We start from the raw sequence: 287,033 nt of genomic DNA, 5'->3' as shown, positions 1-287,033 counted from the left end.
GGGCTTGTGGGAGGCGTAGGTCATTGCGGCATCTGTGTCACTGTCCAATGGGAGGCCAGAGGTGAACTCCACCCCGGAGTCGCTCATCTCCAGGAAATTATCGGACGAGAGGGTGTGGTAGCGGCCCGGTTTGGAAACCTCGAGGCCCTACGGAGGAGGAGGGAGGAGAAAGCAGCGAGAAGAGGAGTGATGGCGAGGAGAGGAGGAGGGGTGAAGGTCAAAGGAGACAAAAGGCACAGTGAATATGAGATCATGAAAGAAACAAGGAGAGCAGAGGAGGTATAAATCAGATGATAAAACAAAAAAGGGCAGAAAGAAAGACAAATGAGAAAAAAATACAAAAAGGAGTCAGAAAATGGAAGAAGGCACAAGAAAAAAGATGGATAAGATGAGTAAAAATTCCCCCAACAGAGAAGAAGAGATGGAGGAGGGATGTTGTTTAGGATGGAGGAAGGGAGGGAAAAGAGGAGGGGAAAATTGAGGTCAGGGGAAGAGCAATGTGAATAATTCATGCACATGTTTCTGGGACCATATTTATATTTACCTTCCTCTACCATGTACAGCTTATTTTCCCTGTTACATGGAGACAAGATGCACTGCGTGATTTTTTTCTGAACTATTCTGTATCGCTGGTCTCCTTTTGCACATAAGCAGAAGCTCTAATCAAACAGCTCAAAGAACTCCCTGAACCTTGACCACTTCAATTTCTTTATTTCACTTTCACAAAAGCTCCTTCCTATAAACTTTAATCTAATCTGTTCCATGACTGAGCGGAAAGTCTGAGGTTGATTGCTTTTTAATTACACTTGGCATTGATGTGACTTTAAATGGCAGGTAGCTTCTGCCAAGCAATCTAAAACGCACAAGGTTAATGATTGCTTTGTTTGTAAATCTGTTCGCTATGCAGCTGTAAAGGAAAACTGCCCTGATAGTACAAAGGTGTTTTGTAATCAGGTTTAAGACATTACTCCAGATCAAGACTTTTATTATGGCGGGAAGGATTCTTGTTTAATGTACGTTATCAAAAGAGTCATGAAACCTCAAAACCCTGTTTGTTTTGTTGACCTATTAACCTGCTTTTCACTTTGAGACCAAACAATCTTGCACAGTGATGAATAATTCAAGCTTAGCTTGTTGACTCATCTGTGTCAAAGTAAAAAACTAATGCAGGTTTGGCTGCTTCTGGCTGCAAAATCTGGTTGGACATTTTGACAGTTTATTTATTTTGTTAATCATATACTTGTACGTTGATAACATATTTTAAGGTTAATTAATTTGCCGCCACCTTTCTTCGTCTCTCTGTGAAAACTAGAATTAGCACCTCAGTGTTGTTTACCTCTGTGCACTAGTCAAGGTGCAGTTACAGTTTTACATCCATGACTGTGAAAACTTTAATGTTTCACTCAGATGTGCAACAGAAGGCCTATATAATCAGCACAGTTTCAAGGCGGAAACCCAAGATTGGTGTCACCAGTTCAGTGTCTGACCAAATGTCTCCCCTAAATCAGTATGTTTTTGCAGAACATTGTGGTGTCACATTGAAGTTGACCTTTTGGATATAAAGTGTCATCACATCCTCATTTTATTCTATTTGACATTTGTGTGAAATTCTGTCATAACTGGTGTATGAATTCATGAGTTGTGGCCGAAAAACATGTTTTGTGAAGTCACAGTGACCTGGACCTACAACCAGTTCATCATTAAGTCCAAATAGACATTTGTGCCAAAGTTGAGGAGATTCCCTCAAGGCATACTTGATTGCATTCACGAGAATGAGATAGACACAAGGTCACAGTGACCTTTGATCACAAGATACTAATCAGTTCATCATTCAGTCTAAGAGGCCATTTGTAGCAAATTTTATGAGAAATAAATTTCATGAAAAGTGTCCATGAGATATCACATTTACAAGAATGAGTGGGGTGCAGGCTCACAGCAAACTTTACCTAATTGGAAATTTTCCCAGATTTAAAAAAAAATCCTTAAGGAGTTCAGAAGATATCATGTTCATGAGAATGAGACAGACAAAAGCTCACAGAGACCTACGACCACCAAATATCTAATCAGTTCAATGTTGAGTCCATGTGGACGTTTGTGACGAATTTGAAGACACTCCCTCAAGGCGTTGTTGAGATATAACGTTTAAAGACTGGGACGTACAGCGTAAGTACATACAGATGGACATATGGACAACCATGTTGCCTCTGGCCTCAGCTATCGCCGGCACAGAGGCATAAAAACAGCTTCTAGGTTCAACCACTGACCTTTATGGTGACCTCTGTGCTCTCCGACGGCTTCTCACACACAGACTGCATCAGAGATTCCTCCGTGAACCTGGTGTAAGCCTCATGGACCACCTGCAGACCCACACACACACACACACACACACACACACACAAACACACAGAGGAGACGTGTAAAAATGTGGCCACAACAATGTCATGTCCCAGCACCTGAGTGTTTAACTGATGTATGGTGACAACTAGTCACCAAAATACATCGACACTGCTGAAGAGGACATAAAAACACACAAACACAGAGGGCACATGTAACTGCACAGAAAGCTCTAAAATACACATATAAGATATTGAAGAGGAAGCTTGTGTGACATGACAGAGAGACTGTTTTATTTGTCTTCACAGTGGGGCTGGAGGTTGAGAGGAAACAGAGCCAAAGAGGATGTAATTTTTCAAAAATGTCGGTTTCATTGAGCTGCAAGAAAGACCTCATGAGGGAAGATAAAAGACAGATGGAGGAAAGGTGCACTCTGTTTGAAAAATAAAAGCAGCAGAGGAGGAGAGGGAGGACTGAGATGGATTTGTTGTAAAAGAAGTCGAGCAAAAATAGAGACAAGTCTGAGAGAATGAGGGTGACAGATAAAATGTGGTAGCTGGAAAGAAAGTCATTTAAAGAGACAGTTCACCCCCAAATCAAAAATCCATATTTTCCTCTCACTTGTAGTGCTGTTTATCAATCTAGAGTGTTTTGGTGTAAGTTGTAGAGTGCTGGAGATATCAGTTGTAGAGATGTCTGTCTTATCTCCGATAAAATGAAACTAGATGGCACTCTGCTTGTGCGGCTCAAAACGCCCAAAATAATACATTTGAAAAACTCAATAAAAATGTCTCTTTCCAGAAATCATGACCCAGTTACGCAAGATAATCCACAGACTTCATCGGGAGCTGTTTCATGTAGGAACTATTTTATTTTGTCATGTGTTGCTGCTTTGCTGTCAACTTCAGCGTCCGCATATCACAACGATTTCTTAATTCTGTCCATCCATGAGCTATACCTGCTTTTTTTTCTTTTCTCAAAGCTGATTCCAATCATCAATACTAAAAAGTCTTGAAAAGATTCAATGAAGAGGCCCTCCCTAAATCTGCTTTATTTATATCAACACATGCAAATGCTCTCTTTCTCCTAGTATAAATAAGTCTATTTCTCCGGTCATGTGACTGTCCTATACAAATAGATATAAATATGCAATTTAACATTTTCAGGAGAGGGGCTTCTGATTATGAAACAGGCAACTTTTTACTTAAGCTTCATTTTTTGTTGTTTTAACTCCTTAATATACTGTTGGGTAGTTAAATGTAAAGCAGGATCATCATATTCTATAGGAGCGTCATATGTTTGCAGCATTGTTATCCTGTAAGATATCTCTACGATATCTTTCGATAATCACTTTTCAGTTGGTCGAGTGGGCGCACCATGTATAGTATCCTTGCCGCAGCTGCAGGTTAAAATTTTAGCAATTTGCTGCATGTCATCCCCTCTCTCCCCCTTTCAAGCTTAAGCTATCCTTTCAAATTAAAGGCAAAAAGCCCCCAAAATAATCTTTTTCTTTTTAAGGTCAACTTTTTATCATAGTGTCAGAAAAGCAGCCCTGTTTTCAGCTGTGATTATACAACTTATCCAAGGTTTTTCTTTAATAAGATTATTTACTAATGGTGAATATTTTTGCTTCAAAATAAAATGTGGTTATCAATGGATATATATTTTTTGTCAAAGTTAGATTTGACACAGCATATTGTGTGAAAATAATGTGCTGTTATAAATTAGCAGGGGTTGTCTGTGTGATGCAATGAATAAAAACTTTTTTTTCCAAAAACAGTTCCAAAATTGAGTGCACATGAGCTACACTGGTTTTGTGATTTTTTTCATTTTAAAAAATCCATCAAAACCACACAAAAAAGCTATTATAGGCTTGCTGACTACACTCTGCCTGTTAAAAGATAATATATTTTATGATGACTAAAAATGTTAAGAAGTATAAGTAAAAATACAGGACAAAAACAACTTATGAGTTAGCACCAAATCATCTTTTGGTCAGGGAGGTACATATCAGATGAGAAAGAACGAGGTTAAAGTGAGAGGAAAAGAGCAGCAGGAGATGTAAGAGCAAAGAGTAATACGCGCAAATTGAGAGATGGAGAGTGTTAGTACGATAAAAGTCTTAAAGTGAGACACAAGAGACTTAAAGTGAATGAAGGCGAGGCGGCGAGGAAATAAAGGTAAAATAGATAAGGAGTAAGACAGATAATACACAGAGAGAAGAGGCGCTGTAATGGAGAAGGTGGATGGAAAGTGAAATAGATGGAGGAAAGCAAGTAGGATGAAAGACAGAGAAGAGAGACATGGAGCGAGAGCGAGAGAGGCGGAGGGGAATGATTGATTTGAGATTCATGTCGGTCTCTTGGGTTAAGTCCCTAAAGGTGGCTGACATCCTCTCGCACATGTTCTCTATGTTCTCAGGAAATCCATAACATGTCAGAGTGACCGGCATCAAGGGCGAGTGCTGTCATCTCAACCTCCACCGTCCACACACACACACACACATTACAAGTTCCCGTAGGCACATGAAAATTTAAAGGCGCATTATTAGCATTTGCACACAGAGAGACTCATTGTTAAAAAACAGGAACAGACAAAGAAACACAAACACACACCCAAACAATACATGTGCACACACAGTGACTGAGAGGATAGAGGGAGTGTGACCTGCTGATTTTACATTTATTGTATACTGATCACTAGCACTTAGTAATAGCAGCTCCGTTGCTTTTTTCTTTTTAACTCTTTAAGAAGCACTTATTCTCATGAATAATCTTGTTTTTAATGTTATTTTTCATTTTAATATTGTATACAATCAAAATTACTTAACATCTTGGTATGAAATTATTATTTTTTTTATTTTTTATTATGTTTGTGAAGCAGTTTGTGACTGGTGTCTGCAAAAGGGGCTACATAACCAGACTTTGCTTGCTTGCTATTAAAAAAACTACCTGTCACTATTTTAGAAACGCAGGGTGATTAGATGCAGGATTAATAAGCTAAAAAGATCTGTAAGTCAGATCGCCTTCTCGCTCCTCCACACCTCCAACCTCTGTTTAAAATACGGTCACTTCTGGCCTAAAAAAAAACATGACGGCAAAAACATGTCAAACTCGAAGCTTTAAAACACCAACGGGTGACGTCATTATTTATCCAGTCTATGGCAAATAAACTGCGATCATATTGCTGATAACGCCTTCCTGACCAGCGGTGGCAAGATGGCACCATCACAGAAGTATAATCTCAAACCTCTGGTCCCACCAAAGTTAACAATGTTAGCTCTGTCAGCACTGTTGCTGTGGTTAGCACTGCTAGTCACCACCATGTCTGCTTCTAACATCAGATTTGAGAGCTGTGTGCAGGTAATCGCTGAGTACTGTTTGGTGCCTTTAACTTTAGAAAACTAATAACTTGAAGGCTGATGATGCTTCTACAATCTAATTATTGGTGCCTTTGGTGACTAGTGACATTTTGGAATAAATGCAAAAACAGCAGGTCACAGGGGAAGTGTCTCAATGTCATGTCACATGTTAATCTATTGCTTTGCATCACATGAAAACGACAACATGGACACATAACAATTAATGCACAGAAACACAGACAGCGACACACACACACACACACACACACACACACACACACACACACACAAATCACAGCAACACCAACACATTTTCTTGGGCATTGGGCGAGTAGATGATTACACAGTAATAGTTCTCCAAAATAATAAATCTACATCACTAAAGGTTTAATAAATCCTGCTCAAACAGGTTAATCACTACTGCCCTTAACACACACACCACACTGATATTGATCAGATATTCACCTTATAATTCATCCCACACAAAAAATAACACAAAAAAGAAACATGTGCGTGTGTGTGCGTCAACAAAGCTAGCTGCATCACGACATACTGTATGTTAAATACAGCAGTGAAGCTACATGTCGGCTCTTATCATGACCCGACTGTTTATGAGTAGCTGCAGGTTTTTTGTTTATCAGCGTAAAGAAAAAAGTAAGAAGGAGAAAAACAACAAAGGAAAGCGAGGAAGGCAAAGCAGAGGCATGAGTGGCACACATGACGTTTGTGTGACTTCCTCTAATATCAGCTGCTCAGCTGCAGTTACACCAATAACATGGAGATCTAAACCACATCAACGGGTCATTTATTAACTTCTAAAAAATCTTATTTTCTTAAAGCAAGCGAAAAGCCTTGGTCTCCTTTCTCTTGTGTCACAAACTCACCTGGAGCCAAGAACATTTTCACTTGTTCAAGAAATATGAGATTTTAAGAGTAAGCATTGGATTTAATTCCTTGTTAGAATGGACATATTCGCAGTGAGCACCTCGACCTGGGACAAAACTGTATCTAAAGTCCTCAAAGACAGATCGCAATCTTAACCAAGCTTGTACAAAATTAGGCAGTGACGTTGATGTTGAACCCACATTGAAGGTCCAGTGTGTAGGATTTAGGGGGATATATTGGCAAAAATGGAATATGATTAAATAAATTTGTTTTCTTTTGTGTATAATTACCTGAAAATTAACATTATTCTAATGTTACCTTATAATCAGCTGTTTATATTTACGTAAGGAGCGGGTCCTCATTTATGGAGATCGACCTGCTGCACCTCCATGTTTCTACAGTCGCCTAGAATGGACAAACACTGGCTCTAGACATTCACATTTTTGCATTTGTGTGTTTTCGTATTATCACATTGGCTACTGTAGTTAGCAGCCCCTCCGTAACAAGAGCATCAGAAAAACAAAGATTTTTTTGCTACTTTAAATAACTGTGTCCATTTTTTTCAGGTTCTGGCTAATGGCCCAGTTCCAACAGGCCAAACTGCTTACTTTGAAAGGTAAAATTGCTTTATTTTGTGTTTTTATAGGCTTTAAATGACCTGATCTGTTTGGTTTAGGGAATAAGGGAATAAGAGACTTCTGTGGGATATTTGGCCCAAGGGAAAACCTTGTGAAGGTCTGGATCAAGAAAAATTTGAGTACACATTTATAGGTAATAGGCAAGAAACACTGATTTGTATCATGAAACTGCCTATTAGTTGTTTATAAGGGCTAAAAATCAGCAGATTCATTTGTTCTGGACAGGAGGAGACCTCTGAGGATAACTGGGCTCCCATTAAAAACCTCTTTAATATCTGGATCTTAACTTATTAAAGAATAATGGTGAGAGCACATTTGCAGGTGCTGGGCTAGCAGCCTATCATGGACATGCCAAACAGCATATAAGAAACACTGATTTTTAACTACAAACTGCTTTATTTGGTGTTTTAACTGGCTTAAATCACCTGGTCTATTTGTTTTGGAGAGGACGAGACTTCTGCAGATAATTCGGCACCCAGCAAAAACCTGACAAACAATGAACTCTAAAGGAATCGACACTGAGAGAAGTTTCAGTTAGTTGCAATCTGCAGCCCTCACCACTAGATACCAGTAAACCCCCCTAAATTTTACACACTGTTTATTTAAGAAAGCACTTATTTTCTCAATTTTCTCCCTTCTTTTTATGAACACACTGGTAATTTTTCATTTTTTGGTACATTAACTTCAAAACAAATACACTACTGCCAATAATTTTCAAAGTATACCATATATTTTTCGTTTTATTTTTATAATTTGTTTTCTCGTTCTATACTGTTAATATGGATTTTGGAGCTATATGACCCTCTACCACACACAGAATTATATCAAATATTCTATGTAAAAAGGGTAATTTAAATATTGAAGTCTGTAAGGATAGAAAAAGAGACAGTTTGTCCCAAGTTGTGGTGCCTTATCCGCTTAGTATTATTAGCTGTTTGATCAACTTCTGCCTGTTTAAACAGGTTGATAGCAGTTTCTCCTCAGTGTCCAGGATTTATTTGGTGTGCTGGTGCTCCATTTTTGCAATGGATTTGAATGTAAAGTAGCACAACTTACAAAATACTGAACACACATTTCTGAAACTGTCATCAATCATCTTCTCACACAACAGCATGTTGATCAAGGAACTTTTTTGCCAAAAGAGCAAAGTACATTTCTCTATACACCAAAGGAAGAGCAGGAAAAAAAGAGGCCAGAACACAATTCTCTCACCAAGAAGAGGCTCCGTTTGAGGCTCCTTAAAGTAAGAGGGAGAAATGCAACGCACAGGCAACAGCGTTAGCTGGGCCGCCAATCAGAGACATCCAGCTGTGAGCATTACAGCCTAATTCCCACAGCTGTATTTTCACTCAACATGTGTGAAACTGAACCAAGATGCACATCATAAAAACATCAGAAACTTATCAAATATAACATTTCAAACATACACAAACATAACCCTGGATTAGGTGGATGAAAGTTAAATGGACAGTTTACCCCAAAATCCAAAAGTACGTATTATTATTTATTAATCTAGATTATTTTTGTTAATTGCCGAATGTTGGAGATATCAGCCTTCTCTTCAATATAATAACAAAATACAACCTACACCAAAAAATCTAGATTGATAAATAACACAAGTAAGAGGAAAAACATTTTTTGATTTTAGAGTGAACTGTCCCTTTAAAATAAAAAAAAACTTAAATATAGCCTGTTATGGTGATTTATTTTACAAATCCAGGTAGTTGTTGTGTTGGCGTTGCAATGTACTGAATGTAGTTACCCTCGTAATCTGAAGCAAATCCTGTGAAAAAGGAATATTATGTGTAACAGCAGAGAGTCAGCTGAACGCTCTGTGTCTACAATGTAACAGGTGTCCAAAAAAACATCACAAATACAGTTCAACACACATACAGTGACAGGAGAAAGAGAGAACAGAGACAAACATAAGTAACATTAATATGACATCACAAACACATATTTAGTTTTTTAAAACTGTAAAATAATATTATATTATATTTAAAGCACCCTCCTATTTTTTACTGTCTTACTTGTGGCTGCTGATCGGCTATGTTAAACTCAACTTAAAAGTCGCTGTCCCGACTGGTTCAAATAGCTCACTTTAAATTCCTCAAAGCTGAGCGCTGTGCATCCACATTTATGAGGAGATCATATGACCTGACAACATCAAATACTCTACAGATATTGGATTACAAACACTGAGTTTGTTAGCTATTCTGTTAATTTGCTTACTGTGTGATGGAGCACTAAAACAGCTTAATGTTTCTATGGTAACAAAAAAAATTGCAAGAGGAATGAAGTAGTTTTTTTTTCATATAATTATTATCAGCAGTAACAGCAGTAGTAATATTAGTATTATTAGAATAATTAGTATTATTTATATAAAAATGTTTTGTTAGTCTCCAAAATTTAAAATTTTTTTTTATTTTTTTGTTATTGACATATAATCTGGAACAATTAGTTTGTGTCACAATATTAAGCCCATGTAAAAGAAAAACTGGAATGTGTGTGTACAAGTATAACTGTTTAAAAACATATTTTGAATAGTCACACTCTGACAACTTCTCTTACATCATTAAATGGTTATTAATATATAACAAAGAGCAAACATCAGCACATTGACCAGATGATTATTATGGCATAAACATGAGCACTGGATCCCACTGCTCTTTGCGCTCCCACCTCCAGTGTAGACATGAAGTTTAAAGACAAAATTACAGAATCTGAGCATTTTTTTGTAATTGAAATGCATTCATTCAATAGAGTAAAGTGGCTGTGAATTATAGAGTTTCATTTGAAAAACTGAATGCCTTATACTTGCTATATTTTCAAATAAAGCTGGATTTTAGCTGATTATATGCACGTTTTGATGTGCAAATTGTAAAATGTGTTTAATTCTTTTTCTCAAGTAACTCTGAATTATAATGGAGCTTCACATTTTCCAAGTCAGTAACATGACATATGGTCTAAACTCTTTATCTGGCAGTCTCTGCAGTGCAATAAGTCTCTGGGCTGTTTACAATGAGTGAGTCATCTGTCTGCAGCCGTTTTTTAATTGAACCATAAATTAAATCAGTTTTAAAGATTGTTTACTGTGGAAGCTGGAGAGAGACAGAGGGGAGGAGGTTATCTGTCAACTACTTTAAAGGATCCAATAATTTAGTCAATCATTCATTTGGGAAAACAAGGCTCTGATTATCAGTTTAGTAAAAATAATTTGAGGATCATTTAGTTTGTCCCAAAATATTTAAGTCTGAAATAAAGCACCTATTTTTAATTACATAAAAATGATCTTTGGTGGGGAAAAAAGACAATATATGTTTAAATCTAATACTTAAGGTATTCAGTGTATTTATTAAAGCCCTGTGCAATTGATCTGAACATTTTTCTTACATAATTTAGTGTTTGTATTGAACCACTGTCACCCAGTGCACAGATCAATGTCTGAGCCCAAGGTTACAGGTGAGTCATCTGTTTTTAATGAGTTTTAAATTGGTCCATAAATTCAGTTGGTTAACAAATCCCCAACTGGGGACGCTGAGCACAGGGTTGTAGTTACCAAAGGGTTAACTGTCAACTTCTCTAAATCATCCAATCAGTCAGTTAATCAGCCAGTATTGAGCAGGTGAAGAGACGGAGAGCAAAGATTTTAAAATGCAGATTGAAAAACCTGTTTTTTTAATTTAGTTTTATTTTTGTTCAGAATAACTTCTGAGAGCCAATTAACTCTTAATTGGAGAGTATTATTAAAAATTGACATTAAAAGAATACGAAACATGGTAATAACGGCACCTCAAAGGGCATTTTTTGTAGTAAATCATAGAAAAACTCCAAAACTGATTAGTGGCTCAGAGTTGCAATAAATCCTGAACAATAGTGAATCGACTCTGTGTGATAACACAGAAAGCTCTATATTCTAGAAATATTCAGTGATTTGTATTGCAAAATTTAATGAGATGCATTTTCAGTCTTCAACTACTCATGAACTCCCTGTGCAAAGACTTACTGCAGTTTTCATGAACAAAAATATCTGGTGCCAAAATCTTGTGACTGTCTGCTATCACACCCCTCTGTGCCGGGCTGGAGACTGCAACTTGTGCTTGTACTTCATTAAAAATTAAAATGTCACAAGCGAGAATGTCTCGATGTGCGAAACATGCTTTGTGTAGCTCGAAGCTTCAAAATGCACAGTACTTGAGTAAATGTGCTTAGATACTTTCTACCTGCAGTGAGTGCCTGAGTTGTACTTAACCCTTAGGGACTGTTTTGCTCATTTTATGTGCTTTTCATGCTTCATTTTTTTTTAGATAATTTTGGCTGTTGTTCAAGCATATGGAAATTTTTGGCAAGATTGTGTGTTTTTGTTTAATCTTGGAATTTCCAGTTTGGCTCCCACAATAAGTCTGAAATACACCGTATAAACAAAATTGCTACATTCACACTGTTAAGTGCAAAAAATGTGCCATTGTTACACATTTAAACTGCAGTTTTTGAAAACATGCATTGTATTATTTCTGGGTGTCATTCTGGGCTTTTGTCGTGGAATTTGTCATTTTTACTATTGATGATGTAATTTTTACCATATTTGGCATATGGACGAAATACACACAATTTCCACTAGGTGCACTGTCACAGTCAGTATTCCTACAAATTATATATTCCAGGCTGTGATAATTTAAAAAAAAATCTACCTTACATGTAGTATGTTGAATATAATAATCACTTTTTTTGTTTTTTCAACTAAAAACATTGTGTCATCATGACAAAAACCTGGCATTTAAAGGGTTAAAAATCTGAAAATTAATGAATATTTAATATTTACAATTAGGACTCATGTTGGTATAAATATTAACTCAATGAAAGTAGAAAATAATATTAAGGTATAATATTTTTTAAAGCTTGATTTTGAAAAGCACATTTTGGGCTCAGAGCAACACGCGTGTGTGCAATATTAAAACTGGCCCTGAGGGTTAAATATCAAACATTTATTTCTTCTGTTCAGTTATATTTACTTTTTAGGTTTTTTAGGTATTTAGTTGCTGCTTCTATTTAATCAAATTTAAAAGTGACCGGAGCAGGAGGACTATCACTGACAATAGCACCTCATAATGGCAGACATGCTTGTTGTTTATGAACAACATACAAATGTGAGAAAACAGAACAGAGATCTGAGTAGCAGCACTAGAGATAACGTTTCTATGAGTTGTCCTCTGCCGCGCTGATGTCTGTAATTTGGCTGTAACCGTGTGTGTGTCGGGTCCAGCCCTGTAGGGGAGGAAGTGGACCGGCTGACCATCTTGACTCCCACAGCAGGAGCACAACCCTCCTCCACCGTTTAAGCCTTTCCCAGCCAACACACACACAAACACACCTCACTCTTTCCACATGCACAACAACTAATTACAGGCCCATCGTTCCTCCAGGGCCTTTTCTTATTCCTGTCGCAGTGACCCCAACAATATTCTTTCATCTCAGAGAAATAAAGAATGATTTTGCTGCACCGGGTGGATGTTACCTGTCTGAAAGCCTCGCCGTCTCTCTTGCCGGCCTGCTGAGCGAGGAGCGTGAGCTTCTTGTTCTTCTCGTTCCTCTTGTGCACTTTATAAATACAGGACAGCAGGCACACCAGCAGCATAAAGGCGATGACGCCCAGCAGGGAGAGGACGACGACAGTCAGGTTAGGCAGCCTGTAGGCTGAGAGCGAGACAAACAAGGACACAGATCAAAATTTTACACCTTAGTTGCGCATCCTGATCTCTTTTTCTCGTTCAATTTAAATCTTGTCCTAATTATTTCATACAGCAGTTTGTGTGTATAAGGGTAGCTTAACACTGACAACTTCAAATGTGGAACAGAACTATGGATAGTACTTTTGGGTTTTTCTACGATCAGGTATTTTAAATTTTTATTTATCAGTCTAGATTTTTTTTGGTGTGAGTTGCTGAATGTACGAGATATCTGCCATAGAAATGTCTGCCTTCTGTCCAGTATAATGAACTAGATGGCACTCGGCTGGTGGTGCTCAAAAAATATATATATATCTGAAAAACTCGACAACGTCTCCATCTAGAAATCATGACCAGGTTACTCAAAATAATCCACAGACTTTGTTGTGAGCAGTTTCATATAGGAACAATTTTCTCTCTACCGAAATACACCTGCCAACTGTATCACTGCGCAGGAGGAAGCGTGTTCATGATGACGGGAGCTGTAAACATCAATGGCGTCCTCCTCAGCTCAGCTGGCATTATTGAACTAAGATTCACGCTTCCTGCTGCGCTATGATACAGCTGGTGGGTGTAGTTCAGCTAGACTGATAAATAATACTACAAGTAAGAGGAAAATGTGTACTTTTTAACTTTTGGGGTGAACTGTGTTTTTAAGATTTAAATCTTTGTGTTTGTCTTTTTTTTAAACACAGCACAGAAACAGATCTATGTCACACTTCACAGAAGTATCAGAAGCTCCTCCTTCAGCGTGTTATCGGTATCATGACACAGTTTCATTATGTCCATTTGTGACTAAAGTTCAACTGCAATATTCACTTAAGTTGTTAAATAAGTTGTAAAAACCCTGGGTGTGTGGGGTGCAGAGTTAAAAGACCATATCTCTGGTTCTGTTGCATTGATTTCAATACTGTCTATCTTCCAACAATGCTATGAGTGCAAAGCTTGGTGGAGTGCTATTTTAAGAGTCTCTGATCTTTGTTCACTGACATTCATGATCTCATTTGCTTCAGAAGGGCTTTGAATGTAAATGAGCTTTGCTTGGCACAAACACAGGTTGTGCCTGCCTCTCTGTATACTTTTTACTTTATTATATGTTGTATTACAGTTGCATTCCTCTGATGTAAATGATAGAAACTCTTTGACTAAACACAGCTGATTAGATGCTATGTATTTTTGTGATAACATGATGTAGCCTGTGTAGCCTGGCAGCTGTGTAACTGTTTAATAATTTTCATATGCAGGTTAGCTTATTCAGAACTAAACTGATATTTCATATGTCTTCTTCTCTTACCTTCTACCTCTAAATAGACATGAGCCACAGGAAACCCAGCCAGGTCTGTCACTTTGAAGACGCCCGTGTCGGACAGGTGGACCTTCTTCATAAAGAGCTCTGAACCCTCCACGCTCAGCCTGCCCTCCAGCAGAGGGTCCAGCGGCGTCGCCAGAGCTCCCTGGGTCAGGATGGGACGGTCCTGATTGTCCGATTTGGGCCTGTAGACGATGTTAAGATTGGAGTAGTGCACGTAGAGTTTCATCTTCAGATTTCCATTGTTGGGGAGGTGGATGAAGTTCTGGTGCTCTGTGGAATATAAACAGATGTGCTGACTATAACCAGCCGAGCAATGTGCATGATAACACAGTTTAAGGAAGGTCAGATTTAAGATTTTTTAAGATTAACACCATTAATAAATATAAGACATTAATAACTTACTAGAGACAAATTTGCCTTAATGTTAACTTAACATGTAACGTTTTTAAAGTTAAAAATGTAGATGATCTATTTGATTTTTAAAAAAATCTTTTTAGAGTGGAACAAGAGGGGAAAAAATTAACATACTATGTTATTAAAGTATCTGTCTGGTTTGCTCTGACAAAAAGCTCATTTATTTGTTATTTAATTGAATCTGGCAATTGTGTACGAGTTTAGTTGGTTCCTCTATCCTGATCTGAATGATGAAATTTGGTAAATTATTTTTAAAAACAGATATCACCAATTTGAAATTTCACATTGCAAAGTCAAAAAAAATATGGTGATGATATCCTCCTCCCACTGTATCTGCATTTTTAAGACTTTTTAAAGATTGATTTAAGGTGTTTCAATACAAATTAAGTAGATAATGCATTAAATTAAGATAATTTGATGCATTTTAAGACTTTTTAAGGATCCACGGGAACCTTTGTTTTTATTTCACTGAAGCCTCTTTGAACTCTGATTTCCCACACTGTGGGCATATCATAAACAGCCCAAAAATAAAAAGCACATATAATTGCACCACCACCCTGCACATGGAATAATGAGGACAGGCCATGATGAACATTTTCACACCTTGCAGATAAATTATTAATTAAGTCTGTATGTGCAGTTTTTCAACATGTTGGTTGTTATGAACCTTGCATTTAGCTCAAACCACCACTGTGCCAAAGTCCAGCCCCAAAGAGCCACAAGCACGTCTATGGACACTCAAATCCAAAGTCTTTATTAGCATACAGAAGACTAAATATCTCGGTCATCAGTTGTAATATTGTGTACTCTGACCTTCATTAAAGAAAATGTGTTCTTGATATTTTTTATCTACATCCTATTCTTCAGCGGTGCAGCGGCCAAGTGTCCCTGAAGGCTGGTTACCTCGTTTTAAACACATTAAGTAAAGGCTTGTGACCTTTTCTGAGATTAAAGCATCAGGATTTTTTAAAGGTAATTCAATCATTAATTACATAATGTGGACAGTGACTCTAGGCCAAGAATGAAAAGAAATTGCAACGGGAGAAACACAAAAAGCCTGTCAAAGACCTGAGCGCTGTAACTCAATCAGTCACACTGCAATTAAAGCTGGAGTAGGCAATTTCATTTTGGCATCATTAGGCAAAAAATACTGTAATAACTTTGAGCATACTGTAATTCAAGTGGACTGAGAGAAAACTAGACTTCTGCACCTCCTCTTGACTCAGGTTTTAGAAAGTCAAGGTTGTGACAGGAGATTTTGGCCAATCACAGGTCATTTCTGAGAGAATGCGCTCCTACTGGCTGACACATGCACATGCGAATAAAAGATCAGTCAACAGAGTGGTGAAGTAATGAGTCCTAAAATGCAGAAGTCCTTTTCGCTCTTCTGGTTAAAGTCTATAGGTTTTTTTGAAAGGGTTTTCAGTAAAATGCCTTAAATAAAGTCTGTGGTTAACACAGGCTAAAGATATTTAGACATTTTGTTCTGCAATGTAAAATACATCTATGTACATAAGATGCAATAATACATAAACCCGATTTTTGAACTTTTAAGGTTTTATTCGTCTTAAAAAAGGCCACTTGTCCGCCTTTACAGCTCTACAGAGTTGCACTCGAACTTGTAGATTTATCTGTTTATAATATTTTTCGTTTGTGTTTTAAAGTGTTTTACAGTGTTTGCAGTTGTGACGTTTAAGTCGTGCCACCATGATATAGTTTGTGTATAGCCTAACAATAGCTTTTTGCTTCTGTTGATTCATTTACCCTTCAAAACACACAAAAGTGGTGTTCATCTGTGGAGATTATCACGCTGAACAAAACATGTAAATCTCTTAAACTCGTGTTGGTCACAGAGCTTATTCTTAGCGATTATCGAAAAAATCCCATTCAAAAATCCCATAAGGTTTTTGACGAAGGAACCAGTGCGATGCTAACTTCCTGGTTGGCGTACAAAAACACGTCTCCCTTCACTACTCTATTAAAGCTGAGAAGAAGCAGCAAAGCTCAAATCTCTCCTCACCTCTGACATTGAGACAGTTCCTCCTCTTGATTTTGCCCTCGCGGTCCAGCACTGTGAAGCTCCCCTCGTCTGTCATCCTGACCGAGTGCAGCGTCACCTTTTTCTCCGACACGCTGAGACGTCCCACGTATTCTTCTGCCACAACTGCTGTCTTGTTGTACAGCACCACGGGCGGAGCCTCTGTTGCATGATGTACCTCAGTCTGATTGGGCTGAACCGGGCTGGGTCTTAACATGGAAAAAAAGAGAATAAATGTTACCTAAACTAACACATGAACAATCGGGGAGGTCCAAACCCAATCTCCACCTTAAAGCCCAAATCATGAACCCTCACGGACTACATCTTACAGATATGGTCATTTCTGGCTCCAAAACCAAAGATGGCGACAGCAAAAGAGACTTGAAATTAACTGTCACCGTGGCTATATGTCCATGTCTTTTATGCTAGAAACAGAAATCTGCATTTGTATTTAGAATTTGTAGACAATTGTACATGATTTTGGTTTCAGACATGTTCTGGTTTTTGTTTGTAGTCTATTTGTAGTCTGAGTACTATTGACCAATTCTGCTTGAGCAGCAGGTAAACACTTCATGTGGAGAGCAGAAGAGGCTGAATTCACTGATTGAAATGTAGCCTTAGAACCCATCGGCTGCTGTCTGACAACAAATTTAGCTTTTTATAGTCAGATATTTACTAAAGAAAGTAGCCAAAATGACAGGCACACAGGAGAGGAATCTTGGTAAAAACACCCCCTAACTACATCAGCACCCCGTAAATATTAAGGTACTACACCAAAAGCCTTTGATGGAGAGCTGGCTTATGTGCTACGTGAAATGGTTACGGTTCCAAAGGAACTAAATCAATCAATGAATCATACAGTATTTATATAGCACCTTTCAAACAAATCTAATGCAATTCAAAGTGCTTTACAGTTTGAGTGAAAAACCAAAAGCAAAGGTAAAGGAACCATGCACAACCTTTCACAATGGAAATGCAAAAAAATGCATACAGAGCTAAATTAAACTGACCTGTTGGTGGAAATGCCCAATTGGCTGTTTCCCCAAGAGATTTATGATCATTTATCATCACGTGTGCATGAAGGGCTCAAAATGTCTGCAAGAGAGCGCTTTTGCACCATACGATTTGAGAGAGGGACAGCTCTAAACACTCGTGGATTTAGTTTTCAAATGCTGATTGAAAACACCGATAAACACACAGATAAAACTGACTTTTTCATTTGTGCTCTACCAAACATACCTGAACTCCAGGGTGATGGGGCCTTCCACATGGTTGAGATGGATGTTGTAACTTTCTCCGTACTTCACCACTTGCTCCAAAGCGCAGTCTGAATGACAAGACGAGAGGACATAAAAGTCAAAGCAGGATCTTGGCGACGGAGCCTGCAACTTTGTCATGACGTGGTTAAACTCAATGTGTAGAAATAATCTCTGTTATTGACCAGAGTATCAATTGTGAAATTAGTTTTATGGTTTGTTGTATGATTCCTTAACTCTTTCTTTACAAATTTGTATTATAGGCCAAAAAATAAGGCTCTGTGACCTTAAAGAACAAAAGATTTGGTCATTTTTTGTTGTTGTTTTTTTTTTTAGTTTAATTAAAACCTTTCTTTTAAATCAAACATAAGGGAAAAATGACCCAAATATCTAATTTTAACAGTCGGTCTGTGGTAGCGATACCACCTCTAGTCCTTGACTGTGTGTGTAGAGCATTAGATAAAGAGAAAATTAAAAGGAAAAAAAAACATTTAGGGTGCAGTACAAAAGAAAAAGATAAAGAAGATATTCATTGACTTCAGTCATTGACTCTTTTACATGTTTGTAATAAAAACAAAAACAAGGTAATTTCTTTTGGGGGGGGGGCAGGAGAGGCCCTGAAGCCCCGAATGTGCAAGATCCGGCACTGTTTATTTTACTTTTTTTTTTGGTAAAACAAAACAAACCCATTTTATGATTATATAACACATAATATAATCTTTGTGGTTCTACTCGTGTCCTAGATGTACATGTTTAATACAGCATGTTTGCAAATGACTCAGTTGCTTTTTAGCTAAGTAGCTTGCTGACTAGCATATTGTATTTTGCTGTGGAAAATACAACAAAATTAAGGACCACTATTCATCTGATGCATCATAAAAAAAATTATGATAAAATAAATTTTCTACAGCTGTATTGTGGGACTGCACAGACTCTGCATACATTTATTTTCTGTATTTCTCTAGAAAATCTCATTATTCACTGTCAAAACTGTGACTTCAGACAGACAACCTCAACGCTCTCCCCTCCTCGGGAGGCAGCTTACCCCTGACGATGAGGATGAGGTGCTCGACAATGTTGGGGTTGTTTTTGTTCCTGGTGATGTAGACCCCCTCGTCCTCCTCCTGCACGTCCTCCAGCACCAGGTGGCCCAGAGAGTTGAAACCGCCCCGCGGATTCACCACCTTGCCTTCTCGCAGCAGAACCACCTCAGCGGACTGATTGGTCCGCGGTTTAAACACAACCTCACCGAGGTTCCCAGGCGGGACATCGATGTAAATGTCCTCCCCAAAGAAGGCCTTCCTGTGTTCCTCTTTCACTGGTTGAAACAATCAAGATGTTTTATTAGATAAAAAAGACAGCGTGCTGTTTCTTATACACTTTCTCTGTATCATCTGTTAATTCTCTAAAAACATCCCTAATCCTTTAACACCCTGCTCAACTGGGAGAGCATATTTTGAGTCACTATATCTATATATACATATTAAATTTCTCTACCCTTAGTTTTAGTTATGTTATACTAAAAAAATCGTCTAGATGTTGCCATGTCTTTAAATAGTCTGCCTTTTCAGCTCGTCTCTGACAGGAAATGAGACTCCAGATATGAGGGCTCTGTGTGGTACGATTTTTTAAATTTTATTTTGTTTCACATTTTTACTTCTATTTTACATAACTTTATTTAAAAAAATAAAAATCTTATAAGGGTCTACATTTTTTTTAGAACATACTCTACAAAATGATCGATTTGGCCTTTCGTGGCAAAGGTAGTGAAGCTAAGCTAATGTCATTAAAATAGATTATTTGCTAAAAAGAAATTAAAAAAAAAAAACCCTTCTGATTACTCATTGTTTTTTAATGATAAATTTAATTTTTGCTATTATATATATGCTGAAATAATTTTACAAGTATGATGTTTTACTGTCTAAATCCATGCTTTACCAAACAGCTGAAATGATCTTTTATGGTAAAGATAGTGATGCTTAGATAATAAATGTACATTTTTTATTTAATAATAAAGGCTGACTATTCACTATGGTTAATATGATATATTTAATGTTACTCCATCATATATTTTATGAAAATTACTATAACTGGATGTTTTCAAATTACTATAATGTTAATATCTAGAATTCATAAGTGGTCCCAAATCCATGGTCACAAATTGATGCATATGACAAGCTTAATAATTTTAAAAATAATTCTGATTTTTTTCTGTTTTACCATTACCATAAAGGAACATTGCTTGGTAGAGGCCTATATTTATAAAACTATAGGGTCTGTTAAAAAAAACGTTTCTTGTTATTAAAGCCCCAATGAAATAAAAAATGCAAATGATTTTTTATCTATTGCTTTATTTCTTTGTGAAATCCAAACAAGCATGAAATTTTACCTTTCAAAGATGCTGACACAACTGAAAGAGAAAAGAGAGAAAAGAGTTTATTTTAAAACGCATCTGTTTTTAGTTGTCTGCTGATTGTGCAATGATCTCTAAATAAGTCCTTTGTTGTTATTGCAAAACCACTTCCCCAAAAAAAGCGTTTGAAATGTAGATGCCTCACTTAAAGGCAGATAAAAATAGACCAAATGTAAATACAAATCTGACTTTCCCATAAGAAAAAGGAAAGCAAATCAGTGGAAATTAAATAGATCACAAAATAACTTAAACATCCCTCCTTTTGTGTGGTTCTCGTAGAATCTAATCACTGAGTTGAGACAAATTCGGCTTTGCAGGAAGTCTGCTTCAGCCATTCATTTAAGCAAACCTGCTCCCAAGTGACTGATTAAGTTCGTGCTTACCAGTGCAGAACAGGGCGCTAAGCACCGCAGCGCTGATTACTTTCATCCTTAAGGGTCTGTCTCTGAGAAAGAAACCAACACAACAACAAAAAAATGAGCTTTTTATAGCAGGTTTATGGCTCCAAAGGATCAAATCACATTCTCTAAGGGAGATATCAGCCACAATTACATCAGGACAGGAATTTTATTTGACATGAGAATATGTTACAAGGTAAAGATGTGCTAATTTGGGTTCAGCGTTAAATTGAAAAACACCTCTGCAAAGTAGGAGCATGCCAACTTCAATCTGTGTCCTCACTTTCCCTCCCCCTCCCGCTCTGCACCACGCTGCTACACTAAACAGCATTTCACAAATTAGCTCTTCAAATACCTGAGGGAGAGCGCTGCCAACACTCCCTGACAAGAAAATCCATAGTGCTGCTGCTGTAAAGTAAAATATATTATTGAGCCAACTTCTATAGATAAGGTGTCGTCATAGCAGAGACAGATAGAGACGGTTTGTTTGACTCAAAGACATGGCGCTGTGTGGTGAGCTGTGCATCTCCTGCGGTGTGACGAGTCAATCAGCTCTCCACTCACAACACACGACCACAAACCAGAGAGACATGAAGACGGACGAAGAGCAATAAAGACACGAAGAAAAGAGATCAGTAAAGGAAGAGAGGATGTACGATTGAGTACAAGAGAGATGCATTCAAGAGTACACGGTCATCCCCGAGGGACGGGGAGATGGACAGCAGCCAGCTGGCATGTGACGGCTCTGACCTTTCACGACAACGGGACTGGATTAGACTAAGCAGTAGTGGCACACAGTTATTCAGTGGGATAATTAGATGGTTATATAGTGGGAGAGACCAAAAGACACAGTGAGAAAGAGAAGATGGAAAACAACATTACAACAAGCAATCTGACCTCTGCCAAGTCGGGTCAAGTTGTTCTGATGGAGTGTAAAATTACAGAACAGAAACCGAGGACTGCGACAACAAAACAGAAAAAATGACTATTTGTGCTTTTCTCTGCCACAAAAAAAAGTAGAACAATAGATTAGATTGCAAAAAAAAGTTGCAATCTAAAGTTGTCACGTGCATCTTAAAATAATAATAACATAATCAATCTTTCATGCAAACAAACTGTAACACAAAGTGCTTTATGCAATAAAACCAAAAACGACAGTCCTAAACCTCTTTTTCATTACCACTTTAGGCCACACAGAGTCAAACCATGCCTTACTGATTTCTTTTTTCATTATCAGTTTTGACGCGCTGTGCCAGAGATGGACATTTTCTGAAGTTAGGGCCAAAAGCGCAACCGACCACCTTCAAGCCAGTATGCAATGATGTCAGATGAGAATTGCCACATTTCGAAGTCGACTTTTAGCGGCAATTCAGCAGCATGTTTCAACAGCTTCTGCTGCTAATGCCAGGAACAGCAGATATGTCATCTATTTAAACTGCATCAGAAGAAGAGACGCGGCATAAAAATGTCATCCATTCACAACCACACAGCATCAGACAGGACACACCTTCAACCAGGCAGCCCAGTTTCCATGGAAAAGAAAAACCCTGCAAGGCTGGCCTGATGAGGTTGAGCCAAACCGAATAAAACAAAATCAGGTCACTGTTATGGAAAACAGGTACTTCTGACTGTGTTTGGCTACTTCTTGTTCAGTGCTGGTATTTATGTGACAGCACATGAACTCAACTCATATTTCAGGTTGTAAATATTCATGCATTTGGAGAACATCCAACAAAATTTGTCGTCACTTAACATTACTGGAGGCTCAGCGCTCAGAACATCGTGGTCTTTCCAGCAAAGAGCAGCAACATTAGTGAACGTAACTTCAGCGTTACTCAAAGACGCCATCCACAGTGGATACTATCACCGATAACTCCAAATAAACAACAATGGTTGGATTTTGTAAATATAGTTCAGTTAACAGCAGTTTAACTTCAAGAAGTTTTTGTCGAGATGAAGATTTGACATAAGCTAACACTAAAACTCAAAATTCATATGTGTTCACAGTATGCAGGCAAGCTGTAACTATGGTAACAACAATAACATGACAGGGACAAATTTAGTGCTTCACCGGCCTGCTTTCACTGTTGTCTGGCTGGGGTTGGGATTCAGACATAAAAACCAGAATGCGTGTCGGGATCAGACAGAAGCACGCGGCCCGAGCTGAAATCTAGAGTGAATTTAGCTTTTCAAGTTTCCACTGACACTTTTTTATAAAAAAACCAGCAGAGGAATACGTCCTGGCAGTCATGTGTTGGTTAGATTAGGACAAAACACGAGGGGTGACCAACTCACACATAAATACAAGGATAAAGATACCTACTTGATTTGGCTAAAACGTCATATTGGTTTCAGCATTAAAGCATTTTTGTGGAACGAGGAATGTAGATATTGACCCGCATCCCAGGCCTATCACGATAACTACTTGATGTTGTCCAAGAATTAATTGCAATTAACAATATTATTATCCTTTTTTAGATGTTTTTGCCACTGACATTATGATTATATAATAGCCTAATGTACCCTTGTACTTGCACCAAACTTTTAATTCAATCAGAAATGAAAAACATGTCTCAGCATTGTTATTTTCTGTTCATTTGGCTTTAAGCACTGTGAAAAAAACACTTTGGTGCTGCACCTAAATCTTATAATGGAAGAACACTTTGCTGTGTATTCTGGCATCATGCTGGACGACAAATTTGGTGACATTCTTTCGTATATTGTACGATAAATGCACATGACCTCAATCATTTTTGCGGTAAGTTGATAACATAGTTATCAGTGGAAGTTAGAAATTTTAATGCCTGAATATGGAGAACGACTGAGTATGATGACCAGTGAATGCTTTCAGCATGCATGAGGGCATGTGATATTATGTTGTTGTAGACTGACTGAAAATATCCGACAGTGACAATTAGACTGACGCTTGGATGGCAAATAACAAACGAGATACCGATCCCTTTTTATATATATGCAAAAGCCTGTTTGATTACATGTTTTCAATAAAATGACATCACTGTCATCTTAACATATGATGTTATTACAGATTTAAACCTGCAAAAAGTTATGAAATGTCAGGACTTCTGCAGCAAATTGTGTTAGTTACTTTCCTGTTTGTATCTTCTGCAGCATTATGAAACAGAGAGAATCGCTGCATCTTTAAACGGAACGAGAGAACAATAAAAAGCCATTGAATTTCTGCCAGCTTCTGCAGATGAGGGATTAGAGTGCTATTTAAAGGGAGAAAAAGAATAAAGCCCATCCACTCTCACTGAACACATCAACACATGCAAAGTCACTTCCAAATGACGGCATAGCATTAAAATGGGCCAAAAAAACTGCAAGAGAGGTTTTTAGTCCCTCGGCAGAACACAGTAATCATAGCGTATTTTCTAATCGGTACCCTGTGAAGCAGGTTTTGAATCATCTTCCGCAGAGCCATTAGCTTATTGCAGTGCTCGTGTCGAGGTGCTATACAAACACATAAATCCTCAGTTTGATTCATTCATGGAGAGAACTGTACATCTGACAAGAAAATTACACGCTGTTGCTGGTTGTGTAAAGGTCATATTGCAGGCCATTGACAAGACGCACAAATACACATTCAGAAAGTGACACATTAAAAATATGCTGGTGGTGGAAGGGGTTATGCATTTAAAGGAACATTGTGTAGGACTGATGCTGCATTCATGTGCTCCTCGGAAATATTGTGTGTACGAGTTACGAGCACATGAACAAATAAGATAATTTCGATGATACCAGGGTTGTTTTGATGTATGTGTGACATTTTAGGGCAGCAGAAATGGTGGAAAACATGGAAACGGTGTCAATAACTGACAGATTAAAAAAATCCGATATTTCGTTATTTTGTTTCTCGTAGCTATCATTTAATTTTGGAACTTGCACATTTTAGTACACGCATCTATTAGCTGTTGCAAGTAAGCACACTTTTAACTATAAAACATGCCAGGTGAGTAACACTGATAACGTTATTTTATAACACGAGGTGCTAACTTGATGTCTTAAATACATGAACATGGCGGGCAAAAGTCAATGTTTGGTCAACGATAAACTTTTTTTTATTAATTCACATATTCAACATTAATTGTTGCTCACATGTTAAGTATAATACAGTATTAAAATAACTGCTGTCCATGTAGAGTGACCTAGATTAAATATAAAAATATACAAAAATGTATCAATATTAACATAATAAAAATAATATAATAAAAATGGATCAATAGACAGAGTATTTAGTAGTATCCCTTTACCTCTAAAATAAGAAAAGCAAAAATAAGAAAACTTTGCTGAATCCCAATAATCAATGGGTATGAACAAAATTAGAACAAACCCTTGATACGAGCAAAAATAAGAGAACATTTGTCTGTGTATTGTGTCCTGCATGAGGCCCAATTATTCTTATTTCTTCTACAGAAAACATACTTTTTATACCATATTCACTTGTGCTAAAATATCCCTCTAAATCTGCACACTGGACCATGACCAAACTTGGTTGAATTTAATCAAAAACAGATGGATGGTGATGTGTTTTTTGGTGTTTTTGCATGTCTAAACATTACCACAGTCAGCCTCAGAGGGGGGTGCTGTAATTAAAGGTGAAAATGTTGAATCACGCTGTTTCGCCCACTGGGCGTCCCGGATAAAAGCATCAGCCAAGACGCCTGAGAAAAGAATGTGGCCGCTGAACTTTAGTTGAGGACGTGATGTCCATCTTAAAAGTCCGTCTCTAAATGGGGTCACTGCTCTCCTGTCTTACGTTATGACCGGTTAGATCAATCGAAACTGAACTGTGCGTGGCACATCCAGCAGCCTCCCCGTGGTGAGACGTGCGGGGGTTACGTCTCTCAGGGTGATCTCATCAGCCTGACATCCATCCTGGCTGACGGACTTAAACCCCCCCATCATCTCTGCTCTTCCACACAAGCCAGAGGGGCGGGAGCATCATGCCTCCATCCTGCTCTTGTTACATCGTTGTCTCTCTCATCTTTCTGCTTCTCAATGTCTCTTTTTTCTTATCTTCACCTGAAACTATTCTGTCTTTTGCTTCCTTGTCTTCCCTTTGTTTCTCTATTTAATTATCCTGCAACTGATCCTTATTGAGGTCAGTCAGACGGATACACTGGTTTGCTCATATACTGGGCTGGATTTGTGGTAACAATAAAGCTGTTATGTTGGTTTCCACTTAAACTTCCTCTCTACCACTGCATCCAACTGATAATTTAATTGGCCTAATTTGTTAAGAATATTTTGGAGGCTTTTATGTTTTTTGGGTTGTTTTTTTTTTTAAAGAATAGCTTAAGCGTGGTACACACAGGTGAGCTACATGGCACCCACATTAACCCAACTTTTAAGATTTTTTTTTAACATTATTTTTTGGCTTTTGCCTTTATTCTGATACGGCTGGTCGAGTGTGAAAGGAGGAGAGAGAGGGGATGACACGTAGCAAAGGGCTGAGGCCAGAGTCGAACCCACAGCCGCTGCGGCGAGGACTCAGCCTCTGTACATGGGGCGCCCGCTCTACCAACTGAGCTACTGGACGCCCCAAAACTCCAACTTTTAAAGAGTTTGTCTCTAAAGCAGACATGGGTGAATGCTGAGACAATGAGATCCTGCACAGATATACAAACTTCTCCTGCATGAGTGCCAGAAATTCAGACTTTTTTGTAGTTTTGCATCTTGTTGCAGACGTTATGCTTCTTTTTGACGTTTTGTGTCTTTTTGTAGTCATTAGGGTGTCTTTGGAGAAATTTTGTGTCTTTTATTGATGATGTCGTGTGTTTTTTTAGTCACTTTGTGTCTCATTCTGTTTTTTTTTTTTGTCTTTTAGACATAATTTTGTTTCTTTTCGTAATCATATTGTGTCCCATTGTAGGTTTTTTGTCTCTTTGACATAGTTTTGTCTCTTTTCAGTCATTTTGTGTGTCTCTCTGTGGTTATCTTGTAGTTATTTTAGTTATTTTAGTTATTTTATTTTTTACCATGCCTCTTCAAGGTGGGAGTTTCACTTTGTTATGTTATGCCTCATCATGCAAGAGGCCATCGCTGTTGTGTTAAGGCCATGAAACACCAAGCCAACAGTTAGCTGTCCGCCCATGTAGGGCGATCAGCAAGTACCATTGGCCCTCGTTGACCGTCGACTTTTGCCATCAATTCAGCAAACTGAATCGGCAGCGGCAGCCATCAGCAAATGAAATCCCTCTGATTGGCCATTCATTGTAGCACATGAGGAGACAAACGGAAGTGAAAATGTAAACAACGAGCTTCAAGTAGGAGTTGAAACAAACTAGTTATATAAGGTAACATTTCGTGGTGGTTTTCGTTGCTGTTCACTGCCACCCCACAAATATACTTTGTTCTTTCAGTATTACATTGTCTTGTTACTCTACTGGCTGGCTAACTGGTGTCATGGCGGTTTTCCAGTTCCCTGTTTTGAATGACGCATTCAGACGACTTAGGTGCTGGTTGGCCATCGGTTTGGTGTGTTCATGGCCAACTTTTTGGCATAAACATAAAGAGATGCAGCAGGGGGCTTTTATAACTGCTAGTTCTCTGATGTCGGTTTGGTGTGTTCGGGCCTTTACATTTCACACCGCTCACACCTCTTTTGCTTCCTCTATGCCAGCATGCTGTCTATAATCACACACTGGAGCGGCCTGGTTCTGTGTAAAAATGCAAAGGAGGAATGCAAAAGGGACTTCATAGTGGCTCTATAGCACAATCTCTGTGTAAAAAAAGGCCATAATGTGTCTTTGCAGTCCCACTGCATTTCTTTATGGTCATTTATAGCTTTTTTTCTGCTCATTTCGATGACATCTTGCAAGTGAAGGCCAGGGGAGTCCCCAGGGCCTGTGTCCAGTAGGCCCATTTAGTAGTACATCCATGAATACAGAGGCTCCATTATGTGTCTGCTCATACATTTCATTTATATAAATACACTGAGCACAATGTCACCTTAAAAGTGGGTCCCCTCTCTGGACCTGCATCTCCCTTGCACTCTCCTCTGCACATCCACCCCCACTCCCCCTCTCTCCCCCTCCTCACCCTTTACGCAGCCCATAAAGCCAGGAGCAGCTGCTGGTGCAGCCAAGGGTGTGTCACGAGAAGCATGAATGGGGGCTGTCCCGCTAAGGGGATGTCCGGATGAAAGATGGAGGAGATAAGAAGGGAAGGAAATGAAGAAGTGAAAGTTGTGGTTGGATTCACTGCCACAGTCACACACTGTCAGAGCATCATATAATAAGTATTTTAGGAATAAATCATTCTCTCTCCTTATCTGTTGTTTCATCCCTTCACAGCTGGTTTGCACACTTTTCTATACCACCAGTGAGCCTCTAACATGCAGTTGAAGCTGAATAAGCTGCAGAAATCAGCACAGAGGTGGGCCACATATGTTACAAAACATCTTTCCTCACCAGTCTTTTCCTCTAAGATGACCTGATTAAGTAATTCATCAGAGGATATCAGGATTCCTCATTGCACACTGCACTCATCCAGCACTCATTAATGATTCTTATGTGACAAATACTTAGTCAGCGGCTCTAATGTGTGCCATAGCGACCAAGTACATTGCGTAACCATTTCCACCGGGATGGACCAGAAAATACCCCTCAATTCAGACGGGTATATCCCGCACACAGGACATGATAATGCACCACAGCCTCATTTTTTTAGAATAATTCCATGTATTGCGTTAAAACCACTTTGTGATCCCATTTTACAGTTATATAGTGTTAATTTCGGTAACATTTTATACAGCAGCAGAAACATTAGTGAATGTAAAGAATTAAGACATTTAAAGAAGGAAGAAGGCCACTCGGTGCAAAAGTGCCATATGAAATAATGTCTCGTCTGAGCAATGCTTGGATTTTTGTCTGAATATTGTCAATTTGATCATTTTTTCCGCGCAATACATAAAGTTTAACCAGTGTTTACGTCTGGAAAGCGTTAATTGTCTTGTTCTTGTGTGAAGATGCCTGTAATTGCTGCCACTCTGCACGCTTTGGCTGCGTTGCTGTTGATTACACGCCCTAAATCAGCCGTTTGTGTCGTGTGGGACTGCTCAACACAAGCAAACAGTCAAAACAGCTAAACTGCAGAATTTAACCCACTATCTCCCTGTTTGAACGAAATATTGGTGAGAGAGAGAGAAAAAAAAATCGCTGTAACATACAATTATAATTGGATGGTGGTAATTACCTTTGTCAAGCCTCGGATCCGAAAATCATGGACTGGGAGGGGCTGAGGAGTGATGGTTTCTGTAAATCGCCTTTTTTCTTTATTTCATTAATCTCGTCCACCCCATCGCCCCCAACCCGGCAACAACAGACTTCGATGGGGGCGGATCGGGAGTAGCTGAAGACTTTCGGTTATTGTCGGGTTTGTGGACCATCTGAGATCGGCGGTGCTCGGGGAACTTCGGGAGTTATCGGCAATCCTGGCTCGCAGCCACCAGCAGCAGCTCTGCAGTTTAAACTCAGTCGAGCATTTTAAATGCACGGATACTGATGTTTCTTTGTCTGGTCAAACAGACCGTAGTGTGATGGGGGAATCCTCCTCGAGACACTCAAAGACGTCATCAGCTTCTTTGTTTTTCTTTTTCTTTGTTTTTTTTCTTTTCTTAGGCCTTATAATAACAATAATAATAATAATAATAATAATAATAATAACAATAATTCAACTTCATTTCATACATTCATTACATGGAGTATGTATGTTACAGAATTTCTTTTTTATTTATTTTTTTCTCTCTGATATATGTGTACACACACACACACACACACACACACACACACACACATATATATATATTCCATTAGGCACTTTTCCTTGTCTAGTTTGTTGTTGTTGTTGTTGTTGTTGTTGTTGTTGTTTACCTACCTTTACTGAAGCTACAAATATTTTTTCTGAAGCCTCCTTAAGTGACTTGGTGAAAATGCAAGGACCTCTCGCCACCTTTTTGAAGAAATATCACTATTGTAAACTCAGATTTCCTCTTTTTTAAATTTCTGACAGAGGGATTTGTCCCGCATGATGTTATCGAGAACCATTGGGAATTTTCAAAATTAGAGGGAGTCCTCTGTTTTTTTTATGCCTTTTCTGCATCTGAGGTGGTAATGTCTTTCATTTCTTCAAAATTGGACATGTACCTACTTCTCTGTTTGTGGAGACAACACTGTCCATTTACCTGAATGTCCTGAACAGCAGCATTCTCATGAAAAGAATATGAAAAAAAGTATGTTATTATTATTATTATTATTATTATTATCATGTTAAAAATAATAAACCCATTAAATAATGACAATAATCCTTAGTTACAGCCCTACAGTGAACTAGTCAGTGGGAAAGGTGTAATTTATTCTGGATGCTTGTCTTCACACTGCCCCTCTCACCCTATTTGTTGTTATCATAATGACCTCCTGGAAGCTCATACTGACAAACCCTCACAAACAAACACACTAAAAGCTCTTCATCATAACAACAGTACAAGTGGGGTTTTTTTGTTCGACTACTTTTAATTCCTCTCAAATGTTTCACAGTCACTTGGATCCCGAGTCGATTTTCTCCACAGTAATTTAAAAAGGTATTAACAGTCAATAAGCACAGACAGACATAAAGACAACATGAACACGAGTGATTTCTGATTGATTTAAATGCATACTGTAGTGGCTCAGCGAGTAAAACATTTACCAGAAAGTTAAATTGTGCACTTCTTCACATGACTATACAGAATAAAATAAAAACTTGAAATTGGTGGTTATCCCCCTTTAAAAGTGAAAAGTACCCATCACTGTGTTTTTGAAGAAGAAGCCTTAATAATGAAAATGACTTTGTGCAATGACGAGAGGAGTACAGATGCACCGCGATGGGATAAAATGAAACATTCATTCTTCAAAAATGTACATTAAGAAGAAATACATGAAGGTCACAGACAAAATAATCTTTTTTTGTTAGTGTCTTTGAATGTAAATTCTTGGCTTATACATGGTTTTAATCCAACAACAGCAAAGATGCTTCCACTCAGGCCTTTTTGAGTCCAAAATTTCAGGGAAAGGAAAGAATAAAAAACAGATCAGGCAAAGTTTGACATGCTCTCCATGACCTGACCTGAGTTCAGGACATGTGCCGTCAGCGTGTGATTGTCCTCATGACGTTGGCTGGCGTCTGAGAATAATCCTGCTGCTGCTGCTGTTGCATTACTGTAACGGTTAACTGTTAAAAAAATATATTCAAAGCTGATTTGTTCAATGAAACAGACTGTTGTTCTGATTCACAACTTTGCAGAATCTGAAATAACTGTTATGAAATACGTTGAATTAGCGGCAAACTCTGCAGCAACCTCATTAAAACATGTCTGTCTTTCTCATATCTATGACACTTATTTTTGTGCTTTCTGAATGAAATAAAAGCTCCAATTCATGTGAGAAAGTGAGCAGATTATGTGAATGTGAAGGAAAAGAATACTGATAGTCCCACCTTTTCACAAATTTCACATTAACTCTGAGAGTGGATTTCCAGAGCTGATAAATAATGGAAAAAGTAAAGAACACTCTTAAAAGCAGAAAAAAAACACTGATAATGGCATGATTTCGCATTTCTGGAGCTCAAGTTCGAGGTTCCAGACCTGGTTTTCCCCCAAAGCAACCGCTGTAAGGTAACACTTGGTATTCTTTGATATCACCTTGTTTAGATGTTTTAATGCTGAATTTTTTTTAAAAAAATCCAAAGTTGAACTTGGACTATGTGCTAACGTTGCTCTGAAAATCAGTGAAGAAGCACAAATATTTCTTTTTCCACTGCAAAATACTGTTTGTTATTCAAGAGGTAATTTCATACTGATAATATTTGGCAAAATTTAACTGCTTGTCTGAATTGAGTGTATAGAAATGTTAAATCAGTCATTTAACCATTTAACACACTTATTGTGTTAGGTGGAATTAACAAAATAAAGACGCCACGATTTCTTTTAATAATTTTAGTTTCTGTTTTTCAGAAAAAAAGGAGAATATGATCCTATGTGATTAAAGTGAAGTCTAAGTACTTCAGATTTGTTCATTTGCTGAAACTTGTGATCTCAGCATTAAAAAAAAGAAAAAGTTTGGGAGTTTGGGAGGTTAGTCTTGCTCAAACCGAACAAACAACATGGCGTCACAATAAACTGTCAACCATGGCACATTAATTTGGTCACGTAATTTTCATTTTGTTCCTCGTCCTGCTTCTCTTTCACTTCTCTACCTACATTCATCTTTCATTCTTATTTCTCCTCAGTTTCCCTCTATTAACCCTTTCAGACCCCCTGTGCTTCTCTAAACAGCCTTCCTTATCCGTTCTGCTACATTCCTTAATTTCATATCACAATGATTTTTCTTTTTTCTGATTTTTTTTGTAGGTTAATAAAGGCAAAGTTCAAATCCTCTGAAGTGGGGTTGCATGATGCCCTTATTTAGGATCCATATTTAGTGTATTCCATACAGTAGATGCCCGCCCCTTAGTTTGGAGAATTAGGCGTGTGGCCGCATTCTCTTCAAAGCCAGACTCCATTAAGAAAAACAGCAATTTAACATCACTAATCACAGGAGCTGCTGGTATACCGCTGCCTGAATCAATGAGTTTGTTTTGGTTATTGAGTGACTTTGGAGTTTTTAAGGGTTTATTTTGATTAACTGAAGTCACACAAAAGCAAAAACAAACTAACTTACTTAGGCAGCTGTTGGCCGGCAGCTTCTGTGTTCAGCAAGCTAAAATAACTGTTTTTGTCAATGGAGTTTGGTGCCACTGATTAGAGCATAGAAACTGTAACAGTTTCCTCATCAGAAAAGGCTGTCTGCATGGAGGTAAAGTGCTGAAAATATTCTCAGTTTGGCATCCAATTTAATTGATTTGGGTTTTTTTAGGTGGCTAAAATATCTTTTGCTGCTGCAGACTTCACAGCAGTACATTGCTTAACTTCCATGTTTGTATTTCTGTCTGCTTCTCCAAACTGGCATGCCAACTGACACCTACTGTCTGTAACACACTGACCATGAATAAGTACGTCATATAACCCCGATTCAAAAAATCAGAACTACTCCTTTAACTTCATCTTTTTCCTCAGCTCATGAAGCGTCATTCATTGTTACTTTTTTAGGCATCCTCCTCCACCTCCTCCTCAAACTCTCCCTCCTCCTCGGCCGTGGCGTCCTGGTACTGCTGGTACTCGGAGACCAGGTCGTTCATGTTGCTCTCTGCCTCGGTGAACTCCATCTCGTCCATGCCCTCGCCGGTGTACCAGTGGAGGAAGGCCTTGCGGCGGAACATGGCGGTGAACTGCTCAGAGATGCGTTTGAACAGCTCCTGGATGGCTGTGCTGTTGCCGATGAAGGTGACGGCCATCTTGAGGCCACGCGGCGGGATGTCGCAGACGGCCGTCTTCACGTTGTTGGGGATCCACTCCACAAAGTAGCTGCTGTTCTTGTTCTGGACGTTCAACATCTGCTCGTCCACCTCCTTCATGGACATGCGGCCACGGAACACGGCGGCCACCGTCAGGTAGCGTCCGTGGCGAGGGTCGCAGGCAGCCATCATGTTTTTGGCGTCGAACACCTGCTGGGTGAGCTCAGGCACCGTCAGGGCTCGGTATTGCTGGCTCCCCCTGCTGGTCAGAGGGGCAAAGCCAGGCATGAAGAAGTGGAGACGGGGGAAGGGCACCATGTTGACAGCCAGTTTCCTCAGATCGGCGTTAAGCTGGCCGGGGAAACGCAGGCAGGTGGTCACGCCGCTCATGGTGGCTGAGACCAGGTGGTTCAGGTCGCCGTAGGTGGGCGTGGTGAGTTTTAGAGTGCGGAAGCAAATGTCATAAAGAGCTTCGTTATCAATGCAGTAGGTTTCATCTGTGTTTTCTACCAGCTGGTGGACTGACAGCGTGGCGTTGTACGGCTCGACCACGGTGTCCGACACCTGAAGACAAACAAAGAACACTGAGAGTTATGGAAGGACCTCCTTTCCCTCCAAGCAGAGGACGAGATCAACCGCGATATGACAGAGAGGGTAAATGATTGTCATTGCCATTGTTATTATTTATAAAGTGCTGCAGACAGACATTTGTCACACAAGAAGCCGAATCTGTTGTGTTACAAGCCTCTGTTGATTCCTTGGTGACAGCATGCTATTTAAAATCACGATGCTGCCGTTGTTAAGTTCTGTGTAAAAATGCAAACGAGGCTGACAGGTCACACTCCATTTAAGCAGCTTTCCTGGCTATCACCGTTACATGTTATGTGGTGCTCCGGTGCACTGAAATAGCGTGGCCCCTGTGTGTCTGTGACTGCAGATGTGGCCCCTGATTACTGCTGATTATCCACACCTGCTTCCCATCACGCTCCAGTACACCTTCCCCAGTCATTCATCCACGCAGCTCAACATCATTAGAGTTGGTTGGTTGGTTGTTAGACACTTTAGGCCGCACCTAGTGTTTGTTTTGTTTTGTGCATTTTTTCCTTGAGTGTTTGTCTCCATCTAACCGTGTTTCTTTTGCTCCACGATCATCCTCCTCAGTCTGCCTGCATGCTCTCCCCAAACCTCTCAACTCTCCGTTCCCTCTGCCTCACCCTCCTCACCCATCTCCACCTCTACTCTCCTTTCATCACCTGAGTCTGCATCTGTCTGTGACAAATCATAACACAATATACTCCTTCACATTAAAGTCATATATTTGTCTTTTTTGAGGAAAAGGATACCTTACCTATTTGAAGAAACAATGAATCACCTCACACGTGTATATAAAGATACATAAATTAAAACATTATTGTTGTGGATATTGCTGGACTTATCACCAAACAGCAATACAGGTAAAAAGATAAGCTACTATTTAATGCTAATTTGGCATGTTTTAATATAAAAATGAATATTAATAGCAAGGACTGACAGGATATCATCATTCAGATTCCTCCGCATATAACCATTTCCTCTTTATGCAGAAAACACTAAAGAGAAACATAAAACTACTATTTTATATTGTGTCTTCACTGGAGCAGCAATTAAGGTTGGTATTAATATTTTATTTTTACGACCTACAGGAAACATAATGGAGACTAATGTCTGATTCACAACAGGGTTTCTACAACTTAAAGTGAGAGGGATTTAAGACTTTTTAACACTGCTTTGATGCCACTTGAAATTGAAATTTAAGACCAGTTTTACCGTAGAAGACACTGATGAAAAAAAATGTACTGAAATCATTTACTTAAGGTTAGAGGGATTTTTTTTAACTTTTGAAGTATTAAATAACGTAAAACATGACTCTTTGGTGATGTTAATGCAAGAGGGATTGGGCATTTTATTACTTTTTTTGAGTTACCCAATATTTTAAACTTTTGTAATGCATTCATAGAAGAAAGATTGTTTTAAGACATTTTAATGCCAGTTAAAGCCTTATTTTTAGATGATTGATTTCAGCGCCTTTTAAGACTGTTTAAGTGGTACAATGTACAATGGCATAAAAACAATCATTTTTACTGTACTCAGCTGTACAGGACTGTAAGTGTTACCTTGGGAGAGGGCACCACACTGAAGGTGTTCATGATGCGGTCAGGGTACTCCTCCCTGATCTTGCTGATGAGCAGCGTGCCCATGCCGGAGCCGGTGCCTCCTCCGAGAGAGTGAGTGAGCTGGAAACCCTGCAGACACTCGCAGCTCTCTGCCTCTTTCCTCACCACATCCAGGACTGAATCCACCAGCTCCGCCCCCTCCGTGTAGTGACCTTTGGCCCAGTTGTTTCCGGCTCCACTTTGACCTGGGGAATAAAAATAAAGAAGCTAGTATCTTTTCTCAACAACCAAAGAAAAGTCACAAGAACTAGAATAACAGCGACACGGTCATATGCCTTCATGCATCAGTCAAGCTGTAAATAAATTTTACATCCATGTCTGTGAAAACATAAATGCTTCACACACATCTCTGTCACCAATTCAATATCCAAAAAACGTCTCCCCTTCTGTTCCTGAGATATGACACAGAATAACACTAAAGTGTTTTTGGAGAATATTATGATGTCACAGGGAAGCTGACCTTTGACATTTTTGATATAAATATCAGCACTTTTTCATAACATACTATTAGACATTTGGTGTGGAAGTTTCTCATAATTAGCATATGAATTCTTGAGTTTTGGTCAAAAATATGTTTTGGGAGGTCATAGAGACCTTTGACCTTCAACCTCCAAATTCCAATCAGTTCCTTTTTAAGTCCAAGTGGACGTTTGTGCCAAATTAGTATAAATATTCCCTGAGTGCGTTCTTGAGACATCACGTCCAAGGGAATGATGGTGCATGAACAATTTCACAATTTCAAATATTACAGTACGTTACGTTACTATAACGTTGCTTACGTCAGCAAAACCACTCAAGCTGCAGCCACGGCGACTCTCTGAACAGATCTGTATGAATACAGGAAATACTTAAGTGAAACTTCCTCTGGTCGAAAAGAGGGCGGGGGTTGTGGATGGATAAATGTGACCAGCAGGGCACAGTGGACACGAATGGAGATGAATTGGTCGCATATAGTGGGTCAAGTGAAAATTTGTGTTAAATTTGAAGAAATTCCCTCAAGATATTTTTGAGATACCTTGTTGACGAGAATGAGACAGATGCAAGGTCACAGTGACCTTGACCTTTGACCACCACAATCTAATCATTTCATTGCTGTAAGATTTGAAGTCCCTTAATACATTTTTTAAGATTTTAAATTCACAAGAATGGGACGGATGGACAACCTGAAAATAAAATGCCTTCGAGCTCGGCTCTCACCGCTGTGGAGGCATTAAAAAAAAAACAAGAAGATGGTGTTTTTCCTCACAGCCAAAGAATATTCACAACAACTGTCAGAGTGGATGAGAGAGCTAAGCACTGATGTGGTTCACTACTGGGAGTTTATGTCTGTGCCATCTAGGACAGACAGTTGAGCTATATTTAAATGGACAGGACGTGTCTAAAACCACAAAATGGGGCAGAAGGGACACCCAGAGTTCATCCTTCAACTGGAGACCAAACCCCTGCAGCAGCAAGCTTCTGTGTTTGTGGACAAGCTCCATGACTGCTGTCTTGTATCGCGCCCTGACCTCTGACCTCCGGACTCCTCTTCAGTCCGGTGTGTTCTTACCAAAGACAAAGTTGTCAGGCCTGAAGATTTGTCCAAATGGTCCAGAGCGGACTGAGTCCATGGTGCCTGGCTCCAGGTCAACGAGGATGGCTCTGGGGACATATTTCCCACCTGAACACACACAGACAGAAACAACGTGTCAGCTCAGTGCGTCATGTATTTGCAAAACTTTGGAAAGGTTTAAAATCTGCAAAACCAAACTGGGAACATACTGACAAATTTAAGGAAGAATGTTTTTGTACATACAGGAGTGAAAACTACTGTCAGCTTTCAACAGTGGTTTCTGACAAATAGTTTTCACTTTATTAAAATATTTACAGGCAAGAATGCTGTAAATGTCTCATATCGCTGATTTGGGAATAATGTACCAAAATCAACCACATTTGCTTCAACTAATAGAGTGAAAAGCTCAGAGTATCACTTTGCTGTATGAAAGCTTGTATATGGCTGTAGTACTTCATGTGGCCACTGAGTGGAGTTAAATATCATAAAAGGAAGCTCCTGTCTCAGGCAGTGGTTCCCAATTGGTGGGTCACGGCCCAAACGTGGACTAAATGGACTGCAAGTGACCCGAGAACATGACAAGTTTGTAATAAACACACTTTATTTTAAAGTTAGTTATTTTTGCAATATTGTTTTATTTCTTTGTGTTCTAAACCAACATGTTGTTTACATGTAGTAATTTTAAATGTGTGGATTTTGAACTAACGACTAAAGGGAAATCTGGACCCCGTGACTGAACCAGTTTGGAACCACTGGTCTTAACACATACACATCATTTTAGGCTCAAGAAAAGAGGCAGTGCAGCTTTTTTTTCTTTTAAATCATGCAATACCCGCTGAAAACCTAGTTATTTAATTTGACTTAATTAATATTGATTTTTTTTTTTTTTTTTAAATTACTGGTCTGTTTTTTATTTTCACTTATATTTTATCTACTGGGATTTTATTGAGTAATTTTTGCATTTATTTGCCCTTAATGTATTGCATATTTTTTATTATTATTGTTAAGCACTTTGATACATCTCTTGCATGAAAAGTTCTCATAAATTGAGTTTTTATTATTATTATTATCATTATTATTATTATTATTATAGTTTTACAGCATTTGTATTTGTAGCTGCATCCTCTTTCTTGCAGCTGCAGTGCACCAGTTTGTCCACAGGGGGGACGTGTCCCCTCACTTCATCAAACTCAGCCCTCAGGGTGAGTCAGGATGCTCTTACCAGTGGCCTCGTTGTAGTACACACTGATCCTGTCCAGCTGCAGGTCGCTGTCTCCATGGTAGGTTCCTGTCGGGTCGATGCCGTGCTCATCGCTGATCACCTCCCAAAACTAAACACACACACACACACACACAGACAGAAAACAGCATCAGTACAGAGCCTGTGTACCTTGACGAATGTCGTACTGCTGTTCACGTGTGTGCAGCCATGTGTTGAATTCACATCATGCAAAACACAGTCAAAAGCCAAAACTAAAACCTGATCTTTTAACAGGCATCTTTAAGTCTTGACACAAAATCTGAAAGATAGAAAGAGTTATGCTTCAGAGGTGTCTCTGAACGTACTGATTAAAGTCCAAATTACTGAGTGAAAAAAGAGGGCAGTTTACAATCGCTCTCCTGTCCTCTGTGCTTCCCGACGGCCCGCTGTCATCTGATTACCTTTCGCAGTCACAAGATCACCTAAAAACAGCAACATATTCTGGAAACCCCGTTTTTTTCTTTGAATCTCGCTAAAGGAGGTTTTCTGCAATCAATAGTAACCCTTCAGTACTATCCTCCAATCTTCACGCCGATCAAAAGCTGCACTTCACGGATATAAACATGGTGCATCATGTGCTGCACATGTGTTTAAATGCACAAGCGTGCAGCGACCTGCCACATCTAGAATTTGTTCTTTCTGACCCAAAGGCAGTTTAAAATTAGAGGGGACTGTAGCTTTGATCCAGATCACAAGAGCTCAAAAACAACGCTCCTTTTCGTGTAAATCCTCTGCTGGAGTTACATTCAACAAAATTATTGCAATTTCACAAATGTTGCAATATGCCGAGCACTGTGCTGTTGTGATGAAGTGCTAACATATATTGTGATATTTCTTTATCCTTTTTCAATGGCAAATTATTTCCCTAAAGGACAACTGTTTTATTTCATCTAATCAGAAAAAGTATTCAGTCTCTCTGTTTATCTCTCTTCAGTTATTTTTATTGGAGCAAAATGTGTTTGGTGGACTTAAAAAGCTGCTGAATTTTCCTTTTTTTTATTCTGGTAGGCTACAAAAAGTTTTGTATTTGCAATATTAATCATTTATACAATGAAAAAAACATACCGGGGCAGATTATCAATTCTTTCTCCCACCTCTGAAGAAAATACACAATAATATTATATTCCATTCCTGCCAAAATACCCCCTTAAATCCTACACGCTGGAGCCTGAACTTTGTTTTTTATTAGTTTTATTTTTTAGGCTGGTTTTAGTTAACTATAATAAGCATGCCTCTCAGTGGAGTTTAGCTGCAGACTGAAAGTGTTACTTTATATTGACCGCCTTGCAACTCCTACAATGTCAAGAATCTAAAAAGATATGTAGCTTGATTATTTGAAGTAACACACGTGTGTTTGACTCATCCAGCAGAGCCGCCCTGGGGGCGTTCTTAGCGGGGCGACGCAAGGCGTGGCGGCAGCATATGGGGTGACTCAAAGTCCACCGCTCAGCGGCCCTGATCACTGAAGACGAGCGTATTTACGGAGGATTTAGCGAGGCTGAGGTCATCCTCATTTCACTACAGATTAACTCTGCGTGATTTCACTCACTTACCCAATATAGTTCAACTGAAACCTGCTCAGGTCTGTAGGCTAATGTTGTTGAATAACTCCATATGGATAAGAGAAAAAAGACTGTCGTTGTCACTGTATTTTTTAGCCAGACTGAGTTAATATAAGTGACGATTAGCTGACTAAATTTATCACTATTCAGTATTTCTATAGCTTTTAGTCTCGCCCAAAAAATGCTGCTCTTTTTCAAAACTGCTTGGAAATCTTGTCAACTCGTTGCCATGGTGACCACAGGGGGTTTACTCAGGAGCAGCCAAAGATGGAGAGGTGACAGGAGAGGGGATTAAAAAATGAGATTTTCTTGCTCACCAGCCTCTTCCCTCTCTCACGCACACATCCAGCCACACAGCCGTGCCAACCTCGCTCTGCTTATCTCCTGGTTTCCTCTTAAACACACACACACACACACAGAGTCCGTGGCACAGATTAGGGTCAGTTGACTGAGCTGGTGTGACAGTCTGTGCTCGTATCTTAACTGAGTTTGGCGTTAATGTCTCGGCCGTAGAAACGAGGCTGACTGAATCCTCTGAGAAAGCTCTGCTCTCACTGACCTCCGACCACGACTCCGACAAGGAGTGTGAGTCCTTATATAAGGTAGAAAAAGTTTTGTTTGTGATCCCCGAAACCAGCTGGAGAAACGGAGTAGGACGTTGAAGTCAAGAGGTCACGTTGAAGATAAGAACATGTTGACCTTTAAACGACGAGTAGCCTTGATTGTTTGGGTGATTTTCTGTTGTTGGTTAAGAGACTTTTCTGCCTTCATGAAGCAGAATATTAAAACTTAAGTTTAACTTTTTTTTATTAAACAGCATTTAATTACACTTTTTCTATTTTTGTTCCTTTGCCATGAAAACTCTGTGGACTTTGCTTACTGGGTATAAAATAATACAGATGTGACCTTAACTGATGTTATGTTATTTAGGAGTTTAACCATTTTGAGATTTTTTAATTTTACCCAGTGTTTTAAAAAAAAAAAAACTTTTATAATGACTAACTTTTTTAGCTCTATAACAGTTAGTCAATTGATTGATTAGTTGTTCACCAGAAAAACGATCAGACCATTTTAAAGCTGTAGTAGGTAACTTTTATAAACCAGATCGTGCCGTTAAATTCGCTGAAATTGTCACTAAATGCGACTGCTGATTTGTGAGAAAAACAAATCATACTCGTCTTCTTTTCTATTGGCTGTAGTGCTTCTTATGATCTTGTCTGTCAAATAAAAAGTTGGTCACTAGTTGGGCGTTGCCTGGTACTTCAGTTAACTGTCTCCAAAGTGGTGACCAGGTCACAAACTTTCTTATTTTACAGCTAAACAGTACACTAAAATAAGTCTGAAAGTTATTATCACAAAAGTTACGAGCTGAAGCTTTAAGCAAAAGTGCCAAACATTTGCTGTTCCACCCTGTTAAAAGTGAATATTTGTTTTCTTAATTTTGCATCACTAAGTGTTGAAGTGATAATTTATATAAATTATGGAATAATTTCAAATTTGTAGCCCAAGTGTGCCCCTCTTTGTTTCGTTTGTGGTAAAACTATCCCTGCTTTTCATTTTGCCTCAAGCACTTCCTCCTTTTGTCATCCTGTGTCAGTCTAAAATCTTTTAAATTATCTGTGTTTTGCTCCTTTTATGATACAGGCTGCATCATTTTCATATAATCCATACAGACATTACACAACTGTGGTTAAGGATCTTGATAATACCTTATCTGGTCATTGCAACCCCTAATTTTCCTCAGTGTATAATCACATGAAAACAGAAATTGTTGTATTTTTTGGGGCACCATGTACAAAGGCTACGTCCTTGCGGCAGCCCTTCAAAAATATTTTGAGAAAACATTTTGTTGTGTTTTTGTTTCTATAAAATGAGCCGTTTATTTCCACATAGGGAGCGGGTCCTCGTCTGTGGAGTCGGCCATATTTCTACAGCAGCCCAGAGCAGATAGACTGGTCATTTTTTCGTGTCGGCACAGCCCCTCTGCATCGAGAGCGTCAGAAAAACACCTTTTTTAATGTTAACTCACATCTGGGTTTTAGGACTCATTCCTGAAGCCCTCTTTAAACTGTGTGATTTTAGGGCTGCAAGTAATCATTTATGTAACTGATTAATTTGAAGACTGTTTTCGTGATTAATCACTTTAAAAATCTATAAAATGTCGAACGAATTTGTGAAAAATGGCAATCGCATGTTATTTGAGCTCAAAGTTTGGTCTTTAAACTTCTCAGTTAGCCAAAACAACAGCCCAAAATCTAATACACAGTCATTTATGATGCTGAATAAGCAAAAAAAAAGACTGAAACTGATTATTTGGTTAAGTTCTATCTGAACGGCGAGTTTATTTCTATCACACATTTCAGCAACGAGGGAATTCAAAGTGCTCTACTTAAAATATCAACAAAAAGGTAACTTCTCACCTATTTTAGAGTATTTTTTAGCCCTTTATTTTTGTATGTGTGCCTCATATTTACTTGGTTTGTGTCATTTATATTTTTAATACTGCACAGTTATTTCCATGTGCAATTGGTGTTAATATTTATTTTAACTGCTGAATTTGGCATCTTGTTTTTTTAACTGTACAATGACAATAAAGGTTTTCTGTTCTATATAACAAAAAAACACATTATGGTGGTGAACTTCTGGAAACTGAAGTGTAGAAATGCTGCAGTGTTGCATCAAACATTTTGATAAAATAGAGCTTATTTTGCTGATAATCACTGAACAAATGTGTGAACGCGGTTTTAAAGTTCACTGGTTTGGGTGTGCATGTGATAGGCTATTTAAATGAGCTCATCTGTGCTTTCAGAGCAGACACTGAGCCACTTGTTATCTCCCCCCACCGTCAGCACCCCCTCCGGCTGCGTTCCTCTGCTCTGCCTCAGCAAATTTCTCCTTTTCTTTTCACCCTCTTGTTTTCGTCTTTGCTCTTTTCTCAGTGACAAAGACTCGGGCTCACCAGGCGCCCAAGACAGCAGCTGGCCCTGCGCGTCTGCCCCGGTCTGGCCGGCTTTATTAATCACGGATCAATGACTCGAGTCTCTGTTTTGTCAACAGATCCAAATGTGTGAATTGTTACTGAATTCGGGATTAGTTTATACCCCAGAAAAACAGCATCACTACAGCTTTAATATGGACAGCTATTTTGGGGTGTATTTGGGTCTATCTGACTGTACTTTGAGGTCCTTTTATGACCCATCACATCACTGACATATTTTAGCAGTGATTCATTGTTTCTGTCTGCTATTTTGTATCACTTACACTTCTTTACCATCCACTTTTACAACTAAAACTAAGAGAGATTTCCTATTTAATTTCCATTTTGACTGTTAACTGAGTGTTATTTCATAGTATTTCATAGTTTTACTGAAAACTGTGTGCAGCAGCCTTGTTAAATATGTTATTAAAAAAGCACAAAAGTAAACATTTCCTTTGGATAACAGGGAGCTTGTTATTTATGAGGGGGGAGGGGTGGTGCAAACACGGGGAGGCATGTCAAATATATTTTTAAGCGCTGTGGAGGGACTGTTTGTTTTTTTTAAATTTTGGCTTAGGTGATGGCATACACATTCAAATAGTTTTAATTTGCATTTATTTTACTGAAAACTTAAAGAAAACATGCCTGCCAAACCTGCCTAATGCCAAAATTTTACTATTTATTATAGCCAGAAACTGTAAAAACATAAATTACTGTTAGCTTTTTTAATTTCCAACAGCCCTTGGACACATCATGTGTGATTGCTGCTTCCATCAGGAAAAAAACAGACAAATCTGATCTTAAAATAGCAAAATTTCATTAAAATCACTTTATTCTATATCTCATTTAAATTATTAGCTAAACATAGTTTGCACTAACTAACCAGCATGTGTGACAGGAGTGGAAAACCGTCCACTCTGGGATTTTGTCCTCGACTTTAACTTTCAAACATCAAAGTTTTAAAAATCTAATAACTAATTTATAGTGGAGTCAGGGTCATGTACTTTCTGCAAGTCACTCAAGGAGGCTCAAGAAAAAATATTTGCAGCTCCTGCAAGGATTAAAAGAAAAATTCAATAAAATGAAGTCACCCTCCAGCCACCCCTCCTCTGATTAATACAGAACAGTCCCTAATGTATCTTAAGAGTTGGCTGTAGAGGTTATGAGGCTGATCTTTGTTCAACACTGAGCATTTACTTTTTTAAAAATCCAACAAATAGACATTTTAGACAAGTAAACAAATCTAGGGTCTAATTATAAACTACTGACAGATTAAATGGCTGAGTCAATGTAACAGGAGGATGGAGTGCAAACAATAGGACTGCATGCTTTCAAGTCCCATTAAATCTCACAAAAGTATATTTTTTGTATGTTTTGTTTTGTAAATTACAAAAATTAAACGTTTAATTTTAACTTTAAAACTATATTTAATATTTTCTGAAACTGTCAACAAAAGAAAGGGGTCTTTAAAAAGTTTCAAGGATGAAATGCTTTACATAACTGGCAAAAAAAAAGTTGGATAAACTGCAAAATAAAAAGTCAACTTTGCTCTCAGTGCTTCTTCTTACCTTTGCACCGATCTGGTTCCCGCACTGGCCGGCCTGGATGTGCACGATTTCCCTCATGATGGATGTTAGTTGGTGATGAACGTGAACTGTTGGCAGAGATGAAGAGGAGCTGCAGCAGAGCTTCAGAGTGAGCGCAGACTGATGGAGGCGCTGCAGACTGTCTGAGTCCTGCAGGAGGAGCTACAGTATTGGGACGCAGCCATCGCGCCGTTCACGCTTCTGATTGGCTGTTGTTGACGGAGCCTCGACGCTGATTGGCTGAAAAGGGCAGATTTTTTTTTTTTTTTTAGAAAGGGGTTTCCTTGTCTCAGTGGCAAGGACCGGAAGAGGAGAAGGAGTGCCGGGTTTGGTTTTGTCATCACTGCCTTGTTGGAGCCTGAGCCCCACTAACCCAAATCAGACAATGCAGAGTAGAATAGAATAGAATAGAATAGAATAGAATAGAATAGAATAAAATAGAATAGAATAGAATAGACATATCATTATCCTCCATGTGCAATTGGTGTATATAGACTGTTGAGTTGGCACCTTGTCATTTTATGTTACTATTTTTGCACCTGTTTTTTAAATTATACTTGGCAAATTGTTTTATAATATTTAGTATTTTTATTATATTTGTATTTTTTTTTTTTTTTTATTTTTTCTATTGCTCTTTTGCTGCTTATCTTGTAACTCATAGTTGCTGTAACAATGCAAATTTCCCCACTGTGGGACTAATAAGGGATTATCTTATCCTATACTATTTTTTTCCATTTATATGGATATGAATATGACTTTTTTTTCCAGGATGTGGAAAGTTTCCTTAACTTTTACCATAACACATGCTATAAAAACATATATACCTTTTCATTAAACTATATCTATGTATCTATTGACTATTTATTTATACATTTTGGTCTGTTTTCCAATTTTACTACTTTTTATATCATTTTATTATTTGTATCATATTTATTTATTATTTTCTGTTGTTATCTTTTCATTTTACTCCTTTTTACAGTTTGAGTATTTTATATTTTCATATATTTTTACATGATTTTTTATGGTAGCTTCTTTCAAAAACAAAAGGAAATTTTTCTATTCTTTATTTATGTTCTTGACTTTTGCAGTACTTCTGCAGTACACAAATGTAAATTCCTTGTGAAAAATGAAAACTTGCAACCAAAAAAAAGGGCAAATAAATTAAAAAATAAAAACACCCGATACTGATTCTGAGTATAAACCATATATACAGCAAACTGAGTTGTAATGTGGAAACAACATGGATACTACTGTGTTGTATTTTATTGTTGAACATGTTGATAACAGTTGGAAACTGTATGTTTCAAAGTGATTTTTGTCTTAGACTTGTTGGGAGTAGCAAACTTAATCTTTCTTTCTTTCTTTATCTCTTTCTTTCTTTCTGTCTATCTATCATTCTATCTATCTATCTATCTATTTATTGTTTATTGTTTATTATAAGGATTCCCATTAGCAGACGCCTGGGCAACAAGCTCGTCTTCCTGGGGTCCAAGACAAAATAACATTACATTTAATCAGAAACAAACACTGATACAAAATTAATAGTAATAATAGTAATCAATAAATAAATAAATAATAATAAATAAAAATATAATAATAATATTGTTAATGGTAATACAAAAACACAACTGCACTGACAATAGTAATCAAAGATATCTATCTATCTGTCTGTCTGTGTGTGTGTGTGTGCGTGTGTGTGCGTGTGTGTGTGTGTGTGTGTGTCTTTGTCTTTATGTCTGATGCAGAGTTATCGGTTGCAGTTCCCCACCGCGCCGCTAGATGTCGGCCGCACACAGACTGAGTGATGGGCGTGCTCTATAAAAGCCGCTGAGCTGCAGAGTGTGTGTTGTTGTGCTGCATCAGCTGGTGTCTGACGAGAAACGCCGTCACCGGGACGAAATTACATTAATTTCAACCATCACAGACCGCTACTTATCCCCTCTAAATCCCCGCTACTCTACAAAAACCACCTCGCTGTTATACTAACCGGTAAGTGTGTCACTATTTTAACGCCTCGCTGTTAAACGCAGACGTGGATGCCAAATCGATTGAGTTAATGGGCAGACAGCTAGCCGCTAGCAAAATGCACAGAGTTAATTATGACAGAAGATTAAAAAGGGGGTTTCTCCTTTAGTGAGTGGCTCTTTTGTGTGGGTTTTCTGTTAATTGTGAAGCTTGTTTTGCGGATTTTACTGCGCGACATGTCTGTAAATTAGATTTTAGCCGTGCTTGTCTGCTGCACGGTGGCTCCCCATCACAACCCCCCCTCTGTAATTTTATTTAAAGGAGTCACTGAGTTACAGCATCAACTGGTACTCATTTTTTAGGCCCTATTTTTTAAAATTAAGATAGTAAAATGAGTGCATATAGAGTAGAAGTCCATGCATTCCTTTATCAAATGGTTCTGTATGTAAGGTGGGACTTTAATAATGACTGCATGTCTTATTCTAGTACTTTCTTTGGTTTTCAGTCTAAAGGAGGATCAGCAAGCATGTTCTACACCTGCGGTCCCAACGAGGCTATGGTGGTGTCAGGTAACATGATGGCCTATAAAAGGGACCACATCTTTTTTTTTTTTAATATTATTTTTTAAAATGTTATTTACTTTTTTTTTATTTAAACCTACAAAAAATATGATACCACAATCAAGAGCTGATGATTGTTGTGTGAATGAGTGTGAATGAATGTTTTTACTCATTTTCAATAATTCAAGGGCTGTCACCCCAAAGTGTACAAAATGTCCCAAATAACAGAAAAATACATCTAGATAAGTGGTTTCCTACCGTTTTCTCAAACTCTTTGAAATCTGAGCAAATTTAGATGGTTTCTTTCAAAAACTACATCAGAAGGCAATGAACAACTTAAAAAAGAAATTCAATTTGCAAGAAACTGGTATAATATACAATAAAATTGCCTTCTGACCCCTGGTTAAGATTTGGGGACCCCCAATGCAGGAATCAGTGATCAAGATGATAACATTTTGTAAAATCCCATTTTATTTTATATTCAGAGGCTATGAATAAGAATTTGTCCATGCTACTGAAACCAATTTTTTGGATCAATATATAGTTCTGAAATTTGCTTTGGGTACATAAATAAATAAATAAATATGCACGCACAATTTTGATCATATCACTCTAATCTAATTGGTCTCTCATGTCTCTCAGGGCTTTGTCGTTCTCCTCCACTGATGATACCTGGAGGCCGAGTGTTCGTAATCCCGTGCATCCAGAAGCTACAGAGGTTGGCAAATACTAATGTCTGTTTTTGTCTGCAGATCTGTATTAAAGTGCATGACATTATAGCTTTTTCCCCCCAACTGTGTCTATTAATTTCAACATTTAACAATTAACAAACATTTAAAAGGTAATACAGAAAAAAATAGGAGTATAATTAGACAAAACAATTACAAGGACAACAAAATAAACGATTAAAAAATAGCTGGTCAATAAATGAAATAAAATGGCCAAAAAAATAAAATTAAAATACATCAATACATCAACAATGGTCACAAAACATACAGCTTTTTTTCATCCAGAATCTGATCAAGTCTAGCCGGCTAGGTCGAGGTCTGAGGTCCACGTTGCTGTTTTTGTCACATCAGATGAATAGTAACTTTCCATTAAAGGATATTTTAATAAGAAGGTAATAAATCATATGATGAACAGATTTTCTATTATAGATGACTGATGGATAAAGATTCACATCAGTGGCCGTCATCCTCCTCCTCACTAAACGAACATTATTACTAACATCTATATTTTGTCTAATACTGTTGATTGTGCTGTAAATAAACTATTGATTACTTGGTGATCAGCAACCATCACACGAGAGCAGTTTGGTCTCCTCGTCAAGTCAAACATATTTAAGCAGCAGGCGGATACGTCCAGGGCACATTTTGATCTGCCAGCATTCATACTGCCTCTCCTACATTGATTTCAGTTCCTCATATGGCACCAGATTTAATGCTTGATTTGTCTGAGAGCCGTCGTTGGCCGAAATGCTTTACCTCTAAATCCTGAACTCAATTGCACACACGTACAATGCGGAAAGGACTGTATACCATTGGAGCAGGGCATAATCCATCAGTAATCTTATTTTCCTTTATGTCTCGCCCTGCCGGTCTCCAGGATTTCCTTGAACACTCTGACTCTGAATGTGAAGAGCGATAAGGTGTACACCCGCCACGGGGTGCCCATCTCTGTCACCGGGATCGCTCAGGTCAGTGTGCATCAGTGCGGAGGGAGCCGCAGGCTGCTCCACCAGAACAGCAACCGGAGACTCTCCTCAGGCAGAAAGATCTGTACAGAGAGTTTGTGTGGGTCATCAGGAGATACACATCTGTCAGCTGCCATCTAGACATGACAAAACTACATAATACAGTTTTTCTCAATTGCGTTGGCTCGTTTCTTCTCACCCCAGACACCACCTGTTTGACCTTCTGCCCTCCAGAAGACGATACAGGTCAATAAAATCACTTCTTTCCCAAAGCTCTCCACCAACACGCGTAATGACTCTGCAAACCATTTTACATTTTCATCTTTATAGACGTATACATCGCTGCTGGGAGTGGCACTCGCAATTTAGTTGTATTTTTGATACAATGACAGTAAAGGCTTCTCATCTTTTTTTTTTCTTTTTTTTGTCTTTATTGTGAAATACTTGGAGAACAGAAAAAGTGAAGGCAAGTGCACGTATATATAAACAGACAAAAGAGATGATCTAAAGTGACACAAAGGCATACAATAAAAGTGAGGACATAATAAAAGATTGAGAAAACACAATTTAACAAACAAAATAAATCAAATTAAAAGGGGACAAAAGAAGGATTCAATCTGATGAGTGCGCAGGATAGGAGGTGAAAAGAGCTGCGTGCGTGCGTGCGTGCGTGCGTGCGTGTGTGTGTGCGTGGTGATTGTGAGGGTTGATTGACACACCTTATATACTGCATGTATATATGAAAACCTACACAAACATATACATACACATAGATATACATACATACACTCACAATATCTTCATAAAAGGCTTCTTATCTTAAATAACATTCTCAAAACTCCGGGTACAAGAGGTAAAATCTCACCCAAAACAGTTAACTTGTGCTTCAAAACTAAATCATTTTCTCATGGGAAAAGTCAACACCCCCAAAATTAAATATTCCTCTGGCATAGTGTAAAAAAACGGCGGTCAAATGTTTTGTCAGTGTGGCAGCGGACCCTGGAAATGTCCCTCACATCCATATTTTGCTGTTTTTGGCCCATTTCTTCACTGACACTGAATAGTTACTGTACAAGAATGATTTTTATGTAGCTGACTGAATATCACTGTGTATCAAACTGAAATGACGATTTCAACAGCTGGTAAACATTGCACTGGTTCCCTCATCAAAAACCTTATGGGTGTAGTCGTGTTTAGCCTAACAATAGCTTTTTGCTTCTGGCAATTTCATTTACACTTCAAAACACACAAAAGTGGTGTTCATCTGTGAAGATTATCATGCTAAACTAAATGTGTAAGTCTCATAAACCTGTATTCGTCAGAGATTTTATTTTTGGCAATAACTGAAGATCCCATAAGGTTTTTGACGAGGGAACCAGCACTTTGCTTACCTCCTGGTTGGCCTACAAAAATCTGTCATTCCTTCACCACTCTATTTGTGTGTGTGTTTGTTTTAGTGAATCAAGGATGAGGATTGTACCAGTTTCCATTCAAATGTAGTTTCAGACACACAGAGTGTCGTGTATTTGTTTAAAATGCAGCACCGGCTGCTGTTGATGAGCCAGACTCAACATGAAAAGTGTTGCTGTTTCCTACAGATGAAGATCCAGGGTCAGAACAAACAGATGCTGGCCGCAGCCTGCCAAATGTTCATGGGGAAGTCGGAGGCTGAGATCGCTCAGATCGCCTTGGAGACGCTGGAGGGACACCAGCGGGCCATCATCGCCCACCTGACTGTTGAGGTAAGCGGCTGACGGCCGTTTGTGGAAAAGGTTAATTTTGATTGTTATTAGATGGTTATAACTGAACATATACAACTTATCTGACTTGCATTATTTTGATATTATCGTGACTTTGAGAGACGGCAACTTTCTTCCTCTTACAGGAGATCTACAAGGACCGGAAGAAGTTCTCAGAGCAAGTTTTTAAGGTGGCTTCCTCTGACCTGGTCAACATGGGCATCAGCGTGGTCAGCTACACGCTCAAAGATGTTCACGACGACCAGGTAACCACGTATTTTTTTAAACAAGTTATTTTCAAAAGTGGAAATGTTTAGCTTTTTTCTGTTTGATTTAATGCATATTTAGCAGGTTTGCTGGGGTTGTGAAATTTTTTAACAAACTGATGACCATCTTAACTCCTAAATTAGGCAAGTCAGCTTAATTTGTATAGCACATTTCATACAACAGGGCAATTCAAAGTGTTTTACAGAGCAATAAAATATCAAAACATAATTAAAGATACAGATTCACAATAAGAGTAAAGAGATTAAAATTAATTAATAAAATATTTGATCATTTCAAGTTAAAAATCACCATTAAAAATGGCAAAAATGCAATTCAGTAAATAAAACATTAGAACCGCACACAAAAAGAAATTAGTAAAAAGTGGCAAGAAAATTGTGAAATTTTACTTTCAATAAAGGAAAAACATGTGAGAACTATATTCACAGTTTTGTATCTGAAATTATGTTACAGAAAGAATATGTATGTAATTTAATTTGACTTCGATTTTTAGCGGGGGTTTTTTGTCAGGTCATTTACTTTTTTTTCTCTCTTTGCTGATTCTCAGGTAATTTCCTTTTGACTTTTGACTAATGTCTTTCTCATTTTTTAGGCCATTTTTTAATTTGCTTTTTGCCTTCCTTCCATGTTTTTACAAGAAATCGAGCCAATCTGCTTCGATTTCTAAGGGTTAACATCTCTTTCTGGTCTTCAGGATTATCTTCATTCACTGGGGAAAGCTCGAACTGCCCAAGTTCAGAAAGACGCTCGCATTGGAGAAGCCAAGAACAAGAGAGATGCTGTGATCAGGGTGAGATAAATCACATCATTTCCATCCTCCAGGATGATGTTTTTCCTATAAAAGTGTTAAATTTCAGCTTAGGCATTAGGCAATTATAGAAGTCTGATTTTAACAGTAAGTCACATACTCCTTTTCCTGGGTTTGTTTTGCTCAGTCACCAGTAAGCACTTCATCCTGTTAATCCTGTTCTCGAGAATTATTTCCATTGATCCCTGTTTTCCTTGTTTTCTCCCTGCAGGAGGCCCATGCAATGCAGGAGAAAGTCTCCGCTCAGTATAAGAATGAGATCGACATGGCAAAGGCCCAGAGGGACTACGAGCTGAAAAAGGCGGCCTATGACATCGAGGTCAACACGAAGAAGGCCGAGTCAGAGATGGCCTACCAGCTGCAGGTACGACACAGCGAATAAGAACAGTGTGATCGCAATCAACACCGTTTTATATGATATTAAATGGCAGTATGTGTGCACTGTATCTTCCAGGTGGCGAAGACGAAGCAGCGCATCGAGGAGGAGAGGATGCAGGTCCAGGTGGTCGAGCGGACGCAGCAAATCACGCTGCAGGAGCAGGAGATCACCCGCAGGGAGAAGGAGCTGGAGGCCAAGGTGAAGAAACCTGCCGAGGCTGAGAGGTATCGCCTGGAGAAACTGGCCGAGGCTCAGCGGTGAGGTGTTTTTCCAAAACTCAGTGTTGTGTTGCGTTGTGTTGCGTTGTGTTGCGTTGTGTTGTGTTGTGTTGTGAGTAGTATAGCAGTGCTTCAGTTTTATTACCAGATTTTAAAGTCTGTTTTTACAGACAATGTGTCATAGTGACAGAGTGTGAAATCATTCAACAAACTACTGTTGAGTAAAGCACAAGGTTTGGGGAATTGGCGCCACCCACTGCTTATCTTGAACAAAATTTGCACAACAGTACTAGATGGAAAAAAGGGGGCATAAATTCACATTTTCTTTGTATGATTTTATAATTTTTTTTCTTTCTTTTTTTTTATTTAGAATTTGTGCTACATTTGTATGTAAACCCAACTATAATGACTATACTGGGAGATCATGAACATAATACTTTCCTTCTTTTGATGATAAAATGAGACTAAAGATCAGACACAAGCCGTGCCTCATGTTGTAGTCGTGTTCATGATGAAGTGTTCACTACTGGCTGACGTCTCTGCGTCCCAGTCTGACTCTACTTTTCTTTCTCTGTCCAGTCTGAAGTTGATCATGGAGGCAGAGGCCGAAGCTGAGTCCATCAGGGTGAGTCACAATTTACAACAGCTGCTTCAACTCAGCTGTATTTAGGTTTTTTTTTAAAATAGAAATCATAATGAGAATGTTGTGAAATGTTGGTTTTATGCCCACAAGCTTTCGTGCATTTCACAGAGTGTCTTTGGTGGGAGTTGTGGGACTGTGTTGTCTGGTAAACAAAGTCCTCTTGTCTCCTTCAGATTAAAGGTGAGGCTGAGGCGTTTGCAGTGGAGGCCAAGGGTCGAGCTGAGGCAGAGCAGATGGTGAAGAAGGCAGAGGCCTTCCAGCAGTACAAGGACGGAGCCATGGTGGACATGCTGCTGGAGAAACTGCCGCTGGTGAGAGACAACGGACAGTACAATCCACAGCAGCTATTTATACACGCAGCCTGCTGTTATTACATGCATCACTGCTGTATGTGGGTAGTTTGTTGTGGTAACAAATCCATCTCTCAGTTCCACATAGTGTCCCAATTATAGCATATCACTTTCTCTATTTAGTGCACCTTTTACAAAACAGTGTTATTGTTATACACAAACAAAAACGTATTATGGCATTAAAACGTATTATTTTTTTTCCCTTTTTTTTTTATGAAATTTGTGACTTTATCAGATTTACATATAGCTGAAGGAATTTCATATTTTATGATTTCAGAAGAAAGTGTCAATATCAGAAAATATCATTAAAATATATTAAAAACACCTAAAACTAAAACTAAAACTATGTAGGAAAATAATTAAAATATTGTGCCAATTACCATTGCTAACCCTTTGAAACCTAAGAAAGTTGGCCTGATTTCTTTCAAGAACATAAGAAGATGACAGTCAACAACGTTGCAAAAAATGACCCAAAATTAGCAAGAAATTTGTAATATTTACAAGACAGAATTCTTGAAAATTAGCCCAAAAAAAAGTAAATTTAAAAAAATAAAAATAAACAAGGAAATGACCTTAAAAGTGCTAAAAAAAAATTATCTAAATATTTCTGTAATATATTTTCAAATATGTAAATATAAAATATATGCAGTTTTTGTCTGTTTTTTCTCTGTTCTAGATCTTTTTTTTTAACTTAATAATGTCTTGCTATTTTTAGGGGTTTATTTCTTGTCGAGATTCACATTGCCTTTTTTTCAATGTTTTCCAAAGAAATCAAACCAATTTGCTCAGGTTTTACTGCTTGTGAAAGGCATCTGAATGTTGCACAAGATGTCAGTCCAGGTTTTAAAGGGTTAAAACTCATGTAGTTTCATTGCCTAGCTTACACAATGTTCTCTCTGGGTTTCTGTGAGTCACATTCATGCACATGAAGGACTCTGCAGAGATTTTAACATATATCTGTCTTCCTCTAGATGGCAGAGGAGATCAGCAAGCCTCTGTGCGGAGCCAACAAGGTGACGATGGTGTCCAGTGGAGGCGGAGAGGTGGGAGCAGCCAAACTGTCAGGAGAGGTGCTGGACATCATGCTCCGCCTCCCTGAGGCCGTGGAGAAACTGACCGGAGTCAGCATCTCCCAGGTAACACGTCACACATAAAGCCTCATTCCCACTGCACAAAAAAAACCACAACAACACCCGCTAACATCTGGCTTTTTAATGCAAAACGAACGCGTATGATCAGGTCAAATGACTCTGCAGAAGACATAGATTTTTACCACGTTGCACACATATTTCTATTTTTATATTTTGAACTTGCATGCTAGTTTTATAAATTGTATTGTAGCAGAAGGCACAGTTTTGTACTTTACACACTCAGCACATTATCCATATTATGATTTAAATATTCACACGTTATTGCTAATTGTCTGTTCTGGTATTTCTTTACATTTATATTTTTCCACACTTACATATAATATGCATATAATACATACGTTATATTTAAATATTTTAAATACTTGCATACTAGTGCCACTTGTTTACTGTTACTGTTTCTATTTTTTTTTCTTTTTTTTTTTTTTTTACTTGTGCTTGTTCTAATTTCTAGTTTCTATATTTCTCTACGCTGGCATCAGAGTGACTGTAACAAACCATTATTCCCTTTCTCGGGATCAGTAAAGTATTTCTGATTCTGATATGGTCATCTTATCAGATTTTTTTTATTTTATCTGCTTACTGTTGAAGTTTATCAGAGCAGTGAGACGGATCCAGAAACTACATTTTCTCATTAGCTCTGCAGAGTCGAGCTGTCATGCTTTGAGTGTTTATCACTTTTTATCATATAGAGATATATATAAACTGAACTTTAAGACCTCGGTCTCTTTCCCTCCATCCTGCAGATGACCTCTAATACAGAATGAAGAGAGTCGACCCGTCTGGTGACCAGGCAGATCCGCTCCGTCCGTCCTTTCGGCTGCCTGGACCTCTTTGCATGAGTCTGCTAACCCTAACAGCCTCTCGCCTCTACTCTAATTTCTGTCTTACATCATCTGTATAGCCGTTTCCCCTCATGACGCTCTGTCGACATCGTGCTGTGATGTGTGTGATTTGGTCACTGATTCCCAGCTGTATCTGGGATAAAGTGCTGTGCTCCTCTGGCTACAGTTGCAGTGTTTTTTTTTTTGTTTTGTTTTTATGTAGTCCACTGGTGCTGCTTTACATTCATAAACTCAAATCATTCAAATAACAACGATTCCAACATATTTTCTTTTAAAAAAATTTGTCCTGTGACTAAATTTACATTGGCTTGTTCAGATTTTAAAATGTAACTGTAGCCTCTGTGTGTCCCAGACATTTTAAATGTCCACTGTCTTAACTGTCTTATGTCCATTCCAACCTTCTTCTCTCTGCACTGTTTGTGTCATTAATGAGAATGTCTGTGTCTGTTTACCTGAAATGTCTCCTCCATAACTGCCTGTCTACTGCCTTGCTGCCAAACCTTAAGTGCATCTTAACAAGAACATAAATCACACATTCAGAACCTTCATTTACTAATGATACTAACACATCGTTATCCAATACCAGACCAACACCACAGGCTGTGTTTTCAGCATCACTCATTTCTCATCATGTGATTCACACAGAACACATCAACGAAGAGTAATCATGTCATCAATCTTTTAAAAGTCTTTAAACACGGTTTCCACAAACCTGGAAAAGCCATGGAATTCCCCAAATCTCATTTTTCAGGAGCAGAAAAGTCATGGAATGAGTGAAATCATTGAAAGCTTTGGGGAAAGTCATGGAATTTTTGTAAGTTTTGCAATTTCTTCTTCTATAGTCATCGACATAACATAGCTCTAATTTGCATTACGCGACTTTTTGTTTACCGTCACCGTCGTTTTCTCCTCGTTATTCTGTCTCTCTCTCCATGTATGTCCTCTAGCTTGAATTCTGTTTGAAAAGAGTTTGAATCTGATATGTTTGAAAAATGCCAAAGAAGTTTGGCAAGAAAATACTGCTGTGACAGTTTGATTTAACATGCAGGATCATGACCCCCAAACTTTCCATACTATGCCCAATAATGCTTTGAAATTTTACCGCATTTTTTAAATCGAGCAATCGACACGGGCAGTCCTGGGCGTTAAAATGTCACTCAGAGCGCTCATGCACAATTTGTTTCCTGTTCTGAAAGTTGGTTGGTTATTTGAAGGTACGGAGTAGAGATGCAGAATATTGGATTTTTGCAGATTACTTTGAAACTCCTTTTGGCCTCCTGCAGATGCAGATAAGGATACGTGCATGTGTTTTTCCACCTAATCGCAGAGAACAAGTCTCTCCTGTTGTGGAGTTAACTCTTATTGTGATGGAAACATTTGTTGTAAAGGGTTCTATAAAGATCTGTTTGTGTTATTTTTTGTAAATGGTCATGGAAACGTTATTATGGATCCTTGAAAAGTCATGGGAAATTTTTCTTGTGGGAACCCTGTTTAAAGTTGTCATGGATGGTTGCAAACCAGCACCTCATCAAAACTGTGATACCGTCTGTAACTTTGCATGCCAGTCTCCATCCACATTAACGTTACATAGTCCTGTCCTGCAGAATCAGCGTTAACATTTTGAGATTTTCAGGAAGAGACTTATTAGAGGGCCCTTTGCTTAAGGCATACCAGCATTATATCGTATCAGCCACTAAAAACCTGTGCAGGAGCCCCTTACTGCACTTTTCTCCCTTAGCTTTATGCAAAAATAGCAAATGTTGTGCATGTTCACTAATCCTAACGCATCTTTAGCTCTATCTTCCCCTCAGGTTCTATTCCAAGCACTTCTTCATTATACATGTCTGTTAACTAATTGATATTTTTATATCTATCATCAGAGCAATGCAATGGTAACTTAAAACCTCACAGCATCCTTACGGGATGCTTAAAATGTTAGCAATTCAGGAAATCCAGCTCAATTTACTGTTAACCTCACTGTACGTCTGTCGAGACAACGGCATACAGAACATGTGATTTTAATATAAGATTATACGTTAAAAGAGAATGTAAAAGCTCTTGATTTATCATTCATGATATGATTTATGTGATGCTGAAAGTTGGTTTAGCAAAACAGGAATTTACAATCGTCATGATCTGGTGCTGTAATTATCACGATCGCTAAGGTCCCTTCTCTTTGTCAGTCCTCAGCAGAGGGGCCAACAATCAGAGATTCTGTCTTTTCTTAACCCTTTGAAACCTAAGGCGACATCACGTTTTTTTGTGCATCTTTCAGACGCCTGTCACAAGTATTTAAACCTTTTGAGCCATGAGTAATTAGTGTGATTGCTACCAAAAACATTTGGGGAAAAAAAGAAAGGTCAATGGCCAAATGTTCCATAAATTGCAAGAAATAAGTAGATTTAGGAAAAAAATTAACGCTAGGGAAAGAATTCACTGGAAAAATGTTGAAGAAAAATGTTAGGGAAGAAATATTTTTATAATTGCATAGATTAGATTATGTTAAAGAAGTATTATTAATTAATTAATTAATTTGTTTGCCTTCTTTGTTTTATTTATTTTCTTTAAACAAATTTTCAGGTAATTTTCTGTTTCTTTGTTTCTTTTTTTTGTTATGAATTTCTTGCTTTTTTTGTCATTTCTTCCTTTATTGCTCATTGCATTCTTCACGTTTTTGAAAGAAATCAAGTCAATTTATTGAGGTCTCAAAAGGTTAAGGACACTAAAACAAAACAAATCGCAGCCAAAACAGGCACTTGAATCTGGATCTTGTGGTTCAGATTCTCTTGAGACGTTGCCCCCCTGCAGCCCTGTAATAAATACACTGTACTGATGTATACCTTAAGTAAAGTGGCGTCGTTGGTGTTAATATGACGAGTCATGTAGCAGCTCTTATAAAGGTGTATCTTGTAAAACTCAAGAGAAATGTGTTGTAAAGTAACGCTTTGGCCTTTATTGTAGCAGTGGGAATACCACAGTGTCACTTTGAGAAAACTACTGAAATGCTGAACTGAGTGTGTAGTATTGTTGTTTTTTGTGAAAGCCTAATGTAAACAGAAATATACCAGATGCTAAAAGGTCAGTTTGTTCGTCAGGGAAAGGTTGTTTAAGCTTTGACAGATTGGTGGTGAGAAATATAGAAAATGTGAAATTGGTTAATTTATTTTGTTTGTTTTACTGCAGTCATCCTTGCTGTGTTGTGTAGCTACTGTACTTGTTTGTTAACTTATTTAATTATTATGAAGTTAATTAACTCTTACATGAGTCAAAGCATCTGTCACCAGAGTGATATGTTAGTGAGGATTTAGGAGCTGGCTAAGAAGTGTTGTCTCCTGAAGTGCTCAAACATGATATCATCACTCTGTCCAGTTGTCACCCTCTGCCTGTAACCTCTGGGGCTGGGTTAACATGTGTTACCCTGTTTTTTAGTTTTTTAATTTTTTTCAGTATGTGTTTTAAGACATCAAAAGGAACTAGAAGGGACATTTCACCCCAAAATCAAAAATAAATATATTTCCTCTTACCCGTAGTGCTATCTTTATATCTAGATGGAGTTGGAGATATCGGCCTTAAATCTTTTTCAAAAATGTTCTTTAAAAAAAAAAGCATTTTTGTTTTGTTTTGTTTTTAGCAATTCACACAAAATTAATCTAAACTGTAAAAGTGGCACAGCAAGTTAAGAGAAAATATATGTATTTTGGATTTTGGGGTGAACTGTGCCCTTTAATCATTTTACACTGAGTACAAGACTCAATCAATTGCATGTCTAGTTTTGTTTCACTGTAATTAATAGTTTTTTCTTTCTCCTACATGGTACTCAACTTCAGCACCTCACTGTTTGTCACTGCAGCCAAATGTATTGAAATGGCTTTCATGTTATTTATTTGAAAGTGAATACTACTGTTAATATGCATGCATCAACACCTCTCACTCTTAAACTGAACTTTAATATTACACGTGTTTGTTTTCAGTCAGGAGGCTGTAAAATACTTTACTGCAAACCTACCAAAGTAGGAGGAGACTCAAAGTTAGCCATAAAAAAAGAAAATATCATCTTGGTTTCTCTTTAATTTCTTTAATTTATTGCTACTCAGAGTGGCACCACATATGGATATGGACGTATTTATATAGTATAAACAGTATATTTGATATTTACAGTATCAGTGTAGCACTGTTTGCTTCACAAGTCGCCATTAACAACTCTACTAACTCTCACTAACAGCAGTGCTTCATGATAAATGTATTGAAGCTATATTCAGTGTATTAGAGTTTTCTGTGTAATTTTGACTCACTGGTGAAGTTCTGCCAAGGAAGATACCACTTTGTTGCTTTCTAATCGCTGTCTTTGCACTGCTGGAAATTTGTGTTTTTAGGAAAATGGTATTCTGCAAATCTGTACACAATAAAGTTGACATTAAACTGCAAAAGGGAAACGACTTATGTCCTTTACTATTTCTAAAAACAGAATAACTGTATTCTACAGTTTATTAGTATAGTCTACACATGTATTAATGTGATTTGTTCATGCTTTTGTTGTTGGTTTTTGTTTTTTTTCTGCTTATTTGTTCCACTTTTTTATTGATTGGCAATTTATGTTGCTTTTAAATAGTAACTGCAGTGTTTTTAGAAAGACAATCAAAAAGAAAAACATGGGAAACTTATTTAGAAGCAGCTCCCACATGCATGTGGAGTCCTAATAAACTTTAATTTCTCAACATTTCTAAGGTTTTCCTTGTATCGTGTCGTATGTCATAGAATACTGATGTTGATTTTTTGGGTGTCTGTTTCACACTCAGATCTGTGTTGGATAGTTACATGTATTTAATCAGCTGCAGTGACAGAAGAAAACATGTCATCAAATTACAGTAACTAATCAAAATGTTGGTGGCTGTAAAAGGGCTGCAGCTGAATATGTTCTTTTATAGGTTTATGTAGGATTTAACATTCATTTTTATGATTTCTATCTTTTTTTGTGGCATAGGCTACATATGGACATTTTTCATTTTTACTGACCATTTTTTAGAAAAGGGACTGTTCATTACTTATGAAGGGTGGTGCAAATAGAGGGAGGGTTGTCAAATATTTTTTTAAAGCGCTGGAAAGGAAATTATTCTCATATTTTAGCTTAGGGGAAGGGTAAACTATTACATTACTGTATTTTATATTTAAATTTACCACCAAATATCACCAAAATTACAGCATTTATCATAGCCAGAAATCTGACAAAAAAAAGTTACAACAGTCCTTGAAAACATTATGTGGTACAAGCACTTTCGTAGGAAAAAAACACAACGAAATCTGAGCTTATTCATCAAAATCACTTTCAATTTGTACTAACTCACCAGCATGCACAACAAAAGTGAAAAAACAAGGTTTTCTTCAACTTCAGGACTTTTTCTTCAACTTTTCACTTTCAAATATCGAAGTGTTACGTTTTTAAAATCTAACTACTAATTTATGGTGAAGAAAGGGTCATACAATTTTCCCTAAGTCACTTAAGAAGGCTCAAGGAAAAATATCTGTAGTCAGAACCCCTAAAAAAGTAATTAAATATATTAAGTCACATTACTTTGATAAAGTAGCCTTGTTAAAGTGGTTACATTACTTATTACATTTTTTACAAGGTAACTAGTTATCTGTAATCTGTCACTATTTTAAAGTGACATTTCCAACGCTGATGGAAAACTGACAAAATAATGAGTGATTGATTTTGTGGATGCAAAAGCACTGCAGCAATAGTGACTTTTTGAATGTGATGTGTGGCTGTTGACACCAATTTAAGAACTGCATTATGCTAAATAACATGGTCATGGCATCTAATATTATAGTACATTTTTTTTTTAAATTTGTAATCGTTAAAATGCACACTAATCCATACACTGACGGGATAATTAATACACCGGAAGGCAGTGTATGGATGTTGGCAGCTGTGTCAAGTTAGCAAGAGATAGCCGAACCAGCACCGGAAGTTAGATATTTTTTTCTCTATATTAAGATTTTATTCCAATTCCCAAGTGTGCCGTTTATACATTTGCAAATTTGACATTGGTATTTTATTATTGTTAAATGGCGACATAGATTTTTCAATATGTATTATACACGTTACTATCACGTAAACTCTGGTATATATTGATACATTCCTGATATAAATGTCAAATGCATCCTCTGTAATAGGCTGAAATGGGGAAACATTATAACACTTTTCCCCCCAACCTGTACACGTGACTATCCTCTGGACGTATTTTCAGGTAGATCCTCCTAGACATTTTGACATTTCACTCAACAAACCTGACTTGTAAATATTACTCAAAAATCAAAATTTCTCCAAGAGTGAAGTGTATAATTCATTTGTTCATTATCATACAAAAAAGAAACTGCCCTTATGGATAACTTCCGAAAATCCGATCTTAATACATATCTTAAAACAATATCAAACCTCAAAGCATGCGATAATTAAGCTAAACAAACCAAAAAGTATTAATTAATGCAAATATTAGTCTATTAGTCCTATTTATTTTGTGCTATATTTAGTTTTATTCTATTTAGTTTAGTTTAATTTAGTTTAGAATAATATAATAATAATAATAAAAAAAAAATATATATATATATATATATATATATATATATATCATATATTAGTCCTATTTATTTTGTGTTATATTTAGTTTAGTTTTATTTAGTTTAGTTTAATTTAGTTTAGAATAATAATAATAATAATAATATATATATAATAATAATAATCATATATATATATATATATATATATATATATATATATATATATATATATATATATATATATATATATATATATCAAACGTAAAAGTAGCCTATGTGACAAGTTGGCTAAATGGACCAAAAAGTATAAATTTATGCAAATAGACAGAAGAACAACATTAGTTACACAGTAATGCTGTAATATTATATTATATTTTTTTTTGTTTGTTTGTTTTGTTTAGTTTAATAATAATCATAATAATCTTTATTTGTATAACAGTTTTCATACATAAAATACAGCTAAAAGTGTTAAAAAAGTGTTAAAAAAAAGTGCTAAAAAAAAAATCAAATTTTTGAAGTTTTTAAATTCTCAATATGTATTTTATTTTTGAAAGCGAGGCCGGAAGCGCAGCAGCGTGGCGGTGGAGGACTTGACTCTGCTGAGGAGAGCTGGAGGGAAAAAAAGGAAAAAAAAACGAAGAAAAAAAAGGCATATCTGAGGGGTTTGAGGGGCGGATTTGGACAAAGTTTCCCAACTGTCCCGACCCGAGGAGGCTCCGGGGGGGTTGACGGGGAGTCGATTTCACCGGTAATTAACACAGGAGTTATTAGTCGGCTGTTAATTAACTGTTATTTTCCGTGTGTCTGAGAGCACCGTCGTCCCGACCGCCGGAAGTCTGCATGAAGCTGCGTCTCCTACAGAGGCGACGGCGTCGACGTTTTTTTTTTTCTGTCTTCGGTTTTTTTTGTTTTTTTTTTTTTATTCGAGACTTTTTTTCTCTTTTTTTATTTTCTCTCAGCGAGATGAGCAGGGAGTGAGGAATGGAGGGAGCACGGCTGTTTGTGTTTACCAAACGGCAAGCTAGTTAAGCATATGAATATACAGGCCTCCTTGTAGCTAAGAGCAACCCAGCGAACAAAAGGAGAAAATTAATGGAGGCAAGTTAGCTAGCTCCCCTTGTCTGTTGCGTTAACCAGCTAACGCTAGCCACGTTTGTTTATAACTCAGCTATCTCATTTAGCTGCTGGCAGCTGGTTAGCAGCAGTGCAACACATCTAATGCTACGTGCTTTGCAACCGGCTCCCTGATTGTTTTAACGATTTCTGACTATTTCGCAGATTTAATCAGTCTATGCTAACGTCAGCTAGCTGTGCCACAGTTTTGGAGCCAGCTAGTGCCCCTCGTAAAACATGGCTCTCAGAGAACTGAAACATTGGCTTTGCATTGTATTATTAACGGCCCCTGAATTGCCAGATAGCTGCAGCCTGTGAGAAATCAATTAATTTGCCATAAAAGCTCGCCACATTATTTATTTATATGCTGTGCAACTGCAGAGGGGGAGAGGGGGCTCATGAAAACATGCCTTGAGATATGCATTGCGAATGTTTTGCATGAAAAATATCGTTGTTTCAATTTTTTTTAGTATTACGTGATGTTGCTGTAAATTTGCATAGGCCTATCTTCCCCTAACAGCCATAAATTACATTAAATGCAGGTTAAGCTTTACTAGCGTCCTTACATGCTTGCTTTTCTTGGTACGTGAGCAATATGGCTATGCATGGCATTCACAATCTTCACATGCATACAGAAAAAGCAAACCCACAAAACTTTTTTCAGTTAACAGTAGCAAAATATGTGGAAATAAAGTGCAAATGCATGCCAAAATAGAACAATGAAAGTATGAAACTTCCTTTTTTGTGCTACAGAAAACATGTTGCCTATGTATCAGTGGGAGATGATCGGGAAGCAGAAGATCAGAGGTTTGATCATGAAAAGATAGACAGTAGTTTCTTAAACAGTGAGTGTTGGCCTTAACGAACCATACGCACTCTTAGACGGGATGTTATTTTCAACACATGCTGTTGTAGTATTTAGTTTAGCATAGCACGCCTCTGTGTCACTCTTCCAGGCAATAAATAGTTACAACATTTTGACACAGCATTTGGTTGCACTCCAAAATTAGATGCATTAACAATGATACAGCAACCACTTTAAGATTGTGTAATTTGTTAGTAGCAATGCAAACTGTGTAAGAGACTGGTGATGAAGTGCATGGGCTGTGTTACAAAACATTATCAAAAGCCTCAAAGACCGATTGTCAATAGTGTTTTCTCAACTCTTGCCTCTTCTATCCTCCTGTAGATTTTTTGATATCCATCCCTCTTGGGATTGAGCATCTTTGCTTGATTCCTTTCCCATCCTCTTCTCTTTGAATGTGATCAAATATTGTTTAATAAAAAACAGGAAACCTAAAAGCACGTCCCTGTGGGATCCCACAAAACATTTGTTTCTAGCCTAGCAGCGTGGCTGATTTAATAGACCGATCAACCAGCTCAACCAAAAATAAAATTCACTACACACTGATCCTGAGACTCGTCAGTGTTTAATGTGTTTGAAGGAGAGGATACATGGAAAGGAAACAAACTAAGATGATTGGAACGCAGCCATGCATGAAAGTAAAAACAAAAACATAATAAGAAGGAGGAGGAGGACAGGTTTTTTTCTAAGTGTGTTGCTTTTTAATTACAGAAATAATGGACGATTCCCATTTCAACTCATCATACTTTTGGTCTCCCGTCCCCACTGTACAAGGACAGGTAGAGACAACCTTATTGTTGGAATTGTCTTGAAATACACATGGTATAGTGGTATGTGTTGTCAAAAGATAACCGGAAGTGATAATCACATTGACTGTTAATGGAAATACTTGACATAACAACAGACAGTGATTTGACCCTGAACATGTTTTTAATAACACCACCGAACAATGCTCGCTTAGTCGATGAAGTTGGCTTAATCTCACATAAAAGTTATTTGAATATGAGTTCTTGACATGGGGAGGATTCACTTGATCACTCCTGTCCCCCCTCTCCTCTCTCATCTCTTCAACCCCTCTTTGTTCCTTTTTTTCGTTTACTGTTTGTGCATCTCACCATGCTTTCATTTTCTTTTCTTTTCTCCCATTGCCGCCTTCTCCTCCGCTGTCTTGTCTCTTCATGGATTGAACTCATTATCGACTCCCAACCTTCGCTCTCCTCATCCTGCTAACTTTTTACCATCAACGTTTTCCCTCATTATCCACCCGCCCTTTTCTCCTCTTACTTTCTTCATCCCATCATCACTTTCACGTTTATTGCCTCGCCCCTCTTCCTTGCTACCTGTATCACTCCCATCTTTTTCTTTTTTATCAATGTAAACCCATCCTTAACTCCTTTTCCCCACCTCCATGCTTGTGTCTTTCTTCCTATCCTTTACTTTATTCTTTTTCCTCTGTCCTTTTTGTTCTCTTCCAATCTGCCTTTCCTCATACACCTGTCTCACCTTCTCTTCCTCATCTCTCATGGCCTCCTTCCTCCTTCATTTCACCCTTCATCTTCCTTCCCTGTGCTCACTTCCTCCAATCCTACACCTCCAAATTTTTACCCTCACCCATCCCACCACACTCCTTTCCTTCCTCCTTACCACCGACCCGCCCCTCTACTCATCCCAATCTAGATCGAGAACGCCATGTTCCTGAACAAGGCAAAGGAGCAGCTGGGTCCAGAGAAGGCCAACGCGCCCTCCTTCCCTCACTCCTCTGCGTCTTCCACCTCCTCCCCCCACTACCCTACGGCTGTGCTCGCCATACCCGGCTCAGTGGACGCTGGGTCCGGGGTGCGGCTGGTCCCCAAACAGGAAGGAGGTGGGGGCACAGGAGGAGGTGGCGGCGGCATGAGTGCGCTCGGGGGACACCTGCACCAGTCGCACACCACACAGAACATCACCGTTGTGCCAGTTCCCTCTACAGGCATCATGACTGCAGGTGAGTGGGCTTTTTCTCTTTTATTTCCTGCCTAAATCCAAAAAAAGCATCATGATAAGCCTGGCGTGTTAGTGCTGAGGCTTCTGCCAAAACACAAAGTATTTTTGTGGCTTTTAAAATCGGCAGTGTCTGTAATGAAGGTTATTTAGACAGTGAACATACTGAGCTGTTAGTTCCTCTCAATAGAAACAGTAGCCTAATGTAAAACGTTTGTTTTGACCGACAGTCAGGTCACAGTTTCTCTTTTCCTCTCAGCGGGGTTAGTGATCACCACCCCTCAAGGCACGCTGGTCCCCACTGCCTCCACACAGTCGTTTGTTGCTGGACACCCAACTGCCACCACCATGATAGTGTCTGCTGTGCACCCCTCAAATACGGGTAAGACATGGATGCATTCACCATCTCTTGAGTGATTTCAACATGTTAAAAAATACTGCGGATAGTGGAATTAAAGTTATTATCAGTGTTTATGCTGACCATTTTTAACATGAAATTGTTTTAGTCAGCGTCTCACGAGGGATGGAAGTAACAAAAACTAATTGATAAAAATAGTGGAGATGAAAATGCACGTGGATTTTAAATAGAATTGTAATTATTGAGTGATTTGATCAATTTGTCGACCGTTTGTCCTTCACAACTAACTGTAGGGCTGACACGACTGCTTCAAAGCGTCAATCCTTGCCATGGTAATCAGTGTCCTAATCAGTTTTCAGATGCTCCATTTATATCTATATTTTCTTTCATATTTTTTCCTCTAGCAACTACGGTTAATGTTACTGAAATCTGCATGCTACAAAGTGGCAAATTGTGCCAATATTTTAAGTGCAAAAAAGTCTTGCTAACTCAAGACAGTAGGAAGCCGAACGCTGTTGATCTGCAAACACTGTGATGACACATAGCTGATTATAAAAATTGTCAAAGTTTCCTTTCAAAATTCACAGCTAAGACCTGCCTGCTGTAAACATGGATGGCCATCGAGCAGCTCAAGTGGAGCAAGGGCTGATAGATGAACGATAGGGGAGATTAAATTTTATGTAACAAGGACCTTTTTTTCTTAGTGTTTCGGAGTTAAATCTATGTGAGTTAAAGCCAGACACAAAATGTCATTTCATTTGAACAAGAAATTCCCGTTTTCAATCCCAAATTTATCTTTTCCTGCCTTTCTTGTGTTGTGACATCCATACACATGCAAGCATTCACACACTTGTGTAACTGTGTCCATACTCTTTTGTAATATTTGGTATTTCTTCGGACCAAGTCAACCCCCCCACCTACATAACAACTCCAGTTTGCGATGTGTGGGATGGATTGCGTCAGATGTTTCCATGCAATAGATGCTGTTTTCACACAACTCTCCCTTCATCCCCTCTCCTTTCCCTTCCCCCTCTTTTTACTTTTCTCTTGTATCCAGACAAAAAGGACGACATTGCCATCCCTCCTGCAGTTGTCATGCCGACGCCATCAAAGCGAGGCAGGAAGAGCAAACAGATGATGGGCAGAGTGGCCGGAGTGGGTGGAGTCCTCCCTCCAGGAAGTGATGCATTAATATTGGCACACCTCGCCGCTGGTGGACAGGTGAGAGTCTCTTGTCTCTTTGCTTCAGTCTTTAGCTGTTGCTTATTTTCTGCCTAACGTGGATTGTCTCAGTTGTGCCTTTTATGATAACTAATATGTTGTTATTGTGTTACAGCACCACGCTGCTGACCCATATGACCTGTCAAATGATGAGGATGATCACACCAACAAAGATGGCCCCAAATCCTACAGGTAGTGCAAAGATATTTAAATCAGAGTGAAATATTTACTGAACATTTAGAAGAGGTCGTCTGCCTCTATAGACTCCTCCATAAAGGTTTTATTCTCTCACTCACTCCTCACTTGCCAAGGTGTCGGATGTGTGCAGTGACGTTCTTCAGCAAGTCAGACATGCAGATCCACGCCAAGTCCCACACGGAGGCCAAGCCCCACAAGTGCCCCCACTGCTCCAAGTCGTTTGCCAACTCCAGCTACCTGTCCCAGCACATCCGCATCCACAGCGGGGCCAAGCCCTACACCTGCACCTACTGCCAGAAAACATTCAGGCAGCTCAGTCACCTACAGCAGCACACACGGTACTGGACTGAGTGGGTTGTGGGGTCCTGTGTGTGTGTGTGTGTGTGTGTGTGTGTGTGTGTGTGTGTGTGTGTGTGTGTGTGTGTGTGTGTGTGTGTGTGTGTCTGTCTGTGAGTGTGTAGGAGCAGTGTACTTTTGCATGTGGTTTCTGTTGTTGAAGCACGTGTGTGTGGGCCTGTGTGCTGACCAATGGAGGAAGGGAGGGATGGTGAGTTGGGGATTTGCTGGGGTCTTTTGGGAGAATTTTTACAGTTCAGAAAGCTGTTTGTACACAGTTTAAGCATCACTTCTGAAGGTGCGACACTTTCACCAAACTTTAAGTAAATCATGGTTCGAAGCTTGTTAATTTCTGTTTTTATAACTTAAGATTGTTTAATTTCCGGTAACTGATTAATTATGATTAATTATCAGGACAAGAAGCCAGCTTCATCATTAAATTTAACAGTTGCTTTTACAATTTACAAGCTAACACCCTCCAGATTGCAGAAGAACCTGTGTGTATGCATGCCACAGTGTTTGGTAGAGGAAGTCATCTTACTGTACCAGTTAGCACAAGAATATAACCTTATTTAGCAAGTGGTTGGTGTTACATTTCCCCATCCTGTCGGTGACACTATCACAAGCTTCACTTGGTACTGCATGCATGTTGCCTAATTTCATGCCTCATTTAAACTGCATGGTTTGGCTCAACTTGACTCTGCTCACTCTTGATACCAGGTGCTTCTCTCTATTTCGTTTTTCACTGCGTATAGTGCCCCCTCAGTGTAGGCTGCATTCTCAGCTGATCATCACAGTGACGCTACGTGAAATTGCTGCGATTGGTTTTAGGTACCAAACTTGGTACTATTAATGGTACTGACCGATAACATCAATACTGCAGAGTACCATTTCACATTTAATTTGTTGTTGCCAGATTTCAGTATTTGAGAGCGTACTTAAGTGAGAACGATGGGTTTAGACAAGAGGTGAAAGTGCCGTAAAGCACCACTGAGCTTAAAAGCAGATCTCAGTTGCTAGTGATGGAGCTCTGCGGAGCCGCCGGGTCCAACTTCAGACAGGAGACGCAAGCATGTTACTGCGTATCACTGCAGCACCAATCTGCCTCAATAGTTTTAGCATCAACTATTTTATGTTTTTTTTTTTTTTAATGTTTTTTAAGTAATAGTAAAAAAGTATTATTGCTATACAAGCAGACACACACACACAAGCAGGACACATAGAGCAGTATCTCTATGTTTAATTAAGTAAGAGCGGAGAAGCAGAATTGCTTTTTAGTCTACTATGTCACTCCTGCAGCTTTTTCAAAAATAACATTATTACAGGAAAAAGAAAGTACCAAATAAAAGGTACCATTAGATTCGGGTACAGTATTAAGAAGCACCAGTTCCAAGGTGAACAGCACCCTAGCTGTGATATCATCTTTAATGTAACACTGAATCTTGTAATCGCCGATCAAACAGAGGAACATCTGCACTGCGTCAATTATTCGCCTGCAAAGGATGATTCTCGCTGACATATCAGTGTTTTAACTCCTACTTTTAGTCTTGCTTGGATTGTAGACTGAGATGGTACCAAAAAAGTATCAACTTTCAAGTATCACTTTTGCAAAAGGAAAACAGAAAAAGAGTGAGTTGAGTCGAGTAGGGCCTTGTTTACCATGCAGTGGAAATTCAGCATAAGTTGATCTTTTTGCTCTGGATCCACGTCCGCTCTCACACAACTCCTTTACACATCCCCTCCTGTGTCTGAGACACCTCCTGGAAACCTTTCACTGTCACTGGAGCCACTTGAACTGTTAAAAAAATCCCCATTAAAAAGCAGTGAAAAAAGAATTTTGGATAAGATCGTATAGATAGTCACTAATTAAAGTTATTAATAAAGCTGATTATCAGATAGTGAAAATGATCGACAGAAAGTAAGTCTGTTATTTATATCACACAAGTTACAACTTACATTGAGAGCAGTCTAACTTGTATGACGTGTGATGGTGTAAGTGATGAAAGCACCTGTCTCCCATTCATGCCATCATGACTGATCAATGTTTTAATTCTACATTTGACCTTGTCATTCACCTTCTTCACGTTTTCATTTCCCTTATTGTCATCCACTGAGTTTCCTTTGTGGGTTTCAGGCCATTAATTTTAAACAGGAAGATGCGCTCCACTGGCCTGTCGGCCTCGTCTTGAATTTACATTTCAATTTGGCTGCTGCAGAGCCAGACATTCATAGAGACACACTCACACTCCACTTAAAGCAGGGCACACCAATGGAGAGAGAGTCTGCGAGAGAGAGAGAGAGCGAGAAAGAGAAAAGCGTGACTGTGCTTGCTGTATGTTTTTGTTCTGTGTTTTCACAACTCAGACACAGCACAAAGAGCACACTGTCAAACGTAATGATCTATGATCAACGCAGTTGATTGCAGATCCTGTGAACTTTGACGCATGATTTGGTCTTCAGTTCATCGTGAAGTTTGGTCATGCTGTAGCTTAAAAATCTCTCGCTGTTTCTCTCTCTGTTTCTCTCTCTCCACTTCCTCACCCCTCCAATCCCGGTTTCCCCCGTGTTAGAAACCACACGGAGGCCAAGCCCCACAAGTGCCCCCACTGCTCCAAGTCGTTTGCCAACTCCAGCTACCTGTCCCAGCACATCCGCATCCACACCGGGGCCAAGCCCTACGCCTGCTCCTACTGCCAGAAAACATTCAGGCAGCTCAGTCACCTACAGCAGCACACACGGTACTGGTCCGGGCTGGGCTGGGGTGGGTTTGAATGGCCGGTTGTGTTTTTATGTGTGCATGTATGGGAGCAGGTGTGTGGAGAGTTATGACTTTGTGACTGTTTCAGTCTCTTTTGCATGATGATAACATCCTTCAAATGAGGGAGGCATGCTGTGCTGTCAGGGAGGGTTGTCACAACATATATGTTTTTTGATGAATCAGATCAAGAATTGCAAAACTAAGACATTTTCAGTTCTTACACAGAATGGCCAATTTCCTGGACTTTACATTAAAAACCTAATCATACACTGGTCTAAATGCAGGATCAAGAGTATCTAAAACCTTTTAAGAGGTACAAATACCCACAAAAGTTTTTGCAACTCACATAATTACATAATAATTAATAAAGTCACATACCAAAAGTAAAAGCAGAAGAAAATGAAACATGAGAAAACATTTGTTTGAGATACTGAGTTTCTTTCTTGATGCTTTTAAAAAAAACCCTTAATATGTTTACTTGTATTTGTTAATGATGGTAAGTGATGCAGGAAGAATAAGCAACCTTTATTTGTACGTAACACTCCTGTATGTGCTTAATATTTCTGTGGTCATAGAAAACATGCCAGATTCACTCATTTTCTTTATACAAGTGCAGCAATGAAGTAAATTTTATTTTGTAATTAGCTCATGGTGTGTCTTACTGTGATTTTTCAGGATTCATACCGGCGACCGACCGTACAAGTGTAACCATCCTGGCTGCGAAAAAGCTTTCACTCAGCTGTCAAACCTACAGGTACATTCATTCAGCGGTTTGATCCTTGCTACTGACCTGATGACTTTTTTCTCTCTTTTTTTCCAGCCTAAATATAAATATGAATTTTAAATTTAGGTGACATGAAAGCTAAGAAAGGAGTGAAGAAAAGGTGTGATTTTCTTCCTTTTCTAGTGTTGGTCAATTCAGGATCTAGTTAAATGTTCTTACTGAAAAGTACATCTTTGTAAAAGGTTATGAAATCAAAAAGCTTAATGAGACCTTTTTGTGGTACTCTCAGAATGATTGTGTATTTGGAAAGCATTACATTTTTAGATGTCTTTCCATTCACCTGTTTTTATGCACATTTTCAGTGGAAACACCAAAAAATTTGAACTAACTTTTAACTTTTTACACTTAGGGAGGTGGACAAGTTTGTGTATCAGTTTTTATTGGTAAATGTGACTAAATACAATGGAAACCGACTGAGCTAATAAATTATGCCGTAACATTAGAGCTGTTGCATCTGACTGGATCATTTTCACCACCTACTGCTTATCTTGATGAATAATAGTGGATGGAAAGTTAAGAAATTTGCTTTTTTTGGTTGATTTTCTAAACATTTGTTTAAATTTTTTACCACATTTGGGTGTGAACCCAACTGTTGGTTATGCTTATGGATGTTTATCCAAACCCTCGTCTGTCCCCCGTCTTCTTCCCACAGTCTCACCGTCGGCAGCATAACAAAGACAAGCCGTTCAAGTGCCACAACTGTAACCGTGGTTACACAGATGCCGCCAGCCTGGAGGTGCACCTGTCCACACACACTGTCAAGCATGCCAAGCTGTTCTCCTGTGGCCTCTGTAACCGATCCTATACCTCGGTGAGCTCTCACACTTGTTGTCACACATCATAGTTTTTGCACAATGTACTCTGACTCTGGTTTGGAGAGTGTATTAAGTTCTCTTTGTAGTAGTTCTGCCCTCAGAGTCAGAAATACTTCATCGATCCCCGGGGGGAAATTGTGGTTTGTTACAGTCTCTCTGATGCCAGCATGGAGAATTAGCTCAAGTAGAAATTAAGTACCAGCACAAGTATATGAAAATATAAAAACAGAAATACAACAAAGAGTTAACAACTTGCACAGTATGTAAATATTTAAAAATGTTAAATAAAGTAGGTAAGTGTGTAAATATTTAAATGGAAGAACTCAAGTAATAGACAAATAGCACTAATTTGTGAATATTTAAATTATAATATGGATAATGTACTGAGTGTGTAAAGTGTGTAAAATATGAAACTGTGCCTTATGCTTCAATGCAGCTTATAATTGTCATTTCTTCATGTCTTCTGCTTCTTTTTCTTTTCACAACTCTAGGAGACGTATCTGATGAAACACATGAGGAAGCACAACCCCGACCCGCTAACAGTGGCAGCGACAGTAGCTGCTCAGCAGGCCCAGGGCCTCACGCCAGGCAGCGGCAGGGGCCGAGGCCGCGGCCGGGGGAGAGGCGGAGGAGGAGGTGCGGGCAGAGCGGGCCAGCTCCAAAGCCAGAACAACCCGAACAACAACACCCAGAACCCCAACCCTGGACCACCAGGCAGCTACCAGCCAGCCCAGCAGCCCACGGAGGCTGTGGTTCCATGCCCGTTTGACCTGCATCAGTACAAGACAGTGTCGGCCAGCGAGATCCAGTACAAACCAGTCACTGTGGCGGACCTGCCAGTGGCCCACAAAGACCTCTGCCTCACTGTGTCCACGTCAGCTATACAGGTGGAGCACATGAACTCGTAGGCTGCGTCTTCCCACTCTGTTTGAGCAATTACTAATTGTGTCCGCAGTGTAAAAAGGTCCATATGAAAAAGTAATTAACTGTGTTCAGTTTTATAGTCTTCTTCAGCAAGAAAAAATGGCTCATAGGGTGGACAATTTTACCATTGTAATATTCAGAAACACAAGTAAGATTTTATTCACCCATTGCCAGTTTTTTCTTCATTTTAAAGAAGCTCATGCTGAATACAGCCATAAATTACTTGTCAAAACACAGATATTTTACAATGTGCTTCTCGATTCCTGAACCCACTTGTGCCAAGATCTCTCAGTAGAAATGCTGGTCGAGGACACTGATAGAAGTAGTTTACTCTTCAGTCGGGAGCCACATTCCTCCAAATTTAACTAAAACCTCGTCTAAGATCAGGTTTGGCTTTTATGTCATTGTGATTGCAATGTCGATTAAACCAAAATCTGAATTTTTAATTATATTTATCTCATATTTAGTCTAATCTTACCTTTAATCAACTATTCCAAGAGTCAGTGGACCAGTAATAAAATTACTTTTTTTTAATAATACACTGATCCAAAACCAGCAATCCTCCTCTGAGAGTCTTGATAAAAGAGGCTCACTGGTGTCCCTTCTCACCATCGGAGGATTAAGATGTAAAATATCTGTAAATTAAAAAATGCCATCACTCTCTGCACATTAACGATCAAGAGAATGGTGTAATTTTTTTGTTCAAATCACATTAATCTGAACATTCTCCATTATTTAGTTCAAGCCAAAACAAGGAGGAGAAACAAGACAAGGAATCATTGGCAAAAGACTGCAGTGAAGGACTAATTAAAAAAACTTTGAATGCCTTTTGAATGACACTTCTGGACAACCGAGGTCGGATCGGAGAGGCTGAACTGGAGCTTGAGAAAATACTACAAAAGAAGAGAGGCAGCAAAAAAGAAAATAAATCAGTGCATCATTGGATAAGGCTAAAACCTGGGACTGAATCTCAAAGTGATCACAAATCCTGATGTCTTTTTCTTTTACGCTCACCTCCCCTCAGACAGCGAGGAGTTGAGGAGGAACCGTTTCTTCGTGGGAGCCCAAAGTATTGAATAAAAGAGACGGACCGATTCAAGAATGCACTAAAAAATGAGGAATCTGCAGCAGAACGTGATGGAAACAGAGACAGAGAAAACAGGGCTGGTGGGGTGGGAGGGGTCTTAAAAGAAAGCACTTGATGAAGCTTGTACTTCACGTCTATGTTTGTCATTATTGTACTTTTTTTTTATATATATATCATATGTATGTATTTTTCTACCAACAGAGGAACGTGTGAACAAATTCAGAGAGAAAGCAAAGTGATGCATGAATGTGAAGGGAACAGAGAGAAAAGTCCTAACAGAGTGTTTTTGTCCCCTTTTTTGTTACTATAAAAAGAAAGACGGTTTACTGTCCTCCAATGAGAAAAGGCAGCCCAACTCGTTATAGTTGGACATTGAGGAAATAATGATTGTGTGATAAAAAATGGCTGACAGGTACTGTTATCAATCTTTGTTTAAAGAACTTTTCATACATATTATTACTACTTTCATTATAACTGTATTGCAAATGTTATCCACATTATTATCAATCTGAGGCATTATTGTATTGCAGTATGCTGTACATAAAATAGATAGAAAAGACTTTTTCATCTGTAAAAGGGAAGTATGTCCTGTGTAAAGCATATATGGAAACTAAAGGAACTCAAATTAACAAGTACCAAATCACTGGCTGTGTCCCAGGTCACCTTTGGTGCTGATGGACTGTAACCACCATGTTTTAAAAAAGTGTGTAAAAGAATCAGAAATTCAAGTTTGGGAGTTGCCCAAAAAGTTGGAAAATTATGCGAAGGAATGTTTAATTCTTTCTGTAATGTAGGATTGTTTTTGCCAAGTTAACGATACGTTTATTTGGCTAATAAGACAAGATTGTGAAAACCAATTTTTGATCACAGATGAGGGTCCATTAACACCTCAACAAATGGTCTGGTGATATTTGACTGAATAACATAAAGCGAGGCTCGGTGACCTGGGACACTGCTGCCATGTTTTTGTGCGCAAGCTATCTTCTACCCAATCAAAATGTTCAAGCAGCCCGTACCAACTGGCTGATTGTCTTCATGTATACTCCTCCTTGTATTTCATTGTGTCTTTTTAATGAAAAATAACAGATTCTCAATATTCTTGTTAATGTTATTACCGATGCTCCTGATAAATAGTACAGTTATTAACTGCCCTCTTATGCTACACTCTTGCATACTGTATGCACAGTTACACCTCTTGCTCATCTGAACAGACTGTTTCTTCCCTTAAGGAGAATAAAGTTTGAAAACAGTTTATGATGAAAAAAACCCACACAGTTGTCTGATTTATTTAATTAAAAAAGGAGACTGTGTGTTACCGATAACAATGTGATTAAATCTGAGGCTCAATTTAGGTCTGATTTTTTAGTTGGAGTTATAAAAGCCTTTTAGCATTGACACAGAAGGTGAGAAAGACATTCATATTTTTTATATTTTTTTTACTGAACCACTAAGTTTGTCAGGGAAATAGTAATGTGGTATATGTGTATCAGTTTAGCAAAAACATTGTGGTTTCGCGTTTGTTTTGTTTTGTTTTTTATATAGGATGTTTTTGGGATGCTAAAAGAAACATGCTGGAAAAAAATAAATAAATAAATTATATACATACACATATATGCATATATATACACACATATAAACTTTGAATATATTATTTAGGCTGGGTTTTTTTGTTTTTTAGCGTGTTTATAAATATATAGGTGTATAAGCACACCATTACAATAAAGGCCTGTTCTAAATTATGATGATAATTTTTATTATTAATATTGACATTATTGTAATTATTAAGAGGGAAAAAGGACAAACAATAATGATATGATGAATAAATAATATAAGTTATATTTAAAAAGTCAAATTTGATTGGTGACGTAGCTACAATGTCGCATAAAATGTGGTTCGCTTGAACATGTATGAAGTCTTCGACTAGACGCCAGATTCGGCCTTTAACACAGCAGCAACTGTGCAAACTGTTAATACCGCCCGCTCGGGACACTCCGTACACTGTAACAAGCATACATGAAGACAGGGGCGGGGTTTACGTTGGCTCACCCAATCACGACAGCTGGTCCGAAGCGCCCACCAAAACAGTTCAATTTCAAATTTCAAACGGCCGCAGACGGTGCTTTGCTGAAGCCGAAGAAGAAGGAGAATAAACCTAAAGAAGAGGGTGGACTGGGGACAACATTTAGCGAAAACGTATCTTTAGTTAAAGTAAGTGTTTTAATAACTGAAAGCCGATTGTTTCGTCTGTCTCGTTTTAAAGAGGGATTGAACAAGTCTGATCAGAAAGGATACAAAACGAGGTCCTGTGCTGTTTACCGTTCACGCTGAAGCTAACGGCAACGGACAGCTAGCTAACTGTTAACGTTACGTTAGTAATAGGATTAACGTAGGTTACTCGGTTTTACATGGCACAAAGTATTACGGTCGACGCTAATTTAATATTTAATACGCTCCCATTTGACTTATTTTACGTCTCAGTCGACGGAAATAATATTTGGTTAACATTATGCGTCTGAATGTAACATTAAAGATACGGTTAGCCTCTTCGCAAGCTAACGTAAGTTGTGGGTGAGTCCAGATACTGTCACCTGTACACGGGCCACTTAATTATTGTCGTTTATGAGTATCTCATTAAAGCTGTTATCATTATTCAGTCTTATGTATCGCCATATGTGGCTTATAGTATAACTGTCATACAATTAATAGTTGACCGTGCATTGGCCCTCGTTTGTGTGTTACCATTTACATCAGAGTCATGGATCTAAGCATCCGTTTTCCCAATAAAGCAATAGATTTTTCCAATTCATACAGATGGTTTGAAGAATCTTTGGAAATGTCCGAACAGCAGCAAAATGGATTGATGTGAAGTGACCTTTTTAAAAACGTGGCTGGGTATTTATTTCTCAGAAAAACAGATGCTTAACGTTATCTCTTTATCTCAAATCTAATGGCAATATTATAAAACTAGAAGTGACTACACTCTTGATTACTATAAGAATAAAAAGATAGGTGTTCATGCATTATTATTTTTCTGCGAAAGAATGTTTTTAAAAAATATTTGTATTTTTCAAGTTATGAGAACAAAAAACTTAAACATAAATCAAGACATAAACACTTACAGTACAGTAAAAAAGTATGGTAACACACACTCTCACACAGACCCAGATATACACACACATCAAGGAGGAAAGTTACCAGTAACTAAACAGTTCATTATAACCATGTGTCTAAAGGACACAAGCTCATATCATCCAAAAAGTACATATCATCCAAAAACAGAAATACAGGATCAAAATACAGAAAGAAAGTTATTAGCCATGTATACATAAAGATGGGATCAGATTGAGTTGCAAGTGTCTCAAGTTAGGGGGTTTGTTTGTTTGTTTGTTTGTTTTGTTTGGGTTTTTTTGCTATTACCATGTCCATCACCAGGGATGTTTAAATGTGAAATGGGTGAATTAAAGAGTCTTCAGAGAATCCAATGAGAGCCAAAGTATCTGTCTTGAGAGAGAGTCTTACGATAAACCACTGACATTTTTTTTAAATGTGTGAAAGTGTTTTTTGATCATATTACCTTTCAACCCTCCACAGAACATGTCCCGCTTGCCAGTTAGTGCGCAGAAGAGGGTACTTACAAGCAGCACCAGCAGCTCTGAGAATGGGCACGACTTTGCACCCGCTCAGGTTTGGACTAAATTATCTATACATTTTATATGGCGCTGGCACTTCCTGCTGTTTTCTGTCTGTCAGTTTTATTCTGTTGCTTCACCTCAAGCTGCCCTCTGCATGTAGCACTGTGTTGTAACCCATTATCCAACATATAAATTCCAGCACCCAGATGTTGTCACTTTTTCCATTAAAGATCTTAAGAGTGAAACTGAGTTTTCTGTATTGGCCATGAAGCCTACTTTAATATAGCTAAGGGCTGTTGTGCAATTACAAAAACATGCACAATGTAATGTAATGTAATAGACTGTATTTGTTGCAGTGTCAACAAGGTGTTGATTAAAATTTCACAGTGAAATTTTTGCTAGTGCTGAATCAGATTGCAGTCAGTTGTCAAGCATTCATGTTGTTGCATCTATAATATCAGTCATCCATAGAGCTCATTTAAAAGATCTGGTGAACCTTTCCGTGTCCCTGTATGGTCATGCCTGATAGGTCTGCAAGAAAAAACAATTATCATTTTGATTCAAAAAGTTGTTGCTCTTGCTTTATGCTGGCAGTGTTTTTCTTGTTTGTGTGTGTTTGCAGAAGAAAATCCGAAAGGACTCAGACCCTGTCAAACCACATGCAGCAGCTACAATCATCAGTGGCAGGCGACCTGCTGTTCCAGCATCCAGGGCACCTATTTGTAAGCCACTAGCTCGAACCTAACTTTTAGAATCATTGTTGTTGTTTTTCATAAAGGTTTCCTTTCACATTGTTTTTATTTAGACCAAATACATACCTCTCTTTCTCTTTTGTCCCTCACACAGCCAGGCCAGTGAGAGCTGTGGGAGCTGCCACTGTGGCTGTTGGTCCTTCCAGAGGTAAGATGAGCTGTCTGCTTTGAAGAAAGGTCATAAACTAGGATGTTTTCTTTTATGTCAGGATTGCAGGCAACATACTGGAGCAGTGATTGAGCATTACGGTTTATAATATATTACTATAGCCAATTTTCACAAGTTATATAGTTTGCCAATCTGTGGCAAGGAAATGCTGAAATGCTTTGGATCCATCATCAGCACATTGTTTTATTATTAATGAAGTAACAGATTCAGTCATTATGTGACTGATGATTTTGACATGATTACTTACGCATTGTTCTTTGCTGCGTGATTGTTTCATCAGGTGTCCTGAAACCATCAATAGCTTCAACTGCAGCAAAGGGGGGCAACATTAAACAAACCGGTGCACCGGCTGTCTCAAAACCAGGTGAGTAGTCCATTGCACCTGGTTCTTGTTCCTCCATAAATTATGTCAAAGTAAGTTAATTAGTTTTTGGTGTTTAGTTAATTGTTGTATCTATGAAAGAGGAGAACTCGGGCTTCGAGCTTTTCTGAGAAATGACAAACAATGGTTTGGAGATTAGTGTTAATAGTCTCGTTGTAATGTTAAAAGCCATGAATGTCTGTGATTTTATTTATATTTTCTAGCCTGCACAAGGGAAAATAGTTAATTAGCATTTTTGCAGCAGTATCCTGACATACAGGATTAAATTATCTCTAAGTTATTTTATTTAGATTAGGCCTTTCTTACAGCAGACATTTTGACTTGTCAATGAAGGAAAAGTACAGGTGTTACCAATAATTTTACGATGACTGTTCTGAAGTGTAAGACGTGACAGTTAGACAGCATGCACAACAATAGGACAGTATTTATAATTCCACCCGTGCTCTTCCTACTTTGACATGTCAAGATGTCTAATATGAAAAAGGTGTATGTAGAGAGGCTTGAGGCGCATGCCCACTTTACGCGACTACACACAACCAGAAATCTGCTCCCATTCATTTTGTATTGAAAGCGTCTGATACCAAGCTGGCGGCACGAGGAGAGGGAGCAACTTTTTTAAAAAATTCCAACGTAACTCACATCAGCACAGTCACTCAAGCTGCAGCTCCAGTGACTTTTCAAAAGCTATGCATAAATCCAGAACAAACTAAAGTGAAACTTTCTCTGGTGGAGAAGGGGGTGGGGGATTGTGGATGAATACAAGCGACAAGTGGGGCAAAGCGGACATCAATTGAGGCGAATTGCTTGTGTGTAGTGGGCATGCACAGTTAATCTGTAGTGGCCTGAAAGAAAACTAGGGAAGACTCTGTTGTCTGAACTAATCTGTCAGACCTGATGATGGGGTTTTGTACAGGTGGGGGAGGAACCAAGCGGCAAGCATGGGACCTGAGGGGCAAGGTCAGCGACATGGAGGGTAAGATTCGTGACTACCAGACCAAGGTCAAATCTGTCAACCAGGAAAATGAGGTTCTTAAAGGGTCGATGGTCCAGAGCAAAACAAGAGTGGCTGAAATGGAGAAAATGCTTGAGAGGCAGAAGAGTCAGATCAGGTACAAGGAACATTTCTCACAAAAGAAAATACTCTCGTCACATTGTAGTGTTACCTTTTTGTCTGTTTGGAAAACATTAAATGTCTTTTCTTCTTCTGTTATTTTAGTGAGTATGAGGAGAAACTGCACGAATTGTCAGGAGTCTGTGATGAGTTGGAGAGAGTGTCGAGTGATAAGAACACTCTTGAAAAGGAGCTCTCAAACTTGGAGGGAAAATACAAGGTCATGGAGACTCTCCGTGACAGCCAAGAGACAGAGCTGCAAACTCTCAAGGTAAAGTCTGCCGCTTGAATAGTAACTAATACTGGATATTTTCATTTACAATTCTCAATATATGGATTTATACAGGACCATAGTTTATTCTAGCAAGCAACTGCGCATTTATAACCTGGAAAAGACCTGTTACATTCCTGAAATCTGATCAAGAAGTTAAGATAATTTTTAAAATGGATGATATGGTTATCAGAATTTGGAAAATGTATGATTTAGTTGTACGCTTTTCTTGTCTGTCTTTCCTCTCCAGATGAAGCTATCGGTACAGGAGTCAACTCTGGCCCGCCTGCAAGTGACCCTCAGAGACACGGAGGAAGAGGTCCGGTCTCTCAAAGACACTGTGGCGCAGCAGAGAGATGAGCTGCATGCCGGGGAGATGGAGCGCAGACGGCTCCACAACACCATCCAGGAGCTCAAGGCAAGTTACAGTGTGGCACTTTATTGTGTTGGTAGCACTTGACAACCATGTGTTGGGTGTACGTGAATCACCTGCTGTTGAAGCTTAGTCTTCAGTATCAACATCCACTCCAGGTGGCAGGAGACGATCGATTCTACTTGGTTCTTCTTATATACTGTATCTGCCACATAGCTCCTTTTTCTTTAATCCACCAACAGGCATCAGATTTTGCACCTAGCACATATATAATGCACTTCATGCTATACAGTTTATAGTCTTACTGCTACTGAACTTTTGTCCTCTGGATGAACTGTTGTATTTTTTTCTTTCTTTCGTGATTCATTGTTTGTTACCTGCCAAGGGATTACAGATGTAAATTATTAGTCCTACTAACTGCAGCATATTTTACATTTGTATTTTTCTGTTGTCTGCAGGGCAACATCAGAGTATTTTGCAGAGTTCGGCCACTGGTGGAGGGGGGCCTCAGCAAACATATCCAGCTGTCACCCAGTGACATCAAATCAGTAACACTGGCCAAAACAGAGGAGGTGAGAATCTCGGCTTTCATGTTCTTTTGCAATCTCTTTACCTTTATTTTATATCTTTGAAGAAGTGACAAACCACATTCGCTTTGAGTTGCGTCAGCCTATCTTAATTGATAAAACTTATTTCTGCACCGTTCTGCTTTTTAGTCTCACACAGGCAAAACTGCTGACACTCAGAAGAATTACAACTTCAGTTTTGACCGGGTGTTTGGCCCCCAGGCGACACAACAGGAGGTAATCAATTTGTATCACAATTAACAATATACAAAATAGTCTGCAAGTTATCCTGATTAATAACCAACTATGTTTTAAAATGCACAACGTATGAATATTTTGTGGCTGGTTTCCCACTGGAGCAGGAAATTCATGGTGATTTATTTACATATTTTTTCCCCAGGTCTTCGAAGAGATCTCGCTGCTTGTGCAGTCAGCACTGGATGGCTACAACGTCTGCTGCTTTGCCTACGGCCAGACAGGAAGTGGAAAGACCTACACCATGGAGGGAGACGAGTATGATGAGTCCAGAGGTGTCATTCCCAGAGCTGTGAAGCAAATTTTCAAAGCAGCAGAGAAACTGGGAGCTCAAGGCTGGGAGGTTAGTGTGTAATGTCATCCATGTAAGTCCATATAGGGAGGGAGGTTGCAGAATCCAAAATGAACTCAGTTGTCCCAAAAAAAGTCTTGCCTAAGAAAAACAGTATTTTTACTCAGTTAAGGGCTCCACTGTGTTGACACGCTAGTCTCTGTCTCTGTCTGCTGTTTAGTGCTGATCACATAGGAAACTGTTGATTTTTAGAGATTTTTCTCTGATAGCAGCTGCCTGTTGTGCCTCAAAACGACACTCTGAGATTAGTGAGAGTGACCCAGAACAGAAAAGCTGGGGGATGACCGCTTAACAAACGGCTAAATCTCACAGTAAAGCAGAGAAGGGCTGCAGATTCAGATGGTAATTCTCTGTAGGTTCATCACTGTGAGCGACCTGTTTCACATTGTTATGTGATCCAATACATTGTGTTAAATTCCTCAATTGTGCCCAGGGCTTGAGGGGAGTAACAGTAAAATGAAACTGGAGGGAACGGAGCAAGACAGAGGTATTTGCACAAACCAAAAATTGGGGTTTTGTTTATATGAAAATAAAGGCACATAAAATGTGCTGCAAGATCAACTATAATCTGCTTTAACAAAAAATAAAGTGGAATTAAAACAGCAAAGAATTTGCCAAATCAAATTCAGCAATTACAACTCAACACTAATAACTCACACACAGAGAAGTAAATACTGCTGACTCCAGTATACCCGAACTTGAATATTGACAATGGTAAGCTAGCAAATTGGCCCAATGGGTCCGTCTTTGTTTCTTTAGTCCTCTTCACCGTCACGTCCCTGATGAGCAGATTACACACACGTTTGCTAAACCTTTGGCTGATCAGTAAAAACTGAGGGAGGTGGATCGTTAGGAAAAAGTCAAGGAGAGAAACACGGGGCGCACCCTACCCTGACCCATCACACATTTTTTGTAAAAACATGAACCATATCCAACTTCAAATTTGGCCTGATTTTTAGGACAATGCAATGTCACAATACAGTGCAAGACAGATGCACAGATGCGAGCTCCTAGAGAGCAGTCCAGGCTGTCGCATTGGGAGAGTTTTCACAATAGTGTGATTTCTCCCGGACCAATGCAAAAAAAAAAAAGTTATTCTGTTTTTCTTTTGGCACCCAGAGTCTCACGTCGGTGCAGATTCATGCTCTGTGTGACTCTGTTGATACCAATAAGCCAGCAAACCAAACGAAGTGCTCTCCATATGTTTCACACCACAAGTTTATTTTCTCTTACTGGCATCCAATGACTTGGCAAACTTGGCAAACAGCGTGTTTGTATCTGTGGAGGAGACGCTGTGTGATCAACATTTTTATTCAACATTTGGACCATTTCTGTTTTGTCAGTTCTCCTTCACAGCAAGTTTTGTTGAGATCTACAACGAGACCCTCCGGGACCTGCTCTACACGGGCAAAGCCAGCAAGAGGCCGGAGCACGAGATCCGAAAGTCGGCTAACAACGAGATCACGATCACCAATCTGACCTACGAAAAGGTCTCCAACGAGGATCAGGTACGGCCGTCGCCTAATTTACCTGATTATTCAGTAACATATTTTGAAAAATATAACCTTGTACTGAAGATTGCAGTTATTCACAGCAGAGGCGAGGTGATTCTTTTTTAAATCTATCAACAAGTATCAGTTCACTGTGTGAATGCCGTGTGATTAAACATGTCAGTAAACAATCCATATGATCTCCTCCACCCGCCAGGTTCTCGGCCTGATCATGTTGGCCAATCAGAATCGCTCCACGGCCCAGACAGCCCAGAATGACCGCTCCTCTCGCTCCCATTCAGTCTTCCAGCTGGATATCGAGGGAGTGAATGTTGGCAGGGATGTCAAATGCAAGTGTGAGTATAATCCCACTGATTATGCCAGCATCAGAAATGCGGTTTCAGTTGTGCATTTGGAATTTCAAAACTCTATTGTCTCGTTCAATTTGTCAAAAATTGCTGCAGTGTCTGCATACACCATAGGTGCTCTTTTTGCGTGACTTTACTGTAATTTTTATCGTTAAACCTGCATTTTTTTAAAGATGCATTTTGTTTGTTTTTGTGAGTATAGCCACTCTGTGCCTGGTGGACTTGGCTGGCAGTGAGCGGATGCTGAAGAGTCAGTCTCAGGGCGAGCGTTTCAAAGAGATGACCGCCATCAACGGCTCCCTGTCCAACCTGGGCATCGTCATCACCGCGCTGGCCAACAAGGTCTGTAAGCAGGAGTCTGTCTGAAAACAGCGCTGAGTTCAGAGAGTCTGTGAAGCCTTAAATATGTAGTTATTTACTCCTTACAAAATGCCAAAGATCTCCGTGACTGTATGATTTTGTTTGTGTTTCAGGAGAGCTACGTTCCGTACAGGAACTCCAAGCTAACGTACCTTCTGCAGGGCTGCCTGGGAGGAAACAGCAAAACGTGAGTGCTTCCACAACATCAGTGGTGTGCTCCAGCAAATGCTTTGTTATGTTGTGTTACTTGATCTCAAGGCAGCAAACTACTCTTTTCAATGATTTGTTCACACAATTATGGGTTTTCTCCAAAATTTCAAAGCACCTGCAAGTGTGCTCAGCCTCCAAATTACAGCTGGTCACCTCCAGAACATTTACAAACACATTATGTCTTATGACTCAAATTGTTACAGAGGGAAGCTTTTTTTTGGAAAGCAGTGCATTCTGAATTGTTTTATTTTATCTGTTCTTAGTTGTTTTTTAAGTTTATTGTTTTTCTGATTCCAGCCTGATGTTTGTGAACATCGCCCCAGAGCCAGACAGCTTTGGAGAAACCCTCAATTCCTTAAGGTTTGCCAGCAAGGTCAGTAGCATCTGTGGTTGTTTAATATCTTTTCTTTAGTAGACAGCAGGTATAAGATAACATGAGTACATGATGTGAAACTGGAGATAAACTGAAGTTCACTGTGAGGTTTAATTTGATTTATTAGCTGAGAAAGTACAATAGAAAATGACTTGAGTGAAGGTAAAGGACAGTAGCACATTTTTCCTATTCAAAAATGCTAAATCTAGCACTATGAAACAAATGTTTTTTAAGTCTTTATCAATGAAGTCCCGTTTTTCTTGACTCAAAGCTTAATTTTCCACCATTTAATTGCTAGACTAGACTTCAGTATGTAACAGTATCAACAATGTAAATGTGTCATTTCGCTGTAACCATTTTATAATTTTGTGACTTTGATGTTTGTGGGGTTTTTTTCTCTTTACAGGTGAACGACTGTGTCATCGGGACTGCAAGTGCCAACAAGAAGTAGACGGAGCACTTCAGCGCTCAGTCAGCGATTCTCATCCAATAAACTTTTTGTCAGACTTCGCAAATATCTTCTCACGGTCCACCAGCTGTCTGTTCTGTGTGTGCTGAAAAAGTATCTGGTGTTCATACAAAGTAGCTCAGATAAAGTTACACAGCTGTGTCGGCCGCTCCCTTTCTGATTGTAATATAATCTAAATAACTTTGGATATTACTGAAGCTTGTGGAGGAGCACTGAGGGGAGGGTGTGTGTTTGTTTGGGTGTTTAGTTCAGATATCAACGGTCTTTCTCCAGAATCGCTGACTCCACCTTTTATTAAATGTACAGTGTAATTGTTTCACATGAATTTCACGTTGTGCTGTTTGGCATCAGTGCCAGTCAGTTAAAACCAAAAACCAAAAGCCTTTTTGTATATTCTCAGGGCTTTGATTAGTGATCACTAATACAGGCTCTCTAACATTTTTATGCTAAATCAAGTGTTTGTGTACATATGCATGTTTCTAGTTTCTGATTTCATTTTTAAAGTCCATACACAGCTCTGTAAGACTGATGAGACTTTTAATCTCACATGATATATTTTAACAAGTTCTTTCTCTTCTTTTATCCAGTCGAAATATGATGTGCTATGTATAACTTGCACATTAATCGCAAATAAATGTAGTTTAGTGAAGCTGGTACTGTCGTTTTGTTTTTCTTGATAATCAGTTTTCCATCTACTCTGTCCCAATGTGATGAAGAAGTAATAATAAAGATATGTGGTAGGTTGATTATTTATATTCCCTGTGCTGCCTTATGTTTACTTTAAACTATTTCATTATGGCATATTGTGTGCATATTACTGATAACTTTTCCATATTAAACCAGTTTTTCTCTTTTTTTTAGTTTGCCTGGTCTACTGTCCATGTCAAAACCCTTTTTTGACAGCAAACATTTTGATGAGCCACAGTAGCAAAAGCACAGGTGTTACTTATAACACTAATGAGGGCTGTGATTTTTACAGTGAGAGTGCTCCATGCACGATACCAGGTGCCTCAAATCAAATCAGCTAAATGGAATTAAGCCGTCGTTGTCGTTGTTTACACCTGTGCTTTTTCTGCTGTGACAAGTTCAAATGTATTCTGTGAAAAACACTAATGCACTTTGATAATAACCATCATAATCATCTTTTTAGGTCTAGAGTTTTGTTTTGTTGGTTTTTTTTACAGTGTTTCATAAATTTTTATATATAAATATCACATGAAATCAGAACTTTGCTCTGTTTGGTAGAGCACATTTTAAATCTCTGTATTGTCATGAAAATGTGTCGAATTTAACTCAACCTGATTAAGCCATCGCTACCATTTGGTTTAGCTATGTAATGCTAAAACAAATCCACTGGATGTCACTGTGTCTTTAAATAGTCTTTTTAGTTTGTTTTCTACAAAAAGTGAGACTTCAGACATGAGGGCTGTGTGTGGTGGGATTTTCAAATGTAGGCACACTCATTTGACATGTTATTATTTCAGAAGTCTTACTGAACAGATTTATGTAACTTTAAAATTTAAAATATATTTTTCTAAAAACATGCTCTACAAAATCGTGGGTTTGGCCTTTTATGGTAAAGGTAGTGAAACTAAGCTAATGGCATCAACATTGACAAACTTCTGATAATTAGTTGTTGTTAAAGGATACATTTATTTATTACATTTATTACATTTATTTATACATAAGAAATATATATGGTGAAAATAATATATATATATATATATATATATATATATATATACAGACATACATACAGACATACATACATATATTATTCAATTTATGTGTATATATATATATATATATATATATATATATATATAAATATTTATATATATATATATATATATATACTTATATTTATACATAACGATGCAATTTTTAAAATACTTTTATTGTCATCATATCTTGTCATACATATGCATTATTATGTAACCTGTTTAGTGATGACAATGTTGTTTTGGTTTTTTTTGTTTTGACTTTTTGATTTTTTAAATTTTGTTATTTCTCACAAATCATCTTTCATCTTTGAAAATCTACAGTCTGTGTTCAATAAATTCACGTTTTTTCTACTATCACGAAAACGATGCAAATTTGATGTTGCGTATTACCCATCATATATTATATATGTGTATATTTGATAAAAATAAAAATAAAAAAATCCAAAAAAATTAAGAAAATAACAAGAACATTTTTGTCTTACTATTTTAAACAGTTTTTTTTTAATTTACCTATTATAAACATTTAAACGTCACTGCAGTATTTAACTGTGTTTATGCCATTGTTTATGTTGGGTATTTTCTGTCGGCCAAAGTCTGGCTCGTCTGTCTGGAATCCTTTTAAAGGCGACGCGTCGCTGTCTGCCGCTGCAGAAGGGACCAGACGGGGAGAACATTTCCAAAAAATGGTCCCCAAACTTCAGGGCCTGGGTAAACTGGCAGGACACACAGCCGTCAGCTCGGACAGAGACGGTGCTCCCGAAGGCTGCAGTGTCAACTAACAACGGTGAGTTTAATGTCCGCAGCGGCTCGTCGCTTTTTCGGAGCCCGCCGTCGGAGCTAGCTAGCAGGCTAACGTCACATCTGTGGCGGTATGATGAGTCTGGAGCTCTGACGGCTTGTTTCGCTGCTGCTGGTCTGCTGCTGGTCTGCTGTCTGTCAGCAGACCAGCAGCAGAGACACATCCCCACCACAACGCCTGCTTCATCTTTTACAATCAACACATTTGCTTTTGTCAACTCAAAGTGTGTTTGCAGTCCAGCTGTTGATTTTCTCGTGCACTGATAGCAGCAGCAGTAAGTGCTGCTGTGTGTATGTGATGAGGGCATTTTCTGTTTATGAATTCATTACGTGATGCTTTTTTTCTTCTCTGTAAAGTGCAAAATGACACTGTTGATCTGAGCCTTTTATAACTATCATAATGCTGTCAAAAGTGCAATCAAATTTGTTAGGGACAGTCTGATATGACATACATTTTTTGCATGACACACAGAAATGCTCACAACCAGAAATAGTGCTCAAATATCTTAGTTATAACACAAGAAGAAATGACTCCAAAATGAGTAAGAAATAAGTAAAAAGTACAATAAATTATCCTGAAAATTATTAAAAAATAAATAAGAAAAACATAGAAGACAGTCGAAAAAAAAGTCTTTTTATTAAATAAATATAATTAAGTATAAATAATAAATAATTATATTAATTATTTGGCATTCTTTATAATATGTAATTAAGATAATTATAAATATAGTTTTATGGAATATTTCTTAACATGTTGCTAACTGCCTTTTCCCCATGTTTTTGAATTCAGAGGTTTTAAAGGCATTTAAGAGAAGCACAAGAAAAGTTCCAAGTTTTAAAGGGTTAAACAATAACCCTACTTTAGTAAAAGTTAGACATATTGTCAGTATTTGACTGCTATAAAATTAAAGTAGCAATGTTGCAGTGCAAAAATATGGTCATAAGTGAAAATCCAATGTCAAAATATTACTCAATTAAACAACAAACAAAACTATTAGGGACTTTTCTGTATTTATCAGAGGAGGGAGTTGGCTGGGATGTGACTTTTTTGTTTTGTTTTTAGATTTTGTTTTATTGAAATGTGTTTTCTTGAGCCATTCAAAGTCTGTGGAAAATGTAGTTGTTAGATTTTTAAAAAAGTCCAGATGAGAAAAAGCTTCTTGTCATGTAAGCAAGGTATTTATTTTTGGTAATAGTTTAAATGAGACATGTAGAATAAAGTGATTTTGATGAAATATCAAAATGTTAAGCGCAATATTTTTTATTTTTTTTTATTCTGAAGAAAGCGCTCATCGCACATGTCCCAGTGACCATTAGAAAATTGAAAATCAAACGATAATTTCTGTTTTTGTAGTTTCTGGCTATGATAAATTGTGTTGTATTGCACTTAAAAAAAGAAGAAGTAAACGTGTTTTCTATTAAAAAAAAAAACATACAAGTTGTATGCCCTCCCCTAAGCCAAAATAAAAAAAAAACATAAGACCATCATCAGTGCCTAAAAAATATATTTGACATGTCTGTCCCTTTTTGTACCACCTCGTCCCCTCATATAATATAACAGTTCTTTAGCATCAAAATATATTTAAAGTAAAAAAAATAAATGTACTCAATGACCCAACTTAAGACTAAATATCGACTAATATATATTATTGGATTCTAATTATTGATGCATTGATATGTTCATCACTTAATGCTGCTGCAGGTATATTTAACTGCTTTATGTATTGCTGGGAAGCTTCGCCTCTGTGAATATATCACAGTTTATTTTTTGGTAATATTTTTATTATCATTCTAAATCTGCAAAATAACTCAAACTTCCAGATAAATGTGGTGGAGTGAAAAGTACAATATTTTCCTGCGCTATGAAAGCATAAAGTAGCAGAAAATGTAAATACTCAAGTACAAATACTTGAGTAAATGTACACAAAACAAAATGTTAAATGCAACACTGTTTTTGCTTCCATTTCACAGATCTGAGAGTTTTTATGCGCTGAATGCATATATTTCTTTGAAATTTTGGTCACAAATTTGTTCAAATCCCCATTAATTAACACTTCTGCTTTTTGGAGATAATCCCTCCACCTGACAGGTGTGGCACATCAAAATGCTGATTAAACAGGATCATTACACACAAGTGTGCCTCGGGAACGCAGCTCTAAAATGTGCCGTTCGATCACAACACAATGCCACAGATGTTACAGAGTTTGAGGGAACGACGTCTTTTGTGTGCATAAAGAGTTTTTGAATCTTTAAGTGGTGGAAAATGGGAGCAAAAGTATTGCTTTTAAATTTTTGTTCTATATTTTTAGTTACAATCCTCCACAAAGCTCCAAATGTACCTCACGAGCAGTTTGTGACGTGACGTGTCTTTGTGCAGCAGGAGCTAAGCGCACAAAGACACACTGAGACTGAGATCTAACAAAGACACTTCAAATAGACACTTAAGGTTGACAGCTGCACAGGGCCGTCTTTTTCTCGCCTGTCTCGAGTAGCTCTAATTTGCACTGTATTCTGGGTAAATTAAGTTTTTTTTCTGAATAACAGCACAGCCAATCACGTTAACTGCTTCCTCGATTGGCCACTGTTGCCTTTGCTTTCATTCATGCTACATACTGTGTGATAGAGGATTAACATAATGGCAATAATAATCTATTAGTTCTTTCACGTTATGTTGAGAAATAACCTTGAGTTGCTTTTAATAAGCCAAATTTGGGCAGTTTGAATAGTCAAATTAACTGGTAAATGTTCATTTTTTGAGTGCTGAGATCAGATTGACAGCTTTACGTTTGCTCGTAACGTGCTGAATGTAATTTGTCTTTGTTGACAATATTCAATTCAATATTCAATGGATGCCAGCTGACACTAACACGCTGTAATTAAACAGCTCTGCAAAAAAAACCCAAAAAACTGCCAAATCACTTGTAAAAGGTGCTGATTCAACTTTAAAGTAATTTCAGAAGCTGCCGTTTGTGCTTCTGTTCATATTCTTCTCTTTTTTTGCATTATATATCCATAGCAGAGTTTGTAATATTTTCTCCACCCCAAAGTAAATATATTAAAATACAGCCTCCAACATGATCAGAAACTACAGGTGCAACAATTTGCTGATTAACCAATCTGTGGCTTGACAAAATATTAATCAGCAGCTGTTTTAATGATCAGTTATTGATTAGTTTAGAGTATTTTTTTAAGGGGAGAACACGCGAATTCTCTGATAACAGCGTTTCTGGGCTCTACATCATTGTAAACGAAAATATCTTTGAGTTTTAGAGTCTTGATCCATAAAACAAGACTTTATAAGGCGTCATCTTCGACTGAATAAACAACTTATTGAGTATTTGTTAGAGGTCATAATTAACTAAGTAAATGCTAATTGCATAATCGTCAGCTGCTGCAGTGATCAACACCAGTCCAAAACATAAAAAGTGATCATTTTATTGTTAATTAAAGAAGAATTTATTGCAGAGCCATTATATTAGTTTGCATTAGTTTTAGATAAGTCTAATAAACTGAGAGTACACATATAGCTTAAAGTATTTATGGATTTTTTAAAACACCCTAAACACATAATTTAACCTATATACCACTACAAATTACATACTAAGTAAAAACGTTCTCAGATTGATTTTTCCTTAAAAAAAAACAGAAATGGCGATGTGCCATATTTGGGTATCTTATTTATTTATTTAGTAGCACAAAAGATGTGATAAAAACAAGTAGATAATGTTAAACACAGCAAGAAACCCAAACATTTATTTTCTCCCTAACATGACAACAAAACAAACAAAACAAGTAGTTCTAATAATCATAAACTGAACAGACACATAACACACCACCAAAGCTAATACTACAGCACAGATGTTTTTTAAGTTCGACTTAAATGAAAATAATAATGAACAAGTGAATAAAGTGGGCTGGTATTTCACAGTAATGGTCGTCTGTATTTCAGAGCATATTATCTGAGAGTTGTGCAGTAACAGGGAAGATATTTCTCTGCTTGTCTTGTTTGATATGAATGAATATCAGAGTTTGTTAAAAAAAACAAATCTGAAATACATCTGGAAAGCTGTGTTTTGAAACAATATACATAAAAACATTTGTATCAAAATGGATGCAGTGAAGCCGACGATTCCCAGCAATTTGATGCAGTTGCCAATCTGAGAAATTTCTTTTGGACTAACATCATTTTTTGCAGGGAAGGAGATATGTACTGACCTACCAGAAAAAAGAGAAAACATTTAAGGGAATGTTGCTGCATCAGGCTCAATATCTCACATCACGTTAATCTCTACCGGACAGATTCAGCCGCAGAAAACCTTTATGGAAGCATTTTGCCACAGCTGGGAGTCATGACTGTTGTTCTCCCCCCGTAGATGCAGTCCCTGCCCATGGAAGTGGGAAGCAGCAGCAGCAGCTCGGCTCCCAGCGACACATCTGGCCCGGTGGTGCAGGTGTGCTTCCCCAGCGCTCAGGCCTCGGTGCTGGACAGCCTGAACCGGCAGCGAGAAGACGGCCGGCTCTGTGACCTCTCCATCCACGTCCAGGGACAAGTGTTCAAAGCCCACCGCTGCGTCCTGGCTGCCTCCTCCCCCTACTTCCATGACCAGGTGAGAGTGTTTCGCTGTCGCACCACAGCGAGGAAACAAGCTGACTTGTTAATGACAGGGAGCTGATGTTTTCTGATCATAAAAATCTACACATAAATCTTGTATTTAAGCACTAATATGAAATTTTGTAGACGCTGTCGAGGCACAATAATAGATCTGACAATGAATTCATAGGGAAATAGCTGGCTTGATTAGTCTTTGTGGATATGACACGATTCAGTCAACACTCAGTGTGTAATTCAACCGAAATGTGTTGAAAACAAAACATTCAGAAGTCGATTATGGTCACCAGTGTTTCACTGCAGCAAGACACACGTTTTGGATGTGTCAGACACAAAATCTGTGTGGTTTTAACGCTTCTGCTTCTGATTATTTCTTGGAAAGAAAATTTGTAAAACACTAAAATGATGAGCATGGCAGAAAAGAATAAAGAATAAAAAGCCTGCAGCGTGACCGCCGCTTCACACAGATACTTGAATTGTGTCTTTCTGCTCGTCTTTAAGCTTAAAGTATTTTGTTTCCAAAAAGGCGCACTCATCTGCCAGAGATCAGTTTTACTGACACTTAACTGGGTTATATCAGACTCCAGTTAAAGAGGTAATTTTCCAATTTTCAACCAGCTTTTTACCATAACAATGCAAAGAGTTTGTGCGACCACGATTCTGGAACTTCTTGCCTGAAATGTTTTCAGAAACATGTTTTATTTTGCCATTTAACCCTTTGAAACTTGAGCAAATTGGCTTGATATCTTTAAAAAACATGATAAAAAGGCAATGAGAAATTACAGAAAAAATGGCCCAAAAACTAGCAAGAAATTAGTAAAAAAAAAAAAACGTACAAGAAAAATACCTGGAAATTAGTAAATATAAATACTCAATAAAAAGGAATAAGAAAGTTTTTTTTAAAAAAAAGGAAATGAACCAGAAAAAAATGCTTAAAAATTCTAATAATTCTGAGGTGCCCAGTAGCTCATCTGGAAAAGCGGGCGTCCGATGTTCAGAGGCTACGTCCTCGCTGCAGGAGCCACAGGTTCGATTCCAGCCTTGGCTGTTTGCTGCTTGTCATCCTCTCTCTGTCCCTCCTTAATGCTTAAGCTATCCTATTAAAAAAGGAAAAAAGCCCCAAAAATAATCTACTTTTTTTGTAACGTTGTAAATATAGTTCTCACCTAATTTGACAGTTTTCCTTCGCTTTTTAAACATATTTTTCTAAATCTACAAATTTTTTGCAGTTTGTGAAACACGGCTCACCAAGTTGCTCTTTGCTTTTTGGAAAGAAAAACACACTTATTTTCAGAGTTCACAGGTGCAAATACTTATGAAAAGCATCTGAAAGCAGCACATGAAAAGTGATGTCGCTCCAGGTTTCCATGGATTTACTGTAGTTCGAGATTGTTTATTAACAGAAAGCCACGATATTGTTTTTAGAAGGGCACCTCGCTTTACGTCACCTACTGGTAGCAGCATTTTAAGGCCCATTTATTCTGGTAGTTGAAGGTTTTCTACCTCTTGAGCAAAAGCAAATGCCACAGTCAGTTTTCTTCGTTTTCTCTGGTTATGTAGCACCAGATTCAAAAGTATTTGCATCTTTATACTGCATAGATGTCCTTGTTTTACAAAATAACCGTCTTTTCAGAAGTGAAATACCCCTTTAACTGGAAAACAGAGTTATCATCAAAAATGGTAATATTAAGGGGGATTTGGATTGTGATCAGTAAGTTTCCACCAAGTAACCAATGTTTTCCTGTTCCATATTGTCCTCCTCCAGGTACTACTGAAGAACATGTCTACAGTCTCCATCCCGGCAGTCATGGACCCGCTGGCGTTTGAGAGCGTGCTGAGCTGTGCCTACACCGGTCAGCTCCGGATGCTGCGCGAGGACATCGTCAACTACCTCACGGTGGGCAGCGTCCTGCAGATGTGGCACATCGTGGACAAATGCACCGAGCTGCTGAAGGAGGGCCGGGCTGCTGCGGGAGGAGGGAGCAGCGGAGGAGGTGCTGTGCAGGAAGCAGCCAGCGTCAGAGGAGGTGGAGGGTCAGCTAACCTCGGGTGCAGCAGCAGCAATGGTGACGGCGTTGCAGGCGGTGGTAATGGAGCTGGCAGTGATGGGGGTGTGAGTGGTGGTCAGGCCCAGGTTGCAGGGTCCAACGAGCCGCAGCCGGCCTCCCAACCTCCCAGCCGGCCGTCAGTGAGTGAGAGCCAGTCTCCCAGCAGCACCAACTACTTCAGCCCCAGGGACGGGAGCAGCTTCGGAGGGAGCGGTGCAGCCGCAGCTGGGGCCTCAGCGGACGGAGGCGGGGCCAGCAACACCCCCAGTTACTGCACCCCATCAGGAGGAGAGGAAGCCTTCCTTATTGAGGAAGAGGAGGAGGAGGGAGAGGAGGAAGAGGAGGAAGTACTGTACCACCAAAGGAAGAGAGGAAGAGGCAGCGGGAGGAGGAAGAAAATGAGTTCGGTGTCAGAGCAGGAAGTGGGCGTCAGCGACAGTTTTGGCGTGTCTTCCTATCAGGTGAGGGTCCGTCAGTGTGAGCAGCCGACACCAGTGTATCTTCAAATTTAAGTCAGAGGCGTTTATTTAAAAAAAAAAAAAAAGAAACAAACATAAAAAAACAGTTTTCATCTCACTAAGCTTTAATTAAGATGTTGGTATCCCACATTAACTGTATTATAACCTGACATGTCTTTATTGAAAGGATGGGGAGGTCTCGGCGTTGCCGCTGCAGAAGCGTCCGACCTACAGCCAGCCCAGCATCATGCCCCGAAAACAGTGGGTGGTGGTGAAAACCGAACGCATGGAGGACGACGACCTCATCGTGGTGTCCGGGGAGGAAGGAGGCGAAGACGAGGAGGACGAGGATGAGAGGGAGATGGAGCTGGCCAGAGAGAGGGAGAGAAGCGACTTCAACATTTCCAACGTTAGGAGCCTGTCAGCCGATCTGGGAAGCAGAGCTGAGAACGACATGGACTCACAGGTGAGCTGAAACAAACTTTAAAAAGACACAATGTGTAGATTTTTCATGTGATTTTAGCATCTTTCAAAGTATTTTAAAAGTTTTTGTTTTGTCGAAAAAAATGAGAGACCTAGTGAAAACTGGTGCAAAGTGTTTGTTAGCGACCCCCACCACCAGGAGGCGCCTAAGGTGTAAAATATTCAGGTGAAACCAATGACTGTGTATAAATATAGGTAATGTATCTCCAAATCCTCCCACTGTACAAAAAAGAAGCCAAAATGTTCCATGTTTAGCTGTGATATTGAGCTGGTGACGTGATTTGGAGCCAGACTCTGCACTGTAGCAATCTTTACAGTATTGAATTCCCACCCATACACCCATCCGACCAATCACAATCAACGCCATTGATAGCAAACACACTGATTGGCACAGACAGCTGTCAATCATAACGTTGCATCCTCTTTTCCAAGCTTCAAATAACTAATTAAAACCAAACTTAAAGAGTAAGAATGCTGCTACTTTTGGCTCCTCATTGGAAAATGAAAGAAAATGGGCAGGGCTGGGAGCGACACTCCCAGTCAGCCAGTCGTGCCACCTCTCGATCCACAGCACCTTCCTGCCCCTGGACACACACAAAGTAGTCTGAGAGGGCGAAGACGGAGCTTTGTCAATGATGAAAGCAGCTCCTGCCAGCAAAATAAGCCAACAGCAAAATTCAATTGCAGTAGCCAAATTTCAGCCTTTAGAGGGAAGTCACAATGCATATTTATACACAATATAGAGAATTTTAATACTGTGCACTTAAATTTCAAGAGATGGACCTGAATCAATCAATCAATCAACACTACAAAAAAAAACCCTATATTGCTTCTCAACTGAAAAAGAAAAGCAAACTCTTGAACCCACAACAAGGTGATAACAACTACTTTAAATGACAGAAATGATCTTTGGGAAAACATTATTTGGCATGTGCATGTATGTATGAGTTTTTAGTTAAGTCCATGTCCCTTCCAGTAATACTGAGGGGGCGAGATTAATGATCTATACTGCAGGAAGCTACCAGGGGGTGACTGAGCTGTTTTGGCTTCACTTTTGGGAAGCTGCCATGTCGTTCATCTTTATATACAGTCTTTGGATGAAACAAAAATCCAGCCATCTGAACCTGTGTGATGTACAAAATAGATATTTTTCAAACTTGGTAATTTTCTAAATTCATGCTGCATATGAGATTGCACTGCACATTAGCTTTCCCACATGCAGGTGCTGAGGACTCTGCAGGGAAATCTCTGCAAAATCCCTGAAAAGCATTTCAAAGTCACTAGTTTGGAATTTTGCAAATATTCCTGATGCAGAAAAATCCCAGCACTTTGCATTTATCGCAGATTCAAAACCCTTTCTCTTCGTCTGCCTCCAGGTGGACTACTGCCAGTCTTCAGAAGACTACCTCAAGTTTGAAGGCAGTTTGATGGACCAGACTTTAGCTCAGCACCTTCATGACAGTGCAGCAGGTCAGAGCCAGAGCGCGAACCGTGCCGTGTCGGCGCTGCTGGGCCAGGTTCAGTCTGCTGCCTCGGCACGGGCCCAGCTCTTCCCGCTGGACATGCAGGGGAACCAGATCCTCCTCTATAGCCAGGCCTCCGGACTCTCGCTGGACGCGGCCGCCCCTCCCCTGGGAATGGCAGGCGGTATGATCGGAGGCACCTCCTTCAAAGGTCCCAGTCTGGAGCACGGTGCGGTCCACCTGTCGGTGCAGGGCGGTTTGGGAGTTGACAGCATGGACAGCGGGGGGATCGGAGGGGTAAGTGGGAGTGGTGGCGGCAACAGCAGCTCCGGGGGTTCGGGGAAAGTGTTTATGTGCCACTGTGGTAAGACCTTCACCCACAAGAGCATGAGGGACCGCCACATCAACATGCACCTGGACCTGAGGCCCTTCCACTGCCCCGTCTGCGCCAAGAAGTTCAAGATGAAGCATCACCTCACGGAGCACATGAAGACGCACACGGGCCTCAAGCCGTACGACTGCCTCGGCTGCGGCAAGAAGTTCATGTGGCGCGACAGCTTCATGAGGCACCGCTCGCACTGCGAGAGGCGCAGCGGGCTGGGAGAGAGCGGCGAGGGTGGGAGCAGCGGCGAGGGAGGGAGAAGAGGAGGAGGTGGGGGTGAGGATGGGCCAGATTTGATTTCCTCCCCTCACCTCCTCCTGTCTGCGGGTGAGGGAGGACAGGGCGGTATTTTAGGTGGAGGAGGGAGAGGAGGAGTGTCTGTTTCTTCTCCACACCTCTCCGGCGCTGTTCTGTCGCCGCAGCACTCCGGCGTCTCAGGAACAGGAAGTAGCAGCAGTAACAGCAGCGTGAGTAACAGCAGCGGTGCTGCTCTGAGCAACAGCATGGCCGCCTCAGGGGCGCTCCTGGGGGTCGTCTCCCAGAGTCCCGGTCAGGGATCAGGGATGTTTGCCGGTCTCGGGTTGGGTAGAAGTGTGTGTGATGAAGACGTGTGTGAAGTCAGTGCCAATGACAGCAGTGTGACTTAAACCAGAAGTGTGTGCGTGATGTCCAGCGGGCGCCTCTTTCTGAGTCATGCTTCTTGTTCCTGCTGCTGTTTTTACAATTTAGGAAACTTTAAAGAAGCTTTTCTGAAACACTTTTAACTGCCAACAATTTCAAGCAGGAAGTTTGTTCTTTGTCGAGATGAAAAAAGGCGAGGCTCCCGTTGGACACACAACCTAAAGAAGCTCTAAGTGTTTATAGAAAAATGGGACATTGAGGTTCCAGTCGACTGTTGTGCCGTGAAGTTTCTGAAACAGACTTGTGGTCGAATTGGTGCCATCTTAAATTATCACCGCACCGCAAAGACTTTTGGAAACTTGCCTCCGAAATGTGGCCTCATTATAAATTTTGTCTCAGTGAGTAAGCTATTGTTTAAAATATCCCAGATGTTATAAAAAAAAAGTTTGGTTTTGTGGAAGAAAGCTTTGCGTGTCGAGAGGAAACCAAAAACGAAGAGACAGCGCTTCACTAACAAACTGTTACTTTCTGTGGCAACATAATAGTATCAGTAGAGTAAAAAAATGGCTGTTCTAAATTGCTGTGATTTTCTGCAGTATTGTATTATAAAGTATCACTGTCATATTAAGAAAAACGCAAATCTGCAAAACAAAAACACATGATCCAAGTAAGAAAAGAAGAAGCTAAAGTTGCAGATTTGTGTTTTTTTTTAACCGTCACAGCAGCAGCGGTGCATCTTGTCCTCAGTGTCCCGTGTGACGGACTCACTGTCAGCACTGCCACGTCGTTTTAGGTGATAAATACGGTGCTGCTCTGCTTGAAGCGGAAGCTGGATTACAGTGAAAGGCACAATCATTTATCCTCACCACAAGGGATCTCCGATTGATCCCAGACGTTTGTACAGGCAGGAACAAGTGCGTCTCGTTGAAGTAGCTAAAGATTAAATCTCTTTTTCCGATACAGCCGATAACTAACACAAACACTACCTGTCAGTGATAAGCTCAGAACTTCCTCTCCGGACCTTTAAAAGCAGGAGGCGACTGATCTGCTCGGCAGTAGAAGCCCCCGTTGCTTTCAGTTTTGCTGCTGTTACCTGCTTTCACTTCCTTGTCGTTCACAGTGCTTTGAGAAGTATATTATTACTGTAAATATATAGAAACATATGTTGTTTACTCATCAGACCTGGAACAAATACTAACTTGTGATACCGATGCGTCGGTTTGCTGCCGTTTGTTTTGGGAGGAGTTAACCAGTTGTATTTGAAAGTGTTCTACACCCGAAAAATCATCTTAGCCTGCAGCGCATCTCTTCGATAGTTCAGAGAAGAGTATAAAAATCTAGCAACGGTAGATGGTCTTATCTAAGCTATACAGTGTATAGTGACTTTACAAGCGTACCTCCTCTGAAGGGTTGACAGAATAGAAGTTTTGGACCCAAATGAAAAGATAACCTCATTTTTGCAGTAACTCTTATGCACATAAAGAAGTCACATCTATTTTTTTTAAATTCCTTTTTAATTAAGACTTTTTGTTATTACAGGGGGACACATTTCAATTATTTGACTTTGTCTTTGGATTTCTTTTTTTCCCCACTGTTGGATTTTCCTTCTCATTTAAGCATCGTGGAGTCGTGTAGGCGACCTCTCGGAGGGTTATACATGTTTTTGTTATTGACTTGTTTTGGTTTTGGTCTCGCCTGTTCCTGTTTTGGTCCTGGATGTGAACGTGATAATAGTCCAGGTGCTCTGTTCTGAAGACAGCACTAGTTTGAAACATAAGCTAAAGATTTGTTTGGTTTAGATACAAGTTTTCTGAGAAGTCCAGATCAATGGAAACAGATTTCAGAGTAAAAGTCAGCAATGTTTTGATTTTTTTTTTTTTTTTTTTTGGAACCACCTGAAGAAAACTTTTAAGTCCAAGAAAAAAAATTAAATACTGGACTCAAACATCCTGAACTTTTTGTTTTCTAAACTTTGAGTAACAGTGGTAATTATTGCAAAAGATATTTAGTGACAATTGTGATATTCTGTTACCTAAAAAAAAAGGTGAAAATACGAAACATTTTGTGGTAAAACAGCTGATTGGTACTGCGGCTCCTAAAGTCTGAAAAGCTTGATCATTTGAATTTTTTATTTTGTGTGCACAAGCAGAGATGAAAAAGTGAAGCTAATTCAGAAGTGCCAAAAACCGAAGTTCTCCTAATTGCTAACTGAGGCTGGCGCCAAAACAGGGCAAATTCCCATAAACCCTCATGTTGAAATGCACAACTTTATACACAACCTGGTACAAAAAAAAAGTTTGGTCTCTGTAACCAAATTTAATATTCATGACAACCGTACGTGGTTGAATTTTTATAGAACTCACCCGTTTGCACTTTATTAAGGCCCAAAGTTACACATAAGTAATGTGGGAGTGACAGGCTGTGTGCGAGGCATCACCACAATAACACGGTCCCTTCTGCTCCAAAACAAACCCCAAAATGTTGATGTTTGAAATGCAACTTCGAGGCTTGAAGAGTCCACATGTGACGTTGTGCTCTCTATGTCCATTATTTATACAGTCTATATGTGTGCACAAGATAAAAAATGATCATCTTACAGGACTTTAGGGGCACCGTGGAAAACGAAACTTGATTAGCTGAGTTTGTCCGTTATATGGTGACTGTGTGCATCTGAAGTCATTAGAGACACATCGATCTCATAGTGAATTATCTTGTGCACAAAAGGTTTTTTAAAAATCTCACCTTACGTTGCTTTAGAGCCTCCATAGATGTAAATGTAACACCTTCTGAGTGAATATTTGGAGCAAGGCTGAAATGCAGATCATGTTAGTTACTTTTAGGATCTCAGGACTTCGTCATTGCTCGCTCACAGAAAAAAAGTTGTTCTCAAGATGTCTAATTAAAACACAGGTCATTTGAATACTTTGAACCTCACAGAAATGTAACCTCAAAGTTTTTTTTCTCAGTTCTCCACTGTACACAAAAACCATGTTCTCCTCTGGGCCTTGCTGTGGTTAAAATACACTATTAGTTCTGTGCTGTATCTATACTGGGACCTTACTGGACATGTACTGGTAACACTACGGATAGGACACGCTGACAGAGGTATTACACTACGGTACAGATACGTTCAGCTTTTGTTTTTTAATTAAATAATTGAGTTGGTTTTGTTTGTAAAGGAGGTTGTATGTGTCGCCAATATTTCTGCCAAACAGGTTTAGGTGCCTTACCAGCACTTTCACTTCCTCAACACTTCCAGTTTCTGTTTTTTATTAATAATCTAATCTTACAGTGTAAAATTAAAACAAATGTATATACATATAAACAACAACGTTGTGTTGTAAAGTATATTAATAACATGGAGTCCATTAGTACCTTGTGTTGGGACATTAGTGCACAAGGATGCATTAAACTGGAGGTAACCATGGCAACAGTTCTGATGCTCAAAGATACATAAGATGATTGTCTCTGATGAAACAAACAAAAAAAATAGGGAAGACAATGTTAACATAACACACCTTTTCTTTTTCTGTATGTGGCCACATTATTACATTCGGATGTGTCCTTATATAGAAAGTTACACACTGTCTTCACCTTGTTTGTTTTTTTATTGTCGAATCACCTCGCAGAGCTGCTCGAAATAATTTAGAAATTCGGAAACGTATTTACATTTAGCAGGCTGCAGACTCTCCATAAGGAAATGCATCAGGACACCAGATCCTGCAATATTGCATAAATACTTTTGTTAGTTAGTCCTATTAGTTTTTAACAATGTTTTAAATTTTAAATTTTAATTTTTAATTTTAATTTCAATGAAAAGTGTTTGTTTTTGCCACTAACAGTGTGGAAAACATGATGTTAAGATATCTACAGAGATAAACATTTTGTTAATGAGTAAGATTCTTTTTGTTTCACCAGAAAGAGCTCCAAAATTGCCTTTGCCAAACCCACCAGACTCCATTTAAATACATTATACTTTTAGCATGAACAGAGCCAGCATGTTTTCTCATATACTATAAATGGGTGAATTTAGGATTTATTTAAACTAAACCAGGGTTGGTGATGTTTTGGGAAAGTAGAAAGACAAACCAAGATGTTTTTTGTGATTTTTTTGATTGTTTTTTATTTTTGGTTTTAATGAAGTGTGTTTTACAACGATAAAAATGATTGATTGTTTCAGTAGAGTCTGGTGGAGTCAGCAGTCTGAGTTTGGCGATAGCGTTTTCAGGGCTGTTTCTTGTCAAAAAAAAAAAAAAATCCTACACTTTAATAAAATATCTATCTTGGATCCTTTCCATAATGTTATCAGACATAGAATCTAATCCATCAGTGGCAAAAAAGAAGCAGTTTTAATAGACATATTTATACATTTATACTGTACACAATTATCTATGACACCATGACATATACACAACTGACAATGTGAACATGCCTCAAAAACGTCGCAGCCCGGGGCCCTGATTGAAGAATACAGAACTCATCCTTAAAATGTAAGAATATTATTTATAATTTGTTACAAAATAATATTCACTCTTAAAGTGGTACGCTCCCTTTTGGCCACAGTCGGTACTGTGATTTATAGAGTTTAATGTAAACCTGCAGCAATGTGACGAGCATGTGTTTATGAAGATATGTAGCTGTGTTATTTGTTCGACATGCTTTAACCAAATCGTTTTTCAGTGTGCCGGTGTAGCTACAGCACAGGACAGTTAGTGGTGGAAATATGACACATGACCTCTTTAACATCTTATATGCCTTCAGAGATGTTTTTACATTTCCAGTTATGTAGAGCAAAGAGATAAAGGATCTGAGTGTTTTACCTTCTGTGAAGGCTGAGTTTGGATATTTTTATACGCAGGTTTGGAGCTAAATGAAAGGACCGTTGGCTTTTGCACGTGATCAGTGATCTGTGAAGTGTGACCTCCAGTGTTTCCTGTGTGATCTGCTACAGCTGTGTTTGTAGGTAATGTTGGTTTCACATTTTTTTCCTGTTTACTCCTCCGCTGAACAGCTGCAGAGAAAACACTGGGCGGTTGTAAAAGCAGAATGTGTGAGAGACGTATTTCGTGGTGATTTAATGCTTTTCTTAAGGTGTGGAGTTAAACACGTGAAGTGTGACAAAACTCTAAAGTGCTTAAACATGCATATATGCTGACTTAAAATTTAAATGCAACACTTCTGTTTTTGCTCCCATTTTTCACAGGTTAAAGTTAAAGATCAAAGACTTCTTTAATGCACTCATTACGTATATTTTTGTCAAATTTTGGTGAACACTTCTCATTTTCCAAGATAATCCATCCACCTGACAAGTGTGGCACATAAAGATACTGATTTTGACAGCTTCATTACACACAGGTGTGCCTTGGGATGGTCACAATTGAGAGGCCACACCCCTCAGGTGGAGGGATGAACTTAAGTGCTCACTAACACAGATTTTAACATTTACATTTAACTCTTTTGAGTGCATAAAAAAGTGTTTAACTCGGAAAAAAAGGGGAAAAAAACAAATGTGTTGCATTAACATTTTTTTGCAGTGTATGTCTTTCATGGAGAGTGAATGTAGGTGAAGAAGACGAGCACATTTATTTGTATGTTTATATTCCTCAGCACACACATAAAGAGACAGGGTGTTTTGCATTCTCACACAGAAGGCTCAGTCAGAAATATGTGAACTCTTAGGAAACCAGTTTTACCAGTTTAAGAAATGGGTGACAGAATAATAAATACTTAACCCAAAAGTGAAGACGGCTGTCAGAAGGTTTTTTCTTTAGTCAGTAACAGTCCGCATGGTAGAGTTTGTGGTGCTCAGTCAACCGCTTTAGTCAGATTTAACCCTCGTGTGTCATGAAAACTGCCATAGAAAGGTGCAGATTTAAAGGTGCGTTCAGTGATTCTAATTTAGTACACTTGTTTTCCAGATTAATCCAATATCTCCTCATGATCAACTAGCCGTCCCTTCCGTGTTTGTGCTGAAAATACGCATCTGTAATTGGGAATCAAACTAAGGGACTCGGACAGAGCTACACAATACTGTTGCCATCATTCAGCAACATGTTTGTTCTCATGCACAGGACAGGGAGAAGGCCATGGATGCACAGGTGTAGATTTCTGATGGTATTTAGAACATTTGCATTTGTCTTTCCCAATAAAACATAAGTAGCAGAAGACTTTTATTTTGACAAAATTAAAGATATTTCTCATTGAGGCAGAAAAGGTGCAAATTGGTACGTACAAAAATCACTAGATGCATGAATTTAAGTGTTTGGTGCTCAGAATTTTCTGGTAAACGAACAAAACCTTAAAAATCAAAACCTAAAAACAAACAAAACCTATACTCTAATGGATGAGGACAGAGGATGGCAGTGGGGAGGGCTGGACAGTAAAATGGAGCTTCTGGAGAGTTGTATTTGTTTGGGTGTCGAGTTCAAATATCAGTCTTTCTTCAGAAACACAGACTCCAATGTAAATTGGAAGAGCAGCAGTTTGCATCTTAGATCGTGAGTTTTGATATGCAACTGCACATTGCAATAGCTTACAATTTGTCACAGTTAAAATCCTGTCAAATAATCAATAAAACCTCAACAGCATGTGTTCTGTACGGTGTTAATCTTATTGTGCAAATACTCACACAAGAACTTTTTTTTTAAAAAAAGCTGTGCTTAATCAGAAATTGTATAAAAACATATAAATTATGATACAAAAATAAACTAAATAGACCCCAAACCAAAGAGAATTTAAATTTTATTCATGATTAAGGGCCCAGTTGTGGCTGAGGGGCCCTGTAAGCATGTTTTTGCTTCAAAATGCCTTTTGATGCCCTCTTATAATGGATTAATGTGAGGAAGTTTATTGCTGTGTTTAAAGTAGCTCTGCAGCTTCAGCGCTGCAGCACCAACACACTTAACGGTTTGTGAATGACAACAGACGTCATCTGCTGTATGACTTTTATTTTTATCCATAACCCTGTTATTTCCCTGCCCCTGTGTATTGTTTATTATAATTGTGCAAATTATATTTTCATGCTTTGGAAACCTTGCAATGTATGCTGCCATGCAATTAAAGCAACCTTAATTTAAAAAATAATTTAAAAAAATTAATTAAAAAACTCTCAACTACAACTGCATCTTGCACCACGCCTAATATGAAGAGCTGAACATTCCTTCATGAGGAGAAAGTGAAGATTGAAGGATCTGTGTAAAGAGCTCAGAGTTGCTGCTGAAAACTAGACTGAGGTATTTTAATTATTTTTGTACATTCCACAAACTATGTAACACGACTTCTTACATGTCTTCTGATTGACCAGTTGATTGTTGAACAGAAAATGACAGTTGTCAATAGACATTTTTATGTAAATCCTGAGTGGTACTAATAATGTAACAGTACATCAATATTCACCTCCGCCCTGTATCAAAATAATGGATTAATAAATTATTTGGTGCAAATTATGGGTGTTGTTTGTCTTTAATATTTGTTTTGTATCTCAGAAATATAGATAAGATCAACAGATGCTACGCAGGTTTTTGTCCTGATTGTTACCTGCACAGGTTAAAGTGCAGCTGCCTCAATAGTCTGAGAAAATTGCAACAGCAACATTATGGTAATTGTAATATGTTTAATATTGCAAGTAAAGATGCCACAACTACAGATGCAACAATCCAACAATTTATCTCCTCTAACCAAAACTCAGGTTCTTTGCTGACACAAAGGACCGATGAGATAGCCATCTTTAATCCAGATTTCATAAAAAATAAAATAAAATAAATTGTCCTGATACCAATTTCAAAAAGTAAGACCTACATATATATATCTTAAAACGACATCTAACTTTAAAATGTGTGATAAAATTAACCAAAGTTATTAATCTATGCAAATCCAGTTTTATTTTATAATCCAAAACAATTTTATTATATGACTAATTAGGTATGTCCTTATGTGTGTATGCCTGTGTGTCTGTGTGCTCATAGCCTACTTTTTATTTTATTTTAATTTTTATTTTATTTTTATCTGTGGTTTTTACCTATTTGTGTGATTATTTTTCTTTCTTTTTTTTTTTTTTTTTACATTTTTGTATTTGCCACCTGGCAATAAATAAATTAATTAATTAATTAATTAAAAACAGATCTTAAATCTCTCAGCAGTTAGTTCCGACCAGGAGCAGTGGGACGTTTAACTTCTGCATGTATCACTCCGCTTTTCAGGTGTCCTGGGCGGTTAATTACGTTAACCGGTAAACAGCCGACATGAAGGATTACAGACTTTACACCGCAGAGAGGAACATATTTCCATACGAAACTTTTGGATTAAATAATAAATGGTCGTCGGAAAAGGACGAAGGGAAGGACCGAAGTCTGGATACTTCACTGCAAATCTCCAGGTGAGCTCACGCGACATCAGAAGACGTCGCTAATGATGAAGCTGTTTTCGTCGGTATCATATGAACAGACTTATTACACCGTCAGCAAAATAAATACAAACGTACAGATAAATGTACATGAAACACAGTGGCTTCCCGGCGGTAACACGCAGACCTCGTTAAAACAAAGCAGCCAGGTGCTATCAGGCCAGTGCAGAATTATTAGTGTTGGTGGAGATAATTAATCATCAAATGAAGAAACAAATCACAATTTTTTTGCCACTTTTTACTGCCAAATTATAAATGGCGCTTTGTAGATCTGTTGTAATAAAGCAGGCATGTCCAAACACTGGCCTGGGGGCCAATTGTGGCCCTTTGAACTAATTTTGAATGGTCCTTGGCTTGACTTCTAACATATATTTTATATGTGGCCAACCACACGATATTGGTTAATCAAGCAAAATCACCATGGATTTTTTTTTTCGTCTTATAATTGCAGGACGATCACACAGCTTGTAGACATGCATCAGGTATCAACTATACAGGCTGTTTTCATAAACAGACAATAAACAGTTACATTTCCTGTTCGGTAGCGAAAAGTTGACAGGAGGACTGCTGCAAAGTGGAATACTTTTATTTTTTTGTACTGAACAACGAAAAAGTTGCGTTTGTCTTATTTGTATGGGATTATTTTTTTTAAAAAATACCGATTTGATCCAAGAAGTAGCCAGCCCCAAGGTATTTTTCATACCTTTATGATTCCAAAAAAATTGGACACCCCTGTATTAAAGCAATATCCCACTTGTGGTCGTATTGCTGTTCTTCATACCAGCACAGCTGTGATTATGTTCTGCACTCAGTCCTACAACCAAATCCCAGCCGGCCTGATATTCATTACAGCACCACCTGAAGTGTGATCTTGCTTTAATACCTCACTGTGCAGGACTCACTGAGGACATTAAAAACACCAGTGACCTGCTATGATAATGGCAATGACTCTGGAAACACTAAAATATCTAGTAACTTTGATTATTTTTTATTATTTTGCGTTTTTGCAGGTCAGTCGTATCATCCTGTTGCAATGAATTAAGTCAGTGTTGGTGCATTCATAGCTGCAACTGCAAATAAAGTTTAAAGGTCCCGTGTGTAACATTTATGGCAATTAATTGGTGTTTTAGTTGAGACGAGTCCAGTCTGCACCATGTTCAAATATTAATCTTCCTCCAGAAACACAGACTTCAACTTTAAGTGGAGGACCAGAAGTTTACATTTTAGACAGTTAACTTTTAAAACTGCAACTGCACATTACAATAGTTAACAGTTTCTGATACTTAAAAGCTGTAAAACCTCAGCAGCATGTGTCCTGCACAGTGTTAAACTTGAAAAAGTGTAAAAACTTAATTAGAATATGATATCATTATATCACCTTAAAATCTCTAAATTTAACAGTATAATATTTGGAAATGTGTGTATCTTAAAATACTTAAATTATGACACAAAAATGAACAATATAGACCTCCAAATCTGCTCTCTCTATATCTCTGCACCATTATCGTATTGCATATTTCTTTATATATCCTTTGCACTTTGTAATGTTGTTTAAATAAGTGCTATACAAATAAAGCTTCTTAATTAATTATTATTATTATTATTATTATTATTATCATTATCATTATTATTATTATCATTATTATTATTATTATTATTATAGCAGCCAGGGAATTACTTTAACAGCAAATTTTAACTTTTAACTAAATATAACCACTAAAAAATAATCTGCAGCATTTGTAGAATACAGTTTCATGTATTTAGTATCATGCAGTACGAATGTACTCAGTGGTTGAATATATTTAGTTCAAGAACAAGTAAGATCAGCACAGAGGGTGTATATATAAAACATATCATTTATTTATCAAAACTGAAAAAGGAAAAATTCACAGTGAATGATGGATCACCCCTCTGCATAAATGAGGCCCGACAGATCGAAGCTACGTCAACTACATTCCAGATCTGCATTGTGCTAACTTTGGAAAGACTGTTTATCCCAAAATATCATTTTAATCTATGATAAAGTTTAATAAAAATTGGATTCTGGAAAAAAAAAACAAAAAAAAAAAACAGCAATCATAGTCAGGACAAAAAAAAGAGGAATTTCACCAAAACACTTTCATCAACAAACTAATGCTCTGGTTCAAAGAGACCAGCCAGACCAGTAGTTAGAAAAAAGAACGCAGTACGTGCAGCTTAAAATAATAATAATAATAATAATACTAAAAACAAACTGAAGTGCAACACTGATTTTAACTCATAATAAAAATACTGTTTTAAATTAATTCTAAATACGGCAGGGACGTATTTTTCAGAATGTAGCTGAATATTCAGGAGGAAACAAAAAATGCAAAAGCTGCACTGAAAAATAATGATTATTTGTTTGAAAGTAAATTGTCGGTGTGTCAGAATTTTTATTTTAATTTTGTCATTAAACTTAAATGTTTAGGATATTTAACTGAGCGAAGTTTGGCTAAAATAAAAGACAGAAAAATACTAGTGTGATTGGTTTTGATTTGCGCATTAGCTGTGAGGAGCAGCTGTATAAATGTCTTTATCAGGGCCAGGCAGAGGCGCAGGTAGAACTTATCCTTTTTACGCTGCATTTCTTTGAGATATATCAGAATCACGAGGAAAAATTTAGTGTAACAGCGACTTAAAGGATGAAGTTTCATGTCAACAAATCCCACATAAACGCCAAAACCAGCAGTGTGTTAGTTCATCTCTCTACTTTCTTTTCCTACAGCTCAATAATTTTCTAAAAAAATATACAATAGTTTTTAAGCACACTTTACTCGAGGAGAAAATGGTGCATTTTTAGGGACTATTTTCAGTTGCAAACAAATACACCTTTGATGCTCTAGTGAGTATTTCCAGCAGCAGGAGCATAAGGACTCATTAAACTACGCTAGTCCATGTTTATTATCATGAGAAAGACCCAGTGCAACAGTGTGGCTCATTAATGTCTCTTTAATAGTTTGTGGACAATAATGGAGAACTGCAGGGATTAAGGTTTTTGGGTTTTTTTCGTTTGTAAATTAGCGATGCTGGTTTTCTTAAACATAAACCAACAGGATTTTTAAATTGGTATTGACTATTACAAAATAAGCTGTGGCAAAAAAAATAAGTTTATAATGTTTAGACGTTGCGTTCGGCAAGATAATCGTAACAAATGAACTACTTTTATGATTTTTTTTTAAGTCTAAATGCAATCACGAGAAGTAAAATCTAGCATTCGGCTATAAACTAACTACACCACAGAGATATGATTTCATCGTCGCCACCAAACGCCTGTAAAGCCGTGTTCGGTGTGATGCTTCAGGCAAGTGGGAATTAAGGCTTTCTAAGACTTTTTTTTTTTTTTTTTTACTGCTACTCAGAATTAAATGTGAGACCAATTTTACAAAACTAAAACGAAAACAAAAAAACCCCAAATATTCACATGTATTATTTAGGTATGGGGATAATTTTTCCCAAATATTTAATGCAATAGAAAACATGACTTTATGGTGACGGTAACACAATAAGCATTCTGTAAATTATTATTTTAAGATTTTGCTAATTATAAAATCTTACGTCTCTGCATTTTGAAGACTTCGGAAATATTGATTTGAGACAATTTAATAGCAATTAAGACCTTATTTTTATATTATTTTATATATTTTCAACTTCATGGGTGGGGTATTTACTGGCGTACTTTATGGAGAAACACAAAATTTGAAAGTCTCTTACTCTTGTGTTAACCACAGACCTTATTTCAGGCATCAAAATAACAATCCATTAAAAACACATGGACTTTAAGACCAGGGAGTGCTAAAATATTAACTCATTTCCGTGTTTTAGGACTCATTGCTGGGAAACAGAGGCATAAGATTTATTTATAAGAACTCAAAGTACCAATTCATCTGTAGTTTTGGTCATGGGATTTGTTGACAAGAACAATATAGAATATTGCCGGCTTTATCCTTCAAATATTTATGTATAAGCCTTATCATCATTCACACCAGAAGCTATCTGAAAACTATTCAGTGATCCTGCAGCGGACATAAATAAAAATAGCAACTTACTTTATTATAAACCTGAAAATAGAAATATTTTTAGAGGGAAAACAACGAGGAAACATTTAAAATATGTCAGTGTCCACTGTCACTTCTGCAGTCCACATGTCGTTAACAATTAAGTACAAACCACCACACAGCTCACTTATTCAATGCACACCAGAAACTGCAAGTAAAACAATCCTCTCAAAATTCCTTTTGTTCAAAACCACCTCTACCCATGCTCAAAAGTGGGAGAAAAAAACGCAATTGAAATATAAAAATGTAAACAAACCGGCGGTGCGTTAAAGTCCTCGCCAGTCAACCGTCTGTGAAAACAAAACTCCCCGTTTGTACCATGTGTCCGGCTGCTCAGTTCATGATATCAGGCACTGGTTTCTTAACTAAACCACACAAACAAAAGTTTAAAATGCGGGATATTATAACAAGAAAAACGTTTTTTAGCTCTGTGTTCAGAACAGTATAAATCTGCGTGGTTCAGATTACTTTAACCATAAAAAAGGGAGAGAAGACGGCCAATGTCTCTCCGCTTAGAAAAAAATGACAGCTGTATTCTCTGGTGCACACGGCAGAAGACGGGACTCCATGATTTTCCAAAAAAACAAAAAAAAACCCATCCTGATTAAACAGCTTCCTTTCAAATGTTAGGTTGCAATTATTTTATTTTAGTCTATAACAGAAACACGTATGTTGTCTTGCTTAAATGTAATCTAGTGAGGTACCAGAATCATCGTGTTCCCCGTCCTCAAAAGCCACAAATGGCTGTGCAGATCACATCTTCCCTCTTCTTACAAGCTAGCAGACAAAGCGCTCCTTAGAAACGCTTATTTTCAAGAAACCTCTCCCAGAATCCGTTTGAGATGAGGAAGAATCTTGCGTTAAAGCAAGAGTTCAAAGGTGAGAGGTCACTCGGAGTCCGATAGCACAATGATTTCATCGGGGTCACACTGGGTGGCCACGTTGACCTGGAAACACAAACAATGGCACGATTAGATTTTCATGATCTGCACACCTCAAAAAAAATTCTGTTATTCTAGGAATGTAACTGTGATCGACGTTTTTAAACATCACTACGATTGTCTATGAATTCCCGTCTCTCTGTGTGCACCCACCTTGTTTTTCTTGGGAGGCGGAGTCGAGTGCGAGCTGCTGACCATTTCATGGGTTGGAGTGTCTGCTCGGGTTGACTCTACGGGCTGCGGAGAACTGCAGCTGTAAACACCCATATCCAGAGGGATGTCAGCCTCACTGCGGAGGAGCAATGGGTGAGATGGAGCATTGAAATAAATCCAGAGAGGAGCAAAGAGGCAGAGGAAAAAGAAAACATAGAGAATGATTAAAAAACTTCTCTAATAAATGAATCCAGAGCAAAGTATTATTACTAATATAAGTGTACAAGGGCTTACGTCTGAGCCTGGGCCTAAAACAGAACATCAGAAGTGGCATCTTCAACTGGATTTGCAATTTCTTAACTATGAAATTTCAGACTATGGATGATAACGATGAATCAACAAGTGATTAATCAGTCATTAAGAATTTAACCGAACACGTGATTAATCGACAGGATATGCAAAGCTGTCAAAGTATGTGCAGTATGTTGCTGTGAGCTCTGATGGAGGAAAAAAGGCGATTGGTTTTGTTTGAAATAAGCAACATTTTTCAGTCAATTAATTGTTGATTTTACTAATAATACTAATTTTACTAATAACTTATTAAGGAAAGTGCTTATAATTTGCAACCCTAGTTCAGACTGATTCAAACAAACTTTATTTCAAGTACGAGTACACTCTCACAGGCCAAGTTTAATGGTTCCAGTGAAAATAAGAAGAGTGTAAAAACTCCATAAATTGGTGTTAGTAAATCAAAAAATACAGATGTGTGCATGTCAGTAAATTGTTGAGTGTTTTGCTCTTGAATAAGTAGCAGTTGGTTAGTTGCAGTTCACTAAAATATCATATAAGTACTTTTGGAAAAACGATGACTACGCATGTTCGTCATAAACCACTTTTCCATGACTAGTAAGTACAAAGTAGTACAAAGTTAAGTTTACATAAGTTGAAAAAAATCTGATATCTGCTGGCTACACCAAAACCCTTAAAATACAGTCAATTTAACATTGCCAATATACCAACACCTGAAAACTGAGTCCACTAAAATAGACTGATACCTACTCTGAGTGAATTAAGTTTATGTTTGTTAATTTTATTACTAATATAACCCCCACAATATCTAATAGATTTATCATGGTTCCCACAGCTTAAGGCAAGTTAGATTTAAGACTGTTAAATGTTACCAGGAATGAAATTTAAGACAAATTTTACAGTAACCAAAAATTTTTTTTTTCAGTTTTCAGTCCAGCAAAAAAAATAGACCAGGATAGATTCTCCTTTGATTTTTTTAAATTAAATAAATAAATATTAATAAAATTAATATTAATTAAAATAAATATTTTTTCATTAATATTAATATTAAAAATAATATGTATAAATAATTATTTTAAAAAACTAGATGCTACCATTTATTTAAAGATTTTACGATGCAACGTTAGTTGATACTTGCCGTGCCGAGCATTTTTAAGACTTCTGAAAAACTGACTTTTAATACCAATTAAGGCCTTATTTTTATATTAATAAATTCATCGCCTCCTAAGACTTTTTAAGGACCTGGGGGAACCCTGTTGATGTCATATCTTTTCTCGATGTCGTGCAGCCCTAATCTTTTTCAAATCAACTTACAGTACCTGTCATGGATGAGGATGTGCTTTGTATTTCGGGACTTCTCTGGTGAAGTGTCCTCCCTCTTCCTCTTCTGACTCCTCGTGGCTCTGATGCTGGGCGGCGGCGACGTGCCGGTGGTAGCATGCGTGTCAAGATTTTCTATAATGACCACTGGCGACAGGGGCAGAGACACCCCATTGGCTGCTGCCGGAGTGGTGAGGTCCTCAGTGACTATACTGGTGCTGACCAGCACGACTGAAACTTGATTTGAGGAATCCACGTGCTCCTCTAATCCTGCATGGTTACCATTAGACAACGCTGTCTGGTCATCAGTCTGCATGGGCTCTGATTGGCTGGGGCTCTGTCGAGGGGAGGGGACGTCAGACAGCGGAGAGATCTGGGACTTGGTTTCGTTCGAGAGCGGACTGAATCCACTTGTGACGGGCTCCTCGTCCTCATCTTTCCCGCTTTCTTCCTCCCCTGCGGAAACGCTTCTTGACAACTGATCCAGCTGGTCCTCCTTGTTGACATCATCACTTGCTGGTTCCGCTTCATTCCCGTCATCTTCCTCGTTGTCGTCCTCGTCTATAGAAAGAGTGAAATTCAATGCACTGAAATCTTTTCTCATCATCTCTCACTCAGAATTTTAACGATTAAGTGAGAGAAACTGCACCCTCATAATGAAAATACGGAGACGCCCGTGAAATATTCATTTCTAATGGAAACGTTTTGATTAAGACATTCTTAAAGTGGAAAGAAAAAAGGTTTTTGCTTTAATTTATCATTACGTCAAGGTTAGAAATTAACCTTTTTGTCCACCTGTCGCTGTGAAGTGAAGAGAAGAGTTGAAAATCTACCAGCCACTCAGTAGATTACCGGGTGGAAAATAATAAAAATGACAAAAAGCCTAGAATGACACCCAGAAAAATTACAATTAATGTTTTCATGTTATGAAGGCTGGGAAATCGAAAATTGCGGTCTGAATAGGTTTCAATGGTTTCAGTTTTTTTTTTTGCAGTATGAATGTTACAATTTTGTCCACCCGTTCTTTCTAAGACTTTTGTAGGCGCTAAGCTGGAAATTCCAGGATTTAACAAAAATACACAATCTTGCCAAAATTTCTGCCGCATGCATGAACACAAACAAAATTAACAAAAAATGAAGAATGACAAGCGTGTAAAATGCGCCTAAAAGTCCTTCAGGGTTAATAATATCTGTCTCCCAGTCGAGCTGCATTTAATGACATAAATCACGTTTTACTGCAGACCTGGCTCGATAAGTTGCCTGTTGAATGAATCTCTCTGCTCTAACCTGGTCCATCCTGCTGAGTGCTGGCCTGGATCTCTTCCTCGATGTCCGGGTCTGATGATTCATCGTCTTCATCGTCATCCTCCTCCTCCTCTTCTTCTTCCTCTGCTATCCCGTTGACCTTTTTTTTCTCCTCTTCATTTTCTGACTTGTTGGCCTGAAAATAAGATGTGTGAGGGTCAGACACAAATAGACAGAGAAAGGGGAAGTCAAGGTTAAAAAAGGAAACAAACGGGAAAAAGAGGCTGCTTTAAGGAGCAAACCAACGTTTGTACAAACTTCATCCATATGGCGTTAGTATCATACACAAATAAGAAACCAACAGCATGTGAATCAGTAAAAGAGGACGCCTGTGATGACTGTCCTTCCCCAGACGCTCTCACCTCTTTCTGCTTGTCTCTCTCCAGCCGTTTGGCCCTCTCCTGGTCCTCATTGTCCTCTTGTTCGATGGAGAATTTGGAGATGACCTCATCCAGACGGGACAGAGCCACTTCTCTGTTCGACCGAAGCTTCCTCAGCAGTGAGGAGTCTGTCAGAGCCGGGTCTGTGGCTACAAGGCGAAGGAGAAGAAAGAGGAGCAATTAGGTAAAAAAAAAAACGAACAGAGGAACAAGCAAGGACACAAAATAGAGGGGTCAATCAATGAGCGTTAGATACGTAAGCTTCAAGCACACAATAGCAATGCAACATGGGAGCTTCACGCTCGTTACTGCTTTTATTAAGAGCTTTAAAATTTATAAACGTGGTCGATTTTTATACAGTACAAATCACGTCAAATCACGTCATCATTCAAACACTATGCACATAATTCTTTTTAGTGCAAACCAAATTAAAGTTTTTTTAGTGATGTCTTCACAGCACATTTGTGTTGATAACTCAATACATTCTGTAATGTCCGTCTGTCACAGCAGACAGAAGAAATAACGTCCCTGCCCGAAGCATTACCAGGCTTGTAGGGGTCAGTGAGCCACGAGCCGAAATTGTACACGAGGTCCAGGTGACGTCTCTCCTGCAGGCTGCTCCCGGTCTCCCTGAAAGCCTCCTTGGCGATCTGGTTCAGCCTATTTCGACTCAGGCCCAGATTGTGGCGCTCACTGGCACGCAGCACCTGCTGGAGGATGTCTTGGTAATCCGGAGGGTTCCTGTGAGCTTCAGGGCTGTTGATGAAACGCTCGATCTGACAGGAGGAAGGGACAGAGGACACTGGATCAGGAGTAGATACACCCACCAAATCAAACAGCTCCCTCACAGTCCAAAGCCCGACACCTGACGCATTGTTATATCACCGTTTTCTCATACAACAGCTTTTAACTATTACATTTGGCACACCACGCTTTCATGCGCTATTTGATGTAAATTTATAGTAGTCAAAATCTGCTCATACTAACAATAACACTGTTAATACAAGATCGAGGTTAGCTGTAATGATTTTACACCCAAGGACCAACAAAGTAGATGTCAGGGAGCCGGGGATAGCCTCAAGATATACCCGAGAGGGTACGAGGTCAGTGCTAAGGGTGCCACGAGCACTCATACTTTGGTACCAAGTCGATGCCAAAAATTCCAAAAACTCTACGTTCCTTGCTTTTTTCATGTTTTTAATACGTTTCACTGACCACAAAACCTCATTAACCCATACTGTACCATGCAAGTACCTTGCATTCAAGGCGGATCATCAGGCGTTAATAACAAAATTTTAATGTTTTTGCTACTATTTTATTACCAGAACTCTAAAACCGTTTAAGCAAGCAAAAAACAGCTCACCCTCCTGTTGATCTCAGGATAACGAGTCCCACTGTAGCGGATCCTCTGCTCGATGACTCGGCCTGTTAGTGTGTTGCAGCTCTTCAGTTCACACAGCTTTTCATAAATCTTCATCATCTGGAGGAGAAGAAGAACGCAGAAAATGACTAGCTGTCACACAACATCATGTAATTGTATTTATTTATTTATTTTACAGTTTTCAGAGGCGTTTATGATCAGTGGAGCCCGACGCTGCATCACACTACAGCCTGACCTTGCGTTTGAGCTTGTGTTCCTGGATGTATAAAGATTCCTCATTTTCCAGGTCGTCTAAACTCAGCTCGGCCTGCTGCAGGCGGCGGATCTCGTCGTTGTACACCTTTAACAGGTTCTCCAGGTACGCTATCTGAAAAAAATTGAGAACAGCTATGAGTCAGGTGTGTTTGCCTACAAGAACGGCTGCTGATAAGTTTATGTGTATAAACCTGTGCCTGTAGTCTAAGGTGTGTGTAAGGAATGAAAGGAAAAAGGCCGCAGAAGAATAAGTTATGAATGGCTAATGGGCTTCTAAACTAACAAGTAAAAACAGGTAACATTACACATTAGCAAGGTACTATTAGCATTATTGCATTAGATTAAACTGATGAAAATCTGATTATAATGCTTTTATGCGGCCATAAAAAAAAATCCATCATAAGCCCATTTACTGCAGTGAGCTGACTGAAATAAGAACATACTTATACTTACAAACTACTACCCTAATTTAAAGATGACTTTAACCTTTCCTTAAGCCTTATTATCCACCCAATTATGATTTTTTTCATTAACTCTGTTATTTTTGCATACAAGGATTATTTGCTCTACAAATAACATTTTTCTTTTTTATTATATTTTATTTATTTATTTCATTTAAATCGTTATTGTGTACATTTGTTACATTAACATGTTTATTTTTTGCCTTTATTATGACAGGACGGCTTCAGAGTGAAAGGGGGACAGAGAGGGAATGATATGCAGCAAAGGGCCACGGGTTGGAATCGAACCTTTAGCCGTTGCAGCAAGGACATAACCTTTGTATATGAGGTGCCTGCTTCACCAATTCAGCTACTGGGCGCCCCAAAAATAACATTTTTAACTATTAGAATCAACAGCTGAATTATTTAAAGGTCATTATCAGCCACACCTGTCTGGCATAGCAGTGTTTGACACTAACCTGTTTCCTGGATGCCCTCTTTGCCTTCCTCTCTGCCTGCTGTTCCTCCTCATTATTGCTCTCCTGCAGCCCTGAGGTGGAAGGTTGCTCATCCTCCGCGGTGGGTTTCGCCCGTTCCTCTTTGTCATCAGTCTTAACTTTAGTCTTGTCTTCTCCTTTGACCATAACAGAGGTAAACTGGGAAGAGCTTGATGTTGAGGTAGAAGACCCAGGATCAACCTTGGTGAGGCTCAGCCTCTTCTTGGCCGCATGCTGCCTGAGTGCAGTGCACAGTTCATTAATGAAGACAAAGGTTTTGGAACGGTTGGCCTGAGCATGAGTCAAACAGCGTCCCAAGGTGTTCCTGAACTCCACGGATGAGAGATAGTCAGGGCAGGCCTTGGTATGCTTGGTTTTGAGGAAGGTTAAGACCTCGGGGCAGTCCTGGGTGAGAGGGGAGCAGTGCGCCACAAACTTGGAGGAAGTGGAAAAGAAAACATGAAGGATGAGGAGGCATGGTGACAGAGGAGGGACGCAGGGAAAGAAAAAGTAAGTGCACATACAGCAACAGGTTTTTCCAGTTCACACCCAGTTCCAATGTAATGTCAATATAATTCAGACACTTTGGTAAATAATTATGATGGATGTTTGGTTATGGTCAAAAATTTTATGGAGTAAGGTGCTGGGTACAAAGATCAATGCACTGAACAGTGAGAAGGAATCAGCACGCTGGAATAAGATAAAGCAGTCAGTTTGTGCCTCTTAATGTATGCTCACCTCGATGAACAACCTCTGATTCTCTGCCTGCAGAACGTGCATCTCCTTCTTCGCCGAGGCAAAAGGTGACTGGGTAATGTGGGTCGGGGCAGACTGCTGAGCTCTGAGTGACAAGACATTTTTGGCTCGATGCTGAGAGGGCGAGGTGGTGGCAGAACAGGAGGGTTGAGGACTCTCCTCTTCATCATCATCATCAAGGACTATGATCTTATCCGTCATTGAGGCGGAAGCCACCGCCATCCGAAATGCTGGTAATTTCTGCTGTTAGGAAACACAACGGGATGTCAAACAAGCCGTAGGAAATTGAAGATCAAGAAATATGAATGTGTGTGTCTGATGGGATGAGAGGGATGTGGTAGATTTAATAACAGTAATAACAGCAATCTGCCATCCCTCCAGGACCTGAACACTTCCCGGACCCTGGGGCAGGCAGTAAAGACAGTGGATGACCTCTTCCAGCCCAGACACAGGGTCTTTGCCACACCCGCCTTCTGGCAGCAGGCTGCGGTCCATCAGGACCAAAAACTCACGCCACAAAAACAATTTCTTCCTGACTGCAGTCAAGGCTGCTCCAAAGAGGCTGAGTCATGCTCTTGACCCCATGCGAGATTGGGGTATGTCACACGCGCACTGTACCTGGAGCTGCGATGTTGGTGTGTTACAGCTGACAGCTCTAGGGATAAAGGGACAGTGTCTGTTCAGGTGCTCTTTGGGTGTGCCTTTTTTTTAGCCTCCTTAGGTGTGCTCTGCCTGACAAAACTTTTAGGTTCACTCAAATTGATGGATGCAGATTTACAAGAGTGTTTACATTAAGAAAGCATTTATTTATGGTAGGAATGTCCCAATCGGCTCGGTATCGGACCCGTTCAACACATTTTTCATTGATCCTTTGTTTACGTCCGCCGTCACAGAAGTGTCGTAAACCCAGAGTACAATTTGAGTCAGATATTCATGTTTTAGTATAATGCTTTTACTCCCATAAGTAGGAACTGATTTTTTTTTTCATTTTCAACTTTAGCTGACACACCACTTTAAGTGGAACTGATTTTTTTTTTTTTAGTGAACTAATTTGACTTGAATGCTGTAATAAGCAGAATTGTGACTGATTTTTATTTGTTGTGACTGGGAACGAAGTTTAGCTATAACACCTTTGAAGTGGAATTGTGATTAAATTACTCATTTATAGCGTTCTGTGCTTTTATATTAATACTGCACTAAGTGGAGAAATTATAAAGAAATTTTACTTCTTTTACTTTATTATTTTTATAAAACTAAGATAAAAAAACTTACTAACTGTTTGGATATAGATATTTCTTCATGTTTTGAGCTGCAGAGCTGTTAAACGGTCAAACATACACACTGGACTGGTTTTAATAACTTTAACATTACTTTAAGTGTGCATTGTGCAGCTGTATTATTCAGGGAAATACAAGTGTCAGATCAGGACTAGGTATCCACAGATACTCAATATCAGATTACTTGGATCGGGGCAAAACAACTTGATCTAGACATCCCAAATATTACAGACTTTTTCGTTCCACAATAGTGTGATAGCTATTGAACCTTTCAGCAACTGCAGACCAATTTTCACTGCCCATGTGTTGTACCCCAATTGTGTGATGTAATTTGAAACCCTGACCTCACTTAAGACCCCCCCTTGGCTGCAGTGGGCCTCTTCAACAAGGCCTGGGACCCCCACTGATATGGACCCTTATATCCCACCCCCAACAGATGCTGTTCATGTGTGTCATGTTAACGAACACCTCTTATCTTTGCACACTGTGCACATATATACTCTGCAGATAGGTTCTGCACATCCCCTGCTTGATATTTTTACGCACTGTGTGCAGAACTGTGCATATTATTCTGAAACAGCTACATTATATTTGTTATGTTATAGTAGTTTTTAAACGTGTCTTTGCATTTTACTACATTTTTGCTATTCTATATTTAAGTTCTTGGGTGTCACTTTGACTTATATATATTTGTATGAATATGAATATGATTACAGTATATGCAATTTATGCAGCCAATTACCAAAGCAAATAGGTTGTAAGTGAAAAACTACACTTTTTGAATTTTGAGCACTGATGACTATATATGATCATGTGACTGCTGGTGACTGTCAGATAAATAAGGTGGAGTAAAAAGAAAAATATTGGATTTGTGAATGAAAGTGTAAAGTAGAATATAGCAAAGTATATATAGAGTATAAGTAGAAAATGTGCTGAGTAACAGTACTGCCAATGCCCTAAACCAAGAGTTCCTATACATCCTACACAAGTTACACCCTGTATTAACACATAGTAATTCACTGGCAAGCAAAGAGGCCATTTATCATTAGCGTTACATAATTTAAGAAAACTACGACTGTCAACAATAAGTGAAACTAAAAAGCGACGTGAGATAAGCTTGATGGCACAGTACATTACAGATGGCGGATTAAATCAAAGCTATGATCATTAAATAAACTTCCCAACTCACACTTACCGATCTCTTGTTTACGAGCCGTTTGACGTGAAGATTAAAGAGGATAATATCCACCACGCTGTATTAAAATGTTATGTGTGCGTAAGCTAACGTTAGCATTAGCTAGCTAGTTAGCATTGTGACCAAGTAAGTGAGCTAAGTGAGAAAACAGCGAGGCAGAAACGCCCGCATGTTGTCGTTGTTTTTTATGGCTTAGTTTAAATTAAAAACAAATCCGCGACACCATTTAAAACATCATTTCAGATCCCACCGACTTTCTGTTTACCAAAACAAGCTCGTTAACTTCGCTTCTGCCGTTGACCACGGATGTATTAAGGAGTCTTTGTCGAAAGTGTACCCGCTCAACCAGGCAAGTGAGCACCGACGCTTCTGATTGGTTAAGAGATGCTTCACGGTCAGTAATGTCGTTAGCCATTGGGTGATTTTCTCCCGTTGGGCAGCGTTTTATAAGTGCTGATATACAGTACAACAGCACTGGGACTTTTAACTCTTCATGTATCACTCCGCTTTACGGCTGTTACAAACTGTTAATTAGGCCTACATTAACGGTCGGTAGTTATCTGCCCTTATTGCAGACTGCTCTGTGTGTCCCTCTTGAGTTGCCATATGGCAGGAAACAAAAAAAAAAGTTGTGGGGGGAACTTCCTCTCTTTCTGGGCCTCATTGCATGTGTGGGTGTTTTGGTTAAGGAAAACAAAAGGACAGAATCGGAGCTGTTAGACCGTCTTTTGTGGTGTTTATTGATTTATTAGTTGCCCAGTTAGGCGAACCCAGGACGCTTGGTTACTATGGTGGCAGCGGTGTTCTTCAACAAGCCTGTGAGGACTTTTCTGTGGACGTTTGGAGCAGTTTCAGCGCCGTTTCAGCGCCTTTGTTTTTAGCTTAGCTGCTTCAGCATAGCTAGCTGGCTAACCTCTGCATGGTGCTTCAAGACAAATGTGGTGCTGAGACGAGGACCCTTTTAAACCGGTCATGGGGATATTTGACAGGGACTCTAAGGCAGGTAAGGATCCTTCCTACTCGCCTCGGTAAGTCAAGAGACACAAAAAATACAACAGTCAGCTACAGTTAACAGACTTACTTCACTGGAAACACAGATTATTTTACTTTATACCAAGAAGCTGTCCTGCTTATTATCATGTGTGATTTCATGCAAAAGTTTTGTGTTTTGCAGCAGCGTTCACTTCCAGTGATTGCTGAACTATTTGTGTTGGCTGAGCGAGTGCACTAGAATAGCTCTAACCCTCTTAAAGAGCCAATAACCCTCATAAAGGGCTCTGGGCTCTGGGCTCTGCCAAAAAAAACATTAGATGACCAAAGAATCATAATTTGGATATCAAATATACTGAAAATTAAATAAATTAATTAGAAAAAACTTATGACAGCTATTTTGCATTTGAAAATAATGTCATGCATGTCAAATACGTCGAAACAATTTTTATTTCTATATTTAAAAAATAGCACATTGAAGTTTTTTTGTAATATCTGACAGCTTTTCATAGTTTGCCTACATTTAATAATTACTTAATTACTATTTAACAATAAAGACATAAATCAAGAATATCGGACAAGGACGTAGGACTAAGTAATTGTCTTATATGTAGTATTTCATTACTTTGTATAATGTCTGTTTATTCAGGCTCTAACATATTTTCTGTTAGGAATTACTCCAGAACATAACGTTCACCATGTAGTTTTATTCTGAAAAGGACTACGGAAGTCACTCTTTCTCAACAATGCTATCTTGAATTTGCTTGGTATGATTATCAGACACTATGTGTATACCAGTGTAGTAACTACTTTTGTTAATACTCCTAAATGTTACAGTCTGATCATTCTTAATGTTGTTTTTTTATGTATTAACATTTTTATCCCTACTGACTTGACAATTAATATAAAACACCACAAAGAGTCTGTAGAAACACTTCTATATACGCTACTTAAATCTAGGAAAGTACATTTTCTTTTTCCTGAAAGAAAAAGTACTGCATGTGTGTATTTTAAAGTTATTTTCAGACAACATGGCATACCAGCATGTTTGATGAATATTCATAAACAGGAAGACTGGAGGCAGGATGTTGTAAGAAATGTGTTTATTTCACTTCAAATACCTATTAAATTCTGACACACACTTTGAATTGTCCCTTCAGTAGAACTATGTGATCTGTTTGTACCATTTCCTTCACATATAACTTAAATTTTGCATTAACCCAGGCTTTTTAGAGCATCATTCCTACCCACACCAGATCGGAGTACTACTAATAAAACGCAAGAGAAACAAAAAGCTTGACAAACTGATTTTTTCATCCCAAATTTAAGAATTTAGAAAACTGCTCTAAGGAAGATATTACAGAGCCTTTGCAGCAACTAACAACATTTACAAAAAGTATTTCATTCCAAATGAAATAACTTTGCCACATTTGTAACACCATTCATGCCACAACCATGTCCACTATTGTTGTCTGAAATGTGCATGTTATTGTTTGTATGTATTGTTGTTTACATGTATGTTTTTTAACCAACCTGTGAAGCTGATGTCAAATTTACAAATTAATTTGATGGTCAAATCCACTTACAGGTATGACAAAATAGTCAGAATACATGCATATTATATTCTCTGTATTTACATTAGTTAGGATTCAATTTGTGGGTTAAGAGAGTCCTTGATCATTTAAAAAAAAGTTTTTTAGCTATATATTTTCTTAAAGACGTACAAAAAAAACAAATACACACTTACACACACACACACACACACACACACACACACACACACACACACACACACACTCAGGCTCATCTCCAATCCTTTCAGCATAGCAGTTTTTGGCCATTAAACATTCTCAGGAACTATTATCATGTCTTTCTACATTGTATGGAAGCATTAACATAAACACATTAGGATCTCAAAATTCCTCCAAGTTTCTGACACTTTTCCAGTGTTCGTGACAAGATACAGCATGCAAACAAGCAGAGGTCAATATCTTAGAACAGCTATGTCGCTTGAAGGTGACTAGTTAAAGAAATATCACAACATATGTTAAGACACAAAGCCTTTTCAGAAAATTGTCGCCAAAACCTTAGCAGAACGGTGTAAAAAAAAAAAAAAAAAAAAACTGGTGCAAGCAAGCTTCTCTGGATCTGTAAAAAAAAAAATTAAATAAAAGTAGTTTCCACAAACTGACCACTTTGCTAGCTTTAAAAAAATGACATAACTCTCTGAACAGGGGAATCATCATTACTGAACCCCATCCAAGATTTCAACACAGACAGGTTTGCAGGTTCAGTATTTAACTTCCAAAGCAGTTCACTTCATTCTTCTTTACTTGTCTTTCTATAAGAGGAAGAAATGAAAAATAATTATTCAGGAGATATGCAAAACACCCCGGAGCATCTCCAGGGTCATGAAACAGAAGTGCACAAGTAGTACCTTTATGTAAACACATTCAGAATTATAAATGTTGTGTATCAGTATATAAAAAAAGTAACATTACCTTATCTTGTTGACCAGCATCATCTGAGCCTATATACAGTGAAATACAACACAAAAGGCACAGAAATTAAAACAAATAATAATATGTTTTCTTTAATAGCATAAGTGTTCAAGGCACATCATTCAATTAAATTTGGTCCAGGTAATATCAGTATGTTTTTTTAAGTCTGTTATTATATGCAAATGGTAAAATGGTCATCGTCTGTGCAGTTTTAAATTAATAAATGGGCACAGACAATGTAAAGTAAACAAAAAAACACACAAAATTATTATTACTTTTAGTATTCAGAGCATTTTCCTGGATTCTTACCTGAGCTGGTGAAGGTCCAAGAAACAAATTTGATAAGACCATAGAGCACAAGTGCTACACCAACCATTGCCATTGAGTCCTCAATGGAGGGAGTACTGAACCCTGTAAAGACAGAATAAAAAAAAAAACATTAAAAATAAACATCTTTCCATGTAAGTTTGATTTCAAAGATTTTAAGACATTTTAAAACATTTTAAGAAAAAAAATCTCTGTCTTGTCTATAACCTCAGAACTAGAACTAGATAAATGTCTTAAACAACAAACGTATCCCACATTACCGATGACACTGAGGGTCGCGCTGGCCCGCTGTGTGCCTCCAACATGGACGGCCACACAGGTGACCTCCCCTCCTTTGCCCAGGTCCAGATTAGTTGTGTCGAGCTCCAGTCGGGAGCTCTGGCTGTATGTTCCATCCCAGGCCTGCCTGTGGCCCGTTACGCTGCCCGATCCCAGAGGCCTGGTCTTCCCATCTGCGCCTTTAAACTCCCAGCTCAGTTCCAGGGAGAGGGGGGCAAAGCCAGACGCCTCACACTGGACGGTCAAAGTCTGGCCGGGGACAGCGAGAGGCAGAGGGGACGGGTGGATGGACAGGGATGGGGGTTCTGGGTAGAGGAGGAAAAGAATAGAGGGAAAAAAAGAAAAGACTGTAAGAAAAAGTCAACACGTTCAGAACCCAATTATGATCCAAACACAGAAAAAAATTTTCTACCCTAAATGACCTCATTAATCATACTTTTTTTTTTTCCTGTCCATTCCAATATACGAGGAATCTCAACACAGAAATCGTGAAAATGATGATAAGTAGTCTTAACAGACCTTTTTTCAACAAAATAATGTGAGTGACTATTTATTTTTTCATGAATAGCTGATTCACTGCAATAATATAGAGTGATGCTTTAAAACAAATTACATATATATAGATTTTCATTTCTGTCAGTGTGACTCAAAATATCCTCAATTTCTAAAGTATTTCCAGATAACAGAATGTGGAAAACCTCCAGGGAAGAATATTTTGTGGACATAATCACTTAGATGCATTGTAAGATGGTTGTATAATTAGAAAATTAAGTCAGAACAGTATTTCCCCATTTCAAATGTATTTCCCCGGTTACGTTTTCTCTACTACAATGCACATTTTTGAAAAAAATCCAAACTAAAAGCTTTAAGTCTTTCATACGATATTTTGACATGTATAAGTAATATTAGTTCTCTTGTTTACTTTGTTTTAACACAAATGATGTACTTTGAAAATAAGATTTATAGGCTGAAACATGCCTCGATATGCCTCCTTTCCTCATATTCGGCCATGCTTGTTAAAAAAGGGGGAATGGCTCCACTGCAGTCAACTTTAGGTGATGTGAAACACTCTGATTGGCTTATAGACATCATCACATATGGATGGAGTCGGATGACGATTATCACTGATTTAGACATCCTAGAAAAGGTATGTCAGTTGGAATGAACAGGGCATCTGAATGGGTTAATAATAATGATAATCTGGTTCCAAATTAAATCTGGGAGCCTACTATGTGCTATAACGTAGTAATTGTGTATTTCAGTGTTGTTTGACAGCAATTACCGAAAAATAGGGGCTAAATGTGACTGTGGGTGAATGCCAAATTCCCCCGACTTGAGCAGAGGTCCAGTGTTAGATAATGGATTTTAAAGCATGTGGTTTGTCTTAAAACATTTTCCCTCACCTACAATTTCAAGCTCCATGGACACCTGAGCCACGAGGTACGGCAGATACACCGTACAAATATACATCCCAGAGTGACGCACTTTAGCCTCCTGCAGGATCAGAGACGCATTTCCTTTTGCGTGCAAACTCTCAATGTCCAGCGTGGCCCCTTCCTCTTGCGTATCAGCCAGGCGGTCCGTCTTGCCGTCGTAGGCCAGAACTAATCGCCCGTCGCCTCTAAACTGGTAGCGCCACTCTACGGCAAAACCCGACCCAGATAGAGGCGAGGACGGGTCAGCCCAGAAGCCGCAGTCCAGCAGCACTGGTTCCCCCAGTCTGGACTTCACCGAGACGGTTTTACTGGTCACACTCAGGATCACTGGAGACAGATAGAGAGGAGGAGAGTCACATATGACGAGGTAAACTTTTTTAAACTTTTGATTATCTTCATTATAGATCTCTGAATAGTAGCAGTCATGTTGTGGGTGAATCATCTTTTGGTCGTCTGTGTCATAAATCATTACCATCGTGCTCTTTGGTTGCTGTAGGCGCACGCATGATGGTGGAAACGGCCAGCTCTTCGTTGAGGCCCAGAGTGGCAGTTGAAAACCAGTCAGCTTGCAGGTATATGGGGCTTAGGGCGGAGTCTGTGAGGGGAGCGACCCATTTGAGGGTGGAGGGCTGCGGCAGGAAGGGGTTAATCTCACACTGGGGCTTGTTTACAGAGCCTCTGGGAGGGTTCAGGGAGCGGTGGCACAGAGTGGCAGCCGGGTCTGAGGACAGAGGAGCCGGGGGGGGGCGTGAAATCATTGTTATGGTATAAGTAGATCATGGATGCTCGTTTTACTTATAAGTGAAAGAACTGGAATGAAAGCTTGATCCAATGATGAAGATGGTGGAAAGATCAATATTATGTCTGCTTAAGATGATTTGAATAACTGAAATTATATTATTTTTCTTATGGCTGACAAATTCAAGGCTGAAATTAATGAAGAAATGAGGCAAAAGAACCTCACTATAATGCAATATTAAACAGAGAGACATTTAATAAATGACTATAACAATTCTAAATTAGTAAATAGGCAGAAAAAAACAACTATGAAGAAAGTAAAGAATAAGCACAGATAGAGACATTTGAACCACTGTTCACATCTCAGTGATTCCAATAATTAAGTTTAAAAAATGCTAATTCAGTCTAGTTTGGAGACTACAAAAACAGAATTGGTGATTGCAAACTTTAAGAATCTGGATAAAATTACTGAGTCTAAATTAAAATTTAAAAACACACCAAAAGGTCTCCAGAAATGTCAGCTAGACTAATGAATTTTAGACATGTTAAACACCATTCAGCTGTATTCGCTGCTCAGGTATTTATGCACTCTGATTGTGATTTTCTTTTCTGTATTTATTTTACTGTGCAACAAGCTGGTCTCAGGCAGGTGTGGCTACACTTAAACCACGAACCCCTTTATACCAACAAAACCTGGAAATTCTTGATTAAAAGTCAAGAAGCTTTCAAAATTGTACTATTGTTCAAAAATATAACTTATTGACCTTTAACAAGTTTCTTTGTTTGGCAAATATGTGCCTGTCATATAAATTAATTGCCACTTATACAATGTGTTTCATTCTGCAGGGAGAAGACTGGAGGCAGGGACAATCACTCACAATTCAGTTTATACATATGTATGTGTTTGTGTGTGTGTGTGTGTGTGTGTGTGTGTGTGTGAACTACAACTTGTACACACAGAGAGCACAATGCACACTCACTCTCAAACACACATCTAGATAAATGTGCGTTTACACATCCTGTTTAGTGTGTCACTTTACACTAACCGGTAACAAAGTAGACCCTGTCGGGGTTGATGTCAGATGGAGTCCGTTGGGGCTCTGCGGCGTGGCTGTGTGCGTCTGTTCTGATGTGAAGCAGAGATTTTTCCTGGCTCGTAGCTGCAGTTAAACCTCCTCCTCGACCTGCTTTCTCCTGCACGAACCAGCACTCCAACACTGGACAGCTGCTGCTGCAGGCTTTAGACAATAGATTTTACAGGAAATAAACAATGAATTTGAAAAAAACATTGTGAACTGGAGCATAGTAGTATTATTCTGATATTATAGCCCATTGCATGTTATATTCTTCAGTAGCAACTCTACTAATATTTATCAATTAATCTTATTTTTGTGTGCCCATTATCCTTTGGAAACATATGACTGAATTAATTGACTCTAGTTACAATAATTAATGTCATAGGAAATACAAATTACATAAGGAATTATGGCAAGCAGTGAGGCATTGCAGGAATTAAACCCTGACAGACAAAAAAATGAAAGTAAAACTTTGATTCTCCTCAGGGAGAAAATAAATTGTGATGACTGAAGTACTTTTTAGTCTTACTTTCATTATTATCCTCCTGTTTTTTCGATGTCAGTGTTTGTACTTTAAATACTGACAAAATGGGCAGTAAATTGTAGGTATAAAAGGTATAAAAAAAGTACACGCTATGTTCTCATTTAAGTTTTCTATGTCTGCATTCTAATGTTTATATTTGTTTTTTGGATTTATTTCTCGTCGTTTCCACAGTATCGGTAGAGTTTCGGCCACGAGGGTGCGCCACTTTATTTGAGCTACACACCAAACTCCCTTTAGAAATCCACCGTAATTTAGTTGGATCTTATCTAAACGAATAGCGTACAATGTATAGAAGATTACTTTAGACAGTATATGATGTGACTGGATCTTGTGTTAAATTTGGCGTGTATGTTTTACGATTAATTACTTATTAACAATATTTAATAGCCTGAAATCTTGAGCTACATTTGAACTCGCTCTGCACACTGTGAGCCTCAACTGTCAAATTATAATACTTAGTCATCCGTTTTGTTATGATTGGATTTTTCTGAAATTACCAATGACTCCCGAATGATTTTATATACAAAATAACTTAATTAATACTTTCAACGTTTGCTGCAAATGACTGATATGCGCACTAATATCAAGTATTTACACGAAACAACCAGCATCCGGGCTACAAGTAGCCTGCACTGCATATGCATTAATGTAGACGGTGTCTTGTACTATACCAGCAGTAGAGCAACAATGTCGACATACACTTTTCAAAATCGACAAAAACCTCACCTTTAATGTAGCAAATAACAGCAACCAGGGACAATTTGTAGATTGTAGAGAAGTTCGTCATGACTGTAGAGTCTTCACTCTTTGCTGCTGCAACAAGCGACAGTCGAAATAAGGTTGTAGGTTTTCCCCTTCAACTCCGGGTTCATAATAGTTTCACTTTCACGTACGAGTCCGTCAAGTCAGCCAGAAAAAAAGAAAACAAGTTCCGGTCATGCTTCCAAAATAAATGCAACTCAGTAAAAGTCGAGTGACCTCAAATGTAAAGTTATATTCGGAAATAAAATTGTCTGTAAAACTCAGAGAAAAGCGTTTTACCAGAAACTGATGGCAACACCATAGACTGTCTATGGAAAACGCTGAAACAGTTTAAACTTTGCATCGAGACGTTCTGCAGCTCTACAGGTAGATGTCGCCCTCCTCCACACAATAATCCAGCGAGAGTTTGCCTGAGCGTGTCCCACTTCCTTTATGTGTCCTTCCTTGGTCCATTAAACTGCAAAAACTGTCATTCAACTGAGATTTACCATCACCACGCTGGTTTAGAGCGTTTGCACAACTTTTTTCAATGTGCATCTGAACTGCTCTAATTTGGAAAAGGGACATTAGTGAAAAGCAAGTGGACATGTGAGGATGAAAACTTTCAGGAGTGAAATCCAGTCTGCGAGAATAGAGGTCAGAAAAGGTCATGAGAAACAGTGAACAGTCTTGAATGTAGAGTAGAGTCACACACATACCACCTCTATTTTTATCTACCACGTAGGGACTGCTCTTTTTTTATTAGAATAGGGAGGTAGCTGCGGTCTGATTTTTTTTTTTCAAATAAATATGTCATGACCCTCCTCAGTGCAATAAATATTTTTCTGTGAGCCTCGCTGAGTGACAAGGGGGAAATGCACAACAATCCTTTCAAATTCTGACTGTAATGTTAAATTAAAAATCTGTAATATTGACATTGAAAGAGTCCCTGAGACTAAATTCCTTGGGGTTGTCATTGATCAAAAGCTAACATGGAAACAACACATTGAGTATATTAAAGGGAAAATCTCAAAATCACTTGCAATCCTATATAAATCCAGAAATGTGTTGAATTCCAAGGCTTTGCATTTGATCTATTACTCATTGATTGTTCCCTATATGTCTTACTGTGTGGAATTGTGGGGATCCACCTTTAAAACCACCATAAATTCAATTGTAAAATTGCAAAAACGAGCTATACGTATCATCAATAATGCTGACTATTATGCACACACAGAAATACTTTTTCTAAATTCTCATGTTATGAAATTTAATGATCTGTTTTATTATAAAATAATGCAAATTATGTTCAGAGCAAAATCAAAAATGCTCCCTGACTCAATACAGAGGTTCTTTTCAATTCAGGACAGTCCTTATAATCTTAGAGGTGTTTACAAGTTTACTGTACAAAAAGCTAAAAAAGGTATGAAAAGAAGATGTGTCTCCATTATAGGCGTTAAATTCTGGAATGATGCCGACATAAATTTAAAAACATGTCATTCTTTTTTGGTTTTTAAGAAAATGGTTTGTAAAGCTATTTTTGAAGCTTATAAGTGTGATTAATTATCTGTTGTTGTGTCTTCTTTGTTTTTCTGGAGGTTGGTGGACCAAAAAGTTGATAATATAGGATAGGCTTTAATAAGCAGTCTGCTTCTGCCTATGCCTTTTCAGTCAATATTCAACACATGATTCTTGAGTTAATGATTTTGTGATTTTGTGTGAAATGTCAATACTGTGTACAATATTTGGTGTTGTCATGACTGAATAAACTAAACTAAACTAAACTAAACTAAATTCTCCCACAAACTGTGCGGTTTTAGCAATCTTTTAAATGTTGTGCAGCTACACTGTGCAACATAAACCTCATTGACTTGGGTATGACATCAAGTTAGATGTATGCAGATTGTACAATGACTACGTTTACTGAATCGTAGGCTCTAATCGATGTCAGTACTCAAGAACAAAAAGTCTTCAGCATGCGCAATCCAAATACACAGCTGTATTTGTAAGAGAGAAATGTAAACACATATAAATTGAGCCTTCGCTATAGTGGCAAGTGTAGAAAAGGCGGAGGAGAATTTAGACACTGTCGGGGCTGTGAACAAGAGACCCATTTGTCAACAAGAGCTCAGAGTTTTTATTCGCATCTACTGGCATTAAGCTGTGATGTTGATCAGTGCGTCATTTCACGCTACATTTCCACTGGTTGGTTAGTAGATGTTGGTCATAGCAGCAGCTACACAGTGAAATGTTCATCCCAAATTTCTGACACTGTAAGGATTTTATCCCAGGCTGACTTTGATCACAAGATCATGACGGCTGTCCTTGAGCCTCTCTAACTGTGTGACAGGAACATCGTTTCAGAGCCACGACCAAAGATATGGCCACGTTTCTGTCATGCAGGTCATCTTTCATCTGTGTATACACAGATGGGTTTAACTTTTTTTTTATTAAAAAAAAATATATATCACTGGCTATGACGAATGGTGTGATTTTGGAGGTTTTTTATTTTATTTTTTTAAATTATTTTTATTTTTTTTTATTCATTTATTTATTTTCAGAAAACCCAGCTGCAGGTTCTGGGGCTCTGGGGCTCTCTGTCTTTAAAATAACAGTCCTATAGAAAGATAAGCAAACATCACTCCATTCACAAAGATATTTTTAACAGACATTTATTTTAAATTTAAAGTTCATATTCATGACTGCCATATCCAGAGAGCAATACTTGGGTCGCACATATTTATGTGCTTTTAACACATTTTAGCACATTATGTTGTATGACAAATTATTTATTTTCAATATTTGTTTCCTAAATGTGCCATTTTCATTTATAGAGTGATTTTCCTGGAAATTCAAAGCCAAATGCATAAACTTTTTGGCTTTTCTTCGCTGAAGTTTTTCTGATGCTCATGTTTGTTTTTCTGCAGAGTATTTTCATAAACACAGAAGGATTGTGGCAAAACAAGGAAGACAACTTAGGTAACATCTATTGCCTGTTTGTTTTCTTCCTGCTGTGTGTCCAAAGTTGTAAGTCATGTCAGATCTGTGTGACACACCCAAACACAAAAACAAAACTTAACAGACTCGTCACGTGATTTCACAGAAATGGGACAGAGGTTTTTGCTCTTTCTGCCCACTAGAGGAGCTCCAACATCGTCCCTGAGTCCTGAGAAAGCAACTGTCACCAACCATGCGCCACTGAGCCAACACCTTGTGCAAGAAACAGAAACAGCATGTGACAGAAAGGAGTTAGACAAGTTGCATCATGGGCAAGTTCAGTGTGACCCACTGCTTCTGTCCGTTCCACATAACTGAAGTACTTTGTCATTTGTAGAGTTTCATTTTTGTAAATATAAAACAAATGAATGCCCCAAACCAAAACATATATCCTGTTATATTCTTACATCTATTTACCTTACGTGAAATAATGAGATCTCTGTGTTTACAGGAATGAAATATTGATGTCCCATCTGCCCTGCAGTGACTGTCAGGTCAGAGACTGTTTCTATGTCTGCCTGTCTGTCTTATCTGTTTTTGTCCTTTACTTGAATATTGTTTAATTTCTTGTTGTGTGTTTTGTTCTCTTCAGAGTCAAAGACTTCCTCAAGTGGTTCTTCTACAGAATATAAAAATCAAAGGTAACTAATACATTTTTAGTGCCTCTGTCTGTCCAAAATATCACCTGTATTTAGTCACATTTTTTAAAAACTTACAAGCATTTACTTTTCTGTCCCAGTGGTTTCACACCTTTCCATTTTAATTGCAACACTATAATTTTTCGCACTTTATGTTACGAACAAGCTCATGAGGGAAAAGGTAGGTAACATAAAACCAGATGTTTTTGGTTAAATGAAGTCATTTATTAACAAAAGAAGTTAGCATTAATGTTAAAACAGTGTGAGTCAAACTACAAAGGAAAATAAAAGTTACTAATCTGTTCTAACAAAATCAAAGGTGGACAATAAAAACTAACTGTCCACTGTAAGTGAGTTGCAAAGAACATCATATTTAGCGGAGAAAACATATTTGCAACTATGGCATCCAAAGTCACATCTTTTCTTTTAATTTCAGCTAAAAACCCTAAACACAGTGACATGATTGTATTTACGTATTTATACTGTGAGTTGATGCTCATATGCATGTACAGTGCAAAAGTTGAACCAAATTTAAAGCGACCATGTCAGCCACACATTCAAAGAAACCTTTGTTTTCAGCAAATACTGTCAGTAACAGCTTTTAATTTGATCTGAGACAAGTCAAATAATTTTATACCAAGATTCATTCAAGTGAAAGATGCTGAAAAACACACAAAGAAGAGTGACACACTGCTGACTTCTCTGTAAAGTTAAACTTGGTGATGGTGTATTGATCAGCAGTGAGCAGTAAAAGTCAGAAACAATATAAATCCCACAGGAAGGTCCCTAGACATTTTCCCTTAGTTAAAAAAAAAACCTAAATCTACATTTTTTTAAAACAATTTTTTACAATTTGCAGTTGCATTTATCAACAATTTTCTGATTTCCCTTTTTTCCCCATGAAATCTAACAACCTTGTTTAGGGTTCAAAGGTTTAAACACCTGTGAAATGCATGTAAAAGCACTGCAAGTAAAGTGATGTCAGTTAAACGGATTAAAGTCACAGATAATTGCAGTCCACACTGAAAAACTGTCTTACTGCACATCAGCAGCGCAGCAGGTGAGCCACACAGAACAAAAAAAAACAATAACTGCATCCCCGCAGACTGCAGAGTATCTGATCTGTGGCTGACAGTGACCTCTGACCTCCCAAAAGATCTAATACATGTCTGCACGTGACATCACATCAGCCTAAAAATCACTAAACAAGATCTGAGCAGCAGCAGGTTTATTACTCCTTTAATGTGTCGATAAAACAGAATAAAGCCCCGCATGTGTGATGTCTCTTCGTCCTCTTACACAGGCTGAAATAACATCATTTTACTTTCACTTTCATTCATAACCTCTTTCAGCGACTTTCACCGAGTTACAGGTGACGTCGATGCTCAGCCTAAATTCTCATTGGTCAGATGGAGGTTGATATCAGTCTCCACCTTCTTTTTTTCCGCACTTCATCCTTCGAGCTCGAGCAGGAAAGACGGTGTCTGTCTGTCTCAGAAATTAAACATTTTAGTCGTTTTTCTGTCAAAGCTTCAGATGGTCAAAATGAAGACCTGGATTGTCCTGATTGTCCTGGGAATGTGTCTCCATGGCGCGGCGGCACGTGAGTCAATAGTTTTTAAGTTTGTTGATTTTTAAATATAATATACTTCGTATCTTTATTTAGTGTAAGTTTAAGCTTCTTCTGGTGGTCTTTGGTGTTTAGTTAAAGGACTTTAAAATGTTTAAAAATAACAAATCCGATATCTTAAAGTTCACGTGTGTAAATTCTGGCTGCCGTTTGTAGTTTGGTCTCTAATTTTGTCGGTGGCCGCTGTTGAGTTTTTGACAAGAAGGAAAGCCTACAGTGTATTTCTGAAAAAGGCAGACGTGTATCTTTCTACAGCTTTTTTATTTCGGTCAATATTTTATAATATTGGGACCATTAAGATCGATACTGTTTGATCGATCTTGATGCTAAAATGCAGCGTGACGACGCAGCGCTGCGCAGTCCAGCACACAGATACATGAAAAGAGGCCGAAATACTTTAAAAACATAAATAACTGGCGTTTAAACAGCAGTTTATATGCCAAAACTATATTGTACTTGGTAATTTAAGTCTTAAAGTTGTTCATCACTATTTATGCCATTTTTTAAAGTGTAATGTCATTAATTTAATGCTATTAATCATGACTGTTATTATATATTTTTTCAAATTAGGGACTGTTCGTTATTTATGAGAGGGGAGGGGTGTGGAAAATGATGAAGCATCCCAAATATTTTTTAAGCACAGGGGAAAGATTTATGTTTTTGATTTGGCTTAGGAGAGGCACATTCAACTTTAAATTTATGTTTTTTGTGTTTATTTTAGTACCCATAGAATCCCCAAACCATCAAGTGGGTTTTAAAAGCATTTTTCTTTAAAAGCTCCAAAATCACACCATTTATCACAGCCAGAAACTAAAAATCAATCAATAAATAAATAAAAGGAAAAAGAAAAAGGGGAAAAAAAAGGTTATTCATGGTGAGGGGAGTTTTATGCATTATTTTCCTCCTGTCACTCAGGGAGGCTCAAGAAAAAAACATTTAATATTATGATTTTATTTTTTAAATAAAAAGAAAGAAAAACGATAAGAAAGAAATTAAGTCACACCGTAGTCAACCCACTACTCTGATAAATATTGTCCAGTCCCTCAATTATTTTTATTCATCTGGCATAATTAACATATTTTTTTCATTTTCCAAACACATATCAACACCTGTACCGGCTGCTGTGAAGGTTTTAGATTTTTATTTCTATCCAGCAAGTCAGTTGAAGGCGTTGTTTTCCTGCTGAAGCCAAACAACTTCCTGCTCTGTTAGTACAATAATTAAAATAAGTCCCTGTCGTACTTAATAAATATTAAATATATTGTAACATGATACGTCATCTTTTTTAATAGTTTTAGTATAAACTCCAACTCAAAATATAAACTGTAATCTGTCACCATATAAAACAGATTTCATAATTGAAAAGGAGCAGGAAGTGTATGAGACTGTATGGGGATCTTGGGTGGCAGCAATCACTTCAGAGTGTCGGTCAGGACACTTGTTAATGTGCAGGTAAGTGCAGAAGGAAAACAGAGTCCAGGAATAAAGTTTCAGCTCTTTATGAAATCCGTGCGCATGTGTGTGGTTAGGCTCTATGGACGCACACACTGCAGGGAATGTTCAGCCGACGTCTGCTCTGAGCCGATCGACACGTCTGTGGTGCGTTTAAGGACCTGTAGACGGTCGGAATTTTCAAATGCGGCATAAGCTTTAGTACAGGAAGAAAATAATAATATATATCCTTCCCACTTTTTAAATAAATAAATAAATAACAGAGATGACTGAGACTAATTTGACAATATGGACACACAAAAAAAGACAGATCATCAAAAACAACTGAGTTAATATAAATATGAGGTCCAAATGATCTTATTGTTTGATGTGTATATTTTCTGAAGTTCTGCGTTCGTGCTGAATTCTGTTATCAGCATCAGCCACAAAAATCCAGCTTCTGAAGAGAAATAATGTTTTAATATTTGATGTTATAACAGGAAGTAGATTTTATTCTTGGACAGATCTGCAAAACAGTTTGGGTCTGACAGCTGAACAGAGAAAGATGATGTACATGCATTCAGACAGCAGAGGAGTTCACAGATGATGATTTAATCAGCAAAACTCAGACACACCTGCAGAAAGTTTACTCTTCAATGAAAAAGACTGAAGATAAACTTTTAAAATGAGGACTAAGAGCAGATAAATATCAGGTCATGATGGAGGGAATGTAGGAGCGAATATGAATTCAGTTTTTAACAGATACTAAAAAAAACTTTATTGCATTACAACATAAGAAATTAGAGACCTTTATTAGATAAATGTCTTTTCTCTGTTAACATTATTCTTGGCTCGTCTGTATTGAAATACAGAAGATTTGGTTTTATTCAAAATCTTTGGAAGATATGGGGAGTTAAACTTAAATCTAATTCTTCAGTTTACATAAATCGAGATAAATGAAAGTGAGGAACTAAAGGGACTGGGTCAAGAATTTACTTTCAGTTGGTCGTATTTTAATAAAAACATTTAACATCCATAAACCTTCTGACAACAAAATAAAAACAAAATCAAATATTACTCGACTATGAAAAAGACAACAGCAATAGAAAAGAGCTAAACAACCCACATCGAAAACTGTAAAAGGAGAAGTGCTGCGACTTTTATCTTCAATAAACTTAGAGTTTGTTTTTGTGATAAAATCCTCAAGAAGAAAAAACACAAGTTGTTGTTGTTTATAGATTAAAATAGAGACCAAACTCATGTTATCTAATCATGAAACGTTTAATTTGTTGCGAATAAAACATTTGAATTAGATGAAGCTTTTATTTTCTGTCAGAGGTTTGCAATTTAAGATTTCTAACTAATCTGATAATGAGTAATGTGAGCTTCTGTTAATGAGTCCTGAAGAATAAATGAGTCCATTAACTAGAAAATAATACCAACTATAACTTCAACTCACATTTAGATCTTCAACACAGGATTAAAAAAGATTTAACAAACTGTTTTCTGTCAAGGAAAGTCAGGGACTGCATAACTGAGATGTGTTACTTATTTATTCTATTTAATTTAATATTTTTTTATTTTTCAAGACAGTAATATCATAGATGGTAAAGAATACATTTATTTTTTTTATTGAGTGAACAACTGAGATTTTTAGGATGTCTTTAATGTACTGTGTATGTGTTTGATTCTATGTGCAGGAAAATAACGTAGTTCAGTGATTTATAAAAAAAAAAGTTAATAATTTAACATTTTCTTACAGGAATTCACTCTCTGAAGTATTTCTACACTGGGTCATCTGGAGTCCCAAACTTTCCCGAGTTTGTGACTGTTGGGTTGGTTGATGACGTTCCAATAAGTCACTATGACAGCAACACCAGGAGAGAAGAACCCAAACAGGACTGGATGAGCAGAGTCACAGCAGATGATCCTCAGTACATCCAGAGGAACACTGAGGTCTCTATGGGTACCCAGCAGACCTTCAAAGCCAGTATAGAAGCTGCAAAGCAGCGCTTCAACCAAACTGGAGGTTTGTTCATGTTTCACTTTCTGCTGATAAAATGTTGTTTATATTGTAACCTTGCATTTTAGTAATGATTTGAACCACACTCTCTCTCTCTCTTTCTCTCTCTCTCTCTCTCACACACACACACACACACACACACACACACACACGCGTGCGTCACAAGTGTGTCATTCACACAGGTGAAACAGTTTGTATTTTGGCTGAAACACAGTCAGACTCAACAGAAACATCACTGACACTGAGACTAACTGGAAGCTGCTGCACTACACTGATATGTGTTTCTGTCCATCCCATAATAACCAGCAGAGATGATTAACCCTTTATCTCCACTGGATCAGATCAGAGTAACTCTCCTGAAGTGTCCACAGCGAGTTGGTCCGTAATAACTGGACTGCAGGAACCAGCTGATCACAGCAGTTTAACACTCAGCTGATAGAGGAGCGTTACCGCCTGGTTTCTCAAACTGCGGCGCAGGACTGTAAACAGGACGCAGGCTGCTTGTGCTGGGTCCTCATATGAGAGGAGGAGCAGGATGGTTTAATAAAGCCGACTGACAGGACGACACGATGGACGTCTCATTCAGATCACAGATTTAAAACGTTGAACAGCTCGACTCTGCTGCACTGACCACAGTGTGTCCATCCCATAATATAAATGTAAAGCAGAACTACAGATAAGATCATTTTACTTGATCACAGTGTGTCGAAGCCATAATAAACACATATAGAGCTAAATTAAAATTAATCAATCAGTCAGTTGACTGTATCAAATTAAAACCATTTTGATATTCAGATAATCATTTAAATATTTTATTAATCAAAATGTCTAACCTTTATTTAGTTTAAGGTTCTCAAACACAACAATTTCCTGCTTTTCTCTGTTTAATTCATTTTTTTTTATAAAATACTGTTCAGTGTTGGTCAGACAAAAGAAGCATTTAAAAGTTTTCACTTCAGTCTTTGGGAACTTGATGAGCATTTTTAACTGTTATCTGACATTTTACAAACAATTTATTGATTAAATGAAAAATAGTAATTAAGTAATAAATGATGACAAGAATATTTAGTTTGAGCCCTAAATATTTTGCAGAATATTGATTAGATCACATTAACTGTCCTGTACTGACCACAGTGTGTCTGCGCCGTCATAAACACAAAGCGCTGAAACGGTTAATCAATTGATTGATTAGTTTGCCAACAGAATTTTTTACAACCATTTAAATGATCAGATAATTATTTGAATCTTTTATTTAAGCAGAAAGCCAAACATTTTCTAGGAAAGTTTCTCAAATATGAGGATTTTTTTTTTTTTGCTGTTTTCAGTTTTATATCATTTAATATTTAATAATGTTCAGTGTTGATCAGACAGAAGAAGCAGTTTAAAGATTTCACCTCAGCCTCTTGAAACTGGACATTTTTCACCATTTTCTGATTTTTTAAAATAAAAGTGTAAACAGTTATTAATTGAAAAATAGTCATTATGTAATCAGTAATGACAAGAATATTTAGTTTGAGCCCTAAATATGTGGCAGAATACAGATTAGATCACATTAACTTTATTGCACTGACCACAGTGTGTCCATCCCATAATATACATACATATATAGTAGACCTACAGATTGGATGAGATTAACTTTACTCGATCACAGTGTGTCTGAGCTATAATAAACATATGTAGTGCTGAAACAAATAGTCAATGAATCGATTAGCCGATCAACAGAAAATTTAATGAAAATAATTTTGATAATCAGAAAATCAGTTAAGTTTTTTATTTCAGCAGAAAGCCAAACATTTTCCAGTTCTAGTTTCTTAGATATGATAACGTTCTGCTTTTCTCTGTTTTATATGATTTAATATTAATTACTGTTCATTATTGGTCAGACAAAAACAAGCAATTTGAAAATTTCACCTCAGCCTCTGAGAACTTGTGATGGACATTTTTCACGATTTTCTGACATTTTACAGCGTAAACACTTCATTGATTAATTGAAAAATAGTCATTATGTAATCAATAATGACAAGAATAATTAGTTTGAGCCCTAAATATGTTTCAGAATACAGATTAGATCACATTAACTTTACTGTACACAATGTGTCCATCCCATAATATACATACATAAACAGTAGAACTACAGATTGGATTAGATTAACTTTACTCGATCTCAGTGTCTCTGTGACATAAGAAACATGTTTAGTGTTGAAACAATTATGTTTAATTGATTACATGATCTAACAGGATATGTATTGACGACTATGTTAATAATCAGATAATCAAGAGTCTTTTATTTAAGCAAAAAGCTGAGCATTTTCTAGTTTTAGTGTCTCATTTGGGAGAATTTCTCTGTTTAATTTAATTTTATATTAAATAATGTTCACTGTTGGTCAGACAAAATGTTAATTTATAATGGGCATTTTTCACATCTTTCTTAAATTTTACAATAAATGAATCTATTGATCAGAAATAAAAAGTATTAAAAATAATCATTATCTTCAGCTGTAATTATAAAGTAGAAGTCCAGGTCAGATTAGATGAACTCTGCTGTTCTGACCACAGTGTGTTGGTCCGTCCCATCAGGCAGCATCAAGACAACATCTGCAGGTGGAAACAGCTGTCGGTTGTCTTGAGTGATTGACTGATGGACGGACCAATCAGGACACACAGACTGCGTCCCAGTCTCCATAATGGTCCTGCTGGTCTCTGTCTTATTCTGACCAGTTGTAGTAACACACTGCTGAACAGGACACACTGTCCCGGCTGAGCAGGTGGAGTCTAGAGACTAATCCTGGACTGAGACTGTCCCTCAGAGGAAGCATCTAGAGCCGCCTCAGGACAGTCTTGTCTGTAGTGTCTCACAGGAAGAGGACACTGTTGGACTGATCTACTTTCTGCAGGGTCTCAGTGGCTGTAATGTCCAGTCCAGGATCAGGTTCAGTTTGCTTGTCAGGACTCCATCTTCAACAGTGGAGACAAACTGTTGTCTCAGTGGACGCAGTGTGTCTCTGTGGTTTAAAAAAAAAAAAAAAAGAAAGAAAGAGGACATGAGGATGTCACTGTGTTTCCCAGCAGTCTCTGTCTCTCTGTCTCTCTCTTTTAAGACGTCCACAGTGTCCAGATGCTGACTGGCTGTGAGTGGTTGTCATGGAGACAGTAACAGCCGGAGGTGTAGATCCTCTGGTTTGGTGTGTGTGGATCAGTGTGTCTCTGTGGAAAAGATGTGATATCAGCTGATGATAGATGACTGTGATGTGGTCTCACTCTGGTTTAATGCTGTCTTTGTGTCTCTCTCAGGTGTCCACATTTTACAGGTGATGTACGGCTGTGAGTGGGATGATCAGACTAATGAGGTTAAAGGTTTTGATCAAGATGGTTATGATGGAGAAGACTTCATATCATTGGACTTTAAGACGTGGACATACATCGCTCCAAAACCACAAGCTGTCATCACCAAACACAAGTGGGACAATGACCAAGCTCAGATAGCAGTGTATAAACAGTACTACACCCAGATTTGTCCTGAGTGGCTGAAGAAGTATTTGGACTACGGGAAGAGCTCTCTGCTGAGAACAGGTAGAATCACATGACCTGATGTAGTTTAACGAACATAATAATCTTCACGCGTCTCTTTTGTTTCGAACCGACGGCAACATCACAAAATACACGAACCAACAAACAGAGACCCTCTTTGTATCAGTTTAACACATTTCTCTCTCTCTCATTCTCTCACCTCTTCATTCATCTTCTCTCCTCTCTTATATCAGTCGTATACATTTCATCGCAGCGTCAGGCACGGCTTTATGTTTTACACACTTTACACACTCGGCACGTTATCCGTATTATAATGTTAATATTCACACACAAGTGCTAATTGTTTATTACTGTATTTATTTGCTTTTATATTTTTTATACACTTGACATACTCAGCATATTGTACACACTTTTATTTTTAAATATTTACATACTTGTTCTGATTGTTTACTTTTACTGTATTTATATTTGATATACTTGTGCTGGTACTTATTTCTACTTGCTATAATTCTCTATGCTGACCACAGTTTCGCTCCAGGGATCAACGAAATATTTCTGATCTGCCTTCTTTCCCTTTACACCATTTTCTCTGTCACTCTCTCCCACATTCATCACCTCGCTTTCCCTCCCTCTTCTCTCTTTTTTCTTCTCTATATTTTTCTTTGTCTCAGTTTTTCTCTCCGTCTCTGTCTTTCTCACACTCACTGTCTTTCCAAACTGTCTCACCCTCTCTCCTCTCTTCGTCTGTCTTTTTATTTCTTCTTTTTTCTTTTCACATTTATATTTCAGTGAGATTTATTTACATTAAATATATAAACAGTCTTTGTGTTGTTCAAGCATTTATGATACATCACATCAAACAGGAAAGACAGTATTAATATAAAGTCAATAATAATAAAGAACCTGTAAACTGTCTGTCTCTTCTCTCTGCAGAGCGTCCCTCAGTGTCTCTCCTCCAGAAGTCTTCCTCCTCTCCGGTCAGCTGCCACGCCACAGGTTTCTTCCCCAACAACGCCATGATATACTGGAGGAAAGGAGGAGAGGAGCTTCATGAGGGCGTGGACCTCGGAGAGGTCCTCCCCAACCACGATGGGACCTTCCAGATGAGCAGCGACCTGGACGTTTCATCGGTCAAACCTGGAGACTGGGACAAAATGCAGTGTGTGTTTCAGCTCTCTGGTTTGGAGGACATCCGCACCAAACTGGACGTAAAAATGATCAGGACCAACGAAGGTAAGACTTGAGTCAGAAGTGATGAAGGTGGGAAACACACATTTAGTTTGCTGTGACTCTGCTGTATTTTTTATGTGCTTTTAAATTGTTTTGTCTTCAGTTTTATCCATCAAGTTTTTTTAAATGTATAATTTTAAGGCTTAGATTTGTGTTAAACAAATGCACGTGCCCACGTCTGGACCTGGAGTTACTGCTGTTTTTTCTACAGTTTGTCTGCTGTTTATATGAAGTTTGATTAATATAGAAAATTATTAATGATGAAACATATTCAATTCATTTTTTAAGTGTCTTTGGTTTCTTTTTATATTTTGAAATTAGCTGTTTTTGCCACATTAATTTGGTTTTTAAATTTTTTAAAAAAGAAAAAAAAAATTTCCCCAACTTTTTGTAACTCTAAATATTTAACTATAGTTCAGAGATTATAGGCACTGTGTTGACAGAACCGATGGTCAGTTTTAGAAGATGGGTCACCATATTTTTTAAATAAGTGGATGATTTTAATGTTTCTAAAAGTAAGTCAGAATAAAGTTAACTGTCCATGTATGTTTGTCAGAAGCTCTCATTGTGCCAAAACCAACAGTTTGGGACAGAAACCAACATCGACACACAGCTGAACAAAGACATCAAAGCTAGAGAAGAATAAACGAGCATAGATATAGTGAAATGTTGTGCAGATAAATAGGAATACAGATCCAAATTAACAACAGCAACAGTAACATATCGTGTCTGCCTACAAGATTGTGGCTTCATCTGTTCAGGTTGTGATTATTTTTTGTTGTTTTCTGCTCAACAGGCGCTGACGTGACCGTCGCCGTCATTGCTGGACTTGTTGTTCTTGCGCTCGTCGTCATCGCTGTGATCGGATTCTTCATTTACAAAAAGAAGAATGGTGAGAGACCAAAACAGAAACATTGTCTGTGAATTTTTTCAGTATTTCGATTTAAAACTTTGAGTCGGTGCTTTACGTGTCACTTCCCAGCAAACAAAATCTGTTTCAGCCAACAGTGAGCGCTGTAAAATATTCAGCTTAAGATAATGTGACTATAGCATGATGATGTAGGGAGAGGTATGAAAAAGTAAGAGATTTATTTAAAAGTTTGAGTGAGTAGAAATTGGGATTATTACTGGAAAGAAGGTGAGAACGTGAGGCATTTTTAACTGTAACAGTATAAATAATTTATCTTTTCTTTTTATTTCAGCCAAACGCCCTCCATCTCGTAAGTAAAACTTGTTTTTATTTTTTTCTGACCTGACATTCACTCTGTAGATTTAAAAGAGCTTCTGGGTTTTGTGTCAGAGATCTTGTGCAGGATGTTTGCTGCACTGTTAGCTGTAAACACAGTGGTTTGGGGCTGACATTGTGTTTCTGATCTTACAGCCATCAACAACCCTGAGGTCTTGGAGGAGCTGAATCCAAACACATAAATCAGAAACACACCACCCCGTACACAGTAAGCTGCTTCATATGAGACATCAGCTATTAACAGCTGTTAAACAAAGCTGACTGAAACTGCAAAATTACTCTGCCAACATTTATGGTAAACTATTTTATATCTTATTTATTTAATGTTATATGTTTTCTCTTTTTATCTCTGTAGGTGAATAAATACGTTTTGCACTGGATCAGGGAGCGATGTCACCACACTCTCCTGTAAACTGGGAGTTCATCAGTTATTCATCATTCATATAATAAACTGATAGAATCAGGTTTGGGAATTTAGTTATAGAAACGTATCTATTGGAGAGAAAACAGATTTGAGAAAAAAGTTGACAAATATTCTACAAATATTACAAAACATTAATGGTGACACTGAATTATTTTGATCGTTTAGTAAAATTTGATAATTTTTAAAAATATTTGCTTAAACATTTGTAAATCAAATTAGGCCTATGATTTTTGGATAGTAGTAATACAATGAAAGTGTCACAAACATGTAATCCATTATACTCATAGATTGATGCTTCTGCTTTTTTGCTTTTCTGATTAAACTGTTATTGTTATACAAATGTAAATACATGCATACATACACACACACACACACATGCATTCCAATATATTTTCATACACTCGTTTCAGGTTTGGTGATGTGATGTAAACCTTGAGATAACATTTGTCAACCAGAAGCGACTCATTCTTGTTTCTCTGGTTGTTTTAGATCAATGAGGACGATTCTGTTAATCAGTGAGCAACATCCAAAAAACATGCTCTGTAACTTGGACACCCTAAATTTCCCGTAGGCGTGAGTGTAAATGGTCCTCTATCTGTGTTACTCCTGGTGATAAACTGTACTCCATTACCCAGGTTGCACTGGGATTGACTCCAGTCTCGAATCACACAGGATGAAAGCAGTTTTGTATCACTGTGGTGAATCATATAAAACACGACATGAAATTAAACGATGATAGGTTTCATCAGTGTTGCCCTGCACACGCACATACACAAACATCAGTACAGTTTTTTTTCCAGTTTTGTAAATAGTTTGCCTGAATATATTTTTCAAAACTGATAAAATTAAAAGATTTTGTTTGATTCTAAACAGGTTAAAGCAAAATATTTATGTCTTTGAGGTTTTTCTAAATTAATCAAAAGTGTGTTGGTTTTTGTTTCATAATATCCATCTTTTGGTCAATTTTAAGCTTCTCAGCATGCTGATATAAATGTTATTAATATTTTGGACTAGGGATGCTTTTTCTCTTTTAGATTTAAAAAAAAAACAAACTTAAGCTGGATGCTGAAAATCATTTTTTGTGTTGGTTAAGGAAGTGAATGTCAGATAAAATGGACTTAATGTATCGTTCATTTTGTACTTTGTACTTTTGTACTGTTTTTCTTTCAGTAAAGTGCCTAAAATTACCCAGTTCTGTGTCTGTGTATCATATGCTCACAAATCTGGATAAATCAGGATAAAATTAAAACCAGAGGGCAAATAAAGCAAGATGCCGGACGTGTTATGTCAGTATAAAGTAATACAAAGAAATTAACCAAAAACAACAACAGAAAAAATAAGAGAAATCAAGCCATAAATAAAGGGAAATAAAACCGATAAAACAGAAAAGGATCAAATGAATAAAAAGCCCGGTGTGCAGTGGGATTGACTCCAGTCTCAGTGCACACTGGTTGGAGTTTTGTTACACTATGGTGAATCATATATATCACAACATGAAATTAAACAGTGATAGTTTTTATCTCCACAATTACACAGACACAAGCATAAGCATCAGTACAATTTATTTTCCAGTTGTGTAAATATTATTTGTTTGAATATAATTTCAAATGTATTGATTTTGTTTGATTCCAAACAGGTTTAAGCAAGTCGTTTATGTCTTGGAGTTTTTTTCAGGATCATGCTGTTGGTTTTTGTTTCATTGTATCTTTGTAAAAGGGTTGTGTGATGTTTTAAGCTTCTCAGAACGCTGATTGCAGTGTTCATGAACATATATACTGCTGGCGTTTGGGGAATAGGGACGTTTTTGGTCTGAGTGCTTTTTTTGTTTTGTTTTTCAACAAAGAAATTATAAAGTGATGCTCAAAATCACTTCTTGTGTTAGTTCGGTGAATGAATGTCAAATAAAGTTATCCTGCCTTCTCATTCTTTTTGCACATTTGTTTTGGTTCTTAATAAAGTGCCCAAAAGTCGAAGTCTTTTTGTGGTTCTAAATATGCTTACACATCAGTGACAATTTTAATTTGCTACATGTTGAACGGGCCGGTCTGTGGGGGCTGACTCGCTCTTGGCACCTCTGCTTTGGCTTCATTTTTCAACCCCAGAGGTTACTGCTCGTTCTGATCATGGTTTTTACTTCTTCTGTGGTTATTTCTCCAGCCCCAGGTGACAAATGTAGTACTTTGGTCTTACTTATATCTACAAACTACTACAACAAACTCTCCCTGTGAGGCAAAATCTAATGAAATCCAATTCTTTTTACCACAACTTGTAGGGGTTTTGTTCAAACCAGTACAAGTTCAAATCAAGTTGAAGTTTTTTTTGTTGTTGTTTGATCTTAATAGTGTTTTCTAACATAAAATTATTTTCCTGAATTCAGCATGTAAATGTGTTTCTTAGGATTCAGGGAGCAGCAATGCTGTTCACTGCCATTAAATATACTCTAAACTTCTTTAATTATTCTAAATATGATAATAAAAACATGAGTATGTTTTGGCAGATTGACACCAACAGAAAGTCAGGTGGTTTCCCATCAGGAGATGCATAAAGTGTCCACAGGGGGCGCTGTCACACTGCTGACTGTCTGTAAAGGTGAATTCAGTGATAAACTCAGGTATTGATCAGCACTAATAAACTCATGTATCGATCAGCAGTGAGCAGGAAGAGATTTCTCAACCAGAGTTCAAACCTCAAAGTCACAAACAAATTAAACCCCACAGTCTGTATAAAAGATGTGACACATGTTGATTTGTTTGTGTAATAAAAATGAATAAAAATGTTTCATTGAAAAAGACCAAAACATCTGAGTTTTCTTATCAAAGCTAAATTTGATAACCTTTTATAAAGTGCTTCAACAACAATAAGTGAGGATGGAAACAGAGTCTAAACGGTGCCGAAGCAAAATGAAAAACAGCATCAGGTGTTGAAACATCAACAGAAGTGTTAAATTTCTCTTGTTGGAGCAGTTTTCAGCGTCCACAGCTCCAAATCAGCTCAGGAGCATTTAGCCTGTCGGACAGAGCCGAGCTGATCTGATGTCTGTGTTTAAAAAGCTCTCTGACTCTTTCTGCTTTGCTTTCTTTGGTTCTTGTTTTCATTTCAGAGTCAAACACGGAGGTGAAACTTTGTGTCATGGAAACGATCTTGTGTTTTATGATATTTTCTGTGCTGACAGTTGGTCTGATGTGAGCCCAAAACAGTGTGCAGGTCTGTGCTGAAAACACACAAAATACCTTATTGTAGTAACACATCAGTGTAACACCTTATTGGATATGGACTTCAAAAGAGATATATGATGTTCCCCTCCATCTAATTTAATGATCAGATGGTTTGATTGCATGAGGAGGATCTGTTTAACCCTTTACAGACCTGAGCGAATAGGCTTTATTTCTTTCAAAAACATGGGAAAATAACAATTAGCAATGTAAGAAATAAATTAATGAAAATTAGCAAGAATTAGTAAAAAGTGAAAGAAAATTACCTGAAATAAAAACAAAAACAAAAAAATAAATTACCTGAAAAGGGTTCTTTAAAAATCATAATAATTCTGTAACATTGTTTTAAATATGTAATCATGATACTTATATCGTTTTTCTCTAACTTTTTTCCTTGACATTTTTTAGTTTAAAAAAAACTACAACTGTTTTTTTTTTTTTAAATAATTTCTTTACAAGTTGCAGTTACATTTCTTAAGAAGTTGCTGACTGCCTTTTTTCCTCATTTTTGGAGGAAATCTTTCACTGTCATTCATAACCTCTTTCAGTGACTTTCACCGAGTTACAGGTGACGTCGATGCTCAGCCTAAATTCTCATTGGTCACATTGAGTCTCCACCTTCTTTTTATTCGCACTTCATGAGCGGGAAAGATGGTGTCTGTTTTTCTGTCAAAGCTTCAGATGGTCAAAATGAAGACCTGGATTGTCCTGATTGTCCTGGGAATGTGTCTCCATGGCGCGGCGGCACGTGAGTTAATAGTTTTGTTGTCTATATCGGTACCATTAAGACCGATACTGTCTGATCGATCTTGATGCTAAAATGCAGCATGAGGAGGCAGCGCTGCACAGTCCAGCACACAGATACATGAAAAGAGTCCAAAATACTTTAAAAACATAAATAACTGGCGTTTAAACTAGAGTTTCTTTGCCTAACTACAAACTACATTATACTTGGTAATTTAAGCCTTTGAGTTGTTCATGATTATTTTATATATATGCTATTTTTAAAGTGCAGTGTCATTAATTTAATGCTATTAATTGTGACTGTTATTTTAAAAATTATGTGTTTTTTTTTCGAGTAAGGGACTGTTCGTTATTTATGAGAGGGGAGGGGTGGTGTCAAATGGGGGAGGCAGTCCAAATATTTTTTTAAGCACAGGGTAAGGATTTATGTTTTTGATTTGGCTTAGGAGAGGGACATTCAACTTTAAATTTATGTTTTTTTTTGTGTGTTTATTTTAGTACCCATAGAATCCCCAAACCATCAAGTGGTCAAAAGCATTTTTATTGAAAAGCTTCAAAAATCACACCATTTATCACAGCCAGAAACTAAAAATAAAAAATAAACTCCAACACAAAATATAAAATGTAATCTGTCACCACATAATATAGATTTTATAATTGAAAAGGAGCAAGAAGAAAATAATAATATATATCCTTCCTCCTCTTTTAATAAATAAATAAATAAATAACAGAGATGACTGAGAATAATTTGACAATATGAACGCACAGAAAAACACACTATCAAAAAAACAACGTAGTTAACATAAATATTATATTCCAAATTATCTTATTGTTTGATGTATATATTTTCTGAAATCAACTAATATAAGAAATATATATTTTAAGCCATTCTTCAGAGAAAAATACAATTTGACGACTCATAATTAAATGTAGAGTTGTGTCAATTCACATATTTCTGGGATTGTTGAAACACAGAAGATTTGCTTTTACACAAAATATTGTTTATCAAAAGTATTGGGAGTAAAACTTAAGAAAAAAGGTCTAAAGTACATGAATCAAGATATATGAAAGTGAGAAACTCAAGGGACTCGGTCAGATCACTTGGTTGTATTTTTAAAAAGTATCTTTACACTCAAACATTTGAATTCCACAAATCCTCTTCAGCATATATTCAATACTAGATTTAAAACAATGACCCCTGTTTTTTCAAACTGCTTTCTGTCAATGAAAGTCAGCAACCCAACTGTATGACCTAAATATGCGACTCACTTAATATTTTAATTCAGGATAAATACATTTTTTTAGACAAATTCATCACAAATACTATAAATAATGTATTTACGGAGTGCACAATTGAGATTATTAGGATGCTTTGCATGTAGTACTTTTTGATTCTGAGTGCATTAAAATGACATTTTTTAGTGATTGAGAAAACTGTAATTCTGAAATGATTATTTTACTATTTTCTTACAGGAATTCACTCTCTGAAGTATGTCTACACTGCGTCTTCTGAGGTCCCAAACTTCCCAGAGTTTGTGTCTGTTGGGTTGGTTGATGACGTTCAGATTGATAGCTATGACAGTAATACCATGAGGGACATACCCAAACAGGACTGGATGAGCAGAGTCACAGAAGAGAATCCACAGTACTGGGAGAGGGAGACAGGGTTACATTTGAATGCCCAGCAAGTCTTTAAAGCCAACATTGAAACTGCAAAGCAGCGCTTCAACCAAACTGGAGGTCTGTTTATGTTCCACTTTCTCTTGATAAAATGTTTATATTTTCATTCAGTGTTTTAATAAACAGATATTTCACACACACAACTCTTCAGCTGTCATGTTTTATTAATGCAGACTAAACAGTTTTATGTTTTTTTATTGATTAATTGAAAAATAGTCATTATGTAATCAGTAATGGCATGAATATTTAGTTTGTGCCCTAGAATTAATCTGCAGAATACAGATTAACTTTATTGCACTGACCACAGTGTGTCCATCCCATAATATACATACATATATAGTAGACCTACAGATTGGATGAGATTAACTTTACTCGATCACAGTGTGTCTGAGCTATAATAAACATATATAGTGCTGAAACAAATAGTCAATGAATCGATTAGCTGATCAACAGAAAATTTAATGAAAATAATTTTGACAATCAGAAAATCATTTAAGTTTTTTATTTCAGCAGAAAGCCAAACATTTTCCAGTTCTAGTTTCTTAGATATGATAACGTTCTGCTTTTCTCTGTTTTATATGATTTAATATTAATTACTGTTCATTATTGGTCAGACAAAAACAAGCAATTTGAAAATTTCACCTCAGCCTCTGAGAACTTGTGATGGACATTTTTCACTATTTTCTGACATTTTACAGCGTAAACACTTCATTGATTAATTGAAAAATAGTCATTATGTAATCAATAATGACAAGAATAAATAGTTTGAGCCCTAAATATGTTTCAGAATACAGATTAGATCACATTAACTTTACTGTACACAATGTGTCCATCCCATAATATACATACATAAACAGTAGAACTACAGATTTGATTAGATTAACTTTACTCGATCTCAGTGTCTCTGTGACACAAGAAACATGTTTAGTGTTGAAACAATTATGTTTAATCGATTACATGATCTAACAGGATATGTATTGACGACTATGTTAATAATCAGATAATCAAGAGTCTTTTATTTAAGCAAAAAGCTGAGCATTTTCTAGTTTTAGAGTCTCATTTGGGAGAATTTCTCTGTTTAAATTTAATTTTATATTAAATAATGTTCACTGTTGGTCAGACAAAAGGATTAATTTATAATGGGCATTTTTTTTACATCTGCCTTAAATTTTACAATAAATTAAACTATTGATCAAAAATAAAAATTATTAAAAAATAATTATTATTTTCAGCTGTAATTATAAAGTAGAAGTCCAGGTCAGATTAGATGAACTCTGCTGTTCTGACCACAGTGTGTTGGTCCGTCCCATCAGGCAGCATCAAGACAACATCTGCAGGTGGAAACCATGGATGTATTATAAGGAAGTCAAAGTGGCGCATGAACTTGGATGTATTATCATGGATGTATTATCATGGATGTATTATCATGGATGTATTATAAGAAGTCTGGATACAGCCGTGGGGGCGGGGCCTCATTCATTCCTATGAGAGCTGCTCATTGGCGCATGAAGCAGAGAAAACTCTTTTTCCGGGTTTGGAAAAGTGTCAAATACCCGGATCTACTGGCCCATAGAGCATGCGTGGAAGTGATTAACGACAGCCGAAAGCGGCCGAGTTTACCCGAACATTGACTCCGACTCACAGGCTCGCTCACACAGATGACCCGAGTGCTCGAGGCGACAGCGCCGGTGCACGAGCATTCCTCTCGTAGCTTAGTTTATTAGCAACAGCAGCTAATCGGCGGTATAACGACAGCGCTGTCGGTTTTAATATTTACGTGGTTATCAGATAATGGTAAATTTATCTCTCTCTCTCTCTCGACACACACACACACACACACATATAGATACAACTCATCAGGGAATCATATCGTAATCTCGACCGGAGAAATCAAATGAACAGAATCTGAATGTGTCGTGCCCATAAAAAGGTAATAAAAGGTGCTGCTTGTAATGTTGCCCCGTGTTTTATCACACAGCTCAGCTTTTAAAAATACTACGTTCAGTACCTTTTAGTAACTGTAACTGGTGCTCTGCGCTGCTCACTGATAACCGGAGGTTAAATACAGACCGTAGACCGTATATACGGTCTCTGATACAGACAGACGTCCATGTTACAGCTTTACAGCCAACAGCGTATGGATGTGTTGTAAAATGGTAAAAATGATGAATTGTGATTAAAAAATGATGAATTGCAGCAAAAATATCGGTTACTCTTAGAGTTACATGCGCGTTCATGCGGTAGAGTCCCGCGGGGCCGATGCGCGTTCATGTTATGGCTGGAGAAACACCGAATTCCAAATCTTGATTCGGAAAATAGCGAAATTTACGTCTTTATGACTTAATGTTTTTAATTATGGCTATAAAAATGCGTTCTGAAAAGTCAACATGTCTCAAAAAAATTATCCAGTGATTTAAGGTGGTCTCTTTCCCGATGTTAACAAATTGGGAAAAGTCTTTCTGGGCCAGTGTGCGTCACATGACGCTGTAGTTCCACTTTCGGCCACTATGTAAATTTTACTTCAGAGGGTGGCGCACTTCCTGGGGGCTTGGAAGACAACCGACAGCTGTTTCCACCAAGCCCCCAGGAGGTGCGCCACCCTCTGAAGCAAAATTTACATAGTGGCCGATACATCCATGGTTGTCTTGAGTGACTGACTGATGGACGGATCAATCAGGACACACAGACTGCGTCCCAGTCTCCATAATGGTCCTGCTGGTCTCTGTCTTATTCTGACCAGTTGTAGTAACACACTGCTGAACAGGACACACTGTCCCGGCTGAGCAGGTGGAGTCTAGAGACTAATCCTGGACTGAGACTGTCCCTCAGAGGAAGCATCTAGAGCCGCCTCAGGACAGTCTCGTCTGTAGTGTCTCACAGGAAGAGGACACTGTTGGACTGATCTACTTTCTGCAGGGTCTCAGTGGCTGTAATATCCAGTCCAGGATCAGGTTCAGTCTGCTCGTCAGGACTCCACCTTCAACAGTGGTGTGTCTCTGTGGAAAAGATGTGATATCAGCTGATGATAGATGACTGTGATGTGGTCTCACTCTGGTTTAATGCTGTCTTTGTGTCTCTCTCAGGTGTCCACATTGCTCAGGTGATGTACGGCTGTGAGTGGGATGATCAGACTAATGAGGTTAAAGGTTTTAATCAGCAAGGTTATGATGGAGAAGACTTCATATCATTGGACCTGAAGACAGAGACATGGATCGCTCCAAAACAACAGGCTCTTATCACCAAACGCAAGTGGGACAATAACCAAGCTCGGATAGCAAGTCTAAAGAACTACCTCACCCAGATTTGTCCTGAGTGGGTGAAGAAGTATTTGGACTACGGGAAGAGCTCTCTGCTGAGAACAGGTAGAATCACATGACCTGATGTAGTTTAACGAACAGGCACGGCTTTATGTTTTACACACTTTACACACTCGGCACGTTATCCGTGTTATAATTTTAATATTCACTCACAAGTGCTTATTGTTTATTATTTTATTTATTTACATTTATATTTTTATACACTTGACATACTCAACATATTTACACACTTTTATTTTTTTTTTAAATATTTACATACTTGTTCTGATTGTTTACTTTTACTGTATTTATATTTGATATACTTGTGCTGGTACTTATTTCTACTTGCTATAATTCTCTATGCTGACCACAGTTTCGCTCCAGGGATCAACGAAATATTTCTGATCTGCCTTCTTTCCCTTTACACCATTTTCTCTGTCACTCTCTCCCACATTCATCACCTCACTTTTCCTCCTTTTTCTCTCTTTTTTCTTCTCTATATTTTTCTTTGTCTCAGTTTTTCTCTCCGTCTCTGTCTTTCTCACACTCAGTCTTTCCAAACTGTCTCACCCTCTCTCCTCTCTTCGTCTGTCTTTTTATCTCTTCTTTTTTCTTTTCACATTTATATTTCAGTGAGATTTATTTACATTAAATATATAAACAGTCTTTGTGTTGTTCAAGCATTTATGATACATCACATCAAACAGGAATGACAGTATTAATATAAAGTCAATAATAATAAAGAACCTGTAAACTGTCTGTCTCTTCTCTCTGCAGAGCGTCCCTCAGTGTCTCTCCTCCAGAAGTCTTCCTCCTCTCCGGTCAGCTGCCACGCCACAGGTTTCTTCCCCAACAACGCCATGATATACTGGAGGAAAGGAGGAGAGGAGCTTCATGAGGGCGTGGACCTCGGAGAGGTCCTCCCCAACCACGATGGGACCTTCCAGATGAGCAGCGACCTGGACGTTTCATCGGTCAAACCTGAAGACCGGGACAAGTACGAGTGTGTGTTTCAGCTCTCTGGTTTGGAGGACATCCGCACCAAACTGGACGTAAAAATGATCAGGACCAACGAAGGTAAGACTTGAGTCAGAAGTGATGAAGGTGGGAAACACACATTTAGTTTGCTGTGACTCTGCTGTATTTTTTATGTGTTTTTAAATTGTTTTGTCTTCAGTTTTATCCATCAAGTTTTTTTAAATGTATAATTTTAAGGCTTAGATTTGTGTTAAACAAATGCACGTGCCCACGTCTGGACCTGGAGTTACTGCTGTTTTTTCTACAGTTTGTCTGCTGTTTATATGAACTTTGATTAATATCGAAAATTTTTAATGATGAAACAAACGCATAATACATTTTTTAAGTGTCTTTGGTTTCTTTTTATATTTTGAAATTAGCTGTTTTCCCACATTTATTTAGTTTTTAAATTGTTAAAAAAAAGAAAAAAATTGTGGAAGGCTTTTATCCCCATTTTTTTGTAACTTTATATGTGTTTAACTATAGTTCAGAGATGATACAGTTATGTTGTTCAGACAAGTAGGGATACAAATCAATATTAACAGCAGCAGCAGTAACATACAGTGTCTGCCTACAAGATTGTGGTCTGATTGAAGGATTTTCTTCTAACCTGCTTCATCTGTTCATGTTTTGACTAATTTTGTTGTTTTCTGCTCAACAGAGAAACCTGCTGATACGACCATCCCCATCATTGTTGCAGTTGTTGTTCTTGCTCTCGTCCTCATCGCTGTGATTGTATTTGTGGTTCACAAAAAGAAGAAAGGTGAGAGACTCTAACATTAAGATTTTCTGTTTTTTGCTGCTATTTTGATTTTAAACTTGGAGTTGACGCTGTTATCCAGATTACAAAATTGAGTCAAACTCCAGCAGTGAGCGGTTTAAGTCGCTTGAAAGCCACAGTGTCACGATGATATGACGAGATATGACTAAGCTGTCTCTGCCGTAGAAAGACTCAAAAACTTTTGAAATTTATGTTACATAAACAGAAAAAAAACAGAGAAATTGATGCTCTTGCTGAAGAGGTAGAAAACCTACAACTACCAGAATGCAAAGTTGCTGCACCAGACCAGTAAACGCTCCTGCTGGTGGATGAATTAACGAAAACTCGTATGTGTGAAACAATGGCAGCCAGCCGGCAAGAATCAGTTTCATATTACAGTTAAACAGTTCGCTAAAACGCATTTCTGAAAAGATTTTAGGCGAAAAATATGCTACAGTATAACAGAGTCTTATATTTGATCAGCGCTGCTTAGATTTATTTAATTTGCGTCTACAGCCAAGTTTGGTCGTGGGGGGAGAAGCGATATCTCATGCTACCCACATTATTTAGAAAAAGTAAAATAATAGATGAAAATTGGTGCAGAATCCATTTAAATATCATTACTATTATGTAGCTATTTCATCATATTTGCTTCTGTTCTTCATATTATGTTGAATTTGTAACATATTACAGCTGTTTTTAATGTATGTGCATTACTGGGAACACACTCACATACATTTATGCCCGTTAAAGACTGACCAGCGATTTTATGGCGCTCAGTGAACTCTTTGAGGTATTCAGTTGCTCGCAGGCAGAGAGTGGAGCCGCACTGTTTTACCACTGTGTTGTGGATTGTGCATTTTGTACTTTTGGGGGAAAAAAAAACATTTTCGTCCTTTATGTCCATGATTAGTCAGAGTGAGCTGTATGCGTACAGGATCTGAACGCGTTAACTGATGATATAAGACACAAGTGATAGTAAAAATAATGAAGTAAGATAAAAACAAAGGTAGAAGAGATACATTTATCAGTTTGAGTAACTAGGAGAGGGAGTCATATCTGTCAGGAAGACAATGTTAGAAGATATTCTGGCGTTTTTGCAATAATGACAACTGAAATTGTTTCTTTGTTTTTTATTTCAGCCAAATGCCCTCAATCTGACAACAGCTCTGAGCTCTCTAAGAAACTGAATCCAGACCCAACATCATAAAAACACCACCCTGCACACAGTGAGTTTCCTCATGTGACACGTGAACTATTCACAGCTGTCGTTACACGAAGCTGCTTTAAACCGACTTTTCGTGATTGTTTCTGTTTCCGATGTAAAACTTCTCAGACATTACAGCTTTAAAGAAAATCTTTGCCTGCCAGTTGATTTTTCACAACAAACATGAAAAAAATGTTAAAAAATGAGAGAGATGCATTCAGAAATATTCACATCAGCAGCTCAGATCATATTTAAAGCTTAAAAATTCACCTTTAGTGAAACAGTGACACTGATTTATTGAAATGGAGTTGAACCAAATGAAAAGAATTAATTATATTGCATGTTAAATGACTGAACCATGGGCACTTTAACTCTAAATGATGCTGTAGATTTGTGGCTTTGTTGAACTGAATTGTCCAAATTCTTTGGGTTTATTTTGTTTTCTGTTTATTGTTTGTCTCTTTAGGTTTATGGACACATGTTGCACTGGAACAATGTTTGTGTATCTGTGTTTCTGCTGGTGATGAACTCCACCTCTCGCCCAGTGTGCACTGGGATTCACTCCAGTTCCCTGCGACTCTCAGCAGGATGAGCCAGTTAGGAAGAGGATGGATGAAGATTTATTTTGTGAATTATCCTGATTTCTAAGTCATTAACCCTTTGAAACCTGAATCAACATCACTTATCTTGTGCTGCTTGCAGGAGTATTTTGCAAGCGTTTAAAACTTCAAATCCTGAGCAAATTAGTTCGATTTCCTTTAAAAAACACAAGTGAAAAGGCAGCGAGCAACTTGTTAAGAAATGTTCCACAGATTGCAAGAAATGTGTAGATTTATTACATTATTTTTTTAAAAAAGCTTGGAAAAAATATCTAGTTTAAAAAAAACATTGGAAAAAGGTAGATCCTTTATATATAATTATCATGAATATATAATTCAAATTATGTCAGAGATTATTATAATTTTGAAGCACTTTTTTCAGGTCATTCCCTTGTTTTTGTTTATTTGGTTTTTACATTTTTCTAATATTTAGGGATTTTTTTGTGCTTATTACTAATTTTGTGCTAATTTTTGGGTCATTTCTCTGAAGGTCATTAAAGAAATCAATCTAATTTGCTCAGGTTTCAAAGGGTTAACCTGATAAATAATCCAATGTGTTTATTACTGCTCTCTAAAGACCCCCTATGCACAAATACACAATATAAGCACCAGTGCAAACTTTTTTTTCCAGTTGTGTAAATAGGTTGTTTGTATATTTCTTTAAAACGTTTGAAAAGATTTAGTTTGATCTCAAACAGGCCAAAGCTTATAATTTATGTCTTTGAGTGTTTTCTTAATGAATTAGGAATATGTTGGCTTTTGTTTCATAATGTTAATCTTTTGATCTGTTTTATTATATTTTAATTTTAGCAGAGATTCTAAAAGGATTGTGGGATGTTGAAGCTTCTCAGCACACTGATAGAAATGTTCCTGTAAATATTTCCTGCTCGTATTTAGGGAAAATAAATGTTTTCTCTGTTAGCTTGTTAAACATAAACATGGTTTCCCACAGTCATGGAAAACCTGGAAAAGTCATTGCATTTCACAATCAAATCACAATTTCACAGTCACAGTTTTCCAGGCCTGGAAAAGTCATGGCATTTGTAAAAATTATTGAAAATCATAGCAGTAATCATTGGTGGACGACTTTCAACGTAATTTAACATGACAGCACATTAATTTTCTGTAGCTGTCGTAACGGCTCGAATATGTGATGATGAGTGACATTTTGTTTACTGTCACGTACGATTATTAATTTTCTCCCCGTCTTACGTCTCTCCCTTTATGTACGCCAGCTAGCTGAAATTACATTTTAGAATTTGAATCTGATATTTTACAAAAATGCCAGGCAAGTCGGGCAAGACATTTTGATTAATGTTATTATTATTATTATGGGTCATGAAAAGTTTTGAAATGTTGTCAGTTAAATTGTGAGGGAACCCTGCATGAAGAAATTGCACAGCGATGATCAAAATCAATTCTTGTGTTGGTTAAGTAAGTTAATATCAGATGAAATTTCTCTAATGTTTCATTTCTTTTGCACTTTTGTTTTGCTTTTCAATAAAGTGTCAAAATTTCAAATGTGTGTCTTTTTGTGATTCAGCATTTATGTTGACAATAATTTGAATAGAGTCGCTGCGTTTAGTTGTTTATTGCCCTTTGGACTGTAAACTTTGTGATCTTTGGTTTATTGATACAAAGGAAACTTAACTTGCTGGATGTTGGATGACTCACATCTAAAAATTTAAAAAAAAAAAAAAAAAACCTTTACATTTGCAACCTGAGAGATATTTTCATAATAATGATTTAAAAAAACAAAAATTGACATTGATAACCTTTATTTTCCTGGTTGAAGAAACCCTGACTCAGCTAAAAACAAAAAGGTTATGATGTGCATCATGTTCTTTAATTTATTTACTGACAACTTAATTTCATTACTTATGTGCTGCACAGAAGTTACTTCTGTTCTACATTGCAGAGAAAGCAGAACATAGATAGATGGATAGATAGATAGATATACTTTATTGATCTCAAAAACTGAGAAATTGGGATGTAGCAGCGCCGTGCAGTAAGAACAGAGAATAAAGAGTACACATTATTAATAGAATATAAAGGAATATGCTTAAAAAAACTAAGAGACTTTACATATATACATATATACATGTGTAAAGTGTGGAACAGTATCTGAATAAATAAAAAATAAAGTCAGCAGTGTAGAGTGACATGGAGCTAAGACCGGAGTTTAAAGCGCAGACAGAGGTGAGTTATTGTACAGGTGGATGGCTTGAGGCAGGAAAGATTTCCTGTATCTGTCCTTTCGACAGCGAAGCTGAATCAGTCTGTTGGAGAAGGTGCTCCGCTGTCGGTCCAGTGTGCGGTGGAGGGGGTGCTCAGCATTGTTCATGATGGCGAGCAGTTTTTTAAGTGTCCTCCTCTCCACCACCGTCTCCACGGTCTCCAGCCTGAAACCCACCACAGAGCCAGCTTTCTTAATGATTTTATTAAGTCTGTTGGTGTCACTGGCTCTGATGCTGCTACCCCAACAAACAGCAGCGAAGAAGACGACACTGGAGACAACAGACTGGTAAAAGATCTCCAACATCTTGCTGCACACGCCGAAGGATCGTAGCTTCCTCAGGAAGTAGAGTCTGCTCATCCCCTTCTTATACACAGCGTCAGTGTTAGATTTCCAGTCCAGTCTGTTATTTATCACTACACCCAGATATTTGTAGGCCTCCTCCACAGTCTCTCCCCGGATCTGTGGAGGTTGTGACAACGTCCTCTTCTTCCTGAAGTCGATCACCATCTCTCTGGTCTTATTAACATTCAGCCTCAGGTGATTATGTTCAGACCACTCCACAAAGTTATCCACCAGAGACCTGTACTCCCCCTCCTCTCCATCTCTTATACACCCAACAACCACCGAGTCATCAGAAAATTTCTGCAGGTGGCATGACTCGGAGTCATACTGGAAATCAGTGGTGTATAACGTGAAGAGGAAAGACGAGAGCACAGTTCCCTGCGGAGCTCCTGTATCACTGACCACCACATCAGACACGACGCTGCCCAAGCGGACAAACTGTGGCCTGCCTGTCAAGTAGTCAGTAATCCAGGAGATCACAGAGCCACTAACACCCATCCCACGCAGCTTCTCACCCAGCAGCACTGGCTGGATGGTGTTGAAAGCACTGGTGAAATCAAAGAATGTGATCCTCACAGCGCCTCCTCCACCATCCAGATGCAAATGAGCTCGTTGCAGCAGGTAGATGATGGCGTCATCGACTCCAACATGGGGCTGATAGGCAAATTGCAGAGGGTCCAACAAAGTCCCCACCTGTGGCCTCAGCTGGGCTAAGACCAGTCTCTCCAGTACCTTCATCACGTGAGACGTGAGAGCCACTGGTCGATGGTCCGACAGGTCTGGTGAAGTCGACTTCTTGGGGACAGGAACAAGGCATGACGTCTTCCACAGCAGCGGGACTCTCTGCTGACTCAGACTCAGGTTGTAGATGTAGGTCAGCACAGGTGACAGTTGGCTGGCGCAGGTCCTCAGGATCCTGGGGGTGATGCCATCAGGGCCTGCAGACTTCCGCAGGCGGAGTCTTTCCAGCTGTCTCTGAACCTGGCCTGTAGTCACGGTCATGCAGGAGCTGTCATCTATGGATGAGGAGGAGGAGGAGAGGAGCTGAGCTGGAGAGTGAGGGGGGAGGGGCTGGGGCAATTGGGACAGTGTAGGTGTGTGGGGCGCTGAAAGTGTGGAGGGGGCGACAGACGGCGAGCTGAAACGATTAAAAAACTGGTTCAACTGGTTTACCCTCTCCAGGCTCCCTGATGGCTGTCTGTTCGTCCCCTTAAGCCCAGTGATGTGCTTCATCCCAGTCCACACATCCCTCACACTGTTCTGCTGGAGCTTGGCCTCCAGCTTCCTCCTATAATTGTCTTTACATGTCCTCAGCATCTTCTTGAGGTCATGCTGGACTCTCCTCAGCTCCTCTCTGTCTCCAGACCTAAAAGCTCTCTTCTTTTTGTTAAGTTCTTTCAGGTCACTGGTGATCCATCCTTGCATTTATCAACAACTTGCTGATTTCCCTTTTTTTCCCCATGTTTTTTTTTAAAGAAATCTAACAACCTTGTTTAGGGTTCAAAGGTTTAAACACTTGTGAAATGCATGTAAAAGCACTGCAAGTAAAGTGATGTCAGTTAAAGGGTTAAAAGGATTAAAGTCACAGATAATTACAGTCCACACTGAAAAACTGTCTTACTGCACATCAGCAGCGCAGCAGGTGAGCCACACAGAACAAAAAAAAACAATAACTGCATCCCCAAAGACTGCAGAGTATCTGATCGGTGGCTGACAGTGACCTCTGACCTCCCAAAAGATGTAATACATGTCTGCACGTGACATCACATCATCCTAAAAATCACTAAACAAGATCTGAGCAGCAGCAGGTTTATTACTCCTTTAATGTGTCGATAAAACAGAATAAAGCCCCGCATGTGTGATGTCTCTTCGTCCTCTTACACAGGCTGAAATAACATCATTTTACTTTCACTTTCATTCATAACATCTTTCAGCGACTTTCACCGAGTTACAGGTGACGTCGATGCTCAGCCTAAATTCTCATTGGTCACATTGAGTCTCCACCTGCTTTTTATCCGCACTTCATCGTTCGCGCTCGAGCAGGAAAGATGGTGTCTGTTCTTAGAAATTTTAATCGTTTTTCTGTCAAAGCTTCAGATGGTCAAAATGAAGACCTGGATTGTCCTGATTGTCCTGGGAATGTGTCTCCGTGGCGCGGCGGCACGTGAGTCCATTGTTTTGTTGTTTTTTCAAGTTTGTTGATTGTAAAATAAGTGTTTTATATTAATTTAAGGTTAAGTCAAGGAGTAGAAAATGTTTAAAAATTAACAAATCCCTGATCTTAAAAATTCATGTGATATATATATATGACATATATATATATATATATATATATATATATATATATATATATATTCATTTCAGTGTAAACTCAACACAGATTATAAACGGTAAATCTGTATCCATAGACAGATTCCATAATAATATTATGTATACTGTACCCTCTCATAATTAATAAATAACAAACAGAGATGAGTGAGAATTATTTAACAGTATGAACAAGCACAAAAACACACAAATAAAAGCAACTTACTAAACAAAAATATTAAGTTCATATCAGTGTTTTGTTTGACTTCTATAATTTTTTGAAAATAAAATATAATATTCATTCATGCAAGTCATTTGCCAGAGAATTAAACATTTTTAATCCATATACTGAAATACACATCTGCTTAAAAGTAGTACTCCTGAATTCTGTTATCAGTATCGGCCACATAAATCCAGTATCTGACGGGCAGTAATGTTTAAGAATTTGATGTAATAACAGGAAGTGGATTTAAAGTCTTCTTTGTTACCTTAAAAAGATTGAGGATAAACTTTTGAAATCAGGACTGAGAGCAAATAAACATCATAGTGGAGGGAATATTGGAGAGGACATGAATCCAGTATATAACAGATACTAATAAAACTTACCAGAATGACGTCATTAAAAAAAAAAGAGATCTTAATTAAATGTCGAGTTATGTCTGTTAACATATTTTGGGTACTGTGTTATTGAAATACAGAGCACTTTCTTTTGGTTGTATTTTTAAAAAGTATCTTTTTACTTAAACATTTGAATTCCACAAACCATCTTCAGCATATATTTAACACCAGATCAAAAAAGACACCTTTACAAACTGCTTTCTGTCAGTGAAAGTCAGCAGCATAAATGTGTGACCTAAATATGTGACTCCTTTGATATTTTATTTCAACATAAAAACATTTTAAAGACAAACTCATTGGAGATGTTAAAGTTTTGATTTTTGTATTTATGGAGTGCACAATTTAGATGATTAGATGCCTTTCATGTAGTTCTTTTTTATTCTGAGTGCAGTAAAATAATATTAAGTGACTGAGAAAACTGTAATACTGAAATATGAAATAATTACATGAATATTTTCTTTCAGGGATTCACACTCTGAAGTATTTCTTCACTGCGTCTTCTCAAGTCCCAAACTTCCCAGAGTTTGTGGCTGTTGGGCTGGTCAATGAAGTTGAGATGGTTCACTATGACAGTAACACCAAGAGAGCAAAACCCAAACAGGACTGGATGAGCAGAGTCACAGAGGGCAAAGAAGACTACTGGCAGTATCAGACTGAGGCCTTGGTGGGTCAGCAGCAGTCCTTCAAAGCCAACATTGACTTTTTAAAGCAGCGCTTCAACCAAACTGGAGGTTTGTTCATGTTTAACTTTCTGCTGATAAAATGTTGTTTATATTTTCACCTCGCATTTTAGTAATGATTTGAACCACACTCTCTCTCTCACACACACACACACACACACACACACACACACACGCGTGCGTCACAAGTGTTTCATTCACACAGGTGAAACAGTTTGTATTTTGGCTGAAACACAGTCAGACTCAACAGAAACATCACTGACACTGAGACTAACTGGAAGCTGCTGCACTACACTGATATGTGTTTCTGTCCATCCCATAATAACCAGCAGAGATGATTAACCCTTTATCTCCACTGGATCAGATCAGAGTAACTCTCCTGAAGTGTCCACAGCGAGTTGGTCCGTAATAACTGGACTGCAGGAACCAGCTGATCACAGCAGTTTAACACTCAGCTGATAGAGGAACGTTACCGCCTGGTTTCTCAAACTGCGGCGCAGGACTGTAAACAGGACGCAGGCTGCTTGTGCCGGGTCCTCATATGAGAGGAGGAGCAGGATGGTTTAATAAAGCCGACTGACAGGACGACACGATGGACGTCTCATTCAGATCACAGATTTAAAACGTTGAACAGCTCGACTCTGCTGCACTGACCACAGTGTGTCCATCCCATAATATAAATGTAAAGCAGAACTACAGATAAGATCATTTTACTTGATCACAGTGTGTCGAAGCCATAATAAACACATATAGAGCTAAATAATAATTAATCAATCAGTCAGTTGACTGTATCAAATTAAAACCATTTTGATATTCAGATAATCATTTAAATATTTTATTAATCAAAATGTCTAACCTTTATTTAGTTTAAGGTTTAACACAAGAATTTCCTGCTTTTCTCTGTTTAATTCATTTTTTTATAAAATACTCCCTAAATATTTTGCAGAATATTGATTAGATCACATTAACTGTCCTGTGCTGACCACAGTGTGTCTGCGCTGTCATAAACACAAAGCGCTGAAACGGTTAATCAATTGATTGATTAGTTTATCAACAGAATTTTTTACAACCATTTAAATGATCAGATAATTATTTGAATCTTTTATTTAAGCAGAAAGCCAAATATTTTCTGGGCAAGTTTCTCAAATATGAGGATTTTTTTTGCTTTTTTCAGTTTTATATCATTTAATATTTAATAATGTTCAGTGTTGATCAGACAGAAGAAGCAGTTTAAAGATTTCACCTCAGCCTCTTGAAACTGGACATTTTTCACCATTTTCTGATTTTTTTAAATAAAAGTGTAAACAGTTATTAAGTTAAAAATAGTCATTATGTAATCAGTAATGACAAGAATATTTAGTTTGAGCCCTAAATATGTTTCAGAATACAGATTAGATCACATTAACTTTACTGTACACAATGTGTCCATCCCATAATATACATACATAAACAGTAGAACTACAGATTGGATTAGATTAACTTTACTCGATCTCAGTGTCTCTGTGACATAAGAAACATGTTTAGTGTTGAAACAATTATGTTTAATCGATTACATGATCCAACAGGATATGTATTGACGACTATGTTAATAATCAGATAATCAAAAGTCTTTTATTTAAGCAAAAAGCTGAGCATTTTCTAGTTTTAGTGTCTCATTTGGGAGAATTTCTCTGTTTAATTTAATTTTATATGAAATAATGTTCACTGTTGGTCAGACAAAATATTAATTTATAATGGGCATTTTTCACATCCTTCTTAAATTTTACAATAAATGAATCTATTGATCAGAAATAAAAAGTATTAAAAATAATCATTATTTTCAGCTGTAATTATACAGTAGAAGTCCAGGTCAGATTAGATGAACTCTGCTGTTCTGACCACAGTGTGTTGGTCCGTCCCATCAGGCAGCATCAAGACAACATCTGCAGGTGGAAACAGCTGTCGGTTGTCTTGAGTGATTGACTGATGGACGGACCAATCAGGACACACAGACTGCGTCCCAGTCTCCATAATGGTCCTGCTGGTCTCTGTCTTATTCTGACCAGTTGTAGTAACACACTGCTGAACAGGACACACTGTCCCGGCTGAGCAGGTGGAGTCTAGAGACTAATCCTGGACTGAGACTGTCCCTCAGAGGAAGCATCTAGAGCCGCCTCAGGACAGTCTTGTCTGTAGTGTCTCACAGGAAGAGGACACTGTTGGACTGATCTACTTTCTGCAGGGTCTCAGTGGCTGTAATGTCCAGTCCAGGATCAGGTTCAGTCTGTTCGTCAGGACTCCACCTTCAACAGTGGAGACAAACTGTTGTCTCAGTGGACGCAGTGTGTCTCTGTGGTTTTAAAAAAAAAAAAGAAAGAAAGAGGACATGAGGATGTCAACTGTGTGAGGATGTCACTGTGTTTCCCAGCAGTCTCTGTCTCTCTGTCTCTCTCTTTTAAGACGTCCACAGTGTCCAGATGCTGATTGGCTGTGAGTGGTTGTCATGGAGACAGTAACAGCCGGAGGTGTAGATCCTCTGGTTTGGTGTGTGTGGATCAGTGTGTCTCTGTGGAAAAGATGTGATATCAGCTGATGATAGATGACTGTGATGTGGTCTCACTCTGGTTTAATGCTGTCTTTGTGTCTCTCTCAGGTGTCCACATTGTCCAGAACATGTACGGCTGTGAGTGGGATGATCAGACTAATGAGGTTAAAGGTTTTAATCAAGATGGTTATGATGGAGAAGACTTCATATCATTGGACTTTAAGACATGGACATGGATCGCTCCAAAACCACAAGCTGTCATCACCAAACACAAGTGGGACAATAACCAAGCTAAGACAGCACAGGACAAACAGTACCTCACCCAGATTTGTCCTGAGTGGCTGAAGAAGTATTTGGACTACGGGAAGAGCTCTCTGCTGAGAACAGGTAGAATCACATGACCTGATGTAGTTTAACGAACATAATAATCTTCACGCGTCTCTTTTGTTTCGAACCGACGGCAACATCACAAAATTCACGAACCAACAAACAGAGACCCTCTTTGTATCAGTTTAACACATTTCTCTCTCTCTCATTCTCTCACCTCTTCATTCATCTTCTCTCCTCTCTTATATCAGTCGTATACATTTCATCGCAGCGTCAGGCACGGCTTTATGTTTTACACACTTTACACACTCGGCACGTTATCCGTATTATAATGTTAATATTCACACACAAGTGCTAATTTTTAATTACTGTATTTATTTGCTTTTATATTTTTATACACTTGACATACTCAGCACATTTTACACACTTTTATTTTTTAAATATTTACATACTTGTTCTGATTGTTTACTTTTACTGTATTTATATTTGATATACTTGTGCTGGTACTTATTTCTACTTGCTATAATTCTCTATGCTGACCACAGTTTCGCTCCAGGGATCAACGAAATATTTCTGATCTGTCTTCTTTCCCTTTACACCATTTTCTCTGTCACTCTCTCCCACATTCATCACCTCGCTTTTCCTCCATTTTCTCTCTTTTTTCTTCTCTATATTTTTCTTTGTCTCAGTTTTTCTCTCCATCTCTGTCTTTCTCACACTCACTGTCTTTCCAAACTGTCTCACCCTCTCTCCTCTCTTCATCTGTCTTTTATTTCTTCTTTTTTCTTTTCACATTTATATTTCAGTGAGATTTATTTACATTAAATATATAAACAGTCTTTGTGTTGTTCAAGCATTTATGATACATCACATCAAACAGGAATGACAGTATAAATATAAAGTCAATAATAATAAAGAACCTGTAAACTGTCTGTCTCTTCTCTCTGCAGAGCGTCCCTCAGTGTCTCTCCTCCAGAAGTCTTCCTCCTCTCCGGTCAGCTGCCACGCCACAGGTTTCTTCCCCAACAACGCCATGATATACTGGAGGAAAGGAGGAGAGGAGCTTCATGAGGGCGTGGACCTCGGAGAGGTCCTCCCCAACCACGATGGGACCTTCCAGATGAGCAGCGACCTGGACGTTTCATCGGTCAAACCTGAAGACCGGGACAAGTACGAGTGTGTGTTTCAGCTCTCTGGTTTGGAGGACATCCGCACCAAACTGGACGTAAAAATGATCAGGACCAACGAAGGTAAGACTTGAGTCAGAAGTGATGAAGGTGGGAAACACACATTTAGTTTGCTGTGACTCTGCTGTATTTTTTATGTGTTTTTAAATTGTTTTGTCTTCAGTTTTATCCATCAAGTTTTTTTAAATGTATAATTTTAAGGCTTAGATTTGTGTTAAACAAATGCACGTGCCCACGTCTGGACCTGGAGTTACTGCTGTTTTTTCTACAGTTTGTCTGCTGTTTATATGAAGTTTGATTAATATAGAAAATTATTAATGATGAAACAAACACATAATTCATTTTTTAAGTGTCTTTGGTTTCTTTTTTATATTTTGAAATTAGCTGTTTTTACCACATTTATTTTGTTTTTAAATTGTTAAAAAAAAATTGTGCAAAGCTTTTTTCCCCATTTTTTTGTAACTTTATATGTGTTTAACTATAGTTCAGAGATGATACAGTTATGTTGTACAGACAAGTAGGGATACAAATCAATGTTAACAGCAGCAGCAGTAACATATAGTGTCTGCCTACAAGATTGTGGTCTGATTGAAGGATTTTCTTCTGACCTGCTTCATCTGTTCAAGTTTTGACTAATTTTGTTGTTTTCTGCTCAACAGAGAAACCTGCTGATACGACCATCCCCATCATTGTTGCAGTTGTTGTTCTTGCTCTCGTCCTCATCGCTGTGATTGTATTTGTGGTTCACAAAACGAAGAAAGGTGAGAGACTCTAACATTAAGATTTTCTTTTTTTGCTGCTATTTTGATTTTAAACTTGGAGTTGACGCTGTTATCCAGATTACAAAATTGAGTCAAACTCCAGCAGTGAGCGGTTTAAGTCGCAGAGCCACAGTGTCACGATGATATGACGAGATATGACTAAGCTGTCTCTGCCGTAGAAAGACTCAAATACTTTTGAAATTTATGTTACATAAACAGAAAAAAAACAGAGAAATTGAGGCTTTTGCTGAAGAGGTAGAAAACCTACAACTACCAGAATGCAAAGTTGCTGCACCAGACCAGTAAACGCTCCTGCTGGTGGATGAATTAACGAAAACTCGTATGTGTGAAACAATGGCAGCCAGCCGGCAAGAGTCAGTTTCATATCACAGTTAAACAGTTCGCTAAAACGCATTTCTGAAAAGATTTTAGGCGAAAAATATGCTACAGTATAACAGAGTCTTATATTTGATCAGCGCTGCTTAGATTTATTTAATTTGCGTCTACAGCCGAGTTTGGTCGTGGGGGGAGAAGCGATATCTCATGCTACCCACATTATTTAGAAAAAGTAAAATAATAGATGAAAATTGGTGCAGAATCCATTTAAATATCATTACTATTATGTAGCTATTTCATCATATTTGCTTCTGTTCTTCATATTATGTTGAATTTGTAACATATTACAGCTGTTTTTAATGTATGTGCATTACTGGGAACACACTCACATACATTTATGCCCGTTAAAGACTGACCAGCGATTTTATGGCGCTCAGTGAACTCTTTGAGGTATTCAGTTGCTCGCAGGCAGAGAGTGGAGCCACACTGTTTTACCACTGTGTTGTGGATTGTGTATTTTGTACTTTTGGGGGAAAAAAAAACATTTTCGTCTTTTATGTCCATGATTAGTCAGAGTGAGCTGTATGCGTACAGGATATGAAACGCGCGTTAACTGATGATATAAGACACAAGTGATAGTAAAAATAATGAAGTAAGATAAAAACAAAGGTAGAAGAGATACATTTATCAGTTTGAGTAACTAGGAGAGGGAGTCATATCTGTCAGGAAGACAAAGATATTCTGGCGTTTTTTTGCAATAATGACAACTGAAATTGTTTCTTTGTTTTTTATTTCAGCCAAATGCCCTCAATCTGACAACAGCTCTGAGCTCTCTAAGAAACTGAATCCAGACCCAACATCATAAAAACACCACCCTGCACACAGTGAGTTTCCTCATGTGACACGTGAACTATTCACAGCTGTCGTTACACGAAGCTGCTTTAAACCGACTTTCTGTGATTGTTTCTGTTTCCGCTGTAAAACTTCTCAGACATTACAGCTTTAAAGAAAATCTTTGCCTGCCAGTTGATTTTTCACAACAAACATGAAAAAAATGTTAAAAAATGAGAGAGATGCATTCAGAAATATTCACATCAGCAGCTCAGATCATATTTAAAGCTTAAAAATTGACCTTTAGTGAAACAGTGACACTGATTTATTGAAATGGAGTTGAACCAAATGAAAAGAATTAATTATATTGCATGTTAAATGACTGAACCATGGGCACTTTAACTCTAAATGATGCTGTAGATTTGTGGCTTTGTTGAACTGAATTGTCCAAATTCTTTGGGTTTATTTTGTTTTCTGTTTATTGTTTGTCTCTTTAGGTTTATGGACACATGTTGCACTGGAACAATGTTTGTGTATCTGTGTTTCTGCTGGTGATGAACTCCACCTCTCGCCCAGTGTGCACTGGGATTCACTCCAGTTCCCTGCGACTCTCAGCAGGATGAGCCAGTTAGGAAGAGGATGGATGAAGATTTATTTTGTGAATTATCCTGATTTCTAAGTCATTAACCCTTTGAAATCTGAATCAACATCACTTATCTTGTGCTGCTTGCAGGAGTATTTCACAAGCGTTTAAAACTTCGAATCCTGAGCAAATTAGTTGGATTTCCTTTAAAAAACACAAGTGAAAAGGCAGCGAGCAACTTGTTAAGAAATGTTCCACAGATTGCAAGAAATGTGTAGATTTATTACATTATTTTTTTAAAAAAGCTTGGAAAAACTATCGTGTTTAAAAAAAAAAACATTGAAAAAATGGTAAATTCTTTATATATAATTATCATAAATATATAATTAAAATTATGTCAGAAAATTATTATGATTTTGAAGCACTTTTTTCAGGTCATTCCCTTGTTTTTGTTTATTTGGTTTTTACATTTTTCTAATATTTAGGGATTTTTTTGTGCTTATTACTAATTTTGTGCTAATTTTTGGGTCATTTCTCTGAGGGTCATTAAAGAAATCAATCTAATTTGCTCAGGTTTCAAAGGGTTAACCTGATAAATAATCCAGTGTGTTTATTTCTGCTCTCTAAAGACCCCCTATGCACAAATACAAAATATAAGCACCAGTGCAAACTTTTTTTTCCAGTTGTGTAAATAGGTTGTTTGTATATTTCTTTAAAACGTTTGAAAAGATTTAGTTTGATCTCAAACAGGCCAAAGCTTATAATTTATGTCTTTGAGTGTTTTCTTAATGAATTAGGAATATGTTGGCTTTTGTTTCATAATGTTAATCTTTTGATCTGTTTTTATTATATTTTAATTTTAGCAGAGATTCTCAAAGGATTGTGGGATGTTGAAGCTTCTCAGCACACTGATAGAAATGTTCCTGTAAATATTTCCTGCTCGTATTTTGGGAAAATAAATGTTTTCTCTGTTAGTTTGTGGGAAACCATGTTAATGTTAACAGTCATGGAAAACCTGGAAAAGTCATTGCATTTCACAATCAAATCACAGTTTCACAGTCACAGTTTTCCAGGCCTGGAAAAGTCATGGCATTAATAAAAGTTATTGAAAGTTTTTGGAAAAGTCATGGAATATTGTTGTGGGTAATAAAATCATAGCAGTAATCATTGGTGGACGACTTTCAACGTAATTTAACATGACAGCACATTAATTTTCTGTAGCTGTCGTAACGGCTCGAATATGTGATGATGAGTGACATTTTGTTAACTGTCACGTACGATTATTAATTTTCTCCCCGTCTTACGTCTCTCCCTTTATGTACGCCAGCTAGCTGAAATTACATTTTAGAATTTGAATCTGATATTTTACAAAAATGCCAGGCAAGTCGGGCAAGACATTTTGATTAATGTTATTATTATTATGGGTCATGAAAAGTTTTGAAATGTTGTCAGTTAAAATGTGAGGGAACCCTGCATGAAGAAATTGCACAGCGATGATCAAAATCAATTCTTGTGTTGGTTAAGTAAGTTAATATCAGATGAAATTTCTCTAATGTTTCATTTCTTTTGCACTTTTGTTTTGCTTTTCAATAAAGTGTCATTTCATTTCAAATGTGTGTCTTTTTGTGATTCAGCATTTATGTTGACAATAATTTGAATAGAGTCGCTGCGTTTAGTTGTTTATTGCCCTTTGGACTGTAAACTTTGTGATCTTTGGTTTATTGATACAAAGGAAACTTAACTTGCTGGATGTTGGATGACTCACATCTGAAATAAAAAAAAAAAAACAACCTTTAAATTTGCAACCTGAGAGACATTTTCATAATAATGTTTTCAAAATACAAAAATTGACATTGATAACCTTTATTTTCCTGGTTGAAGAAACCCTGACTCAGCTAAAAACAAAAAGGTTATGATGTGCATCATGTTTTTTAATTTATTTACTGACAACTTAATTTTGTTACTTATGTGCTGCACAGAAGTTACTTTTGTGGTACATTGCAGAGAAAGCAGAACATGATAATTTTTTGTACACATTTTTATTTTCTCTTTATAATGTTTAAAATGCTTTTTTATTTCAGAAGACAGATTTTTTTAATTGCACATCATGCTTGTTAGTACAGCACACAGGAGTGATGTTAATAATCCAAATAAAAAGTTCCCATTCATAAGTGTCTCAGCATTGATGTAAAAGTTACTTCTGATTTTTGATGTCTTGGGAAATCTGCGTTTTGCAAATTAAAAAAAAATCCTTAAAAGAGATTAAAGAAAGAAATTAAAGATGTAAATAGGATGAATTTCACAAATAATGTCATTGTTCTGCTTTTACTTGATTAACAAGTTAATGTTGATGAAAAAAGTCAAACTTTTATAAACGTGGCATTTTCTAGTATAATAAAATTTAGAAAATATGGTTTAACATGGACATTACTGTATAGAGTGTAAAATCCCAAATTTTAGTACAACTTGTACAGATTAGGGTTTTATTCTTGGATAAAGTGCTTCTGAAAAAAACAAGTTATTTATTTGTTGTTTGTTTGATTTTATAGTTGTTTCATATAAGAGTTTTCTTTCCCCTGAATTCAGCATTGTTAGAGGAGTTTTTTAGGTTTCAGCGAGCGGTGAAGCTGTTTATTGACACTAAATACAGTTTATATTGATTTTATTTCATTATATTATTCTTAAATTGGTGAATACATAAAACCGGATTCACTGATCACAATGATGTTTTGGCAATTTGACACCAACAGAAAGTCAGGTGACATCCTCAGGTGGTTTCCCATCAGGAGATGCATAAAGTGTCCACAGGGGGCGCTGTCACACTGCTGACTGTCTGTAAAGGTGAATTCAGAGATAAACTCAGGTATTGATCAGCACTAATAAACTCAAGTATCGATCAGCAGTGAGCAGGAAGAGATTTCTCAACCAGAGTTCAAGCCTCAAAGTCACAAACAAATTAAACCCCACAGTCTGTATAAAAGATGTGACACATGTTGATTTGTTTGTGTAATAAAAATGAATAAAAATGTCTCAATTGAAAAAGACCAAAACATCTGAGTTTTCTTATCAAAGCTAAATTTGATAACCTTTTATAAAGTGCTTCAACAACAATAAGTGAGGATGGAAACAGAGTCACGGTGCCGAAGCAAAATGAAAAACAGCATCAGATGTTGAAACATCAACAGAAGTGTTAAATTTCTCTTGTTGGAGCAGTTTTCAGCGTCCACAGCTCCAAATCAGCTCAGGAGCATTTAGCCTGTCGGACAGAGCCGAGCTGATCTGATGTCTGTGTTTAAAAAGCTCTCTGACTCTTTCTGCTTTGCTTTCTTTGGTTCTTGTTTTCATTTCAGAGTCAAACACGGAGGTGAAACTTTGTGTCATGGAAACGATCTTGTGTTTTATGATATTTTCTGTGCTGATAGTTGGTCTGAATTAATGAAAATTAGCAAGAATTAGTAAAAAGTGAAAGAAAGTACCTGAAATAAAAACAAAAACAAAAAAAGTAAATTACCTGAAAAGGGTTCTTTAAAAATCATAATAATTCTGTAACATTGTTTTAAATATGTAATCATGATACAATAGTTTTTCTCTCACTTTTTTCCTTGACATTTTTCTTAGCTTAAAAAAATGTTTAAAAAAATGTTTTTTTTTTAAAACATTTTCTTATCAAGTTGCAGTTACAGGGATCTGTTTAACATTTTACAGACCTGAGCAAATAGGCTTTATTTCTTTCAAAAACATAGGAAGATGACAATGAAGAATGTAAGAAAAAAATAATGAAAATTAGCAAGAAATGATTAAAACGTGAATGAAAATTACCTGAAATCAAAACAAAACAAAATATTATTTAAATTATTAAAATTATAATAATTCTTGACATAATTTTAAATACGTAATTATGATCATTATATAGTTTCTCTCTAGCTTTTTTCTAGACATTTTTCCTTATCTAAAAAAAAATCTACAACTTTTTTTTAAAAACATTTTCTTTACAAGTTGCAGTTACATTTCTTGCTGACTGCCTTTTTCCTCATTTTTGGAGGAAGCTAACCACCTTTTTTAAGGTTCAAACGTTTTAATACTTTTGAAACGCATCTAAAAGCAGCACAAGTGATTGTGATTAAAGAGTTAAAAGGGTTAAAATTACAGATGATAACAGTCCCCACAGAGAAACTGTCCTGCTGCACAGCAGCTGCAGGTTTGAGCCTCTGGGGGGAGCACCTCACCACATTTACTCACTATAACATCAGTGAAAACACACTTTGATTTGTTGTTCAATATTTTTGATCAGGACTGTTTTCAATCCCAGCAGCTCAGACACACAAAATATCACTAACTGCATCCCCAAAGACTGCAGAGTATCTGATATGTGGCTGACAGTGACCTCTGACCTCCCAAAAGATGTAATACATGTCTGCACGTGACATCACATCAGCCTAAAAATCACTAAACAAGATCTGAGCAGCAGCAGGTTTATTACTCCTCTAATGTGTCGATAAAACAGAATAAAGCCCCGCATGTGTGATGTCTCTTCGTCCTCTTACACAGGCTGAAATAACATCATTTTACTTTCACTTTCATTCATAACCTCTTTCAGCGACTTTCACCGAGTTACAGGTGACGTCATGCTCAGCCTAAATTCTCATTGGTCAGATGGAGGTTGATATCAGTCTCCACCTTCTTTTTTTCCGCACTTCATCCTTCGAGCTCGAGCAGGAAAGACGGTGTCTGTTTGTCTCAGAAATTAAACATTTTAGTCGTTTTTCTGTCAAAGCTTCAGATGGTCAAAATGAAGACCTGGATTGTCCTGATTGTCCTGGGAATGTGTCTCCATGGCGCGGCGGCACGTGAGTCAATAGTTTTTAAGTTTGTTGATTTTTAAATATAATATACTTCGTATCTTTATTTAGTGTAAGTTTAAGCTTCTTCTGGTGGTCTTTGGTGTTTAGTTAAAGGACTTTAAAATGTTTAAAAAATAACAAATCCGATATCTTAAAGTTCACGTGTGTAAATTCTTGCTGCCGTTTGTAGTTTGGTCTCTAATTTTGTCGGTGGCCGCTGTTGAGTTTTTGACAAGAAGTAAAGCCTACAGTGTATTTCTGAAAAAGGCAGACGTGTATCTTTCTACGGCTTTTTTTTTTATTTCGGTCAATATTTTATAATATTGGGACCATTAAGATCGATACTGTTTGATCGATCTTGATGCTAAAATGCAGCATGACGACGCAGCGCTGCGCAGTCCAGCACACAGATACATGAAAAGAGGCCGAAATACTTTAAAAACATAAATAACTGGCGTTTAAACGGGAGTTTATATGCCAAAACTATATTGCACTTGGTAATTTAAGTCTTTAAGTTGTTCTTGACCATTTTATATACCGAGGCTACTTTTCTAAAAGTGTAATGTCGTGAATTTAGTGCTGTTGATCATGACTGTGATTTTAGAAAATATGTAAGTAGTTCTTATTAGGGACTGTTCGTTATTTATGAGAGGGGAGGGGTGTGGAAAATGGGGGTATGGTATTTTTTAAGCACAGGGGAAGGTCGTATGGTTTTTTTATTTGGCTTAGGAGAAGGACATTCAGCTTTAAATTATTATGTTTATTGTATAATTATTTTGGTACCCTTGGAATTTTCAACCTCAAACAAGTGGGTTTTGAAAGTATTTTTTCTTTAAAAATCAATTCAATTTCCCACCATTTATCATAGCCAGAAACTAACTAACTAAATAAATACGGTTATTTTGGGATAAGGGCGCTTTCTGCATCATTTTCCTTTCGGGGAGTCTCAAGGAAAAATGCATAAAATCATATTTTTATGATAGAGGTATTTATTTTTTTAAAACAAGAAAAAATAATGAAGTCACACTGTAGCCATCTTTTTACTCTGATAAATAATAATGTGCAGTCCTTTAGTTATTTTTAATTTATTAAGCAAAATTATAATATTTTCTTCGTCTCAAAACACTTGCCAGCACCTGTACCGGCTGCTGTGAAGGTTTTAGATTTCTATTTTTATCCAACAAGTCATTTGATGGCTTTGTTTTCCTGCTGAAGCCAAACAACTTCCTGCTTTGTTGGTAAAATACTTAAAATCGATCCCTGATGTATTTCATCTATATTAAACACATTGTTACAAGATACATTGATTTTCTTTTCATTTCCAATAATTTCAGTTTAATCTCCAACTCAAAATCTGAACTGTAATCTGTGACCACATAATACCGGCTTCATAATTGAAAAGGAGCGAGAAGAAAATAATATTATATAACCTCGTCCTCTCTCATAATGAATAAACAACAAACAAAGACATCTGTGAATAATTTGAAATCAGGACTCAGAGCAAATAAACATCAGTTCATAGTGGAGGGAATATTGGAGAGGACATGAATCCAGTATATAACAGATACTAATAAAACTCACCAGAATGACGTCATTAGAAATAAAAGAGAACTTAATTAAATGTCGAGTTCTGTCCGTTAACATATTTCTGGGATTGTCTGTATTGAAATACACAAGACTTTCTTTTATACAAAGTATTGTTTATCAAAGATATTGGGAGTAAAACTTTAAAGTCTTCAGTAAATGAATGAAGACGTATGAAAGTGAGGAAGACGAGGGACGAGGTCAGATCACTTTTTGTTGGTTGTATTTTTAAAAAGTATCTTTTTACTTAAACATTTGAATTCCACAAACCATCTTCAGCATATATTTAACACCAGATCAAAAAAGACACCTTTACAAACTGCTTTCTGTCAGTGAAAGTCAGCAGCATAAATGTGTGACCTAAATATGTGACTCCTTTGATATTTTATTTCAACATAAAAACATTTTAAAGACAAACTCATTGGAGATGTTGAAGTATTTATTTTTGTATTTATGGAGTGCACCTTTTAGATGATTAGATGCCTTTCATGTAGTTCTTTTTTATTCTGAGTGCAGTAAAATAATATTGTTAAGTGACTGAGAAAACTGTAATTCTGAAATATGAAATAATTACATGAATATTTTCTTTCAGGGATTCACACTCTGAAGTATTTCTACACTGGGTCTTCTCAAGTCCCAAACTTCCCAGAGTTTGTGGCTGTTGGGCTGGTCAATGAAGTTGAGATGGTTCATTATGACAGTAACACCAAGAGAGCAGAACCCAAACAGGACTGGATGAGCAGAGTCACAGCAGATGATCCTCAGTACATCCAGAGGAACACTGAGGGACTGGTGGGTCAGCAGCAGTCCTTCAAAGCCAACATTGAAGTTGCAAAGCAGCGCTTCAACCAAACTGGAGGTTTGTTCATGTTTCACTTTCTGCTGATAAAATGTTGTTTATATTTTCACCTCGCATTTTAGTAATGATTTGAACCACACTCTCTCTCTCACACACACACACACACACACACACACACACACACACACTCACGTCACAAGTGTGTCATTCACACAGGTGAAACAGTTTGTATTTTGGCTGAAACACAGTCAGACTCAGCAGAAACATCACTGACACTGAGACTAACTGGAAGCTGCTGCACTACACTGATATGTGTTTCTGTCCATCCCATAATAACCAGCAGAGATGATTAACCCTTTATCTCCACTGGATCAGATCAGAGTAACTCTCCTGAAGTGTCCACAGCGAGTTGGTCCGTAATAACTGGACTGCAGGAACCAGCTGATCACAGCAGTTTAACACTCAGCTGATAGAGGAGCGTTACCGCCTGGTTTCTCAAACTGCGGCGCAGGACTGTAAACAGGACGCAGGCTGCTTGTGCCGGGTCCTCATATGAGAGGAGGAGCAGGATGGTTTAATAAAGCCGACTGACAGGACGACACGATGGACGTCTCATTCAGATCACAGATTTAAAACGTTGAACAGCTCGACTCTGCTGCACTGACCACAGTGTGTCCATCCCATAATATAAATGTAAAGCAGAACTACAGATAAGATCATTTTACTTGATCACAGTGTGTCGAAGCCAAAATAAACACATATAGAGCTAAATTAAAATTAATCAATCAGTCAGTTGACTGTATCAAATTAAAACCATTTTGATATTCAGATAATCATTTAAATATTTTATTAATCAAAATGTCTAACCTTTATTTAGTTTAAGGTTCTCAAACACAAGAATTTCCTGCTTTTCTCTGTTTAATTCATGTTTTTTTATAAAATACTGTTCAGTATTGGTCAGACAAAAGAAGCATTTAAAAGTTTTCACTTCAGTCTTTGGGAACTTGACGAGCATTTTTAACTGTTATCTGACATTTTACAAACAATTTATTGATTAATTGAAAAATAGTAATTAAGTAATAAATGATGACGAGAATATTTAGTTTGAGCCCTAAATATTTTGCAGAATATTGATTAGATCACATTAACTGTCCTGTACTGACCACAGTGTGTCTGCGCCGTCATAAACACAAAGTGCTGAAACGGTTAATCAATTGATTGATTAGTTTGTCAACAGAATTTTTTACAACCATTTAAATGATCAGATAATTATTTGAATCTTTTATTTAAGCAGAAAGCCAAACATTTTCTGGGCAAGTTTCTCAAATATGAGGATTTTTTTGCTTTTTTCAGTTTTATATCATTTAATATTTAATAATGTTCAGTGTTGATCAGACAGAAGAAGCAGTTTAAAGATTTCACCTCAGCCTCTTGAAACTGGACATTTTTCACCATTTTCTGATTTTTTAAAATAAAAGTGTAAACAGTTATTAATTTAAAAATAGTCATTATGTAATCAGTAATGACAAGAATATTTAGTTTGAGCCCTAAATATGTGGCAGAATACAGATTAGATCACATTAACTTTATTGCACTGACCACAGTGTGTCCATCCCATAATATACATACATATATAGTAGAACTACAGATTGGATGAGATTAACTTTACTCGATCACAGTGTGTCTGAGCTATAATAAACATATATAGTGCTGAAACAAGTAGTCAATGAATCGATTAGCTGATCAACAGAAAATTTAATGAAAATAATTTTGATAATCAGAAAATCATTTAAGTTTTTTATTTCAGCAGAAAGCCAAACATTTTCCAGTTCTAGTTTCTTAGATATGATAACGTTCTGCTTTTCTCTGTTTTATATTATTTAATATTAATTACTGTTCATTATTGGTCAGACAAAAACAAGCAATTTGAAAATTTCACCTCAGCCTCTGAGAACTTGTGATGGACATTTTTCACGATTTTCTGACATTTTACAGCGTAAACACTTCATTGATTAATTGAAAAATAGTCATTATGTAATCAATAATGACAAGAATAAATAGTTTGAGCCCTAAATATGTTTCAGAATACAGATTAGATCACATTAACTTTACTGTACACAATGTGTCCATCCCATAATATACATACATAAACAGTAGAACTACAGATTGGATTAGATTAACTTTACTCGATCTCAGTGTCTCTGTGACATAAGAAACATGTTTAGTGTTGAAACAATTATGTTTAATCGATTACATGATCTAACAGGATATGTATTGACGACTATGTTAATAATCAGATAATCAAGAGTCTTTTATTTAAGCAAAAAGCTGAGCATTTTCTAGTTTTAGAGTCTCATTTGGGAGAATTTCTCTATTTAATTTAATTTTATATTAAATAATGTTCACTGTTGGTCAGACAAAATATTAATTTATAATGGGCATTTTTCACATCTTTCTTAAATTTTACAATAAATTAATCTATTGATCAAAAATAAAAAGTATTAAAAAATAATCATTATCTTCAGCTGTAATTATAAAGTAGAAGTCCAGGTCAGATTAGATGAACTCTGCTGTTCTGACCACAGTGTGTTGGTCCGTCCCATCAGGCAGCATCAAGACAACATCTGCAGGTGGAAACAGCTGTCGGTTGTCTTGAGTGATTGACTGATGGACGGACCAATCAGGACACACAGACTGCGTCCCAGTCTCCATAATGGTCCTGCTGGTCTCTGTCTTATTCTGACCAGTTGTAGTAACACACTGCTGAACAGGACACACTGTCCCGGCTGAGCAGGTGGAGTCTAGAGACTAATCCTGGACTGAGACTGTCCCTCAGTGGAAGCATCTAGAGCCGCCTCAGGACAGTCTCGTCTGTAGTGTCTCACAGGAAGAGGACACTGTTGGACTGATCTACTTTCTGCAGGGTCTCAGTGGCTGTAATGTCCAGTCCAGGATCAGGTTCAGTCTGCTCGTCAGGACTCCACCTTCAACAGTGGAGACAAACTGTTGTCTCAGTGGACGCAGTGTGTCTCTGTGGTTTAAAAAAAAAAAAGAAAGAGGACATGAACTGTGTGAGGATGTCACTGTGTTTCCCAGCAGTCTCTGTCTCTCTGTCTCTCTCTTTTAAGACGTCCACAGTGTCCAGATGCTGATTGGCTGTGAGTGGTTGTCATGGAGACAGTAACAGCCGGAGGTGTAGATCCTCTGGTTTGGTGTGTGTGGATCAGTGTGTCTCTGTGGAAAAGATGTGATATCAGCTGATGATAGATGACTGTGATGTGGTCTCACTCTGGTTTAATGCTGTCTTTGTGTCTCTCTCAGGTGTCCACATTTTCCAGAACATGTACGGCTGTGAGTGGGATGATCAGACTAATGAGGTTAAAGGTTTTAATCAGTTTGGTTATGATGGAGAAGACTTCATATCATTGGACTTTAAGACATGGACATACATCGCTCCAAAACCACAAGCTGTCATCACCAAACACAAGTGGGACAATAACCAAGCTAAGACAGCACAGGACAAACAGTACTACACCCAGCTTTGTCCTGAGTGGCTGAAGAAGTATTTGGACTACGGGAAGAGCTCTCTGCTGAGAACAGGTAGAATCACATGACCTGATGTAGTTTAACGAACATAATAATCTTCACGCGTCTCTTTTGTTTCGAACCGACGGCAACATCACAAAATACACGAACCAACAAACAGAGACCCTCTTTGTATCAGTTTAACACATTTCTCTCTCTCTCATTCTCTCACCTCTTCATTCATCTTCTCTCCTCTCTTATATCAGTCGTATACATTTCATCGCAGCGTCAGGCACGGCTTTATGTTTTACACACTTTACACACTCGGCACGTTATCCGTATTATAATGTTAATATTCACACACAAGTGCTAATTTTTAATTACTGTATTTATTTGCTTTTATATTTTTATACACTTGACATACTCAGCATATTTTACACACTTTTATTTTTAAATATTTACATACTTGTTCTGATTGTTTACTTTTACTGTATTTATATTTGATATACTTGTGCTGGTACTTATTTCTACTTGCTATAATTCTCTATGCTGACCACAGTTTCGCTCCAGGGATCAACGAAATATTTCTGATCTGCTTTCTTTCCCTTTACACCATTTTCTCTGTCACTCTCTCCCACATTCATCACCTCTCTTTCCCTCCTTTTTCTCTCTTTTTTCTTCTCTATATTTTTCTTTGTCTCAGTTTTTCTCTCCGTCTCTGTCTTTCTCACACTCACTGTCTTTCCAAACTGTCTCACCCTCTCTCCTCTCTTCGTCTGTCTTTTTATCTCTTCTTTTTTCTTTTCACATTTATATTTCAGTGAGATTTATTTACATTAAATATATAAACAGTCTTTGTGTTGTTCAAGCATTTATGATACATCACATCAAACAGGAATGACAGTATTAATATAAAGTCAATAATAATAAAGAACCTGTAAACTGTCTGTCTCTTCTCTCTGCAGAGCGTCCCTCAGTGTCTCTCCTCCAGAAGTCTTCCTCCTCTCCGGTCAGCTGCCACGCCACAGGTTTCTTCCCCAACAACGCCATGATATACTGGAGGAAAGGAGGAGAGGAGCTTCATGAGGGCGTGGACCTCGGAGAGGTCCTCCCCAACCACGATGGGACCTTCCAGATGAGCAGCGACCTGGACGTTTCATCGGTCAAACCTGGAGACTGGGACAAGAAATGCAGTGTGTGTTTCAGCTCTCTGGTTTGGAGGACATCCGCACCAAACTGGACGTAAAAATGATCAGGACCAACGAAGGTAAGACTTGAGTCAGAAGTGATGAAGGTGGGAAACACACATTTAGTTTGCTGTGACTCTGCTGTATTTTTTATGTGTTTTTAAATTGTTTTGTCTTCAGTTTTATCCATCAAGTTTTTTTAAATGTATAATTTTAAGGCTTAGATTTGTGTTAAACAAATGCACGTGCCCACGTCTGGACCTGGAGTTACTGCTGTTTTTTCTACAGTTTGTCTGCTGTTTATATGAAGTTTGATTAATATAGAAAATTATTAATGATGAAACAAACGCATAATACATTTTTTAAGTGTCTTTGGTTTCTTTTTATATTTTAAAATTAGCTGTTATTGCCACATTAATTTGGTTTTTAAATTTTTAAAAAAAGAAAAAACCTTTTTTTCCCCCAACTTAACATATTTAACTATAGTTCAGAGATTATAGGCACTGTGTTGACAGAACCGCTGGTCAGTTTTAGAAGATGGGTCACCGTATTTTTTAAATAAGTGGATGATTTTAATGTTTCTAAAAGTAAGTCAGAATAAAATTAACTGTCCATGTATGTTTGTCAGAAGCTCTCATTGTGCCAAAACCAACAGTTTGGGACAGAAACCAACATCGACACACAGCCGAACAAAGACATCAAAGCTAGAAAGAATAAACGAGCATAGATATAGTAAAATGTCGTGCAGACAAATAGGAATACAGATCCAAATTAACAACAGCAACAGTAACATATCGTGTCTGCCTACAAGATTGTGGCTTCATCTGTTCAGGTTGTGATTATTTTTGTTGTTTTCTGCTCAACAGGCGCTGACGTGACCGTCGCCGTCATTGCTGGACTTGTTGTTCTTGCGCTCGTCGTCATCGCTGTGATTGGATTCTTCATTTACAAAAAGAAGAATGGTGAGAGACCAAAAACAGAAACATTATCTGTGAATTTTTTCAGTATTTCGATTTCAAACTTTGAGTCGGTGCTTTATGTGTGACTTTCCAGCAAACAAAATCTGTTTCAGCCAACAGTGAGCGCTGTAAAATATTCAGCTTAAGATAATGTGACTATAGCATGATGATGTAGGGAGAGGTATGAAAAAGTAAGAGATTTATTTAAAAGTTTAAATGAGTAGAAATTGGGATTATTACTGGAAAGAAGGTGAGAACGTGAGGCATTTTTAACTGTAACAGTATAAATAATTTATCTTTTATTTTTATTTCAGCCAAACGCCCTCCATCTCGTAAGTAAAACTTGTTTTTATTTTTTTCTGACCTGACATTCACTCTGTAGATTTAAAAGAGCTTCTGGGTTTTGTGTCAGAGATCTTGTGCAGGATGTTTGCTGCACTGTTAGCTGTAAACACAGTGGATTGGGGCTGACATTGTGTTTCTGATCTTACAGCCATCAGCAACCCTGAGGTCTTGGAGGAGCTGAATCCAAACGCATAAATCAGAAACACACCACCCCGTACACAGTAAGCTGCTTCATATGAGACATCAGCTATTAACAGCTGTTAAACAAAGCTGCCTGAAACTGTGCAAAATTACTCTGCCAACATTTATGGTAAACTATTTTATATCTTATTTACTTAATGTTATATGTTTTCTCTTTTTGTCTCTGTAGGTGAATAAATACGTTTTGCACTGGATCAGGGAGCGATGTCACCACACTCTCCTGTAAACTGGGAGTTCATCAGTTTTGCATCACCCTAAATTTCCCGTAGGCGTGAGTGTAAATGGTCCTCTATCTGTGTTACTCCTGGTGATAAACTGTACTCCATTACCCAGGTTGCACTGGGATTGACTCCAGTCTAGATGCACACAGGATGAACACAGTTTTGTATCACTGTGGTAAATCATATAAAACACGACATGAACTTAAACGATGATAGGTTTCATCAATGTTGCCCTGCACACACACACATACACAAACATCAGTACAGTTTTTTTTTCAGTTTTGTAAATAGTTTTCCTGAATATATTTTTCAAAACTGATAAAATTAAAATATTTTGTTTGGTTCTAAACAGGTTAAAGCAAAATATTTATGTCTTTGAGGTTTTTCAAAAGCGTGTCAGTTTTTGTTTCATAATATCCATCTTTTGGTCTGTTTTAAAATTTTCAGCATGCTGATATAAATGTTAATAGTATTTCGGACTAAGGATGCTTCTTCTCGTTTAGTTTTATAAAAACAGAAACTTAAGCTGGACGCTCACAATCATTTGTTGTTGGTTAAGGAGATGAATGTCAGATGAAGTGGACTTTCTGCTGGGATACACAGGGAGGGTAGAGTCAGGATAAAATTAAAACCAGAGGGCAAATAAAGCAAGATGCCGGACGTGTTATGTCAGTATAAAGTAATACAAAGAAATTGACCAAAAACAACAACAGAAAAAATAAGAGAAATCAAGCCATAAATAAAGAGAAATAAAACCGATAAAACAGAAAAGGATCAAATGAATAAAAAGCCCGGTGTGCAGTGGGATTGACTCCAGTCTCAGTGCACACTGGTTGGAGTTTTGTTACACTATGGTGAATCATATATATCACAACATGAAATTAAACAGTGATAGTTTTTATTAACGTTTTCCATCTCCACAATTACACAGACACAAGCATAAGTGTCAGTACAATTTATTTTCCAGTTGTGTAAATATTTTTTGTTTGAATATAATTTTGAATGTATTGATTTTGTTTGATTCCAAACAGGTTTAAGCAAGTCGTTTATGTCTTGGAGTTTTTTTCAGGATCATGCTGTTGGTTTTTGTTTCATGGTATCTTTGTAAAAGGGTTGTGTGATGTTTTAAGCTTCTCAGAACGCTGATTGCAATGTTCATGAACATATATACTGCTGGCGTTTGGGGAATAGGGACGTTTTTGGTCTGAGCGCTTTTTTTGTTTTGTTTTTCAACAAAGAAATTAGAAAGTGATGCTCAAAATCACTTCTTGTGTTTCAGTTCGGTGAATGAATGTCAAATAAAGTTATCCTGCCTTCTCATTCTTTTTGCACATTTGTTTTGGTTCTTAATAAAGTGCCCAAAAGTCGAAGTCTTTTTGTGGTTCTACATATGCTTACACATCAGTGACAATTTTAATTTGCTACATGTTGAACGGGCCGGTCTGTGGGGGCTGACTCGCTCTTGGCACCTCTGCTTTGGCTTCATTTTTCAACCCCAGAGGTTACTGCTCGTTCTGATCATGGTTTTTACTTCTTCTGTGGTTATTTCTCCAGCCCCAGGTGACAAATGTAGTACTTTGGTCTTACTTATATCTACAAACTACTACAACAAACTCTCCCTGTGAGGCAAAATCTAATGAAATCCACCCTTTTTACCACAACTTGTAGGGGTTTTGTTCAAACCAGTACAAGTTCAAATCAAGTTGAAGTTTTTTTTGTTGTTGTTTGATCTTAATAGTGTTTTCTAACATAAAATTATTTTCCTGAATTCAGCGTGTAAATGTGTTTCTTAGGTTTCAGGGAGCAGCAATGCTGTTCACTGCCATTAAATATACTCTAAACTTCTTTAATTATTCTAAATATGATAATAAAAACATGAGTATGTTTTGGCAGATTGACACCAACAGAAAGTCAGGTGGTTTCCCATCAGGAGATGCATAAAGTGTCCACAGGGGGCGCTGTCACACTGCTGACTGTCTGTAAAGGTGAATTCAGAGATAAACTCAGGTATTGATCAGCACTAATAAACTCATGTATCGATCAGCAGTGAGCAGGAAGAGATTTCTCAACCAGAGTTCAAGCCTCAACGTCACAAACAAATTAAACCCCACAGTCTGTATAAAAGATGTGACACGTGTTGATTTGTTTATGTAATAAAAATGAATAAAAATGTCTCAATTGAAAAAGACCAAAACATCTGAGTTTTCTTATCAAAGCTAAATTTGATAACCTTTTATAAAGTGCTTCAACAACAATAAGTGAGGATGGAAACAGAGTCTAAACGGTGCCGAAGCAAAATGAAAAACAGCATCAGGTGTTGAAACATCAACAGAAGTGTTAAATTTCTCTTGTTGGAGCAGTTTTCAGCGTCCACAGCTCCAAATCAGCTCAGGAGCATTTAGCCTGTCGGACAGAGCCGAGCTGATCTGATGTCTGTGTTTAAAAAGCTCTCTGACTCTTTCTGCTTTGCTTTCTTTGGTTCTTGTTTTCATTTCAGAGTCAAACACGGAGGTGAAACTTTGTGTCATGGAAACGATCTTGTGTTTTATGATATTTTCTGTGCTGATAGTTGGTCTGATGTGAGCCCAAAACAGTGTGCAGGTCTGTGCTGAAAACACACAAAATACCTTATTGTAGTAACACATCAGTGTAACACCTTATTGGATATGGACTTCAAAAGAGATATATGATGTTCCCCTCCATCTAATTTAATGATCAGATGGTTTGATTGCATGAGGAGGATCTGTTTAACCCTTTACAGACCTGAGCAAATAGGCTTTATTTCTTTCAAAAACATGGGAAAATAACAATTAGCAATGTAAGAAATAAATTAATGAAAATTAGCAAGAATTAGTAAAAAGTGAAAGAAAATTACCTGAAATAAAAACAAAAACAAAAAAAATAAATTACCTGAAAAGGGTTCTTTAAAAATCATAATAATTCTGTAACATTGTTTTAAATATGTAATCATGATACTTATATCGTTTTTCTCTAACTTTTTTCCTTGACATTTTTTAGTTTAAAAAAAACTACAACTGTTTTTTTTTTAAAAAAATAATTTCTTTACAAGTTGCAGTTACATTTCTTAAGAAGTTGCTGACTGCCTTTTTTCCTCATTTTTGGAGGAAATCTTTCACTGTCATTCATAACCTCTTTCAGTGACTTTCACCGAGTTACAGGTGACGTCATGCTCAGCCTAAATTCTCATTGGTCACATTGAGTCTCCACCTTCTTTTTATTCGCACTTCATGAGCGGGAAAGATGGTGTCTGTTTTTCTGTCAAAGCTTCAGATGGTCAAAATGAAGACCTGGATTGTCCTGATTGTCCTGGGAATGTGTCTCCATGGCGCGGCGGCACGTGAGTTAATAGTTTTGTTGTCTATATCGGTACCATTAAGACCGATACTGTCTGATCGATCTTGATGCTAAAATGCAGCATGAGGAGGCAGCGCTGCACAGTCCAGCACACAGATACATGAAAAGAGTCCAAAATACTTTAAAAACATAAATAACTGGCGTTTAAACTAGAGTTTCTTTGCCTAACTACAAACTACATTATACTTGGTAATTTAAGCCTTTGAGTTGTTCATGATTATTTTATATATGTGCTCTTTTTAAAGTGCAGTGTCATTAATTTAATGCTATTAATTGTGACTATTATTTTAAAAAATTATGGGTTTTTTTTTCGAATAAGAGACTGTTCGTTATTTATGAGAGGGGAGGGGTGGTGTCAAATGGGGGAGGTAGTCCAAATATTTTTTTAAGCACAGGGTAAGGATTTATGTTTTTGATTTGGCTTAGGAGAGGGACATTCAACTTTAAATTTATGTTTTTTTTTGTGTGTTTATTTTAGTACCCATAGAATCCCCAAACCATCAAGTGGTCAAAAGCATTTTTATTGAAAAGCTTCAAAAATCACACCATTTATCACAGCCAGAAACTAAAAATAAAAAATAAACTCCAACACAAAATATAAAATGTAATCTGTCACCACATAATATAGATTTTATAATTGAAAAGGAGCAAGAAGAAAATAATAATATATATCCTTCCTCCTCTTTTAATAAATAAATAAATAAATAACAGAGATGACTGAGAATAATTTGACAATATGAACGCACAGAAAAACACACTAAAAACGTAGTTAACATAAATATTATATTCCAAATTATCTTATTGTTTGATGTATATATTTTCTGAAATCAGCTAATATAAGAAATATATATTTTAAGCCATTCTTCAGAGAAAAATACAGTTTGACGACTCATACTAAATTACACATCTGCTTTAAAGTAGTACGTTCATACTAAATTCTGTTATCAGTATCGGCCACAAAGCTCCAGCATTTGACTAGCAGTAATGTTTAACTTTTAATAAAAAAAGATTGAGGTTAAACTTTTAAAAATCAGAACTAAGAGCAGATAAACATCAGTTCATGCTGGACGGATTGTTGGAGCGAATATGAATCTAGTTTATAACCTATACAAATAGAAACTTTACAGAATGACTACATTAGAAATAAGACCGAACTTAATTAAATGTAGAGTTGTGTCAATTCACATATTTCTGGGATTGTTGAAACACAGAAGATTTGCTTTTACACAAAATATTGTTTATCAAAAGTATTGGGAGTAAAACTTAAGAAAAAAGGTCTAAAGTACATGAATCAAGATATATGAAAGTGAGAAACTCAAGGGACTCGGTCAGATCACTTGGTTGTATTTTTAAAAAGTATCTTTACACTCAAACATTTGAATTCCACAAATCCTCTTCAGCATATATTCAATACTAGATTTAAAACAATGACCCCTGTTTTTTCAAACTGCTTTCTGTCAATGAAAGTCAGCAACCCAACTGTATGACCTAAATATGCGACTCACTTAATATTTTAATTCAGGATAAATACATTTTTTTAGACAAATTCATCACAAATACTATAAATAATGTATTTACGGAGTGCACAATTGAGATTATTAGGATGCTTTGCATGTAGTACTTTTTGATTCTGAGTGCATTAAAATGACATTTTTTAGTGATTGAGAAAACTGTAATTCTGAAATGAATATTTTGCTATTTTCTTACAGGAATTCACTCTCTGAGGTATGTCTACACTGCGTCTTCTGAGGTCCCAAACTTCCCAGAGTTTGTGTCTGTTGGGTTGGTTGATGACGTTCAGATTGATTGCTATGACAGTAATACCATGAGGGACATACCCAAACAGGACTGGATGAGCAGAGTCACAGAAGAGAATCCACAGTACTGGGAGAGGGAGACAGGGTTACATTTGAATGCCCAGCAAGTCTTTAAAGCCAACATTGAAACTGCAAAGCAGCGCTTCAACCAAACTGGAGGTCTGTTTATGTTCCACTTTCTCTTGATAAAATGTTTATATTTTCATTCAGTGTTTTAATAAACAGATATTTCACACACACAACTCTTCAGCTGTCATGTTTTATTAATGCAGACTAAACAGTTTTATGTTTTTTTATTGATTAATTGAAAAATAGTCATTATGTAATCAGTAATGGCATGAATATTTAGTTTGTGCCCTAGAATTAATCTGCAGAATACAGATTAACTTTATTGCACTGACCACAGTGTGTCCATCCCATAATATACATACATATATAGTAGAACTACAGATTGGATGAGATTAACTTTACTCGATCACAGTGTGTCTGAGCTATAATAAACATACAGTATATAGTGCTGAAACAAATAGTCAATGAATCGATTAGCTGATCAACAGAAAATTTAATGAAAATAATTTTGACAATCAGAAAATCATTTAAGTTTTTTATTTCAGCAGAAAGCCAAACATTTTCCAGTTCTAGTTTCTTAGATATGATAACGTTCTGCTTTTCTCTGTTTTATATTATTTAATATTAATTACTGTTCATTATTGGTCAGACAAAAACAAGCAATTTGAAAATTTCACCTCAGCGTCTGAGAACTTGTGATGGACATTTTTCACTATTTTCTGACATTTTACAGCGTAAACACTTCATTGATTAAGTGAAAAATAGTCATTATGTAATCAATAATGACAAGAATAAATAGTTTGAGCCCTAAATATGTTTCAGAATACAGATTAGATCACATTAACTTTACTGTACACAATGTGTCCATCCCATAATATACATACATAAACAGTAGAACTACAGATTGGATTAGATTAACTTTACTCGATCTCAGTGTCTCTGTGACATAAGAAACATGTTTAGTGTTGAAACAATTATGTTTAATCGATTACATGATCTAACAGGATATGTATTGACGACTATGTTAATAATCAGATAATCAAAAGTCTTTTATTTAAGCAAAAAGCTGAGCATTTTCTAGTTTTAGAGTCTCATTTGGGAGAATTTCTCTGTTTAAATTTAATTTTATATTAAATAATGTTCACTGTTGGTCAGACAAAAGGATTAATTTATAATGGGCATTTTTTTTACATCTGCCTTAAATTTTACAATAAATTAAACTATTGATCAAAAATAAAAATTATTAAAAAATAATTATTATTTTCAGCTGTAATTATAAAGTAGAAGTCCAGGTTAGATTAGATGAACTCTGCTGTTCTGACCACAGTGTGTTGGTCCGTCCCATCAGGCAGCATCAAGACAACATCTGCAGGTGGAAACCATGGATGTATTATAAGGAAGTCAAAGTGGCGCATGAACATGGATGTATTATCATGGATGTATTATCATGGATGTATTATCATGGATGTATTATAAGAAGTCTGGATACAGCCGTGGGGGCGGGGCCTCATTCATTCCTATGAGAGCTGCTCATTGGCGCATGAAGCAGAGAAAACTCTTTTTCCGGGTTTGGAAAAGTGTCAAATACCCGGATCTACTGGCCCATAGAGCATGCGTGGAAGTGATTAACGACAGCCGAAAGCGGCCGAGTTTACCCGAACATTGACTCCGACTCACAGGCTCGCTCACACAGATGACCCGAGTGCTCGAGGCGACAGCGCCGGTGCATGAGCATTCCTCTCGTAGTAGCTTAGCTTATTAGCAACAGCAGCTAATCGGCGGTATAACGACAGCGCTGTCGGTTTTAATATTTACGTGATTATCAGATAATGGTATATTTATCTCTCTCTCTCTCTACACACACATATAGATACAACTCATCAGGGAATCATATCGTAATCTCGACCAGAGAAATCAAATTAACAGAATCTGAACGTGTCGTGCCCATAAAAAGGTAATAAAAGGTGCTGCTTGTAATGTTGCCCCGTGTTTTATCACACAGCTCAGCTTTTAAAAATACTATGTTCAGTACCTTTTAGTAACTGTAACTGGTGCTCTGCGCTGCTCACTGATAACCGGAGGTTAAATACAGACCGTAGACCGTATATACGGTCTCTGATACAGACAGACGTCCATGTTACAGCTTTACAGCCAACAGCGTATGGATGTGTTGTAAAATGGCAAAAATGATGAATTGTGATTAAAAAATGATGAATTGCAGCAAAAATATCGGTTACTCTTAGAGTTACATGCGCGTTCATGCGGTAGAGTCCTTGGGCCGATGCGCGTTCATGTTATGGCTGGAGAAACACCGAATTCCAAATCTTGATTCGGAAAATAGCGAAATTTACGTCTTTATGACTTAATGTTTTTAATTATGGCTATAAAAATGCGTTCTGAAAAGTAAACATATCTCAAAAAAATTATCCAGTGATTTAAGGTGGTCTCTTTCCCAATGTTAACAAATTGGGAAAAGTCTTTCTGGGCCAGTGTGCGTCACATGACGCTGTAGTTCCACTTTCGGCCACTATGTAAATTTTACTTCAGAGGGTGGCGCACTTCCTGGGGGCTGGGAAGACAACCGACAGCTGTTTCCACCTAGCCCCCAGGAAGTGCGCCACCCTCTGAAGCAAAATTTACATAGTGGCCGATACATCCATGGTTGTCTTGAGTGATTGACTGATGGACGGATCAATCAGGACACACAGACTGCGTCCCAGTCTCCATAATGGTCCTGCTGGTTTCTGTCTTATTCTGACCAGTTGTAGTAACACACTGCTGAACAGGACACACTGTCCTGGCTGAGCAGGTGGAGTCTAGAGACTAATCCTGGACTGAGACTGTCCCTCAGTGGAAGCATCTAGAGCCGCCTCAGGACAGTCTCGTCTGTAGTGTCTCACAGGAAGAGGACACTGTTGGACTGATCTACTTTCTGCAGGGTCTCAGTGGCTGTAATATCCAGTCCAGAATCAGGTTCAGTCTGCTCGTCAGGACTCCACCTTCAACAGTGGTGTGTCTCTGTGATTTAAAAAAAAAAAAAAGAAGGAGGACATGAACTGTGTGAGGATGTCACTGTGTTTCCCAGCAGTCTCTGTCTCTCTGTCTCTCTCTTTTAAGACGTCCACAGTGTCCAGATGCTGACTGGCTGTGAGTGGTTGTCATGGAGACAGTAACAGCCGGAGGTGTAGATCCTCTGGTTTGGTGTGTGTGGATCAGTGTGTCTCTGTGGAAAAGATGTGATATCAGCTGATGATAGATGACTGTGATGTGGTCTCACTCTGGTTTAATGCTGTCTTTGTGTCTCTCTCAGGTGTCCACATTGCTCAGGTGATGTACGGCTGTGAGTGGGATGATCAGACTAATGAGGTTAAAGGTTTTAATCAGCAAGGTTATGATGGAGAAGACTTCATATCATTGGACCTGAAGACAGAGACATGGATCGCTCCAAAACAACAGGCTCTTATCACCAAACGCAAGTGGGACAATAACCAAGCTCGGATAGCAAGTCTAAAGAACTACCTCACCCAGATTTGTCCTGAGTGGGTGAAGAAGTATTTGGACTACGGGAAGAGCTCTCTGCTGAGAACAGGTAGAATCACATGACCTGATGTAGTTTAACGAACAGGCACGGCTTTATGTTTTACACACTTTACACACTCGGCACGTTATCCGTATTATAATTTTAATATTCACTCACAAGTGCTAATTGTTTATTATTGTATTTATTTACATTTATATTTTTATACACTTGACATACTCAGCATATTTACACACTTTTATTTTTTAAAATATTTACATACTTGTTCTGATTGTTTACTTTTACTGTATTTATATTTGATATACTTGTGCCGGTACTTATTTCTACTTGCTATAATTCTCTATGCTGACCACAGTTTCGCTCCAGGGATCAACGAAATATTTCTGATCTGCCTTCTTTCCCTTTACACCATTTTCTCTGTCACTCTCTCCCACATTCATCACCTCGCTTTTCCTCCTTTTTCACTCTTTTTTCTTCTCTATATTTTTCTTTGTCTCAGTTTTTCTCTCCGTCTCTGTCTTTCTCACACTCAGTCTTTCCAAACTGTCTCACCCTCTCTCCTCTCTTCGTCTGTCTTTTTATTTCTTCTTTTTTCTTTTCACATTTATATTTCAGTGAGATTTATTTACATTAAATATATAAACAGTCTTTGTGTTGTTCAAGCATTTATGATACATCACATCAAACAGGAAAGACAGTATTAATATAAAGTCAATAATAATAAAGAACCTGTAAACTGTCTGTCTCTTCTCTCTGCAGAGCGTCCCTCAGTGTCTCTCCTCCAGAAGTCTTCCTCCTCTCCGGTCAGCTGCCACGCCACAGGTTTCTTCCCCAACAACGCCATGATATACTGGAGGAAAGGAGGAGAGGAGCTTCATGAGGGCGTGGACCTCGGAGAGGTCCTCCCCAACCACGATGGGACCTTCCAGATGAGCAGCGACCTGGACGTTTCATCGGTCAAACCTGAAGACCGGGACAAGTACGAGTGTGTGTTTCAGCTCTCTGGTTTGGAGGACATCCGCACCAAACTGGACGTAAAAATGATCAGGACCAACGAAGGTAAGACTTGAGTCAGAAGTGATGAAGGTGGGAAACACACATTTAGTTTGCTGTGACTCTGCTGTATTTTTTATGTGTTTTTAAATTGTTTTGTCTTCAGTTTTATCCATCAAGTTTTTTTAAATGTATAATTTTAAGCTTAGATTTGTGTTAAACAAATGCACGTGCCCACGTCTGGACCTGGAGTTACTGCTGTTTTTTCTACAGTTTGTCTGCTGTTTATATGAACTTTGATTAATATAGAAAATTATTAATGATGAAACAAACGCATAATACATTTTTTAAGTGTCTTTGGTTTCTTTTTTATATTTTGAAATTAGCTGTTTTCCCACATTTATTTAGTTTTTAAATTGTTAAAAAAAAGAAAAAAATTGTGGAAGGCTTTTATCCCCATTTTTTTGTAACTTTATATGTGTTTAACTATAGTTCAGAGATGATACAGTAATGTTGTTCAGACAAGTAGGGATACAAATCAATGTTAACAGCAGCAGCAGTAACATATAGTGTCTGCCTACAAGATTGTGGTCTGATTGAAGGATTTTCTTCTAACCTGCTTCATCTGTTCATGTTTTGACTAATTTTGTTGTTTTCTGCTCAACAGAGAAACCTGCTGATACGACCATCCCCATCATTGTTGCAGTTGTTCTTGCTCTCGTCCTCATCGCTGTGATTGTATTTGTGGTTCACAAAAAGAAGAAAGGTGAGAGACTCTAACATGAAGATTTTCTTTTTTTGCTGCTATTTTGATTTTAAACTTGGAGTTGACGCTGTTATCCAGATTACAAAATTGAGTCAAACTCCAGCAGTGAGCGGTTTAAGTCGCAGAGCCACAGTGTCACGATGATATGACGAGATATGACTAAGCTGTCTCTGCCGTAGAAAGACTCAAATACTTTTGAAATTTATGTTACATAAACAGAAAAAAAACAGAGAAATTGAGGCTTTTGCTGAAGAGGTAGAAAACCTACAACTACCAGAATGCAAAGTTGCTGCACCAGACCAGTAAACGCTCCTGCTGGTGGATGAATTAACAAAAACTCGTATGTGTGAAACAATGGCAGCCAGCCGGCAAGAATCAGTTTCATATTACAGTTAAACAGTTCGCTAAAACGCATTTCTGAAAAGATTTTAGGCGAAAAATATGCTACAGTATAACAGAGTCTTATATTTGATCAGCGCTGCTTAGATTTATTTAATTTGCGTCTACAGCCGAGTTTGGTCGTGGGGGGAGAAGCGATATCTCATGCTACCCACATTATTTAGAAAAAGTAAAATAATAGATGAAAATTGGTGCAGAATCCATTTAAATATCATTACTATTATGTAGCTATTTCATCATATTTGCTTCTGTTCTTCATATTATGTTGAATTTGTAACATATTACAGCTGTTTTTAATGTATGTGCATTACTGGGAACACACTCACATGCATTTATGCCCGTTAAAGACTGACCAGCGATTTTATGGCGCTCAGTGAACTCTTTGAGGTATTCAGTTGCTCGCAGGCAGAGAGTGGAGCCGCACTGTTTTACCACTGTGTTGTGGATTGTGTATTTTGTACTTGGAGAAAAAAAAAAACATTTTCGTCTTTTATGTCCATGATTAGTCAGAGTGAGCTGTATGCGTACAGGATACGAAACGCGCGTTAACTGATGATATAAGACACAAGTGATAGTAAAAATAATGAAGTAAGATAAAAACAAAGGTAGAAGAGATACATTTATCAGTTTGAGTAACTAGGAGAGGGAGTCATATCTGTCAGGAAGACAATGTTAGAAGATATTCTGGCGTTTTTTTGCAATAATGACAACTGAAATTGTTTCTTTGTTTTTTATTTCAGCCAAATGCCCTCAATCTGACAACAGCTCTGAGCTCTCTAAGAAACTGAATCCAGACCCAACATCATAAAAACACCACCCTGCACACAGTGAGTTTCCTCATGTGACACGTGAACTATTCACAGCTGTCGTTACACGAAGCTGCTTTAAACCGACTTTTCGTGATTGTTTCTGTTTCCGATGTAAAACTTCTCAGACATTACAGCTTTAAAGAAAATCTTTGCCTGCCAGTTGATTTTTCACAACAAACATGAAAAAAATGTTAAAAAATGAGAGAGATGCGTTCAGAAATATTCACATCAGCAGCTCAGATCATATTTAAAGCTTAAAAATTGACCTTTAGTGAAACAGTGACACTGATTTATTAAAATGGAGTTGAACCAAATGAAAAGAATTAATTATATTGCATGTTAAATGACTGAACCATGGGCACTTTAACTCTAAATGATGCTGTAGATTTGTGGCTTTGTTGAACTGAATTGTCCAAATTCTTTGGGTTTATTTTGTTTTCTGTTTATTGTTTGTCTCTTTAGGTTTATGGACACATGTTGCACTGGAACAATGTTTGTGTATCTGTGTTTCTGCTGGTGATGAACTCCACCTCTCGCCCAGTGTGCACTGGGATTCACTCCAGTTCCCTGCGACTCTCAGCAGGATGAGCCAGTTAGGAAGAGGATGGATGAAGATTTATTTTGTGAATTATCCTGATTTCTAAGTCATTAACCCTTTGAAACCTGAATCAACATCACTTATCTTGTGCTGCTTGCAGGAGTATTTCGCAAGTGTTTAAAACTTCGAATCCTGAGCAAATTAGTTCGATTTCCTTAAAAAAACACAAGTGAAAAGGCAGCGAGCAACTTGTTAAGAAATGTTCCACAGATTGCAAGAAATGTGTAGATTTATTACATTATTTTTTTAAAAAAGCTTGGAAAAACTATCGTGTTTAAAAAAAAAAACCATTGAAAAAATGGTAAATTCTTTATATATAATTATCATAAATATATAATTAAAATTATGTCAGAAAATTATTATAATTTTGAAGCACTTTTTTCAGGTCATTCCCTTGTTTTTGTTTATTTGGTTTTTACATTTTTCTAATATTTAGGGATTTTTTTGTGCTTATTACTAATTTTGTGCTAATTTTTGGGTAATTTCTCTGAGGGTCATTAAAGAAATCTAATTTGCTCAGGTTTCAAAGGGTTAACCTGATAAATAATCCAGTGTGTTTATTACTGCTCTCTAAAGACCCCCTATGCACAAATACACAATATAAGCACCAGTGCAAACTTTTTTTTCCAGTTGTGTAAATAGGTTGTTTGTATATTTCTTTAAAACGTTTGAAAAGATTTAGTTTGATCTCAAACAGGCCAAAGCTTATAATTTATGTCTTTGAGTGTTTTCTTAATGAATTAGGAATATGTTGGCTTTTGTTTCATAATGTTTATCTTTTGATCTGTTTTTATTATATTTTAATTTTAGCAGAGATTCTAAAAGGATTGTGGGATGTTGAAGCTTCTCAGCACACTGATAGAAATGTTCCTGTAAATATTTCCTGCTCGTATTTTGGGAAAATAAATGTTTTCTCTGTTAGCTTGTTAAACATAAACATGGTTTCCCACAGTCATGGAAAACCTGGGAAAGTCATTGAATTTCACAATCAAATCACAATTTCACAGTCACAGTTTTCAAGGCCTGGAAAAGTCATGGCATTCATAAAAATTATTGAAAGTTTTTGGAAAAGTCATGGAATATTGTTGTGGGTAATAAAATCATAGCAGTAATCATTGGTGGACGACTTTTAACGTAATTTAACATGACAGCAGATTAATTTTCTGTAGCTGTCGTAACGGCTCGAATATGTGATGATGAGTGACATTTTGTTTACTGTCACATACGAATATTAATTTTCTCTCCGTCTTACGTCTCTCCCTTTATGTACGCCAGCTAGCTGAAATTACATGTTAGAATTTGAATCTGATATTTTACAAAAATGCCAGGCAAGTCAGGCAAGACATTTTGATTAATGTTATTATTATTATGGGTCATGAAAAGTTTTGAAATGTTGTCAGTTAAAATGTGAGGGAACCCTGCATGAAGAAATTGCACAGCGATGATCAAAATCAATTCTTGTGTTGGTTAAGTAAGTTAATATCAGATGAAATTTCTCTAATGTTTCATTTCTTTTGCACTTTTGTTTTGCTTTTCAATAAAGTGTCATTTCATTTCAAATGTGTGTCTTTTTGTGATTCAGCATTTATGTTGACAATAATTTGAATAGAGTCGCTGCGTTTAGTTGTTTATTGCCCTTTGGACTGTAAACTTTGTGATCTTTGGTTTATTGATACAAAGGAAACTTAACTTGCTGAATGTTGGATGACTCACATCTGAAATTTTTTTCAAAAAAGACCTTTGAATTTGCAACCCTGAGAGACATTTTCATAATAATGATTTAAAAATACAAAAACTGACATTGATAATCTTTATTTTCCTGGTTGAAGAAACCCTGACTCAGCTAAAAACAAAAAGGTTATGATGTGCATCATGTTCTTTAATTTATTTACTGACAACTTAATTTCATTATTTATGTGCTGCACAGAAGCTACTTTTGTGGTACATTGCAGAGAAAGCAGAACATGATTATTTTTTACAGATTTTTATTTTCTCTTGATAATGTTTAAAATGCTTTTTCATTTTAGAAGACAGATTTTTTTAATTGCACATCATGCTTGTTCGTACAGCACACAGGAGTGATGTTAATAATCCAAATAAAAAGTTTCCATTCATAAGTTTCTCAGCATTGATGTAAAAGTTACTTCTGATGTTTGATGTCTTGGGAAATCTACGTTTTGCAAATTAAAAAAATCCTTAAAAGAGATTAAAGAAAGAAATTAAACATCTAAAGGAGGATGAATTTCACAAATAATGTTATGATTCTGCTTTTACTTGATTAGCAAGTTAATGTCAATGAAAAAAAGTCAAACTTTTCTAAACGTGGTATTTTCTAGTATAATAAAATTTAGAAAATATGGTTTAACATGGACATTACTGTATAGAGTGTAAAATCCCAAATTTTTAGTACAACTTGTACAGATTAGGGTTTTATTCTTGGATAAAGTGCTTCTGGAAAAACAAGTTATTTATTTGTTGTTTGTTTGATTTTATAGTTGTTTCATATAAGAGTTTTCTTTCCCCTGAATTCAGCATTGTTAGAGGAGTTTTTTAGGTTTCAGCGAGCCGTGGAGCTGTTCACTGACACCAAATACAGTTTATATTGATTTTATTTCACTATATTATTCTTAAATTGGTGAATACATAAAACCGGATTCACTGATCACAATGATGTTTTGGCAGTTTGACACCAACAGAAAGTCAGGTGGTTTCCCATCAGGAGATGCATAAAGTGTCCACAGGGGGCGCTGTCACACTGCTGACTGTCTGTAAAGGTGAATTCAGCGATAAACTCAGGTATTGATCAGCACTAATAAACTCATGTATCGATCAGCAGTGAGCAGGAAGAGATTTCTCAACCAGAGTTCAAACCTCAAAGTCACAAACAAATTAACTCTTTCTGCTTTGCTTTCTTTGGTTCTTGTTTCCATTTCAAAGTCAAACACGGAGGTGAAACTTTGTGTCATGGAAACGATCTTGTGTTTTATGATATTTTCTGTGCTGATAGTTGGTCTGATGTGAGCCCAAAACAGTGTGCAGGTCTGTGCTGAAAACACACAAAATACCTTATTGTAGTAACACATCAGTGTAACACCTTATTGGATATGGACTTCAAAAGAGATATATGATGTTCCCCTCCATCTAATTTAATGATCAGATGGTTTGATTGCATGAGGAGGATCTGTTTAACCCTTTACAGACCTGAGCGAATAGGCTTTATTTCTTTCAAAAACATGGGAAGATGACAATTAAGAATGTAAGAAAAAAAATAATGAAAATTAGTAAAAAGTGAAAGAAATTGCCTGAAATAAAAACAAAAACAAAAACAAAAAATTACCGGAAAGGGTTCTTTAAAAATCATAATAATTCTGTAACATTGTTTTAAATATGTAATCATGATACGATAGTTTTTCTCTAACTTTTTTCTTTGACATTTTTCTTAACTTAAAAAAATCTACAACTGTTTTTTTTTTTTTTTTTAACATTTTCTTGACAAGTTGCAGTTACAGGGATCTGTTTAACCCTTTACAGACCTGAGCGAATGGGCTTTATTTCTTTCAAAAATATGGGAACATGACGATGAAGAATGTAAGAAAAAAAAATGAAAATTAGCAAGAAATGAGTAAAAAGTGAAAGAAAATTGCCTGAAATTAAAACAAAACAAAAAATTATTTAAATTATAATAATTCTTGACATAGTTTTAAATATATAATTATGATCATTATATAGTTTCTCTCTAGCTTTTTTTCTAGACATTTTTCCTTAGCTAAAAAAAATCTACAACTGTTTTTTGAAACATTTTCTTTACAAGTTGCAGTTACATTTCTTAAGAAGTTGCAGACTGCCTTTTTTCCCCATTTTTGGAGGAAATCTAACCACCTTGTTTAGGGTTCAAAAGTTTTAATACTTGTGAAACACATCTAAACCAGCACAAGTGATTGTGATTAAAGAGTTAAAAGGGTTAAAATTACAGATGATAACAGTCTCCACAGAGAAACTGTCCTGCTGCACAGCAGTTGCAGGTTTGAGCCTCTGGGGGGAGCACCTCACCACATTTACTCACTATAACATCAGTGAAAACACACTTTGATTTGTTGTTCAGTATTTTTGATCAGGACTGTTTTCAATCCCAGCAGCTCAGACACACAAAATACCAATAACTGCATCCCCAAAGACTGCAGAGTATCTGATCTGTGGCTGACAGTGACCTCTGACCTCCCAAAAGATGTAATACATGTCTGCACGTGACATCACATCAGCCTAAAAATCACTAAACAAGATCTGAGCAGCAGCAGGTTTATTACTCCTTTAATGTGTCGATAAAACAGAATAAAGCCCCGCATGTGTGATGTCTCTTCGTCCTCTTACACAGGCTGAAATAACATCATTTTACTTTCACTTTCATTCATAACCTCTTTCAGCGACTTTCACCGAGTTACAGGTGACGTCATGCTCAGCCTAAATTCTCATTGGTCAGATGGAGGTTGATATCAGGCTCCACCTTCTTTTTATCCGCACTTCATCCTTCGAGCTCGAGCAGGAAAGACGGTGTCTGTTTGTCTCAGAAATTAAACATTTTAGTCGTTTTTCTGTCAAAGCTTCAGATGGTCAAAATGAAGACCTGGATTGTCCTGATTGTCCTGGGAATGTGTCTCCATGGCGCGGCGGCACGTGAGTCAATAGTTTTTAAGTTTGTTGATTTTTAAATATAATATACTTCGTATCTTTATTTAGTGTAAGTTTAAGCTTCTTCTGGTGGTCTTTGGTGTTTAGTTAAAGGACTTTTACGTTTAAAAATAACAAATCCGATATCTTAAAGTTCACGTGTGTAAATTCTTGCTGCCGTTTGTAGTTTGGTCTCTAATTTTGTCGGTGGCCGCTGTTGAGTTTTTGACAAGAAGGAAAGTCTACAGTGTATTTCTGAAAAAGGCAGAAGTGTATCTTTCTACAGCGTTTTTATTTCGGTCAATATTTTATTATATTGAGACCTTTAAGATCGATACTGTTTGATCGATCTTGATGCTAAAATGCAGCATGACGACGCAGCGCTGCGCAGTCCAGCACACAGATACATGAAAAGAGGCCGAAATACTTTAAAAACATAAATAACTGGCGTTTAAACGGGAGTTTATATGCCAAAACTATATTGCACTAATTTAAGTCTTAAGTTGTTTTTGACCATTTTATATACCGAGGCTACTTTTCTAAAAGTGTAATGTCGTGAATTTATTGCTGTTGATCATGACTGTGATTTTAGAAAATATGTAAATAGTTCTTATTAGGGACTGTTCGTTATTTATGAGAGGGGAGGGGTGTGGAAAATGGGGGTAAGGTATTTTTTAAGCACAGGGAAAGGTTGTATGGTTTTTTTTATTTGGCTTAGGAGAAGGACATTCAGCTTTAAATTATTATGTTTATTGTATTTATTTTGGTACCTTCAGAACCCTCAAACCCGGAAGTGGGTTTTAAAAGTGTTTTTTTCTTTAAAAATCAATTCAATTTCCCACCATTTATCATAGCCAGAAACTAACTAACTAAATAAATACGGTTATTTTGGGGTAAGGGCGCTTTCTGCATCATTTTCCCCTCAGAAAGGCTCAAGGAAAAACCTCTTCATATCATCATATTATATGATAGAGGTATTTATTTTTTTAAAACAAGAAAAAGAAATGAAGTCACACTGCAGCCACCTTTTTACTCTGATAAATAACAATGTACAGTCCCTTAGTTATTTTTAATTTATTAAGCAAAATTATAATATTTTCTTTGTCTCAAAACACTTGCCAGCACCTGTACCGGCTGCTGTGAAGGTTTTAGATTTCTGTTTTTATCCAACAAGTCATTTGATGGCTTTGTTTTCCTGCTGAAGCCAAACAACTTCCTGCTTTGTTGGTAAAATACTTAAAATCGACCCCTGATGTATTTAATCTATATTAAACACATTGTTACAAGATACATTGATTTTCTTTTCATTTCCAATAATTTCAGTTTAATCTCCAACTCAAAATCTAAACTGTAATCTGTGACCACATAATACCGATTTCATAATTGTAAAGGAGCGAGAAGAAAATAATATTATATAACCTCGTCCTCTCTCATAATGAATAAATAACAAACAAAGACATCTGTGAATAATTTGAAATCAGGACTGAGAGCAAATAAACATCATAGTGGAGGGAATATTGGAGAGGACATGAATCCAGTATATAACAGATACTAATAAAACTCACCAGAATGACGTCATTAAAAAAAAAAGAGATCTTAATTAAATGTCGAGTTCTGTCCGTTAACATATTTCTGGGATTGTCTGTATTGAAATACATAAGACTTTATTTTATACAAAGTATTGTTTATCAAAGATATTGGGAGTAAAACTTTAAAGTCTTCAGTAGATGAATGAAGACGTATGAAAGTGAGGAAGACGAGGGACGAGGTCAGATCACTTTTTGTTGGTTGTATTTCTAAAAAGTATCTTTTTACTTAAACATTTGAATTCCACAAACCATCTTCAGCATATATTTAACACCAGATCAAAAAAGACACCTTTACAAACTGCTTTCTGTCAGTGAAAGTCAGCAGCATAAATGTGTGACCTAAATATGTGACTCCTTTGATATTTTATTTCAACATAAAAACATTTTAAAGACAATTTCTCAGGGCTGAATACTTGTTCTTTGATTACAATTTATCCAATGTGACAACAGGGGCAGTAAAGCCTCCTCAAGACGACGGTAATGGGAAGTGAATAGTAGTTTGCATGGTGGTGAATTTACTGATGACTTTAATATACCATGGTTTTGGAAATGAATGCTTATACTAACGAGGCCTTTATTTCTGTTTCTCTGATTCCAGTCACACACTCCTGGAAAGCCTTTTACACGGGCAGCACTGGCCTGAATGAATTCCCTGAGTTTGTGGCTGTGAATCTTGTGAATGATGAGGTGATGGGCTACTTTGACAGCAGGACCAACAGATTTGAGAGCAAGCAGAGCTGGATGACAGAGAACCTGGGTCAGCAGTATGCTGAGCAACAGACAAACATTCTAAGAGGCTATATACCAACTTTCAAAGCCAATGTAGCAACTGCAATGCAGCGATTCAACCAATCAGGAGGTAGTGTATTATACCTCTCTCTCTCTCTCTCTCGCTTTCTCTCTCTCTCACACACACACACACACAAACATTTCTCCTGTGTATACACAGCACTGCCAAGCTAACAGAGATGTATTATATGAAATCAACTTGTTTGACATATGATACCACATTGATTGTATTTTTTATGTCAGCATTTAAAATAACATCTATTGCAAAAAAAGTTTAGAATGACATACATAGAAGTTCCATGTATGCGAAAAATTACTTCGTAGAATAGACAAAAAAAAAAAAATAAAAATAACACACTTTATCTCCACTGGATCAGATCAGAGTAACTCTCCTGAAGTGTCCACAGCGAGTTGGTCCGTAATAACTGGACTGCAGGAACCAGCTGATCACAGCAGTTTAACACTCAGCTGATAGAGGAACGTTACCGCCTGGTTTCCCAAACTGCGGCGCAGGACTGTAAACAGGACGCAGGCTGCTTGTGCTGGGTCCTCATATGAGAGGAGGAGCAGGATGGTTTAATCAAGCCGACTGACAGGACGACACGATGGACGTCTCATTCAGATCACAGATTTAAAACGTTGAACAGCTCGACTCTGCTGCACTGACCACAGTGTGTCCATCCCATAATATAAATGTAAAGCAGAACTACAGATAAGATCATTTTACTTGATCACTTGTGTCGAAGCCATAATAAACACATATAGAGCTAAATAATAATTAATCAATCAGTTGACTGTATCAAATTAAAACCATTTTGATATTCAGATAATCATTTAAATATTTTATTAATCAAAATGTCTAACCTTTATTTAGTTTAAGGTTCTCAAACACAAGAATTTCCTGCTTTTCTCTGTTTAATTCATTTTTTTTTTATAAAATACTGTTCAGTGTTGGTCAGACAAAAGAAGCATTTAAAAGTTTTCACTTCAGTCTTTGGGAACTTGACGAGCATTTTTAACTGTTATCTGACATTTTACAAACAATTTATTGATTAATTGAAAAATAGTAATTAAGTAATAAATGATGACAAGAATATTTAGTTTGAGCCCTAAATATTTTGCAGAATATTGATTAGATCACATTAACTGTCCTGTACTGACCACAGTGTGTCTGCGCCGTCATAAACACAAAGCGCTGAAACGGTTAATCAATTGATTGATTAGTTTGCCAACAGAATTTTTTACAACCATTTAAATGATCAGATAATTATTTGAATCTTTTATTTAAGCAGAAAGCCAAACATTTTCTAGGCAAGTTTCTCAAATATGAGGATTTTTTTTTGCTTTTTTTCAGTTTTATATCATTTAATATTTAATACTGTTCAGTGTTGATCAGACAGAAGAAGCAGTTTAAAGATTTCACCTCAGCCTCTTGAAACTGGACATTTTTCACCATTTTCTGATTTTTTAAAATAAAAGTGTAAACAGTTATTAATTTAAAAATAGTCATTATGTAATCAATAATGACAAGAATATTTAGTTTGAGCCCTAAATATGTGGCAGAATACAGATTAGATCACATTAACTTTATTGCACTGACCACAGTGTGTCCATCCCATAATATACATACATATATAGTAGAACTACAGATTGGATGAGATTAACTTTACTCGATCACAGTGTGTCTGAGCTATAATAAACATATAGTGCTGAAACAAATAGTCAATTAATCGATTAGCTGATCAACAGAAAATTTAATGAAAATAATTTTGATAATCAGAAAATCATTTAAGTTTTTTATTTCAGCAGAAAGCCAAACATTTTCCAGTTCTAGTTTCTTAGATATGATAACGTTCTGCTTTTCTCTGTTTTATATGATTTAATATTAATTACTGTTCATTATTGGTCAGACAAAAACAAGCGATTTGAAAATTTCACCTCAGCCTCTGAGAACTTGTGATGGACATTTTTCACTATTTTCTGACATTTTACAGCGTAAACACTTCATTGATTAATTGAAAAATAGTCATTATGTAATCAATAATGACAAGAATAAATAGTTTGAGCCCTAAATATGTTTCAGAATACAGATTAGATCACATTAACTTTACTGTACACAATGTGTCCATCCCATAATATACATACATAAACAGAAGAACTACAGATTGGATTAGATTAACTTTACTCGATCTCAGTGTCTCTGTGACATAAGAAACATGTTTAGTGTTGAAACAATTATGTTTAATCGATTACATGATCTAACAGGATATGTATTGACGACTATGTTAATAATCAGATAATCAAAGTCTTTTATTTAAGCAAAAAACTGAGCATTTTCTAGTTTTAGAGTCTCATTTGGGAGAATTTCTCTGTTTAGTTTAATTTTATATGAAATAATGTTCACTGTTGATCAGACAAAAGGGTTAATTTATAATGGGCATTTTTCACATCTTTCTTAAATTTTACAATAAATTAATCTATTGATCAGAAATAAAAAGTATTAAAAATAATCATTATCTTCAGCTGTAATTATAAAGTAGAAGTCCAGGTCAGATTAGATGAACTCTGCTGTTCTGACCACAGTGTGTTGGTCCGTCCCATCAGGCAGCATCAAGACAACATCTGCAGGTGGAAACAGCTGTCGGTTGTCTTGAGTGATTGACTGATGGACGGACCAATCAGGACACACAGACTGCGTCCCAGTCTCCATAATGGTCCTGCTGGTCTCTGTCTTATTCTGACCAGTTGTAGTAACACACTGCTGAACAGGACACACTGTCCCGGCTGAGCAGGTGGAGTCTAGAGACTAATCCTGGACTGAGACTGTCCCTCAGTGGAAGCATCTAGAGCCGCCTCAGGACAGTCTTGTCTGTAGTGTCTCACAGGAAGAGGACACTGTTGGACTGATCTACTTTCTGCAGGGTCTCAGTGGCTGTAATGTCCAGTCCAGGATCAGGTTCAGTCTGCTCGTCAGGACTCCACCTTCAACAGTGGAGACAAACTGTTGTCTCAGTGGACGCAGTGTGTCTCTGTGGTTTAAAAAAAAAAAAAAAAGAAAGAGGACATGAACTGTGTGAGGATGTCACTGTGTTTCCCAGCAGTCTCTGTCTCTCTGTCTCTCTTTTAAGACGTCCACAGTGTCCAGATGCTGACTGGCTGTGAGTGGTTGTCATGGAGACAGTAACAGCCGGAGGTGTAGATCCTCTGGTTTGGTGTGTGTGGATCAGTGTGTCTCTGTGGAAAAGATGTGATATCAGCTGATGATAGATGACTGTGATGTGGTCTCACTCTGGTTTAATGCTGTCTTTGTGTCTCTCTCAGGTGTCCACATTTTCCAGCAGATGTACGGCTGTGAGTGGGATGATCAGACTAATGAGGTTAAAGCTTCTCGACAGTTTGGTTATGATGGAGAAGACTTCATATCATTGGACTTTAAGACGTGGACATACATCGCTCCAAAACCACAAGCTGTCATCACCAAACACAAGTGGGACAATAACCAAGCTTCTATAGCAGGGCATAAACAGTACTACACCCAGCTTTGTCCTGAGTGGCTGAAGAAGTATTTGGACTACGGGAAGAGCTCTCTGATGAGAACAGGTAGAATCACATGACCTGATGTAGTTTAACGAACATAATAATCTTCACGCGTCTCTTTTGTTTCGAACCGACGGCAACATCACAAAATACACGAACCAACAAACAGAGACCCTCTTTGTATCAGTTTAACACATTTCTCTCTCTCTCATTCTCTCACCTCTTCATTCATCTTCTCTCCTCTCTTATATCAGTCGTATACATTTCATCGCAGCGTCAGGCACGGCTTTATGTTTTACACACTTTACACACTCGGCACGTTATCTGTATTATAATGTTAATATTCACACACAAGTGCTAATTTTTAATTACTGTATTTATTTGCTTTTATATTTTTATACACTTGACATACTCAGCACATTTTACACACTTTTATTTTTTCAATATTTACATACTTGTTCTGATTGTTTACTTTTACTGTATTTATATTTGATATACTTGTGCTGGTACTTATTTCTACTTGCTATAATTCTCTATGCTGACCACAGTTTCGCTCCAGGGATCAACGAAATATTTCTGATCTGCCTTCTTTCCCTTTACACCATTTTCTCTGTCACTCTCTCCCACATTCATCACCTCTCTTTCCCTCCTTTTTCTCTCTTTTTTCTTCTCTATATTTTTCTTTGTCTCAGTTTTTCTCTCCGTCTCTGTCTTTCTCACACTCACTGTCTTTCCAAACTGTCTCACCCTCTCTCCTCTCTTCGTCTGTCTTTTTATCTCTTCTTTTTTCTTTTCACATTTATATTTCAGTGAGATTTATTTACATTAAATATATAAACAGTCTTTGTGTTGTTCAAGCATTTATGATACATCACATCAAACAGGAATGACAGTATTAATATAAAGTCAATAATCATAAAGAACCTGTAAACCGTCTGTCTCTTCTCTCTGCAGAGCGTCCCTCAGTGTCTCTCCTCCAGAAGTCTTCCTCCTCTCCGGTCAGCTGCCACGCCACAGGTTTCTTCCCCAACAACGCCATGATATACTGGAGGAAAGGAGGAGAGGAGTTTCATGAGGGCGTGGACCTCGGAGAGGTCCTCCCCAACCACGATGGGACCTTCCAGATGAGCAGCGACCTGGACGTTTCATCGGTCAAACCTGGAGACTGGGACAAGTACGAGTGTGTGTTTCAGCTCTCTGGTTTGGAGGACATCCGCACCAAACTGGACGTAAAAATGATCAGGACCAACGAAGGTAAGACTTGAGTCAGAAGTGATGAAGGTGGGAAACACACATTAAGTTTGCTGTGACTCTGCTGTATTTTTTATGTGTTTTTAAATTGTTTTGTCTTCAGTTTTATCCGTCAAGTTTTTTTAAATGTATAATTTTAAGGCTTAGATTTGTGTTAAACAAATGCACGTGCCCACGTCTGGACCTGGAGTTACTGCTGTTTTTTCTACAGTTTGTCTGCTGTTTATATGAACTTTGATTAATATAGAAAATTATTAATGATGAAACATACACATAATTCATTTTTTAAGTGTCTTTGGTTTCTTTTTATATTTTGAAATTAGCTGTTTTTGCCACATTAATTTGGTTTTTAAATTTTTTAAAAAAGAAAAAAAAATTTCCCCAACTTTTTGTAACTCTTTAAATATTTAACTATAGTTCAGAGATTATAGGCACTGTGTTGACAGAACCGCTGGTCAGTTTTAGAAGATGGGTCACCATATTTTTTAAATAAGTGGATGATTTTAATGTTTCTAAAAGTAAGTCAGAATAAAGTTAACTGTCCATGTATGTTTGACAGAAGCTCTCATTGTGCCAAAACCAACAGTTTGGGACAGAAACCAACATCGACACACAGCTGAACAAAGACATCAAAGCTAGAAAGAATAAACGAGCATAGATATAGTAAAATGTCGTGCAGATAAATAGGAATACAGATCCAAATTAACAACAGCAACAGTAACATATAGTGTCTGCCTACAAGATTGTGGCTTCATCTGTTCAGGTTGTGATTATTTTTGTTGTTTTCTGCTCAACAGGCGCTGACGTGACCGTCGCCGTCATTGCTGGACTTGTTGTTCTTGCGCTCGTCGTCATCGCTGTGATTGGATTCTTCATTTACAAAAAGAAGAATGGTGAGAGACCAAAACAGAAACATTATCTGTGAATTTTTTCAGTATTTTGATTTCAAACTTTGAGTCGGTGCTTTACGTGTCACTTCCCAGCAAACAAAATCTGTTTCAGCCAACAGTGAGCGCTGTAAAATATTCAGCTTAAGATAATGTGACTATAGCATGATGATGTAGGGAGAGGTATGAAAAAGTAAGAGATTTATTTAAAAGTTTAAATGAGTAGAAATTGGGATTATTACTGGAAAGAAGGTGAGAACGTGAGGCATTTTTAACTGTAACAGTATAAATAATTTATCTTTTATTTTTATTTCAGCCAAACGCCCTCCATCTCGTAAGTAAAACTTGTTTTTATTTTTTTCTGACCTGACATTCACTCTGGAGATTTAAAAGAGCTTCTGGGTTTTGTGTCAGAGATCTTGTGCAGGATGTTTGCTGCACTGTTAGCTGTAAACACAGTGGTTTGGGGCTGACATTGTGTTTCTGATCTCACAGCCATCAGCAACCCTGAGGTCTTGGAGGAGCTGAATCCAAACGCATAAATCAGAAACACACCACCCCGTACACAGTAAGCTGCTTCATATGAGACATCAGCTATTAACAGCTGTTAAACAAAGCTGACTGAAACTGCAAAATTACTCTGCCAACATTTATGGTAAACTATTTTATATCTTATTTATTTAATGTTATATGTTTTCTCTTTTTGTCTCTGTAGGTGAATAAATACGTTTTGCACTGGATCAGGGAGCGATGTCACCACACTCTCCTGTAAACTGGGAGTTCATCAGTTATTCATCATTCATATAATAAACTGATAGAATCAGGTTTGGGAATTTAGTTATAGAAACTTATCTATTGGAGAGAAAACAGATTTGAGAAAAAAGTTGGAAATTATTCTACAAATATTACAAAACATTAATGGTGACATTGAATTATTTTGATCATTTAGTTTCAATTTCAGAAAAGTGGCATTTCCTCCGATAAAATATTTGCTTAAACATTTGTAAATCAAATTAGGCCTATGAGTTTTGATAGTAGTAATACAATGAAAGTGTCACAAACATGTAATCCATTATACTCATAGATTGATGCTTCTGCTTTTTTGCTTTTCTGATTAAACTGTTATTGTTATACAAATGTAAATACATGCATACATACACACACACACACACACACACACACATGCATTCCAATATATTTTCATACACTCGTTTCAGGTTTGGTGATGTGATGTAAACCTTGAGATAACATTTGTCAACCAGAAGCGACTCATTCTTGTTTCTCTGGTTGTTTTAGATCAATGAGGATGATTCTGTTAATCAGTGAGCAACATCCAAAAAACATGCTCTGTAACTTGGACACCCTAAATTTCCCGTAGGTGTCAGATATCCATCTCTTACCCAGGTTGCACTGGGATTGACTCCAGTCTCGATGCACACTGGATGAACGCAGTTTTGTATCACTGTGGTGAATCATATAAAACACGACATGAAATTAAACGATGATAGGTTTCATCAATGTTGCCCTGCACACACACACACACACACACACAAACATCAGTACAGTTTTTTTTTCCAGTTTTGTAAATAGTTTGCCTGAATATATTTTTCAAAACTGATAAAATTAAAAGATTTTGTTTGATTCTAAACAGGTTAAAGAAAATTATTTATGTCTTTGAGGTGTTTCTAAATTAATCAAAAGTGTATTGGTTTTTGTTTCATAATATCCATCTTTTGGTTGATTTTAAGCTTCTCGGCATGCTGATATAAATGTTATTAATATTTTGGACTTGGGATGCTTTTCCTCTTAGATTTATAAAAACAGAAATTTAAGCTGGATGCTGAAAATCATTTTTTGTGTTGGTTAAGGAAGTGAATAGGAAGTGAATGTCAGATGAAGTGGACTTAATGTATCGTTCATTTTGTACTTCTGTTTTGCTTTCAATAAAGTGCCCAAAATTCCCCAGTTCTGTGTCTGTGTTTCATATGCTCACAAATCTGTGACTAGCTGAAATTATTTGAATATTGAGCTTTAACTATTACAAGTTTCAGGCAAAGCTGCATTTCTTTACAGATAACTGAAGAGAAAAACTTGACTTTTTAGATGTCAGGTAAATGATATGGATGATTTTGCTTATTTGAGACCTTTTTGGCGAAACTTTCATCTTGTCTCTGGTTTTCTGCTGTCTCTATTATGAAAGGTCTTAGCATCAAATTATGGTATTTGTTAATTTCTCATTACAGGCCTATAAGCACAAAAACCCAATTAAAGCAATGTTTAAACTTATGATTGCTGAGCTTTTTTTATGTCTTTGTATGTTTTATTTTATGAATGTGTGATCCACTAAGCTCCTCCTCAGTGGTGCTTCGGTTTTCCCCTGAAAAACCTGTTGCACTGAAATCTGCCTGGCGACTAATTACACTACAACCATCGAGAATTGTTTTTTAGTTCCTCAAATTTAACTTCAGCGACCAGATGTAATATTTTATAGATTATTCCAACATTATAAGATACCCCAAACAGACACACTCAGCTCCTTCATGTCATATCGTCGTTAATATAGCTGTGATCATTTGTGGTCCTCAAAAGAAAAGTATTGGTTTTTAATTCATTTTTAAAGCCATACATTTAACTGGTAGCCCCTCGTGACCTTTAAAGGTTAACTTTAAGTGCCAGAAAACCTATTATATTCAAACAGACTTGAAAAGATTCAGGTGATAGACCTGGGTTTTGCAGGAAGACCAAAATAACAACATGGGTATAAACTATGTGGCCGACTTCTGCATAGAAACAGATGACATCACAGCAGTAACACAAAAATTATGTTTTGTGTTGCATTACCTACCTACGTATATTACTTTAAACTATGAGTTATGAAATAAAACACACTTAAAAATAAAATGTACTATTTACACCAAGTGATAAAAGCCAGTTTCTTGTTGGTATGGATATATTACAGTAGGATACTGTAACACCAATGACAGATTTAGAAATCTAACCGGTTTAGTTGAAAGATCTGGAAAAGCTTGTGCAGGTTTGTGATCACATTTCACCGGACATCTAATGATATTAAAAACTAATTCTGTAGCGATCAGATAATGTATTTAAAATGTTTAATGGATGCAACATGGATGTGATAAATAAACAGATGTGAACACATTGCCATCATGGCAACATAGTGAATAAATAGAATTCTTCTAATTTTTTCGGGACATGCTGATTTTGGTGAATTTTGTACCTGGTACCTTTTATCATAAATCACATGATACATCAGTTCAAGTTAATCATCACGGGACAGAGCAGTGAGTTCGACAAAATGTCTTTATTTGGGGCTGTGTGTTATATTGGTAAGATTATTTAACAGGATGTCTTATTATAAAAAAACCCAAAATACTACACTGAACCATGTAAGTGTCGACATAAAGAGTACTTCAATTACAAATATAAGGAACAATAACCAAACAGTCCTAAAGTTTGACAGAAAAATTTAGGTCCATATGTAGAATAAGAAATCCACACTCTGCTGTAAGACAAAGTAGGGTCATTTATTTTCAAAATCAGAAGTCAAGATATTTTTGGAGAAAATAAATTGACATGGTTGTCAAAAACATGACATCATTAAGGACAGACAGATATTGCTGGACACTATTCAGAGTGTAAATGTGGGTTTTTGGGGTCAAACTCAGAACATTCCCTTTCTGTAGCGGTGGATCAACTCTGAGACGTCTTCCTTACACACCTTTATCCAGCCGTCCTCCCGCATGTGGTACACTAGATAAACACACAAAATAACAGAGTTGAGCACACATATACATGCATAGACTTGCTTTTATGTAATGTCACCTTTATTTATTTACTCTTTTTTCCTTTTCTCTTCTATCTCCTCTATTCATTTTGCTGCTCTTACTTTATTTATCTGTACTCTATCCTTCTTATGTCCTGTTCTTACTATCTTTTCACTGTCTTACTTTATTTACTTGTTCATCTGTCTCCTATTCACATGTTTTTATCATCTAATCTTTGTTTTATCCCTACCAATGTGATGTTATATTGGTATATTACTTCTGAAATTATTTTTTATCATCTTTTATTGCATTTATTCTTGTATTTTCTAAAAAAAATTTTCATTTAGTACTTGAACTGCCTTTTTGTGATCTGCTTGTTTTATTACTTTTACTCCTTTTATTTGCTTTATTCTTGTGACCTTTTGTATACGCATTTTGTGTAGGCCTTTTTGTTTGACTGCTCTAGACTTCTCTCTGTTTGGCATGTTTGATAATGTTTATTTTTATTATTCCCTGAGTTGCTTTGCCTGTTAAAGCAGTTTGTAAACAACTGTTTTTAAAGGTGCTATATAAATAAAGTTATTGTTATAGTATTCTCACAAATTTACACATTGGGACAAAAATGACAAATTACCCTTATCAAGTGCTTACAGACCACAGCTTCATACATTTCCTGACTTTACAGCATTTATGCTTTGCTAAAAATATTTTTTTTGCATGTTATGTTTTTCTTTGATGTGAGATATGACAGAAAATGAGGAGAGAAACAAAGACGGGGAACAATATGCAACAAATCTCCTTGGATGTGTGCGAACCAGGTTGCGGTTTTAGTTTAATGTGGAGATTCAGTGTTTTTGCTGTGTTTGTTTCGTAGTGCAACAGACGTTATTAGTGGTATAGTCCAAGTCAAGCTGCAAGCCCGCACCTCTGGTATGAGAGAGAGGGGCTGATGTCTCTTTACCTGATTCTTTACTCTTTGTGTCCGTGGTAGTGTTGGGTATCCCAAAAAGAGGAACTACATTCTGTAGTTTGAGCAACAGCCCAAAATTCAAATGAGCAGAACGATCTGGATGCTGGCAAATATGTAGGACAGTTTACCAAAGTTCATTTAAACACACTACCCATAATTTTATGATGCAAAACTGGTATAAGATCTGCAAAACACCCCTTAAAATGCAAAATTAAAAAATAGTAATTCAGAAGCGTTCTCACAGTATACTTACTGTTGACAAACCCTCCAGAGTAAGCGTCTCTGTGTGTGGCATGAGCAATGCCCCGAAGGCCCAGATCATACGCCTCCTCCACCGTCATGTCGTCCCGGTAACCGCTGTCCACCACGCCGTAGGCGTAACTGTTACCACAGCCGGTAGAGAACATGCGGCCAGACAGACGCGTCCCATTATCATCCACATAGTACAGACCAGGGCCCTGGAGAGGATGGAGTTACTCATTTAATGAAAAAAATATTATGGCAGAAAAAAATATTATTTTATATACACACCTAAAAGGATACAACAGTACTTCTACATACTGATGTAGCAAAAGTAACATTACTGCTATCTTTTTGGGGGATGTTTTCAAATGTAATGGGCTGCTCCATTTCTACAGTGTACATTTGTAAGTTCTAATGTTTTCAGGATTGTATCTGACTCTTAAAGAAATTAAATTTTAATGCATGAATTTTGAGACATATGTCAGCTGGTGGTTTCAGAATATGGTACCTTTTATGTGTCAAATTGAAAAATAGTCAATATTTAAATACATTGTTTTATGCGTTTTTTCCAGATGTGATACATTGTAAACCAAATAACATTTTTACAGTCTGTACTCTCTTTCCTGTTTTGATCACTATTTGTTAATTGGTTGCTTTATATAGATTTTTTTCCCTCTAAATGCAGCCTTTTATTTTAAATTGATTTAGGTGTGGGACAATTATACAAAATTATACAAAAATACAATTACTGACAAATTCACAGTTATTGGGATATTTAAAAACAGAATATCAATATCACATTATATCACATGATTTATTGTGTAAATAATCCAGCACTTCTTAAATAATTTTAGCTTCAATCCATTATTTGCTTTGTCGCACTCCCCCAACGCCATCTATTCGCCTTTTCTCTTTCCAACAAGTGTAATTGCTCTTTTTGTGTGCTTTTGCAGTTATGATTACCGACTCTCTCCTCATCCCTACACTTGTACTTGGTGCAATTATTTGCAAAAAATAAAAATAAAAAAATAGAAAAAATGCCTTATAAACAAAGTTTAGGATGAAATAATTTGACTGACAGATTTTTTTTTAAAAAATGCATAGATTTCCCCATAAAAACATTATCATGAGCGCTTTTGGCCACATTAATAGTTTTGTGAAAATCTGATCTGGTGCCCTAATAAATAAATGTTTATTTGTCATCACAGTGGTGACTATATTTTAATAGTTTTTGCAATTAATATGGCCATGTAAATATAAATAAATGAGTTATTATTTTTAAAAATCTGCCTCATGGGAAGTTAAAAAAAGATAACAATATTTTACTGCAGATTGTAAACACACACAGAGCTTACCTCTTTGTCCCATCCACAGATCATGCTCCCCATGGAGAGCCCCATGCCTCTGTACCCCAGCATCATGTTTGACAGCAGCTTGGAGGCAGCAGCTACAGAGATCCTGTGGTTGTTTCTCAGCCTGTAAAGCCTGGACCAAAAAATAATAAACAAATATCAATACATACAGAAGAAAATCAATTGACAAATCAATCACTCATACAAGTGGTCAAGGTTGGCCTGAACTTGTGACCTCATGATGGTTTGTCTTCACCAACCAGTCACGTTGCAGTGCAGCTGATTTCAAATAGCATACAAGCTGTATGAGCCATCAAACCCAAAGATATTTAAAACATTAAATGACAAATTGGACCAATATTCAAAATACTGCATGACGGACCTGCATTCTTTGGCCAGTAGTCTCTCCCAGTACTGGCAGTCGGCAGCGCTGCCCGACATGGTGCCCAGCAGGTACGGGTTGATCTCTATGACCTTGTTGACATCATTGGATGCTGCAGAGCCATGACAAATTTGGGAAAAGAAAACATTTAGTGACCAGTATTTCAGGTTTAAGCATGAATTAGCCTTGTGTGGCAGCATTTTGGTTACACCTGTTTCCTTATTTACTTTTTGTGACCATTTTAGTTCATGGTTCCTCAATTTTACGCTTCAGAATTCCACATCTCTTTGAGACTGTTTTTCCTTGAGTTGATGATAATCACTTTATACAATTTCCAGTATGTTGGTGGGCCAATACCACACCAATGTCCTTCCTTTTCTTTGCAAAAGTTAAAAGGCTGTCAGACTATGTGAAACGGCATGTTGTCTCACATTTTAATCAACTTTTCATGCAGTTTCATCTCTTTTAACAAAAAGAAATACGTTTTCCGTATTTTTCATTACCTAGGTAACGGCCAGCTGAGGCTCTGGAGTCCACAGCCACGATGACTCCATGTCTGAACTTGAAGGCCAGGGTGGTCGTACCATGGTTCAGGTCTATACACACGCCTCCGTCACGGTTGCAGGACTTAAGAAACCCGGAGGGCTAAAATGAAATCAAAGGAGGGATCTCACTGGGGCGCATGATGCGTAATGGCACTGTGTGTGTGTGTGTGTGTGTGTGTGAAAGAGAGAGCGCGTGTGTGCGTGTGTAAGAGAACACGAGAGTGAAATATCTATCATAACCTAATTCTCACTGACAGTAACTCGTGATAGTTACGATAAATGCATAATATGACATTTCATAAGACGCAAACCTGCACCACGCACTGAAAACCACAGACGCGTAAAATAACCTGAGCCACACCGCGTCGGATGCTTCAAGCTTGAGGCAGAATTACCGGATAAGGTTCGGTGTATTACTTTCTAACCAAACTTTGGTGAAATGATACTCACGTCGACACCCCGAGGAACAGCAAATTCTTGAGTTTTGGTCCCGAAGTCATAGTGATTGGTTCGGTCGACGAGATGCGTCTGTCCTGCTGGGAGGATCTGCCCGCGGAGCTCAGCATAAGGCTTAAAACCAGCTACATCGAAAAGAGCCATTGTGCATTAAAGTGGATAAACTATAATTTAATTATATTCTGCAGTTTAGGTGTTAAATTTTCCAAAATGACGAAGGCGACGGACAAAGCGTCAATGATAATTTCCTCATACGCAATGAAGAATTCGAAAGTGAAAGAGTTTAAAACTACTTTAATGTAGTCGTGTCCTCTCAAAGTAACATGCAAAATTAGTCAACTACACAACACTGTGTGAAATGAATAGTAAATATATTTAAGCAATCCTGTTTTGTTATTTTAAAATATAATCATAGATCAAAAACCTAAGACCTAAGATATTCAGCCTAAATTAAAAAAAGACGGGTAGAGTCAATAGGAACCAATAGGAGCGCGCTTTTTTAGCCTCATCATCAGTCTCTAAACGGAAATGCAGCATTCAGGTTTGGAGAAGCCAACCGAGGTCAAATAATTTCATATAATTAAAAACAAAAAACAGAAAAAAAACCTGTTCTAATGCAACAAGGGTAATGGCATGTTGATGATGCAGTTTGACTTAAATTACCATAACATACAGCACCCTAAAAGGGATATTAAAACACTCACACACACACACACACATATAAAGAGAAAGAGAGAGAGAGAGAGAGAGAGAGAAAGAGAGATTTTTTTTTTTGGTTTATATTTTATTATTATTATCGGTGTTTTGTCATACTTGTAATTTTTTTGTACTCTTCGCCTTAGACTGTGAATGGCAAGGTGGGAGTTAAATGCTAAGTTAGTGAGTGCTTCATGGGAAATGGTATTACCATTGAATAGGTACTTCGTAGTGTTGGGGACAGACATGAAAAGACAAAAATATAAGTATGTGAATTTATTGTGAACATCTCCTCTGTACTATATGTTGTATGTGTTGTCTTTATGTTAAGTAAATGAAAAGTACAAAATATATATCTTAAAAAAACATAAAAAATAGGCAACAGGGGTCAAATACAATTTTATTCAATGATTTTTAATTCTGATTTATATTGTAAAAACATATCACAATGTTCTTATTATGACCTTGTAGCAGTTTCTCTGCTTACTGTAGTACTGCAGTAACTCCAGCAGCATCTCTGAATTATTCCACATCCCAGTGAAGCATAGCAGCACAGCTGAAACCATGACAGTGTTGATCAAATGTCTGAAATGTTTCACTTATATTTAAAAACAAATGAATAAAAATGTAGTTAAATGAAAGACTTTTACTACTGAATATGGTGTTGTTATGTTGTGTGACAGCGCTCAGGCTGTATCCATCTGCTGCACGGTCTCCTGGACAATCTCCAGCTTTAAAGGGACTACTTTCTCCGTCAGAACTGGTGTCGTGCCTGGACGATATTTGTATTTCATTTTCCTAGAGTAGAGGAAGAGATGAATAGATATTTTAATGTCACAAATGTGGAGTCTCTTCTTTTAGAATCTGTCCAGAGAGCAGATCTTGAATAAAGTTATATTTTTACCTGTTGTCTTTGTACTCTGACACCTGGCAGGGTCTGATGTAGTCCACTCCTTGCCTGGTGATGACACAGATGTCGATGTTGTTGCCCGAGCCGAGGTCATTCATGATGCCAGCGTGAATGGCAACACGCACCAACTCCTTTGCCTTCTCCAGCTGGGAGAGTTATGAGAAATTAGGGAAATAATGGTGAGAGAGGAAATCACAAACATCTCTGTAAATGACCCTTTATAGATAAAGCATTTTTGTAAACAAGGTAATTAAAATTCACTTATTTTGAAAGTCCCATTCCCTATATGATCTTTCGGAGCTTTTATTTTGAAGCCGTCTGGGCGGAAACAGGTTATTACGACACAAACGTTTGAGGAAAATGGAGGGAAGTGCCGAAATGTTTTTACTGAAGTGTTAAACTGTTTCTTGCTGAAATTAAACGCCAGGCTGGAATGGGAACAAGGTATGTTGTGGTTTAATATGTTTTCTTTGTTTGTGTGTTCGTGTTTTTAACTGACATTGTGGTTAATTAGTAAAAACTAAGGTGTTTCGCTGTCGCAGCGTTCATGCTAAAAATAGCTGCTGACGCATCGGTAACGTTTACGTCACTGGTGCTGATGTGCAGTTTCACTCATGTAAATATGTGATTAGCTTGTGTTTACATGTTTACATGGTTTATGGTTATGTTTCACAAATTTGAGAGCCGAGTCTACGTATTTTGTGTGTTTTCAGTTGTTATTGTGGTTTGGAAGGTGTGTTTTGGATACGGCTGTAAGGACAGAAAATTAAAAACCTTTTAAAACCATCAGTACACTCAACCAATAGCAATGTTTGACTATAAAAAACATTATGATAACGTGCAATACTTTAGTAATGTTTTTAACGGCAAGTTTTCCATTAGTTCCCAGAATGTTCTTCTTAAATTTCTCTATAAACATTAAAAAAATTATAAATATGTTTTTTTTTTTTGGTTAAGGTTTCACATTACATTACATTTTCATATAAGGTGATCGGTAATCTCAGGCCTCAATAACATATTCTGAAAAATGTCCTTTTTGTCTCATGTAACATTGTGGGGACGTTTTTATGAAAGAACATTATATGGCCTGTCACCTCTCAAGGTCTCCAAAAACGTTGCCAGAATGTTGCAGTTAAAACGTTACATCTTAGTCAGCATTTTAAACAATGCTGCCTGAGAAATTGTGTGTTACATAGTCTCATGGTGTTTTTATTACTGGGTGAGTGCAATGGGTGTCATATGCAATGTGTGCAAAATTTGATGAAGTGTAACTGGCACTATGTGCAGTTGCATATCTAGTTTTGTTTTTGTTGGCTGCTGTGTTTTTAATGTCATGGTTGGATTATTGATTTTGTGTATCTTCACAAGTGTATCTTCGCAGCACTGAGTCCAAGACAAATTTCCCCTACTCGGACAATAAAGTGTGCCGTGGCTTACCTCCAGGTCAGGTTTGAACCCGTCCTCGAGAATCCCAAGAGCAGCCAGAGCACCAGATCCTGCGTGCACACAAAGTCAAGTCAGATAAAACAGACTGTATGAGGCGTGAAAAAAAATTGTATAACTGAAGCAAATGATCATGTATAATGTAATTTATATCAGTAAAATATAGAATCTTTGACACCGAAATAGAACGGCTTTATGTATGATCTGGTATTGATAGTTAATCAATCTTTGAAAGCTTTTTTATGTACTAAATGACAAATTTGCAACATAAAGCACAAAATCAGATGGATAGCCTGATTAGTATTAGTAATAGCACAATTGAACAGACACAGAAAAGTGCGTCACAAAAAGTCCATTAGCAAAAAAATCTCCAAAACAACAACAACAACAACAAAAAAGCGAGAAACATTTGTTGTCGGTGCTTCCAGAATAGTCTGATTACGTCACATACCCATTACAAGATAGGGCACTTTATTTACACTGCCATATGGACCCACTGAGTACAGGTGGCTCCCAGTGCAATCAACTCCTCCCAGTATAAGATTGGCACCAATTTGACCGTGATACCTGAAGGGCCACAGACAGCAAAAATTAAAAAGCATGATGAAATCCACATAAAAAAAACAACAACTGTGAGTTTAACAAATGTTGAACACATTAACACACCTTTAGATGTGCAGCACTAACCTGTACAACATATCCTGTAAAATGTTAACAGCCATGATGACACGAGGATTCCTGCCGCTGTTCAGGGAGAAGATGGTGAGGTTGGAGGAGAGCAGCTCTGTGGTCTTTTCTGTATCTGCCGCTGTACCTGCTCCACAACAGCTAAGGAGAGAAAGAGGGGAAATAGAAAGATTGTAAAAAAAAAAAAAAAAAGGACATCTGAGAAAATAAGAAAAATTAACTCTTACTGCTATTTGGCTACAAAAATTGCTGAAATCAATCAAAAAAATAAAAGAGCGACTAATTTATTCTATCACAGTAGTCTCAGTACTCCAGAAAACTGTGCAACCACAATTTGCATCCTGGGCAATTTGTCATTCGTAATGTGTTAATGTAAATATGCAAGCCTCTCTTTAGTAGATTTTTAATAAGACGTCATGTTAGGACTGTTTACTAATTGTTCTTAAAATAATATCACTGTGGTGAATTCTCAGATATGTAGGATATCACAATTTAAGAGGGCAGTTTGTGGTTAAATGCACAGCGCCCCAAAATTAATAATCACTTCACTGCAAAACAGGAGAAACTGCAATGCTCGTAATTTGCTGATAATATTGGGAGTATTTGCTCTTGGTTTCAGTGTCCTTGTATGAGACTTACTATATATTTGGAGCAATGTAGTGGATCTTAGCACACATCTTGTCGGCCACCACATCATCCGAGGTGGCTCTTGTGTCTGCTCCCAGCACCACCCCATCCTGCACCAACACAGGTGAAAAGGGATGCTGGTAACTGCTAAGTTCATAATGCAAATGATATATTTGTGCCTAACATGCATCTTGACATGCTTTACAGCAAAGCTCTAGAGAAAGTGCTTGATTCTCATACTCCATCATACTATATATACACTATAACTCTGGTTGTAGTTGTGTGAATTTGTTTTAATGTATTTTAAATCCATATTGTTGCAATGTTTTATTGCTAAATTTCCTGTCTGTGCAACAAATTTACCCTAGGGTGCAACTAAAGAAACCTTGAACCTTGGTTAGCATTAAAATCTCAATAGGTCTGGTGCCTTCTCACCAGTAGTAGATGACTGTGGATAAACTGTGCAGCTCCTATATGAAAATGTGTGCAGTGGATATTAATTGCATTTGAAAATCAAAGTTGCACAATGCACTGTGGCAATGCAGGTGCATACAGGAACTTTGTAAAAACTTTTCCTTCTTAGTGATGCACTGAGGGAGGGTTTACATTTATCTGATATACTCTGAAAAACAATTTAAGGAATCCAATTTGTGGTTCAAGGACCACAGTCACTGTGTTGGTTCATTAATATTTTAATCAGTGCATTTATACAGCTCTATACTCGCCTTGAACACCACTCCTGCTATCGTGGTGCCTGTTTTCATCGGTTTAGGTGTCTGTCCTCCATCAAAAATACCCTCTAATGCAGCATTTCTAGAGGGACAGAGAGAGGGGAAGGGGGTGATAGGGATGTCAACTTATGAATATATATGTTAAAGATAGAAAAACTGTCATTGAACACATCAACATTATATCATTTCATTGATTTAACTGAAAAAGGAGCATGAAAAAGTTACTTTCACTTTTGATCCGGGTCAAAGCGCAGTGTACACGACAGTTTAACGTATTTTTGTTATGTAGAGATACAGTTTGCGTCTAGAAGACACAAAAAGAAAGTCGTACCTTGCTGCGTTGTCGAAATTAAACCCAGCTGCAGGAGTTTCGAGGACATTTGATAGCGCCATCCTGGATCTGACTTCGGCTCCTCTGCGCGTCTGAATGCGCCTGAGGTCGCTGTTCTTAGCGTCACTTCTCCCTCTTCTCTTTCGATTTTGGAGGGATAATGGAGAAACACCACACGGACTCACGAGTCAAAGGAGTCAGCACAGGGGTGAGTAAATCCGGACTGGTTCGCTTGTGTCTTTGCTGAAGCAGGTCCAAAGCCGTTTACGCACACAAGTGACCGATAAATGATTCCGCGGACGAACAGGTGATGCATTACCTGAATATTGAGCTAAGACGAAGTGGAGTTACATCGACCGGACATTTTACGTGTTTAATTGTCACTGTTTTTTGCTTTTATGAGTTTAATATTCACGTTTATTTAAAAAAGTAAAGACTGTATAGCCTGCACTTTCATTTCCAGTTAATTTCCTCATAAAACCCCCTTATCTACAGAACTCAAAATCCCAGAATGCACAGCCTCGCTCAGGCTCCTGTATTGACTCTAAGCCATAAGAAATGAGGCATGTCCGTGATGCTGTATGACCAGTTTGATGTTTGTCTTCTGTCGCATGACTAATACTTAAATGCTGGAGAATGAAAACTCATAAACTCACTTTGTCCTCCTCCCTCAGACCACCATCCTGGCTGCCACTTTTGATGGAGGGGTCGTAATTGGTTCAGATTCCCGGGCATCTATTGGAGGGTGAGGATGTTGTGACAGTACTCTGAAGTTGCTTTTATAGTGCAACACATCCATACACAAGAGGGACTGCTGAATAAAATCTGTGAATTTAAGCTGATAAACAGAAGCAAAACTCTGCTCATGTGTCGAACACAGTGTTTGACAGTGAAAAAAAATACAGTGCATTAATTCTTTTTTATACAAAATTAAAAAACAATGTGTTTAAGATATGCAATGCAAGGTAAAGTAAAATGCTGCTTACAAACTGAAGCAACGAGAGCAATAATCCAAATATATGATATATCACATACATTACATTACATTATTACATTCTCATAGTAATGTAATATTTAATGCTGGACATATAACACTACTTTTATGTGAAGAACTTGAATACTTGTTTCCACCACAGAAACATTCACTGTTGGCAACAAGTAAGTTCAGAATTTGAATATTCATCGCACCTGTGCAGAAATTTTAACCTGTGCGAGAGGGTTGTCTTTTATTTTCCTGTGAATAGTCAATAACTACATTATTGATTTGGAAGCATGTGTGCGACCTTGTTCCAATATTATATTGATTTTATTGTCTTAATGATAGCACAACTAGTTAGAGTTTGCAAAACCTTTTCTCCTTGCTTCAGGTTTGGTTGTAGTCATGCATGGATTATTGAAAGAGCCAAAGGTGCTGAGTCCCTGGCCTGTACCTGCAAAATGTAACACAAATTAACACATACTGACCAGAAAGAGACTCCGAATGACCACAAAAAGATGCAAATGAACTGCAAAGAGACACAAAATAACGACAAAAAGGGTCAAAAACAATCATGGAGACACAAAATGACCAAAATAGACACAAAGTTACCCCAAAGACACACAAAAAGACCACAACACCATGCAAAACCACCTCAAGGTCTGTGTTTTGTTCCTATTAGTAGAGGTGGTGGGGCCTTTTGCATATCTGTGCTGAAGGGTCCGCTGTGTCATAATCCGCCCATGTATGTCTACCTGAGAGGTCTCTACATTATGGCCTTGCTCATCCTCTCTTTGTTGTTCTTTTTTTAGGGAATATGTATCATCTAAGACAATCAACAAGGTGATTCAGGTTCATGACCGGATCTTCTGCTGCATGGCCGGCTCACTCGCAGACGCTCAGGCCGTCACCAAGGCTGCAAAGTTCCGCCTGTCCTTCCACAGGTGCCGCACACACTCATATGAATCCACTGGCACAAAAATTACAAAAGTGTGCACAGAAAAAAACATGCTCATCACATTTTCACATCACATTTGAGTAATATTTTATTAAACCCACAGGTTACTTTTTTCCTCTTTAACTCTGGCATGGACAGTCACACACAGTTATTTTCATGCAAACTAACACATGTTCTGTAAGTGCTCCAACAGTCTCACACTCATGAAGTAAACACTTGTGACTTTACCAATATAAAATATTTTCAGAATCCAAGACAACACATCATAGGTACAAAGTCTCTTCTACTTTTAACAGAACAATATTTCAAGATTTAAAAAAAATTGTCTAATACAGAGTGACTAAAAATTGCCTTTGATAGGGGGCTCCAACAACATGAAAAAGCATTCACACCCATAAGACTCACGTGAAATCACAAAAAGGTACGCAGCAATTCTATAGATCAATAAAAGCACGTTTACAGAGCTACATTAAAAACACAATGACTATCTTAAAAAGGTGTATTGTGTTGGGAATGAAAGAGTTCTTGTAAGTTTTCCTTTTGGCCAGGGGTACTCTGACACACTTGGCTGAGGGGACTCACTGAAACAAGTGGTGAAGGCGGTGTGAAGGGTGCTCAGTGATGCAGTCTGCTTTACTTTTTACTGTCTAACTGTAAAGTTCTGAGAGCTGGGTCTGAGTGGTGCCGACAATCCTTAAAATTAAAACCCCCCATCCTAATCCGCAGTGTTCAGATGGAGGCCCCTCCTCTGGTGATCGCAGCAGCATCTGTGCTGAAAGAACTGTGTTACAAGAACAGAGAAGAGCTGGAGGCCGGCTTCATCACAGCGGGCTGGGACAAGAAGAAAGGACCACAGGTAGGCTGTGGATGTGAAGACAGTCAAATGTCAGAGAAGCAGTGACGACGATGATGATGATGATGATGATGATGATGATGATGATGATGATGATGATGATGATGATGATGATGACGATGATAAATCCACCTTACAGCATTAAGCTGCATTACTGATATTCTCCGTCCTTGTCCAGGTGTACGTGGTGTCTCTTGGTGGGATGTTAGTCCGCCAGCCGATTACCATCGGTGGCTCAGGCAGCACGTACATCTACGGCTACGTTGACGCCAAATACAAACCCAACATGAGCCGAGAGGACTGTCTACAGTTTGCCACTAATGGTACTGCTGTTTTTGCTTATGTACCCAAATTTAAATTAGTGTGCTTGTTTTGTCAGTAAGTTCATGTGATGATTTAAAAATGAGTTATGGGGGGACTAGGTCATGATTCCTTTAAAAAATATGGATATGAAGTAAGGTTGTAATAGACGAGGATGATTGATGCTTGGTAAATCTTTACTCAATGTAAAAAAAAAAAAGCAGAGTAGTTAAGACAAGATTTTATTTCAACATCTAGCAGTCTTCTGTGGGATGAGGAGTTTGCTCTGTGTGTCATTTGTGACCTGACTTTGTGAATTTAACATGAAGTAAGAAGTTAGGTTAACCCCTTGAAACCTGGATTGATATCAGTTGTCTTTTCCTGCATTGAAATGTCTTTCACAAGCTCTTTGACTGTTTAAAACATAAGCAGATTGGTTTGATTTCCTTTGAAAACATGTTAAAAATGGCGATAACCAACTGGGCAAGAAATATCCCAAAAATTGCAAGAAAATAGTAAAAGATGGGAGAATCGTTAGAAAATTATCAAAAAAGGAAAAATATCCCCAAAAATATGTATTAATGGTTATATATTAATATTTCAAATTTGATAACAATAATTGTATATATTTGTGTGCGTGTGTATATATATTTATACTTTAATTTGATAAGAATAACTATTTACATTTATAATATATTTATGATAATTTATATTTAACATTAGGGTACAGAAAAAAATACTAAAATATATAAAAGAAATCTTATTTTAGATCATTTTCGTGTTTGTTTTTGTTTTGTTTACTACTGATTTTGTTGTTGATTACTTTTGGGTGATTTTCATGTTGTTGTTTTTGATGTTTTTGTTACTATTTTTTTTATTAATTTTTGGCCCATGTCTTAAGTTGCTTGTTGACCTCTCTCCATGTTTTTGAAAGAAATCAAATCATTTCACTCCGGGTTTAAAGGGTTAATATTTAGTTACATAAAGATTCAGATTCAGACTCAGTGGATGTGTATTTTTCTACATATTCAATATCTAAGAATCTGCAGTGTTGCATGTACCTCTTAAATGAGAAGAAGCCTTCTGATTGCAAGAAAGGGAAGGTATTAAGGTTAAAGAAGTTCATCACAAATCTATTCAGTGCTTGTTGGCAACTTTGCATTTGTAGTGAGTAGCTGTATAAATATTACAAACTGCCCGTCTGTCCTCATTTGACTTGACCTAGTTTTCTCCTGCCTGTTGTTCCGGTCTGTCTTCCCTTGTCCTCCGCCCTCCCTTTGTCTCACCCCTCTGTCTCTGTGCTCACAGCTCTGGCTCTGGCCATGGGCAGAGACAACGTCAGCGGAGGTGTGGCTAACCTGGTGGTGATAACAGAAACTGGGGTGGAGCATGTGGTTGTACCTGGTGACAAACTGCCTAAGTTCCACGATGAGTGACATCCTTTGAACCACCAGGGAAATTTAGATTTTTATTTTCCAGTATGGAGTATTTCTTTGAAATCCTCTAGCCACAATTTCATCACTAATTTACTCTGCAAGACTGTAATGCAACTAGTTATTCACACTCATTTGAACAAGTCAGACATCTAAAAAATAGGTTTCCTGCTAATGAAAACATTGTAAATTTGTGAAAACTTTTTGTGTTTGTTATTTTGGTAAAGGGCACACTATTTTATTGAAAATATGTACTAAACTCCAAAATTTCACCCATGACTCATAAAACATAATAATTTCCATTATAAAATAATGTTTCTTTTTTCCTTTTAATGTGTCCAAATTGCAATGTGTTTTTTATGTGTGGAAATATGTAAAATAGAAATAAGCTTATCCAAAACCTCATTGTTCTTCCTCTTTCTAGTAGTTATTCTCTTAAAAATATAGTAATGGATTTGTGACAAGCAGGAGCTACAAAGTCAACACTGGGCAGGAAGGGGTCACTCACAAGAAAAAAAAAATCACAATTTAAAACTCATGGCCTACTTTGTTTTATTTAACATAAGCAAGTATGGCTACACAGTAAACTGTATGAATATGCACTATTTGAAAGCTATTACTGTCGATCACACATGCAGTGCAACATACATGACTGAAACTTTACTCAGACTTAAGGCTGGCTTTCTGATTAACATAACATAAGAAAGACATTAGTGTCAGTTGAGTACTCTGTGAACTGTGTTCTGCCTGGGTACCAAATACTAAAGTGCAGTATACTATATGAGAGAGAGAAAAACAATATATTAGGGGGCATTGTGTAGCATATTAATATTAGCAATAAAAGCATTATAGAGCAATATAATAGTTTCCTTAATTTGTGAGTTGGTAACAATAATGGCAATTTGTAAAGTGTATTTATGATTTGTGTGTGTGTGTGTGTGCTTGTGTTTATATGTATGTATGTATGTATAGATAGATAGATTGATTGATTCAATCAATATATTGGGGGGCATTTTGTAGCGTGTCTGAATATGATAACTGCCTTTATTTGTGACGTCTCAGTAATTAATTGTTCTTGAACTGTTATAATTTTATGGTTCTTAAATTGTTTCAGTGCATACTGTACTGTATTTATTTTAGTGTTTCTCAGTGACATTGGAATAAGCTGGTAGCGCACATAAACAGTTAATCCTCACTGAATTCAAATGTGCGCACATTTTAATAAAACGCAGTTTGAACTGCGGGATTGCAGCTCATTGTCATGACTGCAGAGGAGGAACAACTTAACTTTCAATTTCGATTTAATTCAGGAAAACATGGAGTCCCTCTGATGTGTGAGTGTAGAAATAATTTGGTAAATCAGAGAACAGGTAAAGAGAAAGAGTTTCCAACAACAAGAAAACTTTTTAAAACCGGAGACTGCTCGATTAGGCATCGATTTTCGCCAGGTGTCACCTTTACCTCGCTGCCAGACGCGTACTGTCGTTGTCGTTACCGGAGCCACAGTTGTGCAACATGTTGGAAGAAACGGGACCGGAGTGGTTGTCTGAGGAGGTGAAAACCGGAGTAAGTATAAGATATGTATTTTTTGAGAGACTTTGTAGTCTGTGAATGTGCGCAGCGATGAAACCATGTGACTCTTAAATGTCACATGCGGATGTGTGGAATATGTTTTTTTCCATTGCCGATTTAATGCTTCAACTTTTGCTTGTAGACGACCATCATCGCCATAGAGTTTGATGGAGGGGTCGTGCTGGGGTCTGATTCCCGCGTGTCTGCAGGGTAAGTTAGCGCGTGGGTATGTGCTCGCGCTTGTGTTTGCACGCACTCTGTGTCCAATGCCACCTGCAAAATACGATCTTTAGGTCTACCAAAACCGCATTTATTCTTAGGATTTTCCGGCATTATGACCAAAAACACTTGCATCTCTTCATCTTTACTGACATGCACTATCTCTTCCTTTTTTACATTAGTTTAAACTTCACAGTCATTGCACAGAATACAAGTACTAAAACAATGCCATGCAATTTAGCATTGAACCAGAAATGCAAAAAGTTGTGAGTTTAAGAGAAATGTGCTTATGTTTAGTATATAAATAAATACAAAAGCATAAATATGAATAAGCGAAGATACACAGAATGAACAGCCCACAATCACACACTTTTCCTCTTCATCGTTCCATCCAGGGAATCTGTGGTGAACAGGGTGATGAACAAGCTGTCTCCCCTACATGACAAGATCTACTGTGCTCTGTCAGGCTCTGCAGCTGACGCTCAGACCATCGCAGAGATAGTCAACTACCAGCTCGATGTCCACAGGTGAATACACACACTGAAAGAAGACCAACAGACTTGTTGCCCTTTTATCAGATATCACAGAATGATAAGGTACAGTCCAACTCTGATTGGAGGTGCTTCCTGATGCCAATCACATATAAGCAACCCACAAAAAATGCGTGAATAATTAAGCATTGCACATTTTATATATGCATGGGCTATAATCTCTTAGATAATAGTGCCCCTTAAAGGTGTAAATGCTCTTTTTGACGCTTTCTAATCCTGTCATACAAAGATATCAGTAGCAGTGGCCTTCAAAAGTGTTCAAGAGTCTAAACCTCAATGCACACTGCATTTTCTCCCTTTTTATTTGAGGCCCTGTTACAGTTAGTTATTTTATGTCTTCCTCTGTCAGTATTGAGATAGGTGAGGACCCCCAGGTTTGCTCAGCTGCCACTCTGGTGAGAAACATCTCATACAAGTACAAGGAGGAGCTGTCAGCACATCTCATTGTGGCCGGCTGGGACAGAAGAGACGGAGGACAGGTCAGTAAACACGTGCTTTGTCCTGGTATGACGGGAAAAGATTCAAGCTTAAAGGAGCTGTGTATGACACTCAGAGCATTAATATAGCAGCAAAAAACATTTGCTGTGTAAAGATAAAGTGCAGTAATTGGCATCCTGTGCAGAGAACAAAGTCACATCCCTCTGTGTGTATGTTGTAATCCAAGCGTCTGTTTTTTGTTGGGGTAGCACGGCCGGCTGTGTGTGCATGTTAGTGCATGTAAGTTCCTGTGTGTGTGTCCCAATGACTAGCTAATTGCAGCTGCCCTGCACTATGCTCATGCAACAGTTACCACTGATAATGCCATCAAGACCCACAGTGATGGAGCAGCGGCATCGTAGACTTGTAGCTCCCCTCCCTGTCAGCAGTGCTGCCATTCTTACGACTATTCATGCTGTTAGCACCATTTGCTGCTACCCGCCGCCTCCTCAGTCACCTCCATTTTGAAAGTCCTATGCAAGCAATCCCAACTCAGATTTTGAATCATAGATTTGTTCCGAATGTTGCATACAGCATTTTTACAGAATAAAGATAACGTAGAATAAGTGTTAATAATGATTGTGCAATGTTATACAATGCAATAACACCTCGAGTAGCGCCTGCTGCATCATGCCAAAGGGGCCACTTCCTACTGACAAGTGCATAACCATAGCATCATGTCACTTATAAAAGCAGAAAAAAAGTTTTTCCATTGCAGTTTTGCAAAATATGGCTTTTTGGAATTACCTGAAATACCACCTAGTGCAAGCATAAAAAATGTTTACCATAAAAAAGAGTTTTTTAAAAAATTGCCGTGTTTCCATTAGCCATAATTTATGTTCACAATTTCAATTTGCGCGATTTGAGGACTAATGGAAACCCACATTTTGACACTGCCAACACTCTCAGAGCACTTATCATAGCACACAGCCCTGCCACCCCCTCAACCTATGCTCCATCCTCCTCCCCTCTGGCAACAGATTCAGAAAAATCCCGCTTTGGAAGGAGTTTTGTGCCCTCAGCCATTACTGCTGTAAACTGTGTGGGCACATTGTAACAGACTTGTGTTGTGCTTTGTGATGATCTGGTCTGTTTTGTCTTGTGTGTTAATCGTTCTGGGAGTTTATTTGTACATACGGTGAAAACAAATTTCCTCTCTAGAGGCCAATAAAGAATGAATCTGGATCTGTCTTGCTTCCCCCCGTACCTGTGCCCTTTGACCTCTCCCAGGTGTTTGCAACCCTGAATGGTCTCCTGACAAGGCAACCTTTTGCAGTCGGTGGCTCTGGCAGCTTCTATGTTTATGGGTTTGTTGACGCTGAGTATCGCAAGGGCATGAGCAAGGAGGAGTGCCAGCAGTTTGTTGCCAATAGTAAGTTTATTTTTTATCCACAGAACTTTTTTGTTTGTTGGATGGTGAAAGAGAAACCTGACATTTGCTGCATCTTATTGACTGCTGAGAAGAGCCATCATTCTATTATTTCATATTATGAAAAATATTTTTACATGTGAAAACCCCCCTCGTCTGTCTCATCCCCTCTTAATGTCTCCTCTCTTTGTAGCTCTGTCGTTGGCTATGAACCGTGATGGCTCCAGTGGTGGCGTGGCCTATATGGTCACCATAGATGAACACAGCACAGAGGAGAAAGTCATTCTGGGAAATGACTTACCCACCTTCTTTGATCAGTGATACATATATAGTTTTTTCATCTGTAGTTTGCCAAGCAACTGTAGGATAGAACTGCAATGCAGGATACAATTATGTTTTTGTTTAGCTCACAAAAGCCATCACACGCATGCAATTTTTGTGTTCAACTAATTCAGCTAGTAAACTAAAAAAATATTGAAAAAAAAATAATAATTTGAATTATGGAAATGCATTGCTATATGATTTACAAAATTATTTCAAGTATAACATAAGGTCATCTTTTTTTGTCTTTAATTTTGAGGCTGCTAGTGTCTTTAGATCATCAGATACAGTAAACGATGTGTTTCGATCACCAGTAGAATACTTTAAGATATAACAAACAAGAAGCTTGCAGTATAGGTGACCTTTATTCATTTGTTTGCCAAAAAAAAACAAAAAAAAAAACTGAGACTATAATTCTAACAAGGTTATTTCACCAGAGGGATGATAGTAAACATGTTGTTTGTTTAGTCCTATGACCAGGTTCAGGACATCATACAAAGTTAGTCACAAAAATTGTCACTATCAAGTGGTGTTATTCTCCAACCACGGGGTCACCTGAGGCCACTTCCTTTTCTTAAACGTGTTGTAAAGCTCATTATTCAGTCAAGGAGGCTGCAATTTGATGGTTGTTCTACCAATTTATGTTTTAATGGGCCTTGGTTGCAGAGCATATAAAAGTAAATCTGACAAAAGCTTCAGCATCTCTTAAATTCCTTTTGGCTTACTTAAAACATTCCCACACATTCTCAAACATTAGCAGCAGCTTGTCTGTGTGAATTATGCAGTCTGACAAACATTTCACCCAAAAAGTGAAAGTAAATTTTTCTGCACCACCCAGGATTATGTCACCATTTTTTTTCTAATCTTGAAAGTGATCTTTTCATACCTCTATGAAGACCATTTTTAGATGCCTAGTTGATGGTTGCTCACTAGCATGTATGATTTAGACCAGACATAATTAAAATACTGCTTTAATTTACATGCATTCTGAATATACACTATTATAGTGCATAGTGCCCACACATGCTTTAATGTCAGTCACGTAAAATATAAAATAAAATCCATGTGTAGAAAAATTTTGCCTGCTTTTCTAGTTCTCGCTCTCATTTTTTAATACAATGAACTGTCCCTTGACAAGCTGTTTTATGCTTTAAGGAAAAATACTGTCTCAGCCACTAACAATTCATGCTACAACTGCAGTTTGTATTCGGGTAGTTGGGATGATGATGATGATGATGATGATGATGATGATGATGATGATTACAAATTGTTCACATGTGCAATCACTCAATTTAAGCATCCTGAATTATCCTATTTCAAATTTAGTTTTGTGCTCTGCAGTTGGATTTCAGGGAAACCCCTAATGCTGCCAGAAAACGAAACTGAAAGTGGATGAGATTCAAACACCGGGCATACACTGAAACAGGTCACACGAGGACGGCTGTTGGTGAAAAAATGGCAGGCGATGCAGCATCAGCAATCAGCAAAAAAGTCGTTGCTTTGAGTGTAGCAATTTGCGTCGACCTTTCTTTGTTTTACGCATCGACATTAGTGGCGACACAGAGCGCGTTTGGGCATCTTGCGCGTCTCTGGGTGTCTGCGGCTCTGCGCTGTTTAGCACTAACTGCTGTGACTCTGCTGAGTCTCGGGGACATCAAACTGTCGTTGGTTCGTTTTATAACGGCCCACAGTCTGCTGCCCGCGGTGTTTGAGACCGGGACCGAAGCGCTTTATCATGAACGGACCCAGTACGGCTTGTTGGCGGATGTGCGCTGCTGGCTGGTGTGTGCCGGTGCGTCGCTGGCCGGTGCACTGTTTTGGGAAATGACCATCCCGGACACCGACGACGCGGCCAACGGTAAAGAGAAGAAGCAGAAAGCCAGAGTGCTGTTAATGAGAGTCTTACACCTGTATAAACCCGACTATCTGCTGCTGCTCGGAGGGCTCGTGTTCCTGACGCTGGCTGTTCTGTGTAAGTACAACTGATGATGATGATGATGATGATGATGATGACGTACTCTTATTTAAAAAACAACAACAAAAAACTATCATTTTGATTATATTTATTAGCTTTACTTGCATGTATTGAATATCTAGTGTTTTTATGTATATATAAGTTTATTAAACACACTTCAAAGCATGTCATAGATAACACAGATATTAGTTGCAAAACAGAACTCTGACATTTTATGATTTTTTTTTTTTATCACCAACACCGTGCTTAATTTTTATTGTAAGTGGAGAAAGGATATTAAGTCCATTAACCAAGAAGTAGTTCCTGAGAGGTTAAGGTTCTTCTACTGTAACAATGTACACTGTTTGGCTATGAATGAAGTAAATGCAACAAGGTCATTTTGGTACTTGGTCGGGGAATCTCAAGAACTTTAGAAATGGTGCCTAAAAAAGATGTCCAAAGGGGAGCTTAGAGCAACAGAAAAATATGTGTGCGGTCACCTCCGTATACCTGTGTCTCTTCTCAGGTGAGATGTTCATTCCCTTCTACACTGGCAGAGTCATTGACATCCTCGGCAGTCACTATCAGCCCAATGAATTCATATCTGCACTCCTCTTCATGGGCCTGTACTCCCTGGGAAGGTATGGTACAATTGTTTTCTTTCCATAATGACCACCAACATAAATCTGTATTGCTGGAAAAATCTAACTGATTTTCTCTTTGACTGGTTGATCAGCTCTGTGAGTGCAGGCTGCAGGGGGGGTCTGTTACTTTGTGCCATCAATGGCTTCACATGCAGAGTGAAAGTCAAGCTGTTTGGGGCTTTGACGAAACAGGAAATTGAATTCTTTGAGAACATAAAGACAGGTAAGGCTCTTACAATGTAACGCACAAATATACTGCATGAATCAATGCACATTACAAGCCAGGTCAACATTACACACATAAATATAGTGCTATTCAGAATAAAACACAACAGAGGCACTAAGGGAGAGCAGACCTCCACCAAAGCCAAAATCCCAACTTGCAATGTAATTAAAAGTGTAAAAGTGTGTATCCACCCAACAAGATCTTCCTTGGCTCATGCTACACCCTTCCACCAAACTCCGTGAACATTGGGGCAGTAGTGTTTCCATAATCCTACTGACAAACAGGCAGTCAAACAAACAAACTGAACACAACACAAAACGTCCTGGCAGAAGTATGTATGAGACAGTGCAGGGCAGGACAAGGCCAGACATGGCATATTGGCCAAGACAGATCAAGATAAAAGACACAGGACAGAATAGAGCAGGACAAAACATGACAGAACACAACAGGATAGAAGATGATTTCTATTTATTTTCTGTGTAGGTGAAATCACGTCCAGGCTGTCTAAAGACACCAACTTGATGGGAAGAACGGTGTGTCTGAATGTCAATGTGCTACTGAGGACATTCATTAAGACCCTGGGCATGATCTCCCTGATGATGAATCTTTCATGGAAGCTCACTTTCCTCGTATTGATGGAGACGCCCATCACTGGCCTCATTCAGAACATCTATGACAAGCACTATCAGGTAAGAGCAAGTTAAGAAATGTTGAATTACATTGAGATTTACAGACTTTTATATGCATGTACATGATATTTCTTATCAAGGTGCTTTGCATTTTAACTGATCCAAAAATATGTCATTTAGAATATTTTAGCAGATTTTTACAAATAGCACTCAGAGAGATAACCTACTAATGAACCATTTGCTGCACCCCTCTGTGTGTGTTTAATCACCTTACATATTAAAATTGTCACTATTGTTAAAATCAAAATTTTATTTTAGTACTGAGATGAAAAAAAATGTTTTTCCCTCCTCAGCGGCTGTCCCTGGCAGTGCAGGACTCAATGGCTTTGACAAATGAAGTTGCAAATGAGGTTGTATCTGGTATTCACACGGTGCGGAGTTTTAACACAGAAAAACATGAAGCTCGTCGCTATGATGACTGCTTGATGGAAACACACAACCTCAAGACCCGCCGGGACACTGTCAGGGCTGTTTACCTGCTTGCACGGAGGGTGAGAACTTTTTTTATTTTTTTGTAAAATGTATTTATTTATTTATTGAGATTAGGTGATAATTACCATATCACTACATATCACCTTATGGTATTTGTTCTGTGTGTGTGTGTAGTTGACAGGTTTGGGCATGCAGGTCTTCATGTTGTATTACGGCAGGCTGTTCATCAAGAGTGGACAGATGACCACTGGCAACCTGGTGTCCTTCATCCTCTATCAGTCAAACCTTGGAGACAACATCAGGGTATAGCACAGAATGGTTTTAATAAGCAATCAGATACACGTTACTCATTGTTGAACTTTAATAGAAAAAAGTTCTGAGGCTTTTTAAAGAGGAATATGAGCTTTAATGTCATGAGGAGGTCTGTGGTTTATAACTTTTGAGCAACCAGACAAATTTTGCCTTTCGAACATTATTCTAAGTGTATGATTTCTTGCAAAAATATTTCCATTCAGAATACTGCAACTTTGACATTATAAATGAAAACATGTTATTAAGTTATTAATTTTTTGACCGCCATCTTTCAGACACTCACCTACATCTTTGGTGACATGCTGAACTCAGTGGGGGCTGCTGGGAAAGTTTTTGAGTATCTGGACCGAAAACCTCAGGTCAGCACGGAGGGGAAACTTAAACCTGATCAGCTGACAGGACACATCAGTTTCGGCAGTCTCAACTTCGCCTATCCTTCAAACCCCAGCAAAACAGTGCTGCAGGTAAGGTCGGACCTGCAGGTTGAATGGAGAAATTCTTGAGTTTTAATAATTTTAAAATAAATTTTAGGAGGAAAAACCAAGATGAATGTAGAAAGTGACAAGCAAATTAATTATTATTTTTGCAGCCCTTCCTTCACAAGTATTCATATTTACTTCTAACCTTGTGTACAGTAATGTTCACTGTTGTCTTCATATTTCAGGACTTTTCTTTGGAGCTGAAGTCAGGTCAGATGACAGCACTAGTGGGTCCATCTGGGGAGGGGAAAAGCACTTGTGTGAGTCTGTTGGAGCGATTATATGAGCAGCAAAGTGGAGAAATCCTATTGGATAATGAGCCATTAAAATCCTATGACCACCATTTCCTCCACAAGAAGGTAATTAATCGCCACTGTATTATCAGTCTATGTGCACCAGTCTTGACCTCCTGTCTTAGGGAATTCCTGTCTTTTGTCTCTTTTAATAGTTTTATAATTTAAAATACAGAAGAATAAGAATAAGCGGTAATGATTTGAGTTATTCATTCAGCTGATGAGAGTGTGTTTAACAGATTGCAGTGGTGAGCCAGGAGCCTGTGCTCTTCTCTGGCTCCATCAGATACAACGTCGCCTATGGGCTCCCTGAATGCTCATTGGATGAGATCCAGGAAGCGGCACGCAAAGCCAACGCCCATGATTTTATCAAGCAGCTGGAAAAAGGCTATGACACAGGTAAAGTCCTTTAACCACCACCCTTTGTGCTATTTGTGCCTACGTACCGTAGAAACCTGTTTGGATGTTAGTGGAAAGTTGAGTGAATGAGGAAAGAAAATGTCATGTGTACAGCAAGATTGATGATGGATTTAAATAAATAAAAACCCTAATTATTTATTCTATAAAACAATTATGTAGATTCAATTTATGCATAAGAAAGGCCAAGTATGCACATGCGGTATTTTGAAAAGTTAGTGCTCATCACACCACAAGTATATGTGTTTTCCTAATTTCTTTCTGCATCACACCTTGAACCTCGGTTTTTATTTGACAATGTTGTACTTTTGTCAGAGGTGGGCGAAGGTGGCAGCCAGTTATCCAAAAGTGAGAGGCAGCGGATTGCCATAGCTCGAGCTCTGGTCAGACAGCCACAGGTCCTCATTCTGGATGAAATAACCAGCTCTCTGGATGCTGAGAGTGAAAATAAGGTATGTCGCAACTTCTAACATGTAGTGTCTATTTATGTGCAAACTAGAGCAAGAAGTCTCCAGTTTTGTTTTTCAGACAAGTTTTATATTATCAGTTAAATAGTGAGTGACAATGTGAATGAATACCTAACTAATGACAAAAATACACGAAAAGGGGAGAAGATTACAGCAAGATATTGAAATAAACAGATGAAAAGTTAATGAGCATATTAAGTTCAGTCTATTCCAATACAGGTTATTGCTGACCAATCATAATGAAAATACACACTAAAGGGGGACCACTCTTTTACTAACTCATCTAACATACTACTTGCAATACATTGGCTAACTTCTCATAAGGAAGAATTGATAATGTTTTTAATGACGTCTTGGTCACTAGTATTGCATGCATGCTCTATGCGCTCACTGACATCATATCATGTCATTTCTGCAAGAAATTAAATTTGTTGCATCCTTCGTGTTTCCATTTCTATTAATTTAAACTCTCCAAATTTAGCACTAATGTAACAATATGTCACTGAATGAAGCCACTTTGGAGCCTCGTAGGTCTGGGGCAATTATGTAATTCCTTGTTTTAATTTTTATTCTTTAATATATCAGTGTACATATTAAATCATGTATTTAAATGTTTCTTATGACATTCTTTGTCTCTGTTTCTAATGAAAAAAAGAACTACTGAAAAATAAATATTTCTGTCACTGACTACACAGATTCAGCAGGCCCTGGCTAGTTGTCCAAATCAGACCCTGCTGGTGATCGCTCACAGGCTGAAGACCATTGAGAGGGCAGATCAGATTGTTGTGATCGGGGACGGCAGAGTTCAGGAGCGAGGGACCCACCAGGAACTTATGGACAAGAAGGGGAGCTACTACAAGCTGAGAGAGAAGCTCTTCACTGAGGAAAACTCACCACAGTGAAACTACTCTCACTGATTTGATGTTAGAGCTTGGTGTATCTTTAATGTACGGCTGTGCTGCATGTGAGAGAAACATGTGAGCGAACAAGCTGAAGTTTATGTAAATATATTTGTGTAAATATTGAAAATGAAAAAAATATGGACCTATATGTTGTTTTTTTTCCTGAATTTAAAAAAAAATTGGAGTTCTCAATTCTGCTGAGTAAAGAATCAGCATTAGGTATTGTAAATTAATCAGTATAAATGTATGAGTTATTTTTTTTTATAATGGACATTTGGCCACAGTATTTTTTCTGTCCTTATCCTTTTATGTCCTTGTTTTTTTGGTAACAATGAATAAAAGTTTGCTGTGACAGCACAAAGTTTATGTCATAAACTTTCAGTCATGATCAGAGTGACCAAAGGTTGCTTTAAGGGTCCTAAGGGTCCCAAATAAAAGATTGATCAATAGCTCTTAGACATTTTGGATCACAGTCGGTAACATCAGTTGCTTCCGGCTAAAATTTAATTAAAACCATGTCTGAAGGATTCAATTGGATTGCATTTCTCAAGCATTCGGTTGCATATTGATAAAGGGCACTCACCTTCAACATTTGAAGTACACAATAAAATTACAACTAAAGAGCAAAATTTTAAGTACAAGAAAGTGCATGTACATTAATTACGCTTTTAATTATACAGTTATGTTCTGAGGCTTTTTTTTTTTTTTTTAAAAAGAGCGTTAATGTCATGAGGAGGTCTGTAGACAAATTTTGCCTTTCGAACATCATTCTAAGTGTACGATTTCTTGAAAAAATATTTCCATTCACAATATTGCACTTTGACATTATAAATGAAAACATGTTATTAAGTTATCAGTTTTTTGACCGCCATCTTTCAGACACTCACCTACATCTTTGGTGACATGCTGAACTCAGTGGGGGCTGCTGGGAAAGTTTTTGAGTATCTGGACCGAAAACCTCAGGTCAGCACGGAGGGGAAACTCAAACCTGATCAGCTGACAGGACACATCAGTTTCGGCAGTCTCAACTTCGCCTATCCTTCAAACCCCAACAAAACAGCGCTGCAGCGCAAAGAGCAAAATTTTAAGTACAAGAAAGTGCATGTACATTAATTACGCTTTTAATTATACAGTTAACAAACAAAAATTAAGTTATTCAAATAAAACTGAGCATTGTGATTTCAAATTTATTAGACTGGTTAATCGTCAGAGGTTTTCTAATCACTATTTTATTTGTGGTGTGAGGCTGCCTGGTTGCATTTTGACGCAGTGCAATAACACACATGATGGGGGCTGGGTTTTACTGTCAGAGCTGACCTGGAAAGTCCCTGACTACCAGCATGTTTTTTATTTCTCTGGCGGTGAGGCTTTTTGGAAAGTTGCCTGGTGAGATGTGTCATGAACACCAAAGCACAGTAAAGTGATGTGCCGCATCGTGGTAAAACACTAACCCCCTCTGTCGACAAAGATCACGCTCTGGTTAGGGAACATTTATCGCCATTTTGTGAAGATGCCTGTGCGTCCACAAAATGGTGGCTGAAGTCACGTGCCACTGACAAATTAATCCACATTAAAGGAGTTTAATGACTGCGCAATTTTTTTTAAACTTCATGTATTTTGAGAGGGTTTATACATGTTCTTTTTTGTCTCTCTAAAAGTACATGTACAGCAGTAAGAGTGATTAGTAAAAACAATGGAGGTATGACATGTAGATACAAAACACTTTGGCATTATATGTTATTTTTAAATACATTTAAAACATGCAAAGTTTAAGAATTTTTCATCCTTATACTTTGTTTGCATGATCTACAATGTCTCCTAACTTCATATTATATATTTTCAGTTTCAGCATTAAGCTAAGGATTTAATGCTTCTCTGTGGGTTAAACATGCTCTGCTGTGGGTTAAAATTACTCTGCTGTTTACTGCTAATTTTAAAATAATTTTGATTATCTATTAAAATGTGCTGTGGTCCAACTGAATACAAAACTGACTGTTTTCAAAAAACAGACAGTTTGCAGGTACGGTTCGTCATGGTGACTCATTAAACTTGACTGCGTCCCATCAGCAATTGTGCGCCACCTGTGGTTAACAAAAGCAGGAGAGTACCATGTGAAAATGCAACTGCCAAAACTTTCCGCCATCTTAAGGGGGGGAACTTAAAAAACTGAACACAAAATGGCCGACAGCATGCACAGAAAGTTAGAAAATGTAGAGCATAGAGGCAAATAAAAAATGACACACTGTGGTTGTATTTATTATTGTGGAGTGCGAGGAAAGTGTAATGTGCATCCTCAAACCTCAGCGTGCACCTTTATATACTGTTTATGTGTCTCTGCATGTGTGTATGTGCCGAAAAGCTTTTGCCTAACTAGTTCTGCAACATACCACCGCACCACCGCCCTGCCGAGCTGGTAAGTCCCTTCTCTCCTCTCTTTCACTTTCTCTCTCTGCTGTGTTGTGTAATCAGTGGCTGTCTGACTCAGCCAAACCACAGCCGAACTCCAAGGTCTTGTGACTGAAAGCATCCTGGTTTGGTTGACACCCTTTTGCCGTTTAGGTATGCAGCTTCTGTTAATTATTCTCAGCTCTTGTCACAGTGATATATTTGATGTTTTACAAAACAACCACCATCACAGCTTGTCATGTGGCAGAAACTGGACTGTATGCATGTTTGACTTTATTACCATTTAAGCATTTGACTGATGACCCAATCCACAACAACAGTCTGTAGTCATCGCCAACTCATTTCCACTGCACGTTACAGCTTGACAGCAGAATAAGTGACTGTTTGTAGAGATGAACAGAGACTTTAGCATTAATCAAACCTGTGACCTTTGAATTACAGGCTATCCTTTCCTTTTACCAGGCCTTATAGAATATTTGAAGGATTTTCAGTGACAAAGGGCCAGCTATCCTGCAAATATTTAGTGGTGGCAGAAGTATTCAGCTACTTTACTTAAGTAAAAGTACTACTATAACTGTGTGAAAATACTTTGAGGGGTCATTAGGGGCTTGTAATAGGTCACAAACAAGGGTTGGAATCCATTTGTTATATTTTAACAATGTATTGTATCTAATAAAAATATCATGTGTTTATATTGAAAATCTTACGTTTTGTGAAGTAACTAGATATATTGTTAATTTCAGTGAAGTAAAAATCACACTATCTCTCTCTGGAATTACAACATGAGAAGGATCCCTACAGAGAAAGAGCTTTTTGTTAAAGCGTAAAATCCTTTTTGTTTCACCAGAAATAATCTCGGAAATGGTACTGTCAAACCCAACGGACTACATTTAAATGAATTGTTATGCTATCATTGTAAAGCAGACTTAATTCAAAGTTTACAGGGAAAAAACAAAACAAAAACTCCATCTTTGTTCGTCTTTCTGTTGTTTTAATAATAATAATATATATATATTATATATATATATATATATATATATATATATATATAATAATAATAATAATAATTACCAACTCTGGTTAGGTTGAAAGAAACCTTTAATTCACCCAGTTAGGTGTAAAAACATACCCACAAAAATGACTGTTTATTAAAATAGAGTCTGGTGGGTTTGGGGATGGCAATGGCAATTTCTGTGTTGTATCTAGTTAAACAACATGGATCTCTCTACTTAAAAAAAGCTCTTTCGGGGTACCAAGATGCTCACCTGGTAGAGTTGGCACCCCATGTCCAAAAGTTATGTCCTCACTGCACCTGCAGCAGATTCAGTTCCAACCTGCAGCCGTTCGCTGCATGGCACCCTCTCTCTCCCACCTTTTGTGCTTCACGTGTCCTATCAAATACAGTGAAAAAGACCATTTTTTTTTAAAAAAGGTCTTTCTCTGTAGACATCCTTTCCATAAAGTTTTCAGACACGTAGAATAACAATCTGAGCCTTCCAATGTCAAAATTAAACACTTTTAGGGGACGTAAATTGATGGTGCATAATTGCCCCTAGTGGTTGCATTGCAGCCTGATTTGCCACTGCTGGCTGCGGTGCTCTCACTTCATACTCAGACGATGTTTTTTCCATTAGTCACTTATCCCCAAAAACATGGGAAAATAGAGTTAAGGTTAAAAAAATACTGAAATTACCCTTTAATTAGGTCAGGTGTGCAACAGAATTAAAGTATTAACTTCTTAAAAATGTAAGCCTATTGCATGTTTTCTATTGTATTTTCTGTGCTTTCCTGAAACACTTTAGTTGACTGGTAAAAGCAAAACTGAAGAGTCACTTGACAGCATAGCGTCACTGTAATATAATACTTGCTTCTCTTTTTCTCCTTAAACCAAAAGAAATGTAAGCACTGATGCAGTACAAAGCGAAACAAAAATTACACCGATGTAGCTTCTTCACCGCTCCTCATCACACTTTGTTTGACAGATAATTGACAAATGAGTTTGAATAGAATAGAATATCATAGAGAGGGGAAACATAATAAGTCGCTCAAAAATACATGTGCAGTTATTGATCTTCGAGAAGAAAGCAATTTAGACAAGTCACGCAATACTATTTCTGATATTTTTGGATACTTGAGGTAAAAACTAACCACATATCTCCACAGTACAGTTATTTTTATTGAGCAAGGAGATCTTTTGTATTGTTTTATTGTTAGGTAAACCCCAGATGTATTTTTGTGAATCCCCTAACTTCCCCTGGGAGTATGGCAATTTCAACATTCACTTCAGCATAAATTTGCCAGATTACTTCTGAGACATTAAGCCGTTGATGTGCGTTCCTCAGTTAATGATCAAGAAAAAAAGGCACACCTCATGGTTAGATGAGGGAAGTACCTGTTTATGGGTAAAGTTAAAACTAAAATGCTGATCCGGTGTCCTTTTATGACCTCAGAGAGCAAAAATGAGAAAACAGAAACCTATCTCCTGCCAGCAAAAAAGCCCACAACAATCCTAACAAAGCCTTTACTGCAGTGTAGCAGCACCACTGTTGGTTGTAATGTGCACTTTTACCAACAGCCATGTGATTTCTAGGAAACTGTCTGCCTGTCAGTTAAGGGAAGATCAGAAAAAGGTGGAATTGTGGCTCTTGACTGCCATCTATTGAGAGCAACAAAACAATACTGGAAATAAAAAAACACCCCTGACACAAAACCACCATGGTTAGAGAAGTGGTTATCAGCAGTATTATTATGTTGCAGCAGTATTTGAAGTTCTTTAAGTGGTGTTTTTGAGTTGTGGGAGTTATTGGTGCGTGCAGATCCACAGCAAGGTGACAGTAATGTGTGAAGCCACGAAATCACATGATCACTTCTTCTGCTTAAAGAATAAGTATTGTGGTTTATTTTATCTTGTGCTAGTAACCAGACATGGCAGAGGGTTTAAAATACAGAGACTTATTGATCTTGTTTGCAGACTCTTCAACAGGGGGCAGAAAGGTCTCTCTCACCACCACACTGTCTTATAAATCAATCATTTATTATTGATCCAGAGGTTTAGGCTTACACCAGGACAGTCAGGTTCTCATCATGTCAGAGGTTTCTGGTCACATGGTGGGAAAGTGACATCATATACTTGTGATGAAGAGTAGTAGGAAGAACAACAGCACCCCAAGTGCCTATCTAAGGCATTATGACCATCTAACCAGACAACCACGTGATTTCCTGTAATTCCTCAGTCTGGTGAAATAGTGCCTGCAGGCTGGCTGCCCTCAGTATTTTGCAGTCTTTTGTAGCCCAGTAATAATAGATCTCGAGTGCCCTCAAGTGTTACAAAATAAGAAATGTATTAAATGTGAAGAGATTAACATCACATCACATAACACAGAGACACACAGACTTTGTGGTGGTGTCTCCGTGTGGTTGTTTTCTATCTCTTTGAAGTAATTTTGTGTATTTTTTGTTGTTTTGTCACATGTGAATTTGAGCAGAGAATGGCTGCACAGCTTGTGTTTGTAGGTTAAAGAGTGTTTAAATGAGTGAGGGTAAATTCAGGGTTCAAGAGTTTAAATATGCAATGTAACCTCTGTGACGTGACACTTCCGCATGTTAGTGTCATTCATCATAACATTTACTGTAATGAAAATATACATAATGCAACCTCAGTTCACTTCACAGTCTGAACAGGCCTTCACTGGCAGTGTTTATGCAGTTCTGTGAAGTGATGTTTCATTAGTTTAAAGGGTTAATTAATAAGAAGAAGTAAGAATTAATGAGGGAATTACTATTGTAAATCCAATTATATATATATATATATATATATATATATATATATATATATATAAATATATAGTACCGTGCAAAAGTCTTAGGCCTCTATAGATATGCTGTTTAAGCAACGTTGTAATGAGGCTATATATTTATAGGATACATAAACTTAAACATTCTTAAACAAAGAATACAGAGAATATGTTCAATGCATCAAAACAGCCAAAAGTCAGAACAGAATGGTTTTTTGACTAAAGTCAATATTTAGTGTAAAACATGGACTCATACAAGCATAACAAAAGGTAGCTCAGACACTCAATACTGAGCTTTGGACATATCTTGAATGCAACCTGGTGTAAATACATGAGTAGATCGGTACTGTAATTCTTTAGAGAGTTTAGAGAGCACTTTAATACTGTATACATATTTCCTACATGTTCTGTTGTATTTAGTAAAGAGACAACTGAGAAATAATTATGTATGATCATTATAACTGTTCTAAAATAAAGTGACAGGTGTATATATATATATATATATATATATATATATATATATATATATATGTACAGTATATAGGCTATTATTCATTGAATTACTCCGGATTGTAATGCCCCACACAAAAAGTGCTGATGCAGACTGAAAAGCTTTTATATCATTTGAATATCATTATATATATATATATATATATATATATATATATATATATATATATATATAATTTTTAACGGCATGTTACATTTTTTTACTACTCCTAAGATTTTACTTCGGCCTATAGGTGTAAGCTTGCACGTTTAATTTACTGTAAAACATCTCCGCTTCTTATCAAATTCCACTCAATGGCCACCAGATGGCGATGTCACACAACATATTTCAATAACCTGAGCGGTAGTGACCTTAAATGGTCAATAGATGGCACATTAAAATTGTAGTTGATCCTGGCCATTTACTGAATTTTAGCTCTCAAACACACAGCTTCTTCTTCACATCTGTCCAATTTTACCTGTTATTTTTTTTTGTTGTTGTTGTTTTTTTTGTGGGGTGGGGGGGCGTACTTATCCACTGTGCGGGTCTAAGGACAGAGGGATGTTATATACTGCAAAGCTCTCTGAAGCTAATTGTCATTTGTGATATTGGATTTTATAGGTGAAATTGTAATTGAATTGAAATTACTGTTGCTCAGCCCAACTTGGATTTGGTCTTCCTTGGGTATGACGTGTGCTATATAAATAATTTTGCCTTGCCTTCTGCTGAAAATTAAATTTAGTTATTATTATTATTGTACATAGTATTTTAACACAATCATATTAGTCAGTCATTGCAATGTTACCCCTAATCTATACCATCTGGGCAGATGTTCTTTCCTCGAGCTATAACTAATGAGGCCTAAAACCCAGTCACAAGATCATCCTAAATTAAAAGTAATCTTAATGCCAGGACAAGATTTTGGATAATCTTTTTTCTCGGAAGCAGTATTTGACACTGCTTAATCCTGATCCAATCAACAGCTCTAGAAGCATGGTTAGAGCACCTGGCTCATATTTTATCTTAATGATGATTATTTTTAAAATCCTTAACAAGCCAGACAGCTGCATCATACAGAGATTATTAATCCTGACCGGTAATTTTTGAAACATAATTTTTTCAGCTCTAAAAAAATAAATCCTAAAACAGATGTACAAGATACTTCATATAGTTACATATTAGAACTGCATCATACCTTTATGTTTATTTTAAATTCACATTTTAAATGTAGTTTAAACTAATAAATCTACCTTATACTTTGTACTTTTGTTGTTGTCTATGTATATCGGCACTGCATTTATCAGTTGAGTATTAAGGTAAATATAAAGTTTTTCTATCAAAAATGTTTAGAAAAGTAAATGAAGTATATTCCAAATAAGAGAAATTGCTCCTCTTTAGTATCATCCTGCTTTTGCTCTTGTATCTTTCCAACTGTAAAAATTGATAATTCAATGTGTATATGAGAGACTTTCACCAGACTTTGATGGTTACCTCCTTGATTGTTTGGCACATTGTTTTGAGGATGAGATAAACAGGAGGAGGCACAATGGAACAACAAGCCAGACTTTCACACCTGAGCCCGGCTGTTTGTGCACAACACACAGACACACACACACACACACACACACACACACACACACACACACACACAGTCATCTCCGTCTTCTCCCTCTTGACGCTGTCTTGCACTTCCTTATGGATATTCTTGGCTATATGTTCTTATAAACTTCAAACACATGCATTATTTTGACTAAAACAGTAAGCAACAACACGCTACGCCTTCTAACAAAACTACAAAGGCCAAGAGACATATGCTCCAACAGAGATTACACATGGAGGATTAGGAAGCATGTTAATCTTGTTTCATGCCAGTAGTCATCTTTGTTGATTTTATCTGTACCAGCATTAAGCATTTCCTGTCATGCAGCTGGTTTGCGTGGTGCACAGTTGCTGTCTCAATGCAATTACATCAGAAATGCTTTATTATACATAAATGTATGGTGATAATATTTTAAAGTTTACAGAATAGTGAACCTACTAGAAGAGAAAATGTACCTTTATTCACATGGAAATCACTCACCTTGTAGTCCCTGCTTCCCTTATTGAGAGTATAATGAAGTGCCCCCATCCCGGCTCTCACATTTACAACTCATTTTGCATGACTGCATAATTGAGCAGCTGTTGTTTTCCTAGACTGGTAGTTACCGTCTTGGAACCATGCTGCCCATGAGGGTTGGTTTTCAAATTCATCTCTGGCCTTTATCTCCATATTGTCTGATGTTCATTGATTCAAAATTACATAAAAATGCAATGCTATGTGCCATAAGCAGTAAACAGGATGACACTTAAAACATAATATACCTTTTCTGGTTGATACACTGAGTCTTAAAGTCACATGAAAAACATGTTATGTTTTGTTATCTAATTGATTCATGTATGAGTCTTTCAAAAGACAACTTTAACTGAACCCACTGTTGCAGATTTTTGGCCTGATGGCACATAATTGCCCATCGATGATAAGTGTAACACAGGAACTGGGCACTGTTCTGCAAATGCAAACACAACATGCAGCAATGTTCAGTTTGTGAAAGAAAGCCATTTGTATGTCACCACAATCTCTCTCTCTCTCTCTACATAAACCCCGTATGGGAGATACGCCCTTCATTTGATAAGTGTTGTCACATTATAATGGGGTATTCTTTAATGTATGATGATATTTTATCTAAATGTAATAATGTGACATGCTACAACTTGTTTGGTACCAAGTGGGGCTGCTAAGATGCACATGCTAAGATTGTAGCCATGCTGCTATAATGCTCATTGGATAAGTCACAAAAATACATTGTTGTAATGAAAAACAGAGTTTCATAAATAAAGAGAAAAGAGAACTCAACAATAATATGTTCACAAGCTCATTTGCAGCAGCAGCACAACGGCCAGCAATATGTGTGTGTTTTTGAATAGAGGCACTGTAAAGCAAACAAAAACAAAACACTGGGATGCAAATGAAAATATTTGGAATGGAAAGATCAGCAAGCTCGTGCCAAATTCTGTGAAAAACAGTTTCATGAACAGAGATAATATAAAAGTTCACCTCTTCACCTCTTCACCAATCTCTTAATCACCTACTGGAACATACAAAGACAAGCACCAAGCAAAATGCAGTTTCCCAGAAAGACAACACAGTGGCAGATTACCTGACAACAGTGGTGTTTATTTATAGAGCACATTTAAAAACAACAGGAGTTAATACAGATTTACACAACTAAAGACGTAAATGTGCATAAAATGCAATACAATTAAACAAAAATAGAGATAAAGCAGGAGTGGAGCTGAGAAGCTAAAACAACTCTGTCACTATTGGTTTAGAGGCGTTAAGAGCTGTTGTGAGGATAACCTGAGTCACCTATAGGGGGATAATGTATTATGTATTATGGGGCTAGTACATTAAAGGCTTTAAAAAAAAAAAAAAAAAGGTACAGGTGAGTGAGAGCAGGAGTGATGTGTTGTCATTTCTTTGTTCTAGTTTAGAGTTTCGCAGCTGCATTTTGAAACTTTTGGAGTCCAGAGAGAGTGGTCAGAAATCAAGCTGAGAGGTGCTATAAGCATGAAAAAAAGATGATACAGAGCTGCAACTTTCTAAAGGAATTCACAAAACTTCAATCAAGCTGAAGTAAACATCTCCCCAAATTTAAACACAAACCTGCTGAATATGATTGCATAACCAACATAAACAAAATACTAACTTTATTAGCAAAGCACATAGAGCTGCACTTCTGCAGCAGAGTTAGTCTTTATCGGCCGGGCTTTAATGAACAGTAAGTGACCCCTCCCAAACCAAAATGTCGCCAGATGAATTGTTTTGTTTCACAAAGTGGGCATCACTGCATGCTGATTAACAGACGATGGTCAGACACAGAGCCCAGTCCCCCTTTTGTTCTATAAATCAGAGATGGGCAATTATGTGCTTTAGAAAGACAAAAATCTACAACAGTGGTCTTGCTATTTTTGCACACTTATTTGCATTTTTTTCTTTTTTATTGCTCTTTTTAAATATTTGTTGTTGTTGTTGTTGTTGTTTGATCTCTTTACATACTGTACATATCTTTCTCATTGTCATTATTTTATTTTATTCTATGTTAAGTGCCTTCCTTTGTGTATATATATTTGCATTATTTTGCCTTTTTAACAACTATTTTATTCAGTTGCTTCTCTCTTATTTGCTGCTGTAATGAAACAATTTCCCTCATAGGATTTTTAAGTATTTCTGATCTATTATATTTGCGTCATTATTGACATGGTAGTTTTTGCACTATAATGTTAACAGAATGTTCTACAGTTTGTATAACATGCTCCCTGCTTATAATGTGCTTTGGCAATACTGTGTTTCAGTATGCCAATAAAGCTTCTTTGAATTTAATTGTGAGTTAGTGGGTGTGCGTTTGTGTGGGTGTAATTGACATGAAAGTTTATATCCCTGCCATTCACAATTTTTCATTGAAAATGTGATGTTTAATAGATGACATCGCAACAGCAGTACTGAATAGCAACCCTATATGCACAGTGCTCTTCTGTAACTGAAAACTGCTGCTTACATCAGTTGTCAAAGGGACTGTTGTTGCTAAGGAAGGCTTCCCCGCCATAGTGAGAGGAAGTGAATAGATCTACAGAGTTAACAGGACAGCCATACAAAATAGCCTATGTGACACTCAGAATAGATTAATTTTGTTGGCATCCATTTATGACAACAGACTCAAAACTGAACCAGTTCACAGTAGATCTGTAAAACTATGGCAACCTATATGACTCAGGACTGAGGCGTTGTGAGGGAGAGAGCTTCCTTGGCAACCATTTCTGGACGATTGTCATCATGTGACAGGCTGATGCAGCCAAGAGCTGGAAGAAAAGAGAGAGGGACACACTGGGGGAGAGAGAGAAAGAGAGCACACTGATGAGTCAGAGGAGGCTGATTCTGATGTAATCCACCAACCCCTCCCTTTTTCCAGTTCCCCTTCCTACATGGCTGCTCCTGGACATTCAGGTCATAGTCTTCTTAACAATATATAGCAACTTGGACCTAAATGCAATGTGCATTTTTTAGTTTCAGATCAGTGAATGATCAGCAATTTTTGTCTTTGTCAATACTTTTGGTTTCATGTTAATCATATTTTTTTTTGTGTAACGATATTTTTTCTTAATCAGGCTTTTACTGATTTTTAGAGATAAATGTAAATGTGAAACAAATACAATAGTTATATCTTAATGCTCTCAAGATAAAATAAAATACATTCTGTCTTATTTAGCATTAATTCAAATAATTTTTCATGAATACATAATATTTCCCAATGTCTGTTTTCACTTGTGTTGTTGAGTTGTGGACCCCAGCAACACAAACATCTGTATACACTTACAGAGTGAGGCAGAATGGCTGAAACCAACCCTGCAGAACCAATAACAACATTTGGAGAGCAAGACAACCTGGCAATAATCACAAACAGGATAAGATAAAATTAATATTAAATATTCAAAGAGAAAACGAGTACAATTCAGCCAACAAATATGCTATGGATTGCAAAAGAAAACAAGATCAGACATGAGCCATTAAACTCGTTCCAATGTACCTGTACTCATTGCACTTCCTTATCAGTAAGATGTGTTTGGGTCTTAGTCATCCGCAGATTATTGCTGTGGGGTTAAATCACAGTTCATCAGTCAGATACCAGATTGTTCTGTTATTGAACAATGAGGTTTAAAGTAGGAACACAGCTTTGATGCAAATACGTCTCATAAACGAACTGAGTTGTAGTGCAGACCTAACTCATTGCATAAATATTGATATTAAGATTAATGAGTAAAGTGAATAAAAAAGAGACCTACATTTGTGCAGATGGTCTTAGAAACAATTTTGTTCATGAAGGTAATTCACTTAAGTGAATTGCATTCAAAAGAGAGAGGTATGACCTTTATTCTGAGTTTTTTTAATGAGTGATTTTAATAAGATTTTCATTTAGGAATACAAGCAAATTTATGGGCACATTTAAGACTCTGTTGTTTGAATGAAATCAGACTTAATTCAAATAAATACTCCACCTCGTTAAAAAAAAACAAACAAAAAAACAAAAAAACCCACAAAGCAATAAGAATGCTAATGTCCAAAAATAATTATTTTACATTTCACATGGAAACTATTCTCTCTAGAGCATCTTGATTAATAAAGTTCATATATTCTGAGATTACAGCAGTTTGTGGAGGTGTATGTTGAGATTTAGGCATCACTGTGTATGCATTCAAATTAAAGACAACTGCTCTTCTTTTCTTAACGGATGCTGCACAAATGTGTCCCCCTATTAGTATATACGAATAGTTTAATTTGATTGGGTTTTTCCTGTAAAGAAATGGATACTCTTGGTCAGTGTTAATTAAAAACAACTTTCTGAAAGGCCTTGATCACTTATAAGTCAATGAGTCATAACAAATAACAAAATGTGTTTCTACTTATTCCTGCTTTAATTGGGAAACCAAACCCTCGTCATTTCGTCTGCAGCTGGATCCCACCTCCTTTCCAGGGAACACTGTGATCTCTCAAATTTAACACAAGAAGAAAAAAACCCGAAACTGCTCTGGGATCAGCCTTCAGCTCTCTCGGTGCGTCGTTGGCACGGGCGCATGCGCAATGTTTTGTGTTTGCAACACAACCGAGCTCGTCAGCAATCTTCGTCAGAAGAAAACAGACATTACAAACCCTTTTGAGACAAACAGATAAACTTCACATGAGATGTAAAGGATTACAGCGATGACACACGGATTCCGTCAGGAGAAGTTTTGGGAACTAGGACAATCAATAATACTAAAAGCGTTTGCGTCACGTGGTCAAACTTGACCAATCGGAGTGAGCCAAATCCAGCGGAAAGTATGCTCTTTGTTCGGATATTTTGCCAACTTTATCCTCAAAACCGGGCCTAAAACTGTGTGTCAATCACAGGATGTGTGTATGGAGAAGACGTTTTTATGAGAAAGGACGAGATGCGGATGTATTTTATTGCGGTTTTTCCGGAATGCCACGTGTCGAAGTTTCGATAAACAGTCACATGACTCCCCTCCCCCACCCGGCGCAGGGAATGGGGGAAGAAGGCGGACATGTTTGAGGGAAATGTGTTGGTTAAAAAGTATCGAGGTGGAAGACAAGAAGAATATTTGAAGAAAGGTTTCGCATTATTTTTGGATTTACTATTCGACCTTTGTATTTATTTCAAATTCAAGGTGTTTTTTTCATACTTTTAAAAAAAGTCTTGGATAATTTAACTTTTTTTTTGTTTTTTAACCGACATTTTCTTCATGTTTTCACAGCGTAAAGTTGTTAAACTATAGTAGTATTTAATGTTGCAAGGATCTGTTGTTACTTTTCAGCGTTTATTTGAGTGACATTGTGGGGAATTTGTAACCTTGGTGTGGGGGATGGGCGCCTAGTGGTTAGGTAACCATTTTGTGTGGTTGTTGAATTTGTAGATAATGTCGGTCGCTTTAAAATATCTTGCAAAAACCTACTTTTTTGTGATTGTGTTTTTAAGTTTTGGTTTGAGCCGTTTTGTAAACTTAGAAAACTAGGGCGTGGCATTTACAATTTCGAAACTATGATTAGTTTTCGTTTCGATTTTTTAATATTGTAATTTTGATAATAGTGTGATCGTCTTATTAATTTGATTTAGTTAAAACAGCATTTACTTTGATTAAAAGTAGTATTAAGGTCAACGAGGGAAAACTGCTGTGTCATTCAGTGGACAGTTGGTAGTCTTTATGACTCAGTCTGGGTGTGGTCTTTTTTATATTATTCGTATGACTAAATAGACTTTAGCCTTCTCGTTACACATACTTTTGGTATTGTAAATTTGGGCGTTAAAGTACTTCTTTGGTGTTTGATCTATGGAGGCCTTGTTTGTCTTTGTGCACCCAAGTGGTGGCCTTTTTTCCTGCAGAAGATAATCTCCGATTATCGCAGTTGTGTTTGTACGCGAAACATATAGTGTTTTGTGTGTTTTACTTGATGTTTTCGCTCACATTTTGTTAATATTTACGTTATAATAGTCTGTGTCATTGTGCTTAAAGATGGCGGCTGTGTGCTTCTTCTCAAAGACAGAAATGCGGATATTCTGGTAAGCGGAGGTCTCGTGGGGAGAGGCTCTTGAGGGGCGCGTGTGACCTGGTGGAAGAACCAATAGGCTTCTTGGTATTTACCCTGGAAGCCCGCGTTACAACCTTTGTGACCAATCCGCGCCGTCGCTTTGCACACGTTGACGTAATGTAACACGAGAAGGAGGAGGGTGGTTTTGGTCGCCCTCGCTTTTTGTGCTGGATTAAATGGAGGAGCCAGTTACAGAAAGCGTTTCTGTATTACTGAATAGGCTCGGCCAATAGTATTGTGCAATTTCCGTGACGGACAGCGAAAACATGCGAATAGGTTGGCCCGAAAGTTTGTCAGTGAAGTCTCAGTATCTAGGGGTGTGGTGACTTTGACGGACATGTGAAGTAGCCAATAGAAACTCAGAGGGCGTGGACAGTCTGAGGTAGTCTACCCAATAGGGTGAGTGGGCTGTCTATAAAAGAGCGGGTGTAGTCGCTCAGTCGCCATTTCAACGAAGCAGATTAAAGGAGTTCGCCGTGGCGGGGAGCGGAGAGAACTGACGAACAGAGACGGATCCAGGTCTGAGTCTAGCTAAAAACAGAATCCGGATCCATCCTGATGGATATGGCTGTTAACCCGCTCCTTGACAGGTATCTACCGGTAAAATTGACTCTCAGCTTTCCATCAGAGGGAATATTGAAAACATTTCTTACGAGGTTTTTTTTTCCTCCCTCAAAATATCGTTACTGGCAGCCGGTGTTTGCCGAGTGGAAGAGGGAAATGGACAGTGAATGTGCTGCAGGAAGAATTTTGCCGCGTCGTTAAAGGGAAAAGTAGCGATATTCACGTTAAGAAAATAAAATTGGTTTGTGGGTTGTAACAAGCTGCGACTGTTGTTCGCACTACGCCGGCGCCATCTTTCGAGCGCCTCTGCCGTTGGCCGCTCTCTCCCGCTGCCTGGCAGTTGGTGCTAGCTTAGCTAGCATTAGCGTCACATACTCAAGCTTTCCTCCTGTTTAACATTAATAGCAGCTGGCCCGCCAGCCGACGTGTCTTGTTTACATGATGGTAATTGTGCAATTTATTGGTTATAGGGTCTGAAATTAATAGAAATGGACTCGTTAACAGTTCTTAAGTATTCTGACGCATAATAAACGCTGGCGAGCTAACAATATCTTACGCCAGAAAACGCTATAAAGGCAGAGGTGCTTGTTTTGCCGGGTTGTTATTGTAGCCATGTGACGAGCAGGGGTTGTTGTGATCGCTGCTTCGCCGACATTGCAATAACGCTAAAAGGCGAGGGTGTAACGTAAGCTATCCATGTGTGTGTGTTTCAGTTGGTTACCTGGTTACATCGCTCAATGTCACTCAACCCAAACTAGGTAGTATTAACTTAACATAACTCACTGTACTTAATTTTCAGTTTCTTTGTGTTGATTTTTTTCCTCGGGTACCCATACCCAATTTTACTCATACTAATATGTTAATCCGATTTACAGCTAACGAAAAAGTGTTTTTGTTTAGTGTTGTTAATGCCATGTACATGATTACTTCTTAAATAATAAAGTACACTAACTGACAAATGTGTTTCCAAAAGTTGTATCATTCAAAACAGATTGCCAATTTGTAAATGTATTTCTATTTTTGCCTTAAGCCAAGTCTGCACTCTTAGTCATTTTTTCCACTGCAATTGCAGCTAAATTTACCTTTCATTGTATTTGCAACAGTTCTGTTCAGTATGCTTGAGTAGGATGGACTAGTGCTCCAAAAGCCTGTAGTACAGGTAGTGGATAAATAGGATGCACCAATTGGTTATACACCTGCCCCAAAGGGCCCTTTATCAACAGCATGATGCAAACAGTAATGTACACCATTTGCATCATTTGCTTTGAATGTCAGAGAGAGGCAGACTCAATTACTGTGGCAAAACTTGTAATAGGATAAACAAATTCTGCAGATGCTAAGTACCTTAGGTGTTTGATATTAAATTATGTACCAGCAGGTGACCCCCTTTGGTCTCAGAACAAGTTTTGTTTTGCAGTTTAAGTGACAGTTGACCAGCGGAGATGAGTCTATGGTGAGTTTTTGCTTTGACAACGGAGGGAGTGGACGCTTACATTTCCCATCATCAAAGTCAGCCAGGCTGATTTCTTGTTGATTGCAGTGGTACAAGTATAGCATGCAGAAGTACATTCCTCATCAGCAGCCATGTATCAAATGTTAATGGACATGCTGTCTGTCATTTTGGATTATTTGTAGCAATTCTAATTAATAAATTGAATGGGGTTGGGGATATTTATACATATGCAAAGTAGTGTTGATAGCGGGGTGTAAATTGGAGCTTGGGGTTTCACTTTAACACTGCCCAGAATTAGTATAAAATAAGCCACTATCTTCCAAGAATTAAGAGAAGCATTTTTATATACATTATTTCTTTCTAACAACAGATTGGATAACCTTGTAGAGATGTTGATATGTCCGTGGTGTCAAAACATAGCTATCGAACTGCAGAAGAACTGCAGAGTTTTCCACGAACTCCCTCTAACTTTCTCGATTATATAGCCGCTATGGAGTAAAGGTCAATGGCAGCCCCTGACTCATTCTGAATAGAGACTTACTTTCTTTCCCTGTGGAAATTACTACCCATTAACACTACAAGCTGCAGTTGTCAGCAAATTCACAGTACCACTGATAATGTAACAAGTGGGTGTGTAAAACTCAACAGGATGTAAACTTTAGAGTTTAGAGATCATTAACATGGCTGAGGGGCTTGAAAATTATGATTCCATGAAAATAACATTTTTAAAGTATGCTATGGTCATTTCTGCTGGAAAACTCAAAAATGCAATGATAACTGTAACCAGGCAACTGAAACTCCCACAATCCTATTGGGGGGGGGGGCATTTTTTTGTGGATGGACGCAGGGTAAAATTTATGTCTGTGTAGTCAGTGAGATATACGCAGAGAGGAGGAAGTGGTGGTCATGCCCGTCATGCCTCTTGGAACCAGGAGTGCTGATTTTGCAGTAGTGAACTCCAAGTCATGGCTGATGTATGCTTGCTGAGTAATGCCCAGAACATGTGACTGACTGCTTTGTAAAATTTCCTCTATACTTTATTCTTGTGAATGAATGATGGGGTAAGCAGGGATAATATACATGCCAACAAGAGAACACGTATGTTAGTATGACACAGCGAGATAATTATTTTTTTAATTAATCCCAGGATTTATTGGACTGAATATGTAACATAGATGATTATGGTAGTATGGGGAGAAAAGAACATCTTCAGTTCATCCAGTTATTTTTGGGTGGTGTACATGGTTAAGAGTTTTTGGTAAAGTTATTGATGCATACTCTGACTTTCCGCAGAGACCCAGTTTGCTCATGGCCTCTATTTCAATGTAAAGCACCTGTATATGCAGGCAGTGTGCTTGGCTCCATTAATTGGTAAACAAAATTGAAATAGTAGACTGGCTGTTAAAGTCAACAATTTGATGTTTATTCTACAGGTGTAGAGTAAACTTGGTCCAGCTTGAGAAACAAATATATTTACATTTTCTTTCCACAGGTCACTCTGTATTATTCTAATGACCTCTGATAACTGCCAAATAGTTAATTGGACTTTCAACTGCTCTCTACAGCTCCCTCGTCGGGGTTGACGTTGGCATAATGGGAGTCACAACGATGGACCAGGGTTCTGCCACAGCTGGAAAACGTATCAGAAAACCTTCACTGCTTTACGAGGGCTTTGAGAGTCCTGGGATGCCCCCTCTCAGTCTTATGGCCCCTTTGGGACCCCCACAGCCCCCGGTGAAAGACCCCAACCGACAGGGGAGGATGACCAACCAACTTCAGTTTCTACAGAAAGTTCTGCTCAAGTCTTTGTGGAGACATCACTTTGCCTGGCCCTTCCACGAACCTGTAGATGCGGTCAAGCTCAACCTACCTGTGAGTGTGAAACCAAGAAATTGGACTTTGTCTTCTCTCTAAGGAGGGGGGCAACCTTTATTCCACAAACAGTATTATCACAACATAAATATCAACATGCCAAGTTATGTGTGACCATTACTGTTAGTAATATAAAGCCTAGATAGTAATTTTGGGATGTAGTAGCCACTGTGTCTTATCCTCGAAGTGTCTCTGTCTCCATCCAGGACTATCATAAGATCATCAAAAATCCCATGGATATGGGCACCATAAAGAAGAGACTAGAAAATAACTACTACCGCAGTGCCAGTGAGTGCATGCAGGACTTCAACACCATGTTTACCAACTGCTACATTTATAACAAGGTAAGACTTTGTGTGTGTGTGTGTGTCTGGAAAAATGTGGGCCTGGGAAGTCTTGGCAAGAAAATGTGGACATGTGGTGAACATGCTGACTTTTGTCCACAAAACGGCCATTCTAAAATTTGATAAAAATCATATCCCATGGACATCATCTGATGCCAGTGACAGATGCTTACCTTTAAGTGAAAGATTCAGAGGCAAAATGTTATTAAATTGACGGTCTAAGGACAGATGCAAAACAAGGACAAACAAAACAAACTAAATTAAAGTAAATTTAGACCTTAAATTAAGGTCTAGTTTTGCAAAGGTATTGGGGAATTTTGTTCTAGTTTTATTATTTTATTTATAAACATGTTACTCAACTTCACAAACCTTTACATTTTGAACAATCTCTCATTGTGCCCAATTTCCCCCCTCTGCAGCCTACAGATGATATAGTACTGATGGCTCAGTCTCTGGAGAAGGCTTTCCTGCAGAAAGTGGCTCAGATGCCCCAGGAGGAACAAGAGCTGCCTCCTCCTCCTCCCCGAATCAAACAAAGCAAAACTGGCAGGAAAGGCAGAGGTAATACAGCCAGACATGTGAAGTCTGCTATTGTCATACATACAGAACAAGCACGTAATAATTTCTAATGCACATGTAAGTAGGAGCACAAACCATTTTACTGAGTACTAGTTTTTCTGAATCTGCCCCCCTCCTTTTCTTCTCCTAACCTTGCCCCCTCTCTACCACAGTCTCTGGAGGAGTGACAACAGCTCATCAGGTCCCAGCTGTTTCCCAGTCAGCGTACTCACCTCCCACCCCAGAAACACCTGACTCCATCCTCTCCACCCCCCCACAGACACACTTGACCAAGAGCCTGCCCCCCATTCTTACATCTGAGCAAAGCATCCCTACCATTACTGGTCTGCCTCCCACACAGCCAACCGCTAAGGTAAAGCATTACACTAAACATTTTATGTTTGTGTTATCTGATTATGACAGTACTTTGAATAAAAACAATGACCATAAACTAAACACCCTTCTCTGACCCCTTTTTGTCTTCTTTTATTCAAAAGAAAAAAGGTGTGAAGAGGAAAGCAGACACAACCACCCCAACCACTGTCGCTATGCCCATCATGAGCACCATGGGCGTCAGCGGCATCAGCCTGGGGATGGGCGGTGGGCACGACTCCCCACTCACCCTCACTTCTCTGGGAGTGGACCACAACTCCAGCCTGGGGATGAACCAAGGTCTTAGCCTCAGCCAGGGCATGAACATGGGGATGGGTATGGGCATGGGGATGGGGATGGGAATGGGGATGGGTATGGGGATGGGCTGTGGACCAGTGATGATGAGCTCTAAAGCAGGATCTGGGGGGAGGAGAGGAGTAAGTGGACGAGCCATCAAGCCTCCCAAGAAGGACTTACCAGATTCTATGGCGCCGCCGCCGGTGCGCCGCAGCAAGCTGAGCCCCCAGCTGCGCTACTGCAGTGGGGTCCTGAAGGAGCTGCTGTCAAAGAAGCACGCAGCATATGCATGGCCGTTCTACAAGCCTGTCGATGCCTCGTCACTTGGTCTTCACGACTATCACGACATCATTAAGCAGCCCATGGACCTCAGCACCATTAAGGTACTCGCCTCAGAATACACACAACTGTCAACATTTGTCAGAGCAGGGAAACGGTGTAATCTGTTCTGTAGTCCTGTTCATTTACTCTCACTGTGTACCACCTTCTTACTCATATTTTCTGTGATTAAGAATGAGCATTGACTACAAGGTGTGGCATAATTATAGGTTAATTTAAACTGGTACTTCCAGTGTTGCGAGACAATGGGGCACTCACCTTTGCTTATTTTTTAAAAATACAGTGTGTGGCTAAAATCTTCTCTTGTGCTTTTAGCGGAAGATGGACAGCAGAGAGTATCGCGACGCCCAGCAGTTTTCTGCTGATGTTAGACTGATGTTCTCAAACTGCTACAAGTATAACCCCCCTGATCATGATGTGGTGGGCATGGCCAGAAAATTGCAGGTAATGTGCTAGTTATAGCGGATTTCTCAAAAGCATAATTCACTTTAGTACTTTACCTCGCTGTCGTCTGCCTGAAAGCATACCAGTGTTCCTGCTTCTTAAAGTGGTCTGCTCACATACTGTTTAATCCTTTTAGGATGTCTTTGAGTTCTGCTTTGCTAAGATGCCAGACGAGCCTCCAGCACCCCCCAGCTCCTCATCTTCGTCCTCCTCCTCTTCATCGTCATCTGAGAGTGAGCTCAGCAGCGAAAGTGAGGAGAGCGAGAGCAGCCCCAGCTCTGACTCAGAGGAGGAGAGGGCAAACCGGCTGGCAGAGCTGCAGGAACAGGTTTGTACCTCAGTTTGTACACATGCAGTATAGCATATCACATAATGGTGCTATATCCTGCCCTAAATGTTTAATTGACACGTCTGTCTTTTTTTCTCCCTTCAGCTCAAAGCCGTACACGAGCAGCTCACTGCTCTCTCACAGGGCCCCATCGTCAAACCCAAGAAAAAGAAAGAGAAGAAGGACAAGAAAAAGAAGAAAAAGGTTGAAAAAGAGAAGCATCGGAAGATAGAGGAAGAGATAACACCTATTAGACCACCCAAGACCCCCAAGATCACAAAGACTCCAAAACCCAAGAGCAACCGAGGGACAACCGGTCCTGTAATGCCGGTCAAGAAGGCACCAAGCAAGAAAAACAACAAGAGCAAGTGAGTACTGACACCTATTGGACAATATTGGAAATGTATGTGTTGCATGTTGTTTTTGCTGCCCCAGAAATTTTGCAAGAGGTCCCAATGAGACCTTTAAACCAGCACAAAGTCAGATTACTACATGTTGTGATATTTGTGTAAAAAGTTATTTTAGTGTAAAAATAGTATCAGAAGTTAAAAAAAAGTCCCTCAGTCATTTTTAAACCTTCTCTCCCTCCATCTCCTTCCTGTTTTCCATCAGAACCAAAAAGGGTGGCATGACTTTTAGCATGCCTCATCCGGTTCACGATCCCATAGTGAGTCATTTCGACTCGGACGAGGAGGAGGAGACGGCGCCCATGTCATACGATGAAAAGCGTCAACTGAGCCTTGACATCAACAAGCTGCCTGGTGAGAAGCTGGGCCGCGTCGTTTACATCATCCAGTCCCGTGAGCCCTCGCTCCGAGACACCAACCCAGAGGAGATCGAAATAGACTTTGAGACCCTGAAGCCATCAACGCTGCGGGAGCTGGAGAGATACGTCATGACTTGTCTGAGGAAGAAACCTCGAAAGCCATACGGTTAGTAGAAGATATTATGACGTAATTGTGACTTTCGGTCCATAATCATGCACTATTGTTGTTTCACTTTTTTAAAAAAATAATAGAGTTTTTCGTATAGCACCTTTTTGTACAAAAAATGCAACCCAGTGTGCTTTACAACAAAGAAATTACATGCAACAAGTGCTTCATGTGAAAAGACATAAAGATATAAAATAACCTGCATGTCAAAAAAAGATGAGATCAAAATAGTCAAAGAATGCACATGGATAAAATATATCCGATAATACGCGTAAAAGATAAAAAAAGAATGCACCAAATGCATCACTAAAGATGGAAAATAAAACCTATTGATGTAATATTAATAAAAACAAAGCTTTAAATAGAGTGTATAAAGTAAAGAGAAATATGACATTTTAAAGAGGTGCATAACTGCAAAGCACTTAAGTCTGAACTGTCCATGCCTTCCATAATATTTCATAAGTCTAGCGGTCTTGAGGACTTTTATATCTATGGTACTGCAGCACAGTACCCCTATCTTATGGATACCGTGTGTTTATGTGCAGCAAGCAAAAACAACATTGCTGGCAAGTCTCGGGAAGAGCTCGCTCTGGAGAAACAAATGGAGCTGGAGAGACGACTGATGGACGTCAGTGGACAGCTCAACTCTGGAAAGAAGCCCGCCAAGACCAAACGTAAGTCTGCCATACTGCTGTCTTAAAGAGTGTTTTTACAACTGAAGATAATTTAATATTATTAAAAGCTTACAGATAAAAATAAAGTGTAAGATGAATCTTATGTCAGGAATTTGCTTTTACAGATATTATTTTCTGAGTGACTGGTGTTGCTGGCATTTTGTTAGAACTCAAAGTTTATTTAATTTCCTTAGATGTCATAACAAATGCTTTGATTTTATACTTAGGGATGGGTTTGATCTTCGTACAAAATTACTTGAAAGTAATCTTTTAATGAAAATTCTGATGTGACGTTTAGATACAGAATTTAATACATTGTACTTCAAGTGTCAACATTTTATAACGTGAAGCATCTCTCTCAAGTTCTTGAGGTGGTTTTGTTGTCTAAAAAAATTTTTTCTACCTTTTTTCCAGCAGAGAAACCTGCAACGGAGCAGCACACCCAGCCATCACGTCTCAGCGCCAGCAGCTCCTCCTCAGACTCCTCTTCGTCATCCTCGTCATCCTCATCCTCAGACACAAGCGACTCAGACTCTGGCTGAGAGGCCGAGGGTTTCAGTATGAAAGGGTCACGTGAGGGGACCCTGGGTGTTTTGCTGCCCACCAAGTGGACTGAACTGCAGTAGAGCTACTGACGATGGAGCCGCGGGACGGATCAGACGAGACCAGGCAGAACTGGTCCGACTCGACAAGTGTCAAACCAAGAAAGAGAGAGAGAGATGGGGCTTCCTCTGCGCTCTGCTCACTCATCCAACCCGGCCCTGGACACAGAACAGTAGATGGATAGAGACTCATTGTGAAGTCCTGCCGTTCTCTGGAGAACTGGCCTCGCTGGGCAGAGCGAGGGATGCTCCATCTCCCGCAAAAAAAAAAGAAGAGCGACGCATGCGTTGGAGGGATAAGGGTGCTAGAGCCAGAATCTGTCTTATTTCTGGAGATAATTTCCCTTCTTCTTGTGCTCCCTGTCTTTATGCTGTATAGATAAGGTGTACAGTTATATAAATATCTATTTTTCTTTTATAAAGAAGCATTTTATGGAGCTAATTTATTCCCTCATTCTGGGGAAGATGAACTGGTGCGGGAGGAGTTGTGTTTTAGGTTTTGTTTAGTTTTTTTTTCTTGAGTGACAAAGAGGTTAGAGGGGAAACACGTGTGTATGTGTGTGTGTTTGTGAGTGTATGAATGTGTCACGTATGTGTTTGCACGTGCGAGTGTGAGATCCTCATAGTTTTGACGCAGGCGTTGAAAATCAGTCTGCACGCAGAAGCACCTTGGTTCAGTAGAATACAGAATGCATGCAATACAGAGGAGCTGACAAACATCTGCATACTCATGTACTACTTTACTGCATCCTTGCGTACTCATGTACTTGTTTGAAAGGGTTGGCCACTGTACAGAAATGTGACATAGTTACACGTCAGTTTATACATCCATATATTTGTTCCCATGTGTGCTGTCTTTTTTTTTTTCATCCATTTCAATTTCTCTGTAAACATGTTGCTTTTTTTCTTCTTGTGACCAATCTGCTAATAAATTGTGAGGACGTGTCTTGTCCACTCACCCGTGCCCAAATAACATCTTGGTTCTTTCGATTTCTTTTGATGTTCAGGTCTGATGGACTTAACGTCACAAACCATCTCTCGAGACTTGAGGGTTTGAAATTGCAAGAAAAAGATTTTGGTGGTTCTTACGTCTGACATTTTAATCAAGTAGGTGAAGTGTTTGTTTGTTTTTTCCCATGGGCCATCACTTCTTAAGCACGGTGTTACAAAAACAAAGCTGCTTTGTCTCCAAACAATTTGGCCTTTGAGATCTATGGCAGCTGAAAGAGTTTTGTTAAAGACTGAGTTCACTTCTTTGGTTGGGACTTTCTCACCAGCAGCTTTCGGGTGTGATTGGTGAGATTTTCTCGTCAATTTTGCAGGTAAAAAAGTTTTTATTATAAATAAGAGCAGCATGGCTTATTGAAAAAAAAAAAGGATTTTGGTATCCAGCAGACAGTTTAACCTGTAGACAAAAAACCGATGGTTTAATTTTGTGAGTAATAATGCACTGTTTAGTTTGGTGGTACTACTAAACGATTTTGTGATTTAGGTGAGGTGTGTGTGTTATTTTTGTTCTTTTAAAGTGGCTTGAGATTGGAACATTGTATGTTTGAACCTGATTATTTATTTAGCAGGAATTTAAATGGAGACTTTTTTCTAATAACACTGAACGTAATCGAAAGCTTTTAAAATCGAAGTCTACTCTGAAATATGCACAGATTTAAACTGTCAGGATTGTAGAAGTGTACATATTTTACAGTCTCAATCTTTGAGCATGTTTTTGTTTTTTCCTTCAGTAACGTAGTCAAGCTTTTTCTTTGTCCAGTGGAGATTTTTTTTTGCGGGGGGGCTTATGTTGTAAAACGAAATACTCCAGTTGTTAGTCTTAATTTTCTGAAGTTTGTCAGAAATCTAAATGCCTCTGTACTTGACTCCATCATTTCATCCGAACATCTGTACATAAATAAACTGAAACATGTTCATCTTTTCACTGACTGGGGGGTTAATTTTATTTACGGTGTAATAACTCCAATAATAATTTTCAAAATAAATGAGTTGTCTTTTTCTGTTATGTAAATTGCTTGATGTTCCTTCACACTATTCAGTCATGTGTGACAAATCTGTGTTGACGGATTTGTAATTATGATGTACAGCCGCTTAAATGCACATTGCTAATTGTTGTTTTGACCTCGATGTTAATTCAAATCATTTCAGCTGAGAGAAAACAAAAGCTTTTAAAAATTCCAGATCATATCACGGTCGAGCTGCATCCCGTCTTTGTAAGGTAAGACGCTGCAGTGATTACACACCTGATCCTTCCTGTCCTAACTTTTCCCTTTGTGTTTTTTGTTTTTGTTCCAGCACTGCTGTCACATACCTGCTTTACACGGAGACGAGAGATGTGTAGAGAGTGAAAAACTGCAGATCACACGTCAGAAAACCCACAAGGAACATAACATTTAAAGTTGGTGTCTAGCTTTATTTTTCTTTTCTTTCCCTTTCCTTTTCTGTCTATATTCCTGAAAATTTGATATCATGTCTTATAACAGTTTAGAAAGTAAACCTTTGAAATAGAGTCCATGTTGGGAGTTCCCATACTTTTAATTTTGACACAATATATTTTACTCAGTAATACATGTTTTTATATTTCTGTGTAATTTAAGTCATTATTATTATTTTTTTTAAATTAAAGCCTCTTGAAAAAATACAAGAAGAAAGGCACAAAAAAACTAACCCAATAGATATAAAAAATAAAATAACCCCCCCCCCTTATTTTTTAATTTAGTACTCAACATATAGTACACATGGGTATAGACCAATTATAGACCAATATTTTTAAAAATGTATTAAATAAATATTTAATTAAAAAGCTTTGCCTTAGCTATTATTGTCTTTGACCTTAAACTTTTAATCTTAAATGAACTGATAAAGTTCACAAATATATTTTAATTCAATGAACATGAAGAAACTATTTTTTATTGATTAAAATTAGTTCGTCAGAAATCCGTTAAAACAAACGATAGGACGTCTTACATTTTGGTTCTTTGTTTTGGGACTAGGAAAATTGAAATCGATAATAAAATTAATTTATTTGGTACCAAGCAAGATGATGTAAGCTATTATGGCTTTTTAAGGAGTTAATCAACAACTTCACCGTCTGTTTTATTGTGATAGTGTTTACCGGAAGTCATCTCATGCCATTGTGTCTGTCTTTACGGTGATTTACCTGATGCTGCACTCTGGTGGTCACAGCGCGATACTACACCTCTGCGCTTTTGGCAATGCGTGACAAGTATAATAAGACAATTATTTTTCAGTAATTGAGTTTAAAAAAAAAAAAAAAAACAACCCCAAAATTTTCCTCCATGATAGTTTGCTTAATCTATTCAGCGTCTAAATAATTATTTTTTCATTTATATATTTTTTTAGTCAGGCAAACCAATAGAAGGGGTTTGGGTTAAATTATGAATGGAAAAAAAAGAAAGAAAAAGGAAAGGTATATTCAAGTTACAGTTTACAGTAAAATTATGTTGTAGTTACTGTGGCCACAAGAGCTCATAAATACTCATGATTATCGCCCCAGGTTATTAATCAAACCTTACAGCATTTTCCCCTTTGTTCTAGAGATTTGTTTTAATAATTTGTAAGCTCTATGATACTGTCTTTTAGTATAAGTATTAATATATTTTAGATTTTTTGAATTTATTTATGTAAAAAGTCAAGGTAATCAGAGTATGATCGCACAACACAGCTGAAAAAAAAAAACATGTTCACATACAAAAACACTGTGACGCTTGTTAATCATCACTCTGAATTTCTCAGTTTCACCTCTAAAGTTATTCCGCGTCTAACTAAACGTTATTAAGTTTTTAATTTAAGTATTTACATTTGTTTAACCGATTATTGGCAGAGGATCAGTGTAATCCTGTCTGATGCTGCCCTCCGGTGGTCACAGTGCGGTACTACACCGCTATAAGGGATACTTCCGGTGAGCACTTTCAAAATAAAAGCAGCGAGTTGTAGTTGCGCATTGTGTCCACCGGAGGGCAGTGTTCACGTGTGCTTGTATTAAATAGCGTGTTTATAACCATAAACTCTACCAAGCTTTAAGGCAGACGGTACAATATTTAAGATTGGACTTAGTTTTTCTTCCTCTTTCTTTCCTCCCTTCTTTCTTTCTTTCTTTCTTTCTTTCTTTCTTTCTTTCTTTCTTTCTTTCTTTCTTTCTTTTCCAAAAAAACATTGATGTTGGCCCTCTGGTACATTTGTTTCAATTCTGCATTGTGGTTGTTTTTACTGTTCAAATGAGTGACATGCATTTTTTTTCTCAGTAAAGTAATAAGTATGATAAACACATGAACAATAATAACAGTGACGATAGTTATAATAATGATGATGATAATAATAATAATAATAATAATAATAATAATAATAATAATAAAAGTATATTAAGACTTATGTTGAACATATTTAGTAAATAATTTGTCTATTTATGTACCTGAAAGATATATATTTTTGATAGAGGTTTATAGAAGTTGCAAATGAATAAAACACATTACAACGACAAAGAGAAAAACGCTTTTAATAAATAATATTTAATAGATAACCTGCTGTGATAATCATGAATATTTGCGCCCTCTTGTGGCCACAGTGAGTAACTACAACAGCACTGGTAGACTAATGTACCTTGAGTTTTCACATCACAATTTTAACTAAAATCAAAGTAAATGTGCTCTTTTCATAGACGATAAAATAAATAATTTTCTTTACATAGTGTATATACTTATTTATATATTTTATATGTATATACGTATTTTATATTCACAAGCTTACAGTGTTTGGTTTGTGTAACAGTGTCGCCCTCTCGCGGCCACAAATAGTAAGGACACTTCCGGTGAATGTTTTCAAAATAAAACCGTTGCTGCAGGCGGTAGATGTGGCGCTGTGTTTGTCCACGGTGTTTTGACTCGAGCAGCTGTAGTGGTTGCGCTTTATTACTCAACATGTAAAAGTGCAGGTAAACAGATAAATACCTATATATTTCACTATAATGCATCCATGATAAAAACGTAAAAGCTGCACGGAAGCTGCTTGTATTAGCATGCTGTTTCACAGCCGTAGTTAGCATCAGACTTCGCTGATACTCCACGAGTTTGAAAATGCTTCTTTTAGCAACTTTAATCCGTCAAGACATGAAAACTATAAGGTTTTTAGCTTCTTTACAATCTAACAAAAGCGGTAACTTCTGACATACGTGTATATCAATCGATAATTTAATGCTAGTTAATGATAACATGAGAGGCAAATCCGGGGCTACCTAAAGGAAACACACTGTCATGGCGGCTGCCACAAGGCTCATATCGAGGCTGACCCTGGTCACTGGTAAGTTCATATTTCCTCACGCATTGTTTTGTGCTAACAGATAAATAAATGCTTCTTTTTGCAGGGTGTCGTCTTTAACGTTTGACATTTCTGTTTCTAGTTTTAACGAGCTAGCGTTAGCTGCTAACAGCTGTTTTGTAAATGCTAACTCGTGAGTAACTTTGTAAATGTTTGGTAAAGTACCGTTTTTTTCTGTTGGCTTAAAAACTAGTTGAAATGTTTTTGGGTTTAGCTTTAACAAGTAAATCTTAGCTCTGATTTGTGACGTTAAATAAGTTAAATGTTTAAAACTTTGACTGAAAAGCAAAAAGAAAAAACCTGCTCTGATGTTGACTGATGTGTCTTTTTTGTGAATTCGTCCTTGTGTCTCTGAATTTGATGACAATTGAGAAAAAGTGTCCCTGAGTCAGAATCATTGCCTTATTATTTGTGACCTGCAGTCCAAAACCCAAAGATACTGACCTTTTAATATAAATAAAAAACAGTGAAACTGTGCATCCTTTCGCTGGAGAGGCAGCAGCCAGACTGCTGAGCGTTTCTGCTTAATAAATGACTAAATATTAGAAGAACAGATGCATTTTCTGATTGATTAATTAACTGTGATAATTTCTGTTGTAATATCAACGATAAAGAGTCTTTTGTCTTACATTATTAAACCAAAAAGTGGAAGCGAAAGCATTTTGGGACAGTAAAGTACCTTCACAATATCGCAGATACAACACAAATACTCTGAATGAATCAGTGTAAATGATAAATGTATGCTAAATCAACAGCTGAAAATGGCTGTCAAATGCACACAGAGGCTTGAATGGGTTGGGTAACCAAATTTGGGAAACAATGGACCTTTTGACCTTTTCATCAAATAAATCATAGCAGTCTTCAGTCTTCCCTCTGAAACACTGAATCCTTCATAAATTCATGAAATGAGCTACGATGATTTGCTCTCCTGTTCAGGTGTCACTCTGACGTCATGCTGCTCTCTTTCCACTCAGGGGGCGGCAGTGGGATTGGACGGGCGGTGTGTCAGCGCTTCGCCTCCGAGGGCGCCTCTGTGGTGGTCGCCGACATCAGCGAGGAGTCGGCCAATGAGACGGCGGGGAGCCTGCCGAGTGACCTCAGAGGACAGACGCACATGGCGGCTGTGGTGGATGTGTCGTCAAAGGAGAGCGTGAAGGATCTGGTCACAAGTATACAGGTGTGTGGGACGAACAAAATTTAAATAATCTGCAAAATTTTCTGAAAAATGTATGCTCATATCTGCCTTCATTACATGTTAAAATGATGCAAATATAAGTACAACTTTTCTTTCTTTTCTGTTGTCAGTTAATGTCTTCTCTCTCTGCAGACTCACTACTTTCAGCCTCCCTCAGTGTGTGTGAACGCAGCAGGCATCACCCAGGACGACTTTCTGCTCAACATGGAGGAGGATCATTTCGACAGAGTAATCCAGGTCAACCTGAAGGTACGCAGCCATGACACCCAGGGCCTGAACCGTGAATATAGATAAGAATAGTAAATAAAGACTGAGAACAGAGCAGAGTGAAGTGATTTATTCAGGCGTCTTTCCTCCTGTTTTTCCTACAGGGTTCATTCTTGGTCACTCAGGCTGTTGCTCAGGCTCTGGTGGCCTGCGGAGCACCCAAAGGATCCATCGTCACCGTGGGCAGCATCGTGGGAAAGGTGAGACACCGACAGGTTTACGTTACAATTTCACAAGTTTAAATATGACTGCAGCTTTAAAGTTCTCATCCACAACAAGTGTCATGTGACATTAAAATCTGGGGCGTTTTCAACCTGCTCAGATCTTCTTTAGTTCACTTTTCTTCATTGGAGTCTGAAAGGATTGAATAAAACAAATCTGAAAATAGATAAATAATAATAAATATACTGAGTTTTGAAAAAGTGATTTATTTACTTGTCTGATAGAAAGAAGAAGAAGTATGGCATCCAAGAAAGAAACTTGTACAAAGACATCAAGAAAATATTTTAATTCTGAAACACAACATGAATACTAAAGTTGGTTTGAAAGCCACAAATCTCCGGACCTGGTAAACATGCTGCTCAGTTTTCTGTGAAAGTATCTGCTGGGTGATCTGAAAGTTGTTCTGTTGCATGAAAAACCTACAGTGATGCAGGATCGTGTGTCTGTGTGAATAACGATTGTAGGTGGGAAACATCGGACAGGCGAATTACGCCGCCTCAAAAGCAGGAGTGGAGGGTTTAACCAGGACCGCAGCCAAAGAGCTCAGCAGGTGAGAAGAGCCCGACGCAGCGCTGACACATACTGACAGACGGCAGTAGGGCTGGGTATCAATACTCCACATCTTTAAGGTGTAGATCAAAATAACGCTGTACCAAGAAGTCAAACGAGAGCTGCATATTATCCTGTTTGTAACAGGAGTTTGATCTCGGTCCGTCCAGACTTCCCGCAGGAGTAACAGACTTATTTAAGGCATGTTTTAGAAATTTTGGCATGACACAAGAGCAGCAGCCAAAACAGTCAAAGTATGCAGACAAATTTCAAATTTCAGCCAGGAGGGCAACATGGAAATTTCTGCTTGTGAATCAAAATCAAAAATTAAATTTTTGCAAGCTATAATACAGCAATTAAATCTTTTACAAACCATTTCTTTTGCATTTATTATAGTTTAAAAAGGAGTTACTTTTGCCTTCTCTAATTAACGTCATATTCAGTCTACGGTGTGGCGAGGTCGAGGGAGTGAGTTTGACTGCGTTGGCAGATCAGCATGCCCAGATGCCTCCAAAATGTTTAGTTTAAATGTAAGTGTGTATATGTAACGGTGTCACGTCGAGGGTACTGGTATAGCAAATTTTAGAATAATACCCAGTGTTACTGAGCTTATTAGATTTAAAGTGTTTTGAGTTAAAAAAGAAGAAGTCATTGCATCTTCTTTTCTTTTCCTCCAGGTTTGGGATTCGGTGTAATTGTGTGCTTCCAGGTTTTATAACCACACCAATGACGGATAAAGTTCCAGAGAAAGTTATTACTAAGGTACAGCACACACACGGTACACACCGATGTAATAACGCTTCATCTTCAGGAGTGAAGTCATGACTCAGGTTTAAACTGACCACTTAATACACGTGGACTTTATTTATATTTTTAAATTTTATATAAGCAAAAAGCCATGTAAATGTGATTTAAGATGTGCCAGTCAAAAATTATTACTTCAGCCAGGACGGAAACATGGAAATTACTGGTTGTGAATCAAAGTCAAAATTTTCATTTTTGCAAGTTATAATGTAGTAAATATGTCTTTTACAAACCTTTTTTATTGCATGTATTATAGTTTAAAATGCAGTTACTCTGCCTCCTATAAATAATTTCATATGTATGCATGTATATATATTAATCTTTATGTATATAGCACTTTTCAGATAAAGGGGATCATATTTTGTTGCAGCAAACAGTATTTTCATTTATTCTACTGAGAAAGCTGTAAAAAACGTGAAAACAAGACTTTTGTCTTGAGTATGAAGTAGCTCCAAAACTGACAGCGAGTTCAGTAGATTTTCCCAAATTATCTGGAAAAAGTAGCTGTTTTTTAAATGTAATTTTTTAATAAATGTTTCAGCACAAATTAATCTTTGTTGTTTTGGAGGGGTTGCAGAAGTTTAAGATGTGGAGACCTTTTAATCACAGAAAACAAAACCGTCTGTATGAGTAAATATGAGCAGGTAAAGGAGGGGAAGGTTTTTATTTGGATAAACTGAACCTTTTTAATATAATGTTTAACCAAATTCAGCCTTTGACAGACGATGCTGACTCTGACTGTTCAACAAACACTGCCGTCCTCCTTAAATCTCCTCTGTCATGTTTTTTTGGGTTTTAGATGAAGTCCTTGGTGCCTCTGGGAAGAATGGGTGAGCCTGCAGGTCAGTACGCACGCTGTTTAACATTTGTTTCACTGCAGACCTTTATTTTCATGTCTTAGATTTCTATAACAGACTAGTTTAAATGTACTGCTCTAACCTCCCAATAACACCACTGTCTAAAATTTAATAATCTCGCACGAGGGTTTAAGATTTCTCAGCATATCAGCAATTGCTGCATTCACGTGCCCCTCGGATGTTCCCATTTCCTAAGCTGGGAATTCATCCTTCCAACTTTTTAATGTTCCTGAGCTTTAAGTCATGAAGTGACATTCAAATATCATGTTAATATCAGTTTGAAGCTTTGCATAAAAAAGTGACTTTGTCCCGCACTTCTCAGTGCACCAGATCATCACATTAAACTATAAAATGTTGCTTAACCGACTAATGCCAATAAAAAAGTTTTCTAAGGCGTTAAGGTCACTCTACATGAATTAAAAGTTACAACCTTATATCTTATTACAAATTCCATGTAAACAAAAAATTGACGCACGGTAGCGAAAAGTTTACCATTGACCGAGTATTTTAAATACTTACTATACTATAATACATTTTTCCGTTATCTTTTCGCATGTATGACTTCAAACTTTCTGAGTTTTCTATGATTTTAGGGGCACTCATGTGAATTTTCCCAGTTTTGGAGCTCGTTTTTCCAATTATTACAGCACCACATGAATGCAGGGTAGAATATTTTCCTTACAGACACAAAACACTTGGAAATGTTATTTTATTTAGTTAAAAAAATATTACTTCCTACTTGCACTTTTTTACAACTTAAAATACAAAGACTCTTACAATAGAAATTCATTTTCTGTCAATCAGCGTAACACTTGGCCTCAGCTAAAGGGAGTTTCGTACCGTGTGCGTCTAGCTTACTCATTGTCCAAGACTTCATCACTTTGTTGACTTGTCCTTCTTTTTGTCTTCGTCCAGAGGTCGCTGATGTCTGTGCCTTTCTCGCTTCAGATGACTCGCGATACATCACAGGAATTAGCATGGAAGTGACAGGTATGGTGTGATTCGACTCTTGACAGTACTTCTGTAAAATCGCTCTTTTAATTTCTCTTTATCATGCTCAATTTGTGCGTCTCTGTCTCTGTTAGGTGGACTTTTCATAGGATAAATCAGACTTTGGTCACACCTGACGGGAGGTCAGTTCATCAAAGTTAACTCGATATAATTCAGTTATGACGGTGATTGTACGTTATTCACTCAGTCATGATTACTGTTGATCATGTCTTGTAAATCTGGCTGTGAACATTTGTTATAATGTATTAAGCCAAAATTTGTGCAAATAAACAGTTTGCTGTTTGTAACTTTTCTGTAGAGAATGTATTTTTCTTTGAAAGCTCAGAGTTAAAAACATTTTAATCAACCTTTTGGATATTTGTGAAGCCGTACATTTCCTTTCCTCATCTATCCTAACGCTGTATGAAGAGCAGACAGGAATAAAGCCGGTACGTAAATTCACCAACATTTTTAGAGGTTTGTGCCGACAACTCTACAACACTAGAACTTCTCTACATTTTCTGCTTTCTCTGTGAACCTTTGGGCATTTTATCAGGAAGTTAGCTTTTAAAACACAGTTTAAAGTAAAAAAAAACGAACAAAAAAAACCAACAACACTGGAGAGGGTTTGAACTGCTGACCTCCAGATCTTCAGACATTACAGGCACTAAACTCACTGAACGATTGAAATGCTCTGCCTGATTTATGTCCAGTAATATATAATCTAATTTGTTGGCTTTTAAAATCAGCTCAGAAAGTTGGTTAACGAATCTCTTTAAATAAGCTCCATGAAGTTTCTTGCTTTCGGTGGTGCCAAATCGGTTGTACACATACATACATACAATGACATTTTTAAAGAAATATGGCGTACTGTGACTTTTTTTTTTTTACAACATACTGTACTATGAAATTTTCATTGCATACTGAACTATGACCTAAATAATTTTTTGTTACATATACTTTACACTAACATGTCTTAGTCATTTTTGGCTGGAGTGTAGCATGGGAGACAAAATTAACGCAAAACTCAGTGAGTGTGTGAGTGAGTGTGTCTGATGTTGTGACATTGCTGTTTCCCCATTGGCTGTTGTTTGTTCTTTTAAAATATATGGGTGAGGACATGGTGGACACTCTGGGGGACGCTGTCAGTCTGTGCTACTGTAATGTTGTTTCTTAATATGTGTGATGAGTGTAACATGGTAGCATGGTGGAAATTAAGGTTAAACAGCTAACTATGCATCTGTGGTTGCGATGTCAGTTGTGGACGAAGGAAATTACATACTATTCTGTGGCTATTTTTTTATCATTTCGGTCGACAGTATACTAGACCTTTCTTCATCATTTTGGACAACAAACTGTACTATGACATTTTTTCATGATTTTGGTTGATATACTATGACTATAGCCTTGCATTTTGGGTCATTTTTTCCAGATGCAATATTTTGGTATGTTTTGGACATTTTTGCAATGTTCTATGCCATGGTGTTTCAGGGCAAGCTATTTTATGCACTTTCCAGCCTTTTTAAATTGTTTTTGGGATGTGACATTTTTTGACATTTTTGCCTTACTATAGCCTTGCAATTTGGGTCGTTTTTTGCACATGCCTGCCAAATTTTGGTGTTTTTGGACATTTTTGTAACTTTCTATGCCATGGCATGACTGGGCAAGCCATTTCATGCACTTTCCAGCTTCTTTAAGCTGTTTTTGGGACGTGACATTTTTTGACATTTTTGCCTTACTATAGCCTTGCCTTTTGGGTCATTTTTTGCATATGCCAAATGTTGGTGTTTTTGGACATTTTTGCAACTTTAGATGCCATGGCGTGTCTCAGCAAGCCATTTCATGCACTTTCCAGCTGTTTTAAGCTGTTTTTGGGATGTGACATTTTTTGACATTTGCCTTACTATAGCCTTGCATTTAGGGTCATTTTTTGCACATGCCATACTTTGATGTTTTTGATAGTCTTTACGAAATTCTATGCCATGGCATGATTCGGCAAGCTATTTTATTCACTTTCCAGCTGTTTTAAGCTGTTTTTCGGACGTGACATTTTTTGACAACTTTGCCTTACTATAGCCTTGCATTACGGGTCGTTTTTTGCACATGCCAAATTTTGGTGTTTTTGGACATTTTTGCAACTTTAGATGCCATGGCGTGTCTCAGCAAGCTATTTCATGTACTTTCCAGCTGTTTTAAGCTGTCTTTTGGACGTGACATTTTTTGACATTTTTGCCTTACTATAGCCTTGCCTTTTGGGTCGTTTTTTGCACATGCCATATTTTGGTGTTTTGGGACATTTTTGAAACGTTAGATGCCATGGCGGGTCTCAGCAAAGCTATTACATGCACTTTCCAGCTGTTGTAAGCTGTTTTTGGGACGTGACATTTTTTGACATTTTTGCCTTTTGGGTCATTTTTTGAACATGCCATATTTTGGTGTTTTTGGACATTTTTGAAACTTTAGATGCCACAGCGTGTTTCAACAAGCTATTTCATGCACTTTCCAGCTGTTTTAAGCTGCTTTTGGAACGTGACATTTTTGCCTTACTATAGCCTTGCCTTTTGGGTCATTTTTTGCACATGCCATATTTTGGTGTTTTTGGACATTTTTGCAACTTTCGATGCCATGGCATGATTCTGCAAGCTATTTTATTTACTTCCCAGCCTTTTTAAGCTGTTTTTGGGATGTGACAGTTTTTGACATTTTTGCCTTACTATAGCCTTGCCTTTTGGGTCATCTTTTGCACATGCCATATTTTGGTGTTTTGGGACATTTTTTGAAACTTTAGATGCCACGGTGTGTTTCAACAAGCTATTTCATGCACTTTCCAGCTGTTTTAAGCTGTTTTTGGGACATGACATTTTTGCCTTACTATAGCCTTGCATTTTGGGTCATTTTTGGCACATACCGTATTTTGGTGTTTTGGGACATTTTTGAAACTTTAGATGCCATAGCGTGTCTTAGCAAACTATTTAATGCACTTTCCACGTGTTTTAAGCTGTTTTTGGGACGTGACATTTTTTGACATTTTTGCCTTTTGGGTCATTTTTTGAACATGCCATATTTTGGTGTTTTTGGACATTTTTGAAACTTTAGATGCCACAGCGTGTTTCAACAAGCTATTTCATGCACTTTCCAGCTGTTTTAAGCTGCTTTTGGAACGTGACATTTTTTGACATTTTTGCCTTACTATAGCCTTGCCTTTTTGGTCGTTTTTTGCACATGCCATATTTTGGTGTTTTTGGACATTTTTGCAACTTTCGATGCCATGGCATGATTCTGCAAGCTATTTTATTTACTTCCCAGCCTTTTTAAGCTGTTTTTGGGATGTGACAGTTTTTGACATTTTTGCCTTACTATAGCCTTGCCTTTTGGGTCATCTTTTGCACATGCCATATTTTGGTGTTTTGGGACATTTTTTGAAACTTTAGATGCCACGGCGTGTTTCAACAACCTATTTCATGCACTTTCCAGCTGTTTTAAGCTGTTTTTGGGATGTGACATTTTTGCTTTACTATAGCCTTGCCTTTTGGGTAATTTTTGGCACATGCCATATTTTGGTGTTTTTGGACATTTTTGAAACTTTAGATGCCACAGCGTGTTTCAACAAGCTATTTCATGCACTTTCCAGCTATTTTAAGCTGTTTTTGGGATGTGACATTTTTTGATATTTTTGCCTTACTATAGCCTTGCCTTTTGGGTCATTTTTTTGCACATGCCATATTTTGGTGTTTTTGGACATTTTTGCAACTTTCGATGCCATGGCATGATCCTGCAAGCTATTTTATTTACTTTCCAGCCTTTTTAAGCTGTTTTTGGGATGTGACAGTTTTTGACATTTTTGCCTTACTATAGCCTTGCCTTTTGGGTCATTTTTTGCACATGCCATATTTTGGTGTGTTTGGATGTTTTTATGAACCTCTATGCCATGGCATGACTGGGCAAGCTATTTCATGCACTTTCCAGCTTCTTTAAGCTGTTTTTGGGACGTGACATTTTTTGACAACTTTGCCTTACTATAGCCTTGCCTTTTCGGTCGTTTTTTGCACATGCCATATTTTGGTGTTTTTGGACATATTTGCAACTTTAGATGCCATGGCGTGTCTAAGCAAATTATTTAATGCACTTTCCAGCTGTTTTAAGCTGTTTTTGGGACGTGACATTTTTTCGACATTTTTGCCTTACTATAGCCTTGCCTTTTGGGTCGTTTTTTGCACATGCCATATTTTGGTGTTTTTGGACATTTTTGAAACTTTGAATGCCATGGCGTGTCTCAGCAAATTATTTCATGCACTTTCCACGTGTTTTAAGCTGTTTTTGGGACATGACATTTTTTGACATTTTTGCCTTACTATAGCCTTGCCTTTTGGGTCGTTTTTTGCACATGCCATATTTTGGTGTTTTTGGATATTTTTCGAAACTTTAGATGCCACGGCGTGTTTCAACAAGCTATTTCATGCACTTTCCAGCTGTTTTAAGCTGTTTTTGGGACATGACATTTTTTGACATTTTTGCCTTACTATAGCCTTGCCTTTTGGGTCATTTTTTGCACATGCCATATTTTGGTGTTTTTGGACATTTTTTGTAACTTTAGATGCCACGGCGTGTTTCAACAAGCTATTTCATGCACTTTCCAGCCTTTTTAAGCTGTTTTTGGGACGTGACATTTTTTGACATTTGCCATACTATAGCCTTGCATTTTTGGTCATTTTTTGCACATACCATAGTTTGGGTTTTTTTTGAAGTTTTTACGAAATTCTATGTCATGGCATAATTCGGCAAGCTATTTTATTTACTTTCCAACCTTTTTAAGCTGTTTTTGGGACGTAACATTTTTTGACATTTTTGCCTTACTATAGCCTTGCCTTTTGGGTCATTTTTGGCACATGCCATATTTTGGTGTTTTTGGACATTTTTGAAACTTTAGATGCCATGGTGTGTTTCAACAAGCTATTTTATTCACTTTCCAGTCTTTTTAAGCTGTCTTTGGGACGTGACATTTTTTGACAGTTTTGCCTTACTATAGCCTTGCCTTTTGGGTCATTTTTTGCACATGCCATATTTTGGTGTTTTTGGACATTTTTGAAACTTTAGATGCCACAGCGTGTTTCAACAAGCTATTTCATGCACTTTCCAGCTGTTTTAAGCTGCTTTTGGAACGTGACATTTTTTGACATTTTTGCCTTACTATAGCCTTGCCTTTTGGGTCGTTTTTTGCACATGCCATATTTTGGTGTTTTTGGACATATTTGCAACTTTAGATGCCATGACTGGCTAAGCAAATTATTTAATGCACTTTCCAGCTGTTTTAAGCTGTTTTTGGGACGTGACATTTTTTCGACATTTGCCTTACTGTAGCCTTGCCTTTTGGGTCGTTTTATGCACATGCCATATTTTGGTGTTTTGGGACATTTTTTGAAACTTTAGATGCCACGGCGTGTTTCAACAAGCTATTTCATGCACTTTCCAGCTGTTTTAAGCTGTTTTTGGGACGTGACATTTTTTGACATTTTTGCCTTACTATAGCCTTGCCTTTTGGGTCGTTTTTTGCACATGCCATATTTTGGTGTTTTTGGACATTTTTGAAACGTTAGATGCCATGGCGTGTCTCAGCAAGCTATTTCATGCACTTTCCATGTGTTTTAAGCTGTTTTTGGGATGTGACAGTTTTTGACATTTTTGCCTTACTATAGCCTTGCCTTTTGGGTCGTTTTATGCACATGCCATATTTTGGTGTTTTTGGACATTTTTGCAACTTTCGATGCCATGGCGTGTCTCTGCAAGCTATTTCATGCACTTTCCAGCCTTTTTACGCTGTTTTTGGGACGTGACATTTTTTGACATTTTTGCCTTACTATAGCCTTGCCTTTTGGGTCGTTTTTTGCACATGCCATATTTTGGTGTTTTTGGACATTTTTGAAACGTTAGATGCCATGGCGTGTCTCAGCAAGCTATTTCATGCACTTTCCACGTGTTTTAAGCTGTTTTTGGGATGTGACAGTTTTTGACATTTTTGCCTTACTATAGCCTTGCCTTTTGGGTCGTTTTATGCACATGCCATATTTTGGTGTTTTTGGATATTTTTCGAAACTTTAGATGCCACGGCGTGTTTCAACAAGCTATTTCATGCACTTTCCAGCTGTTTTAAGCTGTTTTTGGGACATGACATTTTTTGACATTTTTGCCTTACTATAGCCTTGCCTTTTGGGTCATTTTTTGCACATGCCATATTTTGGTATTTTTGGACATTTTTCGAAACTTTAGATGCCACGGCGTGTTTCAACAAGCTATTTCATGCACTTTCCAGCTGTTTTAAGCTGTTTTTGGGATGTGACATTTTTTGACATTTTTGCCTTACTATAGCCTTGCCTTTTGGGTAATTTTTGGCACATGCCATATTTTGGTGTTTTTGGACATTTTTGCAACTTTCAATGCCATGGCATGATTCGGCAAGCTATTTTATTTACTTTCCAGCCTTTTTAAGCTGTTTTTGGGACGTGACATTTTTTGACATGTTTGCCTTACTATAGCCTTGCCTTTTCGGTCGTTTTTTGCACATGCCATATTTTGGTGTTTTCGGACATTTTTGCAACTTTCGATGCCATGGCGTGTCTCTGCACGCTATTTCATGCACTTTCCAGCCTTTTTAAGCTGTTTTTGGGACGTGACATTTTTTGACATTTTTGCCTTACTATAGCCTTGCCTTTTGGGTCGTTTTTTGCACATGCCATATTTTGGTGTTTTGGGACATTTTTTGAAACTTTAGATGCCACGGCGTGTTTCAACAAGCTATTTCATGCACTTTCCAGCTATTTTAAGCTGTTTTTGGGATGTGACATTTTTTGACATTTTTGCCTTACTATAGCCTTGCCTTTTGGGTAATTTTTGGCACATGCCATATTTTGGTGTTTTTGGACATTTTTGCAACTTTCAATGCCATGGCATGATTCGGCAAGCTATTTTATTTACTTTCCAGCCTTTTTAAGCTGTTTTTGGGACGTGACATTTTTTGACATTTTTGCCTTACTATAGCCTTGCCTTTTGGGTCGTTTTTTGCACATGCCATATTGCGGTGTTTTCTGACATTTTTGCAACTTTTGATGCCATGGCGTGTCTCTGCAAGCTATTTCATGCACTTTCCAGCCTTTTTAAGCTGTTTTTGGGACGTGACATTTTTTGACATTTTTGCCTTACTATAGCCTTGCCACGCTGAATGGGGAGCCAGATGACGAGGGGAACCAACCAGAAGATGATTCTACCTTCATTTACATTTCCTCATTGTAAATAGTATGAAATACTGGATCAGGGAAAGACAGGTTGTCAGGTTGTCAGGCTGACTCGCTGATGTTATTGGCTAGGGAGATGCATTTCTGATCCAGTGCTCTGTAACTGCTCATTGCTTGCTTGAAAAGATTCACTAAAAGGTTTGAACTCAAAATTCAAAATTTTGTGTGGACATTCAGTTATTTACTGTTTATTGAGTTGCTTTTAAGAATTCTGAACATTGCGCTCACCCTGGGAGGGTGAGAGGTTTTCTACTTGCAGCAACTAAGAGAAAAACTCCTTCACATATTTTGGCGTTTTTGGAAGTTTTTACGAAATTCTATGCCATGGCATGATTCGGCAAGCTATTTCAATCACTTTCCAGCCTTTTTAAGCTGTTTTGGGGACGTGACATTTTTTGACATTTTTGCCTTACTATAGCCTTGCCTTTTGGGTCATTTTTGGCACATGCGATATTTTGGTGTTTTTGGACATTTTTGTAACTTTCGATGCCATGGCGTGTCTCGGCAAGCTATTTCATGCACTTTCCAGCTGTTTTAAGCTGTTTTTGGGACGTAACAATTTTTGACATTTTTGCCTTACTATAGCCTTGCCTTTTGGGTCATTTTTTGCACATGCCATATTTTGGTGTTTTTGGACATTTTTCGAAACTTTAGATGCCAAGGCGTGTTTCAACAAGCTATTTCATGCACTTGCCAGCTGTTTTAAGCTGTTTTTGGGACATGACATTTTTTGACATTTTTGCCTTACTATAGCCTTGCCTTTTGGGTCATTTTTTGCACATGCCATATTTTGGTGTTTTTGGACATTTTTCGAAACTTTAGATGCCAAGGCGTGTTTCAACAAGCTATTTCAATCACTTTCCAGCCTTTTTAAGCTGTTTTGGGGACGTGACATTTTTTGACATTTTTGCCTTACTATAGCCTTGCCTTTTGGGTCATTTTTTGCACATGCCATATTTTGGTGTTTTTGGACATTTTTCGAAACTTTAGATGCCAAGGCATGTTTCAACAAGCTATTTCATGCACTATCCAGCCTTTTTAAGCTGTTTTTGGGACGTGACATTTTTTGACATTTTTGCCTTACTATAGCCTTGCCTTTTGGGTAATTTTTGGCACATGCCATATTTTGGTGTTATTGGACTTTTTTGAAACTTTAAATGCCATGGCATGATTCGGCAAGCTATTTTATTTACTTTCCAACCTTTTTAAGCTGTTTTTGGGACGTGACATTTTTTGACATTTTTGCCTTACTATAGCCTTGCCTTTTGGGTCGTTTTTTGCACATGCCATATTTTGGTGTTTTTGGACATTTTTCGAAACTTTAAATGCCACGGCGTGTTCCAACAAGCTATTTCATGCACTTTCCAGCTCTTTTAAGCTGTTTTTGGGACATGACATTTTTTGACATTTTTGCCTTACTATAGCCTTGCCTTTTGGGTCGTTTTTTGCACATGCCATATTTTGGTGTTTTTGGACATTTTTCGAAACTTTAAATGCCACGGTGTGTTTCAACAAGCTATTTCATGCACTTTCCAGCCTTTTAAAGCTGTTTTTGGGGCGTGACAATTTTTGACATTTTTGCCTTACTATAGCCTTGCCTTTTGGGTCGTTTTTTGCACATGCCATATTTTGGTGTTTTTGGACATTTTTCGAAACTTTAGATGCCACGGCGTGTTTCAACAAGCTATTTCATGCACTTTCCAGCTGTTTTAAGCTGTTTTTGGGACATGACATTTTTTGACATTTTTGCCTTACTATAGCCTTGCCTTTTGGGTCATTTTTTGCACATGCCATATTTTGGTGTTTTTGGACATTTTTTGTAACTTTAGATGCCACGGCGTGTTTCAACAAGCTATTTCATGCACTTTCCAGCCTTTCTAAGCTGTTTTTGGGACATGACATTTTTTGACATTTTTGCCTTACTATAGCCTTGCCTTTTGGGTCATTTTTTGCACATGCCATATTTTGGTGTTTTGGGACATTTTTTGAAACTTTAGATGCCATGGCGTGTTTCAACAAGCTATTTCATGCACTTTCCAGCTGTTTTAAGCTGTTTTTGGGACATGACATTTTTTGACATTTTTGCCTTACTATAGCCTTGCCTTTTGGGTCATTTTTTGCACATGCCATATTTTGGTGTTTTTGGACATTTTTTGTAACTTTAGATGCCACGGCGTGTTTCAACAAGCTATTTCATGCACTTTCCAGCCTTTCTAAGCTGTTTTTGGGACATGACATTTTTTGACATTTTTGCCTTACTATAGCCTTGCCTATTGGGTCAGTTTCTTGCACATGCCATATTTTGGTGTTTTTGGACATTTTTCGAAACTTAAGATGCCACGGCGTGTTTCAACAAGCTATTTCATGCACTTTCCAGCTGTTATAAGCTGTTTTTGGGACATGACATTTTTTGACATTTTTGCCTTACTATAGCCTTGCCTTTTGGGTCATTTTTTGCACATGCCATATTTTGGTGTTTTTGGACATTTTTTGTAACTTTAGATGCCACGGCGTGTTTCAACAAGCTATTTCATGCACTTTCCAGCCTTTTTAAGCTGTTTTTGGGACGTGACATTTTTTGACATTTTTGCCTTACTATAGCCTTGCCTTTTGGGTCATTTTTTGCACATGCCATATTTTGGTGTTTTTGGACATTTTTGAAACTTTAGATGCCACAGCGTGTTTCAACAAGCTATTTCATGCACTTTCCAGCTGTTTTAAGCTGTTTTTGGGACATGACATTTTTTGACATTTTTGCCTTACTATAGCCTTGCCTTTTGGGTCATTTTTTGCACATGCCATATTTTGGTGTTTTTGGACATTTTTCGAAACGTTAGATGCCACGGCGTGTTTCAACAAGCTATTTCATGCACTTTCCAGCCTTTTAAAGCTGTTTTTGGGACGTGACAATTTTTGACATTTTTGCCTTACTATAGCCTTGCCTTTTGGGTCGTTTTTTGCACATGCCATATTTTGGTGTTTTTGGATATTTTTCGAAACTTTAGATGCCACGGCGTGTTTCAACAAGCTATTTCATGCACTTTCCAGCTGTTTTAAGCTGTTTTTGGGACGTGACATTTTTTGACATTTTTGCCTTACTATAGCCTTGCCTTTTGGGTCATTTTTTGCACATGCCATATTTTGGTGTTTTTGGACATTTTTCGAAACTTTAGATGCCACGGCGTGTTTCAACAAGCTATTTCATGCACTTTCCAGCTTTTTTAAGCTGTTTTTGGGACGTGACAATTTTTGACATTTTTGCCTTACTATAGCCTTGCCTTTTGTGTCATTTTTTGCACATGCCATATTTTGGTGTTTTTGGACATTTTTCGAAACTTTACATGCCACGGCTTGTTTCAACAAGCTATTTCATGCACTTTCCAGCTGTTTTAAGCTGTTTTTGGGACATGACATTTTTTGACATTTTTGCCTTACTATAGCCTTGCCTTTTGGGTCATTTTTTGCACATGCCATATTTTGGTGTTTTTGGACATTTTTCGAAACTTTAAATGCCACGGCGTGTTTCAACAAGCTATTTCATGCACTTTCCAGCCTTTTAAAGCTGTTTTTGGGACGTGACAATTTTTGACATTTTTGCCTTACTATAGCCTTGCCTTTTGGGTCGTTTTTTGCACATGCCATATTTTGGTGTTTTTGGATATTTTTCGAAACTTTAGATGCCACAGCGTGTTTCAACAAGCTATTTCATGCACTTTCCAGCTGTTTTAAGCTGTTTTTGGGACATGACATTTTTTGACATTTTGCCTTACTATAGCCTTGCCTTTTGGGTCATTTTTTGCACATGCCATATTTTGGTGTTTTTGGACATTTTTCGAAACTTTAAATGCCACGGCGTGTTTCAACAAGCTATTTCATGCACTTTCCAGCCTTTTAAAGCTGTTTTTGGGACGTGACAATTTTTGACATTTTTGCCTTACTATAGCCTTGCCTTTTGGGTCGTTTTTTGCACATGCCATATTTTGGTGTTTTTGGATATTTTTCGAAACTTTAGATGCCACGGCGTGTTTCAACAAGCTATTTCATGCACTTTCCAGCTGTTTTAAGCTGTTTTTGGGACATGACATTTTTTGACATTTTTGCCTTACTATAGCCTTGCCTTTTGGGTCATTTTTTGCACATGCCATATTTTGGTGTTTTTGGACATTTTTTGTAACTTTAGATGCCACGGCGTGTTTCAACAAGCTATTTCATGCACTTTCCAGCCTTTCTAAGCTGTTTTTGGGACATGACATTTTTTGACATTTTTGCCTTACTATAGCCTTGCCTTTTGGGTCAGTTTCTTGCACATGCCATATTTTGGTGTTTTTGGACATTTTTCGAAACTTTAGATGCCACGGCGTGTTTCAACAAGCTATTTCATGCACTTTCCAGCTGTTTTAAGCTGTTTTTGGGACATGACATTTTTTGACATTTTTGCCTTACTATAGCCTTGCCTTTTGGGTCATTTTTTGCACATGCCATATTTTGGTGTTTTTGGACATTTTTCGAAACTTTAGATACCAAGGCGTGTTTCAACAAGCTATTTCATGCACTATCCAGCCTTTTAAAGCTGTTTTTGGGACGTGACAATTTTTGACATTTTTGCCTTACTATAGCCTTGCCTTTTGGGTCATTTTTTGCACATGCCATATTTTGGTGTTTTTGGACATTTTTCGAAACTTTAGATACCAAGGCGTGTTTCAACAAGCTATTTCATGCACTATCCAGCCTTTTAAAGCTGTTTTTGGGACGTGACAATTTTTGACATTTTTGCCTTACTATAGCCTTGCCTTTTGGGTCGTTTTTTGCACATGCCATATTTTGGTGTTTTTGGATATTTTTCGAAACTTTAAATGCCACCGCGTGTTTCAACAAGCTATTTCATGCACTTTCCAGCCTTTTTAAGCTGTTTTTGGGACATGACATTTTTTGACATTTTTGCCTTACTATAGCCTTGCCTTTTGGGTCATTTTTTGCACATGCCATATTTTGGTGTTTTTGGACATTTTTCGAAACTTTAAATGCCACGGCGTGTTTCAACAAGCTATTTCATGCACTTTCCAGCCTTTTAAAGCTGTTTTTGGGAGGTGACAATTTTTGACATTTTTGCCTTACTATAGCCTTGCCTTTTGGGTCGTTTTTTGCACATGCCATATTTTGGTGTTTTTGGATATTTTTCGAAACTTTAGATGCCACGGCGTGTTTCAACAAGCTATTTCATGCACTTTCCAGCTGTTTTAAGCTGTTTTTGGGACATGACATTTTTTGACATTTTTGCCTTACTATAGCCTTGCCTTTTGGGTCATTTTTTGCACATGCCATATTTTGGTGTTTTTGGACATTTTTCGAAACTTTAAATGCCACGGCGTGTTTCAACAAGCTATTTCATGCACTTTCCAGCCTTTCTAAGCTGTTTTTGGGACATGACATTTTTTGACATTTTTGCCTTACTATAGCCTTGCCTTTTGGGTCGTTTTTTGCACATGCCATATTTTGGTGTTTTTGGATATTTTTCGAAACGTTAGATGCCACAGCGTGTTTCAACAAGCTATTTCATGCACTTTCCAGCTGTTTTAAGCTGTTTTTGGGACATGACATTTTTTGACATTTTTGCCTTACTATAGCCTTGCCTTTTGGGTCATTTTTTGCACATGCCATATTTTGGTGTTTTTGGACATTTTTTGTAACTTTAGATGCCACGGCGTGTTTCAACAAGCTATTTCATGCACTTTCCAGCTCTTTTAAGCTGTTTTTGGGACATGACATTTTTTGACATTTTTGCCTTACTATAGCCTTGCCTTTTGGGTCGTGTTTTGCACATGCCATATTTTGGTGTTTTTGGACATTTTTCGAAACTTTAGATGCCACGGCGTGTTTCAACAAGCTATTTCATGCGCTTTCCAGCTGTTTTAAGCTGTTTTTGGGACATGACATTTTTGACATTTTGCCTTACTTTCGTCTTGCCTTTTGGGTTAGTTTTTTGCACATGCCATATTTTGGTGTTTTTGGACATTTTTCGAAACGTTAGATGCCACGGCGTGTTTCAACAAGCTATTTCATGCACTTTCCAGCTGTTTTAAGCTGTTTTTGGGACATGACATTTTTTGACATTTTTGCCTTACTATAGCCTTGCCTTTTGGGTCATTTTTTGCACATGCCATATTTTGGTGTTTTTGGACATTTTTCGAAACTTTAGATGCCACGGCGTGTTTCAACAAGCTATTTCATGCACTTTCCAGCTGTTTTAAGCTGTTTTTGGGACGTGACATTTTTTGACATTTTTGCCTTACTATAGCCTTGCCTTTTGGGTCATTTTTTGCACATGCCATATTTTGGTGTTTTTGGACATTTTTTGAAACTTTAGATGCCACGGCGTGTTTCAACAAGCTATTTCATGCACTTTCCAGCTGTTTTAAGCTGTTTTTGGGACATGACATTTTTTGACATTTTTGCCTTACTATAGCCTTGCCTTTTGGGTCGTTTTTTGCACATGCCATATTTTGGTGTTTTTGGATATTTTTCGAACTTTAGATGCCAGTGTTTCAACAAGCTATTTCATGCACTTTCCAGCTCTTTTAAGCTGTTTTTGGGACATGACATTTTTTGACATTTTTGCCTTACTATAGCCTTGCCTTTTGGGTCATTTTTTGCACATGCCATATTTTGGTGTTTTGGACATTTTTGTAACTTTAGATGCCACGGCGTGTTTCAACAAGCTATTTCATGCACTTTCCAGCCTTTTTAAGCTGTTTTGGGACATGACATTTTTGACATTTTTGCCTTACTATAGCCTTGCCTTTTTGGGTCATTTTTTTGCACATGCCATATTTTGGTGTTTTTGGACATTTTTGAAACTTTAGATGCCACAGCGTGTTTCAACAAGCTATTTCATGCACTTTCCAGCTGTTTTAAGCTGTTTTTGGGACATGACATTTTTTGACATTTTTGCCTTACTATAGCCTTGCCTTTTGGGTCATTTTTTGCACATGCCATATTTTGGTGTTTTTGGACATTTTTCGAAACTTTAAATGCCACGGCGTGTTTCAACAAGCTATTTCATGCACTTTCCAGCCTTTTAAAGCTGTTTTTGGGACGTGACAATTTTTGACATTTTTGCCTTACTATAGCCTTGCCTTTTGGGTCGTTTTATGCACATGCCATATTTTGGTGTTTTTGGACATTTTTTGAAACTTTAGATGCCACGGCGTGTTTCAACAAGCTATTTCATGCACTTTCCAGCTATTTTAAGCTGTTTTTGGGATGTGACATTTTTTGACACTTTTGCCTTACTATAGCCTTGCCTTTTGGGTCATTTTTGCACATGCCATATTTTGGTGTTTTTGGACATTTTTGAAACTTTAGATGCCACGGCGTGTTTCAACAAGCTATTTCATGCACTTTCCAGCCTTTCTAAGCTGTTTTTGGGACATGACATTTTTGACATTTTGCCTTTACTATAGCCTTGCCTTTTGGGTCATTTTTGCACATGCCATATTTTGGTGTTTTGGACATTTTTGTAACTTTAGATGCCAAGTGTTTCAACAAGCTATTTCCTGCACTTTCCAGCCTTTTTAAGCTGTTTTTGGGACGTGACAATTTTTTGACATTTTTGCCTTACTATAGCCTTGCCTTTTGGGTCGTTTTTTGCACATGCCATATTTTGGTGTTTTTGGACATTTTTCGAAACTTTAAATGCCACGGCGTGTTTCAACAAGCTATTTCATGCACTTTCCAGCTGTTTTAAGCTGTTTTTGGGACATGACATTTTTTGACATTTTTGCCTTTACTATAGCCTTGCCTTTTGGGTCGTTTTTGCACATGCCATATTTTGGTGTTTTGGATATTTTTCGAACTTTAGATGCCACGGCGTGTTTCAACAAGCTATTTCATGCACTTTCCAGCTGTTTTAAGCTGTTTTTGGGACATGACATTTTTTGACATTTTTGCCTTACTATAGCCTTGCCTTTTGGGTAATTTTTGACACATGCCATATTTTGGTGTTTTTGGACATTTTTTGTAACTTTAGATGCCACGGCGTGTTTCAACAAGCTATTTCATGCACTTTCCAGCCTTTCTAAGCTGTTTTTGGGACATGACATTTTTTGACATTTTGCCTTACTATAGCCTTGCCTTTTGGGTCGTTTTTGCACATGCCATATTTTGGTGTTTTTGGACATTTTTCGAAACTTTAGATGCCACGGCATGTTTCAACAAGCCATTTCATGCACTTTCCAGCTGTTTTAAGCTGTTTTTGGGACATGACATTTTTGACATTTTGCCTTACTATAGCCTTGCCTTTTGGGTCATTTTTGCACATGCCATATTTTGGTGTTTTTGGACATTTTTCAAACTTTAGATGCCAAGGCGTGTTTCAACAAGCTATTTCATGCACTTTCCAGCCTTTTAAAGCTGTTTTGGGACGTGACAATTTTGACATTTTGCCTTACTATAGCCTTGCCTTTTGGGTCATTTTTTGCACATGCCATATTTTGGTGTTTTTGGACATTTTTCGAAACTTTAGATGCCACGGCGTGTTTCAACAAGCTATTTCATGCACTTTCCAGCCTTTTTAAGCTGTTTTTGGGACGTGACAATTTTTGACATTTTTGCCTTACTATAGCCTTGCCTTTTGGGTCATTTTTTGCACATGCCATATTTTTGTGTTTTTTGGACATTTTTGAAACTTTAGATGCCACGTGTTTCAACAAGCTATTTCATGCACTTTCCAGCTGTTTTAAGCTGTTTT

The 287,033-nt window shown here is 37.7% G+C and overlaps 17 protein-coding genes, 4 long non-coding RNA genes and 1 pseudogene across 33 annotated transcripts in view; 15 read left to right on the top strand and 7 right to left on the bottom strand.

The window, feature by feature from the left end:
- LOC121958293 (uncharacterized) overlaps positions 1-29,504 on the bottom strand; it is a 34,037-nt gene extending 4,533 nt beyond the window's left edge. Inside the window, exons 1-10 of the mRNA XM_042507181.2 lie at positions 28,993-29,504; positions 20,761-20,822; positions 20,354-20,374; positions 19,010-19,282; positions 17,948-18,035; positions 16,691-16,917; positions 14,239-14,526; positions 12,734-12,912; positions 2,265-2,357; positions 1-147 (exon numbers count right to left, since the gene is read on the bottom strand). The exon at positions 1-147 is cut by the window's left edge and continues 4,533 nt beyond it. Of these exons, the coding sequence (XP_042363115.1) occupies positions 1-147; positions 2,265-2,357; positions 12,734-12,912; positions 14,239-14,526; positions 16,691-16,917; positions 17,948-18,035; positions 19,010-19,282; positions 20,354-20,374; positions 20,761-20,806 (1,362 nt within the window). The 5' untranslated portion in view covers positions 20,807-20,822; positions 28,993-29,504. The remainder of the gene's footprint in view (positions 148-2,264; positions 2,358-12,733; positions 12,913-14,238; positions 14,527-16,690; positions 16,918-17,947; positions 18,036-19,009; positions 19,283-20,353; positions 20,375-20,760; positions 20,823-28,992) is intronic.
- A 784-nt stretch (positions 29,505-30,288) lies between these two features.
- On the bottom strand, positions 30,289-44,468 carry LOC121957443 (tubulin beta chain-like). Its single transcript, XM_088089998.1, has 5 exons — positions 44,299-44,468; positions 38,153-38,261; positions 36,928-37,038; positions 35,319-35,563; positions 30,289-33,729 (listed from the first exon to the last, which is right to left on the bottom strand). Exons 1-5 carry the CDS (start codon positions 44,353-44,355, stop codon positions 32,917-32,919), a joined length of 1,335 nt encoding a protein of 444 aa, XP_087946124.1. The 5' UTR covers positions 44,356-44,468; the 3' UTR covers positions 30,289-32,916.
- Positions 44,469-46,145: 1,677 nt separating this feature from the next.
- On the top strand, positions 46,146-59,376 carry flot1a (flotillin 1a). Its single transcript, XM_042507094.2, has 13 exons — positions 46,146-46,305; positions 46,787-46,850; positions 47,484-47,559; positions 48,447-48,537; positions 50,133-50,276; positions 50,420-50,539; positions 51,253-51,348; positions 51,578-51,730; positions 51,821-52,002; positions 52,543-52,588; positions 52,780-52,917; positions 53,928-54,092; positions 54,851-59,376. The coding sequence occupies exons 2-13, from the start codon at positions 46,808-46,810 to the stop codon at positions 54,869-54,871; spliced, it is 1,275 nt and encodes a 424-aa protein (XP_042363028.1). The 5' UTR covers positions 46,146-46,305; positions 46,787-46,807; the 3' UTR covers positions 54,872-59,376.
- Positions 59,377-62,093: 2,717 nt separating this feature from the next.
- On the top strand, positions 62,094-75,271 carry znf384a (zinc finger protein 384 a). 6 transcript variants are annotated; one of them, XM_088090370.1, is made up of 12 exons: positions 62,095-62,255; positions 64,197-64,264; positions 65,163-65,469; positions 65,725-65,847; positions 66,881-67,044; positions 67,160-67,236; positions 67,356-67,580; positions 70,149-70,316; positions 71,012-71,090; positions 71,773-71,931; positions 72,427-72,822; positions 73,599-75,271. In XM_088090370.1, the coding sequence occupies exons 2-12, from the start codon at positions 64,202-64,204 to the stop codon at positions 73,656-73,658; spliced, it is 1,821 nt and encodes a 606-aa protein (XP_087946496.1). In that variant the 5' UTR covers positions 62,095-62,255; positions 64,197-64,201; the 3' UTR covers positions 73,659-75,271. The 6 variants fall into 6 exon arrangements, with proteins under 6 accessions (XP_087946498.1, XP_087946496.1, XP_042362469.1 ...); XM_088090371.1 differs by lacking the exon at positions 62,095-62,255 and adding an exon at positions 62,422-62,605; XM_088090372.1 differs by lacking the exon at positions 70,149-70,316 and having other exon boundaries at positions 62,094-62,255.
- Positions 75,272-76,022: 751 nt separating this feature from the next.
- kifc1 (kinesin family member C1) lies at positions 76,023-85,733 on the top strand. The gene is made up of 17 exons (XM_042506513.2): positions 76,023-76,154; positions 77,538-77,630; positions 78,201-78,300; positions 78,425-78,478; positions 78,780-78,863; positions 79,795-79,990; positions 80,098-80,263; positions 80,514-80,681; positions 81,095-81,208; positions 81,353-81,439; positions 81,603-81,800; positions 83,153-83,317; positions 83,517-83,655; positions 83,870-84,009; positions 84,141-84,214; positions 84,535-84,610; positions 85,017-85,733. Exons 2-17 carry the CDS (start codon positions 77,541-77,543, stop codon positions 85,059-85,061), a joined length of 1,896 nt encoding a protein of 631 aa, XP_042362447.1. The 5' UTR covers positions 76,023-76,154; positions 77,538-77,540; the 3' UTR covers positions 85,062-85,733.
- Positions 85,734-87,446: 1,713 nt separating this feature from the next.
- Positions 87,447-105,110, top strand: zbtb22b (zinc finger and BTB domain containing 22b). Of its 2 annotated transcripts, XR_015779584.1 has the most exons (6): positions 87,447-87,587; positions 91,975-92,208; positions 93,976-94,719; positions 94,904-95,182; positions 96,576-100,770; positions 102,524-105,110. XR_015779584.1 is itself a non-coding variant. In XM_042506964.2 (5 exons), exons 2-5 carry the CDS (start codon positions 91,975-91,977, stop codon positions 97,689-97,691), a joined length of 2,373 nt encoding a protein of 790 aa, XP_042362898.2. In that variant the 5' UTR covers positions 87,447-87,587; the 3' UTR covers positions 97,692-105,110. The 2 variants fall into 2 exon arrangements, 1 of the variants encoding a protein (XP_042362898.2); XM_042506964.2 differs by having other exon boundaries at positions 96,576-105,110.
- A 2,792-nt stretch (positions 105,111-107,902) lies between these two features.
- On the bottom strand, positions 107,903-118,101 carry daxx (death-domain associated protein). The gene is made up of 10 exons (XM_042506250.2): positions 117,862-118,101; positions 117,106-117,558; positions 116,167-116,298; positions 115,914-116,030; positions 115,095-115,326; positions 114,533-114,699; positions 114,153-114,306; positions 112,865-113,426; positions 111,237-111,372; positions 107,903-111,089 (listed from the first exon to the last, which is right to left on the bottom strand). Exons 1-10 carry the CDS (start codon positions 118,099-118,101, stop codon positions 111,030-111,032), a joined length of 2,253 nt encoding a protein of 750 aa, XP_042362184.2. The 3' UTR covers positions 107,903-111,029.
- LOC148186682 (uncharacterized) lies at positions 111,254-119,150 on the top strand. The gene is made up of 6 exons (XR_015779585.1): positions 111,254-111,389; positions 114,557-114,734; positions 116,110-116,289; positions 116,865-116,975; positions 117,276-117,633; positions 117,895-119,150. It is a non-coding gene; the product is annotated as an uncharacterized LOC148186682 (long non-coding RNA).
- Positions 119,151-120,780: 1,630 nt separating this feature from the next.
- On the top strand, positions 120,781-133,082 carry LOC148186681 (uncharacterized). Of its 2 annotated transcripts, none has more exons than XR_015779587.1 (4): positions 120,781-121,354; positions 131,911-131,962; positions 132,124-132,474; positions 132,573-133,082. It is a non-coding gene; the product is annotated as an uncharacterized LOC148186681 (long non-coding RNA). The 2 variants fall into 2 exon arrangements; XR_015779586.1 differs by having other exon boundaries at positions 132,087-132,474.
- On the bottom strand, positions 122,428-129,145 carry LOC121958236 (tapasin). Its single transcript, XM_042507116.2, has 8 exons — positions 128,969-129,145; positions 127,669-127,860; positions 126,357-126,605; positions 125,852-126,211; positions 124,430-124,753; positions 124,152-124,253; positions 123,843-123,871; positions 122,428-123,682 (listed from the first exon to the last, which is right to left on the bottom strand). The coding sequence occupies exons 1-8, from the start codon at positions 129,027-129,029 to the stop codon at positions 123,671-123,673; spliced, it is 1,329 nt and encodes a 442-aa protein (XP_042363050.1). The 5' UTR covers positions 129,030-129,145; the 3' UTR covers positions 122,428-123,670.
- A 978-nt stretch (positions 133,083-134,060) lies between the features above and the next one.
- LOC148186679 (class I histocompatibility antigen, F10 alpha chain-like) lies at positions 134,061-158,166 on the top strand. 3 transcript variants are annotated; one of them, XM_088090882.1, is made up of 10 exons: positions 134,061-134,221; positions 137,442-137,708; positions 140,994-141,272; positions 142,164-142,463; positions 149,560-149,826; positions 152,850-153,128; positions 153,840-154,139; positions 154,741-154,842; positions 155,982-156,068; positions 156,513-158,166. In XM_088090882.1, the coding sequence occupies exons 1-9, from the start codon at positions 134,155-134,157 to the stop codon at positions 156,047-156,049; spliced, it is 1,929 nt and encodes a 642-aa protein (XP_087947008.1). In that variant the 5' UTR covers positions 134,061-134,154; the 3' UTR covers positions 156,050-156,068; positions 156,513-158,166. The 3 variants fall into 3 exon arrangements, with proteins under 3 accessions (XP_087947008.1, XP_087947007.1, XP_087947006.1); XM_088090881.1 differs by lacking the exons at positions 149,560-149,826; positions 152,850-153,128; positions 153,840-154,139; ... (1 more) ...; positions 155,982-156,068; positions 156,513-158,166 and adding exons at positions 143,257-143,352; positions 143,663-143,680; positions 143,842-143,914; positions 144,062-146,103; XM_088090880.1 differs by lacking the exons at positions 134,061-134,221; positions 137,442-137,708; positions 140,994-141,272; positions 142,164-142,463 and adding an exon at positions 147,942-148,090.
- LOC148186680 (uncharacterized) lies at positions 134,228-135,624 on the top strand. Its single transcript, XR_015779588.1, has 2 exons — positions 134,228-135,409; positions 135,461-135,624. It is a non-coding gene; the product is annotated as an uncharacterized LOC148186680 (long non-coding RNA).
- A 3,070-nt stretch (positions 158,167-161,236) lies between the features above and the next one.
- LOC121940762 (uncharacterized) lies at positions 161,237-184,362 on the top strand (annotated as a pseudogene). The gene is made up of 14 exons (XR_015779547.1): positions 161,237-161,390; positions 162,616-162,882; positions 165,464-165,742; positions 166,633-166,932; positions 167,529-167,630; positions 168,764-168,825; positions 174,014-174,227; positions 176,398-176,664; positions 179,926-180,204; positions 181,095-181,396; positions 182,183-182,278; positions 182,590-182,607; positions 182,769-182,841; positions 182,991-184,362. The product of XR_015779547.1 is annotated as an uncharacterized LOC121940762 (transcript).
- A 1,890-nt stretch (positions 184,363-186,252) lies between these two features.
- On the top strand, positions 186,253-210,089 carry LOC121939554 (uncharacterized). The gene is made up of 14 exons (XM_088090758.1): positions 186,253-186,400; positions 188,127-188,393; positions 191,614-191,892; positions 192,601-192,900; positions 193,502-193,600; positions 194,740-194,804; positions 199,864-200,077; positions 202,259-202,519; positions 205,771-206,049; positions 206,941-207,240; positions 208,035-208,130; positions 208,441-208,458; positions 208,620-208,692; positions 208,840-210,089. The coding sequence occupies exons 1-13, from the start codon at positions 186,304-186,306 to the stop codon at positions 208,664-208,666; spliced, it is 2,322 nt and encodes a 773-aa protein (XP_087946884.1). The 5' UTR covers positions 186,253-186,303; the 3' UTR covers positions 208,667-208,692; positions 208,840-210,089.
- Positions 210,090-211,427: 1,338 nt separating this feature from the next.
- Positions 211,428-216,309, bottom strand: psmb8a (proteasome 20S subunit beta 8A). Its single transcript, XM_088090883.1, has 6 exons — positions 215,852-216,309; positions 215,360-215,501; positions 214,857-214,968; positions 214,478-214,607; positions 213,133-213,337; positions 211,428-211,895 (listed from the first exon to the last, which is right to left on the bottom strand). The coding sequence occupies exons 1-6, from the start codon at positions 215,999-216,001 to the stop codon at positions 211,807-211,809; spliced, it is 828 nt and encodes a 275-aa protein (XP_087947009.1). The 5' UTR covers positions 216,002-216,309; the 3' UTR covers positions 211,428-211,806.
- Positions 216,310-216,933: 624 nt separating this feature from the next.
- On the bottom strand, positions 216,934-221,416 carry psmb13a (proteasome 20S subunit beta 13a). Its single transcript, XM_042507219.2, has 8 exons — positions 221,283-221,416; positions 220,946-221,033; positions 220,233-220,330; positions 219,594-219,734; positions 219,358-219,473; positions 218,901-218,959; positions 217,458-217,609; positions 216,934-217,351 (listed from the first exon to the last, which is right to left on the bottom strand). Exons 1-8 carry the CDS (start codon positions 221,342-221,344, stop codon positions 217,240-217,242), a joined length of 828 nt encoding a protein of 275 aa, XP_042363153.2. The 5' UTR covers positions 221,345-221,416; the 3' UTR covers positions 216,934-217,239.
- Positions 221,351-226,135, top strand: psmb12 (proteasome 20S subunit beta 12). The gene is made up of 6 exons (XM_042507221.2): positions 221,351-221,490; positions 221,957-222,027; positions 223,071-223,202; positions 223,943-224,072; positions 224,248-224,392; positions 225,678-226,135. Exons 1-6 carry the CDS (start codon positions 221,443-221,445, stop codon positions 225,803-225,805), a joined length of 654 nt encoding a protein of 217 aa, XP_042363155.2. The 5' UTR covers positions 221,351-221,442; the 3' UTR covers positions 225,806-226,135.
- A 927-nt stretch (positions 226,136-227,062) lies between these two features.
- On the top strand, positions 227,063-231,387 carry psmb9a (proteasome 20S subunit beta 9a). Its single transcript, XM_088090884.1, has 6 exons — positions 227,063-227,368; positions 227,517-227,584; positions 227,989-228,120; positions 228,494-228,623; positions 229,852-229,993; positions 230,184-231,387. Exons 1-6 carry the CDS (start codon positions 227,318-227,320, stop codon positions 230,309-230,311), a joined length of 651 nt encoding a protein of 216 aa, XP_087947010.1. The 5' UTR covers positions 227,063-227,317; the 3' UTR covers positions 230,312-231,387.
- A 351-nt stretch (positions 231,388-231,738) lies between these two features.
- On the top strand, positions 231,739-237,487 carry tap2a (transporter associated with antigen processing, subunit type a). The gene is made up of 11 exons (XM_042506860.2): positions 231,739-232,283; positions 232,792-232,906; positions 233,002-233,132; positions 233,619-233,824; positions 234,118-234,315; positions 234,431-234,559; positions 234,844-235,032; positions 235,233-235,406; positions 235,580-235,739; positions 236,073-236,209; positions 236,920-237,487. The coding sequence occupies exons 1-11, from the start codon at positions 231,767-231,769 to the stop codon at positions 237,124-237,126; spliced, it is 2,163 nt and encodes a 720-aa protein (XP_042362794.2). The 5' UTR covers positions 231,739-231,766; the 3' UTR covers positions 237,127-237,487.
- A 10,022-nt stretch (positions 237,488-247,509) lies between these two features.
- Positions 247,510-250,587, bottom strand: LOC148186678 (uncharacterized). Of its 2 annotated transcripts, XR_015779387.1 has the most exons (4): positions 250,312-250,587; positions 249,438-249,501; positions 249,228-249,294; positions 247,510-248,712 (listed from the first exon to the last, which is right to left on the bottom strand). It is a non-coding gene; the product is annotated as an uncharacterized LOC148186678 (long non-coding RNA). The 2 variants fall into 2 exon arrangements; XR_015779386.1 differs by having other exon boundaries at positions 249,438-250,587.
- brd2a (bromodomain containing 2a) lies at positions 250,587-262,704 on the top strand. Of its 2 annotated transcripts, none has more exons than XM_042506959.2 (12): positions 250,587-252,585; positions 255,578-255,884; positions 256,091-256,228; positions 256,648-256,789; positions 256,960-257,159; positions 257,284-257,838; positions 258,110-258,238; positions 258,375-258,566; positions 258,672-258,934; positions 259,179-259,498; positions 260,044-260,172; positions 260,590-262,704. In XM_042506959.2, the coding sequence occupies exons 1-12, from the start codon at positions 252,554-252,556 to the stop codon at positions 260,712-260,714; spliced, it is 2,532 nt and encodes an 843-aa protein (XP_042362893.1). In that variant the 5' UTR covers positions 250,587-252,553; the 3' UTR covers positions 260,715-262,704. The 2 variants fall into 2 exon arrangements, with proteins under 2 accessions (XP_042362893.1, XP_042362891.1); XM_042506957.2 differs by having other exon boundaries at positions 260,587-262,704.
- A 2,921-nt stretch (positions 262,705-265,625) lies between these two features.
- On the top strand, positions 265,626-271,309 carry hsd17b8 (hydroxysteroid (17-beta) dehydrogenase 8). The gene is made up of 9 exons (XM_042506879.2): positions 265,626-266,099; positions 267,092-267,294; positions 267,445-267,561; positions 267,684-267,779; positions 268,266-268,351; positions 269,028-269,112; positions 269,954-269,996; positions 270,927-271,001; positions 271,097-271,309. The coding sequence occupies exons 1-9, from the start codon at positions 266,054-266,056 to the stop codon at positions 271,114-271,116; spliced, it is 771 nt and encodes a 256-aa protein (XP_042362813.2). The 5' UTR covers positions 265,626-266,053; the 3' UTR covers positions 271,117-271,309.
- The last annotated feature ends 15,724 nt before the right edge of the window (positions 271,310-287,033 follow it).

The sequence above is a fragment of the Plectropomus leopardus genome, chromosome 17, assembly GCF_026936395.1.
Source record: "Plectropomus leopardus strain MGB_pleo_1.0 chromosome 17, ASM2693639v1, whole genome shotgun sequence".
NCBI lineage: Eukaryota > Metazoa > Chordata > Actinopteri > Perciformes > Serranidae > Plectropomus > Plectropomus leopardus.
This window is presented reverse-complemented; position numbering and strand designations above follow the sequence as displayed.

Coding starts and splice junctions, on each gene's coding strand:
- kifc1 (XM_042506513.2), top strand. CDS start 77,541: ATGTCCCGCTTGCCAGTTAGTGCGCAGAAGAGGGTACTTACAAGCAGC. Junction 78,301..78,424: donor AGCATCCAGGGCACCTATTT/GTAAGCCACTAG, acceptor TCCCTCACACAG/CCAGGCCAGTGAGAGCTGTG. Junction 83,656..83,869: donor CAGGGATGTCAAATGCAAGT/GTGAGTATAATC, acceptor TTGTGAGTATAG/CCACTCTGTGCCTGGTGGAC.
- tap2a (XM_042506860.2), top strand. CDS start 231,767: ATGGCAGGCGATGCAGCATCAGCAATCAGCAAAAAAGTCGTTGCTTTG. Junction 232,907..233,001: donor GGCCTGTACTCCCTGGGAAG/GTATGGTACAAT, acceptor CTGGTTGATCAG/CTCTGTGAGTGCAGGCTGCA. Junction 233,825..234,117: donor TCTATGACAAGCACTATCAG/GTAAGAGCAAGT, acceptor TTCCCTCCTCAG/CGGCTGTCCCTGGCAGTGCA.
- LOC148186679 (XM_088090882.1), top strand. CDS start 134,155: ATGGTCAAAATGAAGACCTGGATTGTCCTGATTGTCCTGGGAATGTGT. Junction 134,222..137,441: donor TCTCCATGGCGCGGCGGCAC/GTGAGTCAATAG, acceptor ATTTTCTTACAG/GAATTCACTCTCTGAAGTAT. Junction 154,843..155,981: donor GGTTCACAAAAAGAAGAAAG/GTGAGAGACTCT, acceptor TTTTTATTTCAG/CCAAATGCCCTCAATCTGAC.
- brd2a (XM_042506957.2), top strand. CDS start 252,554: ATGGATATGGCTGTTAACCCGCTCCTTGACAG. Junction 256,229..256,647: donor ACTGCTACATTTATAACAAG/GTAAGACTTTGT, acceptor CCCCCTCTGCAG/CCTACAGATGATATAGTACT. Junction 259,499..260,043: donor GAAACCTCGAAAGCCATACG/GTTAGTAGAAGA, acceptor GTTTATGTGCAG/CAAGCAAAAACAACATTGCT.
- znf384a (XM_088090373.1), top strand. CDS start 63,348: ATGAAACTTCCTTTTTTGTGCTACAGAAAACATGTTGCCTATGTATCA. Junction 70,317..71,011: donor CACCTACAGCAGCACACACG/GTACTGGTCCGG, acceptor GTGATTTTTCAG/GATTCATACCGGCGACCGAC. Junction 71,091..71,772: donor CTCAGCTGTCAAACCTACAG/GTACATTCATTC, acceptor TTCTTCCCACAG/TCTCACCGTCGGCAGCATAA.
- psmb9a (XM_088090884.1), top strand. CDS start 227,318: ATGTTGGAAGAAACGGGACCGGAGTGGTTGTCTGAGGAGGTGAAAACC. Junction 228,121..228,493: donor TACCAGCTCGATGTCCACAG/GTGAATACACAC, acceptor TTCCTCTGTCAG/TATTGAGATAGGTGAGGACC. Junction 228,624..229,851: donor ACAGAAGAGACGGAGGACAG/GTCAGTAAACAC, acceptor GACCTCTCCCAG/GTGTTTGCAACCCTGAATGG.
- zbtb22b (XM_042506964.2), top strand. CDS start 91,975: ATGCAGTCCCTGCCCATGGAAGTGGGAAGCAGCAGCAGCAGCTCGGCT. Junction 94,720..94,903: donor TTGGCGTGTCTTCCTATCAG/GTGAGGGTCCGT, acceptor CTTTATTGAAAG/GATGGGGAGGTCTCGGCGTT. Junction 95,183..96,575: donor AGAACGACATGGACTCACAG/GTGAGCTGAAAC, acceptor GTCTGCCTCCAG/GTGGACTACTGCCAGTCTTC.
- daxx (XM_042506250.2), bottom strand. CDS start 118,101: ATGGCGGTGGCTTCCGCCTCAATGACGGATAAGATCATAGTCCTTGAT. Junction 117,559..117,861: donor ATCAGAGGTTGTTCATCGAG/GTGAGCATACAT, acceptor ACTTCCTCCAAG/TTTGTGGCGCACTGCTCCCC. Junction 116,299..117,105: donor AGAGGGCATCCAGGAAACAG/GTTAGTGTCAAA, acceptor AATTTTTTTCAG/ATAGCGTACCTGGAGAACCT.
- psmb12 (XM_042507221.2), top strand. CDS start 221,443: ATGGAGAAACACCACACGGACTCACGAGTCAAAGGAGTCAGCACAGGG. Junction 223,203..223,942: donor TTCCGCCTGTCCTTCCACAG/GTGCCGCACACA, acceptor CCTAATCCGCAG/TGTTCAGATGGAGGCCCCTC. Junction 224,393..225,677: donor TCTACAGTTTGCCACTAATG/GTACTGCTGTTT, acceptor CTGTGCTCACAG/CTCTGGCTCTGGCCATGGGC.
- psmb13a (XM_042507219.2), bottom strand. CDS start 221,344: ATGGCGCTATCAAATGTCCTCGAAACTCCTGCAGCTGGGTTTAATTTC. Junction 218,960..219,357: donor AGTGCCCTATCTTGTAATGG/GTATGTGACGTA, acceptor GTGTGCACGCAG/GATCTGGTGCTCTGGCTGCT. Junction 217,610..218,900: donor GGTTCAAACCTGACCTGGAG/GTAAGCCACGGC, acceptor TAACTCTCCCAG/CTGGAGAAGGCAAAGGAGTT.
- flot1a (XM_042507094.2), top strand. CDS start 46,808: ATGTTCTACACCTGCGGTCCCAACGAGGCTATGGTGGTGTCAG. Junction 47,560..48,446: donor TGCATCCAGAAGCTACAGAG/GTTGGCAAATAC, acceptor GCCGGTCTCCAG/GATTTCCTTGAACACTCTGA. Junction 48,538..50,132: donor CTGTCACCGGGATCGCTCAG/GTCAGTGTGCAT, acceptor TGTTTCCTACAG/ATGAAGATCCAGGGTCAGAA.
- LOC121958236 (XM_042507116.2), bottom strand. CDS start 129,029: ATGACGAACTTCTCTACAATCTACAAATTGTCCCTGGTTGCTGTTATT. Junction 124,254..124,429: donor CGCGACCCTCAGTGTCATCG/GTAATGTGGGAT, acceptor CTGTCTTTACAG/GGTTCAGTACTCCCTCCATT. Junction 123,872..124,151: donor TTGGACCTTCACCAGCTCAG/GTAAGAATCCAG, acceptor CACTGTATATAG/GCTCAGATGATGCTGGTCAA.
- psmb8a (XM_088090883.1), bottom strand. CDS start 216,001: ATGGCTCTTTTCGATGTAGCTGGTTTTAAGCCTTATGCTGAGCTCCGC. Junction 213,338..214,477: donor TCTGTGGATGGGACAAAGAG/GTAAGCTCTGTG, acceptor CATCCTCTCCAG/GGCCCTGGTCTGTACTATGT. Junction 211,896..213,132: donor CTCTGGAGGGTTTGTCAACA/GTAAGTATACTG, acceptor GTGTTTATCTAG/TGTACCACATGCGGGAGGAC.
- hsd17b8 (XM_042506879.2), top strand. CDS start 266,054: ATGGCGGCTGCCACAAGGCTCATATCGAGGCTGACCCTGGTCACTG. Junction 267,295..267,444: donor ATCTGGTCACAAGTATACAG/GTGTGTGGGACG, acceptor CTCTCTCTGCAG/ACTCACTACTTTCAGCCTCC. Junction 269,113..269,953: donor CAGAGAAAGTTATTACTAAG/GTACAGCACACA, acceptor TTTGGGTTTTAG/ATGAAGTCCTTGGTGCCTCT.
- LOC121957443 (XM_088089998.1), bottom strand. CDS start 44,355: ATGAGGGAAATCGTGCACATCCAGGCCGGCCAGTGCGGGAACCAGATC. Junction 37,039..38,152: donor GTACTACAACGAGGCCACTG/GTAAGAGCATCC, acceptor GTGTGTGTTCAG/GTGGGAAATATGTCCCCAGA. Junction 35,564..36,927: donor GCCTGACAACTTTGTCTTTG/GTAAGAACACAC, acceptor TTTATTCCCCAG/GTCAAAGTGGAGCCGGAAAC.
- LOC121939554 (XM_088090758.1), top strand. CDS start 186,304: ATGGTGTCTGTTTTTCTGTCAAAGCTTCAGATGGTCAAAATGAAGACC. Junction 192,901..193,501: donor AATGATCAGGACCAACGAAG/GTAAGACTTGAG, acceptor TCTGCTCAACAG/AGAAACCTGCTGATACGACC. Junction 193,601..194,739: donor GGTTCACAAAAAGAAGAAAG/GTGAGAGACTCT, acceptor TTTTTATTTCAG/CCAAATGCCCTCAATCTGAC.